Source organism: Colossoma macropomum, unplaced genomic scaffold, assembly GCF_904425465.1.
Source record: "Colossoma macropomum unplaced genomic scaffold, Colossoma_macropomum, whole genome shotgun sequence".
In the NCBI taxonomy this organism is placed as follows: domain Eukaryota; kingdom Metazoa; phylum Chordata; class Actinopteri; order Characiformes; family Serrasalmidae; genus Colossoma; species Colossoma macropomum.
This window is the reverse complement of record NW_023494801.1, coordinates 30,373,383-30,591,872: the sequence shown is the minus strand read 5'-3', so window position 1 is coordinate 30,591,872 and position 218,490 is coordinate 30,373,383. Positions and strand designations below refer to the sequence as shown.

The window sequence follows — 218,490 nt, the reverse complement described above, 5'->3', positions numbered from 1 at the left end:
TCACTTCCCGGCGATGGATGTGGAGTCCCAAATGACAATAGATAAAAGATAATTTGCACCATTGGGATTCAGATTCCAGAATTTAAATTCCTACACAGTGCACTATATAGGGAGCAGGGAGCCATTTGAGATTCAGCCCCAGCGTGAGAAGGGGGGTGCCTCTGGATTGGTGCTAAATATAACTCAGTGGTAATTTGGTGGCAAAAAATACTTATAAAACAAAAGTTTTTGTATTAAACGGTGCTTTGTTATCGTTTGTTCATTGTTATATGACAAAAAGTAACAAAAATCCATGAAATGACCACAATATACAGCAACTGAACATTCTTTCCTGCACTGAGTGGTCCATGGTTGGCAACAATCCTTGGCAACGATACCATACTCCAAAAGAACTTCATTTCTTGGTGGAATACTCCGCTTCGCGTTGTGCCTAAGAACACCATTCCCAGTGATAAAATTGCAGTAACGCAGTAAGCTTATTGCATTATTAAATGACTCGGTGGTGTATTTTTTGACCGATCATGCAAGCATTGGTGTAGTACAATGGGTAACACTGCTGCTAACCACACAACAGATTCAAGCTCGATTCTCTGCTAAAGAAAAAAGAGTTATTGAGCAAGATGCCTAGTATTACATTTGCCTAAACTCTCAGAAAAAAGTATGAAACTGTCCCTGGAGCAGTACCCCTTTTGTCACCAGGGTGGTACCCTCAAGAGTACATCTCAGTACCTTTAGTCAGGGAACATAATTGTACCATAATCCAGTGAACTGACTCCACACACCCCCTCTTGTGTCCAGGCTTTTATTTTATTTTTCTGTTTTAAAGCATGAGGTTATTAAAAGATACAAATATCTACTTTTCACCTGGGAAAAACTTATTTAAAGTACACAATTGGACTTTACTTTACATTTACATTGTTTCTACCTTGAGGAACAAATGTGCCTACGCAGTACCTTTAATTGTAACAGTGCACCTCTGTAACATAAAACTGTACATCACTTTGGATAAAAACACTTGCCGAAATGAAATGTTGACATGAAAGGAAAAAAAATGGTATGACTCAAAGAGTTGTTTTAATAGTTCCCAGTGCATGTGTACTCTTACTCAGATTTCTTTCGTATTTCTCAGTTTGCAAAAACAGACGATGGTACCGGAAATAAGCAAGCAGAGTTGCTGCGAGATGGCAGCAAAACACTTTTAAAGCAATGCTGAAACCAACCTGATGCTGGACGAAATAAAGGATTTAAATATTCTTCATCTTATAGATGATGTATGTTCATATTTTCAGGTAAAGTGGCGCAATGATAAAAGACGCGACATGAAGTTTTACGTTACATTTGACCTCTCAATCATGGGAGTTTTCATGGAACAGTTTAAAGATACCTGCTCCTCCAAAATCAGTGGTATTAATAGAGAATTTGACCCCCTTTGCTGTAGTAACAGCCTCTACTCTCCTGGGAAGGCTTTACACTAGTCGTTGAAACATCTAAGCTTTGAATGTATTCAGCCTCAAGTTCATTAGTGAGTGATGTTGGATAGTTCTGGAACACAAACGCAGCTCTAGCTCATCCCAGAGGAATTAGATGGTGCTCTCTTCTCTAAAGAACACAGTCCCACTGCTCCACAGCCCAATGTTGGGGGCTTATACCCCAACCTTTAGCATTGGGTATGATGACATTAAGCTCATGTGTAGCTGCTTAATTGATAATGTTTTACTATGGAGATTATTCAAGCTGTTTGAGAACAACTGAATGCCTGAATGTTAGCAATGGGTGCACATAAAATAGCTGATTTCACTATTTAGAAAAAGTGTCTGGATACTTTTCTATAAACTTAGTACACTTATTTCAGTCACTCTCCACTGGGAGCAGCCTATATTACAGCAGCAATCACGAAGTAGAACACACTTCATCTCCCCCGCAAAGAAACATCCTCAAACGCACACATACACAGTCTGTAATTACCTCTAATTAACGTTATTGCAGACAGTCTCTCTCTTGCTAGCATTGACTTTATAAGCAGTATACTCCCAAAAACAGCATGTCTGCGCTCAGTGTGTGGTGTGTTTGGAGTTGCGCTGCTGTAGAGTTGTGTGCGTGCGTGTGTGTGTGGACCAGGTTTATGCTACACTGTGGGCACCAAAACCTCTTCATACACTTACGTTGTGGGGACCTTTCTTCCTTGTGGGGAATACAAGCTGGTCCCCACCACTTAAATCATTCGATTTAAAGGCAAAGGTGAGTAGGTAAGTTTAAGGTTAGGGTTAGGGTAATGGTTGGGATTAGGCTAGTAGCAGTTCTGGTTAACATTGTTTAGAAGGTAGCCTATGTTGTTCCAAAATGTGTGTCTTTTAGCTTTAATGATGGCTGCAAGTCATCCATGCCATGGACACTAATGTACCACATATTCCCTGACTTCTGTACTTTACGCTCATAACAATCTGGATGGTCCTTTTCTTCCTTGGTCTAGAGAACACAACATCTATAACTTCCATAAACAATCTGAAAGGTTGACTTGTCAGACCACAATATATGTTTCCACTATGCATCAGTCCATTTCAGATGAGTATGAGCCCAGAGAAGTCAGCAGTGTTTCTGACTGTGGTTGAAATATGTCTTCTACTGTACACAGAACAGTCTTAACTTAAATTTGTGGATGCAGTGATAAATGGTGTTTATTGATAATAGTTTGTCAAAGTATTCCTGAGCTTATGAAGTGATATCTATCACAGAAGTATGTTGGTTTTTAATGCAGTGCCATCTGAGAGATCAAAGGCATTCAGTTTTGGTTTTAGATCTTGCACTTTACGCTCAGAGATTTCTCCAGATTTCTTAAGCAATGTAGAGGGTGAAAATCACTCATTGAACAATGTTGTTCTTAAACAGTTGCATTATTTACTGATGCATTTTTTGTCAAAGTCGCAACCTCAAACCTGATTTTTTTGGAATGCTGCATGCATTAATTTATAGCGAGCTAGGTAAGCAGTAGCCTGTGCTAGGAACAAGCACAGCTTATCAGTGTTTCTAATCTGCGGAAACAATAGAGCAGTATTATGCTGTGTGTCAGGGGGTCATATAATGGGGCAATGCCCCACCAATCATGCCCCACTGAGTAGATTAGCCACTTAAAATCCCAGGCTTATTACATATTAAACCTTATTATTTAGTAACTACAGGGACTTCAGTGCAAACTGGTTGAGCTATTCTTAGGTTATAGAAATGTGTAATAAACTTTGGACTTGTTGGCAAGCTCTGGCTATTTAAGGGGTTAGAAAACTGAAGCATCTTAAGAAAAACTAATTATATGTCATGTCACTAACTAGGCTAAACATTTCATTTCACAGACCCAAATTATCACAATATATTGAAACGAAAGCTAGCAAGCTATGCCAGACATACAACTTTCAGGATTATAATATTGTTTCTGCTTTGCAACAGGAACATGTGGAGCAGCAGCCTTGAGAAAATGCAGTGGGAACCCCTAAGAAGGAGGCTGTGAACCTCTTATTCTTCAGCCTTCAGGAAAATGTAATGTAATACCCTGCTTATCTGTTACCTGTGTATCTTTTTGCCTGCACCTGTAGTCATGTCCTGGAACAGAAATCGACTGTATTGTTTTATTTATTATGATGTTATTCAAACACTAAAATAACAATCATATCCAATAAAGTTTCACTAAACCTTTTTTTTCCTGCTGCATAGACTCTGCACTGTCCATCACCTCTGGCCTAACCCACAGAGATTTTTGGATGTCCCACTCATGATTTAGTTCTGGCGCCGGACCGTGTATGTGTGTGTGTATCTGTGTAATTCAGCTTCATCAGCAGTATGGCTCCGGCTGAGAGCAAAGAGGGATTTTAAAACGACTTTTTTTCCCAGATTAATCTCTGTAGCTGCTTTGGTCATGGTTGAGTTACAAGAGATAAAATGGTACATTAACTATGTCCTGGTGTGTGCATATGTGAGTGTGTGTGTATGGGGGCCAGAGGAGACTTACTGGCACTTCTTCTCTCCAGAGGGTCTGAAAAATAACCTCAACAGTTTCCTCAACAATCCAACTGTAACTACCTTCACACATAAACAGTAGGTCTGGCCTGATGGTGGGACTATGATGACAGTGCCTATTAGCGCTCTGAACTGGTTTGAGGAACCATAACAAACACCGGAAATGAACACTATGTTGCTAAGGACAAGAAATCAACCGAATATGCGGAACAGAAAAGTCAATTTGAAACCTCTGCCAGTGGTTAATAGTGATATTTTTCTGTATAGCTCACTAGCTTAGAAGTTTTTCAAATGCATAATGAATCCATTTGTTTCTCTGCCTAATTTGTTAGCCCATGTTTATCCCATTCATCAATGGTCAGGACCACCACTAAGCAGGTATCTGGGTGGTGGACCTACCACTTGGCATTCACACTCTCTGGCAAATTGTTTTGTCTTCTTTAACAGTTCAGTCCTATAGACTGTGTGTGACCAGTTGTCTCTAGATCATGAAGTTTTAAATGCCATTTAATTGCCATATAAATAATTGTGAGTAAGAATTTAATTGTCTTTTTTGTTCATTGTATGCAACCATTGAATAACAATCCAAAAGTGTTAATATTTAATAGCTTCCAATTGACACAGCTGAGCTCAAATAAACAAACATTACTCACTGCTGCCCTCTAAAATGTTTGTGAAAATTGAAAACTCTGGAAAATAATTGGAATCAGCTTTAATAATGGCAATCAGCTTGAATAATTGTGATCAGGATATTATGTAATAATAATGGGACAGGGCTGCATGTTCCATATGACTATAAACACAACTGCTGGATCTAACAGCTTTCCAAACCCAATATCTTATTATATTACACCTACATGCAACTTTTGTGAAAGGAATAGAATTAATAGATTGTTAATTTCATTCTCATTTAGTAATGGTATGTTGGGCATGAAATGCAAGGATGAAAATATAACAATATTGGTTTTGTTCAGAGCAAACAAACTGATTTTCATTCCATTTCAGAGTCCTAGATCCTATCACAAAAGCATGACATGGTGTGCGTGTGTGTGTGTGTGTGTGTGTGTGTGTAGGCTGTCTGTATTGAAAGCTTTGTAACTGCTCTCTAGGGACAAATAAGTTATCAAACAAACTAAACCTAATTAAGACTATTCCTGGGTAGTAATGTTATTCGTATGTTTGTGTGTTCTGTGTGGTGGACTGAATCTCCATGGAGACATAAATAAGGCACATACACATAGCATCTGATAAAGTGACCAATATTGTGTCCACACTTGCACGCACTCTTCTTGAACGGACTCTAGGCTTCTCTAACTGACTCTAACCTTATTTGCTCTTGTCTAGCTGACTCTAACCTTCTCTATCCTTCTCTAAATTACTTTAATCTTCTTATACTGACACTAACCTTCTCTACTTTTCTTTGACTGACTCTGACTTTCTCTAACCTGCTGTAATTGTCTCTGAATGACTCTGCCAGTCTCTATCCTTCTCTAACTGACTCTAACCTTCTTTATCCTTCTCTAACTGAGTCTGATCTTCTCTATCTTTTTCGAACTGACTGTAACCCTCTCTACGATTCTCGAACTGACTTTAACTTTCTCTATCCTTCTCTGACTAGGGGTGCGGGAAAAAATCGATTCCTAGATGCATCACGATGCAGACGTGGACGATTCTGAATCGATTCATCAATGTCAAAAATCGATTTTCTAAATATTTAATTTATAACGTAATGTTGACGGAACGCAAAGGGCGGAACCTGGAAGTGGTTAAGTGCAGCGCCCGGACAGTCTGTGGCGGCACATAACAAAAACACAACTGGATGAGCAAGAAATCCGACCGGCTCCCTCTGCATTAAAGCCAGGTTAGGTCAGGAGTCACAACACAAATGTTAAGAAGAGCCATTTTTAACATCAAACCACCTTGGGAGCCGCAACATTTAATGTCCAGTACGTGTCAGTATGTGATAATGTCCTAGTTTAGGCTAAAAAACATAAACAAAAACACAGACTTACTTTGCTCTGCGTTAACCTTTAGCTATAGCCGCTTTTCTTCCATCTCCACCAGAAAACTTTTCCTCAAAAGTTGATTAGTTTCTTGTAGAATGTCTCTCAGCGTTCCGCTGTTTTACGAGGCTGGAGTCGCTTCTCATTCGCCAGCTTCTTGCTGAACTTTCCCGTTCCACCTGACTGAGGCGTCGAATGTAAAAGCGGCACCATTTAAGGTGGAACGGGAAAATTAGAAAGAGAAGCGACTTCATCTTCGCAACTTTTTAGTGTTTGACAGTCTCTCGTTGCAGATTTAACGTACCAGGAAACCAACTGCACTGCTTATAAATGCGAATAAGTCCATTCATCTCCAAATGTTCGTCTGTCTTTCTCTTTTCCTTTTTCGCTACTCGCTCGGCGAAACATCGTTGCTAGGTGACCTGCAGTCTTTCGCGCCCCCCACCCCCCTATCACGAGACCAAAACCGAAGTTATGAAATCACCAAAGAATATATAATGTGCTGCATGGTCATCCATTACCACTTATTTTATTTCACTGTAACAGTGCATTTTATCACAGATGAGTGGCAGCAGTGTCTCTAAACAAGAGCAGTGAATGAGAGCCTTCATTTCACTTGCCACGTCACTTCCATTTGTTTCATTAGTAAAAGATATTGGAAGTAAATTCATTATGGATCATTATAAATACTTTGTTTTAAAACTACCAAGTCCTCACACAGTAAGAAAATAGAAATCATGTTTAGAAAAAAAGACGCATCGAGATGCATCGATAATCGTTTTATAATCGCATCGCGAATCGTAATCCAATCGAATCGTGAGGTGCCTAGAGATTCCCACCCGTATCTCTGACTGACTTTAATCTTCTCTTACTGACACTAACCTTCTCTATTTTTCTTTGACTGACTCTGACCTTCTCTAACCTACTCTAATTGTCTCTGAATGACTCTGCCAGTCTCTGTCCTTCTCTAACTGACTCTAACCTTCTTTATCCTTCTCTAACTGAGTCTGACCCTCTCTTTTTTTTTTCAAACTGACTGTAATCCTTTCTATGATTCTTGAACTGACTTTAACTTTCTCTATCCTTCTCTGACTGACTTTAATCTTCTCTTACTGATACTAACCTTCTCTATTTTTCTTTGACTGACTCTGATCTTCTCTAACCTACTCTAATTGTCTCTGAATGACTCCGCGGGTCTCTATCCTTCTCCAACTGACTCTGACCCTCTCTATATTTCTCGAACTGACTCTAACCTTCTCTATATTTCTCTAACTTAGTCTAATCCTCTCTATCTTTCTCTAACTGACTACCCTTCTCTCTCCTTCTCTAAGTGACTCTGACCCTCTCTATCTTTCATGAATTCATTCTAACCTTCTCTTTTCTTCTCAAACTGACTCTAACCTTACCTAATGTTCTCTAACTGATTCTAGCCCTCTCTGTTTTTCTCAAACTGATTCTAACCTTCCCTATCCTTTGTTAACTGAGGGTAATCTCCTTTAAACTTCTTTAACTGGCTTTAATCATCTCTAACTGACTCTAAATGAATCTGACTGACTGAGACTTTCTATACCTGATTCTAAGCTACTCAACCCTTCTCTAACTCACTCTTACTTTCACTTATGGAATCTAACATTCTCAAAAGGACAAAAACTGACTTTATCCTTCTCTAACATTCTGTAACAGACTCTAAATGACTCAAATCTTCTGAAACTGACTCCTACCTTCTCTACCTGACTTTAACTTCCTTAATTGACTCTAACCTCATCTAATCGACTCTAACTCTAATCTTCTCTAACCTTCTGTAACCTACTCTAATACTCCCAAAATAACTAATTCTTATCCTCTCTAACTGAACCTAACCTTCTCAAACTGAACCTAGTCTTCTCTATCCCTGTTTAACTGACTCTAACCTTCTCTAATTGACTCTAATCCAATCTAACTGAATCTAACCTTCTCTTTCCTTAGATTATGCTAACCTTCTCTAACTGACTCTATACTTCTCTAACTGACTCTGTCTCTAACTTCTCTAACCTCTAACCTTTTCTAACTTTTTCTTACTGACTCTAGCCTTCTCGATTTGACTCCAATCTTCTCTAGTCATCTCTAACTTCTAAGATTCTAATCTTCTGTAACTGACTTATGTACTCCTAACTGTCACTCCAACCTTTTCTATCTCTAACCTTCTTCAGTCATCTCTAACTGACTCTAAACTTCTCTTGTTTTCTCTAACTGACTAACCCTCTCTGACTGACTTTGACATTCTCTAACCTGTTTTAACCTAATCTAACCTTCTTCTCTAACATACTCTAAGCTTTTCCAGCTGACTGTAACCTACTTAATATTCTTCGGCCTTCTCTAATTGACTCTAACCTTCTGTTACCAACTCCAGGGCTTAATTTAAGAGGGAGAATGCAAGGGGATACCATCCCTTTGATTTAAAACAAAAAATAAATCACCCTTGTATCCCTGTTTTCATCCCCTTTGTATTAATGTTGTTACATGATAAGATTGCTTGTCATTAAGTGACTTAAGATGTCTATACATATTTTGATTCAATCCATATTTCAGATTTACATGCCAAGTTTTCTTTGATGTGTTTGGAGTATACCCACTTCAACCCCATTGTTTGAACCCACCATCCCTCTGGCAATATTTTTACAAATTCGACCACTGACTGTCTCACCCATTCCAGCTGACTCTAAGTTTATCAAACTGACTCTAGCTTCTCTAAATGACTCTTACTTTCTGTAGCTGACTCCAACCTTCAATGACTTTCCGTAATTGATCCTAATTGACAAAAGCCTTCCCTAAACCTCCCTAATTGACTCTCTCCAGCTGACTCCCTGCCTAAACAGTGCTGATGTGCCTCAGTCAGTGGGTAGAGGCCGTGTTTTGGGGGAATCATTGTGCTGGTGCATGCCTCCCCCCGACTTATTGAATTAGCTAAAGGAGCGGTCAGGAGGAGACGGAGGCTCTGAAGTCCTTGAAGTTTACAAATCATTCTGAAGGCTCTGTGGCTTGGGGGCAATGGGCTTTGATCTTTTAAATAAAAACATTTGGGAAACAAACAAACAAGCAGGAGGGAGAGAGTGAGAGAGAGAGAGGGAAAGGAAACACTGCATTTCTGATGGCAGCAGGATTCTATGATGATTGAGAAACCACTTCCTGACCATGATGGGAAAATTGCAAAAGCTTTCTGTTGTATGTGTGTATGTGTGTGTGTGTGTGTTTGTGTGTGTGTGTGTGTGTGTGTGTGTGAATGTCCCCTTCATAATCTAAAGAATACATTTTGCATGTTTTGCCTGGATGTGCATCTCGGCCAGATGGCATAACGATAGCGGATGGATGGATATCTGATACAAAGAAGTCATTACTATTGCCAGAACACAGGACTGAACTCTAGGCCTAGGATGTTTATCATTGCCAAGAACACAAACAACTGACTTGCATTATTGATAATATTATTGGAATTCAAATCAACTTACAAGAACATGAGAAGGGAGAACGCTTGAGCTGTACTTGCTATTGTATGATACTCTGGGCTGATCTAATGAGCGATAAGTTAGTATAACATGGCCTAAAAGTTATCAGAAATGTTATACCCAAAAATTATCTTGTACAGTACAAGTGGTTGAATAAAGTGTGATATTACTGCTTTTTCACTAACATGTAATAAAAGTCAAAACTGGCTAAAACAGTTATTTCATTTTTTTGTTCATTATTTCACTGATAAAGCCTCTAAATGCATTGTTATTAAAAAGTATTACTATAGCATTTCCAATGTAGTAGCTTCAGAGTCGCAAAAGCAATGACATCACAATGAACTATGGGACCTTTATGATGTCACATCACAACAGCGAAGAATTTATTATTTCTAAGTGGATAATGCTGGTGGCATTGCAGTGGGACAGTAGGACTGGGTACTAATTTAGAGATTTATTTCAATTCAGCTGCAACTAATGTTTGATAATCTTTGATAAATTGGATGATCGAAAAGTCTAAAAATGGTTTAAAAAATCACTTTTACAAAACCACATACCTCAGTGTGGAAACAGTCATTTATCAGGCTAAATGCTAGCTTGTGACCAGTAGCATACAGATGCCAGCTGTGCATCCTTGACTCTTTGGAGATAGTATGGTGATAATGGAGATAAGACTTCATTCCTAGCTATCTGATAAGAGATGACAGTCATCTCACAGTCCAAATACGTTTCCTACTACTTCTGATTGCTAGGTTTATTTATTTCCATAATAATAATTTAGATTGCACCTGCATACGTTATTTATTTGTTAACATTGACATAACAGCCTAAAACAAAATTTTGCCTTTATTGACAATGTTTTGGTTCAGTCTTAAAATGAGCTGCTTTCACAACGACTGGATGTGAATTATTCACCTGGATATATAGCCAACCTTTACGTTTATTAACAATCAGATTTGTTTTACTCATGTGTAACGGCAGGTCACCGCTTGATGTGTCCTTGGTATTTAGGTTGGATTAAGGTTGGAAATAACATTTTGAGGTTTTCAACTATTCTAGACACAAGAACACACAAGAAATTTAACTGGTGGAAAAGTTCTAAAATCGTATCGCTTTTTTATATATATAACTTAAGTACCAAGTCCAAGATGATCTGTTTAAAACTCTATCCCAATGGTACAAGCATGGCTGGATCTACCATATGGATAACCTGGGTGGCTGGCCAGAGGCACCAAAAGGTTGCTCAAAAGGTGCGCAGCTTTAAATGATTTTAATCCGTTAATATAACACTTTTTGAAGCATTATGCTTATTTAAAATCTGTTCACACACCATTTGGCGGACAATGGTGTCTGTGTTGGTAAAACATAGGCAGGATCATTTTGGCATCTTTTAGTAATCAGCTCACCATCTTATTGGCATACCTGACTGATCTTGAAGTCTTTTTTCATTTTAGATATTTTGTGAAGAATCAATATAACAGCAAACAGTCTTAGGCTATTATCAGTGGTTTCATGGGGATACAGCCCTATAGCTCTAATGCCCAGGAGCTCCACCAGATCCTAATCTGGCCCTGGGAACAGACTATCACCAAAACAGTTCAAAGATTCAAAGAGTTACTTGGTTATAATAAGGTCCAGGCAGGGATTTGAGTGCCAGTTTGAGACTTGTTTCTCTGATGATGGTTACATAATAAATGCTACAATATCAGAGACCAAGTGAAATGGAATTTCAGCGAAAGCATTAGTATGAATAAAGCATTGTTGAAACTTGCCTCATGTCAGATTATTCCTTGAAATGCAGCCAAAGTACACCATAGACTGGGCTAATAGCACACCACACTTTAATTTTCACAGCCATAACTTATTTCTATCATTCTGAAAGTTGAGCATTGTATTTGTTTCATTCACTTTCAATCCCATTTTTTTCTTTCCTTACTAGCAGAGGCATTGACTGTAAGAGTGAGGTTAGACCTTTGTCTTAAATTTGGGCCATAAACACCTCTATGTGAACGTTCATTTCTGCTAGCATTCTAATAAGATTTCTAGGAGTACATTAATGTCAGGCTATCAAATTGATGCACATCCATATTTTTAGTAGCTCTAGATTGAACACATTTGTAGCTTGTGAAAGACATTTCATGTTTTCATTTTAAACCTGTAATAGACATTGAGACATTGTCATTGTTGTGTCTTCATAATTGAAATATTATCATTATCATGTCTTCATAATTAATATATGGTCATGACATAAATGGACCAACAAAATCACCAAACCCTGTTCAGGCTACTACTCATATTCACAGTCAGTGACATATTTAGGACTTTCAGAAAACTTTAAGTGATTTTTTTCTCACCAAATTAGTCCCACCCATTGTAAATCAAAAAGTGACTGGTTGATTCCACTGTCATTAATGTAATGCATTCTGTACAGCCCCTGAAGGCCATAACCAATGGTAGAGCTTGCTTGGCTGTATTTATCAAAATACTATGGGAAAAAACATGATAAGACAATTTTCCATTTGCCTTAACCCTATTGTTTTCCAGCAAAACTTAACAATAAAATAAGAGAATTACTAGTATGACACTAAGATATGTATTTTCAGGTTCCAGAAATTATTAGGATTTCTCTGAAGGTCTAGAAGACCCTGAGGTTTCCCCTCTGTCCTCTCCTTAAATGGTGACTGAAGATGCTCTTTTGGACCATTTTCTATATGCATTATTACACTAATAACCACTGTTAGCCAAGCGTTGATGAAGCTCTTTCAGTCTACAGAATTACAATCTGTAGTGAAACTTATGCAATAGTTCTGATAATGATCATTTTTGGCACCAAGTCAGGCCTTCTTCTACCACCAGGTTGATAAATAGATATGTAAACTGCCCAAGACAGGGCATAAAACTAAACAAACAAAACATAAACATTGTAAAACAAACTCCCAGCAGGGCTAAATGAGAACATCCTGACTGAAAGCATAGTTAAGTTGGAAATTCCCATCTTAAAGCTTAAAAGCCTTATTAAAAAGAACTGCAGTCTCTGTTTTTACGATTTACGAGTGTTATTAGTCTGCAATGGGACCTGAATCACCTGCATTACAAGTTGTGTTGGTTACCTATACACTACCATTCAAAACCCTGGAATCGCTTGTAAAATGAATCATTGTTGTTATGTTATATACAGTTTTATACAATGCAGATTTAAATATATGATACTAAAAAGGTATTATTTTAGACATTTTATTTAATATTTCAAGCATTTTGGAAATAACAAGAAGTTGCTATATGATTAATACTAAGATTCTCCATGTCATCTTCTTCAAAATTTTATCACCACTTTTAAAATGCGAGGCATTCTGCATAGTAATATTCTTATTAAGACTTCGTTCTTGATTTGCAGCCTTTGCAGATGTTTAAGAATCATCTAGTGGACCATTTTCGAATGAAGTAAAATTCTACAGTATTATATTAACAAGTGCCATCAAGTTAGTTCCAACTCATGATGACCATACAAATAGCCTTTCTCCACAGTATCCTATTTTCCGTTTGGGTCTTCAGACTTCTAGATGGTTTGTTTATGATTCCTCTGATTGTCTCCCTCCATCTTCTTTTACTTTCAACAGTTCCAAACATAACTGTCGTTTCTAATGAACTGGTTCTTCTCATAAACTGTCCAAAATAAGAACAAGCCTTAGTCTAGTTATCTGGGCTTTGAGTGAGAGTTATGGCTTGATTTGGTCGAGTCCATTTGTTCCCCTGCTGTCTAAGGTAGTCTCATACGTCTTTGCCAACACCATGTTCAAAAACATCAATATGTGGGTTATCCTTGACTCCTGTATCTATTGTTGTCCTCTTTCTGTAGGCCCCCTATTGACCATGCTCTGGTGGAATAAAAATGGACTAATGGACGTAATTAATATGATTGGATAAAATATTTTTACTGTAACAATGTTGTCAGATTAACTAGGACACTTTTGGCTCTCTGTGTGTGAAATGCTGAGACTCTATGTTGAGCTGCTAGTGAGTAATGATGGGTGAAAGGGGATGAATTGTTGTGAAAACAATTTACACCTCTCCACAAAGATGCCTGCGCTGAGATAAAACGGACAGCACAGCTGCAGCTTTCTTGATATCAAAAGATGGTGTGCAACAGCCACAATACAAAATAGCATGTAAACACAATAACAGCAATTGGCATGTAAAACTCAATACTAAGGAGGGATGTCCACATACTTTTGGCCATATAATGTCTTTCCACTGTTTGATAACTTCCCTTATAAGATCCTTCAGGTCTTTCTCAGGTTTTCTGTTATGAGTGATCATTGCATCATCTGCATTTTGGAGGTTATTGATGTTTCTTCCACAATCTCGAACTCTCGATCATCTTCCTCCACAGCCTGAACAAATATGGTGATAAATTCCACAGTATTAGCATCATATTAGAATTATGTTATACATTTTTCTGACACTAAATTGGTTATACGTGAAACATTGATTTAAAAGTTTTGAGCAGTAATTTAAATATGTCAGTAACACAATGGACTATGCTGTTCCCCATAATTCTGCACTCAGAGACAGCCCAGATCTCTGCTGTCTGTCACCAACACACACAGCCAATCAACAATCACTTCCTACACTCACTACCCCCCCTCGCTCCTCTCTCCTCTCTCTCAGAGCTGAATTGGAAGTGGCGTGTGGCACTTTGATAAAGTGGATCTGGTTTCTGCAGGGCAGTTTCAATCCGCCCCCCGGCGCCAAACACACCGCCACTTCATATGATTTACATCTGCTCTGGGAAAAGTGTGTGTGTGCCTGTGTGTAGAAGGTGGGGGGTACATGTAAATGGGAACCAGCAGCAAAGTGTCCTGTATGTTAACTCAGAGCTTTCATCATAGTTGTGGACTCCAGGCAAAGTAATCTACTGTAAACAGTCCGATTAGCTCCATCAGCAATAACTAAACTGCTTCAGAAACACACTGTTCTTCCAGCGCAATACACACTCATCACTCTCACACACACAGTGGACATCAAACAAACACAATAACCCAAACATACAGTCAGCACACACAAACAACACATCAGCAGCTCTGACGGCAGACCAAACACTAGTTGTTCAGATCCTTCGCAGGTCAGCTTGGTTCTGTCGTCCTGTGTTGGGTTTGGGTGCTGTTTGGATTTAAAGAGTAGGATTTGTGGTTAGGGTTTGATTTTGGGGTTTAAGGATTTATTTTTTATTCTGTTTGGGTGTAGGGTTGGGTTCTATGTATAATCTGAGAGTAGAGTTTAGATTCTGTTGGGTTTTGAGTGTAGAGTTTGGGGTTAGGGTTCAGAACCCCAACCATGGAGGGCATGGTTTGGGTTCTGTTTGGGAATTTGGTGAAAGGTTTTGTTTTATGTTTGGTTTTGGGGTTGTGGTTCTGTTTTGGGTTAGTGTTTGGGATTTAGTTAGAGGGTTTGGGATCTGCTTGGTGTTTGGGTGTTGTATTTGTGGTTGGGATATTTTTTTAAATTTCAGGGTAGATTTTGAATTCAATTTGAGATTCGAGTGTTTGGATATTAACCCTCTCAGTTTTACAATGTTGTATGTGACATCAAAGGACGTCATACATGAACAAATAAATCTTGGGAACACTGCATGCTAGAGATTTGCCTTTATTTTTCCCAAAAGGGTAGCGTTGTGCCATTCCAGTGAGGGCTCTGGTGTGATTGTACTTCAGAAGCTGTGATTGTAATCCAGCCTTGAACTACACTGTCTTTCTGGAGACTTATAAAATCTATAATGACAAACCCAACACTGAATGTCTTCTGTGATTATTTATCTATTTCTCTGTGTTGAAAAGAGTTATTGTTGTTGTTAGCATGGAGGCTGTGTTTCTGACTCAACGACCAGTCAGAGTCTGTGTTCCTGGCTTGTTATTAGAATACCACAACCCTTCCATGTAAACTAAAAGTAAGGCTTTAACTTGCAATGTTAACAAGATATTTATTCTTTCACATATGATATCCTTTGATTTTGCATACGACATCGTTGACCTGAGAGGGTTAAGTATAGATATGGTCCTTTTGTTTTTAGTTTGTTGTTGGTTTGGCTTCTGTTTGAGATTTGGAAGTAGAATTTGGGTGTAGATTTTGTTTTGAGTGTAAATTTGGGATTGAGGTCTTGTTTGAGGTTTGAGGTAGGGCTCAGGTGCAATTTGGCATTTGAGTGTAGGTTTGGAGATCTGTTTGGGCTTTGAATATACCGTTTAGTTTGTGCTTGGGTTCTGGGTGAAAGAGTTTAGGATGCTGTTTGAGTTCAGGTTTTGGATTCTGCTTGGTAATTGAGTGTAGAATTTGGGTTCTGTTTGTTGTCTGAGTGTAAGGATTAGTTTGTGTTTGTAGTTAGTGTGCAGATTTCTGTTTGGGGTGCAATTGTAGAGTATGGGTTTTGTTTGGGGTCTCAGTGTAAAGTTAAGGTTCTGTTTGGGGTGCAAGGTTAGAGTTGGGGTTTTGTTTGGGGTGTAGGTGTAAAGTTGAAGTTCTCTTTGGGGTGCAAGGGTAGAGTTAGGGCTTTGTTTGGGGTGTAGGTATAAAGTTGGGGTTGTGTTTGTGGTGCAAGTGTAGAGTTGGGGTTTTGTTTAGGGTGTAGGTGTACAGTTAAGGATCTGTCTGGGGTGCCAGTGTAGAGGTGGGGTTTTGTCTGGGGTGTAAGTGTAAAGTTGGGGTTGTGTTTGGGGTGCAACTGTAGAGTATGGGTTTTGTTTGGGGTCTATATGTAAAGTTCAGATTCTCTTTGGGGCGCAAGTGTAGAGTAAGGGTTTTGTTTGGGGTGCAGGTTTAAAGTTGAGGTTGTGTTTGGGGTGCAAGTGTAGAGTTGGGGTTTTGTTTGGTGTGTAGGTGTAAAGTTGAGGTTGTGTTTGGGGTGCAAGTGTAGACTCGGGGTTTTGTTTGGGGTGTAGGTATAAAGTTAAGGATCTGTCTGGGGTGCCAGTGTGCAGTTGGGGTTTCGTTTGGGGTGTAGGTGTAAAGTTGGGGTTGTGTTTGGGGTGCAGGTGTAGAGTTTGGGATTTTGGTGAATTTAAGTTTGGGATTCTGTTTGAGACTTGGGTGGAGGGTTTGGTTGTGTTAGATGGGTTTGTGGTTGAGGCTTTGTTTGTGATATCTGCAATATCAAATGCAATTCTGGTGTATTACTGGGGTTCTGTTTGGAGTTTCAGTGTGAGGTTTGGGTGTAGGGCTTGGGCTCTGTTTGAGGTCTGGGTGTAGATTTGGGGTCGAGGGTCTGTTTGGGCTCTGAATATATAGTTTGGGTTTCTTTAAGTGATTCGCTTAAAGATTTGGGTTGAGGTTCTGTTTGAGGTCTGGGCGTTGGTTGGAGTTCATCCAGCACCATCTCGGTAAGTATTTTCCAAGAACAAATCAGGGCTGAGTTTCCTGAAATTCTCAAAGCATCTATCACTAAAACTACCCCAGACGTTCACCTTTATGTTGCTCTATGCCAGTCCTAATGCTACATAAACACTGTGTGTGTATGTGTGTGTGTGTGTGTGTGTGTGTGTGTGTGTGTGTGTGTGTCTGCTTCTCATTTAGAGAAGAGATCAACACAGACACTCAGACTCCTACACGCAAAAACTCTCTTGCTACTCTTGCTGCTCCGCCCGCAAATACACACACACATACATGCACAGTTTGTCATACAGATAAAGACAGTCTAGAAATAAATAGAATTTTAAGGTTAATTATTGGTCATAACTTTAGATTTTTATATCAAACAATATGAAATAATCTATCTTGGACTATTTGGAGCAGGCTTGTGTTTTTCATTCACTTGTTATTGCCTGTGTTTGTTTAAATTATCAATCTTTTATCATTACTGTTCAGTAAAATGTATATTTATCCATGTTAAAGTTGTGAAGTACCTCTAATTGACAGATGAGGTTGAGCAAATAGCTATTTACTACTTTTAAGAGACAGTCGGGGGTCTAAGAAACTGTTTTGTGGGAAATTTAGAATTTAGTGTATTTCCATCCTAGCCTTTATGTGCCTCACTTTCCAAATAAAACCAGAATTAGTTTTGATTCCCCTGGATACAAACAAAGCAAAAAACAAACCATTTAACTTGTTAACATTTAACATCTTTTGTGCTCTTTTTCATTCTTGCATGTTGAGTTGTATGGGTGCTTCTTCAGGGTATAAACCCCTTTATTATTCCCTTAAACTTATTGTTCAAGTATAATTTTAAGACTTATTATTAGTACAGTAAGTACGAACTTAGTATGTACTTAGTATGTATGTTATGCAGCAGTGAGAGTGAGGAGTTAAAGCGTCGGACCACATGCAGGCTCTTGCCATTTGACCTTAATTAAAGACGTCCACTTTAAAGGAGAAGTAAAAGTAGATTTTACCTTAATGTATGTTAATGTTATGAGATGTAATGTTGAGCTATTTTTAAAGGCCTATTCAACTTAAAATGTTAAGATAATGTAATGATGGCTTATTCAAATGGTGTAAAAAAGCTGTCTGTTGTATTTTATTTAAGGTATAGAATAATATATAGGTAATCATTTAAAATTCATACAGGACACATTGTTATTACATATACTTACTTATATAATACAAATGAGACACATTGTTCTTACATTTAGCTACTTACATATATTTAAAATACATATGAAATAAATTTACATACAGGTACTTACATATGTATAATACATATTGTTACATATAGATACTTGCACATATATAATACGTGAGACATATTGTTATCACTTTTAGGCATTCATATACATTTAAAATATATATAGGATACATTTTTATATATATTTAAAATATATATGGGACACATTATTATTATATTTAGATATTAACTTATATATCACTGCTGTTGGAAAAACCTTATATCTCCATTTTTGTCGTTTTTCAGTTTTTGACATAATTGAATCAAAAATGCCTTTTGCCCTTTACATTGTGTAAATTTCATGAAGAATGGACCAAAATAAATGGCCCAAAATGACTTGGAAAAATGTCTGGTTCCATTGACTTACATTAAAAGTAGAGTAGGTGTTTCCTTCTCCTGTAAAGTTATCATTTTGGAGATGATCATTTTGGTTTTCTTCCAACAATAGCAATATTGTTGTTGACATACCAAAAACTATCCAATTTTTGTTGTTTTTCAAATTTTTTTTTTACATAATTTGAAAACTCCTGTTACCCTTTGCGTTGTGTTAAAATTTCAATTATGAGGATTAAGAATGTATTTCTTGTAGAGGCAATATATATAATACATAAAGAAAATATTTTTATTACATATCTAAAATACATATGGGACATACATTTAGATAGATACATATACACAATACATATGGGACACATTGTTACATACACGTGCATTCCTATGGAACTTTTTATTGTGTGTGTGTGTGTGTGTGTGTGTGTGTGTGTGTGTGTGTGAGAAAGAGAGAGAGAGAGCGAGAGAGAGAGAGAGAGAGAGTATTACAGAGTTTAATTTACTGGTCTTGACCTCAGTTCTAATGGCTTGTCTGTTAAGTCCTGTGGCTCCTGGTGCAGTGTTATTATAACCTCTCCTACCTCACAACACACGCTAACCATAACACACTCTGCAGGAACCAGTGGCTTAGTGAGAGAAACATTCACACACACACACACACACACACACACACACACACACACACACACACACACACACACTTTATACTCTCTTTTATACATTCTGTTTGTCCCCTCACTGTCCTTCAATGTGTAATTATTTGTGTTTTATTGTGTCTTTTGTATCATTGTTATGTTTTTTCTCTTGAAAAATCATAAGAAAATACATCATCTCACAGTTCATCTCTCATTATCCACCCTGCGTTCCACTGTACGGTCAGAACAGTGGGACATCCTTCTCTAAATTAAAGTGTGTGTGTGTGTGTGTGTGTATATATGAGCATGTGTGGGTTGTGTGTAGGTTCTGAGATGCTCTTTGCGTGTGTTTTGCACATTGCATAAAAAACAACAACAATAACAACAGCAATAATATAATAATAATAATAATAATAATAATAATAATAATAATATATGGAATACATCAGACAAATGCACATCCTCTGTTCTTGCTTACAGCGAGAGCAGCAGTGTGTGTGTGTAGAACAGTAATAATAATAATAATAATAATAATAATAATAGTAAGCAATTTATTGTTGTTCTTCTTCCTCTTCTTCTTGTTCTTCTTCTTCTCAGTAGCTTTACAGAAACAATGAGATATGACAGAAACATGAACAACAGTTGGTCACTTTCACTGAGATTAATAAAATTATAAAGATTAAAACACTGTGAAAGCAGCAGCTCTAATCTCCCAATAAATCAGCAGTTTAGCTGTGTAATAGAAGATCAGTGTAAGAGTGTAACTCCTACTGAGCTTAACACTGAGATCACTTTTGTGATGTGCTGGAGGTTTATATGTGTATCAGTAAACACAGCTGCTCTGCTCCTCTTTCAGTGGAATGAACTGAATTAATGAATTAATTAAGCGAGAATGTGAAAGGAGTGCAAATATGTCAATGTGTCTATCATTAGAATGGAAAACTAATAATAATAATAATAATAATAATAGTAATAATAATAAAGTGTTTCTTCTTCTTCCTCCTCTTATTATTATTATTATTATTATTATTATTATTATTATTACTATTTAGTAGTAGTAGCAGTAGTTTAAAAAAACAATCAAGAATATTCCACAAAAAGTTTTTTGTCTATGTTTAAATCCTATAGTAATAGTGTAATGTTCTCTCCTGTGTAGGCTTCTTTAGCAGAAGAAAACCATACTAATCTTTTCAATTAGTCCCAATTAATAATTAACTTTTAAATTAATAACACACATTACTCTTTTACAATTCAAATGTCTTGAATTATGTTTTCCTGCTCCAGCACCCTCTGCGACCCAGGAGGATAAACAGCTTAGAAAATGTGTGTGTGTGTGTGTTTATTCAATGAATTTGGTAAATGTGTAGAAGGTTTGCATGACGTGATGTTGAATCCCAGAAGGCTTTGTGGCAGGGATGGTTGTTTATCAGCAGCTTCATGCACAGAGTTTCTGATCAGAGTAATGGAGCAGAATGGATTATTACAGATTAGAATGAGTGCAGCCATGCACGCACAGAGAAAGACAGCATCGCTGAGTGTGTGTGTGTGTGTGTGTGCGTGTGTGTGTGATTGAGGTGCGTGATGGTGTGATGATGATGATGATGATGATGATGGTGATGATAATGATGATGCTCACACTCAGCATTTCTAAACAAGCTCAGATTTATTCTGTAATGGTTTCCAAAAGCAACAGATTTTGCCTCTGCTTCCCTCTTTCTTTCTCTCCCTCTCTCTCTCTCTCTCTCTCTCTCTCTCTCTCTCTCTCTCTCTCTCTTGCTCTCTCTCTCTCTCTCTCTCTCTCTCTCTCTTGCTCTCTCTCTCTCTCTATCTCTTAGATTTCTTCCCACTCTATACAATGATATTTGCGATGTCAGATTGTTGATTTTCATCAGTATGTAGATTCTAAAGGCTACAGTGTCGACTTACTCTACCAATAAAATTTTTTGGACAAACCTGTTCGTAGAAGGGTTTTTCTTCCCTTTCGTTATTTTATAACTTTTATATTCTGTTTTAGATTTGTTTAGAAATTCAGTTCAGTTCAATAGAACTTATTGAGTTGAACTTTGTACTGAGTAGCAGGCAGACTGGCACATACATACACAACGTAAAATAAACCCAAAATATCACAAAAGTCCACTGCTGCTACCCTCCTGTGGTGGATGGCCTTATCCAAGCATCAGTTTTGTTTAGGAGAGCAATTACAACTGAGATAAAAGAAGATGTCCTGCGAATCTTTCTACAGGTCCCCTTTGCCTTGAACTTCACAAACACTGGGCATTCTCTCAGCAGCTTCATGCGGATCCACCTGGGATCTGTAACGCTTTACTGGAGGACAGTTTTTATAGGGCTACATGACACTTATAGAAACCCTTCATGACAGCTAACATAGATCCACATAATATATCTGATTATTCAAACAAAATCTTACATCTCCAAAACAGTGACTTCACATGAGAAAGATAAAACCTTGAAAAAAAGAAAAACAACAAAAAAGGAAATACAAATTTTTCTGTGACAGTGACAATATATATTTATAAACATCTATTTCAGTGGGTGTCATCTGTCATAAAGGTTGTATTTCCCAGCTTCAATGTCAAGTTGACATAACAACACCTGACAATGTTTTCTGACATTAGGTTGTGTCATAACCTGACATCAACTTGGCATATACTGTCTTTATAACAGATGACACCTTTTGGAATAAGCCTTTGAAAATGTTAAATGCGTGTAAAGAAACCATACATAAATTGTGTTTTAAGTGTTTACTGCTGTTAATATACAGAAATATAATGTAAATTTACAAAAACAAAGTATCACCTTTATTTCCATTTATTTTAATGGTTGTCACTATTGTTACTATTATGGTCAAATACTGTTGATCAGAATAACTAGTTGAGTGAAACTGTTGAATTACAGTAAAATGCAGTGCTTCTTAGAAACTAAAAGACTAAATTTGCAGATTTTTGCCATTATTGAGAAAACATACTTTTTTCATTAATTAACGGGTTTTGTCTGGCACCACTGCTGCTGGATTTTACTGTTTTTTACAGATTTTTTTTTCTCTGTAAGTTTATGATCCATAAACCTAATGAAATGAATTAAATGAAATGAACCAACAGGATTTTTGGACACTTCATACACACTTTATACTTAATATGTTGACATGAAACACATTAATTGTGTTGTCTTTAAGTAACAGCCTTATGTAAAAAAAGGACAAAAAGTAATGAAAACTGTTCATGTTAAGCCAAAAAGAATTCCGCTGTAATGTACATCAAATAAACTGCCCTGAAATGTTTTATTTTTGTTCAACAATTGATTTTTATGTTGATGTAATTAAGTCCTCATCCTAGTAAACTGACTGTACTCTGTTTGTTTGAATGAAGATGTGTGGCATCACTCAATTAAGTTGGTAAAATGATTTATCTTTCTGAGTATATGTCATGAAGAGCTTATGTAGGGGTCATGTAGCCTTATTAACACTACCCTACAGTAAAGCATTACCATATATTTTTTGAACTGAGATTTTTTGTTTTGGAAATAAATCGGTATACCAACTTCAGGCACCAACTTCACTATTTACTTTTGTCTTAGAAACCAATTAGGCATATCCAAATGTTTGACTGGTAGTATATGGTGAATTTATGCAGCGAAATGCTGAAAGCATTAATAATCACGTAGGACACTGATCTCAGGATTTTCATTCCAGCTTCATTAAATGTTCACTATCTGAACTTACACTTCATACTGAGTTAAAACTCAAATGTGAAATGTGTTGCCAGGATGAATTGCAACATCACCAGTTTCCTCTCATTGCTATATGTAGCGTATCACGGCTGGCTTTAAAGGTTCTGTGCTGGAGCTGAGGGAGGTCACTGCAGTCTGACCATTGCACTCGTCTCTGTGTGCATGTGTGTGTAAGTGGTAGTTTGCGCTTTATAGTGTGGTGGGTCTGGCAGTGTGTGGACGTGTTGATGTGGCTCAAACTACCACTTACACACAGACACACACCATCAGAAACTCTATTCACTAAGATTTCACTAAGTTTTCATAATTCATGAAGAAATGTAAAGAAATGCACCAGAGGTCTGGGGGGCAACAACGCTATGCATTCGCCATAGGATAGGACAAAAGCTGGTGTTTAGAAAAAAAAAGACAAAAAAACTGAGCTTATACACACACACACACAGACACACACACACACACACACACACACACACATATATATATATATATATATATATATATATATATATATATATATATATATATATATATATATATAAATGGCGTAAATTAAAAAAGTACAAGATATGCAGTAGTTACATGTTACTGCATTACATTGTGTGCATAAATAGCTTATTTAGGACACATTACAAAATCCACAAATTACAGAATTAATTTAATAAAGTGATGAAAATATTAATTTCAAGTACACATCTTTAAAGGTGTATGTGAAATACACTGCCAGTGTGTTTAGTCTCAGGAACCGCTGTGTTTTTGTTCAGAATGATTGTGCTTTTTCAAACGCTGTCTGGCTCCACCAAGTGTTTGTCTGTCTGTGGCTATATGTGTGTGTGTGTGTGTATGTGTGTGTGCATATGTGTGTGTGTGTGTGTGTGTGTGTGTGTGTGTGTGTGTGTATGTGTGTATGTGTGTCTGCCTGCCTGTCTGTGATGTGTCTGTAATTATTTCGTCTGCTCACATTTAGCCTGTCAGTTAATGAGGATTGTAATGAGCGTGTTTAAGTGAGTGAGTGAGTGTGTGTGTGTGCGTGTGTGTGTGTGTGTGTGTGTGCGTGTGTGTGTGTGTGTGTGTGTGTATGTGTGTGTGGTGCATTTAGACATTTAGCGTTTGGGAAATGTTAGACCACAGATAGTTACAGAGAGATTTAATGAGAGAGCAATCAGAGATACACACACACACACGCACACACACACACCATGATAATGAGCTAGATGAGGGCGGAGTAACTGGAGTTCATTTCTCAGGAAATGCTGTGCTGTGCTGCCTGTGTGTGTGTGTGTGTGTGTGTGTGTGTGTGTGTATGTGTGTGTGCCCCAGGCCTCTGCTGGTGCCGCTCAGTCTCACCTGTACAGGTTCACCCTGTACCACACTGCAGGGCACACACCAACACACACACATTACATATACAGTACTGTGCAAATGTCAGCGATCCCAATTCTTTATTTCATTTCCTGTCAAAACAACAATTAAATACAAGCTATAAAGAAAATGGGATTCCTAGAAACCATGCAAGACCTGGTAGACCACCATAACTGTCCCCATCAGATAAACAGTGCTCTCATCTTTGAGAGAGAGGAGGAAATCAAGCTCCACTCTTGCTTCAGATCTGAAAAAAATCCACAGATGTTTCTGTCCATCTTTCCACTCAACGTTATGGGTCTGAAAGGATGTGTAGCTGTCAAGAAGCCCTTACCAGGAAAAGGAAGCAGACAGAAAATATCCTCTGGAAAACATTTAATTGGGACAAAATCCTTTCTACAGCAAGGCAACCAAACACACTGCTGAAAAGATCAAGTCATATGTATCAAACAGTCTGCTGGTGTTTCTTGAAACAATTGATTGTCCACCCCAGAGTCCAGACCTCAACGCCATTGAATTACTTAGATTCATAAGAAGCAGAAAATGCAACTTCTAAGACTGAACTTGTCCCTGCAGATTTCTTTGACAAAGTGAAAGCAGGTCTTCTGAGAAGAATGGCAGCTGTAGAAAGTCTAGGTGTAGCTGTTTTGACAGTTGCATGATATAATTTATTATTAGTTTAAATAGGATTTTTGCCAAAGTTCTGTGAAGCTTCACAATAGTAGCTGCAAAAATACACTTTTGTGGACGGAGCATGGACAGATCTACTGAATCATCTGTTTGTGTTAGTGTTTCACTCTGTGGGCCTTAATACAGTTCATCCAATAGAGTCCCCAGTGCTGAAAGAGGGATATCAGTGAGTAGAAGTGAAAACAATCAGTGGAAGCTGTGTAGAACAAAGTGCCTCCTGGTGTCTGACTGTGGTACTGCAGCTTATGCTGCATTCCCACTCAATGCCACAACATGTAAAAAATAATGTACTCTATAGTTATATTATACAATAATGTACTCTATATATATGTATATATACTCTATATATGAAATGGAGATTCTACCAAGTTAGTTCAAATTGCGGTCATACAGTAAAAAAAAAGAAAGCAAAAACTATTAAAAAAAATTAAGTATTCAGGCCTTATATGCAATGATTGTTATGATCTATTTAAACTTAAGGCAGTAACTGAGATAAATATATACAATATATCATTTATAGAGTACTTTCTATTGGGAGGTGACTGTCCCAAACCCTAAGCCCTAAGTTTCAACATGTAAAAATAATACTTAGGGTTTTTTTTTTGTTTGTTTGTTTGTTTTATTTGTTTGTTTGTTTGTTTGTTTTTTGCAATTTTTTCAATATTGTTTAATGATTTCTTTTAAAATGAAGTTCAACGCTTAAATGGCCAGGGCCCACTGGCAGGCCCAAAGTTTTATTGCATACTTCTATAATCTAAGAATAACTCAGCAGGTTTGTTAAGGGGTTAAGATTTAAATTTAGCAAAATTAAATTTAGAGTTTTAAAAACATGCTTGTCCATAGGTGGAGCCTTTTAGCCACACCCCTACATTTTAGAGCAGGAAGTGAGATTGCATCCCAGTCCCTCATGGCCACATGGTACACAGTTAAGTCCCATTGTTTTGCAGTAAATGTGTCCCAAAGTCTGAAAATCAGTGTGTAATATTAAAAACTGTCACTACTGAAACAATCACTACTAGTTTCAGTAGTGTTGTGATTGTGTTGTGAGTGACAGAATGGAATGTTAAGTCATTGTTTTAATAAAATAAACATAATTAAGATATAGGGTTACTTAAACCAAAAAGATTTTAGTCAAAAGTCCAAGTCAGTTAAAAGTTTGAAACATGTTTTGAACTCAGACTTTGAACCAATGCAGTAGACTGATCCACATAAACACATCCACACATACATACACAGCTGTCTCTGTATGTGTGTGTGTGTGTTTGTGTGTGTGTGTGTGTGTGTGTGTGTGTGTGTGTGTGTTTGTGTGTGTGTGATTAATGCTGCGTGTCAAGCACTCATTTTCTCCATAATACCCATCATGCATCTGTGTACTTAAGGCACATTTGCCAGATTAAACTATTAACTAGACCCATGTTGGCAATTACAGCCATGAGCGCTTTCTGTGTGTGTGTGTGTGTGTGTGTGGCAAAGCAGTTATTCAGCTTGTTTCTGAAGGGAAAAGTGCAAAACAGAGAGCAAATTCTTCACCAAAGCGAACCCCTGAGGCAAAACAAGAGAAAGTTTACTGCTCTGCTAATGGGACAATGACTCGGCTCTGCTGAACTGAAATGTTTGTATTTATGTTTGTGGCTTATTTATGCTTTTGTTTGTTTGTCTGTTTACACAATCATTAGCAACAAGGCAGACTATCTTTCCAAAGCTACAGCCTAAATCTGGATTCTATTCTCAACAAAAACTTAACAAGAGTGCATAAACATGCATATATATGCATGTTTATGCACGTCTATATGTTGTATTTGTGTATATGTGCATAGGTACAGTACTATGCAAAAGTCAGAGACCACATTTTAATTATTTAATTTATAGTCAAAAACAAACTAACTAACTAACTAACAAATTTCCAGTCATTAAGCACAGTTAATTTTTCTCAGCTAAGTTATTGAAAACATAAATTATCAGTTAAATATAATACCTTATTCTTCAATATATAGTGTGTCCACTCTTTGCCTTTATTATTCCTTTCTTTTTGTGAGACTTGCCTTCAGCTTATCTAAGAAATCTGCAAGGATATTTTTCCACACCTCTGAAGTTCAGTCTTAGAAGTTGGTTGCATTTTCTTGTTCTGACCATTCAAGGAATCCCAAACACATTCAGTGATGTTGAGGTCTGGATTCTGGGGTGGTCAGTCCATTGTTCTGAGAACACTAACAGTCTCTTTGTTTGATTTGCAAATGTTTTTCTTTTTTGTTTAGTTTTCTTTTTATTATTAAAGGCGTCTTGACAGATACACATCCTTTCAGACTCATAGTGTTGAGTTGTCTCCTCACAGTGGAAGGATGGACAGAAACACCTGTGGATTTTTAAGTTCTAAAGCAAGAACTGAACTTGATTTTCTCCTCTCTTTCAAAGATAAAAGTTTGTGGTGTTCCATAAGGTCTTGTGCAGTCGTGTCCCATTTTCTCAATATTATAACAAATTTTTAAACTCCAAACTGGACATTAAATAAATGTAAGAGGGTCTCTGACTGTTGCGCAGTACTGTATGTGCAAATATATGTGTGTGCACATATGTGTACTTGTGTATGTGTGTATATCTGCGAATATAAATATGTACATGTTTATACTTGTGTATGTGTGTGTACTTTCTGTAAAGGCCCTCTCAGTCTCTGTCACTCTGCTGTTTACTCTCCTCATTCTAATGTGTGGTTATGTACTCTGCAATCAGTCACACACCTCCTCCCTCTTGCAGTGTATGTGTGTCTGTGTATCATGTGCATTTAATTGTGTGTGTTTGTACACATGCATATATGTGTGTGTGGTTACCACGTGTCTGTCTGTAATCAGAGGTTTGATTCACATTCATTATGAAGTTCTTCAGTCTGGAAATGTTGGACCACCAGCACAGCGTATGTGTGTGTGTGTTTGAGTGTGTGTGTGGGGCACTGGGCTGGTCTGACACTTCAGCAAACCCAAGCAGAGCCAAGTAAGATATGTTGTGTGTTTGATATTTTCTTCCACCAAACACAAATGTACTTTAAATAAATAAATAAATAAATAATAATAACAGAGGCCAGCCATCAGGTTCTCCTAGGTCCAGTGATTTCTGAGAATGAAAAATAAATGTCTATAATTTTTAGTCCATTTTTATTTAATAGTATCATCATGCTTGTTGTATTTAAACTCTGTAAGAATTATAATAATACTCTTATTGTACTCTTACTATCCTTTTTTTTTATCATTGTTGAGTTTTGATTTGAGTTGAGTTGGGTTGGAGAATAAAGTATTAACATCTGGGGAGGGGACAGAAAATAATAATTTTTTCCATTGTTTTCTAAGGTTAGACCTTCGGGAGCAGGACAGAAGGCCTTATACGTGAGATTAACTACCAATATCATTAGGAAGTGACAATGGAATCACCCAATCACATTATGATTTCCAGTTTCTACCACTGCTATTAACTGTGCTAGCAGAAATTAATATTGTCATAGAGGTTGTTTTGTTTCTTTTTTTTCTTTTTTTTTTACTGTTTTCACATTAATGATTCTAACTGAGGGCTTAGCTCTGATGATCACAGTTTGCAACTGAATAACAATGAGAATTAAAATAATAATCATTAAATAAAAACTGACTAATACTAATATGTGTAGTTATGTAGTTATATGTATAGCACCTATTCAAGCAGTACGTCAGTGCTGCCCTTTACATTATGGGAATATTTCATAATAAACAGACCAATAAAAATACAAAATTTTGTCACTCTTTCCTTGTCCTGGCTCTGCCCTCTCCAGTCTCCTCCCACATCTCCTTCCTAGTCCCATCTACTCATTAGTATTTTCCACCTGTGTGGTTTGTTTTCCCTCTTTTACCAGGTGTTTCTAGTCCTGTCTTTAGTATAAGTAGCCCTCATGTTTCTCTGCCTCCTTGTCTGATCGTGTGTCACTGTGAGTCTCTTCTCATGTTTTCCCTGTGTTTTTTTTCTTATTATAATCAGTGTTGATTTTGCTCAGTGTTTTGCCCATACATCCTGCCTCAAAGGGGAATTCCACTGATTTTACCAAATTTCTACATAATTCAATCGATGAGATGCAAACAAAGTCATTCAGTGTGCTTTGATATGAAAAACATCCACTGTAGTGAAAATCGATTCAAATTTCTTTATAGTGATGGTGACAGGAACAAAGGGTCATGGTGTACACAATGTAAATATAGCCATCCAAAACTAACACTGAACCTACATGTCTTCTGAATTTTGAATGGTAAAAATACAAAAAAAAACATTTTAGATGCTATTTTTGCCTTAAAATTCCCTGTATGTACCCCTACACCATGAATGTTTTTGAAAAAATACATTTTAGGCAAACGCTTATCTCAAAACTATTATGAAACAACGTCTCAGACATCAGTAAATGTATTTATAAGCACTTTGTCTAATAGCCTTATGCGAGATGTCTGGTTCCTATCACCACCACTATAACAATTCTGAGCCACAAGGTTCGCATCAAACCACTGTCATCTTCTATATCATCTATAAAGGTACCTTTTTTTGAAAAAAAGTTTTGTCACAACAGTGGCATGTTAAGATGTCCTTAATTGACACATATTGACCTAAATAGCACTTATAGAGAGCAGTTATATTGTTAAATCTACTTTTATATGACTCTGTTTCTCTAGTTGGTACTGCAGCCTAGGCATGTACTTGTGCTAGATTCTTTCATGCAGTGTGTCCCTGAAGGCCTGGAGCAGAGAATGTCGTAACAGAGACAGCAGTCAGCTTAGCGAAGTGTATCTGAGCCTGTTTAACACCAGCCCTGATCCACCCTCGACCTTTGACCCCACTCAGATGAGCTAACGTGGTTCTGTGAAGTGTCAGATGCTGCCTAGGTCAAGTGACCTCTTCATCTGGCCCAAGACTAATCTCATCACTGAGTGTGTGTGTGTTGATAAATACAAGCAATCTTTAGAAGAATAGAGAGCATGCAATTCTTTGAATTCTTCAAACTGTGGAAGAATTCAAAGATCACTTGATACAGAACAAAAGGAACAGTTCATCAAAAAATCTAATTAACACAATTTTCCGCTTAAACCAAATAAGTCTATTGGACAAAACGTGTTTGGTGTCTGAAGTTCGTGTCTTTGGTCCTGGAGCTAATGTAATGATGTAGTATTGTAGTCGAGAAAATTATGTGATGTAATCTTGGCTAATAAAGTAAAGTTGGCTAATTTAGCTAAGAAAAACAATGTTATCAGCAATACAAAAATTATGTAATGTAATAAACAATAATATTGTAATGCAATATTGATTAACGTAGCTAACAATAATAATGTAACATAACATAATGTAATGTTGCATAATTTAGCTAACAATAATAATGTAATGTAATGTAAGATTGGTTAATGTAGCTAACAATTAGAACGTACTTTAATGTTGGTTAATGTAGGTAACAACAATAATATAATGTAATGTAATGTAATGTTGGCTAATGTAGTTAACAATAATAATACACTTTAATGTTGGTTAAAGTTGCTAACAATAATAACATAATGTAATTAACAATAGTAATGTAATGTAATGTAACATAATGTTATATAACATTGGCTAATTTAGCTAACCATAATAACGTAATGTAATCAACAACAGTAATGCAATGTTAAGGTTTTTACTTTGCCCATTTCAAGAATAGAATCCTTTTGTTTTCAACCAAAACTTTTAAGAGTAGTTCCCCAAAACCTGCAGCCAAGCACAATGGTTATATTAAATTATGATTAAATGGTTACATAAATTATTTTTTCATCAGACTGTCCCTTTAAGAGATCAACTGGTACCATAAGTATAGAAACACTTTATTAGTTTTTGGACATTTTGTGTTAAACATGTCCTTGATCTTTACACCTTGATGAGAACAGACCCCTGTCAAGTTTTGTGTTGCTTTAATGATGCTGAGTGCATATGTGTGTGTGTGTATGTGTGTGAATGTGTGTGTGTGAGAGAGAGAGTTTGTGTGTGTGTGCTAGCTCGGTGGGTGGCTGTGTAAATGTTGAGACTCTGATGGCTGGTAGTGAGCTGTGAAGGTTTCTCTGTAATGATGCTGTTTTTCTAACCACTCTGCTGCTCTTAAGCCGACGAGACGGCGAAGCTTTTAACAACACTTCACACACACTTCCTAAACACTTGAAAAACACTCTCTCAGACTCAGACACCCGCCCATCACACACACAACGGAACAAAACAAAACTGGATCTCGTGCAATTACCCCTGACTGCGTATACCTACAGAGCTCAGGGTGTTTTACTCACACACACACTGACTCCCTGTCCTTCAGGCTTTGATCAGAGGATGAACACTCAAACTTAGATTTGAAGTATCAGGGAACACATTAAAATATTAACAACTGAGTGTTCTATTAAACCTGACAAGATATGTCTGATGAGACCTATCTAAGAACTGTCTGGGCGTGGCCTAATATTCTGATGAGCACTTGTGATTAACAGCCCTCAGTGCAACACTCTTTCAATTGGCCATTCAGAAGAGCTACTTTGAAGAGTTACTTTTATTTGAACTACTACAAAGTCCTGGTCTACAACACAAGCTTTAACTTCACTGTTGGATACTGAATGAGGAGAGCACAGCAGTGACCTGCACTATATGGCCAAAAGCATATGGACACCCCTCCTAATTGTTGAATTCAGGTGTTTCAGTCATACCCCTTGCTAACAGGTGTATAAAATCAAGAACATAGCCATGCAATCACCATCAACAGACACTGGAACACTGGCTATAGAATGGAATGCACTGAAGAGTTCATTGACTTTAAGTCCATTTGTCTACATTCTGCCCTGCTAGAGCTGCCCTGGTCAACTGTTATTTTTTTTTTTTATTGTGGAATGGGAAAATTTTGGAGCAACAAAAGCTCAGTCACAAAGCAGTAGACCATGAAACCTCACAAAGCATATCTCTGAGTGCTGAAGCAGGTAGCGTTTAAAAATTGCCTATCCTCTGCCACTGTAGATTTCCAAACTGTCTCTGGAAGCAACACCAACACAAAAACTGTGTGTCAAGAGCTTCATGAAATGGCTTTCCATGGCGGAGAAGCTGCACACAAGCCTAAGCTCACTATTTGCAGTGCCAAGCGTCGGTGGGAGAGGTGTAAACCACACTGCCACTGGACTCTGGAGCAGTGGAAATGTGTTCTCTGGAGTGATGAATCACGCTTCACTATCCGTCAGTCTGTTGGACAAATCTGGGTTTGTCAAATGCCAGGAGAATGCAATCTACTGGAATGCATAGTGGCAACAGTAAAGTTTGGCAGAGGAGGTATAATAGTCAGGGGCTGTTTTTCAGGGTTTGGGCTCAGCCTCTTAGTTACAGTGAAGGGTAATGTTAATGCTACAACATACAAAGACATTTTAGATAATTATATGTTCCCAACTTTGCGGAAGGCCTTTTCCTGTTCCAGCATGACTGTGTTGCACAAAGCGAGGTCCATAAAAACATGGGGTGTTGAGTTTGGTGTGGAGGAACTCCAGAGGCCTGCACTGAGCCCTGGCCTCAATCCTAGTAAATACCTTTAGAAAGCACTGTAATGTTGATTGTGAGTCTTCTCGTCCAACATCAGTGCCTGACCTCAAAAATGCTCTTTTGACTGAATGGGCACAAATTCCCACAGATAGACTCCATATTCTTGTGGAAAGCCTTCCCAGAAGAGTTGAAGCTGTTACAGCTGCGAGGATAAAGGGGCAACTCCTTTGAATGATCACAGTTTTGGAATGAGATGTTGAACGAGCTCATGTAGATGTTATGGCAATGTGTTCACATACTTTTGGTCATATTTCTCAATTATCTAATGTTACATCAAATCTGCTGAAAAATGCAAAGTTTTTCTACATTTTTTCCAGTTTGAATGCATTCTAGATATTAAGTCTGTTGTAGTCAGTGCTGCAATATTCAACACATAACATTGAACGTAAAATGTCAGCAGATTAGACTAATTTAAACTTGGTATTATAGAAACCAGAAACCTTGGTTTTACTAAAAATCAGAAATAAGTGGAAGAAATAAGCAGAATGTCTTTTGTGAGTGGACATGTGAAACATTGGGAGGCAAAATTGCATTATGTGTTGTTGCAGATTTTATGTGATATTTCATGTTAGTACTCATGTTAGTATTTTTAATATTAAATCAATTGTTTTGTTGACAGATTTTAATGACATAAAGTGTCAACACTGGACCACTGGCTCCCCCTCATTACAGGCCCAAGAACCACCAAGATTTGAAAACCTTGTTGAAGATTATACTCACTGTGTATATGACTCAGTAAAAACATTATCCAGCTTTTATATGGTGACGTCTTAAAGAACGTAAGACTCATATTCACTTTGCTGCTGGAAGAATGCTGGCATGGCTACTTTAATGAATGGATAGACAGAGGAACAAACAGACAGATGAGCTAGCTTGTTAGCTTATTCATGCTTACTAGGTTAGCTTGGTAGTTAGCTTTCGCTCAATACGACTTGACCAGAGAGAGACTGTTGAGAACACAGGTTTGTTAAAGATGTATGAGTGGGCCAAGACACATCAGCCTTGTGATTAGTGAGGATAGTGCTTATGCAAGCGCTGCCCAAGATTAGGACTGCCCAGTTTACAGCTAAATAAACTTTTTTTGCAAAGTACATCGTCCATTTAGTGAACACCGGACAGTTGTACACATGACATACTTTGTACATGTACATTATGTAGAAGATTAGTCTACTTAAAAAGAAAACATGAATTAGGTTCCCTAGAGCTTTCAGTAACCCTGTGTGTGTGAGTGTGTGGTTGTGTGTGTGAGAGAACTGAATGGGTGTATTGATGTTTATCAGTGAAATCTGATCTGCACTGACTCCACTTAAACTGCATGTTAACTGCAGCTCTTCAGTTAAAGTCAGAGAATATTTGTGTGTGAGAGAGAGCCATAGACAGAGAGAGAGAGAGAGAGAGAGAGAGAGAGAGAGAGAGAGAGAGAGAGAGAGAGAGAGAGAGAATAAACATAAACATTAGGACCATGTTAAAGTCTTGTTAAACAAGCCATTTGCAATTCAATAGAGAGAGAGAGAGAGAGAGAGAGAGAAAGAGAGAGAGAAAGACTAAAAGGGAGCAAGAGAGAAGAGAGAAACAAGATGGCGAGAGAGAAATAATGAGAGTGAGAGAGAGAAAAGAGATGGAGGGAGAAAAAGAGTGAGAGAGAAAAGAGATGGAAAGGAGAATGAGGGGCAGGGGAGATAGAGAGAGAAAAGAGATGGAGAGAGAACAAGAAAGGGAGAAAGAAGAGATGAAAGAGCGTGAAAGAGAGAATAAACTTAGACATTCGGACCATAGTCTTGTTAGACAGGCCTTTTACAATTTTGAAAAAAGGAGCAGGCAGATGAAGAGAGTAAGACAAAGTGAGACAGAGCAAGAAAGAGCAGAAGCGAAGACAGAAAATAAATGAAAAGAAAGAAATGAGATGGACACAAGAGAGTGAAAAAAGAGATGGAAAGAGAGAGAAAAAAGAGAGACAAAGTCAGCTGCTGCTTGTAGCACACACAAATTACATACAAGCACACACATGGATAATCTACATAGAGGAAATTTATGTTTTTTATTTAGTTTATTATGTTTTAACAATATTCTCATAGGGCCTCTTTACACTTTGCACTAATATACATTTTAAGTGATTAGATCTTTACTTGAATGTGTAAACACCCCCAGGATGCATTGTGATCTGATTACAATACAACTACGTCCAGAGGTGGTCAGAGACAGATCCTGACCACGTTCAACACAAGTGAAAATGGGATGTGTTTTTGATATCTGTATACAGCTTCTGTGTCTGTCAGACTAGCGGGTAAAGGGTCAAACTACATGAAAGATGGTGGATATGCAAGGCTGAAGTTACCCTAATGCAATGTGTAGACAGGCTTTTAGAGGCAGATGTGTAACACAAGTAAAGTAATTCAGTGGCTGTGATGTGATTACAAGAATGTAAACTGCAATGCGTTACGCTGTTAAACGGAAAAGTAACCACATCACTGTAAAGTGTTCCTTTGTACCGCATTACACCCAGCGCTGTTTCTCGCATACAGTCCCTTTAACAGAAACCTGTGTGTTGTTGTTCTGATTGTTGTGTAAGTGTGTTTGTGAAGGGGGTAAGTGTAAATACTGACGTTGCTGACTCACTCAGAACTCACGAAAGGAACAAAAGCTTCAAACAATCACACACACACACACACACACACATGCAGGCCTCTCAGATGTGACTGGCAGTTAATTACACACAGTTTAACTGAACCATTTACACACACACACACAAACTGCCCAGAGTTCATAATGGCCTGAATGAGGATGCGCCCCAGAGGCCTGCAGGGCAGAAGGGAGGGGTAATTGAGGCAGTTTGGGAGGGGGGCGGGGAAGGGCAGAGGGGGGGCGTTCCTAATTGCCTTTAGTGATCTGTGATCTGCCTGAAAATAAATGCCACTTTGAAGTGAAAATGACTCCTAATGAGACAGTGCGACTGAGAGAGAGACACTCTCCCAGCAGGAAACTTCTTTGGCATCCACACACGCACACACACACACACACACACACACACAATCTACATACTTGCACTGAACGATTACACCTTTTATTTTCTCATGGGCCTTCTTTTTATCTCCTGGCCACTCTGTGTTAGAGTACATGCATTTGAAATGGCTATTGTCATTACTTTGAGCACTTAGTCATAGTGTTTGACATACCCTACTGTGAAAAAATCAAGAACCAGCAACTTTTATTTAATTTCCAGTCAAAACAGCCATTATGTACTCTAAGATTTCTGAGGAGATTAAATTTGATACAAGATAACCCACTTGCATAAGGAAGAAGAAAGTAAAAGCTATAAAAGTGGAAAAACAACCTGATGTACAAACAAATCTTAAAACACAGAGAGAAAATGGAACTCCTTACAACCATGCAACAACTGCTAGACCACCAGAACTGTCACCATCAGATAAACAGCACTTAAAGCTTTCAGCTCCACACCTGCTTTAGATCTGAAAAAATCATACTATAAACTATATCAACTCTAAAATATAGTAAAAAACTGAATATTTACAAAATACTAAATATTAAAGACTAAGCATACTTTCAAAATGATTAGTATGTTCAAAACTGCAGTATTTATTAGAGAGTAAATTGATGATATGCCAGGGAATATCTAGTTAGGGAGATATCTCACTCACTGATCTCTTCTGGGTTAGTCAGACACTAGATGGTGCTTGAGGGAGCCCCAAATGGGAGTTAAAGGAGCTTTGTACAAAGTTGTACTTTATAAACTGTTAATCTTTATGCACTTGCTTTCTCAACACAAAGCAGTTCCAAATGTATTAACATATATGAGTTCCATTTATAGAACTTTAAATCAGTACCTTTATATAATAAGTATTAGTATTTATTTATGACATGGGTAACGGCAAATCTAGACACACATGGAGAATGGAATTGCTGTTGATGTCAAAATATATACGGTAAAGTAAAGCCACTTAGCTGCCATATTAAAACTCCCTCTCTGCACTATAACATGTATGCTTGTCTATGGATGAAATGTAAACATATTCCCAAAAAATCAAGATATAACCAAAATACTGACATGTACTGCATTTTCCTGTGACAATATCCAATGTATGGGCTGTGGCAAGACATTTAGTTTGAAAGTATCAGTGCTGAAGAATCCAAACCCCGACCCAACCAGGAGAGTAGCCGTATGTCTGGAGAATGGAAGTTTATTGTTGCGCACAGGTACCAGAGACCTAGCCAGCCCATGAAACAATAGACAGACAGTTTTATAGCTGGACTGATGCCAAGATTGGACCCAGCTTATATATGACAAAGTTAAACTGTGAAGGCTAGCTGAGGAAGCCTCCAAAATGCATAAAGTGTGGGGGTGCATGATAAAAAAACAAAAAAACAAAAAAAAAACAAAGTTGCTTAAACAATATACAAACAAATGAAGAAATGAAAGTACATGACTTATTTGGATATCAGAGTGAGGATACTTAGGGCCAAAGTGCAAAACAGGTATGTTCATTCAGTCTGTTACACTAAGGCTACAGAAGCCTAGCTTAATGTTAATGTACTATCACACACTGGCTAACTAACAACAACAAGCTACCTAAGTAGCATGCATCTTTTATGGTTTCTTGAGGGGGGCGGGGAGGAGGCGGGTCACTGTTGTTTTTGGCTTGCAGTCACAAAGACCTCAGTTTACTTCTGTTAATTATACATCACCTCAGCAGATAGCTAACAGGCTAGGAGGCTCCATCCATGAGTGCATATACATGCACTTAATAATCCGATAACTGCAGAAATCAGATTTTGTCAGTAATCAAATCATGCGTTTACATGCACTTAAGTAATCAGATGATGGGGAAACTCCAAGTCTACATGAGTCAGGCAGTAATCGGATTTCTGCTTTACAACCAGCCAATAAACTCAAAGAAGAAGACGTGACGTAAACATAACGTAAAACTAAAACTTCATGCCGTGGCTTTTTTTTGTTTAACATTGAGTGACTTTATCTGAAAACATGAATATACATCATTTAGAAGATGAAGAATATTTAAATCCTTTATTTCATGTTTGGTTTCAGCGCCTCTCCAAAACTGTTTTGCTGCCATCTTGTGGCAATGCTGGTGGTACCGGCATCTGTTCACATGCATGCGTAGGCTGAGAAATCGCAGTATGAGTATACATGGACAGGGAATTATTATCAAATTATTGAGCCAAAACCCAACTCTCTTTATCGGATTTCTTAATCGGATTTCTAGAGCGGAGTATGGTGTTTACATGACCATTTGAATAATCGGATAACTGCAGAAATCCGATTATGATTGGATTATTGAGTGCATGTAAACGCACTCAATGATACTGAGTATGGCTTAAAATATTTTATGAAGAATTCACTAAAAATCTACAAGTAAAAATGTTACTTGTACATCTTATCAGTTCAAATGTCCTTGTTTATGTAAAGCTGCTATAGGTTGTTTAAAATCCAGTGTGGAGAAGTGAAAGTACACCTCAGATATCTTGGTGCTAACATTATACAGAGATTCCCATAGAGACACTAGCAAAATTAACATTATTGCAACAGCAGAATTTGAATAGTAAAAAGATTTTTCAAAAGGACAGTGCATCATATTATGAATGACCAGATATCGGCTCTGCAGAAAACAAAAAATGTTGTTTCTGACACATATCGTAAAGAAAGAGACTGTCATGTCTTATATCAATGAAATCAATATGAGTTTATGGTGAACATAGACTAAGCAGTCAACAGACTAATCTGTTGGCATACTGTGTAAATATATGGTGCAAACCACTTTGCTCAGCCAACAAATCAGCACTTATTGATTTTTTGATTTTTCCCAGAATTTCTTTTTTGGAGAGCTCACTTGTGCACACTAGGGTTGCAACCTCATATCAGTATCAGCAATGATACCGCACTTAAATGCAGCATTAGGATCAGCAATGGAAATTCTGACAACTATGTCCGACACCACAAAGCAACTTCTGACACGCACACATGCTGATGAATGCATACACACCAGTAGATGGAACTAAACACACTGTGGTGTGTGTTGACAAGCAGTTAAATCGGTAATGCCAGCACCTATTGGAATACTTTCTAAGGTACTAAGTATATAATAAAAAGCAAAAATATGTTTGTCTAACGCATCTGTTTTGGTAATATATGTAAAAAATACAGCATGTAAAGTTTGATATGTTGTATTTTGTGACACAGAACATGGCTTTTACCAAAAATAAAATGCTTATATATATGGCATTGTTTCAATACCAAGACTCATAAGCTAGTTCAGTTTAATGAAGATAGAATCAGTATCGATATCTGCCAATAACAAGAATGAGGTCTGTGATTGATGACTGATTTTGGACAGAATACATAAAAACCAGAAGTGTGTAATTAGTGGACACTAGGGCTGCGACAGATTTATTGTAGCATGTAGGTGAAGAACCAGAGGGAGACATTGTGCATATGTGCAAATTCTCTTATATTAAACAGGCAGCCAGGGAGAACCGAAACCAGAGCCATTCAAGCAGCTGGGGTAGCGGGCAAGGTTACTTCCAGCCACACACTTTCTCTTTACAGTGGGCACTAACACTGACACCAACTACCCCACAGCCCAGCACAGCATAGCACCAATAATACGTGTACATCTTGAGCTTTGGGTACACAACACGACTTTTGAAGTCTAAAAAGATCATAAAAAGACTGGGCATCTCACATTGGTTTCCACTGGTTTCTGCAGACTTTTTGGGAAACTGAAATATTGGGGATCACACACTAAACGATTAAGGATCACACACTACTTTTAAGCTGTTGCTGAACCGAACGGAACTCACTGAACTTGCACAATCTAATGCAAACTCGCGCTTTCTTCCATTACTAGGAAATGCAAATAAACAAAGGTGGAGCTGCTGATGCTGTTTCTCCTGTTTGCACTGACACAGTAAAGAAGCAGCAGGTAAATATGTTTAAGAGAGATTTATGGATTTAAAAATGTGATCAGTGTGGTATTTTTTAGAGTTTTAAATGTACATAAATTGATTGTGCTTGTGCCTTAAACTCAGCTCATTAAAAAGCTTTGCTCCACGTGTGAGAGACTTTCTGCCATTTTCTTTGTTTACTTGCTGTATTTTCTTCTTGCATGCTCTCAGCTTTCATTGGCTATTGCAGGAATCCATTCTGATTGAGTCATTAACCAATTTACATGACTAGATTATACTCAGAGTCTGGTTGATTCCAACTGACCCAAAAATCTGCAGACCAGAGCCCACCAGCTCAGACTCTGGCTGAAATTGGGGTAAAAGTCATGTAGTGTATCCCAACTTTAGACTGAACAAGTGCAGCCAGTGGCAATACATCACAATATCCACAATATGGTAAAATTTGATAATTCGATAATTACTAAAACATTTATAAATGGAAAAGCAATCAGAATAACTGGGACTTTTGCCCACTTACCTGCTTCAGTTTTATTTTTTATGTAATGGGAAACAAAGTGTTTTTTAATGAAACTAAACAATAATAGTGTGCAGTAGCAGCACATATAAAGAGAAATGTGTTTATGCTGAATCCGATGATATAAAGCAATTGTAGATAGTGTATTGTATCATTACGTTACAGTAAAAAATAGTAAGATATGTCCAGGTAGTCACTCCTTGAAGGTTTAAAAGAATCTATTAGACTACAACTTAAACTTCAGTTACGTTTCACTGTTAGAGTTAGTAGAATGTTATTTGGTTGAATTAAAAGCATCTGCAAAGCATTTACACTGTTATTTCTCTCTCTCTCTCTCTCTCTCTCTCTCTCTCTCTTTTCTCCACATGACCCAGTAGCAGCTCTGCTCTTCCAAACTATATGGTTAAGTTTTTACGTTTCTTTCCTCTGACAGAGATAAGGACACAGTGTCTGCTGACTCGAGTAACAAGAGAGATGAAATATGTGTGTGTATGCATTTAAGATGAGTGGTCTACCTCAGGAAGCTAGCGCCAGGCCACAAGCCCACTTAGTGTGAGAGAAAGCGAGCGTGTGAGTGTGTCATCCGTGCTGGTTTTCCGGCTGTCTCGACTGCCTGATTAAAGCTTTGCTTCAGATTTCAGGCCTTTGACTCTCCAAATCTGACTCTCAGGTTTTCTTCCATCCAGTGTCCAATCCCAGACAAATATTATTTGGGTGGTGGATCATTCTCAGTACTGCAGTGACACTACCATTTGTGATGGTGTGTTAGTGTGTGTTGTGCTGGTATGAGTGGATCAGACACAGCAGTGCTGCAGAAGTTTTCTAACACTTGAGTGTCACTGCTGGGCTGAGAACAGTCCACCAAGCTACCCTGTGGGCAGCATCCTTGGACTACTGATGAAGGACTAGAGGATGACTAACACAAACTGTGCAGCAACAGATGAGCTACTGTCTCTGACTTTGCACCAACAAGGTGGACCAGCTAGGTGTGTCTAATAGAGTGGACAGTGAATGGACACAATGTTTAAAAACTCCAGCAGCACTACTGTGTCTGATCCACTCATATCAGTGTAACACACACTAACACAGCACCACCACATCAGTACTAAGAATGATTCACCACCCAAATAATATATACTCTGTGGTGGTCCTGTGGGAGTCCTCAACATTGAAGAACAGGGTAAAAGGGGGCTAACAAAGTATGCAGAGGAACATATCGACTACAGTCTGTAATTGTAGAACTAGAAAGTGCATCTATATCGTAAGGGGAGCTGATAAAATGGACAAAGAATGTAGATACAAGGTAGATATACTTAATGAAGTGGTTTGTCAGTGTATAAAAGTAAATGCCATTCATTCAAGCTTGGTATGTTTTATTTGCAACACGGCTTTTTATAAGATATTTAGGTTAGTTATCTCTATCGGTACTCAGTATTGGACTATATGAGGGTCAGGTAAAAAGTGGTATCGGCGCATCCCTACTTTTTCTCTGGTCAGAGAATTTTTCTGATATCACAGCAAAGTCACATGAGGGCTGTACAATAACACAATTGTGACATACTAACCACAGTACTAGTGCTTTTGTTGGCACGATGTTATAGCCCATTACTGACAATAGTACAGTCATCATCCTATATATTCCAACACCCTCTAGTGGTACAAACAACACTCCTTTATGAAGCATGTGTCCACTCTTGACAAGCACAATATTTATTCTAATAAAGGGGAAATTAGTCAAAATTGGACAGCTGAAATGTACATAACAAAGAAAACAACGCCAACAAACTTAAAAATAAAACCGTCAAGCAACCTAGGCCAAGCGCACTGCCACGGCAAGCATGAAAAATGCTTCTGAACCATTTATATCTTACCTTTGATGACTCCATGCACTAATGTAGACAGTTCTTACACAACTGCTGACAACAACACTGCACTAGAGCTGGCTTTTTTTTATTTGTGTTTGACTTTGAAAATTGGCATCATCTACTCTGTCAGGGTATCAAGCTTGCCTTTTACAAATCCCCCAGACACATCTTTGAACATCAAATTCAAAACACATTCACAGAAACACTAGCTTGCTGCCAAAAAACTGAAAGCTTGACTGAGATAATTGTGAAGAAAATGAACCATTCAGGAAAGACATTGAGAACATTAAGATCATACTGTATCATAATACAACAACAAAGTTGGAAAAGTCTTTTTTTGCTGCATCACTAGTAAAGTATCCTTTAGGAACAAGGTGAGCTAACTAGCTAACAGTATGCTAATGCCAAGTAGTTTTTTCACTTGGTTTCAGAAAGGTAAGGGTAAAAAACAGCCACACCTACCTCGTCAAAGCTGGGGTAGCATGCTAATTCTTGGCCACTAATCTCCCAGGTGATTTTTTTTTTCACCTAAGGGCAGTATTACAGAAACATCATCACTCAAAATCTTATGTTTAGTCACCATGACAACTTCAAATATGAATCTAGGACAGTAGCTTTTATGGAACAACAGTACTCAACAACAGTAGTTCATAATGTCATTTAACTCCAGATTATAAAACAGAAACATCCTAACTAGACTAAATTTCTCAAATACTGCCCTAACTTTAAGACCACCCCAGAGGCGTCTTAACATCTGTTTTAATCATCCATTTCTATTGTTTTTAGGCAACTGTTATACTGTTATAGTTAGTTCACTATTAGCATAATATTCATTCACATTACATTCATTTATAAGCTCCTGCAAAACAGTAATTTAAATTATGAGATGTTTTTCTTTATTAAATTTGCATTTTAAAATTTTCAGACACTGACCTCCACTATTCTTTACCTTTGTGTGTTAGTGTTGATGAAAAGTCAAGACAGAGTTGAACATGTGGCTGTTTATTAGGAGGAATAACATCGGCTCACAGGATGGCTAAAGCATTTGGGGGAAATGGAAACTGAAACTGTGGAGTGGTGATGCTCTGATAAACAGCAGGGGGTAACACGCATAACAATCTTACTCTCCACTTATTGAACTTTAGCTTTGTTTTGACCTTTTTTACATTGGTAACGTAGCTGTAACATTTTTAACATTATTTTGATTGCGTGTTTACATTTCAGCTGTGTGCGTATTGTCTTAACAGACATGACAGTTGACTGTCTTCTTCAATTGAGTAGGTTAAGATTTCCTAATTTAAGATAAGATGCTGCACCCATAAAAACCATGGGATTATCCTGGCCTGGTGGTGAGGCATTTTTTCATATTTTTTCATGAGTGCTCCACTACAGTGCTCTACTATCCAAACACAGTTTAATGTGAATAAACTGCAATAGACATAAAATGGCAAATTGTAATTGAAAAAGGCAAACACACATAAAAAGACCTTAACTCCTATAAAACTGTTTACATCAGTTTTTCCCAAGCCCTGCTCTGCATGTTTTAATGTTTTAACTGCTTCCAGCATAGCTGATCAAGTTAAAAAGCTCATTAACAACCCCTTACTGAGCTGAAGTGGTTATGTTAGAACAGGGAAAGCACTAAAATGTGGAGGGCAGTTGACTACTGATGGTGCAAATAACATTAAATGTTTGTAGGAGCTGCTCATGTGTGGAAAAAGCTGAAAGGAACATAATTCATCACAATCAATTCAGCACAACAGCACACTTTTGCCTCTAAATAAATTGTTTTTATTACTTCTTCCATAATTAGTTGTTTGTGTAAAATATATTGTGGAATTAGAGAACAGAGAACAGCCGAAGAGAAAGACCCCACAGTGTAAACAAACAGCCTCAACTAAAAATTGTATTGTAATAATGATCATTGAACACTAAAACACCAAACACAATATTTAGAGGAAATTAACACTGTTATGAATTTACCATATGTGTTATTATGATTATTATTCTTATTATTATTGTTATTATTGTTATTATTATTATTATATAGAAAACCCACGTCAGGAGCCTCGACTTCAAACATTACAGCACACTCTTTTGCTTCACAGCTTAAATAACATTGTTTTCTGTACTGTCATAGAAACATGTTCATTTCGAAGCTGTAAAGTGATCGTTGAGCTTGTGGGTCAAACGACAGAAAGTCCAGTTTTTCTAGAAGAGGTCAGGGCCGTATGGAAATCTAAAACTGGGTTAGATGTGTCTTTATTTTTGGATTAAAGACCAAAATGAATAGCAGTGAAGAGAAAGATTCTCTCAAATGGTTCTCTGGTGCCTGAGCAGCTTATTTCTGGTGGCATGTGCTGGAAAGAAAAAAAAAAGCTGGGGGCCTGTAGTGCACCACCAGGACCAGCATTGGAAGCACTACATGATTATGATTTGGACCACTGAAAAACACCCATGTTCCCGCTGATTATTTGCGACTGTGTGGTTGAAAAACACCCAGAGCCTCTGTTCCACAAAACTTTATTCTTGATTAACCCCTTAAATGCCCACCAGCATTTGAACTACACAGTTCTGTAACATAAGAACAGCTCAGCTGGTTTGCACTGTGGTCTGTGCAGTTACTGAATAATACGCATTTGTGAATTCGAACCATGCCTTTGACATGTGGCGGTTGTGAAGGAAGACTGAAGGAGGGGAGAGAACTCTGAGAACTTGGGCTGGAGTTCTGGGTGGTTTCTGCCTGTCGCTAGAAAGCCGAGTGAGATAGGACTGTCATAGGACTGAAGGACAGGGAGGAAATGGGGTGGTGGTGGGGATTGTGAGAGCTTCGTCACAGGAGATGGAAGGCGATGTGAATTTGTAGGGTGTTAGATTGGAGGAGGAGGGGTTTCAGGCATGCTCCTCCTCCCAAACTTCAGTTACTCCACAATTCTATTTAATATGTAATAAACCTGGGATTTTAAGGGGTTAAACAAGAACCCATCCACATAGATCCAAAATGCCTGCCTTAAAATTTGGTTTGGCCATCAGATCCATGTGCGCTGTGTGAAAGCTGTAAATACCGTAAATCCGGATTCTGGCTCTGGATTTTGTAATCACAGTTTGGTATGACACTAAATGACCTTTCAGTTACATCAACAGTTTAGTTCACTATCAGTAAATACAAAATACAGGACCTTAAACTGGATTCAAGGCCTGGCTTTGAAGACCATTACTGTAGACTAACAAAGTACAATGTCTGAAAGATGTAGCAAGAACAACTGAATGTAAATAAAGAATGAACAGTCTGTGATAAAATACTGCAAAAAAAGATAATCACACATTTTTTATTTCTGTGTGGGGCAGAGTGTAGGCAATCCTATCCACACAGAGAGCAAGGCCAGATATGCTTGCTTGCACTCTTGGCCACAGATGGCTGTGGGGATCCGCACTCTCTGATTATGCAGCCGTACTGTTGTAACACATACAGAATGCGGCTAGGCATTCTCATGGTGCAATAAGCATGGACATCCCTGATAAATATGTCATTTAGAAGGCAGCATTTTGCTCCAAAATGTGTATATACCTTGCAGCATTAATGGTGCCTTCGCAGACATCCACATTGTCCATGCCATTAGTACAAATACATCCCCATTCCATGGCAGATCCTCACTTTTGAACTTTACACGATTGTGACAATCTGTACAGGCTTTTTCTTCGTTGTCCCAGAAAATACAACATACTTAACTTTCATAAACAAACTGACAGTTTGGCTCATCTGATACCAAAACCCATTTCCACCATGCATCATTTCATTTCAGATGAGCTCTTGCCCAAAGAAATCGGCAGCGTTTCTGGACATTATTGACATGTGGTGTCCTCTGTGCATGTGGTGTCCTCTGTCTTAGCCTGCATTTGTGGTTGTGGTGAGGAACAATGTTTATTGAGAATGGTTCAAAGTATTCCCGAGCCCATGTGGTCACAGACATTCAGTTGTGGTGTATGACTCTGCCCTTTATGAACAGGCCACCAGATTCTCTAAATCTTTTGACATGTGCATTGTAGAGGGTCACTGGCTGAAGTTTGTACAAAAGCATTGTGAAGGTCACAAATCTGCTGAAATTTAAAAAGTGATCTAGACACTGTGCAGAATGTTGAATCTTCAGAATCTTCTTCATTTTAATTATTGTTACTTTTCCTTGCTTTTTTTCCCTTTTTTTCTTCTTGCTTTTGTTTATTTCTAGGTTGAAATGAAAAATCCCAGGTTTTCAAAGTGGTCCCAGACTTTTGGACCCTTCTGTATATGTGAGAGTGTGTCTGAGTGAGAAGGTGTGTGTATGTGTATTTGTAAATGTGTTTCATGTGCTGCCAAAGAGGTGAACTATAACACACACATTTATTCAGTCCTTGAAAGACTGCAGGTCTCACTTTCACACTCACACACTCTCACACTCACACACACTCTCTCACACACTCAAACACTTTAGCTTGTCTTACCGACCTGTCAATCAGCTCAGTACAGCGAGGCCTCCTACCACCAGCCTGCCACAACACATCATCATTTCACACTTCACCACCTCACTTTCATGTCTGTTCTGAAAGCAAATGCTCAACCACACACGCTGATGTTTCTGAAAATTAAAGTTAGCCAGTAGCGACCAATTATGATGTCATTTTTCTAATGCTAAGTTGCTATTTGCTTTCATTTATTGTTAGCAATATTAGCATTATTGACTGAGCTATTCCTGTAGATCCTACTTTTCTGGATTTGCTGAAAGCTTTGTCCTGCATTTTCAGAATCAGAATATTTTCAAAATCCAAATCAGAAAGTTTTAGAATTAGAATCAAAATCTTTTCAGAATCAGAAGCTTTTCAGAATTGAAATATGTTCAGAAACAGAATGTTTGCAAAATGATAACATTTGATTTGCGGAATATGATAAGAGTATTTTCAGATTTAGAATATTCATTGAAATTAATGAATTTGAGTTTGAAAAAATCCTTTCAGAATTGGTATCATAATCTTTTCAGAATCAGTTTTGTTTTTAGAATCAGAATCAAATTCTGAATCAGAATCCGAATCTTTTCAAAATCAAAATCTTTTCAGAATCAAAACTCGAATCTTTTCAGTATCGAAATCAGAATCTTTTTGGAATCAGAATCACAATCACTTTCATCATGGCATTTGGAAAGTGAAAGAGTTTGGGACCAAATACTAACTCTGAGCAACTTCATTTTGATCTTTGAAATCAGAATCTTTGCAGAAATGGGAATAGAATATTATCAGAATTAAAATCTTTTTAAAATCAAAATCAGAAATTTTCAGAATCAAATTCTTTTCAGAATCATTTTCATCATGGCAGAAGAAGTGAAAGGATTTGGGACCAAATACTAACTTTATTTTGATCAAAATCTTTTCAGAATCAAAATCATTTTTAAAATCAGAATTAGAATCTTTTCAGAATCAGGATCTCTTCAGAATCAGAATCATTTATAGAATCAGAATTTTTTTCAGAATAAGAATCTTTTCAGAATCGGATAAAGAATCTTTTTAGAATCAGATAAAGATATTTTCAGAATCAGAATCTTTTCACAAGCATTTTCAGCCTGACAGAGGAAGTGAAAGGGTTCAGGACCAAATACTAACTTCATTTTGCTTTACATTTCTCAGATTGGATGAGCAACCACAACAAATGACATTTTTTCCAGTATGATTTATGTTGCATGGAAAATATTACTCAAACATGCTCCAGCCTCATGCTCATCTTTTGATCTGGAACTCAGTTTTTTTAGAATATATAACAAAAAAAAAAAAAACATTTTACCTCACTGAACCACTAATTTTTACTCCTTAAAGAAGTTAGCATATCTGAGTGATTCCTTAACCGCCCTCACCCCAGACCCCCATATCCACCATATAAACGACCCCCATGACCAGATGGGAAGGCATGGAAAATGAGACAAACGCGTGCTGTGACAATTCACATTAACAATATTTTGTCAGTTCAGCCTTTAAAGCAATGTATTCATGTGACCACAAGCACTTTAACTGGTTTCATTCAAGTCAAAAACATTCTTTGATAAAAATGAAGCAAAAGCAAAATAGCAGTTCAGATGAACAATGTTTTCCATCAATCCAGATCTTACAAACACTTCAAATCAACCTCTACCCTGTTCCATTTGTTTAATACAGTGAACACAGGAGACCAATTCAATGCAGCAACTTTATTTAAATATGTCTCACATAGAGTCCCCCTTCACTGGCTGTTTGAAGCATTTACTTTAAAGTCATATTTCAAAGTTTGAGGCAGCAGAGGGGGGCGGCGTAGCTTATTGTGAATGTCAGCCTGATACTCAGCACTGATTGGATGATGAAAGCAGTAATTTGGGGTGGCAAAGGCTGACTTCAAAGCCCTGAATGAGATATTACACAGGAATGCAAGAGGAAACCAGGCCAAAAAAAAAATAAAATGCTGTTTTCTGTAAGGGTTAATTACTCTCCAGATCCTGTTTCATTGGAGGGAAATTTGCTGTGGCTTTTTTCCTGAAAGTCAAGTGACCACTGCAGCTCTCCAGCAGAGCTTGACTCAGACTTGACCAAGTTTTGATGATGCAGTGACAGGCCAGATTTCAGAGCAACAGTGGGGTTACACTATTGAGAAATAGGGGTGGATGTTATCATTGCTTTTCTTTTGGATACCAAAACTTTGATTGTACTAATCTCAGTGCTCAATAGTGATCATTTAAAAAGTCTTCTTATGCACATATAAAATCATTGCATTAGTCCTAATGCAGTCTAATCCGGGGGTTTCTAATCTTTTGTAACTCTGGTCCTGCACAGATGACCACAAAAGCTTCCACGGCCCACAAAATTTAACGGATAAGTTCATTTTTTTGACTCGTCTAATGAGATGGTTGAACTTGTTTGGTAGCTATGACTGCTGGATGTCAGGCTAAAGAGAGTAAGCCCTGCAAACAGAGTTCTGACTCAATTCAAGCAATGGTGTAAATTATTAGGTTTCAAGTCTTGACCTTTAAAAGACCTCTGAGCAAACAGCACTGAGAGGTAGTTAGTCATTTTCAGTTCTTATACACATGAAGCCAAACCCATGCTATTCACTGCTGTATTTTCTTTGTTTCGGTTTATGCTTGGTTTTCTGTTTTCTCAGTCTGAGTTATGGGGTTCTTCACTAGTAGCTGGCCTAGTCTCAGGAGACCCTTAAAACCATTTATCCAAGCTGGCTGAATTCCATATGATTGAAAAGTGAAACGTTTTACATGGACTTGCACTGAAAATATTAACATATCTAGCTAGTGTTTTGGCAGGACAGTCAATGAACTTAATATAAATATGGTGTTTCAATATTTGTCTGATTAAAAACTATGTTAAATGTCTATATTGTAATAATTTTTTGTGGTGAAAAAAAGCTGATGACCAACAGTACCGCCATGGCCGACTGGGGTGGCTGCAGCCCACAGGTTGAAAACCACTAATCTAAATTAAGCCTGTATGTGCCTATTCATTGACCTATTATTATAAAATTGTGCTTCGTAAGAAATAATGTATTATTTCTCTAAAATGTGTTGTCTGGCTATAGTATGTAGGCTACACAAAATTAAACACCCATAACAACAGAGAACAGTTGCTCATCCAAGGCAATGAATGCCTTTACTTTTATTTACACTTTGCACTTTTCAAACCAATGCCATTTCAAACGCTGAGGCTACAGATGGCTTTGATGAGGTAGCAGGCACTTTCCTATTTGCTTCTTTTGTTTTGCTGTGTTCTTCACATCAAATAAGTTTTTTCAAGTGGAATTTGGCTGCTTCTAATAACCTTCATAAATTAATGAAGTATTTCCACATGGCCTGTATTTTCCATGTTGATCTGCTGTCACTCATACTGTTTCATCGTGTCTGTGCTGACAAGAAGTTTTTAATCTTTACATCTCATTTTCATTACCATTAAAATTATTCGTAAAGTCTTAGATTTTGACACCTTGTAATAGGTGTCTATTTATTCTTTTTTTTTCTTCTCTTTTGGTTGATCTATTGGGTGAGCCTCTTACTGAAGGAGGATCTTGATTGACTGCTTAACCTGAAGCACTTTTGCAAGACTAAAAACTCGTGGTTTGTGGTGAAGTGTTTAGCCACAGAGGGTGGGAAGGAAGGTTGGTGACCACTAGTACAAATCTCCATCTCTAATATTACTAAATAAAGGTTGTATTAACATTAAACATTTTGTCATGGTCATTTATGTTTTCACATTAACACTACATATAGTCAGGTCCATAATATTTGAATTGGGTTATTATTTTAGCTGTGTACCACAGCATGTTGAATTTAATAATGAATATGAGCTCAAATAGCAGACTTTCAGCTTAAATTTAAGGGCATTTACATCCGAATGGTGTTGGAAGCCCCCCAACCGGAATTTGTAGGGGAGCAAAAGTCATTGGAGCAGATCAAGAACATCATCCAGGACACAGGGGTATCTGTGTCAAAGACAACAATCAAGAGAAGACAGAGTGTTTACTACATGTAAACCACTGGTGAGCCTCAAAAACAGGAAAGCTAGATTAGTGTTCGCCAAGTAAAAAGTGTGTACAGTTCTGGAACATCTTATGGACAGATGAAACAAAGATCATCTTATACCAGAATGAATCGAAGAGAAGAGTATGGAGAAGGAAAAGAACTGCTCATGATCCAAAGCATACCACCTCATCTGTCAAGCATGGTGGAGGCAGTGTTATGGTGCAGGTATGTATGGCTGCCAGTGGAACTGGTTTACTTGAATTTATTAAAGTGATGGCTGTCAGAAAGCAGCAGGATGAATTCTGAGGCGTGTAGGGCTATATTATCTGCAAAGATTCAATGCTTCAAAACTCACTGGACAATGCTTCAGAGTGCAGACAGATAATGAGTCAAAGTCTACTGTGAAAGCAACCTAAGACTTTTTAAGGCAAAGAAGTGGAATATTCTGCAGTGGTCAAGTCAATCACCTGAACTCAGTCCAATCAAGGACTGGCTGAGATTCATCAGGGAAGAAACCCAGAGTTTGTTGATATCTATGGGTTCTAGATTACCAGCAGTTATTGATGAGATTGTATTACTTAGTCAAGGTACTTTTAAACTAAAAAGTAGTTGGGGTTCAACTGATTTGGATGTAAATACCTCCAAATTAAAGCTTAAAAGCTTAAAAGCTCACACTCGTATAAGTCCAACCACAATAGTTTTAAAAAAGCTAATGTAACAATAATTGTAATATAAAAACAATGTGCGTCATTCTTCATCTATTCTTAAGAAGAAATTTCTTCTTAAAACCCACTTTTGCAGTTTTCGCAAAGATTCTGACATTTACCAATGTTTTCTTATTTGGGATTTGTTCTTAGGTAAGAACACTACACACTCAAAAACACAAAGGTGAGAACAACTTAGTGGTTTAATAACACATAATAAATCTGACATAGACTTTTTCCTGGGACTTTTCTCAAGAACAAATTTAAGAAAAACTTAGGACAATATAGGTGAATGAAGACAATTAATTGTAAGAAAAATACAATTTTTTATCTATTCTTGAATATCCCTACAGAGAAAGCTTATTCCAGATTTACCACTATTTTACCATTACCAACATTATACATGAAAATTTAGAAGACATGTGACCCCTAGTTTCACCACCACTGTAAAGGAATCTGTGTCATTATGTTTCTCTACAATGAACCATTTGACATCAAACCACTGTGGATGACTTGATGTTTACATCTGAACCACTGTATAATTTAAAAAAAAATCAATTGAATTCATATTTTAATCCTCAATTTAATCCTTACCTTAATCTCATTCCAAAACCTAAACTTATACTAAAACACCAGTCCAAACCTTAACCCTAATTCTGACTCTGTGGAGTTTCCCCATACAGTTTGTTAACAATTTGAGTGTGTGTAGATAATCTATAGGCAACCTTCAAAAATAAGAGTGACCAAAAAAACATACCCAAAACATGTACTGATTCTTTGATTTGAAGCTAAAAATAGACCACAAATGAAACTTTGTGTACGACTGAGTTAACTGTAAGACATTAAAAGCATAGCAGAGGATTCTGTTGTCCCGTTAGCGATGGCTTTGTTTGTTTTGCGTTTATTTGGACGTAAATGAAAGGCAAAGCTTGTTTAGGATCAGGTTTTCTTCTGCAGCTCAGCCGTGACAGTTACCATGCCAGCAAACCCAAAACAGACAGGACGGATAATCCGTGAATCATGTGGACCGGCGGCAGGAGGAGGAGGCTTCTAGCTTTAAACTCCTAAATGTCACCATGTCCTTTTAGTGCACTAAAAAAAAAGGACTCGGTGGAAAATCTGCTCTATGATCACAGACCCTGAAAATCCACTAAAGTCCAGTGGTAGACAGCGGACTCTCTGTGTGACGTAAAGACTCAGTGTGATTGTTCTGCTGCAATGTGGTTGGCGTGCATGCACTAACATGGCATTCTAATTATGGCAGTTATACCACAACTACATACAGCAGTATCAACTGACTGATGAACTGTAGATGTGGTCACACTGAGAGAGGGATAAATGCCCCTCTCTGAATTAGGCTGAGCTTTAGACCTTCACCCTTCACTTGCATTTATTGTCATAACACAACGATCTACAAGATATGGTAAATCTGTTATCAAACAATTATCATAAAGTCTTAATACAGAAGGGGTACTACATCAAGGGTCGAGGTGAGGAGTTAGGGGAAAGGCTTTTGGTTTTTTGGGACATTTTTAGGAGTTTTAGCGGTTAGATTTTAGATTTAAAGTACCTATGCTAAAGCATACTTAAAGGGGTATTCTGGCCTAAAGCTAGCATTTACAGTTTACAGACAACTAGGCTAAACACATTCTAACATTTCTTTTGGCATGTTAATTAGGGTGTCTACGCTATATGACCAAAAGTATGTGGACACACCTCCAAATTATTGAGTTCAGGCACAAATCAAGCACATAGTCATGCAATCATAGAAAAACACTGGTAGTAGAATGGGTCATACTAAAGACCTCAGTGACTTTAAACATGGCACTGTCACTGGATGTCATCTTTGCTAGTAAAGTTTGGTGGGGGAGGGATAATGGTCTGGGGCTGTTTTTTAGGGTTTGGCTTGGTTACAGTGAAGGATAATGTTAATGCTACAGCATGCAACGACATTTTAGACAATTAAATTATCCCCTTCATATTATCACATATGACCATGGTTTGGAAAGGGTGTCTAATAAAATATCTAATAAACTCGTATTGATGTGATGCTCCGGGGTCCACATACTTTTGGCCATATAGTGTACTTTGTTCATGTCAGAGGTAATTTTAAAACAATTGATTAGATACAGATTTATTTCAGCTTTAATGCATTATATCAGATTTCCAATTTGTCAAAAGTTTACATTCGCCTATTTGACTGTCACTTTAAAAAATTCCATTAACTGTGAGGGTTGAACAAACTTTCGTCCGAAAGGTTCAACACTGAACTCTAAAACAACAACAAGAGTTATAGGCATTAGGTACCAAAGTTTGTACATCCCTCATTAGAAATGTCCTAGATCACCATGGCCTGAAATACTGTCGCACAATGAAGAAGCCCCTACTCCAAGACCAGAATACAAAAGCCAGACTGAAGTTTACAGGCAATAATCAGGACAAAGACATAGCCCTTTGGAGGAGTGTTCTCTGGTCAGAACAAATAAAAATGTAACTCTTTGGCCAAAATTATCAGTGCTGTGTACGGAGGAACACCGTCCCATGTGAACCATGGCATCAGCCAGATTAAAACTTAATTACAAGTTGGTCTAACAAGAGGACATTAAGCCAAAGTGTTCATCCAAACTTGGAGCAAAATGGCTTAAAAACAATAAAGTTAAAACATTGAAATGGCCACCACAAAGCCCTGACCTGAATCACATAGAAAATTTGTGGACTAAACTGGAAAAGCCTGTCTGAGCAAGGAGGCCCACAGACCTGACCAGTTCTGTCAGGTGTAATGGTCAAAAATTCCAGCAAAGTATTATGAGAAGCCTTTGTTTACCAGTGCTAGCTGAGTCTTTTGTACCTCAACTGCAGCCATCATTTTGAGATGCTACTAATAATGCAGTAAAGATGCTTCTCAACCAATCAGATTGTTTACTAAATGTTGTATATGTATGCACACATACACCAGCTGATAAGGCTATTAACATGATCTAAAAAAAGACATATTCTACATTTTTCTGTATTTTATTTTTCCTGTTAAAATCCACTTTAAACACTCTTAAGTCATTTTTACATGATGATTTTCCAAATCCTCTTCATCCCTTAGATTTAAAGAGGCTTTTGTTATTGTGCCATTAACGTAATTAAAGTCATATACAGTTGAATGCAAAGGTTTGAACGTTAGTCCCAATCAAATGAAATGTTTTCTGAAAATACGTAAACACATCCTCTACAGGTAATTTACTTAAATATGCCATTTTCTCTGCAAATTTCAGTTCAATATAGTTCAATATATTGGAAAAAATAAAACACAAAACAAAGGTGCCATAACCTTTGCCCAGGCCACATCAGCAAATGAACAGTAATTGTGCATTATAATGTGCAGAAGAAAGTTCGCTGTAGATTATGTGTACTATTTTTACTTTTTTTTGTTGTTGTTGTTGATTTTCACAAATCACCAAAACATGACTTGTCCAGGGGCGCCCAAACTTACAACTGTACATATAATATATGACCTCTGTTCTGACTTGCTGCCCTGTATTGTGTCTTACTTAAACAACAGTTCGGACTGAAACACACCATATAACTTCAACCAGAATGGGTGGGGCCAAAGCTGGATAGGCAGATATGTGTAAATGCAGTCATTTTTGTATGATCAAAACACTGGATTCAAGACATGCTGTTGTTGCAGTGCAGCTATACCATCTTCTGAATGGTATGAGACTAACAATGTTTTCATACTACTTTAAATTTACTTTTTAAAGTGAGGAAAAATCCGTCATGTTTGGGCCCTTTAAAGGAACTGGTTGAGTGGGCTCAAACGGGCTGTTGGCACCATGGCTTGGCGGAGGCTTTTCTAAAAGTAAAACATTACTGTGGGTGATGGACGTCTTTCATGTGCATGGGTATGAATGTGGTGAACATTTCAGAAGCCATTCAATCACACTCCCATTTAAAACTGTTATACATGCAAACCACAGCCTGGCAGGAGTCAGAGAGAGAAATATGCTGTCTAGCCGAGTGCAGTAATTTGTACATAATATTTCTCCTTCAGCAACAGAATGTTTGACGCAGTGCTAACTGCCTCCTCCACACACATAACGGGGGGAAGATTTTGTGTGTGTGCGCAGTATAACATAAAGAAGCGTTATTTGGCGCATGTTGTCCTCATTTTCCCAGCGGATGACATGCCAAATCCTGTCGGGGGTTTGAAAAGAATGATGAGTCAGCTGTTTCCTGTCTCCCGGCATGCACCGGGCCAGAAGAGAAGGCTCTTTCATGGCTGGGCAGGGAAACAGCGCCATGGAAACAGTGAGCTACATCGCTGTGGAAACGGCGGGTGACAGTGATGGCTGGGAGTGAAGGCCGAAAGTGACAGAAGAGTCTTTTAATGTTACATTTTCAAAATAATTTCTTAACAAGTACAGAATTCTCACTTCGGCGGCAGGTCAACAGGTCGGTCACATACAAGTTCTTAGAGTACAACTGACAGCGAAGAGAGGGAGAAATGTTAGGGAGCTGTGAGGTCCACTTGAGGCTGGATTATAGGGCTTAGACAATAAGCAAATATCTGGACAAAACCGGGACAAAATTGTCATTAATTATCAATATTGTAGCGTGTTCAAGAAATAATGTTGACATGCTAATTCTAGGTTACTTGCTCTAGAGCATTTATTCATTTACTGGGTTATTCTATAAGGACTCTTTTTGTGAAGGACTAGCCCACTAGGCTGTGTTTATGTGTAGATCAAGAAGAACTGAGAATCAGTCTAGCGCTCATGCCTCAGAGAGTAAGATGTAGTGAGGCTAGAGCGAACTGTTAGAGAAAATTCTGCTTGTATATGGTGTGGCTGTGGCCAATAACAGCTGTTTAACAATGCACCACAACTTGTGTGGAAGTTGTGTATTCTTAAATAATGGTGGACGCTACAATATTTATACTATTTAAAAATATTAGTCACATAGTTTCCATTTCTGCCAGAGGGGGTGCAAACCCATAAGGCTTCTCAACTGTTTGACTGAATAGATCTGAGGACAATACACTAATGAATTGATTTTGTGAGTTGTCTTCATAAAATAGGCCATAGAAAGTATTGTCCTGCCCATATACAAACACAATTCCAAAAAACTGGAACCGTATGCAAAATGCTAATAAAGCAGCAAGCAGTGATTCTGTTGACCTGTATTAAATTGAAAATAGTACAAAAAATACAATATTTTATGTTTTAATTGTGAACTTATGAGTTATTCCAAAATTCCAAAAATGTTGGGACAGGAGCATGTTTAAGACTGTCTTACTAATAAACTGTTGGAAACTGAACACACCAATAGATCCAGTTTTGAAAGTATAATTTGTTTGCCTTTCTTCTATTATACAAACTCCAAAAAAAGTTCCACAAATGCAAGTTAAAACTGTATTATGCGCAGCAGACATCATATGTCAACAGTGTTCAGAAATGACCTTGAAGGGCTAAAAATCTAAAATGGACTGATGCACAGTGAAAATATATGTTGTGATCTCACAATTCCACCTCTCAGATTATTTATGGAAGTAGTGGACAGTGCATTCTTGGGGCCAAACAAGTGAAGGACCATCCAGGTTGTTACCAGCATGAAGTTTATGGTATGGAGAGGTCGTAGTGGGTAACTGGCTGTGAAAACATCATTAACGCTGATCACATTTTGAGGCAACGTATGCTGACTTCACAACTTTTTTCAGGGACATCCATGCTAATTTCAACATGTTAATTTCATTTCATGTAGACACAAGCATGGACGTCCCTGAAAACTAGAGAGTACAAATAAACAGTCAGGTCCATATACATTTGCACGGCAAAAAAAAAAATTATGCTAAGCTCAAAATTCAGAATTTCAGCTTTAATTTTAGTTTATCTACCTTGGTGATGCTCTGTCAGGCCTTCACTGTAGCTGTATCAGTTTATATATGTTCTATATATGTGTTGGAGTGTTTTGCCTTTAGTTTTGTCTTTAGAAATGCATGGTTGATTGGGTTGAGGTCAGGTAATTGAGTTGGCCATTGCAGAACATTCCACTTCTTTGCCTTGTCTTGAGTTGCTTAGGTTGTCTTAACTGCTACATCATTTAAGGTGGAATGGGAACACTTTTATTCTTGGTAGTGAAACACATCTCCTTTTAATCTCCAGTAGTCAAAATCCAGTTGCTATATTCTGCATAATATGCAAATCAGCTCATGATATGACTAGGCCATCACAGTTATAACACAATGCCGCAAATACTTAAGGTGGTCACAATTATTTTCCACAGTTATTAGCTTTCACAATAATATGTTTATGATGCAACAAACAGAATGTGAAATGGGTGAACTACTTGTTGGGTAGGCATTGCCAGGCTGTGGTTTGCATGTATAAAGATTTTTAATGTGTGTCAGTGAATGACTTCACCACATTCAGGCCCCTGAGCTTAGTGAAAGAGTCCATCACCCGCAGTAATGTTTTACTTTTAGAAAAGTCTCTGCCAGATCGTGGTGCAAACAGTCCATTTCAGCCCACTCAAACAATCTGTCATGTACAACATTCACACAATTTAAACTCTGAGTCTATTCATCTTTCTAGTGAACCACCCAGATTTAACCTACCCAGCTCCCTCCCCCTCAGTCTTTAAAGAGGAAGTCCAACAATTTTTCAGATTTTCTGTATAATTAAATGTTCTAGAGAAACATCCCACGTCAGAATTGTTCACAGTGATGGGAACTATACGTCTGAGGAGTATGATCAATGTCTTTATAGGAAAGTCTGTTCACTCGATGGACATATTGGCAACTCCCTCAGGCAGTTATTTCCCATCATAAAAGACCAGACTCTTATCTCTTTCAATGGGAAGAGAACTATAAAACCAAAACTAGAAGCCATATTAACGTTTCAAAAGCATATTTGAAGTCACTAAAACATTGTGACAAAATCAGCACAAATAGTTAGTTGCATTTGGCTCAAATAACGCACAACTTCTCAGCTTGTTCTGGCTACAGAGCTCAATGGGGAGGGCGCTTTTCCCACTTGTGGCTTAAACAGCAAGCTGATTGGCTCATTTTATTGGGAATTTATGGAAATATCAAACGAATCCACCAAGAGTGCAGAATTAAGTATTTGTCATGTCAGCAATTCACTTGCAACAACTTCACTTTTTCCATTATGTTAAACTCAGCCAATACATAGAAATTATTCTGTAATATGTGCAGAAAAACATCACATTTCAGTTCCCTGTAGAGAACGTGTTAACTTGTTTTCACTTCAAAACATCATCATCATCATAATCATCATCATCATCGTTAACCGCTTAGTCCAGATAGGGTCGTGGTAGCAGTTGGGAGAGCAGAGAATCCCAGATGACCCTGTCCCCCGCAACTTCCTCCAGCTCATTCCCGGGAAACCCAAGCCGCTCCCAGGCCAACTTGGAGATATAATCCCTCCAGCGGGTCCTAGGACGACCCCGGGGCCGTGCCTGGTACATCCAGGCGTCCAGGGGGCATCCGGATCAGATGCCCGAACCACCTCAGCTGGCTCCTCTCAATGCGGAGGAGTAGCGGCTCTACTCTGAGCTCCTCTCGGATGGCCGAGCTCCTCACCCTATCAAATAGAGTGTAGCCCGCCACCCTGCGAAGAAAGCTCATTTCCGCTGTTTGTATTCGCGATCTCATTCTTTCGGTCATTACCCACAGCTCATGACCATAGGTGAGGGTCGGGATGTAGACCGATCGGTAAACAGAGAGCTTCGCCTTATGGCTCAGCTCCCTCTTCACCACTACAGTCCGGTACAGCGACCGCATTACTGCTGCCGCCTGTCCCAGCCTGCGGTCAATCTCACGATCCCTCTTCCCATCACTCGTGAACGAGACCCCGAGATACTTAAACTCCTCCACCTGGGGCAAGTCCTTTCCCCTTACCTGGAGTGGGCATGCCATCCTTCCTTTTCCGGGCTAAGACCATGGACTCAGACTTGGAGGTGCTGATCCGCATACCAGCTCTCACTCCGGGCGTACAGAGATCGAATGGCCCGGAATAGTAACCCCGGCACCCCATACTCCCAGAGGACCTCCCACAAGATATCTCGGGGAACACGGTCATAAGCCTTCTCCAAATCCACAAAACACATGTAGACTGGGTTGGCAAACTCCCATGCCCCCTCAACAATCTGTGAGAGGGTGAAAAGCTGGTTCGTTGTTCCACGGCGAGGATGGAATCCGCATTGTTCCTCCTCAATCTGGGGTTCAACTATCGGTCGAAGTCTCCTTTCCAGCACCTTGGCATAGACTTTCCCAGGTAGGCTGAGCAGTGTGATACCCCGATAGTTGGCACACACCCTCCGGTCCCCTTTCTTGAAAATAGGGACCACCACCCTGGTCTGCCAGTCCAAGGGAACTGTTCCCGAGGTCCATGCACTATTGCAGAGGCGTGTCAGCCATGACAGCCCCACAATATCCAGAGCCTTAAGCATCTCCGGACGAATCTCATCCACCCCCGGTGCCTTGCCACTGAAGAGCTTGCCAACTACCTCAGTGACCTCCACCAGGGAAATGGAGCTTGACACGCCAGAGGCCTCTGGCCCTGACTCCCGTGAGGGAGGCATGTCTCCCGGATTAAGGAGTTCCTCAAAGTGCTCTTTCCACTGACCGACAATATCCTCATTTGAAGTCAGAGTTTCTCCACCCCTGCTGAATACAGCTTGGGCGCAGCCACCCTGACCGCTCCTGAGTCGCCGGACAGTTGTCCAGAACCTCCTCGAGGCCGACCGAAAGTCTTTTTCCATGGCTTCACCAAACTCCTCCCACGCCCTGGATTTTGCTTCTACCACTGTTGCAGCTGCCACCTTTTTTGCCTGTCGGTAGCTATCTGCTGAATCGGGAGTCCTTCAGGCCATCCAGTCCCTAAAGGCCTCTTTCTTCAGCTTGACGGCCTCCCTCACCACCGGTGTCCACCAGGGGGTTTTTGGGTAACCGCCATGACAGGCACCAACAAACTTTTGGCCACAGCTACGCCTGGCAGCTTCCACAATGGAGGTTTTGAACAGGGTCCATTCAGACTCTATTTCTCCTACCTCCTCCGGGACATGAGAAAAGCTCTCCCGGAGGTGGGAGTTAAAATCATTCCGACCAGGGGCCTCCAACAGTTGTTCCCAGCACACCCTCACTATTCACTTGGGCCTACCGGGTCTAACCCTCAGTCTTCCCTGCCATCTGATCCAACTCACCACCAGATGGTGATCAGTTGACAGCTCAGCACCTCTCTTCACCCGAGTGTCCAGAACATATGGTCCCAAGTCAGATGAAACGACAACAAAGTCAATCATTGACCTTTGACCCAAGGAGCTCTGGTACCATGTACACTTATGAACATCCTTGTGTTCGAACTTGGCATTCGTTATGGACAATCCATGCCTGGCACAGAAGTCCAATAACAATTCACCATTCGGGTTTAGATCGGGCAGGCCGTTCTTCCCAATCACGCCTCTCCAGGTCTCCCAGTCGTTGCCAACATGAGCATTGAAGTCTCCCAGTAAGACTATGTATCCCCACACCCGCCCGGCGCCTCTCACCTTGTGCAACCCCGGAGTAGGAGAGGGACCAACCCCTATCCAGGAGTTTGGTTCCAGACACTGTGGGTGGAGGTGAGCCCAACTATATTTAGTTGGTACCTCTCAACCTCCCGCACAAGCTCCGGCTCCTTCCCCCCCAGTGAGGTTACATTCCACGTACCAAGAGCCAGTTTCTGTCGCAGGGGCCTAGGCCACCAAGGGCCCCCCTGCAATCTCCCACTGCCTGTACGGCACTGCACCACTCCCCCATGCTGGACCTTGCGGGTGGTGGGCCCACATGGTCCCCCCACGTTGCTGAGCCCGGCCAGGTTACGTGGGCTGCCCGGCCACCAGGCACTCGCCGAGCGATGCTACCCCCAGGCCTGGCTCCAAGGGTAGGTCCCGGTGACCCTCTCCCGGGCAGGGTACACGATCTTCTGTGTCCATTTTTCATGGAGGGTTTTTGGATCGAGTTAGTCTGGGTCTTCACTCCAGACCTGTTTGCCCTGGGAGACCCTACCAGGAGCATGTTGCTCCCGACGACTTAGCTCTGAAGATCCCTAGACCACACAACAAAACGTAATTTTAAACATCAACAAAACGTAATTTTATTGGGTGTTCCAACTTTTACATACGACTCTATATTATTACTTACATAAGCATTATGTTTAATAAGAAAGAGAAAGGAAAAAGTCAAATAAAAAAAGACCAAGTGAAACTTTGGCACATTTTTACAACACATAAAAAGTATGAAAATGAAGCACTACTATTACCCATTAATTAAAAACATAACAACCATTTTTCTAAAAACAATTGTTTCTGTAGCTTTTGGCCAAAAAAATCTACCCAGGGGAGAGAATCCACTATAAAGAAAGAGATTGAGAGAGAGAGAATAGAAAACATAAAAATGGAAAATTCTCTTGTACTTTGATGGAAGCCCATCATTAGCCTGTGCAAGCAAACTGCTTTCCAAAACAGTATGTTATACTAAGCTATACAAAAAATGTAAATATAATTATAAATTAATAAATGTATATGGAACATGCTCAATGTCAATTTTAAACATAATGTCTAATATCTCAGCAATTGTCAGAATCATTTATCTGCACAAAAAGTGTGTTTGTGCTATAAAAACATCATATATCATTACAATAAATGTAAATAACAGAAATACAGTAAAAAGTAACAGGAATGTTTTGATTCCTAAAAAGTAGCTGATATCTTGTGAGCAAGTTAGAATAACAAAGTTTGGTTCTAGATTTCTCCTCAGTGACTCCAGCCATCGCATGGATTTATTCCATTCCATCAACAACACACTTGATTTAACTTAAAGGGAAACGCCACAGATTTTGCAAAATTATTTAATCATTCAGCTGTTTAGATGTAAACAAAACTATTCAGAGTGGTTTGGTTTGAAATACACCTTTCTAAAGAAATTTGCAGAGTCAAAATTGTTCACCATTGTAGTATTACGAACCAGACGTCCGTATGTCTACACTACAAATATCACCATTTTATCTACTATTAAAAAATGACCACTGAACTATGTGTCTTTTAAGATTTTATGTGTCACACTGATAATGGTAATTTTTTGAGTACTATTTTTTACTTACAACGCCCTGTATGTACCTCTCCGCCCTGCACGTTTGTGTTGTTTGGGTTGGCGGTGTTGTATCCGATTTAGTGTTGAACGGCTGTAGCTACAGGCTATAACTACAAAGGCACGTTAGCTTGTGCACATTGATCTCAGTTGAGAATGTGGTTTTGACAGGAAATACAGAAGTAATCCTGGAATAATATTTTTACTAAAAATACGTTTTAAGCCAAAACTTTATATCAAAACTATCACAAAACAATGCCTCAGACATCAAGAAACGCATTTGTAACCGTTTTGTGTAATAATTTATGGGATGTAGCTTTTAGGCCCATTAAATACTTGATAAATTTCACTAGAAAGATGCATTTCACACCGAACCACTCTGAATGATTTTGATCACATCTAAACCATTGAATGATAAAGGAATTTTACAAAATCAATGGAGTTCCTCTTTAATAAAGAAGTGATTAGCCACACTGGGTATTGGATGATAACTACAAGTAATACTGGGCTGTAATGAGAATGGAAGCAGTTAAATGAACACACTGACATACTTAAAATCACTACTTATTGTGTTAATGTTATTTCTATTTATTGTGTAAAACATAATGTAATTTATAATGTAAAAGTTGCCTTTGTCTTTGTCTGTTTATGTCTGCTTCTCTGTTTCTGGCTGCAGTATATAAAAATGTTGACTCAGCATCTCAAAACATTGCCTTACTTTGTCAAGATAATGACTCATTTTCCTAATATATTGACTTACAGTGTCAAAATAATGACTTACTATGTCAAACTAATGATTTATTGTGTTTTATTTATTTTGACTTGCTATGTCAAAATTATTAATGGTTTTCTAAAAATAATAATGACCTGTTTTTTTTTTTCTTAAAAAAAACTTTTTGGGAATTTATAGACGCATTATTTCAACGTAATATGTTGTAATTTGATATTCTCAAAATCTAGCGAAAATAATTTTGCTACACTAAGTCAATATTTGTTTAAAAAAAAACACTAAAAAAAGATACAGAAAGGAAGAAAAATAAATACAGATTTTTTTCTACCTGGTGGGAATGAGGACTCCCATACCCTTTTTGTGTCTCCCTGTGTAATAGCCTTATTAATCTACCAAGGTTGATATTAATGACTGAATGACTGCTTTTATTTTGGAATATAGGTTGTGTCTTCATCATTTGGGCTGTCCATTGTCATTTATTTATTGTATAGGTTGATTTTTGGTACTATTATCCTTACATTCCTTTCTTCAAAATGCAATTGTTATAATGTGATAACTGATAAAATGTAATAATAATGCACATTTCTTTTTTGTTATGTAATTACTTCTACCTGTGCCGTTTTTCATGTTGATTATGTCAGCAGAGGTTTTTGAATATTGTGTTTTTGAAAACGAATAAAATCTAAAGAAAATAAAAGTCCTCAAGCGCTGCGCTAGTCGCGGGAATGTGACGTGTCCGCTGGTGACGTGTGATTGTTGTCGTGTCGCAGCGATGGCGGTGGATATGACAGTGGTTTTCAGAGCGAGTGTTAAAACTGTAAAAACTCGAAATAAAGCGATGGGAGTGGGATACGACAGCAGCAGGGACGAGTTAATGAGGAGAGACAGACCCAAACACGGCTTCTCCAGCAGAGCGAAAGAGGTGGTGAGTGAGAAAACTGAGCTTAGCGACGAGCTAAAGGCTAAAACTGAGAGAAGAATCAACATAACACGGCATTACAGATACATTATACAACATTACAGGGCATTATACCACTATATTAAAACAATACAGCATCACAGATACATGACACAACATTACAGTGCATTATACCACTATATTAAAATAATACAGCATCACAGATACATGATACAACATTACACTGCATTATACCACTATATTACAATAATACAGCATCACAGATACATGATACAACATGACACTGCATTATACCACTATAATACAATAATACAGCCTCACAGATACATGATTCAACATTACACTGCATTATACCACTATAATACAATAATACAGCCTCACAGATACATGATACAACATTACACTGCATTGTACCACTATATTGACATAACAGCGTTACAGATACATTACACAACACTGCATTATATAACTATAGTAAAATAATACAGCTTTATAGATAAATTACACAACATTTACACAGCTTCACAGTGCAGATAAAGGTAATGTTAATAATTGTTTACCTTTACTGCATGCTGACCTAAAGTTGCTGAGCTTCTTAACCAGATGTGGGTCCTAATAGTTTTGGATGAACCAGAAAAATTTAGTTATTAGATTCCAGAAGTCCTGGAGTTATCCTTGGAGCTGCCTCCAGGTGATGAGTGTCAGTTCCAAGTGTTGAATATTTTTGGAGATTCTTGGATGTTGGAGTGTATGCAAAAGCCAAGACACAAAGAAAGAGATCCAGGCAGTAATTGTTGTAATGTACCGATATGGGAACTGTGGACTGATATCTGATTTTATGCAAATATATGCCAATGCCAATACATAAACATTTATAAAATGTAGAAATTGATGCTAGATGGATCTGGATATGCTAGTCCGGTCAAAGGTAGACTTCTGTCTAATACATTTTCGAGCGCATATCTGCCAATACACATATGTATCTGATATCATTGTGTATTTCTAGTATTATATTAATTGAGTTCATAATCGTATGGTTTATGATGATTATGAATGTCTAGTCTTCTCACCTCAGTTCTCAAGAACACAAATGCCAGTTTAAATATGGCCTTTTAGATCTTAGCAAGGCAATTTGGAGAACTAACGCTTGTTAAATTACCTTAGCTGAATAACAGAGGATAGCTAAACTGTAACGTTTCCTAATTCTTTTCTGTCAACTCCAACTACAGTAATGGCAATGTTATTTATTATAAGTCACTCTTATTTTTTTTACTTTGTTTTCCACTTTGTCCAAAGTAAAATACGGACAGTATATTGATGTATGTCTTCTGGAAGGAGGCATTTTTCAGATAAACTGCCTATGCTGCTGTGTGTAATCAAGTCCAAAGCTTCGGAGTGGACTCTCAATTCCTAAATGCCTAGAATCAGAGAGCTGACTGTTTTTGCAGATGTTCCCGTCGCTACAGAAAACCTAAGTGGGTTTAGTGCACAAGGGCCACAGTGTGGATTAAATATCACATAATGATAAGGCTATACAGTGCTGATCACAGTTTTCCGTTTAGCACAAAGCACAAAGATTGTTATTGGGTGATAGGCACTGGGGGTATTTCACAAAGCAGAATTTCTCGGTTTAGCCCATCTTAAGTCCAAAGGCAAGCCTGTCCAATAGAAAAAGAGCTGAGGGATATTCCTACAGGACAGTCCTCATCGTCAGGCTTGGGGCTAACTGAGAAATCTTGCTTTGTGAAATACCACCCCCCCCTCTTATAATCCACATGTGCACACTGGTTGGCAGTGTTATAGGGCCTGTAAATCTGTTGTCTCACATTCAGGCTGTCCTGAAAACGGTGTGTCCAAGTGAAAATGTACTGGAATATAAACATATTGGCTGTTTATTTTTTTTTATTTATTTATTTTTTTTGCTAATGCACTGCATGGTCACTCCTAAAGGGTGTGCATAACATTGCACATTAGCAGCATAACATTGTGGACATGAGTGTAATGCAGCTGCTGATGGAGATACAAACTCACACATCTACAGTGGATAATAAGATGCTATTTTCTATGCTCTTCTGTGCAGCTCTGTGCTGACACATTCTAACAGTGCCAGCAGCAACCTGTCCAGTGTTGCCAGACTGGGTTTAACCCCCTCGCATAAGAAAAATAGTTGCTCATCAGTGATGTTATTCATTAACTTATAATTTCAATTACATTTTGTTAAAAAGCATGAAAAAAAAGGCAAAACAAATAAATACAATATATTCAATTTATACAAAAACTATAATAATAATAATAATAATAATAATGATAATAATAATACAGTACTGTGTTAGTAAAACATGTGCTTAAAGAATTTAGAGAACAGGGTCCGTATTACAGAAACTTCTTAACTCTGAAATCTTATCTGTTTAGTGACCATAACAACTTCAGTTAGGACTGAAATTATTACAGAGCAACAGTTCTTAAGCTCTTAATCTTATCCTAACTCTAGATAAGAAAACCGAATCATTCTAACTAGACACAATTTCCTAAAGTCTGTCTTAGCTTTAAGACAACCCCAGAGGTGTTGTGTCTAATGTCTGTTTCAGTTGTTTTGCAGTGCAGGCAGTATTATTCACTTTAACTAGCAGAGTGACAATGCCTTGACTTGGATATTTTGAAAATCCCAGACACTGCAAACACAATTTCCACTGTCCCCTCTTATTACCTTTGAGTGGTAATGTTAATGAAAACTCATCATATAAAATGTTAGTGATGGTTGTGAATAATGAGGAGACAGAGCCAAATGTGTTGCTGTTTAAACGTTAGCGCAGTTGGCTAACTGAAACTGGAAAGTGGCGACTCTCTGATAACTAGCACGCTCTCACAATATTCTTAGCTTTATTGCGCTTTAGTTTTGTTTGACCATTTTTACATTAGCAACGATAGCTAACGTTAGCTGTCTGGCTAACTAACTTCATTATTTTGATTACATGTTTACGTTTCAGCTGTGCGCGTATGATCGGTTGCTAGGTGGCAGACATGAGAATTAATTGTCGACTTCGATTGAGTAAGTTAAGATTTCCTAACTTAAGGTAAGATGCTGTAAGACAAGATTCCTAAATTAAGATAAGATTTGCTTCTGTAATACAAATTTGTGAAAAATCTTGACCTGTCAGATCTTATCTTAAGACATAAATATAGGAGGTTTCTGTACTATGGCCCCAGGTTCTCAGATTTAGGGGACCTTCCTAAAATTACATGAAGAAAAAGTATTTCTATTATTGTTACTGTTATTTATATGACACTTCAAAGAACATCACTAAAGCATAAGCAAAAATATTTGCAGAGACATTACTAATGGTACTATTACTAACATAAAAAAACAATAATAATAATAATAATAATATTAATAATAATAGTAATAATAATAATGGTAAGTGATAAATTAGTCTTTTACTCTCACCAGGAGGTGTTACCATAGTTAACTATAATTAGAAAGAGACCTATGAGTGGGGTTGGAGTTGACACAGTTAGGGTTCAGAGGTATTCATAGGTATAACTTATTAGCCCAGATTCCCAGACCCAGATTAATCCTAAACCTTTACTAAAAAGAATATCCAGTGGTAATTCTCTGCTGACACAGTCCAAGGTTATTCCATGTCCAGGACAGAGAGTTTTTGTCCCTTGCAATCCATAGACTCCATAAACACCCTCAGAAATACTCTCCGTTCTTTCTGTCCGAAAGCCAATCCCACCACCAACCTTTGATTAAAGGTGGGGGATGAAAACGGGGCAATATTGGGTTAGGTGCTCAGTAACAGGCTCTAATGGCCACCAGATGCTAGAGAGAACGACTCTTCATCTCCATGTGAAGTTTTTTGGGACAACCCCAGGCAGTGAAGGCCAAGGGGAGTGTAGTGGGTTTTCCGGCCACCTCTTTTTTACCCATTTTGAAAATGTGCATTAAATAAACTGTAATGAAAAGCCAGAAATAAACAAACAATAATAAAAGTCAAAAAAAGAGTAATACTCCTGGGTGAGGTGAAAAAGCTTGTTTATTGTTAAAAGACAAGTGCAAGAAAACAGTGAGGAAACAAATTATTTTGGATAAGCAATGGCGTGTGAGAGCGTCCTGTCAGAACTGCGGTGGCGTTTCCAGGGGTCCAGTGGGACAACGACTTCAGCCTTCATTAACTTCAACCTGAAATCAAAATAGACATTTTTACTTTGTTAGTTCATGTGTTTGGTCATATTAAGTATAACCCACTGTTTCTTATAAATCCAAAGGCAAGATTTTTTTTTTCTGTGATCTGTAATCAAAGTGTAGTGACTTTTTCCCACCTCTAAACGCTGTCTGATGTGTGATTGCATCACAGTGTTTCAGGGAGGGACAAATCATACTAACCAATTATGTCTTATCATGTTTTACTTCCCCCTCCCACCAACCTGACCAAATTGACAAAATCAGTAATTTTGCTTTGGCTTTTCTGCTAAACAAATGGGTTCTGCTGACCAGAGTCGGACTCCATGACTCCATTTTTCGCCCGATTACCCTGTTTCACTCAGAAATATTTCACGTTAAGTAAGAAAAATGCATTCTCATTTCCAATTCATGTTGAGAATAAATGAGCCCTGTTTGATCCATCTTGTCATTTTTGCTATATAAACTGATAAGCAACATAAGATCTCCCTACACATGTATATTCAATAACCTTTTTATCGTCTTTCCTTACTTTTTTCAGCTGCCATTGGCATTATTTACAGTGGCTGTATCAGGTAGAGAGCTATCACTGCCCTAGTGCTTGTAAATATACTGGAAAAGAAAAAGGAAATGAGTGAGGGTGAAATACTGGCCATTAAAAAAGACAGAAATCGTCATCAAACAGCTGCCACCGTTAGCTTGCTAGTTAATCCAGTTCTGGTTACAGAAACACTAGCTTTAAAAACCTTTGTTTCTTGTCATCCCTCAGTTAACAGACAAAATGAACAAAATGAAAAACGTCAACTTTGCATAAAGTTAGTTACACACTTAAAAAAGATGGTTCTTCAATGGTTCTTTAGTAAAGAAAATGGTTCTATACAGAACCATGAATGCTCAAAGAACCCTTTTGCATGATTAAAGGGTTCTTTTGCATCATAGTTCTTCAGATCAAAGGAGAAGGATTATCTCCTTTTCAGGTGCCTAAATGACCATCTTCTCTTTCATTTTCTAGTCCATTGAGCGGACACTGCTTGTCGCTGTAGAAAAAGTATCATCTGACGTGATTACGTGTAAATGCCATTTTGACTGCCTGCTTCATGAAACTTGTTCATGAAAGATGCTCGCAACTGTTACAGCTGAGTTTCAGATGTGTTGATGCTTTATGGTATACAATTCAAGTGTGAGTTAGCCAGCCCGAAGACCTGGTTTAAGTGCCAGTGACACTCCTTTAGAACAGGTTTCTCCACTGTGGCTGCTAAATTAAAAGATTTCATGGTTCTCATTTTAAGACTGTAGTAGAGTAAAAGCAAAATTATCTGCCAGTACAGTGAGATCATCTGGAAAAGAGTAACATAGAAGTAGAGCTGGGCGATATGGCCAAAAATGTTATCACGATAAACAAAATTCATATCGTTCGATATCGATACATACCGCGATAAATGTCAAATCATTATTTCTTTCAAGTTTGAAGGCTGATTTTTGGTCCTGGGGTTTAATTGCTGTTTTAAACTACTCACCAAACAGTGGAACATTTCACAAATCTGTCATATGAGAGTGGGAGAAAGTGTCTGGTGAGCTGTTTTTACCAGCTGGAAAAGCATGGCTATTTTGTAATAGTCATAATTTAAGAAAGAAAAGATTATTTTTAGCTGGTGATGAGTGCTCGGCTACCCCGCTACAAATGGCATCACAGCATTCAGACACCAGCTAGCGACGACTGGATTTCTCTATACTATCGTAGTAGTTTAAGTGGTGAACCACAAAATATCAACACCAGACAAACAGGGTCCTCTTTTTAGGTACGTTTAAACTGAAAGCGGTGCTTTTGTGTCGTGTTTGATCTACAGTATCATCAATTCTCCGTGTTGTGGAGTGACGGAGCGCTGCTTCAAGTTAGCCAGCTGCTAAAAACAGCTAGTCTGGAAAGCTAGCGCTCTCCCGCTCTCCAATGCTTCACAGCTTCCTCAGTTTACTTTCGTTTTAATCAGGGCTGTAATTTACATGAACCCACTTCGTTCTTTCACTTTCGTTGCTTGGGAATGCAGTAATACTTAAATATGACTGTCTGAGCGCTGTAACAGCGCTGTAGTTTTGAGGATTGTGATTGTGATTTAATGCTGCTAAAGCTGGTTAGGATGTTAGGAAAGAGGTGAGTTCGCTGTAGGACAGTATAGTAACACCAATGACCTCGTCACTCACACTCGGTCACAGGAGAACAGATTGCCGGTCGCTCCACTCAAACAGGGAATGTATAACTCCGCGTTTCAGCTGCTTACTCGTGGCCCCCTCCCTCTCTAATCATGTAGAAAAACTCGAAAGTGCGCCCTCTCCTGGCGACAGCAGAGTAGTGTCACTTTCCTTGCAGTAGAAAACGCCACTAAGGCTTTCGCTGAACGTGGAGGTGTGAGAGTTATATCGAACATTTATCGAACATGTCGTATCGCTCTATCGAGGAAAATTTATATTGTGATAATTACCGTTATCGTTTTATCGCCCAGCCCTACATAGAAGTAAATAAACAACATAATCCCATTACATTTTGAGAGAAGTAATTAGTAACTTTTAATAGATTATTGTTTTTTGAGTAATTAGCCCAACACTGGAGACATCATAACCTTATGTATGGTCTGCTGAGCCAGTAAAGCACTGTTAGCTCTGGGAGTGAAGTGACAAACGTTTGGTTTCCTCCCTCATTTTGGGTTCTCTGCTTCATTATGATGACTGTATTTGATTTTTTTCCTCTCAGCACCCAGAAAATCACACCGAAGAACCTGCTCTCCATAATGTAGATTATTGCTTAACTGCCTTGTTAATACCAGCCTGTCTTTATAACTGTGGGGTCGGGCTGCATTAGGTAAAGGTAGGCAGCTGCCTCATGCCCCACGAGCCAAGAACACCATTAAAAATGACAAATTAGATATTCTGTACATGCTGATGCTAAATAACCTGTTTCAAAACATATATATGTTTTAGAACTAGCTGTTATTTGCAACTGCAGCAATTCTTTGGGGTGGAGCTACATTGCAAATACCAAAAATAATTGTTTCTCTCTCTCTCACTCTACTGGCCTCTCTCTCCTCTCTCTGTCTCACTCTCTCTCTTCTCTGCATCTTTACTTTTTTCCTGTCACTTTGTGTCTTTGTCTCTCTTTCTGTTTCCGCTTTCTGTTTCTGTCTCTTGTTATCTCTCTCTTTTCCCATCGTTCTCGTCCTTTTTTCTTCTCTCTCTCTCTGATCTGTTTTTCCCTGTGGGCTCCGTCTCAGTAGTAAGTGCTTGAGGGTGTTTTAAATTGTTAAACGGTGGAGCGCTTTGGTTCGGGGGTCTAGCAGCATGAAACCCAAATCAGCGGTTTGACATTGGCAGTGTTTTCTTTGAATGCCTCCAACCGGCAGCTAGCCCAGTGCGATACGCTAAAAATACTCCAGGAAAGAGCAAAAGGCTTGCAAGGGCCGTTTGTTACGCTGAATTTGAAAAGTAAACGATACCATTCTGTTTTCTTTGGCTGCACCAAGTGTAATTTCTTGTGCGAGGGTGAGACTGCAGTTTGCGTTTTTCCAGCCTGTCGCAACCAGAGGGACTCTGATTAAATCAGGGTTCACCACTGCCTTTGATTTCTACCTTTAACATGAAGAAAATGTGTGTTGGGAAGAATGAAATCTGCAAGGCGAGGGCAGTAAAGGACGACATGTGGACAGCAGTGCAGAGTTCACATTATGTGGACAACTAGAGTTTAAATTCAGTTTGACATAGTAAACACCTTGCTCGTTCTTCAAATTCAGATGTATGCAGTTTTCTCCATATCCCAGATGTCTTTGATTAGGCAACGCAGAAAAAACAGTACAACATAGTTTTAGAGCTAGGACAGTAAACAACCTCTAAAATCTATAGATCAGGACAATTTCTTCTGTTATTTAAAACTAGGCCTGGGCAATAGGGCCGATGATGGACAGGTAAACTGATGGCGATGCGTAAAAGGCGATAATAACACAGACTCGCGAATCTGCAGCAGAAGAAGCTCAGGAATGCACTGGTTTGCAAGAACGTGTATTATAATGACAGATGAAGAGGTTCTCAAAAGATGTTGGGCTACTCAGTGTCATATTATTTAATATGTGAGTTTTATTCAAGATTTACATCAAAACAGTTAATATTAAAAAAGCATATAGACTAGAACAGAATAGAAAGTAGGTCAAAGCTGCTGCAGACCATGTGTTTTTTGGGGGGCGTGGGCGATATTATCGATAATCATGATGTACTAGAAAATATTGTGCTTTATTAGTTAAAACCATAGGAGTTTTACAGTTACGTATTCAATATCTGGAACAGTGTTTATTAGCACCAGAGGGGCTGACAAACGAAGCTGTACAGCCTTATGACAGTGAGAGTGAGTTTTACAGAAAAAAAGCAAGTTGAAATTTTAGATAACATAAATATTGCTGTCTTTTATGCTGTCTTTACATGATAACTTAATCGCTGTTACTTCTCATTAAATCCATTTCTTAAGCTTGATGTCAAGGTTCAGTGCTTTACATTTGTAAAAATCATCTCTCAATGCTTAAAATTAAAACTATAATAAAGCACAAAAATTACTGCTTCTGATAGCTTTTACCCTGTTTGACAGTTTAGATAACCTTTGGTAACGCATAATGCATAGTTTTTTTTCATCGGAAGGATTCCATCGATTTCATGGCCATCATCAATAATTATCAACGAATCGTTTAGTGGTCCCAGCCCTACATAATATTGCCATATATTGGGTGAACAAGTCCATTGATAGATCAATAAGATGGAAAAATGTCTTCTAATTCGACAAAATCGTGCTGAGATGGCTTTTTTCATTTGTCTTGAGATTATCTCTGTGGTAGTTGGGTGGCATAGTGGATAACAGGATTTTTCACCCAGGGATGAATATCATTTACAGTAAGTAAGAGCGCTTGGGCAAGATTTGCATTGGCTGATGTGATTTCTGACATTGAATGACATACTGCTATCTATAAACATGGACAAAAGTAGTATGCATAGCTGAAAACTGTAGCAGCAGCTATGAACTTTGTAGAATTTTGAAGATGACAATATGTCATACAGTGTCAGAAACCACATCAGCAAATCTGTTTGAGTCTACTGAAGAGCTTGAGGCAAGTGTGTGAAGTTTTGGACATGCTGTTTGCGAACCTAGTAGCTAAAGATTTCCATTGCATTTTAACTACATGAGCTCCACAGTAAAAAAAATAAGGAAGCAAATTTAGGACAAGAAAAATGACTGGTTGGGCTTAGAGGACAATTTTGTACATTTGGCTTTCACAAAAATGGTGCTTTAATTATGCTTTGCTGAAAATTTTACACAAAACAGATGTAAAGCCACTGGGTCCGAAAAAGAAAACACTTCCACGAGTGGCTTTGCCAAACATAGTCACCTGAGGGTGCTTCCAGCAAAGAGAGAAAGAAAGGGCGAGAGAGAAATGAAGGAGTTCATGGAAAACGCCTTGAGTCAGCAGTCTGTCTGAATGAAGAAATGAAAGACAGAAACATAAACAGGAGGAGAGGCTCCGTCCGTCTCTGCTCCAGTAGCCGCAAATTTCAGAAATCGAAGCTGCAGCTTGGGGCTGCGCTTCTGCTTGGTGGCCGCTCTTGCTCAGACCAGGGAGAGGGAGGAAATGAAGGAATTCTTTTGGGTTTCTTTTTGCTGTGTTTGACAAACTGTTTCTAAAACCCATCAATACTCATATCACAGTTCACACTGTCTCTGTCTACATTACCAATCAGACGTTTAGACTAGGGCCTGACTTGTATAGTAATTTGCCAGTATTGCTTAACATCGGTATAGGTTGGGCTGGTAAATGTGAATACAAAGTATAGGGCCTTGTTTATTGTATTCAGTAGTAGCAAGTGAACTTTAGTAGCACACTGAAGGTTTTCTATAAGGGGCAATATTAGTACTCAAATAGTGTACATGACCGAAGAAAAGGAGGCCGACATGAACCCACATTCTAAATAAGTTAGAAAAAGACCTAATTAGAAGAATTTTGGGAAGCTCCGTTGTGCAACAAAATTGACAATCCTGTTTGATTATTCACAGTTGATAAGTAACAGTCATATCAGTATGTTTTGTTCTGGACTATATCAAATTATATTGGCTTATATTATTTGTAAATCACAATAACTATTGAATTAATAAACAGAGTTCACACATTTAAGTCTTTCTATTTTGCGGTCACTTGTCTTTTGGTGTAATAAAATAAAGAGGAATCATTAAGACAAATGTAATTTAATTTTAAGATATAATATTTTTAGTCTTGGACTTTGATTAATAACAGAGATTTAAAAAAAAAAAATGCAAAGATTTCTTACCCCAGTATGGGGGGCAAGATGAATCTTTTTAAGATAATTTTTTTGTACAGTGAAAACAAAACAGTCTGTCATTCCAATTTATTTACTCTAACTGCATAAGTGTATGCAGCATCATCCTATACATGCTAAACTCATGACAGATATGGTTTAACTTTACCATAAATACACATTGTTCTTAAGGGGGCATTTTCCCCCTTACTTCCCTTTTTACTGGTGTCTCAGTTTATCCACTCTCACTCCAGTCTGTTACACACACTCTCATGTTCTCTGATCTCACAGTTCTCACGCTCAAGCTTGCAAAACCCAAATGTAATATCAAAATGCACAAGAGCTGTTTTGTTTGTTTGTTCTAAAAAGATTTTGCGAAGTCAGCTGAGAGTAAAGGCCTCTGTGTTTCTCTCTTGAAGCACTGTCCACTGAGAGGCATTAAAGGACACAGACACATACACTCTTGTTTTTATACAATACCAGGACATAGGGGCATAAGTATGCAGCTGTATGCAAAAGTTTGAATATCCCCTGTAAAATTACATGTTTTGTTGATTTTAAGAGAAAATTTTTACTTAAATGTGACATTTTTTTCTGCAAATTTTAGTGCAGAGTTTGTATTCATTTGCTGAGTTTAACATTTTGGGGAAAAAAAAAAAAACATTAAACATTTGCCAGAACTTTTGCACAGGCTACATTTTATGATGTACCCCACCCCTAATATGTTAAATTCTGCAGATATAATGCAAAATTACTGTTTATTTGTTTACTGTGTATAATTTACATATTATTAAATATACAGTTTATTTGCTGAAGTGTTTTCTATGTAGAGCATGTATGGCTACCTAAATTTTATTCTCTCTCTCTCTCTCTCTCTCTCTCTCTCTCTCTCTCTAGTAACATTATAGTCGATAGCTGTGTTGGAATAGCTCTGATGTCTGAGCTGTGGGTGAACGTGCTTCCTGAATGCAAACGGGGTTGAAGTTTAGCAGTACATCACTCTGTCACACCATGAATGATTAAGCTTATTAAGCTCTCTTGAACAACAGTTGATCAGAAGGAGTGTATGCTCTTGTTTTTCAAGTATATGGAAAAGCAATTCCACAAAAATATACTTATAATAACTGCTGTTAGTATATTACCTACACTGTTAAAAATGATGGTCCTTCAAGGGTTCTTTAGCAAATAAAATGGTTCTATGTAGAACTATGAACATGCAAAAAACCCTTTGCATGATTAAAGGGTTCTTTGCATGGTGAAGTGGTTTTTCAGATTGATGGATAAAGTGCTATAGATGGTTCTGCGTAGAACCTTTTTGAAAAGGGTTCTATATAGCACCAAAAAGGGTTCTTCTATTGTTACAATGTCAAGCCTTTTAGTGCTATATAGAACCCTTTTCAAAAAGGTTCTCTATATAACTGTATAAAACACATTCTCCGTCAGTCTAAAGGAGCCGTTCATGATGCAAAGAGACCTTTTAATCATGCAAAGGGTTCTTTGAATGTTCATGGTTCCGTACAGAACTTTTTTCACCAAAGAACCCTTGAAGAACCATCTTTTTTAAGTGTGTATATGTGGAATACCAGTTTGTCCCAACATTATCTGTCAGTCAACTAACTGAAGCCCTTGGTAAAGCAGAGCACTGTGAAACAGCGTCTGGGATATTGGATCTCTGTTAGTATGTGTGGGCAGGTTTGTGTCAGGTTTGGGTTTCAAATTTAGCAGTACCTGTTGGGTCTATGTGGGCCTGGTCTCAAAGTTTTGGGTACAGGTCAATTTCAAGCCCATGCAGACTTCTAATGTGCATATCGCCCCCAACAAGTGGGGCTTTTCTGCTTACACCATTAACAAAAGCCAGTTGGCACTTTTCACTGAAAGGAAGATCTTTATGTAATCCAGCTTACTTGTTGAGCATTATGCGCTCTCTCTCTCCTCTACTCTCCTCTATTTATGTCTCTGCTTTGGCTAACTTTGTTCCTAACCACTGGAGTCTATATATTAGGGATGCACCATGATTTCGGCCACTGACGCAATTGGGCCATTTTTGGTTTTCGACTGGAAGAGAAAAAAGGCTAAAAATTTGGGTGTTAAAACCTGTTGGTTTTAGGATTGGAGTGAGACACAAGAAAAGATGAAATAGGACTACAACAAAGTGTCAATATCTAACGCTTAACAAATCATTTGAGTGATAATGACAGTGACCAGTATTGAGTCAAAACACTGTTTCCTTTGATGATCCAAAACTGTATGACCACTAACAGATGAAGCAAATAACGTTGATTATCTTGTAACAACAGTTCATGTTAGGTCTGGGATATATTAGACTGTAAGATAACAATGGCTTCTTGAAGTCTGTGTGTTGATACTGGAGAAATGGGCGGGTGTGAAGACCTGAGCGACTTTAACAGTGATCGAATCCTTATGGCCAGATGAGTGGATCAGAGCATCTCTGAAACAGCAAGGCTTGTGGGGTGCTCCTGTTCAGCTGTGGCAAGCACCTGTTGACAGCAGTCTGAGGAGTGGCATCGTCTGGTCCAAACCGATAGAAAGGTGACTGTGGCACAAGTCACAGGAACTTTAAATGATGGTTATGGAAGGAATGTGTAAGAACAAACAGTGCATTGCACCCAGCTGTGTATGGGGCTGCATATCTGCAGACCAGCCGGAATGTCTATGCTAACCCTTGTCCACCTTTGGAAGCGCCTACAACTGGATTTGGATCTTGGAGCAATGGAAGAAGGTCTCCTGGTCTGTTGAGTCCTGTTTTCTTTTACATCTTGTAAATGGTTGAGTATCATGGACTGTTTACTTGGGGAAGTGACAACACCAGGGAGTCTGATGCTCTGGGCGTTGTTCTACTGGGAAGTCCTGGGTCCAGGCATTCTTGTGGACATTAGTTTGACATGTGCCATCTGCCTAAACAACACTGTGGACCAGGTACACCCTTTCATGGAATTCCCTGATGGCGATGGCCTTTTTCAACAGGATAATGCACACTGCAACACTGCACACAGAGGAACATGATGAAGAGTGCAGGGTGATTCCCTGGCCTCCAAATTCCCCAGATCTCAATCCAACTGAGCATCTGTGGGATGTGCTGGAACAAGAAGTCTGATCTGCAATGGCTTCACTTCGCAACTTGCAGGGCTAAAAGGATCTGTCTTGGTGCCAGATACCACAGGTAACCTACAGAAGTCTTTGAAGGTCCATGCCTTGTCCGCCTTGGCAGTTTTGGCTGCACTTGGAGTACCAGCAGCATATTAGGCATATTAGGTCATAATGTTTTGGCTTATCACTGTATGCATACCTATATGTAATAACAATATTCCCTACCTTAACACATCTGATGCAGCTTATTGACTGATTATCAGCAATTCGTGAGTGATCTCAGGTGTGTTGGGTTTGGGAATAGTCGAGAAACACTGCATTAACCTTAACCTCAGTAATCAGTCAGAAACTGTTTGTTTCAGAGCTTTTGTAAGAAGCACTTTAGAGCATTTTGTTTGTTTTGACATTGTAGGCTAGCCCAGGACATTATGTCCAGAAAATGTACAAAAACAAACACACACATACACAGAGCATTCCCCAAGAATAAAGGGTGCTGAGCTCTTCATGTCTGTGGGAAGAGTGTCTTTGTGAATTAAAATTTTGCTTTAAAGAACAGAACAGCTTTTTCTGGCTTTTTACAGATAAACATATTTCACTCCATTCTGCAGATGCAACATCGCCACATCACAGACGTTTCAGCTTTTTACTCGAGTTTGTGAACAAGGACAATAAAAAGTGCAGCTTTAGAACACCACAGACACATTCTTAACAGAGAAGTCATCTGTGAAATAAAAGTCGCTCGTTTTTCCTTGAATAGAATAATCAGGAGTTTATTTTCCTTTCCGTGCTTTACCCATCATGGCCTTTATACAGACAATTTGTCCATCATAAGAGGACAAACACCCACTAGTTTGTTTTTATAAAGAGTGAGTACATCAGTTTTTTCAGTATTTTGCCTTTGCCTTTATTACAGCTTCCGTTCTTTTTGAGGAGTCTTGCTTTTAGTTTTCAAAGAAATCGGCAAGGATATTTTTCCACACCTCCAAAGTTCGATCTTAGAAGTTTGGTTGCATTTTATGCTTCTTATGATTCAAGCAAACCCAATACTCATTCAGTGATGTTGGGGTCTGGACTTTGGGGTGGTCAGTCCATTGTTCTGACAACACCAGCAGCTTCTTTGATTTGCAGATTTTCTTCTTTTTTGTCTACCAGGTCTAACATGGTTGTTAAGAGTCCCATTTTTTTCTGTATTTTTAAATAATTTTTTGAACTTTTCCTTTGATTTTCTCCTTCCTTATGCAAGTAGATTATTTTATATCTAATTTTCTGAAATATCTTCCTTAGCCATTTTAGATGCATATGAAGCGAAAAATTTGCAAGGCAGCTGAAGTGTTTATGGGTAATTGCTTGTATGAATGTTAGTGTCTCTTTGAAGGGGAACATGTCACTCCCACTTTTAGGAACAACGTTTTTTTGGGAGAACACAGCTGTATCTTGTTGGTTTTAAGATTTGAAGGATGAAAGAGTTAAAGTGACACAGTGGCACAAAAGTAAAGAGTGTTAAATATACGTATAAATTAAACATTAATAGATTTGATATCATGCTTAGTGTACATTTGTTAAATATACATTTCCTGCATATGCATTCTAAACCGTTCTACCAAATTGGTTCAATGTTGAACTCATTTTGGACTTTCAACTGACTTAGAATTTAGACTGAAATTATTTTCCTTGAATAATCCTCTACCTTAATGTTTATTTTATTGAAGCAAAACAATAATAACAACACTATGGAAATGATTTACCAAATAATTCAGTAGTGACTGTTTCCATAATGACAATTTTAGCTTATTTTGAGCATAACTCAAAAACTCTGGTCAGTACATGACTAGCAGACATAGCTTTCAACAGTTTTGCACACATAAAATCATAATTTTTTCATTAAAATACAAAAGAAATTACTTAATTGCAGAAAAAATGTGTTTCAGTAGTGACAATTCTTAAAGTTACATACTGATTTTTTTGATTACTTCAGTACAGTTGGTGCTAACTGCTCACCAAGTGGCCATGAGGGACAGGGATGCAGTCTCACTTCCTGCCCTAAAATGCAGGGCTATGGCTAAAATAAAGCTTTGTCTATGCATTAAAACGCTTTGTGTTTTGGTAGTGACATGAAGACATGGAACAGCATTTTTAAGTTTAAAAGAAGGTAAAAGGATCTTTTTAAAAACAACATTGAAAAAAAAAATGCAAACAAATGTGAGTTTTATTTATAGGATTTAGGGGTTAGGGTCAGACACCTACCAAATAAATTAAATAGACCATAACTTAATCCTTGTAGATTTCTAAGGTCTGAATGTTTTTTTTATTTTCACGGTTTGAACTAATTCGATAGAATGGTCCATATACATGTATGTAAATACTTATATGTAAGAAGTGTATGTGGAAACGCATTTGCTTTTTCAGTTTAAGCAAATGAAACAAGGAGCTTTTCTGTGGGACACGTGTGTTCATTAGCGATTGTGTATAGAGGCACAGCTGAATGAGTTTAACCTCCTCGATATGGCTCAGTGCAGAGCGTTATGCTTATAAACTCACACATACTTTCTGAGCTACTGAATCCACACATACACACACACACACACACACACACACTTAAGAGCTCCTGAATGTACACTCTACCTCACACACACTCCCATTCCCAGAAATCCATTGCGTTCTTAGGGACCCCACCCCAAGATATGTACCTCTGTTCACACACTGTAAACACACTGGCCTATAGTATACTGCTATACTATATATTTGTATACTATACTATAGCAGTATAATATAAGCCAATTAAAATACTATAAAAATAACAGACATAATAAATACATAATGCAATGTAAAATTGTACAATTGTAATGTTATTTCTCGTATTTGTGAGTAAATATGATATGCTTTCAGCATGTTGCCGAGAACTTGAGAGCTCTTAAGAACGTGACGAGAAGGCAGAGAGAGTGTGGCTGTCACTAGCTAGGCTAGCTACTCTAGCTGATGTTAGCTAGGTCCAGAAACAATGAAAATGCATTTATCTGATAGATAACATGTTGGCACATTGTCTACCAAGGTGAAAATACCTTGTGTAGAAAGCAGCGAGTCCTCTTCAGCATCCAGTGTGATCCTGGTTGACTTTGTTAGCTCATTAGCTCATCTGAAGAGGCAGCCTCCGATACAAGTGTGTTTCTTTCCGTTCTGTAAATTTTTTGTGCAACACCAGTGCTGCTACATAAAAAGGTAAACCTACAGTTACTAGCTAGCTAGCTAGCATTATATTAGTTTATCAGTGATTAGCTAGCAATATATCTGTTTTATCAGTGACTGTAGAGCGCAACATCAGTTTATCATGGCCAACTTTTTTGAAGTAAGAGTTTGATATAGTATGTAAGCATTACGAAAGTTTCAGAACGTCCTGTTCACTGTCAGTCTATATATGGAAACATTTCAAATTCTGATGTCATACGTCCGAATATTCAGCCTACAGCATTTTATTTCCGCCCATTCACACTGAAGTTATAAGGAGTGTTTCAGCCCAGTTTGCTTTTTAAATGAGTGTTTCAGCCCAGTTTGCTACAGGGTAGCCAATCTGAGGAGAGCTCATTTACATGTATCACACATAGAATAACAAAAGCAGCCTGTTTAATTGTAAAAGATAGGGAAAGGTTGGAAAAGGATCATGTGAAAATGAACTATGACTTTTGGGTACATAAACCCACGCAAACGCCATAGGTCGACCTCAGGGAAAAGAGTATAAAGCATAAGTGCGTCGTGTCTCATGTTTTTTGTTGACCACTCATCCACTGCGTTCAGTTTGCCTTCCCTTTTTGTTTCGGTCAAGTCCTTCCCCCCTCTTTTTTTCCATGTTTGATGTTTTTGGAGAATAACAGATGATTTAGATTTCGAGAACAAACTGCTAAATTGAATTTGCCACAGGCCTCCTTGTGCTAATGCAGCAGCCGTTTAGCCAGGCGGGAGAGAGAGAGCGTTTAGCAGCGAACTCAGGCCAGGTAAATCCAAACCAAATCACTACCTGATGTTCACAGAGGAGCTCTGCTGCGTGCATGCACATGCATTTTAATGGGCTTGTGTTTTTCTTCAAAAGTCTGAACAAAACTAAGGCGGAGGTACTCTTAAGAAAGGATTTGACTTTTTGTCTGGCACTGTCAACATTGTTAACCAGTTTGTTTTTGAGCTAGAACCTAAAAACTGAGAAGGTAAATTTGGTCTGAATTCCAAGGTCAACTGCTGCATTTAACATTTTACTCAGTCCAACGCACAATCCAGTACCTTATTGTCCATTTCAACAATTTGTTTTGTAGTACATGCTCCAACAATTGGACAAAATGTACTAAATAAATAAATAATACATTACTAAAATGACTAGAAAAATTCTAGAGTTGATTGTTTTCCTAAAGTGCCTTACTATAGTGAGGTTTGTTACTGGACAAATAAGCAGTATAATAGACTGTATATAAATTATACACTGCTAATCAAAAGTTTGGAATCACTTATCATGTTAATAACTGTTATTCAGTGAGAACTTATGCATTGTGAAATGAAATGTTATAAACTAGACAAACCATAAAATGTCTTGTTCATAAATTATTATTTAGTATTTTGGGAGCAAGAAGTAGTTACAACATAGTAATATACTACATAGAAAATAGTAAATGTTAAATAATAATTGTAATTATCTGTTTATAGTAATTCATCAAAAGCTGTTTGGTGAGCTAAATTTGGTAGGTAATAAGAAGTATATATTTTTAAATATATAATATTAATGTAAACTACTACTATTATTATTATTATTATATACAACGTACAATTCCCTTGCAAGAAAAAAACAGAATAGGTGGCATTTTTGTAAAAATCATGTAAGCATGGTATGGCATTGTTTGATGTCTGGCATTCAAAATAAAGGGGTCATTAAAATATAAATAAAGCATCATTTGGCTTTTTAATATAAAAGCATATATAAAATGAAACAAAATAAAACAAAACAACTGACAATCCAAAAAAGGGTGGAAAGGTTAATATATGTTTTATATAAGGGCTCAATCAAGTCTTAGCTTAAAATATCGATAGTTGCTTTGATGGCTAGGTTCAGATTGTATTTTAGATTAAATCTGTTTCTAAATAATCTTATATAACATTATATTTTGTGTGTGTGTGTGTGTGTATGTATACATACATATATTTATATATATATGTATATATATATATATATATATATATATATATATATATATATATTTATATGTATATATATATATGTATATATATATATATATATATATATATATATATGTATGGTACAGTATTTTGCTAAATTATTATAGTTTTAACAAAAAAGAATTGTTTTAACAAAATGTAGCATACATCATAATATAGCATTGATATGTATTGTTTCTGTAAAATACACTCCCAACAACATATACCATGAGAAACAAAATAAAACAAACACAAAAACAAAGAAAATTTATTCTAATTCAAAGTTTAGAACTTTTTGGAATGAAACATAATATATAATTCTACATTGTTTCAGGTTATGTAATAATATATTATTACATAGTATTTATTGTAATATTAATTTTTTTTTTTAACCTGAAGTTACATTTACTTTTTGTCTTCTGTTAATTCTTTTTTATTTTTAATGTGATTCTCTTTCCTCTGAGGACTATATAAAACTGAGTAAAAAAAGCTGAAGTGAATTCTAACATCTTTAGAAGTTAATGAAAAGTAAATAAAAGTCTCTGTTGGAGAAGCGTGTGCTTCTAACTGAACATTTTCCCCACCGCTGAAACTGAACCCACCCTGGGGGGAAAACACCCAAAATTACTCTAACCCTGTCACTAGCGATCTCTATCAGCTTTCTACGCTTACCTGCTTCAACTGCGAATAAAGGGGTGCTGGATGAGACTCCTCAGCGGCACCCCCAAAACCTCCTGCTCCGTTTTCATAATAATAAGGCTAATAATGATGATGAGGATGATGATGTGTGTATAACCTTCTCTCTGTACCTGTCAGACAAGACCTATGTGCTTTAGTGCTTTTGTTCCGGGAGGGAGTTGGAACATGTAAAGATACAATCTGTGCGTGCGTGTGTGTGTGCGTGTGCATGTGTGTGTGTGTGAGAACGAGAGGTAAAGTGGGGGTCTCTGATGATGAGATTAAACGCAGCCAGGCAGACTGTCTCCTATAGCCCCCCAACACACACACACTGAGGCCAGGCCTACCTCATTGTTTAGTATTACTTGCTCTTTAGGGTCTTAAATTACCAGAGCAATTGATCCTTCTGACCTCACGCAAAGCCTCCGCGGACGCCATGGGAATCGGAGCCCGTATGTACACACACATGGGAGAAAAACATGCATGAACATACACACACACACACATGCACACACACACACTCTCAGGAGAAAAGAAATGGTCCCAGACGCCCATCTGTCTCTTTCATGGCCCCATACAGCTACTTTATGTGTCTCCTGCCCTCTGTTGGCAGGTGGAGGAATTAAACTGAAAATGTGCAGCGGTCACCAACCCTCTTCCTGGAGACCTGCCTTCCTGCAGGTTTCACCTCCAGCCTAAATCTAACACACCTCTTTCAGCTAATCAAAGACTTCTGAAGGCAGTAATTAGATGGATCAGGTGGGGTTGATTAGGATTGGAGCTAAAGTGTACACTAAGGTAGATCTCCAGGAGCAGGGTAGGTAACCACTGCACTGGTGCATCATTGCTGGCCAAAAAAAAAAGAAAAGCACAGTACAAGTCAAAGCCCACCCTCCATTTATTTAATTTGCAGTTCAAATGGCCAGGTACAAGTATTGTTTTTTCAGTGGGGTTCAAAAGACCACCAGTGAAAATGCTTCAGTCTTGCATTCATTTCTTATTTTTTACAAAACGTTTCATTTCAATTATATTATCATTTTAACATTTGCGTACGATCCAAGTAACATCATCGGCTTCTTTTTTGATTTGCTCTTTCTTTCTTTCTTTCTTTCTTTCTTTCTTTCTTTCTTTCTTTCTTTCTTCAAAGATGGAAGATTTAACTGCTGTTTATCAAGTGGCAGATATGGTGGTTTTCCAGGTCTTGCACAGTTGGTTTGGAGTCACATTTTCTCCATAGATTTTAATCTTTTTTTTTTTTAAATGCCAATTATGGGAACTTCTCTTTTTAACTAATTTTCTTTCAATGTTCCTCTTCCTTATTTTTTCCCATCTTTTATTTTTCTAAATCATTTAAGCATGATGATATTTGTCTGGCTTGTGTGTATGTTTGTGTGTGTGTGTGTTGTGTTGTGGTGGTGTTGTTCGTGATGTTCGTGTCAGGTCTGCTGAGACTAATGACAGGTTGACAGGTGAGATGAGATCAACGAAGCCAACCACTCGAGAATGAAGTACTGTAACACCTGTTTCTTCTCTTTGTAGCTGCCGCCACCAACACACACACACACACACACACACACACACACATACACACACACACACACACACGCACAGAGATAATACTCAGTAAGTGCCTTTCATTTGGAAAAAACAAATGAGAACCTTTTGCTGCAGCTTGCTATTTGCAACTGAGTAGGAGTATCTGATTGGGTTACCTTAAATAATAACATGTTCATTTAAACTCATTGAATTGAAATTTAAATGAAAATGTCATGTTATCCAACAAATCAAGTAGCTGTCAGAAGCCTGAAGTTGATGTTTTTGAATACATTTATTTACATTACATAGTCATATAAATGTCATTACTGTGGCTGTCCGTGTCAACATGTTAACACATTGAACTGCCCAGCGAGCCAGTCTGCGAGAGTCACTGTCTCTTACTGAGTCACTGACTGCAGGACTGACTGACTGATACCCATTGTTGAAATGTGCATGTGCCACCTGAGACAAGCAGCAGGTGGTGGTGGTGGTGCTATACACCTCAATAATAATAATAATAATAGTTGTTAAAATTACACATCGAAATAATAGATAAATAATAGATTGATATGAAGGCAGCTGATAAAACTTGGGCTTCCACCAGACATTGCAGGCAGGTAGACTAAACTCTGAATTTGTCACCCAGAACATAAAGGAGTTTTTGTATTTATACTCTTTTGGTGCAGGTAACTACAAAACAATGTGGTTTATTGCAATTTTATTCATTTGACAGCCGTAATTGCACATTTAATTATATCTGCATTCGAATTGCATTCTGTGTCGACAGGTTTGCTTCTGTACTGTTTCATAGAACATCTCCTCTTTTGTTTAAAATCGCAATTGTGGCATCGATTGAAAGTTTAGAATCTGTACTTTCAACAGAATTTTTTTTGTTTCATTGAGCTACAGGTGCAAAATAATGAATACAAAATTACTGCATGTGTTTATCACTAGCAGTAATTTCTAATGGTTAAACTTAAATTTAAATGTGTACCACAGTTTGTAGCCTGATTTTTTGGTCTTGTTGGAATCAGTTAAGAGTAATATTAATATTTATTTTAGATATAATTTTAAGGCTGATCAGTGCAAAATACCATATGTAAGTTTTTAGAGCCCATATGTCCACACTTTAGTTGCTCATGTTCATAATGATATAACTTACATATTAGGTTCAAAGTAGTTACAGTCTGAAGGTGGTGATTCAGCTACATTCATTTTGGAATGTTAAACAAATTATGACTAATTATAATAATATTTAAAGAATTATGTGCTCTTGTTTGCCAGAATAAAGTTCTCAGACTGTTTTCAAACATAAGAGTTAAGGAGGTACTGATCATGAATTTTTTATGGATGATTCCGATTTTATATATTTTTTTTTACAGCCAAATTGGACAACTTTTTTTGGCTGATTTTTATCAACCTTTTTTTATCCAAAGCTCACAGTGTGTGCAGTAAACATGCACACATGAAACACACTAGCACACATCCAGAATTTTTTATTACAGAAAAAAGTCACAATATAAATAACATTATTTGCTCTTCTAAAAAAAAATCACTTTCAAAACAGTTGCCTATTTAAATTACATGAATAAGAAAAGTGCTACATTGAAAGTAAGAGGCATTTTGCTGTTTAGTACGAAGAGGTTTGCATAATTATGCTACGACATTGTTAGTACAGATGTAGCAACTGCAATCAAATACAGCAGAGTCCACTTACTTGCCTTACATTGCTTATGTCATAAAATTGCAATACAAATCTGCCAAACTTTCTGATTGCCAGTTTTGTGTTTTGAGCAAAAATCTGCTAATCCCAATCTTAGCAGATTGCAGCTGTGCGTCCCTACTAATTACTAAAAAATCTTTATTGACTGTAATAATAATAATAATAATAATAGTAATAATAGTATTAACAACAACAACACCAACAACAACAATAATAATAATAATAATAATAATAATAATAACAATAATAATAATAACAATAATAATAATAATAGTAACAAAATAATGATAAAATCTTTTGTTTACATTGTGTCTATTCCACTACTACTTTTGGGATGTTGTGATGCATTTAATAATTTCCTAAACAGTCGTATTCTAATCATAATTACAGTCCAATGGAATTGTTGAGGTCAGAGAGGTAGTTACATTCGTTAACATTATTGGCTGAATAATAATCCTATAGTTTTAGGAGGTTAAAGATTATACATGGCAGTATTGTATCGATCTGAACGGATGCAATTGTTGTTTTTGCTCCAGCAGTTTAGCCGTTCTGCCACAAGGTCCTCGCTGTCATCATTTCAGAGAAATCACAGACTGCCCCTACACACACCTACAGACGTTTCACGGCCTCGAGGGCACGGGAGTGTGTGATTTCCTTAACACCCTTCTTACAACTAAGTGTGTGAACAGCAATTAACACTGAACCCTTCTAATTGTATTATTGCAGCAGTTAGAGGCCAGCTGAGCGTGTCCTTCATTCCTGCACAGTGGGGGATGTATTTATTATTTTTCACAGCCCTCTGTCCCTGAAAGCTCTGGTGCCTCTCAGCAGTGTGTGTGTGTGTGTGTGTGTGTGTGTGTGTGTGTGTGTGTGTGTGTGTGTGTGTGTGTGTGTGTTTTGTACATTTTCAGGACAAAAATGGACAGCCAGAGGAAAATAAGGCTAATCTGCAGGACCCACAACACAATATGGTGCTTTATAAAGCACGTTTCCTTTTTAAAACTGAAAGTGCGAAACTATTTCTTTTTGGTTTCTGAAGTTATTATTATTTTTTTTTTAATTCTTTTTCAGTTGTTAAAGTCATTTGGAGTGGTATGATATGTGCATTGTAGAGAAGCTTAATGGCTTGGATTTCCGTACAGTGGTGGTGATAGGAATCAGCATTTTATTTACTATCCTACACAACCAGTTACTTAAACATGTCTACTGAGTTTTCCTGTACAATGTTAATAATGGTAAAACAGTGTTAAATCTGCAAAACAAAACAGAAAAAAAAACTTTCCTTCTGCTATTCAAGAACTAATTTATAAGATACTAATTTATCTAAATTACAGGCCTATTCAAAGCAAGTCCAAATTACCCGGACAACCACAAGAGGGTGCTTACATCCCCTTTTATGGCTGAAAACACGCATGTCAAGTTGGAAAATGAGCAAGCGTATATTAATACCGTCTTTTACACCATGTCCGAAACTGATGGGCTGCGATGATGTGATGATTTTTTTGTATCAGAGCCTTGCATTGTCTGTGTTGTGCAGATGCGTTAAAAATCAAGTTGTCCGATCAGAGCTTCGTTGTCATGGTTGCAGCCCAAATAAATGAGCATTGAATTGAATGAGCAGAACAGCTCATCTTTCTTGTAGCAGAGCACTGAAGCTTACATGGCAAGCCCGATGCTGACTATAAAAATGGGAAGGTTAAAGAAAATACTTGGTGGAGCGGAGCAAAAGGCTGGGGAATGGCTGAGTGCAGCAACTATATGTAGTCGTTTTTTGGTTTATCTAGGTGCTTCCTAGTCTATTCATGCCCATAAAGAACCACAAACTATTGGCTTCCCTCGCTAATAAAAGCTCCTTTTAATGAGAGGAGCAACAAGCAGAAGCAGAGCCTCAAATTCCCTCCAGTAACATATGAAAATAACTTCAAAATAGCTCGCTATTCAGCTTCAGCTCTTGTATGAGGTGATGGAACTCCCCATGTTGTTGTCTTTTCTGTAGAATGGAGTAAACACAGTATGTGCATCGTTTAGTTGTAGCACTTAAAAGAAAAATATTATGAATTCGTTATCACTGCTCCTCAAGAAATCCATTTCTTCTTCCTCAAATGGTTCATCCCATACTGTTCAAGGCTGCATTCAAGGCTTGCTGCTCCTCTTATTAAAAGCAGCATTCATTAGCTAGGAAAGCTAATAGTTTGTGGGTATTTGTCAGCATAAACAGACTAGGATGCACCTAGATAACTAAAAAAGGACTGTAGTACAGTTGCCAGAACATACTCACTATCATTCCCCAGCCTTTCCGCTCTGCTCCACCATGTATTTTCTTTAACTTCCGCATTTTTAAAGTCAGCATGTTGATTGTCGTCTAAGCTTCAGTGCTCTGCTACAAACAAGCTCAGCTGTTCTGCCAAAATCTTGATGCATGTTTGGACTGCAACCATGACAACTGAGCTCTGATTGGTGAGCTTAATTTTTAACACATCCATACAACGCATTAAATCTGATTTAAAAATGTAATCATAGTTTCAGATTTAATGTGAAAGATGGCGTTATTACGTGTGTTTATTTTTTATTCTAAACATAAAAATTGGACTTGTAAAAGTTTTAGGCGACAGCTTTATCACATAATTATAATACAGCATCTCAGGCATCAGACAGCATATTGCATTTCCTGCAGTAACATTCTGAGAGGCATTGGCTGGTGTTCACAAATCAGTCATAAAATAGGAGACTCCCCCATGTTTATTCCCCCATATTTGACATCTCATTGTTACGAAAACTGATTGTAATCTGGTTTCTGTCATCACTGCTGGAAAAGGTTCTCTAGAATGGAGCAATTCACATTAAACCGATCTGAATATCTCAGTCTGAATGTTTGCATTTTAATGATGTAATTATGCAGAAACTGTGAAAAATAGATGGGATTCTGCTTTATGGGTTAAGAGTTAGGCTTAGAACATATATGTGTAAGTAAATATGTTGCATCAAAAAAAGACATTCTGTGTCTATTTTTGTCATTTGTTACTTTTTTGCATAATTTGAAGACTACAGTTACCTTTGCATCGTGTTAAATTTCATGATTCAGTAGGTCCAGTAGAAATGCTCCAGTATTACTTGGAAGAAAATGTCATTACATCAACTTCGATTACAAGTTAAGGATATTTTTCCCTCTCCTGTACAGTTTAACCATTTTGAAGATACGATGACAGCGACGATATATAATACCTCTCAGACCCCATGTCCTGACATTTTATAAAAACAAACGTGTTTTGTGTGTGCGTGCCTCACCCTCCCTCCTGCTGCGCTGTGCTGTTTTTGGACCTGCTATTAGGCCACTAAGTTGGGGTCAACTTCTACAACTGCAGTCATTATGTAATTACGGTGGTTAAAGGCAGAGACAGTAGGCTGCGCTTACACACTGAAATAATCCACCAATCCCAAACCAGCCTGTCACTGCTCAAGCCGTCACTTGTCTAGCTGGATTTTTTTTTTCTGGTGACTTCTGAACAGAAAAGTGTGTGTGTGTGTGTGCGTGTGTGCGTGCTTATGTTGGTGCGAGCCGGTGTGTGTCTGCATGTTTCTGTCAAAAGTCAGAGACCACCATTCATTTATTTAATTTCCAACCAAAACAGCTTATAAGTTATTCATTTTTTAGCATTAAGAGTTAAAGCAGAAAACATATATTTAACAGAAGCCTCAACAACTAAATATAATACCATTTTTTTGCAGTATTCATTGTGTCCACCTTTAGCTATTATTAAAGCTTTCATTCTTTTTGGGAGACTTGCTCTCCGAAGTTGGTAGGGATATTCTTCCACACCTCAAAAGTTCAGTCTTAGAAGTTGGTTGCATTTTGTGCTTCTCACAAACCAAGTAATCACACTTGGTCTGGACTCTGGGGTGGTCAGCCCATTGTTCTGAGAACACCAGCAGCATCTTTGTTCTATTTGTTCTTCTTTTTTTTGTCTATTTCCTTTTCTCAGTAAGGGCTTCTTGACAGCTACACATCCTTTCAGACTCATAGTGTTGAGTTGTTGTCTTCTCACAGTGGAAGGATACTGTCCTCAGACACATTATCAGAAATTCTCCTGACTTTCGCTCAGCTGTGTGCGTCTGTGTGTGCGCTCGTGTGTGCACTCGTGTGTGTGCATTTGTGTGTGTGTGTGCGCTCGTGTGTGTGTGTGTGTGTGTGTGTGTGTGAGCACCCCCTTGTGGTTATATGGGTAATTTGGAGCTGAATTTCAGGATATTGACAAAATTACTCAGTAAATATTGGCTCAGACTTTTGCTTCCTAAGTGAGTTTGCAGTGAAGCTGCTGGATGCACTGACTGAAAGGACGTTTTTCACACAGCTGCATCTGCCAGCTCAGCTTTGATTACTGCCAATTACTACTCACCCACCATTCACAGTCATTCATTTTGTACTTGGTGTTTTTTTTGGCCGCATTGGCAACGAAAGCTTTCTGACAGCAGACACTTGCTGCATTTATTCACCTTGTGCACAGCAGGTAGAAACCTGGGTAATGAATGAAAGTCACTTACAGTCTTACAGAGACGGAAACAAGACTGATCCAGTCTGCATTAGGACTGCGGATGTGTGGTGTGCGGGTGCATGTTTCTTTCTTTTACGCTTTTTATTCAGTTCAGCTGTAATGATGATAATAATAATAGGGATCATAGAAGTAATACAATATTACTATTATATATGTAAGCATATAAATATAGAATTATTAATCTCAGTATTACTGAGCTCTGCTAAAGCCTGAGTAGACTGACAAATCAATGTGATGATCAGTTATTACTCTCATGGGTGATGTGTAGCACATGGAGCTCATAGAATTTTGTCAGTTGCATTCTGTTTGGCTAATTGCACATCCGTTTGTCTGCACTTCGGTGCGTCAGGTATTATCTGTCTGATTAAAAAAAAACTTTTGCTTCATTTAAATAACTTCATTTCAGTAAGTGAATTAAATAAGTGATTTTTTTTCAGTTAGTAGAACAATTACATAAAGAGAAACAGCCAACCAGTTACTGTGAGAAACAATCTGAGGACTGAGAATTGAGAAGTTTTTCAGTTATTTCAGTTTTATTTAAATCATTAACAAGATATGGCTGCTGGGGACGTGTACAGGTACTCAAGTACTCACTTCACCATTTGGAGTGCCATTATTAAAAAACTTAAATCACTATGCGAATATTAGTTGTTTCATTACAGTAATAGGGAGAAAATATAGAGACTAGCAAGTCACTGAAACACCTCTTTTATGTTTTGATGCATTTGTGCTTCTCTTTGTAAGTGTGTATGTTAACACAAGTTCCTAAATGTGTGCGCATTGTTAAGAATTTACTGGTAACTAGGCTAACTACTCTAGCTGATGTTGGCTATGTCTAAAAAGTGGAAATGTGTTTCTCTGACAAACTTCCACTGAGAAGAAAACAATGAGTCCTCAGCAGTCAGTGTTGTACTGGTTATGTAAGGCTCCGATCTGGGGCTGGGCTGTCTGCTAACCCACCCCTGGCCAGCAGAGGGAGGCATAGAACCACTCCTCCGTGAACGGGGCAGTCGGCAGCACCTGTTCCTTCCCTCCTTAAGGGAAGCTCACCCTAACTTCCACACTCAGTCTTGGGCTCTGTTTTCATAGTGCTATACAAGTCTAAGCTGGTAATTTGGTAAAGCCCCTCAAGTTTTCTCCTGGGTCTCTCATCGCTCTCTCCTTTCTTGTCTGTGCCACTCCTAACCCCTCAAACATCCCTCTCAGGGTATCTCTTGCACTTCTTTTCTGGGCATTTCTCAAGTTGCATTCTTAGGTTTAAAGAAAAAAGAGAAAAGGAACCACTCAGAGAATATGCTGAGCTCTTTGTCCTCAGTTCAGACATTCTCTGCCCTCCATGCCAGGATTTGCCTGCTAGCATTTTTTTGCTTTTTCCCTATCCCACCTTTCCTTTGTTGGAAACCTTGGTTTGTGTTTCTGTTTTGCTCTCTCGATTTCGAGCCCCTCAGTCTTGACTTGTCCTTTACTTCCTTTACCTCTTGCTGTCTGCCACCCCCTCTAGTGGTGTGACGAGTTGTGTCAGAGCTCCATTACTGGGGTCTGCAGTTTGTATCCCAATCTAGGTCTCTCTTAGCCTTTGCTTTTCATTAGTGTCTCAGCTTACCTCCCCTAGTTCACACCAACATACGATTGGGTTTGCTTTTTATTTTATTTTGTGTTGACTCTTGAGCACTTCAGTCCTTCTTGCTTATATCCTCAGTGGGTAGCTCACTCTGTTTACATTGCTCCCCTATAGTAAGGGTTCCAGGTTTGAATCCACCTCAGGTGAGCTACCACGTTACTGAAGTCCTTACCTGTAGTCACTCGGATTTCTGTCCATTAACTTTTGCGAATAATACTCTAATATCAAGATTAGTTAAAATACACATTGCTAATAGACATACACTCTTAAAAAAGATATTTCTTCAAGGGTTCTTTAGTGAAGAAAATTGTTCAATATAGAACCATTAACACTTGAAGAACCCTTTCCATGATTAAAGTATGTGAAAATGAATTTTCAGTAATTTTCAGTAAATATGTTTGGCAAGCCTTGCATGAGTTGAATTTGAATTATTAGAAGGCAGTGTGGGCAGGTCTATAAACCCCTCTGCTGCTTCACTCTAGAGTTCTAGAGTTTTTGTTTTACTATGCGTTTAATTTACATTACATAATTACTTGAATTGTGTATTGACAGGTTTGAGTCTCTCTCCCTTACTCAGTCCTGCTGTCTTTCTTCCTGCAGATTTCGAACATCACCAAGCTGAAGGACTTCTTACTGCAGCACAGGAAGGACTATGTAAACGCCAGCAGGTAGGCCTAACCCTGACCTTTGATCCTAAATGTGGGAAGGGTTACAGGCTGCACTTTAGCTGCTTAGAGCCTCTTGCTGTCCTTGGTACAAAGTGTGTGGACTGAGTTTGCACTCCTTTGGAAGAATGTAACAGGGAAAATGATAGCTTTATTGAAGCTTCTTGTTCTATTTACCAGACAACATTATTTGAAATTTTTGTATAGGTAGCTAATACGTATGCACACACATCCCACTGCCTTCCAGTTACTCAACACCAAAAAGATACTAAATGATAAATAATGCACTGTAATTAATTTCTCAATGTGTGACCTGGGTGAGATTTGATTACTACATTTTCTATACAAGGCATTCTGATGTTAATTGTTTTATTTTGGAATGTTTTCAAAGTCAGTAATCATCTACAGCTCTGTTCATCATTCTTTATACATCTTATATTTTCCTATTTTTTGCAGCTTCCTGCTTATTATTTGAAATCTGTGCAGTTGTAGAACTGTACCATCATCATAGAATCAGTATTTCATCCATTTATCTGCAATGTTTATTTTTTTTTATTTTAATGAAACATTGATTCCAACCTTCAAAATTTATGATTCCAAATTTTACTTATATTCCTTAATAGAATATTTTATCAGATTTACAGTTTACCCCAGCATGTAGTCAATTAGCCAAGATATGTTGACAGTTATATAAATGAAAATGGGCAAAAGTACATTGCATACTTCTAACAGTAGTAGCTTTTTTATTATTCCTATTATTATGAGGGATGATGGCACAATGATACAAGGGTGTTGCTATTGGAAGATAATTGCTTCAGAATAATTGTCAGCATTGGACAGATGTTTAAATTTGACTAATATTTGATAACGTACAAATGATACTCCGGAAGAGCAGGGTGACTGCGCTAAAATGTCTGCATTTTATTCATTTTACTCCCTTTGTAACCCTGTAGAAGCATATGTTATATTTCTCCATACTGCTAATACATATCACACCTATCTGAGCTTATTGGACCTCCCATTCCAAAATCATGGACAATAATTTGGAGTTATTATAATTGTTATTATTAGTAATGAATTTTATATTGTGCATTTTTGAGGTCCTCAACATATATTTACAGATTTTTTATATTTTTTATTTTTTTAATTTATAGATAACAGTGTGATACAGAGTCTCAATAGCAAGTCTATTTCAGAAGCAGACTTTAGACACCAAACATGTCTTGGCTGTCTTTGGGTGTAAATTTTATTGGTTTAAAACAGGGGTGCTTAGTCGTGGTCCTGAAGACCTACCACCCTGCAGAGATCAGCGCCAACCCTAATCGAACACATGTGATCCAGGTAATAAAGGCTTTCAGGGACACCTAAATTTTAGAGCTAGGTCTGTTGGATCTAAACTTTGCAAGGTGTTATATCTCCAGGACGGTACCACTGTGGGCACCACTGCTTTAAAACTGACGGTTTGATGATTTTAATCAACACTAGATGGCGAACTTGACCAGCATAAGCCCCAGGCCTTGCATACCTCTCCGTAAGCAATCTACAGTCATCCTGACCGTCCTTAAGATCACTTTACACATAATCTTGTGCCGCACTGGCCGCACACCAAGAGCTTTAGCCTTATAGCTGCTATCTAAAACATTTTCAAGGTTGTACTTGATGCTGGCTGCTCAGCAGAAACTACAGCAATCCATCAGAGGGACCTATCAGTTCATGGCTGAAAAATACCAGCACAGAAGCATAGAGCTGGTTGATGTGAATACTGATGGGGTTTTGGGTAGAGGACAGACAGGGGTTTTAGAACCAACTCTGGAGTAAAAAAAAAGATCCTTTTTACTTCTAGTTTGAAAGGTCAAACTGGAATAACTAACAGACCTTTTCTGAGTATTCCATATTGTCGCTGTCATAAAAATCTTCTCAATTTTTTTTTACACTCTTTGTAATGCCAGCTTACATTATGTGAACATTTCGGGATGAAATGAATAATAGAAATGGTCCAGAAAGACTTGGAATAACTATGTTGTTAAATTAACTTACAAGGTTCTTTTTTTAATTTATTTTATTTCCCTCTTGTTTAAGGCTTTAACAATATGTATCCATTTACTGGGAATTTTTATACTGAATCAACTAATACATTTTGGACTGTAGACAAAGATGGGAATGAGGTTAGAATTGTCATAATTCCAAAGGTTTGGTTGTTACACTAATACTCGTGGAATTGGTACCAACTCATTACCACAGCAATAGCAGAAATACTATAATTACACACTTAAAAATTATGGTTCCTAAAGGGTTCTTTAGTAAAGGAAATGGTTGCATATATATCAGTCTGAAGAACCCTTTCACGATGCAAAGAATCCCTTAATCATGCAAAGGGTTCTTTGAGTGTTCATGGTTCCATATAAAGAACCATCCTTTTTTAAAGTGTAGTATATTATTGAAATCCACAATGACTACCCATTTAAATACTAAACCAGTAAGTTCTAAAGGTTAGAGCACATGAATCAAACATTCTAAAACAATTAAAAAACTTAGTAATGTCTGGATATCCTGGGAATTAATATGTCCAGAAAAACAGCCGGTAAGCCCAGTGAACCTGAACCTGGGTGAATAAGCAATAACTTTCTACTAACAACAAGCACACAAGTTTGGGTTTGTTTGGTACGTGTGTGACTCAGCGGCTTCATTGTGTGCAATATATTAAAGACCAACATTCTCAAATAACAATGAAGGTGATATGAGTTTCTGCTTTTGAATAAGAGCTCTGATGATATAACCAACGTCTGAAATATCTGATGGCATTGTTTGCTGTTTGGATTTTGAGGTCCACTATATCACCTTGCTCATCTGTGTTAAATTCAAAGTATTTTTGTATACTCTTGACTCCCTTTTTTGTAATAAATGGCTCAATCAGTGGAACCAAAGTACTGATACTTTTGATATCCCTAAATGGGGCCCTCTTGAAATTCACCCTAAATTTAATATTGAAGCGCAAAATACTTTCACCCACAGCTAAAGCTACATTCACATTATCAGGTTTAAGTGGCACAGATCTGTTTATTTTCTGCCCTAAAAAAGGAAATTTCAAAATATGTTGTTCAAAATATCTGGGTATTTGTATGGCTGAGATGTAAACAGAGTGTTTGGGTGAGTTGATGTAAAATTTTAGAGTCTTACCAACTCTGATTTCTTTACAGTGGAGGTGAGAGGAACCAGAGATTACAATGTCTACAACACAAAATATAGCCCTTTTATTTACTATCCAGTGAACTTACATGTTGATGATGTTGATAATGTTGGTAAAACAGCAGTAAATCTGAAAAAAAAAAGTTTTCTTTGGACTATTTTGCCTTACAACACCCTCAATGTATCTCTTTACCAAGAATATATTAAGAAATATGTTTTTAATCTTGGCTCAAAACTATCATAAAATAATGTCTTAGGCATCAGGCAGAATATTGGTAAGCATTTCATGTACTTACTTTCTGTGAAGAAGCTTTTAGAGGCGATAAACGGTTCAGATGTCTGATTCCTATCACCACACAGGGAAAAATTCTGACTTGGTAAGTTTCTTTAGAACAGAGCGTTTCACATCTTCACATCACTTCACTCTAAAAGACTTCTCTACTAATCATGAAGTGAGAGTTGATCAGAGCTATTAAGTTTTACAGTGAAGGCTTGGGCTGATAGTTCATCCATTTATTGTTGCTTTTCGTTATGCCTGTGGATCATTCACATGATGCTATTTTGATAAGGATTTGCGCATACAGGTCGTTTCAGGGCAGAGGTCTGTTCATACTAAAGACAGATATGAGTCACTTGGACACAAAAAGGGATCCATCAGGGCAGAAAGATCTGTGCAGAAAGACTTGTAATGTGAATGTAGACCAAGAGTTTCCTCGATATAAGCTTTATTGCTTGCTTACTCATACCAGTCTGCCTACATGCAGTTGCATAATTGCATACCAACATGGAATAATTGCTAAAATGGCAAATAATACCCATTTTGGTTTGTTCTGTATATCTTATTTGTATGTTAATGAGCTATCTTGCTTCTGGGGGAGGCGGCCGACTACCTTTACCTAGTGCAGGGATGGACTGGCCATTGATAGGGCCAGGACAGTTCCTGGTGGGCAACTGTGTGCTTGCGCCACTGAAAGAGAGTGAAAAAGAGAGAAGTGCATGGTCGTTTCTAATGTAGCTGTATATAACATGACTAGAGACCACCTGGGACAAACAGCTTGTGGCTATCCAAATATCCTATCTATAGTTTTATGTAGAACGCTACCTGTAAATATTCTGTACGGTAGGACATTTTTACGACATAGCTAAATTCGTAAGAACACCAGGCGAATACGGAAGTGCACATGTCTGCACTCTCAGTATGTGGCCATTGGCCAATCACACAAATGCTGCTGCTCCCAAATGAAAGCACAATGGTAACAATTGTGAATGTTGGGCTTGCTAGAAAGAAATTTGGGAGTGGAGGGGGGTGCATGAGGAAAAACATAGTACTTAAATAAGATGCAAAGATATGAAGAAATGAAAGGAAGCAATTTGTTTAGAGCTCAGGCTAATAAACTAGCTAGCTAACCAGCAGTCACTCCAGTTCTCAGCCAAGCTACAGTGTATTTGACATGTTCACGCTCGTGTATTCTGAAGAGGTAAACTGTATTTATTGTTCGAAAATATACGTCCACTCACTGTAACAATGATTGCAAGCTTGGTCGCGGTTTAGAGATCATGATTTTTGGGGGTTGTGTAGGGGGAACGTCACTGTTTTTGTAGTGGGCTGGTCTAACAAAAAATCTAGGGCCGAATTTACTTCCCAGTCCAGTCCTGGCCTAGTGTGAAGTTTATTGCTGATTATATCAAGTGCCATGTTTATGAGCAACATAATTTACTGGATATTCAAGTTCATATTGTGAATGTTATAATGTGTGCGTCTGTCTGCAGTTTAATTTCTTCAGATCTAAATCGTATGACGGACAGTGAGCGAGACCAGATTGATCAGGATGCTCAAATCTTCATGAGGACGTGTTCAGATGCCATCAAACAACTAAGAACTGAGGGTAACATACACACACATACTGTTAGACATGTATTTTCATCTCTTTAATATGCAGGCACTGACGATGTTTACATGCGCACAGAAGTCTAACGGCAGGTATACACTATGCGATTGTTCTTCTATCACGTTTGAGTCACCAGTCATGTATGGCCAAAGACTATGATTTATAAGTTCACACTGTATGAAAACACTTTGTCCACTTGACCTGCTGCGATGTGGGAGCTTACACTGCACATGAAATGCTGCCGCTACAGACAACTCTGTTTATGGACAGTTTCCACTAAAGATGTTATACTTAAAACAACAGTCCTGACCTAAGCATTATTGAATGTGTTTGTGAATACCTGGATTATGAGAAACAGAAATTGCAACCAACTTCTAAGACTGCACTTTGGAGCTGTAGAAAAATATCCCTGCCGAATTTTGAAAGCAAGTCTCCTGAAAAGAATGGAAGCTGTAATAATGGCAAAAATATTTAGTTGTTGAAGCTTTTGTGTAATTTTCTGTTAGATATATGTTTGCAATTTTTTTTTCCTGACACTGAAAAGAATGTGCACTTAAGTTTTGACTGGAAATAAACTAAATGAAGGGTAGTCTTTGACTGTTGCTCAGTACTGTACATGCTGAGGCTGACATGCAGAGATTTTCAGCTTTTCATGTGTGTTCTTGGTGTGTATGTGTATATATATGTGTGTGTGTGTGTGTGTGTGTGTGTGTGTGTGTGTGTGTAGCTGAGAAGACAGGAATTTCTGCTCAGATGAAGGAGCATCGTGGAGCTGTGTTGGACCTAATAGAGTCATATCTTAAAAGTAGGTGAACACAAACACACTTTCATAAACACAAGCACACGTAAGTGTATACACCCATATATGCACACATTTTACTTTGTCACTGTTTGCACACGTATAACTTCTCTTTGGTCACAATGAGTTTATGTACTTGCAAAATTATTGTGCGTATGTGTTTCTGCAGGTGTGTGTAAGCTGTACTCTGAGCAGAGAGCCATCCGGGTGAAGAGAGTAGTGGATAAGAAGAGACTGTGAGTCACTCAATAAAGCAGACTGAGCTTTAACTGTATCTGACTACAGCATGCACAGCAATATCTACCGTGTGCATCTGTTTGTGTGCACAGGTCTCGATTAGAACCAGAGCAGAAAAGTAAAGTGGAAAAACCTCCAAGCGAAGATGCAGAGAAAACACAAGCACAGGAGGAAAACAACGGTATATGAGCCTCTGCACGCATAAATTCAGAACAACAGTATTGTACAAAAGTCAGAGGCCCTTCATTCATGTATTAACCATTTCTGCAAGATTAGCTTTCCCCTTTGCTATTACTTTTGGTAGTTTGCTGCTGGTTGGTTTATTTGTAGTTCTCCTGAGATTTAAAATCTGTATTTGAATGAGAGGGCTACAATTATGAATTCTATCATAGCAATATGCAGTGCGTGAGCAGCTGAGCTTTAGCCTGAAATACTACAAATGGTTTGATAGGTCAAACAAGGAAAATCTACCAGCCTTCAAAAATAGTGATTAATAATTGTTTTTGTTAATGCATTATTAATGCATTAACAGTTAATGTATTATTAATGCATTAACAGTTAATGTATTATTAATGCATTAACAGTTAATGCATTATTAATGCATTAACAGTTAATGCATTATTAATGCATTAACTTCAACAGCTTTTGTTTGTGTTTTTTTGTGCTTCCAGACAAGCCGGTTTCTGATGGTGGTGTTGAATTGTGGGAGGACAGTAGAGTTGAGGATGAGCTCTCACCAGAGGAGATACAGATGGTAAACACACACACACGTGGTAGCATGTGTGTACACACTCTTTCTTACCAATAATGTCTTGGGCATCAGGCAGCACATCCATGACGATTTCATAGAATAGCTTTCAGTGATTGAGCTTTTAAAAGCATTAAACTTCTGTGTTTCCTTTCATAGCCGCTGTTTCCTATTACAATCATATATGTGTGCTTGTGTTTGTTCAGTTTGAGCAGGAGAATAAGAGGCTGGTGAGTGAGATGAACAGTCTGGTGGATGAAGTCAGGTGAGCTTGACACATACGCCTACATACACATTGCTGTGAAAATGCCACTCTTCTCTGGGTTCGCAATTAAAAAGTTATTAGCCTAAATGAACCAGGTACGAGACTAAGGTAAACAGTGAGAGCCTGTTAAAGGATGTAAAACATTCTATTCAAAAATAATTTGCTGACATGAAACATGAACCTGTATTCTCAGTGGATCTTTGGCTATTGTGAGCTAAACAAACAAGAATTGTCACTGTTCAAAGAAAAACAAGTCCAAAATGGTAACTTTACAAGAGAAGGCAAAACTTCTGTATTTTTTAATATATGTTAATATAAAGAGATTACATTCCAAGCAGTTTTGTAGTACACAGTGTAAAAGGTAGCCACTGAACTCATATGATGTAGATAATTTGGGACTGCAACAAAGTACTCTTAACTCAGTTATTTGTGTTGTATATAACAACACCTGCTACTCAAACCGCAGCCTAAAACTGCCAGAAGTCCTGAACCAGACTGCAAGATTTGCCTGAAAACATTTGTAGCCAGAAGGTATGATAAAATTGGATACCGTCCAACCCTTGAATTTATGTATGTTTCTGTATGTTTTTGTTTTACAGGCAAATTGAAGGAAAGGTGGTGGAGATCTCTCGGCTGCAGGAGATTTTTGCTGAGAAGGTTCTGCAGCAGGTGTGTGTGTGTGTGTATGTATGTGAGTGAGTGGCTTATGTCCATCCAACTTATTGTGTAAAAATACTCACTGTGGGAACAGTCCTAAAGAGGGTCCACAGCTTATCGATATGTACCAATCATGGAATGTTGCAGTGTAAAGTTGTACATAGAGCGTATCGGTCCAAGAGTAAACTAGCCTATATATATTCTGGCAGTAGTGGACATGTTCATAAGTGAAAAGCATATATGTCACTAATTGAAAATCACACAGCTACACACTTTATAGTCAAAATAGCAAGATTTTGTTACTGTTGACCAGTAACAGCAAGGAACATTGTTAATTATATAAGGACAACAGCAGAGTTTTTCCTATCTGCATAAACAATATGTATTCTAAAAGTATTCTGAATAAATTATTTTTTTAGTTACTGCAATGGAATATATTACTGAATCCATTTATGACTGTATTCAGTTTTCAGCCAGCACTACTTCTGTGTAACACTGCACTTGAGCTAACAAAGTAAGAAAACAACCTTTAAGATGGTGCTGGGGTTTCCCCCAAGAGTATGTAACTGGAGCACCACTGTGTCGAAGTCTGTGTATATAACAAATCTGTTTATTATTGTCCTGCAGGAGATGGAGATTGACAATATTCATCAGCTGGTTGTTGGTGCCACTGAAAACGTTAAAGAAGGAAATGAGGACATACGAGAGGTGAGAAAGATGACATCATACAGAGTGAGGACAAACCCAGCATTGTCATCTGAACACTCTTCATCAGCAGCATAACTCGATACTTTTCCCTAATACTGTTATGGATTCTTTTCATAATTTCTGGAGCATTTCTTATTAAGAAAAATTAGATCTTAGAATATTGCACTCTAAATCCAAAGCTCATAACCAGGATACAAAAAAGGTAACCATACTCTGTTACAGTTACAGAAAGAAAACACTAATCATACTAAAGATAGTTGATTACTAGCAGGTAGGTCTGTCAGAATTTTAGGTGATGATTAATTTCCATATAAATAACTGCAGTTAACTATTTATTCCATACATTGTGTGGAAGCACTTTGTATGTAGCCTAAAGTGGACAAACTGGCAAAAAGCTGTAAAAAGCGAATACTTTTTTACATCTTAAAGCTATAATTGCTACCAAAGGCTCAATGTAATTAATTATACCAAGACATGTTTTTATATCTACACAATGGACAGAAGTACATCATGCAAAAACAGTAGTAGCAGCTAAATCAATGCCAACATTCTGTCTGTAGTTTTGTCCATTTTAAAAGTCCTTAAGCTGAACTATCGCTTTAAACCCAGCTCATTTTACAGTGTGTACTTCAAAAGTGTTAAAGTATTACGCCATTTTCAGTGTGGAAGTGGATTCAGTGCATAAGCTTTATGTTTTTGATTTTTTTTTTTCGGCTCTTAGGCAATCAAGAACAACGCGGGCTTCCGTGTGTGGATCCTGTTCTTCCTGGTCATGTGCTCCTTCTCTCTACTTTTCCTGGACTGGTATGACAGCTAAGACAGGAAGTGCATCGTCATACAACTAGAACAGATGTCATCAGATGGGCTCTTTCAGAGAGACTATAAATTGTACTTAATCAAACTGTACCCAAACTGTACTTCACGTTATCTTGTAATGGCATGATGGACAACTCAGTTTCCCTTTAAATATAGCATTTAATTTCAGAAACCTGATCAGAGCAGCTTCAGTGAAATAGTGAAGGTCACCTTTAGAATTAATATTCCAGTCTTGGATCTGAACGTGAACGATCTCCATAGCTTAACTGCTCTATTTGATGAATTTAGAATTGAAATTGATGATTGTAACACTGTATCAGTGCTTTGTTGTGAACTGAGTGAGCATTTAGCAGAATGTTGTGATTTTTTTCCCAGCAGTCTCAGTCAGTTACCAAATCTCTGTTTAGGTCAATCTCTGCTGAAGCAACTGACCATTATCTTCTCTAGTGTTTCAGGTCAGCAGGTTTTCTGTTCTTTTCTTTCTATTTACAGGGAAGGTTGTGCAATTGTCATCTATGTCAGTCGACCATCAACAGAGTTGGTTGAAAAACATTGGAGTATTCCTTAAACACGTCTTCCTCTCTCCACCTCTCTTTTTGTTTGTGATTGTCCTAACAGAGAGATCATGATGAGACCATGGTGGATGGTTTGGTTTATTCATTTATCACTCAATAAACATTCTAGATCCAGCAAAAGACCCTAAAATGTGTTGTTCCTTGAACATTTCTTCTAAAATTAGGAAGTTTGTTCCTCTTTGCTGCAGTGACAGCCTCTACTCTTCTGGGAAGCCTTTACACCAGATGTTGGAACATTGCTGTAAGGATTTGACTGAATTAAACCACAAGATGATTGTTGGATGATTGGTTCTGGATCACAAACACCATTGCAGCTCATCCCAGCCGTAATGGATCGAGCTCTGTCACTCCACAGAACACAGCTCCACTGCTCCACAGCCCAGTGCTTGGGGGGCTTCATACCCCTCTAGCCAATACTTGGCATTGGGTACCACCATATGAGCAGGTACTATGTTGGGCGGTGGATCATTCTCAGCACTGCAGTGATACTGATGTGGTGGTGGTGTTGGTGTGTGTTGCACTGGTACGAATGGTTCAGACACAGCAGTGCTGCTGGGGTATTTTAAACACTGAGTCTACGCACTGTCCACTCTACAACTCCGAAACTTCGAAAAAGTTGGGATGCTGTGCAAAATGCAACTAAAAATAGAATGCAATAATGTGCATCATGTAAATCATATATTTAATTGAAAATAGCACTAAGACAATATATAAAATATATAAAAAAAAATTGTTTTTTTGAAAAGTTTTTTTCTTCCCAAGTTAGTATGGGGCATCAAAAGACTGGTAAATGGTGGTAAATGCTAAAAAAAAAACACCTGGAGGAACATCTCGCAACTTATTACATTAATTGGCAACAGTAGCATGACAGTGTATAAAAAGAGCATCCTAGAGAGGCTGAGTCTTTCAGAAGTAAAGATGGGGAGGAGTTCACCACTCTGTGAAAGACTGTGTGGGCAAATAGTAAAACAATTCAAGAATAAAGTTTCTCAACATAAAATAGTAAAGAACTTTTGTTTCTCATCATCTATGGTACATAATATCATCAAAAGATACAGAGCATGCAGAGAAATCTCTGTCTGCAGGGGACAAGGCTGGCCCTCAGACAGCACTGCATTAAAAACAGACATGATCCTGTAGTGAAAACCACTGCATGGGCTCAGAAAAACTTGAAAACCACTGTCTGTGAAAACAGCTCGTCACTGCATCCATAAACCCAAGTTAAAACTCCGCCATACAAATGACCTCCTCTGTGAAGGCCTTGCTTATTTCAGCAAGACAATGTCAAATAAAATTCTGCATGTATTACAGCATGGCTCTGTAGTAAAAGTGTCCAGGTGCTAAACTGACCTGCCTGCAGTCCAGACATTTCAGACAAACATTTATGATAACATTATGAAACTAAAACTTATGACAAAGGAGACCCCAAACTGTTGAGCAGCTGAAATCCTATATCAAGTAAGAATGGGAAAACGTTTCACTTTCAAAATTATAGCAGTCGGTCTCCTCAGTTCCCAAACGCCTAGAGTGTTAAGTGAAGAGGTGATGCAGCACATGCCCCAACTTTTTTGAAACATGTTGCTGGCATCAAATTCAAAATGGACATTTAGTTTTCAAAAAATAAAATTTCTTAGGTTCAACATTTGATATGTTGTCTTTGTACTATTTTCATTTAAGTATGGGGTTTGAATGATTTGCACATCATTGCATTCTGTTTTTTATTAACATTTTGGACAGCGTCACACCCACACAGTGTATTAGCCACACCTACCTTGTTGGCCCACCTTGTAGATGTAAAGTCAGAGACGATAGCGCATTTGTTGCTGCATAATTTGTAGTCATCCTCTAGTCCATCAGTGGTCACAGGATGTTGCTGGCTGGATACTTTTGGTTGGTGCACTATTCTCAGTCTAACAGTGACATTGAGGTGTTTAAAAACCAGCAGCACTGTTGTGTCTGATCCACCTGTACCAGCACAACACACACTAACACACCACTACGTCTGTAATTGCAGAACTACAAAGAGCATCTATACGGTAAGTGGAGCTGATAAAATGGAGTGTAGTTTCAGACGTAACCTTGGATTCATTAGGAATTCAGTCATTTCCAAATCCTCTTCTGGTAAAAAAAAAAAGTCAAGATACCAGCATCAAACATTAACTTTTTTTTTATTCAGTTTCTTATCTGTGTACATTTCTTGGTCAGCATGATACATCATGTTCTACCTTTTTCTCCAAACTTGGAACAGCAGGTGGACATTACAAACAACAGAATAAAAGAATGGTGAGAATAACCTGCTAACTGTAGTTTGAACCAGTGTTTCTTTCTAGAGTTCTACTCCAAATTGTCTAACATCCAATTAGCTACTGTCTCTGCAGTTTATGCTGTTATTATTCACTTCCTGTTCACAGGCTCAATATAACTGCTGCAGTTTTGCAAACTGTACTCGGAAAAATGTATCATGATGTCACTAGTCACAATGAAATATCATTATATTGCCCACCCTCTCATGACTGAACGATTGAAAAAATCAGGTCAGACTAGTTTCAGAAATTATCAAATAAATCTGGTAAGTCTGTCTGAATTAGGGATGGGATGATATAAAGGTTGTTTGAGTAGTGTGCGCATGATAGATGCTCATGTCAATTAAAAAAACAGCCAATTTTTAAGCTCAGTAGTTTTTAAAGAAGAAATATAGGATAGGATTGGGTATCGATATCAGTCGATACTCAAGGTTTCAGTATCAGTATCAATATCGGGGGGGAAAAAGTGGTATCAAGTCATCTGTAATTGTGGTATAATGAAAATATTTAAAAAAGCACTAATACGCTTTAAAATTGTTTCACCACATATATTACACTGATACACTTCTTCATTGAACACCAAAAAAAATCTATTACAGTTTAAATGAATAGAAAATGATGAGCAGCACTAGTAATGTTTACAGTTCAGATTATATCTGTATCTTGCAGGGAGACTGAAACTGTAGGCTGTTTACTTCCACTCTGACTTTTTAATTAATTATAATTTTTAAATTTGAAATATGATTATTATTGGCTTATATACCACGGTACATTATTATGACCGGTGTAGCAAGAGTAACTGATTCTGTTAAAAGTTAATGCATCATTTCTACCGAGCTTTTCACATATAAAGCTGTCAATGTTGAAAGTTGGTGCTGCACAAAGTTGAAGCTGTAGAAAAGTTTATCGAATGTTACTGGTTACATCTATGTTTAGTCTAGATGCAAAATAAGCACACGGTAGGTACAAGGTTTACCTTTATAAGGTACCAGAGATTACCAGCGTTATATTATCAGAGGTACCAGAGTTATAAAGGAAAAGACCGGTTCAAACATGAATGGGGAAGCCAATAATGCTCAACATGGTGTCTGTTTGCGGAGAGTCCCGCCCTTCAAGAAAAAAAGCCAATCTACTTGCTGGTTACGCAGTGACCAGGGAAAGCCCCCTCTCATTATGGAGATCTACGTATGTATACTCAGTAGGCAGAACAACTTGAAAAAAACAGTTTTTGGTTTTTGTCAGTTTTTAGCATTATTTTGGTCTCTCCCACTTCAAAGAGAAGATAATCTGGTGTTGCATGGCTGGAAATAATTGCCCGGTGCTGTTGCAAAGATGGCCACTGAGTGAACAGATGTTCCTATAAGGATTTTGAAGGTACCTACTAAACTGGTGATTCAGTGTAGCGTCTTTTTACTGCGGCTAAGATAACCATATTACCTGACATTAGAGAAGGTATTCTCTGTTCTCAGTGTTACCTCGAAAAGAAACCAAAGTGTTAGCACATCATCCACTAAGGAGAAAATAAGTTACCTCATGTAGAATTAGCTCCTAGCATTAGCTCTTCTAATAATTTAACCTACAGTGGCTACAATATTTACCTTGGCTTTGGAAGGTCCAAGGCAATATATTTTTAAATAATAAAAATCATATTCCACTGGTTGCTGCTGAATTTTTTTTTTAGCTTGTTAGCAGTTGTGCTACCACCTAAAAAGGTAAGCGTATTCTTGGTCTGTTGGTACTTTACGTAGATAGCTTGCACAGTTACAGCAATTCTCAGACCCAAAGTGAACGATTCTCAGTCGTTGCCATTCAGAATGCTATAAAGCCAACATAAAGATTTTAAGCAAGTGGGTTTGCTTGGTTCCGTCTTGGCTAGCTAAAGTCTTTCTAAACCAGACATGTCAAACTGGGGACCTTCCAGGCCAAAGTGTTGAGGAGATTAGCATTTACCCCTCATTTAACGCTCCGAGTTCAATTCATGAAGACCTTGCTAATTAGCTGATGAGCTGAGTCAGGTGTGTTTAATGAGGCAGTGTGCTGAAGTCTGCAGTGCTTTGGCTTGCAATGACTGGATCCTCACACCTGTTCTATACGGTGATATCCTCTTCTCCAGCCTAGCTAAATACAACCCTTTTGGAGGTAGCACTCCACAGAGCAAATTGCAGCTGTCATCTTTTGATGCGAGATTAGTCAAACATACAGTAAGCACAAGCAAACATATGCAAAAGCAATTTTAAGTGTAATGCGTTTACTTTTAACAGCGTCAACTATTTGTTATACTGGTAACCGTCTCACCCCTGATCTGAACCTGCACACTGAGACCCCTGTCTGTTTGTGTGTGTGTGTGTGTGTGTGTGTGTGTGTGTGTGTGTGTCTGAGAGAGAGAGAGAGAGAGTAAGTAGAGAGTAGTAGTAGTGCGTAGCTTGGACCAGTATGAGATATGTGGGGTGGTGGGGGTGTTGCCATAGTGACAGTCTAAACCCAACCTGCTGATGTTACAGTAATTCAAGTTTGCCAGCAAGAAACATTCAGATAGAGAAGCTGCACTTACACCAGGCGGAGCTTTGATTATCTGAGAGATTATCTGTGTGTGTGTGTGTGTCAGTGAGTACATATACAATACCTGTTAAAGTTTGGACACAGGATTTCCCTTATTTTCCTATCCACATTTTAGAAAAATGGGTCATTGGGTCTTCAAACTTTGAAATTGTCACACCTGTTACCTATAGGTTAGCAGGGCTAATAGTAACAGCACTCACAAAAGGTTCTTTGGGTTATGCAATAGAAGAACAATTATAGTTCCCTAAATTATAGTTCCCTATAGTTTCTTAACTTCACACTCACACATCTCATTTACAAAAATGGTTCTTTAGGGAACCGAAAGTGGTCCTTCTGTGCCATCACGCAAAGAACCCTTTCTGGCACTTTTATTTTTAAGAGTGAGAGTTTAGGTTTGCAGCTTAAGCCAGTTATTGTTCTACTCATGTGAAAAGCCACAAAATACACAAAATTTAATCAACTATTACATCATTCTTGTTAAATCAAAGCAAAAGGCCTGATGTAAAAACATTTCTTGTGAATCATCCTAATTTTATGTCTGTGCTAATATTATAAAAAGTCAGACACAGTTAGAGTAACAGAGCTGACTTGGGGGTTATGTTATTTTACTAATTATTTTCTCTCTCAAATACTACTTCAGACTCATAGTGTTGAGCTGTCTCCTCTCAGTGAAGGGATGGACAGAAACACCTGTGGATTATTTTCAGATCTGAAGCAAGATTGGAGCTTGATTTTCTCCTTGATTTGGTTGCCAAAAACAACTTGTTGAGGAGTGTTTCAAAAATTACATTTGTAAACTGAACATTTTTGCTTCGGAAAAACATTAAATGTATTCAGTTATGATTTTAACATTTCTGTTTGTCTCAGAAACAAATATCAAGTATTGAAGCATAAGCCTAATATCTGACATCTAAATATATTTAAGGTTATGCAGAATATACATTTAATCAGATGTGACCAAACTATTGACTGGTACTGTATGTACGTGCTTAAGCATGAAAGTGTGTGTGTGTGTGTGTGTGTGTGTTTCAGGCCAGGTTCTGCTCTGTCTTGGTCTGTAGCTGTGAGAGTTTTTCCTCGGCGGTGATGCTGAGCCAGGGTGAAACAGCCCGTGTAATGGTCTGCTTGGCCACGTTGTAGTGGTTTATGATGGTGAACAGACGTCCACGGCTGGCTGGACCCTGAGGGGGGTAGTAACTATATACCCCCGCTGGGACACACCGACTCTGCTGCAGGGAGAGCGAAGGAGGGCGAGAGTTAGAGTGATGCTTTGGCAAGAAATCAAATACACAATGCACTCAAACAGCCAAGAAATCTGCTTGTTAAGTTTTGCACTGGAGCTACGAGGCTAATATAGCTAACTAGTGATGAAAGCTTGTAGCCTACAGCAGGGGGTATCAGCTGGCAGGCCCAGCAAAAACTAAACACTTTAAAAAATATCAGTAGCAAAGCTGATTAACGAATGTAAAAAATGGTCATATTTCAGCTTCTTCAACGTGGAAATGTTAAGCGCTAGCACCAGTGCAAAACAAATCACTTCCAATTAACCTACTGACAAAATCCAGTTCTGACCCAAACCCAAAGTTCAACATGAAACGTCCACCAGAGTGGTTGTCTATATTCTCTAACAGCGCAAGATCATGAAATGCTCATTAAGAACAGCCTTTATAATTTATTTTACCTCATGAAACAAGAAGAATTTGTCTTGTGTGGACAGTTTTTTAAAAGAGATTTTAAAGATTTTAACAAACATTTTTAACAATAGCCAATAGCCATGCAATGGACTAATCACTGTTGATTAATCATTTATTGCCATTCACTTGTGTTAGTCTGTTTATCTTCAAACTTGTCAAGTTCATGAAAACTCAGATGCAGCTGTTTACGTGTTTCAGGTTTCAGGATGGCTGCAGCTACTGTTCAGCTATGCTAAATTTTTATAGATAGCATAAAGATAGATAAATGTCATACAGTGTCAAAAACCACTTAAGCAAATATATTTTAGATTACTTAAAGCTACTCTATGTAAGTTTTAGGGATTTGGAGACCTCTCTGGTGGAAATGTGTAATTCATGCAACATGTGGAAGAACATTTTATAATGTGGGTTGTACTTCAGACCCCTACCCTGAGTGGATGAGGCTGATGATTGTGAGTGTATTAAAAGAGAATTCAAAGATAACTTTGGAATATGGTGAATGGAACATTAGCAAATTCTCTACTCTTATCATCATATCTTCATCAATAAAATCCTGATTTTGAGATTATTTTGTCCCAATCACCAAGAAACTTTGTAGTGTTTAATTATAGCTGCTTGTTGTGTTGTTGTAAATGTCCAGAGCACATGGCTAAGTCCTTGTTACAGTAATACCACCACAAAGTTTGAGAAAGTATGATGTAATTCAGTAAAAAATAAATAAATAAATACATAAATAAATAAAAATCAGCATCATACTGTGTGTTTTGGACTCCACGTTTTACATAAATGGCTCAGCACATTTGTGCCCTGCTTACTTTGCTAATGCTAAATTTAATACAAAGATTACACCAATGAGCCAAAACATCATGACCAATCATGAATAAAGCAAATAACAGGATTATCTCATAACAATGGAACATGTCAAAGTCTGGGATATATTAGATGGTGAGCAAAAAATTGGTTCTCCAGGTTGAGGTGTGGAGAAATGGGTAGGCGTAAAGACCTGAGTGACTTTGACAAGACACCAATGATTATGGCCAGGTGCCAGGGTCTATGTGGTTGGCAGGAGTCGAACTGTCTTGACAGCACTTAATAATAATACAAATGACAGTGTATTGTTTATTTGTTTGTTTGTTTTTTTCAGATAAATAAATGCTTACTAACCATTAGGAACTGGAATATTCTCAGATGTGTTCTTTGGTTTCTTTCTCTCTCTGTCTCTCTCTCCCTATTTATCTATGAGTCTCTATTCCTCTGATGTCTGTTATGTTAATCTATGCGTAGGCAGCTATACCGCAAGCCTACTCTCATAATCTGTAAAGTGTTTGCTTTTTGCCTTCTGCTGCCGCTGTGGGACAGGAGGAGATTGCAGAGATACAGGAAATGGAAAGCCATCATGTGGTAAAATCCAATTAAAGACTGTGTGTGGGGAATGTATGTGTGTGGAGGGTGTATCACGAGGAACAGTCATGTCGTCTATGAGCTCTTGGCTTTCAGAGCGGCTAAAAAGCAGCTGAAAAACCGTCATGTTCGCATGTTCCGTCATGTTTCCTGTTGGTTGTTCTGCTCCACTGTGTAGGTGTAACAGAAGGGACTCAGGGCGACACATACTGAGCCTTTTGTGCCTGTTTGAGCTTTGTGTATTTTATGCATCATGTATAAATTTATGCGTACATGGTATGTCTCCTGCATACGTAAGTTAAGATGGTTTTGTGAGGAATTTTCTCCATTTCTTAAAACCAGGCCTAATTTAGCAGTACTCTCTCAAAGATTGTGTTGAAGAGAGATAGGAGTGGACAATGGACCATATTTTATTGTTATCGTGATAAATAATGTCACAACATGCTTTTCAAAGCATATTGTGGATATTATAAGTACTTAAAAAAACACTGACTACATGTTTCTTTACAAAGTAAACATAATTATGCCTGTTTAATTGGATTTAGTTTGTAAAATATTGAATAAAAGTCATTGTAGTTGTAGATTTTTGATGTGGTACAGGTGCTATTTTAACTGTTCCAACTAATTTAATCTTAGTAAAACTTATCATATACATATCGTGATGCACATTGTATATCATGAAAATGTCTTGAAGGGCCATGATATAATATTCTTGCCAAATCGCCCAACCCTAATGTGAGGCTTTCTTTAAAATTTTACATGAATTGGAAATCGTAACACATTTTCCATGTCAAACACGTTATAAGGGACAGTTCTGAAGCTATCTGAGCATTTTCGCTTGCTGAAAGGTGAGGATTGTAGGCCTATCACATAATCAGTTAATCACAATTATTTGAGATGACTGTAGTTATTCAAGATGATCAAAACTATTTTCCACTGTTTGCTGGCACAAACAGCATAATGAACTGGGTTGAGGCAAATAATTGTAAATAAAGGAGAACAGAAAATGTTTTCTTGAGACATCACGGGGCTAACTTCTAACTTGGTACTCTAACATGTTTAAAGAGCAATGCTCAGTAATGTTCATCTGTTAGCTATGAAGCTAATTCTAACATTTTAGCATTACGCTAGCAGAAAGAGCTTTTTGTTTTGCACGCACCATTGAATCGACAGTACAATCAGTGTAACTAGTAAAGTAAACCTAGCTAGCAAGTAAGATGTCTAATCAACCAATTTGGCCACTTCAGATTTGTACTTTAAAACAAACAATGAACAAGAAAAGTAAAAAAAAAAAATGAAATTGTTAATTGCAATTCATCCTCAGCTAAAATTTCACGATCATGACAGGTGATGGGAGGGGAGATGTGAAACATAATATTATTGCTTAATATTTTTCTCCTCCTGCTGATGCATGGCGGTCAGAAATCAGAAGATGTTTTAGAGATGAGTCATTATATTTTGAAAGAAATTCAATTTTGGTTTCAGGTTAACTTTAAGGAAAGAAGCGGTCACAGTGGATAAATGAAGGCTTAAATCTCAAAAATGTGCTGAAAGAATATGTACCAACAGAATAACATTATTTCTGCTCCTTCAGATTTCACATAATCACTGCTAAATTATTAATTATTACTTTCTAAATTCTACTTTTCTTTTAGTTATTACAGTTTTACACCCATGTAGAATGTTTTGATGGGAAAAACTTAATTTATTAATTCTTTGTTCACTGCTCCAAAGTTACACTGTGACATTTAAAGGGAAAATATGATTTTTTAGAATTTCTGCATAATGAAATTGTTTAATGCTTCTACAAGTTGCACATTTATTACATACAACAAATGCGAATATGTTGTCTGATGTCAGAGATGTTTTAGGATAGTGACCATTTTTGTGTTGTAGACCTCAAGACCCCCTGGTTCACCACTACTGTAAAGAAATCTGAGTTAGTAAATTTCTCTACATGGACGCATTTCACATCAGAACACTGTGAATGACTCTGCTCACATCTAAACAACTGAATTATGCAGAAATTTTGACAAATCAGCAGAAAGACTGCATATGTACTGTGTTATTCCCAAGGCAGCTCTTTAATCAGTTTGTCCTTCAGTTTTGCAGTTTTTGCAAAGAAAAAAGGGAAAATCTAAGCAGCTTTCCATTTAATATGTTAAGCTCCTGCAACCCAACAAAGAAAAGCTGCTCACTTATTACAAACATTTTGAAAAGCTTGTGCTTTTGGCTGCATGGCTGAATAGTTCAGTTCTGCTAAATAGCTAAAAGTCTCCCTAAGTGTGCGCACATGCTTGCAAAGTTCTTACCACATAGGTGAATCCATCGGGGCAGGGCTGCTCGTATTGATACACCTTAAACACGACAAGGAACACCACACACACCAGGAATGCCAGAGCACACACCACCAGCAGAGCCATCTGTACACATACAGACACAGCAGTCTATTAGTCAATCAAATACACATGCTGGCTCGTATTAGGCTGCATTCAGACGGTGGAGTGTATTCTGCCCAGAACGGCATAATATCCTATGGAAGGACACGGACTACCACAGGCTCCGTTTGTTCCTCCATGGAACACAGATTTTTCTGTGTTCTGCGTTACAGACGCAGAATTTTTGCAGAATGTGCTCTCCCGTCTGATTACAGCCTTACTGATGTCAATTACAGTATTCCATTGCATTTGATAAGCAACTCACCATTAAACACTGAAAGAAATGAAAAATCTAATTACATAATTTCTCCCTTACTCCAAATGTAGTTGATCAGCCAAGACATGTTCAGCATCTGAAGTTTGCTTTTTTAATTTTAGACTAGAGCTGTAAAGTACTGGGAGCTTACACCTCACCATTTAGCACTGCGCAAACTGCACCTTAATCGTCACATACTTCTCAAACTAGGGATGTGCACAGGCAATTAAGTACTCGGTTGACCATTCAAGGTGCCAGTACTCGAATACTGAACTCATTTGCTGCTTCAAGTCGTGTCTGAAGCAGTGTATTATTATTATTATTATTATTATTACAGAAGAGTGCACATAAATGCCACCACAATGTCATAATAACTAGGGGCAAAATTAGATTTTTCGATGAGGCCTGACTTTCTGTGTTGGCAGCAGTTTGAAAAGATGTTGAAAGTTGAGTTGTTTTTTTGTCAGTAGCCACACATGAACAACGCAAGCCAAAATCTTACTCTAAACACATGAAAATATGAGCATATACTATGCAATGCTTCTTACGGCGTAAAAATCAATGAACTAGTCAAAAACCAAGAGCATCCTCTGCTCTATATTTTACTACAGTAACCAAAAAACAAAGAAGCAAAGGAAAACAAAAAAGCATTTTTATTATTATTTCTGACCAAAAACATTTGAACACGTATCATGACGCACTTACAACTTCCAAGGCGTAAGTAGGAAATTCTGAGGAGGACTTTTCAACTATTCAGCTATTTGTTACATTTCATCACAGGAAAGTATGGGGAAGCAAGCATGTGTTAGCCCTCACACTCCCAGCTTAGTAGCATTAAGTGAACATGGAGACCTAGCTAACAGACGGAATGACTATATTGTGTAGAAAACTGGGTAAAAATAAAAATAATACAAATATAGCTACAAGTAGCATTTGCAGACATCTTGATGCCTAAATTTTGTTAGTAATTTTGTCCATTTTAATAGGTAACAGTATGTCCTGTAGTTGCACGTTAAGGATGCAGTTACTTGCTAGCAAACGTGAGACACGAAACATATCTGTGCAGATTCACTACATTTTAGATAAAGAGGAAATGTTTACATTTGTTTTTTCCCCAAACTATTCCTTTAAAGGCCTTGTCAAGCCTAGTGTGCAGGGCGCTACTTTATTCACGACTGAACAGAGAACGGGCAGCTTTTCTTCTCCTATACTGAAGTCACTGAGCTGTGATCCGAGCTGATGAATCAGCAGAGGATATTTTTGAAAGAGACAAGAAGAGCGTTTTCAGTGACAATGAGGGTTGCTTTGTTCTGCTATGCCTGAGCTTGCTTTGCTTTAAAAGTGACTTTCAGAAGTGTTTACATGTGTGTGAAAGTATTCAAGTGTTGTTCCTTTGTCTCTTTATATCACATAAGTAACAGGTATCTGGTTTGTTTGCAGCAATAACAGTACAAGAGCTGCAGGCCTGCTGTCTTTTGTGCAGAAGTATGTGTGCGCATGTGTGCGTTTTTAGCATCCAGGCAAATCTCCAAGCTCAGTGTGAAGCATCTCAGCAGATAAAGAGCTCACAGTAAGGCTGGCAATGACACAAACACACCAACACACTCTTCATCCACACAGAGAAACACACACATATGCACACACACAGATTATGGGTGTAAATATCTGACCTCACATTGATTCAATTCGATTAGAATTCATTAGAAAACAGGTGGTTACATCACAAAATCTCATATTTCACCATGATTGGATTCAATCAAAAGGGCCACTTTGAGCAATGCCACACAAGAACCACTTTCTTTTCCCTACAGAACCATGTTTGAAAAAGAGATCTGTGAATAGGAGGAGCTTTTTAAACATAAAGTGAAGGTTCTACACTAATTTAAGGTTTCTATCAAGAATCTTTTACATTATGTGAAAGTCCTTCCCACTCACATCTCATTTACAAAAACAGTTCTCTAAAAAACCTTTCATTGAAAGGTACTCCATGGAACCAAAGGTTTTTCTATGGCAAAGAACACCTTTGTTTTTCATAGGGTTGCATCTGAAGTTTGTTTTTCAGGCAACAGACATAAAGGAATGGCCAGTCTTTTAGGGTCAGCCTCAACACAGATACCAGACTGACGAGTCCTGGCTGAGGAGCTGCCTGGTTCAGTCAGCTACATCACACAGAGTTATGGTCTCTGTGCAAGTTACAGACCAGCTGGTACTGAGGCATAAATGACTAATATTTTCCAAATTCCAGCAGTGACTGTCGGCTGGAAGCATAAGTATGAGGGATGCACATATGACACAAACAAATTGAGAAATTGCCAGGATGTAGCTGCCGCTCCATTTAAGGTGGAACACAAAATTACAACAAAAAGCTGTCAAATAAAAAGACAACTTGAGGTTTGTAGAAATTTAGCCACAACTCAACATTTAGCACTATTTTTGCCAGAAAGCAATTTTGACATTGTTTATCTCTTATATTATTCAGGTTTTTTTAGATGTAAAGCACCTGATGGACCTGGCTTGTAACTCACTCACTCACTCACGTTTAACAAGACCACAGGGGGAGCTACTGGCATTGTAGACACGCAAGAAGTGTGTGCTTTATAAAACTTTTTGGGAACTGCATGCTGGTGTACTGCATCAATTACACTTGTTACTTGTTGGTATTTTACACAATAAAAATATTTCAGATTTACTAAAAATGGTTCTTATTAAAAAAATGAAGGGACATCCCAGAAAAATAAGCCTCTGTTAATCTACAAAAATAGGTTTCCTTAAGCATCTAAAACGGTTTTATTTAAAAATATATACATACCATGATCTATACCAAAACCATCAGAAATTTAAATTAATGTGATGTAAATATTTGGCCATACTGCCCAATACTTCACACTCACACTGAGTGTTGTGATGTTCCTATTTGTGTTGCTCTTTCTGTGAGGTAGTTGAGTGTTTGAGCAGTTTTACCATGATGGCCTACCTTTAGATGGTCAACTTAAATGAAGTGCTTCAGTTAAAAATAGCTCATTTTAAGGCTTAGTAGGTTTTAAAGAATAAATATCAGACTGGTATTGGTCAGTATACAAGGTTTCAATATTGGTACTGAAAAAGACGGTACTGAACCATTTTTAGTGTACACTTAATTGAATAGTACCATAATTAATTATATCGGATTCTAGCAATCCAAAACTGATGCAGCTATATATCATGACTGTCCAAAGAAAAACACCTCCAAAGCTCCAATCTCCAAAATGGAAAATTCACAGGAGAGGGCAAAAATTTCTTAACTTTGAACGTAAGTAACATGGTTTTATTCCAAGCAATTTTAAAGCATTTTGGTCTATTAAGCATAATATTTTTACACAGTGTGAAAGGCGGATGAGCTCCATTTATGTAGAAACACTAAACATCACAAAAAAAGAGAAGATACTTGTTTTATTGGACAGCAGTGATATGCATATACCGCCTGTGTGCTTAACCAAACATGCTGCCAAGCTGCTAATTAAGAGGAAAAAATCTGGACTGTCAAATATCTCACAGTTGCTCCTTCTGTTTCCTCTCCTCTCTCACTTCCTCTCTCTCTCTCTTTTTCTTTTACTGCCTCTCAGAGATGGAACAGCGTTACCTAGTAACCAAAACCAGTTGGAGGGGGTCTCAAGGGAGGGACACCGGATGCTGAAAGAACACGCGCACACACACAGTCTTTCTCCTCTCACAGTCCTGTTTGTTTGTCTTTCTCGCTCAACAAAACAGCACTGATTGCAACTCAGCAGAGCTGCACAATATTACTAGTATTGTAATTATGTTGGAACATATTGCAATTGTGATATTAATGCCTTGATTTATCCAAACACTCCTCTGGAAATGTGAATGGCCACTGTTCACAGTACAGAGTAAACAAAAACACTGTGATTGGTTAGAGGGTTCATTTGCGTATTGAATACTAAAAGGCCAATACTGCGATAACGATTAACAGATGATATATTGTGCAGCATATTCTCCTCCTTTCTCCTACTTTCTTACTTTCATCCGTTCAGACACTCCGTCCACGACGCTGATTTTTGGACGGAATTTCTCCTTTTTCCTCTCCTCGCTGTAGTCCGCCTTCGTCTTCACCACCACCTGATGCACACAGTGACACCAACATTAATGTTTCACTCTCTGTGTGTATGTTTCACTCAAACAGGTAAAAGTCTCAGGAAACACAGTGTGAAATATTAAAAATGAGTCTATGAGTGTTACAATAAACTAGTTTTATTCAACCGAAATAAGTACTTTGAATGAACAATTGTTTCAATCAAAGTTATTATTTGTGTAGAATAAAAGTAGTTCAATTGCTTGTCACCACATGAAGTAATTGTTTTAGGTTGAACTGACAAAATTCACTGCAAGTTTCTCTGACAGAGACACCGTGAGGCGGCACACAGTTTTGTTAAAGCTGTGTGGATCGGGTAACCTCCAACAGCCTTATGATTGGTACAGATATTGCTTACATAAGCCTTACCCAACATTAGGACCACCTAGTTTATATCAAAAGAGGAACATTTTGGCAAAATTCAATGATTATTGAACATGGAAAAGATATTCACAGGACATCCTTCGTACATGTATATTATGTGTCCACAAGCGAAAGATTAGACTAAGGAAACACAGATTAAGGTTTCCTTGGGCTTTAAGGTTGCTTCAGGTAAAGTGAAAACTAATGTTATGAAAAACCTCTATAAAAAACAGCATTACAGCTGCATGTTTAGCAGTAGCAGGGTTAGCGATTTATTTATATTTTTTATATATTTTTTTTTCCTTTCAATATTTTTGGCTCTGTAGCTATTGCTGTCCTTTACAGCAAAATTATCTCACTACATTTTCCCTCCCTGGACAATGAAAAGTTTATAGGAGGTGGACATAAAAGATGTAGTCGCATATGAGTTATGGGAAAGGAACAAGAGAAGCAAGGAGCAACATTCCTCTTCTGTTTGTGCTAGACATGGACCAACACAGACACCTACGTCGCACATCTAAAAAGTTTTAGACATCTTTGCAACAATTTCAGATGTTCTTATGACCCCTATCAACCTTGCTCTGATTATGGCTGTTTTGGCTGTCCTACCCGAGGATGTCTCCCTTGCTAAGAGGCTCTTCTTTGGCTTATGTTAATCATTGTTTTTACAAATAAACACCCTCTTTTTCTCAACATAAAAATAGCATAAAATATTATTTCTAGTTACTGCCATCATATTGTAAAACTTTTCAACAGTTAAGGGATGTTCTAACAGTGGCTAGATTATATGTTACGTCCCTAAAAACGAACAGCTTTACACTCATCAACTAACCAGCAGTCAGATAAATATTTAAATTTTGCATTTCATCAAGCATGTAGTCAGTTTTGGCATCACTCCAAAAGTGTTTTGCTGCCATTTTGTGGGTGCAGTGTTAAATGCTGCTTGCTGTTTCCAGGACAGCACTCTGTTTTCACAAACTAAGAAAACCTAAAGAAATCAGAGTAAGGGTGTACATGCGCTGAAAAATCTGATTAGTAGGCTAAAATCCAGCTCTCGTAATCAGATTTTTAGAAATCCAAAATGGCCTTAATCCTATCTAAGAAATTGGAGTATGTTGTTTACATGACTGCTTGAATAATGAGACAAATGCCGAATTTTACATTTTTGGCGTGCATGTAAACGCACTCTTTGAGAAAAATGAACAGCTCTGTCGTGGCCTGTGGTAAACACAAAATGTTACATTTTGTCCTATGTACATTTTCCTTCGGAGTGTCACTGGATCCTTTGAGTTATGAGGTCATTTAGCAGTCAAAATATGAATAATGCTACATATATGCTATTAAAATTCAATGAAAGGAGTTGCATGAAAGTTAGTCTACTATTAAATGCCAACACTGTTAGATACCAACTCCAGCTACTTGAACTGTAGCCTACTATGGCCAAAACAACTGAAGTATCACACTTGACAAGGCTAACTTATTCTCATAGGGTATTTTGGTGAGGCTGCGAGCCACTTCAGTGAGAGATGCTATAAAGAGGAGAAATATGAATAGGAAAGCTTATAATGCTCAACATTGTGTCTGTTTGTGGAGAAGGTTTTTTTTAAAGAAAAAGAGCCAATCATCTCGCTGGTTACACCATGAGCGAGGATGCCCTCCCCTTGTTGCTGAGATCTGCACAAGCACAGAGGCCAGAACAACCAGTTATTGAGCCAAATGCTACAAACTATTTAAGAGGTTTTTGTCAGATTTTCCCAGTGACACCAAATATGTTCTTGAAACAGTAATTTGACCTTCAGTTTCAAGGTTTTGAGTCGCTCCCTATTCAAAGCAGTAGGAGTCTGGTATTGTACAGCTGGAAATAACTGCCTGGCGGCGTTGCAAATATGGCCACTGAGTAAACAGACTTTCCTAGGACTTTGCATTAGCTTGCATGTAGCAATGGATTTATTTTTTTGTAGTGCTGTAGGACTTGAATCCGGTCTCAAGACCATAAATTAATGGTCTTGGTCTTGTCTCTGCCTTGACATCACTTTGACTCTGTCTTGTCTTGGCCTCAGGGTAGGGTGGACTCGAAAATTGTTCTTGAGACAAGCCAAGTGAAATGCTTCTGTCTGAGGTAACTGGAAATGGAACTTTTTTGATCTTTACAGAATATCAAGAGTCTTAATCTGGTCTTATCTCGGTCTCACCGCTCCTGGTCTTGGTCTTGACTCAGACTCATCTCTGATGGTCTTGCCTACAACATTAGTGTTTTGGCTCCTGAATCACCTCACAGTACAGTGGATCTTGCCACATTCAGACGTCCATATGGCGATGTCCATACAACAAAATGTATCAAAAAAGACCAGCTTGGATTTGGAGTTCATAATATGGGTGCGACGCCGACCACAGAATGATAACACACCTTCAGAGGTCAATAAAGCTGTAGATAATGAATAGATTTTTTCCTTGATTTGTATTAAATTAAAGGGAGATCTTGTAAAAATGACTAGAAACATTTATTTAACATTTTTAAATAAACCATTCACCTCCATTCACACCTATTCATTGAGGACTTGCTCGAGCACACTCTGTAGAGTTTGCCCTCAAGCTATTGGTATAATGGCTTAAATAGGAAGGCTGCCCCTAAACTGACTATGGTACTTAAAAAGAAACAACAGATTAGGCAAACCCAAATTATGATTAGGTGTGAATGGGTGGTGTTATTTTTAAGTAGCACTATTGTCCAGCCCTAGTGTTGGACATGATGGTGCCAGAGAATGTGTAGAGAGGAGAACTACCATTCAGTAATGTCTTCTGGGTTTGTCAAACACTAGAGGGCGCTCTCTAGCGAGTTCAAAATGAATGGGGTAATACGGAGCATGTGAGCAAAATCATAGTGTGCAAATGCACTTTATATTGGCACCTCATATACATCCATGACCTCAGTGAGTGTGAACCACATCACTCAGCCAATGAGCTGACCAGGTCTCCAACCAATCAGCACTCAGTAGTTGCTTTTTTAATGAAATTCATCCTTCTGCTTTTTAAAATTAAACAAAGGTCCTGAACAAGTGGTTAGAAACTAACTCTTCATTTTTAGCCGCTTAGCTCCATTCACACCCATTCATTTAGGACTCACTTGTGAGCACCCTCTGGCATTTTGCACTCATGTTTTTGATATAATGAGAGAAATAGAAAGTGGCCAGGCTCCCCTTAAACTGGCCTCTGGCATGAACACTGTGCTGTGGAAATGGCTGTTGCTCAGTGGCGCCTCACCGTGTCCGGCGGAGGGAGCTGCAGCTGCGCAGCGTCCAGAGGAGTCATAAGTGGGATGGTGTCAAACCCCTCCTCCGCTCCAGTGCTCTTCTTTTCACTCACTGTAATCCCCAGCTTCACCATTTTGCCGCCCACCGTGATCCTCTATCTGTAGACACACACACACACACACACACACACACACAGTGTTTCTCTAACCTGCCAATAATTCCATGCAGTGAAAACACAGCTGTGCTGGTATGTGCCCTCTAGCGGTCACGCTCAGAAATGCACACTGGTCAGTTTACCAGTTATTGTTATTATTAGATAAGAACGACCTAATTTATAAAAAAGGGCTAAAAACTCTGCATATTAGCTTAAGAGTCCAACTCCCTAATGATGCATCATGATGCACAATAACAGTGATGCACAATGATCCAATATATGATGCATCGCCAAGCCCAATCATACAGTGATGCACAGTCATTCACTGTGATGCAAAATCATTCACTGTGATGCACGATGTTGCACAGTGACATACAGTCTTGCACTATGACGCACAACATGTATGTGTCCAGAAACGTGGTTCACAAATACATCCCTCCTCCAGTGCTATGCTGTTCACTGGAAGGAGCCCTTATAGTTCACCCCCATCGCGCTCCTACCTTTCCAAGAAAGCGCTTCCCAATCCCGCACGCTTCGTTCCCAGCCGACCCGCCCGGAGCTCGTGCTCTGCTGCGGAGGACTTCGCGCGTCCTTTGTGCGTTGGGAGCGCTGGTGGAAGGTGTGTGTGAGTGTGAGTGAGTGTGTGTGAGTGAGTGATGTAATGGCCTGGCGAATGAATTTGCCTCAACACAGCTAGGGGTGGAGCAGCGAGCTGCGCTTTAACAACGCAGATGCACACTGGCAGCCTCACAGGCATGAGGTTATTATGCGTTATTGTCACTTTAACAGTCTTTATTTCTGAAATCTATCTAATCATAGTCATTATTGAGGTACAGAAAGTATTTTGCTGACCGTTTAGTCTAGCCCTGAGGTAACTGAGACTCCAGGCAGCAAACACTTTTGCTCTCTAATTAATATCTAAACAACATCAAAATGTAACAAAAAGTCAACTTGGCACCAACGCTGCCTCAGTTATTTTTCAGTCCATAGAGGATCCTCTCACTACAGGTAAATTGTTAAACCACTCTGCTTTATCTCCAGCAGGGGTCACTTTTAATACTCTTAAACATTCTAAGAACATTCCAAATGTTCTCAGAACGTTCCCCCAAACCTTCCATTTTGGTTGTGGGAAATAAACATTCTTTTAGGTCCTTTATTCAGATTAATCGGCTAACAGCATCACAAGAAAATGCTTGCATGCATAAATCATCACACAATTGCCTCAAAAGACATAGACTGATTAAGTAATCTTAAACAGACTTGCTTATGAGGTTTATGACACTGCATGACATACTGTCATCTATAAAATTGGGCAGTATCACAGCTGAAAAACAGTAGCAGTAGCCATATTGAAGTCCATCTCGAAAATCAAATCACTTGTGTCATATCACATTTACACAGGTGTGAAGGTGAGTGAAGATCTTAGGTGCTCACGTAGCACAGTATTAAATACACAAGATATACACACATTAGCAAACATACTACAGCACTATACTTACATGATATACAGATATAAATATACAACATAGTAGGCCTATGTTATGATTCAGACACAATATTACTTGTTAGCTCCCCACATGGCTAATCGACTACAATGGGGTAAGAAGAAAAACATTCAAACTTTGTCCAATTTCTACTACTGAAATGTTTGCACACTCTATTTACAGTATTCTTTTACTCACTACCAGTTTGCAGTCCGTTTCATTTCTATCATGTATAACATGTGGCTTCCCATTTTGCACTTTATCTTGTCTTAAATTGTATTATGTACCTCATTGTGTATCATTGACTTAAACACACATGATACCACCAAAGTTCTTGTGTGGCAATAACGCATTGAGAGATATAATACTGTAGAATGGGTTTCTTTGTTTTGGATAGTAGCCACTTGCTCACTTCCATGTGCCTTCATCATAACGTAAGGTATTATCTCTCTCCATTACTCTTCCTCTCTCTGGACTGTACTATGACACAATGTCCTAGCTGGTATAAGTGCGTTCTTTGTAATTATCCCAGTCCCGCTGGTTGCCAGGCTGCATTGGCCCAGCAGAGTCAGGCAAACGCACAGAGGGACAGAGCAGTAGAGGACACATCATCATCAGTTTAAGGTAGTGTGGAGACGGCTGAAAACACGCTGTGCCTTTCTTTAATGTGGGAAGCTAATTGTAGGAGGCAAGGGAATTTTGCCTCTCACTGTCACAGTAGACTTAAGGTGAACTGAGGTTTACCTTAAAGGAATAGTTCAGCCAGTCTGATCCACACAATAAAATCTAATCTACACATTTTTCAATAAGACATTGCTGATATAATTTTGCACTTGAGCTACGACGCTAATGTAGCTAACAAGTAATGGGAGAGTAAAGCCTATTAATTAACACTGCACAAGCAAACTGACCTAATGTGAAAGAAATGGACTTCAAGTGGGCTACAACTAATATTTTTAACAAATGTTCTTTTGCAAGTCTATTTGAGATTACTTAACAATGTTTGAGACAAATCTGTGTTGAACTATGCTAGTGTAATGCAAAATGCTAAGCTTCTGGTACATGTTAGCTATATTAGCTAATGAGCAGTAGTTACATTAAATCAGATATATGCATTTTTTTTGCTACATTTCTAAATCATTAAGATGTTAAGAAAGTTTAAAATGATCCACTTTATAAACCTTGAGTCAGAATTGTTTACAGCAGTGGTGATAGGAACCAGACATCTGAAACGTTTAAGGTCTCTAAAAGCTAATTTAAAGAAATAGTTACAAATATGGTGCCTGACGCCCAAAACACTGTTTCACAATATTTTTGATATAAGGCTTTGTCCTAAAATGTCATTTTTAAAAATACATTCATAGCAGAGTGCTACATGTAGAGCATCGTAAGGCAAATTAATACCCAAAGAAAACTTCTGTTTAAAAGATGTACCAGTATTTGCCATTATCTTCATTACACAAGAATAGGTAATTGGCCGTATTTGCATAGACATCCTGGCCTGTGGTTCCTATCACTACCATTGTAGAGAAATCAGAGCAGTTATGCTTCTCTAGCATGCACCATCAAACCACTCTGAATGACTTAGCAATTGAATTATGCAGACATTTTTGAATTGTAATACTTTAGCTGAAGTATATTTGTGAGGAAAGTAATCATCTTTTTACCATAAAGACCATAAAGCAGCCAGTACTACATTGTGAACACATTTAATGAAAGAAATTCCATACGAAGCAATCCCTGAGAGGAAAATCAGTCACTAGAAAAACAAAATATTGAAATGGAATATAAGATTCATAAGATAAGTTTCATATCTTCATATTCATAACTGGTTTTCAGCCCTTAGGATCAATCAATCCTCAGGAATGACTTGGAGATTGTTATCCTGTACTGAAGGCTAGAATTACTTGAGCTTGCATTTGTGCGTTTGTACATCCATGAGAACTGGTAGGTAGATGAACTGATGCACTGTTGTCTCTGTACCAAGGCCTGTAGTCAGAAGCCCAAGCTTTTCTTTGTCCATATTATATATAATCCACATTCTCCATAATATATAGTTCTACAGAGCTATATTTATGTCATTGAGGACATGTCCACAACCAGAATGTAATGATGTAACTGGAGATGTACCATAATGTCAGACTCTTCCTTTTGCAAAGGAAAAATAATTATGTAGGCTAATGATAGCGTTTCGCTTGCTAACTTGTTTTGCTTGTGTTATAACTTGAATTATTAAATGTACTCTGGATGTGAAAAGCACACAGACAGCTGTGGAAAGCGGGGGCATATCCTTCTTTATGGCAAATTTCACTACAATCCAGCACTACACGTTTAACTAGAAGGGGAAAGCTTGTGAACGAACTTGCTTGACAAAGCTGTTGCTATAAAATCCTATGGTATTACTAGGCTGCTATGTAATTCAAGGTGGTTACTGAGGTGGTGCTAGGCTGTTGCTATGTTATCCAAAATGGTTCCTAAAGTAAGGGGAAGGGTGCTGATATGGTATCGAAGGTCGTTGCTGAGGTGTTGCTTGGCCATTGCTATGGCATGCCAGGTGGTTGCTGTGGGGTTGCTATGGGCCCTGTGGGACTACTGCGAAAGTGTCTTTGGCAAAGTAAACTCAATCTTTCATTGATCCATGTCGCCATCACTCTGGAGAGTTTTCATGGCCAGTCCCCAAAGAGCACCGCTAGAGCAGAAGCCCTCAGAGCTCCTGTATGGGGTGCTGTGTATCTGAGAGCTGGCCGTACTGTTGCTGCTGTTGCTACGGTTGGCCAGCGGGGGGCTGCACTGTGCCTCTGGAGCCAGCAGATGGGGTCGGAGCGTGGAGACAGAAAGGGCGTGAGTTCTGTTCTCCTCACCGGAAGAACCGAAGGAAGGGTCAGGGTGGAGGGTAGGTTTTACAGGAGGAGGAGCCTTCTGGGGTGTTGGGAGGGGCTTAGTGAGAGGGGGCGGAGCTAGGAGATGGTGTGGAACAGCAGAGCGCAGCTCCGAGAGCGAGGAGTGTGAGTGGAAAGGAGTGCTGGATGCAGGATCAGAGAGGGGCACGGCAGGTCGGCAGGTTCCTGAAGGGGGCAGTGTTGAGACAGTGTGGGGAAGGGGGCGTAGCTGAGTCTTATTCCGATTGGATGGCTGAGGAATATTTGTTTGTGTGGCTGTGACTTTGCTAGCATCTGCAGTGTGTGGCTGTGTTAGCCTGTTAGCATCTGTGGTGTGCGGCTCCATGAGTGGCTGTGTAAGTGTGTTAGCGTCTCCATTGTGTGGCTGTGTGAATGCATTAGTGCCTCCATGCGGCTGGATGTTAGAGTCACCTCCGTGCGGCTGGACAAGTGTGTGAGAGTCACCTCCATGCGGCTGAGTGAGCGTATTAGTATCTGCTTCTTGAGACTGTGTGAGCGTGTTAGCATCTGAATTGGCTGCAGGCTTGCAGTGGGTTCGGTGTCGGCGCAGCACTGCTGTGCGTGTGAATCCTTTTCCGCACGTGTCACACACATATGGACGCTCACCTGTGTGTGAACGCACATGGCGCTGGAGATCGCCCGACCCGGCAAAACACTTACCTATGAACACACACAAACACATCAGTTAGACAGAGAGAGAGTCTGTCCCTTTTAAAGGTGCAGAAGGTAAAATTAGATCGTTAGTGTTTACAAGGTGAAGTACAATAACACTTACTTAGTGACCCCATCTACCATCCCTGCTCATGTACAAGGGCATGAAAAAATATTTGCTGATTTCTTCTGTTTTTGCATATGCCACACTTGTTTCAGATCTTTAAACAAAATTGAATATACCACTGAGTTCTCTGTGCCCAAGCTCATCTCAAATGGTCCAAAAGAGTGGTCACTTGAGCAGTCTTTGTGACTGAAGCTAATGTTCCAACAATGAACTATTAAAGTCATTTAGATCTCTTGCCATCTTGATCCAAAATCAAGGTCAGCTGGCTTGCTCTGAATATTTAAACATGCCACATAGCAAACTAAATTCTTAATTGTATAATGCAGTACATTTTGATAACATTTTCCAATAGATTTGAACAGTGGAACAGTATTTGATTACGTCATTAAAAAGACCACATCGCCATTTTGGCCAGAAAGCTGTGGCTCTGATAGAGCTCATCTCATCACTGTTACTGTATTTACGACCCTGCAAGTGGATATAAACCAAGCAAAACAGACTGCAATGACCACTAAAAAGATATAAAGACATGCAGACGCTTTAGAATCCTTAATCAACAAATACCTCAAACCTTTGCTTGGAGATGTTTAACTGTTACTGAGCAGTTAATGTGCGACACAACAGTGCTATGTCAGCCAGTAAGATGCGTTCAGCAGCGTTTAACGCTGCGGCTCAAACCACACACTTCTGTGCTTCACCTACTACCCAAAGGAGTGCACTTCTACTGGTACATGCGCTACTTTTGCATACTATTTAGTGTGCTAGTATGGTGTTTGGAATGTGAAAATAATAATGCTGTGGGAAATCTCAGCCGTTTAAATTATAGCTTTTGTTTGTCATCACTACAACCACAGATCACATAAAATCAAGTCAGTACCCTCAAATACACTGGTTAACGTGCCTTAAATTTTTTTAAAAGGTTTAAAACATGTTTTACTGCCTTTGCTGGATGGTTATGGCTTTGTTAACTCATTAGAAACAGCCACAGCACTGCTGAATGAACTTGCCAACCAAAATGGTGGCGGCGTGATTGTGACATCAACGGAATACTATCAATTCCAATTGCTATAGCTGATGATGTCATAATGCCCTTAAAGCTGATTAGTTGAGGTTGTGTAAAGTGTCTTCTACTGCATACTGCTCTCTCTTTCAGCCTTTTAATGGCTTTTCAACCACCTCACTTCTCTTTTAATTACAGTGCCTGCAAGAGGAGCACTGTATTTTTATCCCTATTATGCTTTTCCTTTTCCTAACGCGATTAATACAGCTCAACTGGCTGAACTGCTTGACTTCATTCAACCACAGTTTCGTAGATAATTTCAGTGGGATGTGTGCTGTCTACTTTTCATTCAGTTATGATCATAACTTTTATACTTTTTAAAATATTTCAGTTAATTACTTTCCCAAAGACTTCAGTTTTCATGCTTTTCCCCAGTTCTTTCTTTTATTCATTCTTTCCTTTGTTCTTTCTTTCTTTCTTTAACTTTCTTCATTCATTCTTTCCTTATTTTTTCCTTTTTTCTTTTTCTTGCTTCTTTCCTTTTCCTCCTTTCTTTATACATTTGAATTCTGTGACTCATTACACAGAAACATTACATTATTATAATACTAATAGCCTTGCAAGCACTGTATTTCCTTGAGGAAATCTAGTTAACTCCAGTTAATTGACATTAAAACAATAAAATAATTAGGTCTAGTTCAAATTTGTGTAATCAGAGAGAGAGAGAGAAAGAGAGAAAGGCCCACCGCATGTCTGGCAGCAATACGGTTTTTCCCCAGTGTGTCTCATGGTATGTTTAAGAAGTTTTCTCTGCATGTTGAAGGATTTGCCGCACTGCTCGCAGATGAACTCTTTATCCGAACTGTGAGTCTTCTTATGCTCCTTCAGATTACTGAAATTACTGAAGCCTGAACACAACACACAAACAACCAGCATAAAGACACACAGGATGTTTGGTAAGACATTGGAAAATAAACTTTATATGGTGTGTAGGTGCTTAATTTACATTCAAACGAATATTTCACAAATCTACACAATTCTTTCCTAATCCTAAACCTGGCCCTACCCTAACCCTAACCGTAACATCAACCCAAAACACAAACCCCTTACCAAATCTGATCCAAACTCTTAACTCTAACAGTTGAGAATATCACATCCAGACATGGACGTATCTATACAGGGCTATAATGTACAATCCAAATAAAGTGAAACCAGATTTTAATGAGCAGTACTTTGCTAATCCCCATGTTACTCCAACAGTACTTCATTTACTGTATCACTCAATACAGACATTCCTATTACAAATGATTTTTTCAACAGAGTAGTATTGCTTGTAAGCAAGTTTATCCATATATATTTAGGGTGCTGACCTCGTCCACAGATGTCACACAGGTGAGGTCGAGCTCCTGAGTGTATGATGATGTGACGCTGAACATCACCTGATGCTGCAAAACTGGGAACAAACACAATTTATCTCACCATTTGCTTCAAGAAGACTGCAATAATCAGTTGTAATGTTGGCCTGAACAGCTTTTCCCAGGCTTCGCATAAAATATTTGTCGGCCCAGATGTAGTTGGTCAGCATGTGTGGTGTCTAAAATTTGCTTTTCTAGTTTAGCACTGGAGCTATGAGCTAACCCTGCTAACAAAACACTATAAGCCAATAGTCACCCAAATCTTTTTTTTCCTTAAATGCATTCCCGAAACCTCTCCCAACCACTCAAACTGCATCCAGGTATTTGTTAACACACAAACTGTTTTAGGATGCAGTATGACTTACTGTGAACTATAAAAATGTACAAAACCTCACAGTTTATCATTCATTCCACCTATAATTTTTTCATGTATTAACAATAACTCTTCTACCTAAAGGCCTTTGCTTATTAAAAGTATGATTTAGGCTACAGTATATATGTATTTCATGCTCTAACATACAAACACTCAAACACTGTTACCTTTTCCCACAGAGCTCACAGATGTAGGGCTTCTCTCCTGAATGTCGGCGGAGATGTGTCTGTAGGTTTCCTGCCTGCACAAACAAATACACACAATGAGATTATGCAGTTACCACTACTTGTGGAATAAAAATACCTCAAACTGATGGAAATCTTTCCACACCTGAGAGAAGCTTTTCCCACAGACATTACACTGAAATGGTTTCTCACCTGTTGACAAACACAAAACAACTATTAAAATTTGGACAAAAGTTTTGTGCAAGACCATTTGTGTGATAGAGATGTGTGGCAGACCCCTGTTTGTCTGAACAGCAATGTTGTGTGTGTATATATATATGTATGTATATATATATATATATATACACACACACACTGAAATAAACGAATGCTGCAACTATTCCATGTTCCATTTAAAGACATATTACAGTGTACTTTGGTTTAATATTACTGACACCACCCAAAACAAACAATATACAACACAGCTACTGCAGAAGCATCTCATACAGTGCAATAACACAGCATTTAAATATCTGCATTTAGGAAAATTATTACACTACACAATCACATCATTCGACTGTCTTAAATACATTGTTTTTTCACATTTTATTTTTTCCAATTGTCGTAATTTTAAATCTATAAAGTATGGTCAGCAGAGGGAGCAGTGCCTACAAGCACAGCTGCTGGCTTAAGAGCCGCTGAATGCTGTGATTTTACTGGCTCTCTACCGAGATATCTGCATGAATTCGGACATGCTTAATGTAAATGAGGTACTGAGAGGCTGGCGCTTGATTTCACGCACTGACAGTAACTTATCATTTGCACTCAAATCTCCGCTTGTTTCCACATGGTACGGAAGTTTCATGAATCTGACGCAGAGTTTGTACGTCATTAGAGGCAGCCAAATCAGCGCTCTATGCAACTTTGACGAATAAGAGCCAATGTGAGAATGTGTGGTTTACCAGTGTGTGAGCGTTTGTGCAGCTCCAGGTTGCTGGGGTGTTTGAAGGTTTTCCCACACACTTCACAACAGTACTTATTACTACTGGTGGTGACCCCTGACCCATCTTTCTGGCTTTTCGAACGGGAGTGTTCAGGCTGGGGTGTGGGGGGGCTGGGTGGCTGGGGAGCCAAACTGGGCTCAGGTGCTTCCGCTGACTCAGAAACCCCATCATCCAGGGGCATATCTGAGCTGACATGGGCTGGCTGACTTTGTGTCTCCACCTGCTGGACTGTCTCTGCATTGCAGCTGTCAGTCACCTTGTTCAGCTCTGCATCCTCATCTAGAACATGGTGAGAGCGAAGGTAGTTAAACTTCTTCAGGTACACAGCCTTTTTAGGTCGCAGGGCCCGTGGGGCTGGGGGGCTTTTTTCACCACCTGTAGGGGGTAAATGGGTGCCGGGGTCAGTAGGTGCCAAGGGCAGTGGGTTCAGGACCTCAGGACAAGAGGAGGAAGTGGGCACAGTAGAGTTGACACAAAATGTTGGGGTCTGTGACGTCATTGGCTCGGCTGGGTGAGATAGAGCTGTGCTTCCAGCATCTGAAGGCCCGGGTGGCAGCAACTGATTGGCTGCTGAAGAGGATATAGCTGGCAATGACTGGTTGGCTGGACTTGTATTCTGCATGGTTTGACTGGGCACATTTGTGGGCACATTCTGTAGGGTCTGATTGGCTGCATTTGCAGATGTATTCTGCAGATTCTGATTGGCCACATTTGTGGCAGTATTCTGCAGATTCTGACTGACTACATTTGTAAGAGTGTTCTGCAGATTGTGATTGGCTACATTTATGGGCGTATTCTGCAGGGTCTGATTGATGTTATACTGCTCCTCCACCACTAGAGGGCAGTGTGTCTGGCTCAGGCTCTGGGCAGCGCTCTGTTTGAAATACTGCTTACTGTAAAAGTTTCTCAGCTTATAACCATGCAGAGGCTGCCTCTCTGGTAGCGCTACCATGTTATTAGGTGTGCCTGAGGTGCCAGGGGGTGGGGCTGGCTGGGGCCGTTTGTATTGGATGGGATCAGCATCTGGATTTGGGAGAAGTGGGTGCTTGTGGGGGTCAGAGGTGGGACAGTGGTGGTCAGGCTCAGGGGGCAAAGGGCTCCCCAAAACACAGTCTTGCTCATGGGACAGCAATGTAGGGAGAGAGAGAGGTGGGTCACTCGATGCAGCACTTGGCTTGAGGTATGCATTGCACATGCTCAGGATGTTGGACACCTGCAAGCAGAGATAGAGAATAACAAATAATACAAATCTTTAGGACAGGCCTGGTGCCAGGAATGGAGGAGGGCAATGCACCCTGAACTGGAATAGGCTATTGTGCCCCCATAGCTTTGTATTCCCATTTTGTCGTGCAAAGTAACTGCATTAAAACCACAGACGATATTGCCTGATTTGAGCTTATCAAACAAAGATAAACACTATGAACCGTATGGAGTTCAGGACCCAGTCTGAGGAACAGAAACGCAAATCTTACTTACTGAACAAATAGGTTTATTTAAAATATCTGTTACTAGTTAACATTTATTTTGTTGTTCTGTGTAGCCCACTTGTTAATTATTTAGCTCCAAACTCCTAAATATTCTCTGCTTAAAATGAGATACAAGATATATGCAGTATATATATGATATAATATAAATTCTATAGATTTATTGGTAACACTTTATAATAAGGGTACATGAACTGGCAGTAATTAAGGCATTTACTAATTAATAACTAATCAGAAAGTAATGAGTCATTAATCAGGAACAAATGAATAAGTCATATTAACAACCACAAGACTAAATTACTAAGGCATGTACTAATGAATGAGGATGAAGGTAATAAAGGCTTTATTCAGTGCCTGAATTTATTAGGAATTCATGTGTTAATTAAGCATACAAAAAGAATGTTAGTACACATTGGCGAACTGCCAGAAGCTCTGTTAGTTTCATTCTATTCATGCAATTTATGATTACCTATGCCATACTGCAATGTCATACTGTTACAACAGAAACATAAACTGTTGTATGTTTAATAAACAGTAAACTAGTTTATTTACTGAAAATAGGCATTTGATTTAATTAAAACTGTGAATTATCTTAATATATGCCACAGTTATTCTGAGAAATACCACCTTCAGAAAATGAAAATGTGTTTCCCATTATACATCTATTATTCTTTTTAAAAATTTGCTATATCTAAATGTTTTATTAATGGAAACACAGCATTTTGCAGTGTAACACTTCAACTGTTCTGCAGCTGGAAATTACTGCTATTTTTCTTCGCCAGTAAATGGCAGTAATTGCATTAAATGCTATATGTCAAGCGGCCATAGAGACTTGAGTGAATATCTCCAGTACAATGTTTAAGAGCAGCGAATGAAAATAATTGAAATAATAAAAAGAAATTTCAATATTTCTCTTTTTGCCTTTTTGCAATATTTTGCATTTTTCTTACTTTTAAAGGTGAGTTATGCATATGCATACTTTATTATATACGTAATTTACATTGCAGATATTATATTTACATGTGGTATTGTTGTCTGAGTGTTGTGAGTGCTAGTATGTATGTTCATGCCTCACCTCTTTTTAGACTTATTTGTAAAACATGCAGCTGTTGTCTGTGGTGGAACAGAACGGATTTGCAGGAACTATTATTTCTAAATTCGTTATAAAGTAGCTTAAATATTTGGTTTGGTGCTTAGTTATTTGCAATAAACCTTTTTGGATTTAATAGTAAGGTTTTTGTGTTTCTCACGAGCGTCGTGTGATTGTAGTAGTAATATGTGGCGTCAGGCACGTCTATTCTGTCTGGTTAAAATCACGTGTTAATTTCATGCTGCTTGGTTCATTTGTTATTCCTCCTTTGACAGGGACTCTTATTGTGAAGGGCTATGTGTGCGGTGGCAGTGCTTCACAGGGCCTAGTAGTAAACAGACTGAGCCGAGACAGCGAGAGGGCACGCTAACTGCCGAGCGCTAACCTAGCGCCATATTCTCCCCTTTCTTTTGTACTCCGTTCTGAGCTTTTCAGTAAAGATCTTCAACTTGTGTGAGTTATTTGGAAACACCGCTGCAGTATGAACATCTTTGTGACTTTAATTAGCTAGCAGTTCTGTCCGTTTTACAGATGTTTGTAGAACTACAGAACCAGTATGTATTGGTTTCTCTTCATTTTCCGTGTTACAGTGACATAGTCACGTGCTCTAGCTCTGTGTATTGTGTAGAAGTCATAAGATGATAATAAAATATGCTTTTTCATTCCTGTGAATTTCGTCAATGTCATGTTTTCATATGAGCCATACTGTAGCTACTTATCCTTCATCACTTCTTGAGAGGGCAAAAGAATGACTGTCATTTTGGTAAGTAAAATTATTAACCCCTGCTATTTTATTAGCTCATGAACTCGTCATGAAGAATTAGTATATAATCAGTAATAAATTGTGATTCGCTCATCACTTTTAGGGGCACAAACATGAATTCATCATGAAGAATCAGTATTTAATGAGTATAAAGTGTGACTGGTTCATCACTTTACTTTAGGGGCACAAACATTATGAATTCATCATGAGTTATCAGTAATCACTGCTTTCTTTATAGTGAATTGAGAATTGACACTGCGTAGTTTTGTATTTTCTCACTCTGACACATCTCAACCAGCACAACCGGAGCTTGTAAATTAGTAGTTGAATTCAATCAGGTGTACTAGATCTGGGAAAGCACAAAAATGTGCATACAATTAAGGATTCTTATGACCCCAGGAGAAAGACACTCCAATAATTAACTCATTTCTGAGTTCAGTGGTAACTGTAGGCTAAACTATTCCCTCATGAGGCACTGTGTCTCAATACAGGAGTTAAAACATGTCATATTATTAACATGAAAGATGAATTAAAACTATGGCAACTGTCACAAATGAGGACTAGTTGCAAAACAATGTCAGTGTAAGCTTTTAATTTTACTAAACAGTCACTAGGTGGGTAGAAACAGACGAGGTAACATAAGAAATCAAAAACAATAAACTCGAGACCTGACAGATAGAAACAGGCAAATACAAGGGCTGCTTACACAACATGATGAAGAAGGACAAGATGATGAGAGGATGGAGCTATAAAAAAAAAAAAAACAGTTGACTTTGATAGGCATAATATTCCAGAGCACTGTGTCTCGGGCATCTTGTGACAACATTAATTAACACATGAATTCCTAATAAATTCAGGCACTGAATAAAGCCTTTATTACCTTCATCTTCATTCATTAGTACATGCGTTAGTAATTTAGTCTTGTGGTTGTTAATATATGACTTATTAATTTGTTCCTGATTAATGACTCATTACTTTCTGATTAGTTATTCATTAGTAAATGCCTTAATTACTGCCAGTTCATGTACCCTTATTATAAAGTGTTACCGATTTATTTAATAATCAAACCTGTAAGGAGACAGCGTCCTCTGCATTTTACTGTATACTCGCATGACTTTGTATCACGTGTCATGAAACTATTTAGCCAGGAAGCATGTCTGTACATTTTTAAATGGGGAATTTGCTCTGTTAAGACATTGCATTTGGACTTATTTGGTCATAATAACCTCAGGAAAATCTCATTGCTATTTGTTTGAGAAATTTACTAGTTCATGAAGAGTAAAATTTGATTGTCTGTGTGAGTGTGAACATGTCCTCATCAATACAAACAACTCTAAAAGAATTCCAGCCCTTCTAATTAATTACAGTGATCAGCTACTTCATTAAGTACACCCTTTTGTTTCTACACCCACTGTCCATTATACAGAACAGAATTAGCTTATTTTTCATTTTACCAGTTTAGGAATGATAAGTTGGGCTTTGGAATGCAAGGAAATGAAAGGAAACATTAAAACATTAGTTCTGCTCATTAGTTTCTGAGCTCTGACTGACGTATATGAGTAAAATTGTCATGAAGTATCATGAATCAGTCATAGGTGTCCAAATACTACTGGATAAAACAGATCAGGGCCAGTGAGGTTAAGCAAACAAAATGTTGCACTGCTGGAAATCCAGCTTTGTTTGGGAGCATCTCTGGCAGTGATTACAGCAGTGGGTGTTTTCGTGATATACCTGTAAACACTGTGCAATATGCAGCAGCGTGTGTGCGTTGTCCTGGTTCAGTTCCAGGTGGGACGTGTACATGTAGTCCAGAATCTGTCCAATCCCACCCACGTCCTGGATGGCCAGGTGATACACGTCATTCTTTAGCGCGGGAGAGTTCTGGAACAGAGACCTAAAGAGGCACAATAAAAACACACCAATCAAACAATCAAACTGAATCTGATGAAGCTTTAAAAAAAACTGCACAGAAGCCTCAACAACTAAATATATCTAATTTTATAAAGGACCTAGTCCTTTATAAGCAAGGATAATTACCCATTAGCAGTGCCTAAATTGCCTAAATCAATGCACACTTGCCTCAAACCGGTACATCACTGTATGACACTGTTATCTTTAAAAAGGACAAAAGTACAGCCAAAATTAGGCTTCAAGACTGCTGTTGGTACTCTTTTAGCTTTACAACATACTTGGGTTAGTCTACATAGATAACAGTCTGTCACACAGTGCCAGAAAGCACATAAGCAAGTCTATTTGAGATTACTTAACAACTCTGTAGTTTGAGGCAAGTGTAATGATTTAGTCAGGCAGTTAACAATGTTAATTGGTTGAAATAAGCTCCCATTACTTGTTAGCTACATTAGCCTTATAATGCAAAACTAAAGAAGCGAATGTCAAACACCAAACAAGTCTTGGCTAACTGACTACATTTGGGTAAAAGGAAAACTGTACAAAGTCGTTTCACTCACCTGAAATAGGAGCTGAAAGCGGCGAGGACGTTTTTGTGAGCTTTGAAACAGACACCTTTCACTACCAGCATGCAGTCACACAGCAGGCCCTGAATCCGCTGCTCCTGCAGCTCCTGCAGCAGATACGCACTGTGGCTGTACAGCCCATCCATGGCTGGCCCACAAACACAACAGAGTCCACACTATCAATCCCCATTAAGCAGCACCAGATCATAAAAAAGGATTATAGTTAATACTTTAAGATTTTGAATGTGTATGTATTTGTTTTCAATCCAAGTTACATTTTGTTAAAGCAGTGTTCAGAATACAGATATGTGTGTATATATATATATATATATATATATATATATATATATATATATATATATATATATATATGTCACATCAATTCTTCTTTATTAACTAGTTTAAAAAATCTGACAAAGAAGTAAAAAAAAATCAGCTTCTTTACAAACACTAAAGTTTCTGCTAAAGCCTGAGAAGACTGATAAATCAATGTAAAGAGTCAGTTATAATTCTCAATATTACTGAGCTCTGCTAAAGCCTGAGTAGAATCAATGTGATGATCAGTTATTAATCTGAGTGTTACTAGGTTCTTTTGAAGAATAATCAAACTGAACAGCCTTCTCCTCCTTCTTAGCATTCATGCTGTACTGGACTCATACATGCACTTCGTCGCAAGTTTCATACATGTCATTAATTGTAAATCACACAACTTTATAGTCAAATTTGCAAGATTTTGTTATTGGGATAAGGCCATCTGTTTGCTGAGGTTATGAGACTACAGTGGGATTATGGGAGCAGCAGTGGACTGAAGCAGACAGTGAGAGCCTAATGATGTTGATAATTTTTAAACTTCATTTAAATAAGCAAATGAAGAAAACTGTCAACCAATAACAGTGAGCAACAGTGTGAATTACATAAACAGTGAGGATTAAATAATAATGACAACTGCAGTTTTCACAGTTTTCCAATGTGCCTTATCAAAATGCATTATGGGTATATTTTGTTTTGTACTGTGTGCTTATTGGAACTCTTAGAGCAGCTGTAGTAAACTTAAAACGGGTTAAAGAGAAGTAGATTTTCACAGTGGTCATTCAAAGTGGTTTGATGTGAAATATTTCTGTTCTAGAGTAACTTACAGAGTAAAAATTGTTCACAGTGGTGGTGTTAGGAACCAGACGTCTGAAGTGTTCAATGCCCCTGAAAGCTCCCTCATTTTTTAATACATCCATAGCAGAGAGGTACATGCAAAGTGTTCTTGGGCAAATCAGTCCCTTCCTTTTTGATTTACCATTATCAACATCACATATAACAATTTAGAAGACACATGTAGGTTCACAGGTGGTTTTAGATAGTTACTAAATGGTTATTTTTGGGTTGTAGACATTGCAATGCCTGGTTCCTATCACCACCACTTTATAGAATTCCAAGTCTGTAAGTCTGAATGACTTGTTCACATCCTAACCATTTAATTATGCATGGGACTGACTTTGAGAAACAGTGGTTTTCTTGAGGAAGGCAGGTGGTATTCAGCCTGTTGTGTGAATACCCCTCTATAGCAGGCTGAGAAGTAAAAGCTGTAGAGGTTCACAATTTTGCACTAACCACAGACCAGGTGGTTCCTCATGTTGAAATATAATACACAGTCCATTTCATGCAATTAAAAAGAATCTTCATATCACATGAAGCAAGAAATGTAACGTGGTCTGATGTAGTTTAATGCATGAAGCTTACTAACTTAAACGTCAAGTGTTCAGCCTGTTTTAGGGGCTGCTGTCTCAGAATCAGAGGTACAAGCTGGACACAGCTCTGCACCAAGTACAGCTGAGCCGCGAGAGACCAGCCAGGACAAAGTTGGGTTTAAGCTTAGCCAAACTCGCTAATGCTAACGCAGAGTTCAAAACATTTACAGCTTCTTTATCACCACCACACAAAGACAACAGCAACATACAATCGTTTGCTTGTTATACAACAATAAAAACCGAGCATATCATTAAATACTTCACAGCTGTTTGCAGCAGGTAAATACTTACCTTTACTTCGGCTGCACAGCCACTATGGAGAAACCATTACGTCACATCCTCCCACTGATAGCACTAAATATGAATGTGACTAAATATAATCTTCTTTACTTCTAAATGCGCATGACATATAAAACATTATATTATATACATATTATATATGTGTAAATACGTTTTAAATGGTTTTAAAAAAAACTTTAAAAACAATCGATTATGGGTTGCAGCTCCAATGTTACGGAACCATAAGTGTTTAGTGAATCTACACGGAGGGTAAAAGGCGGTGCACGTGTTGCCGGCGTGGTTTTGAAGTTTTTCTGCGTTCGCTCGAGATTAACAGGAATTTTAAAAATACTGAATAGTTTGAATAATTCCTGCTGTTCTTATTAAGTGTAGGAAAAGTTGCACACTTATAGGAAAAACGTTTGAGCTGCATAATCAGCGTAATTAGACTGTAGTTAGTACCACATTATAACTGGGTCCACCTTAACCGGGTAACTCAACCTACTTTTATACATGAGGAGGTAGAAGTGTTTGTGTGTTTGGATCCACCATGGTATTTTTCACATGTAACTCGTGTGGTGAGTCGCTGAAGAAGGCGCAGATCGACAAACACAAGGGCATGTGCAGAGGATGTACATGTTTGTCTTGCATCGACTGTGGAAAAGATTTCTGGTAAGTATTTAAATGTAGGTATTTCTGCGTGGAATTCAGGAGCTCACGCTGAAACATGTGGCCTTATAGACATTTTGTATCGATCCCCACGAAAATCTGATATATGGCAATATATGGATTTCAAATATATGAATGAGCACATATGAGCACATATGGATTTCCCTTATATTCAGTCTACATTTATCACATATGGACATATATGTGACTTATATGCCAACTTATTTGAAATGGGCCTTTTTCAATTATGGACATGTATGTCAGCCATATACCAACATGTTTAGTTAAGAATGACAAACATATAACGCATATTTCTAACAACATGTGACAGAAAACATTATTTATATATAAATGACATATATTACTTACATGCTAACTTTTCATGCATCTTCTTTGCTTCTTCCACATACTTCCTGATGAAGTGAAAAATAGTAAAACAGCTACTTAATTAAACTCTAAAAACATGCAATAAAATCATTAAAACATTAAACTAATGGAAGTTTTATCCCCTGACACATTTAAATAATTTAACATTTAAAAACAAACAGTTAACAAAGTAAACAAAAATAACTATTCTGGAATGTATTCAGCCATATCAGACATATATGTATGATCCATATATCATGCGTATGTCTAATAATTGATACTTACATGTATGTACACAGCAGATAATATCTTAAAATATATGCCTGACCGTTTATGATATATGTGCATATATGGCCATATTTTTGATGTCTGTATGGGTCAGTGCAGTTATTAACTAGTTATTTTTTTTCTCTTGCCAAAAGGGGTGAGGACTATAAAAGCCATGTGAAATGCATCACTGAGGACCAGAAGTATGGCGGTAAGGGCTACGAGGCCAAAGTCCAGAAGGGTGATATGAAACAGCAGCAGTGGATTCAGGTGAGTACCTATTTTCTACTTATTCTAGCATATGTATGTCGGTTGGCCTGATCATTTGCCCCTTAAAATACCAGGTTTGTTCCATACTAAGGCTTCTTATTCAGTAACTAAATGGACTTCAGTGCAAAGTGGTTGAAGTTATAGAAGTGTGTAATAAAACTTTGGGCCCGCCGGTGGGCACTGGCCATTTAAGGTGTAAAGGGATATTCTGGAATAAAACTAGTATTGTTTCTCATTTTGTGTAAAATTCTAAAGTGCAGCATAGCATCCTTCAGCACTGTAGTTGTTGTTGCAATATTGTATAAAGACAGAAAATCAGTAGAACAACAGAGTCACAATTTAATCTCCAACGCAGTGTGTTTATTTACGAATCATGGCTGGGGAGAAACTCCTGAAACAAACCCAGTGATCTCCACCTGAAACAGGAATTACAGAAAGTTAAATAAGGGTGAACCCCAAAAAAAGGGTGCTGTTCCATTTAATTGTTCAACAGAGCACAAAGAAGTTACAGTCCGTTGGTTACACCTAACTGTGATATGAATAAACAAGAGTGTGTTAACACACATACAAAATAAATGAGAAGGAAGGAAATACTTCAAAATACTGGGTCTCTGATGTCTGTTATCTTAAAGCTGTGCTAACATGCAGCCTCAAGGCCATAAACATCCTACCATCGTGTTATCAACTGGATGGTCTTCAGTTGAAGGAACAGAGAGAAATTTTCTACACAAATGAAAGGAGGAGATGGTCAACTCCTTCACTTTGTAGCACACCAATGCAAAACCCTTAAGTTAACCACCAGGACCACACAGTTTGCGCATACACAGAGAGGGCAATGAGAGTTCACTATAAAATGTATTGTGATTAACTGAGGAATCAACTATTCATATGTAAAATTAGTTTTTGTAACCTTAGTGGTTTAATAGTATTCATGATTTTGTTTCGTTTCTTGCATTTCCCTCCATCAGTGTTCTTTCACTACAATACCCAACATGCCCCTGCCAAAATCCCCTTTGTGCACAGATATAATGTTAGCTATCTGCATAAGCCAGCAAACAGGAAATAATAGAGAGACTATTGTGGCACCACTGTAGGGGGTGAATAGGCATATTAATGACACAAGTAACAATGGTTACTACTGGCTTTTTTATGTGTACAATTATAGGTAAAAGCCCATGAAGCCCATCTCTCATGTACAATTTATCAGTCCACCAAGAGTGACTGTCTGGTCAGAAAGTGTCACTGATGAAGGCAAAAGGATGGCTCGCACAAATTGTGTATCAATAGATGGGCTACAGTCCCCAACTGTACTCTAGCAAGGTGAAGCTGCAATGGAGGGTTTAAAATGACCCTATAAATGTATATATGTTGTATATTATATATAATATTATAGTTTAGTACATATTGTCTTTAACTTGCTTATACGCATCTCTGAGTATGTATTGTATTCTGAGCTGGAATCTAATTTCATCTTTATTCCCATAGAGAATACAGGAGGCCATGAATAAACCAGCAATTAGTCCCAAACTGAAAGACGTGCTAAATCAAGTCAGTTCATATGACAATGTTCCGAGGAAGAAAGCCAAGTTCCAGGTATTTGTACCAAACAGTGCTGTGTTTCATATTCCATTCCTTGCTGTCCATGTAAATTATTTGTCAATTAAAGATTATTTAGATTATTAAGCAATATTAATAATTTTGCTGTATGTTTTTGCTCTTTCTTTGCCTCAGCACCTCGATCATTAAAAGTTTCTTCTTTGTGATAAGTAATTCCTTCAGTTATGGTACAATGAAATATCACTCTTAATGCTTCCTGTAATGCATTTACAGTATTCTGATAATGTCACACAGTTGCGCTGCCACCTTTTTTGTAGGCAACTTCAAGTTGATTTGGCAGGGCAGTGTCAGTTTGTTGAGATATCAAAGCCATAACTAATTCAGCAAAAGCAATAGAACATGTCTTATGAGGAATGCTCACTTTAAAAACCAATACATTTGAATGTACTGCCTTGATTTTATTTGATTTGATGCTGTAGTGACAACAAATGAGAGCTGAAATCTAAATGGCTGAAATTTCCCAGCTGCGTCCCATATACTAAACCATATATTAGCACACTAAATAGTAAAAAACAGTGCAGTACCTTAAGAAGTGCTCTCATTAATGTAGTCTAGCAGCTCCAGTGGCTGATTAGAGCTCTGCTGTGCTACCCATTAGCTGCTCATTAAACACTTCCAAGCGTAAGTTTTCAGGAATTTTAACCTTTGAGGTAAACTGTGTGTCTATAGATCTTTCTGTGACGTAGAGTCTGCTTCTTATTTGTCAGCTTATTTTTCAAATTTTGTCCTGAATGTCACAGCTGTATCAGTTAAGGTGGAATGGAAATCTGAAATCTGAATGGATCTGAATAAGAAACTGGCAAATAAGTTGCCAACTCCAGCTTAATCGTGTTAACAATTTAAGAGCTTTTGCAGTTTTGGTAGCCAATTTTATTAGGTTTTGTAATATCTCATGCGTTGGAATGTCCCAAGCTTGAAAGGTGTGCAGGTTATTCACATCCAGTCCACCAATCAAGCTTATCCTCTTCTTCTTCTGTCCTGGAGATTGTATTTAACGTGTCCACACATCTTTTCATCTTTTTCATGGTCATTTTGATCTATTTTGTTCACGAGACAATGTGTGCTGTGAATTGAATACAGTTTGATTTCATGCTATAAAATAATGGTGGGCAAAGGGTGGTAGACTTAGTGCTGACAGAGTCCTGACACTGCTTAACATGAGGATCAGGTACCTGTGGTAATACCTCAGATATGCTAACTCATTTGTGAACATTCACCCAAATGTTTCAGTGACCAGAGTGTGGAGAAATCACTAAGCTAACGTTAACCAGATTCTTATTCAAATTTTTCATTCCACCTTAAATAGAGAAGTCCTAACAAATAATTGCTGCTCTGCTCAAGGAGCAATGGAAAATTGTAACAAGTAGCTAGCGTAAAGGAAGCCAACTTCGGCCTGGAGATGTAGCATTACAGTTTACATTTCTTGTTTACTTTTATATAGATATTGCACTTTTGTTTATACGTTTACCTGTAAACTTTTCCAGCATCACATCAGTTTTCTCTGTGTTTTGCAGAACTGGATGAAGAACAGTTTGAGGATCCATGACACACGTCTACATGACCAGGTTTGGGAGATTTTCTCAACCGCTGACAACAATGTGAGTAGTTTCTCAGTCTCACGCGCACAGAAACCAGTGACATCTGAGTGTGTCTCTGTCCTGCACTCGCACATGCATTCATTCATTAGCTGATCAGCCAAGACGTGTCTGGTGTAGGAGTGTGCATTCTGACTGATTTTGATATTCACACTTACCTTAGAAATGTATCGTCACTGTCAATTATATATAATTTGAGCTCAGCTGCTGTCCTTTTACATTGTGTGAAAATACCACGATGAACCAATAGAAATGCTCCAAAAATGCTTCAAATAAAATCTCTCTACATTAACTTACATTGAAAGTTACATTTTTTTACCCTCTCCTGTGAAGTTACTATTTTTGAGATGCTTGGTTTTCTTAGGACAGCAACAATATTTGTTTCTGGACCATCAGTCAAACCTATTTAGCTATAAAAGCCACACTATCTCTGCCTTAACAATGCATTCCTGGCAAGGCACCCACATTAAGGCACTTGTGTTTTGCAGTAGCAAAGCGTAGCATAATATATTTATCATTCATTGAATTTTTGGTCTGTAGATTTTCTGTCTTCCCATGATGAAATGCTGTAGATACAGTATTTCACTATTTGAATACTGGCACCTCAAATGGTTAATTGAGTACTTGAGTAACCGTGCACATCCCTAGTCTGTTGTCCAAAGTTTGCTTCTTTAGTTTCACTCTACAGGCTAATGTAGCTAACAAGTAATGGAAGCTTATACAGTGCAATGAAAACGTATTTGCCCATTTGATTTCTTCTGTTTTCGCATATGTCTTCACCAACTTGCCCTGTGTGAAAAAGTAATAGTTCCCTTACTCAACCAATTAACCTAATTTAGTTAGTAATTGGAATCAATGAAATTAGACACACCCAGGCTTGATTACTGTCAGCCATGTTCAGGAGGGGGTCTGAGATGCATTTGAGCCACGTGTTATAGCAGTGTAAACGAATCTGTCTGTCCAAGATACATTTCACAACTAAATCTCCTCCCAGTACAACTGAAACCCCTCCCCATGTAGTAAGTCACTGGGCACGTGATCTTTGTCTACAAGGAATATAATCATGGACGACGCACATGACTGCATAGCGGATTAAACAAAATGCTTAAAAACAATATGGACAAACACTGTGCAAAACAGGAAGAGGCTGAACTAAAGAATTGGTAATTGGTTGTGGCGTAACCAGCGGATTTGCATATCTGTCCCACCCAGCAATTGGATTTCAGTCCAACTAACCTGAGACGCATTTGACTACCAAGTGTAAATGCATGTGGCTAAAATCTTATCAGGATACAATCAGATACTAGTCACATGAAATCACCAGGAGTAAACAGGGTCTATGCCACGGTCAAAAGAAATTCTGGAAGAGATAAGAAAATTATTTATATCAGTCTACAAAGGGTTAAAAGAGGCTAAGGTTCTGGGACTCAGAAGTGGCTGGCTTACCAAAATGTCTTTAAGACTTAGGGTTTAGTTGGGTTATCTACCAAGACAATGATCCAAGTCACAAGTGCAAATCCATCTCTCAACATCTTAAAAGAAACAAAATTAAGGTTTTGGAGTGACCTAGTCAAAAATTCTTGACTTGAAACCTGTTGAGATGCTGTGGCAGGATCTTGCACAGACCTCCAGTGAGGCTGAATTAAAGCAATTCTGCTAATAAGAGTGGGCCGAAATTCCTCCACAGCGATGTGAAAGAAAGATCTCCAGTTATAGGAAGTGTTTGGTTGCCGTTATTGCAGCTAAAGGCGGCACAGCCAGTTAAGTTTAGTGTCCAGTTACTTTTTTCACACGAGTGATAATGAGTGGTGGAAAACTTGTTTCCTTCAGTGAATGAAATTATCATGTAAATACTGTATTTTGTGTTTCCTCATATTCTCCTTGACTTATATTGTGTATGAAAATCTAAAGCAATTGAGTAACAAGTATGCACTAAACTGTCCAACCAGCTTTAACCAGAGTCAGCCGCCCAGAGAAACCAGTTACCAAATCACTGAGTGAAATGTTGGTTATATTCAGCTGGATTTGTTTATTCATGTGCAGCAGCCCAACGGAAACCAGCAACCTGAATCCAAACCGGATCCTCCACAACCTCCCCAACTTCAAGAGCAGCAAGAGGAGGAGAAACCCAGAGAGAAGAAAAAGAACAAGCGAGAGAGAAAAGAGGAGCGACAGAAAAAGAGCAAAAAGAAGCATGCAGAGAACGGCAATGCGGAGCAAGAGCAGAATGGAGAGATCGCATCAGATGAGCGACAGAAAAAAAAGAAGAAAAGAAAGAGAGCAGCAGAGGAGTGTGAGGAGGAGGGACAGAATGAAGGGAACGAATCAACAGATAAACCAAAGAAAAGGAAAGGAGAGGAGCCAGAAGGTAATGAGCCTTTTTGAATGTACATGTATGTTGTAAATGGGTCGATTAATGGTATTTCACGATATATAAAACCTGGTGATAAATAGACTGTTTCTGTAATCATTTCAACAACCATGTCGGGCTGCAAATATGGAATATTTTTGAGTATTCTGTCCACTTCATACTGCCATCTAGACATGGTCATACTGTCACTCTTAAAGGCATAAGATTTGTTTCAAACATTCAGTTTGTTTTTCTTCATCAGAGGACCAAAGCCTGGAGGATGTGGAAGATCAGCAGGAGGAGCAGAATCAATCCAGCACTAAAGGTACTCACCACTTAGAGCACAGTCAGAGTTTGGACCTTCGCCTATAAGGGGAGTAGGACATTTTAGTAGAATAGTGACATCACCACTGTGAAATAATGCAATGACTGAAAGTGGTAAACACATCAGACTTATCATACATTACCTAAAAATGACCATTAAGTTACTCATTTTTCAGGAGATTAGATACAAAACAATCCTCCTTCATAATGAAGGATGGGTAGCTGTCAACAAAGCCTGTTGAATGTGTTTAGTACTTTTAATGTAAGTCAATGAAACCAGACAATTTTCCAAGTCATTTTGGGCTGTTTCTTTTGGCCCATTCATCATTAAATTTACACACATTGTAAGGGGCAACAGGTATTTTAAATTAATATCAAAAACTGAAAAATGACAAATGGAGATACAAGGTTTTCTTCCGACAGCAGCGATATATCTTACATGCAATGTCAAGCTTGTAACAATAGAAGAACCCTTTTTGGTGCTACATAGAACACTTGTGTGTGTGTTTGTGTGTGCATATATATGTATGTATGTATGTATGTATATGTATGTATGTATGTGTGTGTGTGTATGTGTATATATATATATATATATATTAGGGGTGCGGGAAAAAATCGATTCTTAGATGCATCGCGATGCAGACGTGAACGATTCTGAATCGATTCATAAATGTCAAAAATCAATTTTCTAAATATTTAATTTATAACGTAATGTTGACGCAACGCAAAGGGTGGAACTTGGAATTGGGTAAGTGCAGCGCCCGGTCAGTCTGTGGCGGCACATAACAAAAACACAACTGGATGAGTGAGAAATCCGACCGGCTCCCTCTGCATTAAAGCCAGGTTAGATCAGGAGTCACAACACAAATGTTAAGAAGAGCCATTTTGTCCTTTCAACAAAAATCAAACCACCTTGGGAGCCGCAACATTTAATGTCCAGTATGTGTCAGTATGTGATGATGTCCTAGTTTAGGCTAAAAAATATAAACGAAAACACAGACTTACTCTGCTCTGCTTTAAGCTTTAGGTACAGCCGCTTTTCGGGAAAATTAGAGAAGCGACTTCATCTTGGCAACTTTTTAGTGTTTGACAGTCTCTCGTTGCAGATTTAACGTACCAGGAAACCAACTGCGCTGCTTATAAATGCGAATAAGTCCATTCGTCTCCAAATGTTTGTCTGTCTTTTTCTTTTCCTTTTTCGTTCGCTACTAGCTCAGCGAAACCTCGTTGCTAGGTGACCTACAGTCTTTCGCGCCCCCCTCTCTATCCCGAGACCAAAACCGAAGTTATGAAATCAATAAAAATATATAACATGCTGCGTGGACAGCCATTAACACTGGATCTTATTTCTCCTTAACAGCGCATTTTATCACAGATGAGTGGCAGCAGCGTCTCCAAACAAGAGCAGTGAATGAGAGCCTTCTAGTTCTCTTGCCACGTCACTTCCATTTGTTTTATTAATAAAAGATATTGGACGTAAATGCATTATGGATCATTACAAATACTTTGTTTTAAAACTACAAAGTCCTCAGACAGTAAGAAAATGGAAATCATGTATAGAAAAAAAAAGATGCATCGATAATCGTTTTATAATCGCATCGCAGCCCTCTGAATCGTAATCGGATCGAATTGTGAGGTGTCTAGAGATTCCCACCCCTAATATATATATATATATATACACACACACACACATACATCCCTCTATATATATAGAGGTGTGAAAAAACGTGTGTGTGTTTTTTCACACCTCTATATATACAGGGAGAGAGAGAGAGACACACACAACACCTTTTCCATCAGTCTGAAGAACCATTTTATGATGCAAATAACCTTAAAGTATGCAGATGGTTCTTTGAGTGTTCATGGTTCTAAAGAACCCATGAAGAATCATCTTTTGTAAGAGTGTAGTTACCAGTAACTGGTAACAAAACTGTCTTTTGAGTGACACTGATAACACAACTGTCACCTTTGCTCCACTATCAAATGAGGAGAGGGCGATTGCCTCTCCACAACACCGGTCAGCAGCACAGAAGCTCTGTGTCATTTACACTGATGGGTGTCAGTATAGAGTTCCAAGAACGTCATTATATTAATTGCTTCATGAGGCAAACAAGTACATCTCTTATTGCTCCTTTAATGGCTATTTTGACTGGATATTAAATAAATGAAAGGTGGGCTCTGACTTTTCCACAGTACTATAGAAAGTCATCCACCATAGTGAGACAGAAAATCCAGTATTAGATCGAACTAATCTTAAAGTAAGATGATGAGTTGATGCCTATTTACAGTAAATTTGGAAATAGGGATCAACTTCACTGTTTCTGTGTAATATACAAATATTAAACATCTTAGTAAGTATAAACCTTTAGATAATGTCTTTCAGGTTATGACTGTGTCCAAACTTTTGACTGTAAACTCTGTAGAGAAGCTCAGTACTGTGTATGTATGCAAGCTTGTCTGTCCTGCACCGTGTGGACGGATAATTAATAGAAAGTAGTGCTATGTATTGAACAGTAGGGGGCAATGTTGTAGCTCTATTTTTCCGCTTAGAATAGCAGCACAAATGAACCTGAGTAAAGCGACAGTCTAAAGGAGTATAGTGAAGAGTCTGTTTGTGCAATTGATGCAACCTCTTTATCTCTGTCCTGAAGGAAAGTTTAACTGGAAAGGGACGATAAAGGCGGTTCTACGGCAGGCACCAGACGAAGGACTCTCTGTCAAAAAGCTCCGCAAGAAGGTGAGACCCTGAGCCTGTCAAACACAGTCAGCTCCCTGCAGCTTATCAATCATTCAGCACCACAGGGTGGGGGCCAATGACTTTGTAGAGGCATGTAAGTTCTTGCGCCCAAACCACCAGCATTGTGTAACTAGATCAAGTTTTCCCAAGATCCTTGTTTGCACCACTGAGAGTCCTATGAGAGTCCTACAGCAGGCCATTCATTCTTTTACGTAGGCTTTGACGTTTGGTCGTTAAAGAGCCCATGTTGTATATTTTTCTTGTGTTTATTTTATTTTTTTTTAACCTGAGGTCTGCTTATGACATTTGTGTGTTTTTATGTGCCAGAAAAAGTCATAATTAATATTTCTATGACAATTATCCAGTCTGTCTTTATAAACTGTTTTTATTTCTTGTGGCTTTAAGACTGGTATATGCGAATGAGCTCTCTTCTGTTTGGCTGCCCTGTGTTGCACCTAAAACACTTATTATAAGGCATGAGTGGGCAGGGCTAAACTGCTATAGACTAACAGGTGACATCTTATTAATTGTGACGTCACAAAAGCAATGAAGTTCAAAACGGGCCATTTTTAAGCTTAGTTTTCATGTATGGGATATATGGACTAGGTAGTGAACAGTATGTTTTAAACTTTAACAATGTTTACATGCTACAGCAACTTTAATTTTAAAGGTCCCATTTGAAGACCCACAGAAAGTAAAAACTCAACTTTTTCCACTTAGAACTTAAGTTTTTCAGAAATTTTTAACCCAGCTGTGTTTGGATGCCTACCTGCAATATGCAACATGTATCAGTAAACTTTAAATATCAGCAGATCAGGCTAACGAAAGGCTGTTTTATACCAGAAATTGGGCCAAATGGTGGAAAGCTAAATTTACAACACCTGTTCCTTGCAAATGGACAACTAAAAAGTAGATGGGGAGTGTATTTTGTTTCTAGTAGCATGAGGGAACAAAAATGCCTTTGTGTGCTGCTGTTGCAGGGCTTTTGTTAATATTGTTTATTGTTTGAAAACATCTTACATTTTTAAGTGCCAACATTGGTCCACCACGGACCGCTGGCCCCACCACCGAGGGTTGTTCAGTGGTTGAGCAACCCTGGTATGAAACGCTAGCATGATATCAGAATAATTTTATGCATGTATCTGCAGTAGAATTGGTTTTATACCACTGAAAACATTGAAAAGCTCTGAATGGAACTACATGTACTGAAATCAGATCCATTTAAACATTAAGAGATCTCAGCAGTTTAATAGTTGTTATAATAATTGTAATGCCATTAAACTACAGGCAGGGCCATAAGTAATTGGTAGAAAGTTCCTTAAAATTCCAGAGAACAGTACCCTGATGCAAAGCCTATAATCATGTTTTATAGTGGTTGGCTCAATTGAGTCTATTCTCTTGTTTTGTTTGCAGGTTTTAGCAGCGTATTATTCATTCAGTGGGGATGCAAACTACAAATCAGAGGAGGAGCTTTTCACTTTGTTCAACAAGAAGATCAACAACCCAAAGTTTAAGATTCTGAAAGACAAAGTCAGACTGCTGAAATGATCAGGATTCTCCTTCTCTCGGACCTCGAGCCATACAATCCTCCTTTTGCTTCTGGAAGCAGTTTTATGTACAATACAAACTCTGCTTTTCTTACAATAAATGTTCTCTATGAACAGATCTGTTGCTTTGCTGAAGTGAATGTGGCCCCACAGTTAGGGGACGTATTAAGCTGCAGTCATGCAGACTTTTTGATGGAAATTTTTAATAAGAGGACTTTTTGATGGAAAACTTTCATGAGAAATTCATAATTTTTGCAACTGTCATTATGAATGATTTGGTGTTATAAACTTTCATTTGGGAAGATAGTATGTGTATTTTTTTTTGCATTCACCTTTCATGAACTTTGACACAAGAATTTGTGTGGTTAGATGGTAGCTAGTTTGACTATGTTGACTTCTGACAGGGCAGTGCTTCGTATAGCAGCACTGATGATCTACAATGGTGGAAATGTAAATTTTAGCAGTGACTAGGCATGACTCTTTATGTAATTCTTCCTTAAACTGAAAATGAATGAAAAACATATTCAAATATTTAAGTCTGACTTACAGAAGAATATCGAACATGTACACAATGTCACCAGGCATTTTCTGGGCTCCCAGTTCAGGACAGCTCTGGCATTACCAGACTAATAATGGGGAAGAGATTAGATTGTTAATACCACTTATGAGCCCCTGAAATTGCTTAAATGTCCAAAAAGTTTAATACAGTGTTGAAAAAATTGTTGTTTTGATTTCTCTAATTGCTTGTGTGCAAGTTTTAGCCTCTCTGTGCTAACGTTTTAGCCAGAGAGTGTGCCACGAGGTGTAGGAACTGAGATTGTGGGGTAGTTCGTTGCTTATTGTTCTCTGAGTAACTGCTGTTCCTGCTGCTTTCCGGTTGTCCTGCAACTTTTTTTCAGTGACTGCTAGCTTCTCTTATACCTTTCTTATCATTAGTCTGTGAAATCTTGCATGGCATACCTGTCCAAGGATGATTAGTTGTGGTTCCATGAACTTTCCACATGCCCAAGCTATGAAAAAACACATAATATTGTCTATTACCAAAATCAAATCACCATAATAAATAACCTATAAAAGAAACCTTGAAAGATATTATAACCATTGTCTTCAAATTAGGTTAGCAAACTCTGTTCTCCCAAGTCTGATCATTTCCATCTCAGCACTGAAGTTATTTAGTTCACTCATATTTATATGAAATGTGTGATCAAGTAAGGTCTGAACAAAGCTTGTAAGTGAAATTGGACACAATACAGCACATCTGCTGCAAACCAAGGAGCATATCACATGCCACAGTTTCACACCACCCAGTTACTTAGGACATATCAATTGACTATTGGATTCAGTGTCACTAGCTACACCCAGGCATGGTTACCAACAGAACTGTTGAATCTAAACGTCACTTAAATAGAACCTGGCACAATCTGGCAATGTGAAGCAGGCGAGAAGGTCTCAAAAAGCAGCACATGATGCCACGTTCTAAAGAGATTCATATACAGATGTGAAGCAAAGTCATTGAAATGTGCAACTCTGGAAAGGGTTACAAATCTATTGTTAAAGCTCTGGAACTCCAGCGAACCACAGTGAGAACCGTTATCCACAAATGGAGAAAACTTGGAACAGTGTTGAACCTTTACAGGAGTGACTGGCCTACCAAAATAGAGTACTAATGACTCATCCAGGAGGTCATGAACCCAGACGAAAAGAACTGCAGGCCTCACCTTCTTCATTTAAGGTCAATGTACATGATTACACAATAAGAAAGACACTGGGCAAAAATGGATGACCCCCAGGATTTTTGGGATAATATTCTGTGGACTGATGAGTCAAAGGTGGAACTTTTTGGAAGACATGGGTCCCGTTATGTCTGATGTAAAGGAAACACTGCATTCCACCAAAAGAACATTATACCAACAATCAAACATGGCGGAGGTAGTGTGATGGTGTGGGGCTGCTTTGCTTCTGCAGGACCTGGATGACTTGTCATAATTGATGGAACCATGAATTCTGCTCTCTATCAGAAAATCCTGAAGGACAATGTCCGCCTGTCAGTTCATGACTTAAAGCTCAAATGCAGTTGGGTTATGCAGCAGGACAATGATCTGAAGCACACAAGCAAGTCCACCTCTGAGTAGCTCAAAAGAAACAAAATTAAGGTTTCAGAGTGGCTGAGTCAAAGTTCTGACTTGAATCCCACTAAAATGCTGTGGCAAAACCTTAAATGGGCAACCCTCCATTGTAGCCAAATTAAAACAATTCTGCAAAAAACTGGGCCAGAATTCCTCCACAGCGATGTCAAAGACTCATCGTTAGTTATTGCAAACATTTGATTGAAGTTGCTACTGCCAAGGGTGGCACAACCAGTTATTAGGTTTAGGGGGCAATTACTTTTTCATATGGATGATGCAGGTTTTGAATAAATCTTTATCTTCAATAAATAGAATGATGACCATTTAAAAGCTGACTTTTGTGTTATCCTCATATTAAAATTACTTGGATGATCTGAAACATATAAATATAACAAATCAGCAAAAATAGAAGGAATCGGGTGAGGGGCTAATACTTTTTCACAATGTTGAGCATGTTGTAGAACACTGCTTGTTGTGTCAGCCAACTCCAGGTTCTTACCGTAGGCTGGCGCAGAATTTGAAACTGGTTAATGTATTATGAATGTCTATGAAAGACATTGACTAGCATTTTAGTGTGTGTTTTGTTTGCTTTTCTCTGCATTTTTGTGTGGAAGAAAAGCCATGTGAGCCTCAGCAACGTACAAACCATATTGCAGAAAAGTTGGGACAGTGGAGGTGATGATTCATGGAATACAGAGAAATCTGCGCGTAAAGGAAAAGGCTGAATACCACAGCTGAATGCCTGTGACCTTCGACACCTCAGATGGCACTACAATAAAAACCAGCATGCTTCTGTGATGGATATTACCACATGCACTCAGGAAAATCTGTTGTCAATGAACACCATCCATCACTGCATCCATGAGCACAAGCTAAGACTACACAATGCACGGCAGATGTCACGTCAACAGTGTTCAGAAATGCTGGTGACTTTTATTTTTCAGGGATGTCCATGCTTATTTCAACATGACGGCGCCAAGCCACATTCTGCTCGTGTTTCAACAGCATGGCTGCGTAATTAGAGAGTGAGAGTGCTAGACTGACCTGCCTGCTGTCCAGACCTGTCTCCCAAGATGTATGTCCTATTAAGTTAAAAATATAACAACCCTGTATGGTTGTATAACTGAGAACCTGTACCCACAAATGAACGACAAAAAATGACACTTTCAAAACAGGATAAGTTTGTATTGTCAGTCTCCAAATGATTATTAAATGCTGTTAAAAGCAACAATGATGTAACCCAGTAGTTAACATGCTCCTGTCGCAACTTTGTTTCAACGTGTTACAGGCATGAAATTTGGAATGAGTGCATATTTACAAAAACCAATAATGTTCATAAATTAAAACAAAAAAATTAGTGTTTTTGTACCATTTTCAGTTACTACTGATCAAACGAATGTTGCTAATCACTGCTTTTTGTTTTAATGTTAGAAGTTCACATATTGTCTCAACATGGAGTTGGAACTGGGGTTGTATTTTCATAAATACAAAGTAGTAACCAGCCAACTGGGAATTCTTCCAATTGCCCACTCCGACAATGGATTGTTTTCCAATTTATTAACTCTAGGTGATGATCTACTGCATGCAGATCCGCCTTGTGTTCTATTGCTTGATTATTTCCCAGTCGTAAGTACTTTTACTACTACAGTTGGAATAAGGGGAAAATCAGATTTACACAACTATTCCTAAACCAAAGTCTCTTTTCGTTTAGCTGCAGTGCATTCTTCCCAGCACATGTCTAGCCCTGATATCTAGACCTGGAATAGCAGCTATTGGGTTATAACTGCTATAAGAGGTTAGCATCTCAAATATAGTATGGTTTGCAGGGACTGGGCCTCTCTGGGCCAATAGTGATGCGGCCGTTGCCTTTTTAAAACGGGTTTCTTATCTTTCAGGATTTAGTCAGATGAAGGGGAGGAAGACGGGGTAAAGGTGAATTTGAATCCTAATGCACATTCCTGCCCTGCCATGCAGGGCACGGGTGGGTCGGCCCGCTGCACAGAGGAGCTGAACCCCACTGTCGGTTTCCACCTGGAGAATGGATCGCCTGTTACTTACCTGGACACGCACACACATTCTGAAACACTTGCCTGCCTGTTGCGGAGGCAGACACACACACACGGACACACTCAAAGACGCTCGTCCGCTCTCTGAAGCCCTCCTAATCCTCACACAGTAAGGCTGATCCCATACTTACCTGAAATCATATAGTGCACGCTCAGGTATTAGTGCGCTGTCATTCCTGATTGCTGGAATTAAAACGCTGTTCTCTGGCTTGTTAGGGTGGCTTAACATTTTCATAGTTAGAAGCGAATAAGAAAGATTTCAGCTTGTATACTGTCCGCCATAAGCCTCGTCTACAGGCCAAAAGACCTTTTATTGTTACTTATATTGTATTTAATAGCATATTATTTATTCGTTTTATTTATTATATCTTTTTGAATAGTAGCAGGGGTCTGCCAGGAGTATCAGGTCTTTTCAGACATAGCCCTACTTGGTGAACGTGCAGGGGCGGTTTATTAAACCCAGATTGACCCTAAGCCTAGAGTAAATTTAATTTTTAAGGGTGAAATTTCAGTGTTGTTGCAGTTGCTCATACTGGGGAAAAAAGTAAAATAAAACTTCTCAATTGTGGCTGTAGCTTCTGCGCAGAACTTACTAGGATAACTGTTTAAGGCGACTATTTTAAGTTGCCAGGTGCATAGTTTTCCCACCAGACTAGTTTGAAAATGCAGTTGGTGGTGAAGGTTGTAAAGTCTGGTTGTAAAGTCTGTATGTAAATACTAAGCTAAATTAAGCAATACATTTTTGGGCCATTTTCATATGTAGTTGATAAATACACTTAACACATATTTATTTTCCACATGGGGTGGACTACAGTCTGTGACATTCGCAAAAGTGATAAAGTGCTTAATGTTGCATCTGCAAGGATGCAGGGCTGCAGGAGTACAAAAAAAACGCTAATAAGAGGGGAATTCCATGGTTGATAGTGACACCAAAATCAGCACATTTGAACATGAATTGAGCATTTCTTTATGTATTGCATTGGAAGAACTGATTTGTTTACTGGTCTGCTTTATGTATGTATGTATGTATGTATGTATATATGTATGTGTGTATTTGTTTGTTTGTTTGACTACTCCCATTTTGTTTATGTCATCATGTCCGTTTTGCGATTCATTTATGGCAACTTCTGCAAGCAAAGTCTGCGAAAGTCTGCACCCCAACAGCCTGGATGAATGGCACAATTAGGAGTATTCAGGTGATGCCTTTTTTAAACCCATATAGAAAAGAAAGATATGCAAAGATTATTTTTTTAAATACATTTGAATATAGCCAAAAAAATATTTTTTGTACTGTATTTTGTATCTTAATGTACCTTAGTGTTTGAAATACATTTTGGAATGAAACAGTGTATTTGAAATGTATCTCAAATAAAAAAAAAAAAACACAAGCCCATTTCCATATTTCTATACTATCTGTATTTCTTTTTCTTAAAGGAATTCAAGGCCCTCGCTTAAAAGAAGAATTGCTTCATAGGGGGCAAGTTTCAGGTTTCATGTAGTTGTACCAAAAATTTTTTTCCCAAATCAATAAATAGTCAATTTGTAAGCACATTGCACTTGTTTACCCTCTGCAGTGCATGTACATTAGCAAACAGGTTAAAAGTACCTGGCAACCCAGCCTTGAGGCTCTCAAGGACACCATAGGGATATGTCACAAGATTGCAGACTACTGCAATGAAGTGGGCGGTCAGTGTGTATATACATATATGTACAGCCTGTAGCTTAAGGTTGAGCTGGGTAGGACCACATTCTTAATGTACCACTAATTTTCAATTTTCATAAGAGATTAAGCTGTGTGAGTAGGAGTGCCGATGTAGGATAAGATTCCTCCTACATTTACACTGAGCTTAGTCACAAACGTTGATCCAGGATCAGCACTGAGAGGCTATGAAAGGGATTTTCAATGGTGAGTCACTACTGCCATTACAGTTTAATCCAAGACCAGGCTTAATCCATGGAACCAGCCCTTAGAGCTAAGTTCCAACCATGCTCTAGCTAACACACCCAGCTCCAATATCCAGATGTTGATTAGCAGGATCAAGTTAGTTAGATTAGCACTGATAGGAACCCCTGCAGGGATATTGAGGAGCAGGCATGGACACGATTAGCGAGGCCAGCAATCACTTTGAATTTCAGAGGCTGAGACTGGAGTGAAGCTGCACCAATCAATGACACCAAAAGCTCTGCATACAACTGACCTGTATAGGAGAGGGGCTAGAAAGAAGCCATTACTGAAGAAAAAACATCAAAGCATGTGTGGAGTTTGCCACAAAGCATCAGTGACTCACCTAAAATTTGGGATAAGATTGTGTGGTTAGTTGAAACAAAAATTGAGATCTTTGGCCAAAATTCAAAACACTATATGTGGCGCAAACTTAACACTGCCCGTTCCTCAGCATACACCATCCCAACAGTGAAGTGTGGGGGTGGCAGCATCATATGGTGGGGATGCTTTTTCTCAGCGGAACGGAACGATGTTGCAAAATACAAGGATACACTACAAGACAATCTGTTTCAGTCTGCTTAAAAACTAAAGCTTGGGAGAAACTTCACCTTTCAGCAGCACAGTGATTCCATGCAAAGTAAAGCAAGCCCAGATCTCAGTCAGAAACGATCTGTAAATTTGTAATCCAGATGAATCTGATGCTTTTAAGGGCATCAAATACTTTTGCAAGGCAACATGGAGTGTTTATGAGCCTTCTCTGCTAACTTTTAACTCAACTTCTTTGCTGTGACTGTATTAATGTTGCCTGTTGCTTTTATATAGCACTATCAACTGGTTAGGTGTACTATAACTAACTAGAGTTACCTTGTCTTGACAAATCCCATTAAGTTTAGAGTTCCATTATTTGTTTTGATTTCAAACATAAGCTTAGTATTTATTCATTTTCATCTAACTTTAATGTAAATGAATATGTTTGCTCAGATTCCACGGGCATTTTGAGCAAAAGTTGCACGTGCCAAAATGTCCGCATTGACCACTAGTCGATAAATTAGATTAATCGGCAACTACAGCAGTCCTCTGTAGCGGCAGCTTGGGGTTAAATGCCCTGCTCAAGGGTACAATTGCAGTAGCCATCAGATGAGATTGACTTCTGACCTCTGAAGCCTTGTTCTCTGGCCTCTGGTCTTCTATCACCCATAACACTGTAAACCATGTCCTAAAAAATGCAATTAAAATAGGAGACATAAAAAAAGTATGACTTAGCTCACCTCTAAACTTTCTCCGAGTGACTCAGCTGATGAAGCTTGTAAAGGTCTTTTGCCTACTCAGGTAAGAACGTGATACTTAAAATAGGGATGCAGAGGACATCAGACTTTTGGGGGGGGAACAATTCAAGTGTTGTTTTGCGCTGCTTAGTCATGCTGGAGATAAGCAGAGGCCCAGGGTAAGCTGATCATAGTGCATCCTGATAGATGGCTAAGTTTCAGCTGCGGCTGCTGAATTCTGTTGGAATTGGGCTTTCGATTAAGGCGGCAGGGTCGACCCCATTTTCTCTGTTACTGCTGTGTGGTCAGTGTGACTAGCAGAAGGTAAAGGAATCGTTCCCTTCTGCCCCCAAAACACTTTTTGCCTACTCAGGTAAAAAAACAACCCAGGAGTCAGCAGAAAACATAGTCTTTCTCTCTCTCTGTCTCTCTCTCTCTCTGTAGTGCAGTCCAGCGTTAAAGGGGTGTGGGGGGGGTGCATGTAAAAGTATACGTCTCTGATAAAGCTGCTCCACCGGCGGCTCTCACAGGCCCGTATTGTTCGCCCCAGCATTGTTCTAATGCTTCTGAGAGACCAAGGGGCCAGATCAAGTCTCCTGTGGGAAGAGGAAAGAGAAAAATATGGTGTTACTGACGGTTTTGGTGAGTATCAGATTTATTCAGGTTCTCAGCAATGATCACAAGGAACGTCTGACCTTTTCAATGGTCAGCACACGTGACAAAACATTTTTTTTAGTATAAAGAAAAATGGGGATAGTGTAAATGGTAAACATAAGTTACTTAAAACATTATTTGATGTTTATACCAAAAGTGTTTGGTAAAAGTGTACCAAAAAAGGTTCTATCACTTATAACAGTATTAAACCCTAGAATCTAACTGAACTAATGTAATTTGTCCTCCTACCTACAATGAGGATAACTTACATTTGACCAGTTGTTCATTTAAAAGAACTTACATTATGCAAATTTTAACATTCTTCACTGCTTTAGCTCTCAGACCGTTCTTCTGTGTGACCCCAGTCCCTCTGCTGTAGCCTCTTTCTGCAGGCCCTCTACTGGCCATTCTGCTGACAGAATGAAAATTGACTTCAATATTTTAATTTAATATAATCAACTCAAATATTTCTCTCTGTAAATCTGTTTTTTCACAATTCACATCACTCCATAAATATGACCATGCAGAACAACTGCAGCTTTTTTGATATAAAAAAATTGTGTACAACTGCCACAGTAAAAATAGCATTTAAACACAATAAAAACATAAATGCTGACTTGCTTACTCACATACAAAAACAAAAATCCATTTAGCTTCTGGTACATTTTTGTACAGAAGTGTTTCATCTTCATGCTCTGTTAATGATTTCCCTTTGAGTCTTGGTTCCTCCCAGTGTTTCGTCATTATGTTCTTAGAGGGGCTCCCTTTGAGTCTTGGTTCCTCCCAGTGTTTCGTCATTATGTTCTTAGAGGGGCTGCTTTTGATTCTTGGTTCCTCCCAGTGTTTCGTCATTATGTTCTTAGAGAGGCTCCTTTTGAGTCTTGGTTCCTCCCAGTGTTTCGTCATTATGTTCTTAGAGGGGCTCCTTTTGAGTCTTGGTTCCTCCCAGTGTTTCGTCATTATGTTCTTAGAGGAGCTCCTTTTGAGTCTTGGTTCCTCCCAGTGTTTCGTCATTATGTTCTTAGAGGGGCTCCTTTTGAGTCTTGGTTCCTCCCAGTGTTTCGTCATTATGTTCTTAGAGGGGCTCCTTTTGAGTCTTGGTTCCTCCCAGTGTTTCGTCATTATGTTCTTAGAGGAGCTCGTTTTGAGTCTTGGCTCCTCCTAGTGCTTTGTCCTTATGTTCTTAGAGGGGCTCCTTTTGCTTCCTGGGTCCTCTCAGGGTTTCTTCCCAATGTTCTTAGGAAGATTTCCCTTTTGGTTCTTGGTTCCCCTGATGGTTTCTTATTTATGTTCTTGCTTTTTCTCAATCTCTTTGGGAGGTTTTCCTTTTGAGCATTGGTTTGTTTCAGGGTTTCTTTCTTGTATCCTTAGGTAGTTTCCCCTTTTGAGTCTTGGTTTCTATCTGTGTTTTCCCTCCTGCTCTTTAGGAGGTTTTCCTTTTGAGTCTTGGTTCCTCTTAGTGTTTCTTCTTTATGCTCTTTGGAATCTTTACTTCTTAGTCTTGCTTCCTTTAAAGTCTTCCTCCTTGTGCTCTTTGGGGATTTTCCTTTTGAATTTTGGCTCCTCTTTCTTCCTAATGTTCATAAGGAGATTTTCCTTGAGTCTTGGTTACTCTTATTGTCCTTCGAGTCTGGGTTTCACTCAGTGTTTTTCCTCATGCTCTTAGGACATTTCTCCTTTTTTTCTTCTCCTCCTTGATTCCTCATAGTATTTCTTCTCTATCTTGGGCTGTTTGGCTTTTGAGTCTTGGTTCCCCTCACTGTTTCTTCTCTATGTTATTTGGAAGCTTTACTTCTTAGTCTTGATTCTTCTCAGTGTTTCTTCCTCATGCCTTCATGGAATTTTTCAATTGTCACACTTAACTTACTCCTGATTGAATTCCTCATATCCAGTATATATGAAACCCTTTATGAGCTGCTGCAGCAGACTTAGGGCCTTCATTTTGACAGGGAATGAAAAAGGAACAGATTTCAGAAGGTCAGCAGAGCACAGGCAGGGTAACGCCTGGAGTGGTTTGTTAAAATACCAAAGGGCCTGTCATTTCATGGTCACTACACTGCCCTTATTTTCCTCTCCTATCCCAGCATCTCTTAAGGTCTCAGAAGACTTCACTCAGCCTCAGCCACTTCTTGGTGAGCGAGACTGCGGGGTTGTCAGGAAGGTTAACCCATCCATAAAGTCTTCAGCAATGCAGAACATGCAGTATTGTAATATTTAATATGATTGAAGAATACGATACAGTTGCATCAGTACTTGACCCATTTCAGGTCACACTGTTAGGGAACGATTTGAGTTTTGTTTTCTGCTGCTTCTTCATGCTGGAGATAAGCAGAAGCCCAGGGTAAGCTGATCATAGTGCCTCCTGATAGATGGATAGATTTCAGCTGTGTGTGCTAAATTCTGCTAGATTTGGACTTCCATTTAAGATATCAGACCTCATTTCAGTGTTTTGTTTCGTGCATTATAGTGATGAGGGACAAACAAAAGCAGTAAGTGAAACTTAATCACAAGAAATGCAATCAATCCAAATAACTCCTTTTCAAAAATTGAACGGTTTAAAGGTACTCTAGACAAAAGTCATTTGTAGGTGCCTGTTCATCCAGTATTTATTCTGAAATCAATGGTAGTAATAGGGAGTTTGTGCCCCTTTGCTGCAGTAAAAGCCAACACTAGATGTGGGAACATTGATGCACTCTCAGAAAAAAAGTAACATATCTGTCACTGGGGCAGTACCCCTCCTGTCACTGGGGTGGTACCCCCATAGGTACATCTCAGTACCTTTGGTAAGGGAACCTAATTGTACCATAATCCATTTAAAGTTGTATTGACTCCACACACCCCGTCTCGCTTCCAGGCTTTTTATTTTATTGTTCTGTTTTAAAACATTAGGTTATAAAAAAATACACATATGTACTTTTCCACTTGAGGAAAACATATTAAAAGTACCCAATTGGACCTTAGAACCACTGTTGTACCTTTACATTTTTTTTACCTTGATGAATGAAAAATGTACCTGCACAGTACCTTTATTTCTAACAGTGTGTAAAGATTTGATTAAATTCAGCCACAAAAACATTAATGAGGTCAGGTACTGACATATCAGGTACTGATGCCGCTCCAGCTCATAACAAAGATGCTCCTTCACTCCAAAGAATGTAGTTCCACTGCTCCACAGCCCAATGTTGGGGGGCTTTACACAGCACAACATTTAGATAACACCTTGTTAAGGCACATGAGAAAAACAAGTGGGCTTATTATGAACACATGGGCTTAAATGGTACAAGAGGCCATTTGCTAAAAATGATATTAAAATTGTTTGATGTTAATTATGTTAATTGAGTAATCTTTCATTTCTTAATATCGCTAAAAAATGAAAAAGTCATATACTTTTCATATCCATATATACTAGATGGCAAAAAGTACATGGATACCCCTTCTTATTACAGAGTTCAGGTATTCCAGCCACACTCCTTGCTATCAGGTTTATAAAATTAAGCAGATAGCCATGCAATCTCCATAGACTAGCAGTACACTGGGACTAAAGAGAGGTCAGTGACTTTAACTGTGGCACTGTCGTATAATGCCACCTTTGCCACATGCCAGTGTGTGAAATGTCTGCCCTGCTAGATTGCCAATTGTAAGTGCCATTATTGTGAAATGGATGCATCTAGAAACAATAACTGCTCATCCACGAAGCAGTAGACCACACAAAGTCACAGAGAGGTGCATAACCCAAAAAAATCACCTATCCTCTGTTGCATCACTCACCACAGAGTTTCAAACTGCCTCTGGAAACAACATCAGCAAACAAAGTGTGTGTCAGGAGCTTCATGATATGAGTTTTCATGGCCAAGCAGCTGCACACAAGCTTAAGCTCACTGTACGCAATGCCAAGCATCAGTTGGACTCATGTAAAACACGCTGCCACTGGACTCTGGAGCAGTGGAAATGTTCTTTGGAGTGATTAGTCATGCTTCGCAATCTGGCACTCTTGCATATAATTTGCATAGGTGGCTACAGCGACAAACTGGGTTTATTGATAATGGTTTCTGAAAGTATTTTTCTGAGCCCTTGTGGTGATATCCATCACAGAAGCATACCGGTTTTAATTCAGTGCTGTCTGAAGAATTGAAGGTGATGGGCATTCAGTTGTAGTTTTTGGCCTTACACACAGAAATTTCCCAAATATATTGGTGATATTATGCACAGAAAAGGTTGAAATACCTAAAATCCTTGCAGTTGCTCATTTAAGAATGTTGTTCTTAAACTGTTGGCTTATTTGATTTTCTGATGCATTTTTGGGAAAGTGGTGAGCCTCAACCCATCCTTGGTCATAAAAGACCAGGCCTTTCCAGAATGCTCCTTTTATACCCAATAATGAGTTGCTCAGTACTTCAAGAATAAACCCATATTAACAAAAAAAAAAAAAAACTAAAGTTGAAAAGCTAAAAAGTATCTACTTTTTTGTCTAAATACTTTCTGTTTTCATATGCATTTCACACACTGCCCCGACTTTTTTGGAATTGGCTTTGTACAAGAAATATAAAATACATGAATGAATATTTCATATAAACTAAAAGGAAACCAAGAAGAATGTTCAGTACAATCATCAGTGAAAAATGTTTAGAAACACTGACATAAATAACTAATCATCACATTGATTTATCAGTCTACTCAGGCTTTAGCAGAGCTCAGCAACACTGAGATTAATACCTGACTCGTCACATTGATTAATCAGTCTACTCAGGCTTTAGCAGAACTCAGTAACACTGAGATTAATAACTAATCATCACATTGATTTATCAGTTTACTCAGACTTTAGTTCAACTTTAGTGTTTGTTGTTTGTAAAGAAGCTGTTTGTTGAGTTTCTCTTTAGAGATAATCTAACGAGCATGTTTGCCTCACAATTTTAAAATAGTTCATAAATGAGTTTTGATGGTGATTCTTTGAAAGACTGCATGTTTTTCTTTTATTTAGATAGTATTGTAAAAAGGATCCTCTTAAAATGTAAAAAGTTACTGTATTCTGAGTACTGCCCTTTCAAAACATGGTTTGGACTAAATACAAATACTTCATTCCTGTTTTCTGAATACATAGAGTAAACGATTTTTTGAAGTCATTAAATGTATATTCGAGATTGCCACACATCAATGTTGATGGTATTCGGATGTGTTAGCTGTACAGCTCGGTGTGTGGATTAGTCAACAACAAACAAGCAGCTGCTTCTTTATACAACACTTTTTCAGTTGTCTGAGGAAACAGAGCCTTTGTTGGGATTTTTTCACATGGATCTAACACCTGTCACTCCATCAAATGTTTTCTAAAGGTTTCAGAAAAAGGTGACATATTAATAGTTTAGAAGGTGAATAAAAGTTTTTAAAAAACTGTATCTTGTTTACCAGCTCCTAACTGTTCTGCTCTGTTGCTGATGTCCTGATAGAAAAAAGCTTGCCTTATGCTATCACCAATAAAAGCACCTTTAGAAACATTAGAGATTTGGTTTGTTCTTTGATTCTTCAGCTCAGCGGCTCTTTGTTATTTCTGTAGGTGGCTTCTACCTAAGAGTTTGATAGTACATCTGAAATACTTAAATAAAGGCTTGCAAACTGCATCTCCTAAATAAAGTTATAACGTCTTCTTCTTATTATTCATTTTTTCCACATTACCTTCTCATTGTTTCATTTTTTTGTAATTAAGCTCTAAGTTACAGTTAACAGCACAAGACGTTAATGACAAACAGAGCAGCAGAAATCAAGCACAGAAACAATTAGGCTACCATAAATACAATAGTTTAATCTGTTGGTATTATTGATCATATGTGTCATGCAAGGAATGAAAACAAAAAGAAATAGGGAAAAAAGAAACATTATTATTGTTATTATAAGAATGTCAGTGGTGAAGTCTTAATATTAGAGCTGGGCCTTCAGTTCGGGCTATAAGTATCAAAACTCTGTCAGAAACAAGGGGAAAACACTTCTATGATAATGCTAATTTCTGATACCATCCCTTTAGGATTCTAGTACTATGTTAGTGCTAAGCTACTGGTGATTCTCATTAACAATTTTGGCAATTCTACATTAAACACAGACATGTGAAGCTTTCCATGTTTTATTTACATTTATGCATTTGGCATACATTTTAGAGCAGGGTTGCACAGAAACAGAGCACACTATACCAATAAGAGTCCTTGGGCAAGACTCCTAATTTTACGTTAATTTCACCCACCTGTGTAACATGACTGTAACAAGTTGCTCTAGAGCAGGGGTGCACAACCCCAGTCCTGGAGGACTGGAGTCCAGCTCTGAGGTTTCCCAGCAACACAAGCCCAGGGTAATTGACAGACAGGTGCATTCAGGTGGGTGTGAGTAGGTTAATTACCAAACTGGGCTGGACAGAGCTTTGGTGTTGAGCTGCCACCCCTGTTTTCCTTTTCTAACATCTGACTGAATTGTATTGGTACTTGCAGTCAGTGATGTTTCTAGGACTTCCAAAGGATTTAGAGCAGTGATCACCAACCCTGGTCCTGGACATCTACCTTCCATTAGAGCCTAGTTCTAAGTACAGTCTGCCTCACCTGCTCCAGATAATTAACATCTTCAGAACTCCTTCATCAGCTGGATAAGTGGTGAGCAAGGGCAAGTTAGATGCAGGGTGGAACTAAACTCTGCAGGAAAGTAGATCTTCAGGAGCAGTCCCATTCACTGTACATCAAAATGTAATTGCCTGGTTCTTCTGTCAGTTCCTAATTATGATAGTGCTTAATAAGACACGATAGGCCTTCATTTTGTCTGAGGTCCTAACCAATGGGAGATCTATATTGGTTGTACCTAGATATCACAGAGAACAAAAATTCTGATTGGATCATTTTCTGTTGGGCATTTAACCCTTTTGTTTCCAACTAAAACTGAAACCCTCAGGGTCTCTGGAGATTGGTAATTATTTGATTGAATTATGGAGGTTTTAAAATTTAAAATTAAAAATTAAACTGTTCTGGAGTCTGGCTGAAGTGCTGTTATAAAGTTTGCCTAATTTTCCCAAGCCCTGGTGTCGAGCTGCCATTGCTGTTTTTCATTTCTAACATCTGACCGAATTCTATTTGTACCAAAGATACCTTTTGTAGTCATTATATTCACCTATCTATCTGACACTTTCACAGCATGGGAATGATAAACTCTTACTTTCTCACTGTGTGTGCTCGGAAGCATTTATGGAAGTAATTAAAGCAAAGACCTTAACTTTGCTAAAAGTCTGTTGGCCTATTCAGAAACGTTATTGTTTTTGTTTATGTGGTTATTTCTTCAATGTGTCTGTCTCTCTCCTTTTTGTGTGACAATTTAATCATCTTCCAATGACATCTGCATCCCATGAACTAGCTCCTAACTCAGGGGTTCCCAAGCGTAGCCCCGGGGACCCCATGCTCTGCTTATCTGACCCAGCAAATGAGGAGCTTGATGATTAGTTAATGAGTTGAATTAGCTGGGCTTAGAGAAAGCACAGAAATGTACATTGTGTGGAGGCCCCTGCACTGGGATTGGAAACTCATGACCTAACCATTCTGCTGCATTGCTGATGTTCTGATGAAAAGTTTGCTTTGGTAGCTGTCTCGCTAATTCTAACTGAACTTAAAAACAGCATATGACTTTTACATTTCATGAGAAATAGACCAATAAAATGGTCCAAACTTACTTGTAAAAGTATTTTTATATGTCACTTTTTCCCTTCTGCCATGACGTTCCCGCAGTGCCAGTTCGAGATTTGGTTTGCGAAACGTTTTTGTTTTTCTCTGTTGTTGTTTCAGCTCAGTGTCCCGGTCTCGTTTCTGTGGGCGTCTCGCACCTGAGAGTTTTGATCCTCTTAAGAGTCTGCGGTGTGTTTGGCATTGCTCTACCTTTCCGAGTTCATCTATTGTGCACCTTTGCCATCTCACCTGCTTCCCACTCAAGGGGAAACACTAGCTGTGGGCATCGCTCTCTCTCTCTCTCTCTTGGCAGGTGAGTGCAGGTTTATTTCCTAGCTGAACTCTAGACCTGCTTGGCAGACTGTAGCCTCAGACACTGATACTGCGTTCCACAGCAGTGCTGCTGGCAGAGCCCAGCAGAGCTGGACAAATCTACCTCTCACCTGGCTCCTGTTGGAACAGCTGACCTTTTGAACCTGCTCACCCACAGCCAGCCATGCAGGTGTGCCACTCTAACAGGTGTGCTCTCCTCCAACAGGTGCATTGGCAGCCGTCCATTCCTCTTCCTTGACATAGACAGAGAAAGGAAGTGTTTAAAGTCTGAATACAATGGTTTGACCAAAAAATCATATTTAGACAATTTTCCAATTAGCAAGTTTGCCCTGCTGAAAATTCCAGCTGAGATCAGTTGGGCTTGTAGCTCAAAAACATACCCTAAGCTGGTCACCTTTATATGATCAACTTAGCCAGTACAACTACTACAACTTAACCCCTGTTAGCCCAGCTCATTTAGCTAGCGTAGGTTCTCCAAATTTGAAGGTCAAATATAGCAAATATTTTACTCTTTATTTTTGCCAGATATCCTTCTCCATGTCTTAGTGTTTGGAATCGAGATGATTGTGTGGAATCAACTCCTGGAATAATCCCCAATGATTCCTGTCATTTACAACTGGAATCAAAGTCGACTCCAGAATTCCTGGAATGAAACAACCCTGTTCAGAAGGTTGTATGACTCTACGTTGTCAATATGGACAATTTTGTCCATATTCTGTTGTTTGTCGTAATAAAAAGGTCAGTGGTGCCATATGGTAACACCATGCAGTGAAAGCTTAACAGATATATAATTACAAAAGATCATACGTGCTCAAACTGATCTTCAAACGCAAATAAGTATATAATGCACAATAAGAAGAATGTGGAAAAGGAATTTCAGATCAGTTTATAACAGTAATTAAGTATTTAGAGGTAATGCAACAATTCTTTATATAACATGTATTAATTTAGTTAAACGTAACAATAAGGATCATTAGTTTATGTAAAAAACAGACAAAAGGGAATCAGAAAATCTTTCTTTAATATATACTTTTAAACAATAATTTTTTCAATTTTAGCTTTTTATATACGTTAAATGTAAGAGTTGATTAGTAATAAGTATTTTTTTTTATTTAAAGAATATACGAAATATACAACCAACGTCAGACTAATACATTATCAGACACCATATAAAAATATGTGAACAGTACTCTCAGCAATATCATCATACCATCCAAGCACATCATGACGTCAGAGAGTAAGGATGCAACCCAACAACCTGCATATAAAAAACCTATATGTCTAAAGGAAATGCATACATACACATATACATACTCTCTCTCTCTCTCTCTCTCTCTCTCTCTCTCTCTCTCTCTCTCTCACACACACACACACACACACAAGAGGAAAGCCAGTTAATCAAGTGTCTCTCCGTAAAGCTGGTTATAGAAATTAAAAAATCTATTACTTTTCTTAGTTTCTACAAGATGTAAGGACCGGAGTAGTGATTTAAATTCCGCTAAAAAGAGGGACAGGGTTGGCAGTAATAATAGTATTCGGTTTGTGCACGTATTGGCCATGAGCTCAGCACGCTGACGCTCATCGTTACGTCATCGGAGCGTAAGGCCGTTCTCGGAAGTCAGCTCTGAACCTGCAGCGATGGAAGCTCCACTCGCAGAAAGCGAGATTCTTACTCTGAGAAACCGCTTTAAAAGAGATGCTGAACTGCTTTTACAAGCCGTCTCGGAGGAGGACGAGAAGAGTAAGTGATTTAGAAAGATTTCGCTGGTTAGTTTACGCCCCTAGAGTGAATGCAGAGGTGCAAACGTGTAGAAAATAGAAGGTCTCTCTGGTTTAACTCCAACCAAATATCCGGGAAGTCTGCGAAAAAGTGCAGCGCAGCTTCATCTGAGTCTAAATTCCCATTCTCCTGTCCGTGTTTACATCGAAAAGGCCAGTTTTTAATAAAAAGTCAAGAAGACTTACAGCACAAACCAGAGCAGACCTGCTCTGAAGCTATTTATAAAGTTAATCTTCACAGCAAAATCCCTTGTGTTACATTAACACCTGCAGTGTTGCATTAACACCTGTTTTAGACAGTTAAGCTCAGTTGGACCCAAATGAAACTGTATTTCGCTTGCAACAACATGAGGACTATACTGTGTGCAGGCTGGTTCAGCTGGCTGGCAGCAGCTGTGCTGGGCTGTGGTGCCATGCCCGGATGGGGACGGGTGCGCTGGTCAGTGGGCGACAGTAAAGGTCATTTGGCCTAGTGCCACTGCTGGCTAGAAGCTTGATCTTGTCAGCCTACAGTGTCTGATCTGTTCTAATGGATGCTGGCAGTGGAAAGGAGATTCACTCTTTCATGTTCATTGCCCCAAAGTGCACTTGCGAATTGCTGATGGTATATTCTGAATGCTCTTCCTGTATACTAACCCTTGAAGCCTAAACTTATTATTCAGTAACTAATACACCTTTTTCAGTAATTACTGTGAAACTAATGTGTAGGTTGTGTAGATAGTGAAGTGCTACATGTGGAGTTGAAGGGGTTAAGGTGATAGGTTCTTTTAAAGCAGAGTTGTCCAGTTCAGTTCCTGGAAGGGCTTAGGTCCAGTGCCAGTGCCAAACTAAAGGACCACACAATGGACACCATACATGTCTTTTTGGGTCAATGGGAAATTATATTACTTTTTGCTGGATATTCATTTTGAGTCAAAAGGCTCATTAGCTACTATAAAGGCGATACAAGTGTTTGTCTATTTTATGAAAATCCTCACACGATGATGCCTTTGGACATACACCGATCAAGCAGTACATTATGAGCACCTCCTTGTTTCTACGCTCATTGTCCATTTTATCAGCTCCGCTTACTATGTAGGTGCACTTTGTAGTTCCACAGTTACAGACTGTAGTCCATCTGTTTCTCTGCATACTTTTTTAGCCCCCTTTTACCCTGTTCTTCAGTGGTCAGGACCCCCCATGGACCCTCACAGAGCAGGTACTATCTGGGTGGTGGATCATTCTCAGCACTGCAGTAACTCTGACGTGATGGTGGTGTGTTAGTGTGTGTTGTGCTCCAGCAGTGCTGCTGGAGTTTTTAAACACTGTGTCCACTCACTGTCCACTCTATTAGACACTCCTACCTTGTCAGTCCAGCTTGTAAATGTAAAGTCAGAGACGATAGCTGATCTGCTGCTGCACAGTTTGTGTTGGTCATCCTCTAGTCCTTCATCAGTGGTCACAGAACGCTGCCCACAGGATGCTGTTGGCTGGATATTTTTGGTTGGTGGACTATTCTCAGCCCAGCAGTGACACAGAAGTGTTTAAAAACTCCAGCAGCACTGCTGTGTCTGATCTGCTAAGACCAGTGCAACACACACTAACACACTACCACCACGTCAGTGTTACTGCAGTGCTGAGAATGATCCACCTCCCAAATAGTACCTGCTCTGTGAGGGTCCATGGGGGTCCTGACCACTGAAGAACAGGGTAAAAGGGGGCTAACAAAGTATGCAGAGATATGCAGTGGAGCTGATAAAATGGACAATGAGTGTAGAAACAAGGAGGTGGTCATAATGTTATGCCTGATGGGTATATATTCATGACTGTTTGCAGTCCAGCTGAATTAGCATGTTTCCTTAAAGCATCACAGGGCTCCACCGAAGCTCCTCTGGAAGCTTGACCTTTGCTCAGCACTTTTGTCTTAAAGTTTTGTCTTCCACATTCAGGCCATTTCACGCCATGATACGACTGTATGACAGTGTAATGTTATCTGACGTTTCTCTGTTTCAATGGCAGGTAAGGAAGCAGAGTCTAAACCTCTGCCCCGCATTAACCGACACTCAGTCTTCTGGATCCTGGCCTCCGTGGGTTTGACCTACTACGTAGATTTCTTCAACGTCGTTCTAGAAAACAGCGATATTAAAAGGTAATTAATGCAGATCTGTTAATTAAAGAACTTTTTGAGACTTGATACTAAGTGGCTACTTTCAATTATATGGTAACTACTGTCAAGCTGATATGTAAATTATGTACAGTCAGAGTGAGGAGTTGTTGTTAATAATATGTTAACATGTAAAATTAATAGCACCACAATTTTTTTTATGCCATTAACACGTTTTCCTAGTTTGACCCTTGCTGCCCGTGTGCTACATGTTGCTTTGCTAGAATCTGTGATTGTAGTTCTGTTGCTAAAATTAAATGGCTTTTAAGCTATACTTTTATACATGATATGTGGATCATTCTACTGAATTAGTTCAAACTGCAGTCCCACAGTTTAAAAAAAACAAAACGAAAAAAAAAAAAATAAAAACAATTACAAATTCGGACCTTAGATATTTACAAGTATTACAGTGTGATCTGTTTAAGCAAAGGGCATTAATTGAAGAGAAAGGTAAAATTGAATGTTTTCAATCATTTGCTTTAATAAAATAAACATAATTAAAGTATGGGGTCATTCAAAGCAAAAGTCAGTTAAAGTCATTCAAAGATGGCTTCAGTTAAAAGCCAGAAATGTTTTCTACTCAGACTTGGTCCATATATGTTTTGCTATATGGACAAACATATTGGGACACCTACACATTACACTTACAGAAGCTTTCTACAAGATTTTGAAGTGTGTCTGTGGGAATTTTTGCCCATTCATCCAGAAGAGCATTTGTGAGGTCAGTCAGTGATGTTGGACGAGAGGCCCTGGCTCACAATCTCCATTCTAGTTCATCCCAAAGGTGTTCAGTATGGTTAAGGTCAGGACTCTATGCAGGCCAGTCAAGTTCTTAAACATCAAACTCCACCAGCTGAGCCTTTATGGGCCTTGTTTTGTGTACTGGGGCACAGTCATGCTGGAACAGAAAAGGGTCTTCCCCAAACTGTTCCCACAAACTTTGAAGCATTCAGTTGTGCAAAATGTCTTGATCTGCTGAAGCATTAAGATTCCCTTCACTGGAACTAAGGGGCCTAGCCCAGTCCCTGAAAAAGAACCCCATCGCATTATCCCCCCTCCACCAAACTTTACACTTGGCACAATGCAGTCATGCAGGTAACGTTCTCCTGGCATTCACAAAACCCAGACTCATCCATCAGACTGCCAGATAGAGACGCACGATTCATCACTCCTCAGCACACGTTTCCACTGCTCCAGACTCTGGTGGTGGCATGCTTTACACCACTCCATCTGACACATAGCATTGTGTTTTTTTTATCTTAGGCGTGTGTGTAGCTTCTTGGCCATGGACACCCATTCCATGAAGCCCCTAATGCGCAGTTCTTTCGCTGATGTTGCTACCAGAGTCAGTTTGGAACTCTGTAGTGAGTGATTCAACAGATGATAGGTGCTGTGTGCTTCCGTACTCTGCGGCCCCACTCCGTGAGTTTGTGTGGTCTGCCACTTGGTGCCTGAGCTGTTGTTACTCCTAGATGCTTCCATTTCACAATAATAGCACTTACAGTTGACCGGGGCAGATCTAGCAGGACAGAAATTTCACAAACCGGCTTGTGGCAGAGGTGGCGTCCTATAACAGTGCCATGTTTAAAGTTACTGAGCTCATCAGTGCGACCCATTCTACTGCCAGTGTTTGTCTATCGAGACTGCAAGGCTATGTGCTTAAGTTTATCTACCTGTTAGCAATGGGTGTAGCAGAAACCCCTGAAATCAATAATTAGGAGGGGTGTCCCAATACTTTTGTCCATATAGTGCATATACAGTTATTGCTTGAAACATGCAGCCAATCTTGTCCTCGATTGAAATGAGAAACCAATGAAAATCACAGTGAAGTTAATGTTATTGGAAAAATGTAATACATTCTGATGGAGCTTACTTGGTTCATTCAAATTATTGATTAACAGTGATTAACTACAACAAAAAAAATAGGATTGTACTATTTTTATACTCGAGTAAAGTAGTGCTGGGCGATATGACCTGAAATCAATATCACGATTAATTGAATATTTTACCTCGATGAAGATTAATTAATGATTATTTTTTTGTTTGTTTTTTTCCCCCCTCATAGTTCATTGACAAGGTTTGTACTGTAAATATGCTCTGCATATCTTAATGTAAATCATCTCAACAGCCACATCGGAATTCACGCAGCTTTTATGTCAATCCAACTCGACATCCGTTGACCACCTAATAAACATTTCTGTACAAAAATTAGAAGAGACTTATCCAAAACGCCTCCGTGTTTGAAGAGATTTCGAAAGAAATGGCCGAACACGGCTGGAGGAGAGCGAGGCTGCTGTGTCGAAGAACAATTAGAAGTCTGAAAGCAAAGTTTAAAGAATCAGAGGACGTGAACCAAAGAAGTGACCAAACCCTTTTTACAGTGAGCTCGAACACATTCTGGGTGATAAGCCCAGCTGTCAGTCAGTGAAGCTTCATGATGACTCCTGTGACCCTGGCGAAGATGAAACTGAAACCTCCAGGAGCGACTGGTGTTTGTTCATAGCCATGATTGTTTACCTCTAGATGAGCCATGTGAAGCAACGTGACACATTGTTCTTTTGTGCATGCGGGTCGGTTTAGGAGCTGATCTGTTCGAACTGATGTCGCATACAGATCACATTTAAAAGATATTGTGAACAGCCACACGAAAAAATCGGATTTGGTGAGAAAATCAGATATGGGCCACTTTTACCTGCTGTGTGAACATAGCCTTAGCTTCCATGTCGCAGACTGGACGTGGTGGAGTCATGTGACTACACACGTGGTAGTAAGTTTTTAAGGGGACAGTTCATGAACACACAGAGTGGGGAAAGGATGAACAGAATAAAAAAAATCTAAATAACCGGCAAGGGCAAGATTACGTCAGTTAGAGGTTCTGAAGGTCGGTTTCAATTACTTTTCGATTAATTGCCCAACCCTAGTACGAAGTATCACGCTTCAGGAAAGCTGCCTCTACTGTTTTAAACTGTGTGTGAGTTTGAGTTACATTTACATTTATGGCATTTGGCAGACGCTCTTATCCAGAGCGACTTACAGTGTGATCATTTTTACACAGGTAGGTGAAGGCAGTGTTAGGAGTCTTGCCCAAGGACTCTATAGCTATAGTGTAGGGTGTTTGCCCAGGTGGGGATTGAACCCCAGTCTACAGTGTAGAAGGCAGAGGTGTTACCCACTACACCACACCAACCACAGTTATGTTGAGATAACGTAAGATGCCACGTGATTTGATGTAAATTTATGATGATTTAGGCACGCAGTTTGCAAGTGTACGCATACATTACTTGTTAGCGACATTAGCCTTGTAGGTCTGGTACAAAACTAAAGAAGCAAAGCAAACATGTCCTGACTTATTGACTATCTTTGGAGTGAGGGAAAGCTTGGATGAAATGGATTTTTGGGTGAACGAGATTCAACATGATCTTCAGGCAGTGAAACTAGTATTAGCATATGAGCTGTAGTTGGTTGGTTAAGGTGAAGTGTAGCTGTTTACCTGGTGTAGTCAGGTTAATCTGCTGGATTAGCAAACCTGTATCAAACAGTGTTCCTTTATAGTGAGAACACAGTGTGTCTGCCAATGCACTGTAATATAATTCTCTTCCTGTTTACACTAGAATAAGAGCACATGCTAAAAAACACCAGAAACACTTCCACTGGCCTGAGGTAAATGTAGCTCAGTGCTGCTTGCATTTCACATTCACTGATGTACTGTTGTGGTGGAACTAGACTGATTACACGTACTGAGACTAGTGCCAGTCCCAGTCCTTAGTTAATGTTTCAGATAGCACAAACTAAGGGATATATGAATACACAGATAACAGTGGTCTACTGCTGTGGTCAACAGATCCAGTTCATGTAGAACTGCTGGTTTGATTCCGTTTTGTTTTCCATCTGGCATTGTCAATGCAGGTTGTGATGATACTATGTCTGCAAGATCAGTCTCTTCACTACTACATAGAGAGGAATGTTATAGCAGGGCTTCAGTGCTTAAAGCCCTCATTACAAAGACAAATGCACAGATGAGAGTTCAGTGGTGCAAAAACCATAGGCACTGATATAGACATCCTTCTCGACAAATGGGAGAGTGCTTGTGTGGAGTACACAAAGAGAGCAGTACAGGCCTGAATAGTTGACCCCTACAGGAAGGGGGTGTGGTGGTGGTTTGTTATGATGGGGACATTTTACTGGCATGGTTTGGGGTCCACTTGTTCTCTTAGAGAGAAGGGTCACTACAGGTCAATACAGAGTAATTCTGACTGATCATCTTTGTCCTGTGATGTAACTTTTGTGTCCTGACTGATGCGTTATATTGTGCGCTCCACTACCATCAGTTTAGGCAATAGCTCAATGAAAAATCAAAAACACTACATGTCAATAGTCACCCGAATCTTTTCCGCCAATACATCCCCAAAACTTCTCTTAATCCACTCAAACCGCATCCAGGTTATGCAGTTCATTAAGGGTGTGCAGACTTGTTGATGTGGTTTAGGATCAGTGTTGGGGTAGTTACGCAAAACAGAACAGTTCATTGCAAGTTACTGTTTACTTCTGTCAAACTTCATTATGTTTTATAATATATTATTTTATAATATATTAATTTTATATTACTTTATGGAAAAGTAATTTCTTTACGCCTTAGCCTACTTCTGAGTTGCTCTATAAAACTCGCTTGTACCAACTGTACAAGGGAAGACCCAAAAGTCCTTTTCAGTAATTAATTTAGAAATATATAGTCAATTACAGGAAACATAATTAAAAAAAAAAACACCTGTATATGTGTCTTTCTTTTTCAGCATGCGTACGGTTTACAGTGCTTGATGTTGGTAGCACGCATGTACACATATTATGTACAAGGACAGGCATTCATAATATACACAATATGGCCAAAAGTATGTGGACACCTGACCAACACACCTGTTTGAGCTTATTGGACATCCCATTCCAAAATCATGGGCATTAATATGGAGATCCTTTGTGCACAGGCGCACAGTGATGCTGGAACAGGAAAGGGCCTTCCCCAAATTGTTGCCACAATGTTAGAGCAATATAGTTGTCCAAGCATAAATCCTGAAAAACAGCCCCAGCCCATTGTCCTTCACCAAACTTTACTGTTGGCATTAAACATTCTGGCAGGCAGTGTTCTCCTGGAATCTGCCAAACCCGGATTTTTCCATCAGACTGTTAGATAGTTAAGCGTGATTTATCACTCCAGAGAACAAATTCGAGTCTATATCCTCTAAATGGGTGTTTTTAATCATCGGTTCAATAGAACCAAGCCCGTACTGCTGTGGGAGGCACCGTGCACTCGCTTTAGCTTAGCCTAGCAGGCTACAGCTTAAAGCACTACAGAACAAGGTTGATTTTGGCTTTCTGTCACTCCACCATCAATCAGTTGGCTTTGCTCTCGCTGTTGTAAGTTTTTATCATCTATACTTGTGATAGCAGAGCACCAGTTAGTCGAACCTGCACTAGGGTGTTTGGATCTCTTTAAGAGAGGAGCTGGTCTAACATCGCTTGACTTTGCTTCCTCAGAGTTGAATCCTTATCACCTAAAATTGTGTCAAGCTTTTGTTAGTCAGAATCAAACCTGTTCTGTGGTGAGCAGCATGCTATCTAAGCTAACGCTTACCAGTTACTCTCTCCTGGTTATCAGCGCTGTTTACTATTTAGAAATTGATGTTAGATTGAAGCTTTGACGTTTATTGAATGGTGGGTTTAAAGTCCTGCACTGCTTTCATTTATTTTTCGTCCTGGTGAGTGAACTGAACTTATTTGACTGTTTTTAAGTTTGAAATAATGCAGCAGAATGTGGTGCTATTAAGGATACAGTATTACTTTAATTGCAAAAATGGGCAAAACCTTACTGTGTAACTGAATGCAGCAGTCAGCTATTTTAGACAAGAGATGAACAGCTGATTGATTACATCTAGGATGTGAAAAATTGTGTAAATTAGATTTTTTTTGCAAAACTTTTCCTTTAAAGACATGTAGGTGGTGTCCACAAGGCTTTTAGCAGTGCATGCTTTAGAATCCTAGCAGGGTACAGACGTCTGGTATGGAAAGCCAGCCCTATTTCACAAGGTTTCAGTGTGCTATTGTTCTCACCTCAGGGAACATTCAGTCTCTCATGCTCATGTTCAAGTGGAAAAATACAAGGATTAGTGAGTTTCTTTTGCATTTGTCTTCTTATCTTCCACAGCAATCGGTTGATCACATGTTGTAGGCACATAGCCAGTGTAGATACAATGCTTTGGTTACGTGCAGTAAGGAAGAGCTCACTTTCCACAGTTCTACAGTTATTACCGCACACAAGACACAGTTATGGATTTACCTTCAAAAATAACAGACTAAGTCAAAATCTTCTCTCTGAGTGCTGTTTATGCAGTTGCTCACCATTACTTTAGTTTATTAGTAATCTGACTTTAAGTGTATTTTATTAAAGTGGAACTCTAATATTTTTTGTTAAAACTCAAAGATGTGGCATTACTGAGATTGGAGGAAAAAAGAACACACTAAAATATGGTGTTTGTGTGCGCTGCTGCAAGTCTGTGAAAAGCCTAAAATAATAATTTAAAACTCAAAGGTACGGGGGCGAATTTTTCAGGCCATGTCATACGTCTGTACGTATTAACGTCAGAGACAGGCTTAAAAAGAAGGTCTGACTTGATGTTTGTATATTGAATGCAAAATTATACTGATGATGACAGTAGTACATAATTCAGTCATGTCCTGCACCGTGTTTTGAGTTGTCTTCGTATACTCTTTCAACGTACTCACAAAAGTCAGATTCATCCTTTATACTATTGCTTTAAATTATCTTCTGTATTAGACCAGCTTTCTAAATGCAGAGTGTCGTAAAAAGATTTGAATATTTAAATTTACAGGGACTCACTTAGAACTTAAACAGTGTAGATTGAAATATATACCAGAAAGTATTTTTAGATGTCTTATTGAGCATTTCAGTTACAAGGCATTTGAAAACAAATTTATTATTATTATTATTATTATTATTATTATTACTATTATAATTATAATAATTATTATTATTATTTAGAATTTTGCTCTCTTTTTCTGTAGAGAAGGTTGTGTTGGTATACAAAGTATGTTAACACCTTCTTTACAGGGAACATTTAATAAATAGTCTGCGGTTTCTGTTTATTTGCTGAGTTTAATATATTGGGGGGGAAAAAACTAGAAAATGTGCCATAACTTTTGCAGAGATGTTATTGTTTTCCCCAATAAGTTAGATTCAGTAAATAAACAGTGGTTGTGCATTCAAATGTGCAAAAGCGTGTTCTCTGTAGAGGAAATGTTAACTTATCACTTAGAAATTCAACAGAACATGTAATTCGACCAGAGAATTTCAAGGAAAGATCTATATATGGGGAAAATGCCCTTTAGAAACCGTGTCTATTCGCTGTAAAGCTAAGCCGTACTGTCACTGAGTTTAGCATGTATAGGATAATTGTGATGTTACACAAACTTAGGAAACACACAGTTAGGAGAAATAAACTGGAACACCAGTCAACTTTTCCAGCACGTTTGATATACGGGTGTAATGATACAAACTTCACAATATGATACATATTGTGTTTTGCATCATGATACAGTACATTTTTGTATTTATTGCAGAATTGGAAGAAATGCTAACATATCTTCAACACTTATTTTTCTATTTATTTATGTTTTGATAATTACCGCTGTTATCTCCAGAAGACAGCAGTGCTTGTTGAAGGATAACTGGCACAAGTAATTTATTCAGAAGACATAAACTAAAATGAATGTAAACAAAAGTACAGTATCCATATAAAAGTAAACACAAAAATTGTAAACTATAAGGTTACAGCTCTGCATTAAATAAACTGAGCATTACAAATTCATTTACAATCATATATCATCTGTTTCCATGTAAAGTGTGGTCTGTTCTGGTTGAAATAAGTGTGAGAGGAGATTTTCTAATATGGTGTAATCACTCCCAGCAAACTGTGGAATCCACAACTGAATAAAGGTGGACTCAACAACCACAAAAGAGGTGGAAATCGGTAGCTGTTATCATCCCTACAAAGTTTTTTGTTTTGCCCTTTCAGAATCTGCACTTGGCAGCTGCTTGAATCCTGTGGGGGAAAAGTAACTGCTTAGTAAAATGTTCTGTTCCACCTTAAATGGAGCTAAACACTGTTCCACCTTAAATGGAGCAAAAACATGTAATGTACCATATGTGATATCACACATTTAATAGCCTGAATTCTAACTGTATTCGATTTACGGCGGATATTGTCTCGTGAGCCCCGTATTGATTTTGTGGTACGCATGTATTAGACAGCAGTATTGACATAGGTTTGAGGTTTGTCTATATATTGTTCAGTTTTATTTTTACTATTTTGCACAGTAAAAATATTTAGGATTTGCTTTTGGTTGTTGAAAACCATTCTTATTAAGAAGTGAAGAAATATCACAATAATAAGCCACTGTAAAGCCTACAAAAATAGATTTACTTAAGCATCTAAAATGAATTTAAATAAATAAATCAAGAGCAAGAACAAATTATAAAGCTGTTCTGTGTCAGAGGGACCATGCCCTGCTGTAGCACTGCCCCAAGCAGCTGCCTGACCCATGGATAGTCTATTCCAATAGTAAAAACTAGGAGCGACTGGGGGTGGCTTGTTTTTCTGATGTGATTAAAGATGTTTTGTATGTGTATGTGTGTGTGTGTGTGTGTGTGTGTGTGTGTGTGTGTGTGTGTGTGTGTGTGTGTGTGTGCGCGCATGACTCGTGTGTGCGGACATACCAAAATGTAACTTTTTTTTTTCTTTTAAACACAATTTGAATTCTTGAATTTGTAAGAATATTTCATGCTGAATGGACCAATAGAAATGGTCCAGAAGGTTTTGAAAGATGTTGATATACATTTAAAATTATCAGTGTTTTCCTATCCACTATGAACATTCTGTTTTGGAGACGACAGTGGCAATATGTGTGCTGAATGTACTGCTTTAGCTGGCTAAGCTCCAGCATGGTCTCACTTTACTGAGCATCCTTATTACTCTCATCTCACTGTGATCAATGTAGCCTATCTTGGATTCAGTGATCTGATTTCACTGAGGAACTTTTCTCTTCAACAAAGAGCTAGTTAGTTAAACCAGGGGATTTGATGCAAATGCGTGTAGACACTGCAGGCCTTGATGGATTTAATTTAGTAGTGCAAGGTTAGACAGAGCTAGACTAAATATGTCCTATTGTGTGGTCTGTTCCACTGTTCTGGTCAAAAACCAAGATACCCTTCATATTAATCCCTGATGTTAACCTTTCTTAGTTATTATTGTTTAGAGTTATTATTGTTCTGTTATACTCTGTAAATCAGAGGCATAGTCTCTCTCTCTCTCTCTCTCTCTCTCTCTATATATATATATATATATATATATATATATATATATATATATATGTATATGTGTGTGTGTGTGTGTGTGTGTGTGTCTGTGTGTGTGTGTGTGTGTGTGTGTACTCAGTGTGTACTTATATATAAATTAACAAGCCTTGATTGCAGTCCACATCAAACTAGCTGAAAGTTTTGAAGTCGAGACCGTTCAAAGTGAGACTGAGTTAAGACCGAGACCTGGACACACTGAGTAAAGACCAAGACCAAGATCAGATTAAGATTGAAAAAATTTTTGAATCTATATATGATAGATACTATAATAGTGATTTAAAAAATAATATATCATTAAATTAGCTTGTCTTAGTTCAGCTCTGCATATAATGCATAATATATTAACAGCACTTATTAGTAAGTCACTCTGGATAACATTGCTTAATGCCGGGAATGTAAATGTATTAGGTTAGCGCAAGTAGGGGTTTGCATTCGGATAGATTTTGGTATTCAGTGTCTGAGTATCCATCCAGATATCCCCTTAACCACAGGAATAGGAAAAAAGTACCCCCCAAAAAAGAGCTTTGGCCTAAAATAGTAGGCTGTGTGCTTACCTTATTAGGCAACAGCACTTGTCTCAAGACCAAGACCAGACTCGAATACTACAACACTGCTGGCTGATGAACTTAAAGCAAGTGTCTACAAATGAGGTCCTGGATAAACTACTCCCGTGGGTTTGTCCAATCTTAACTTAGCTTAACTGGAACTAGGCATAGCCACCTTTGCCAAGCTTTCAGAACAGCAGAAAAAAAAGAAGGCTAGCAGACTTTTTATTGGGGGCAGAAAAAACGATAACGGCTCATTACAATGTTCTTGTCTCCTATGATGTCAAAGTTTGGTAGAAAGATGTAGGCGTTGCTTCCCACTCTAATACAACAGTGTGAAAATACCTGAACAAGACATCAGAGCAAGATGTGTGTATGTGCACTGGCCTGGTCCCTCACAAAATCATTTGAGGTAATTTCATAAAGGTTACCTATTAATATTTAACCCTTCAAGATCGACTCGAACAGTGTCTATTTTTTCTGTTTAATGTGCTCTTCTCTATGAATAATGCAATTTTTCTGTGCTGTTATGTTTATTTGATGTGTAAAGAACATGAACAAAGTTGACATGACATTAGCAGAGCTGAAGATTTGTCAACTTTTATTCGGTTTGTCTCACAAACTACATTATTGAACACGCAAACACATAATTAGGAATATTGGTCAAACAGCAGACACAGTTTTCTTAACTCTGATAAACTCAGTCAAGCTCGGTGCTTACTAATTTGGACTATGCTCTGAATGAGCTTTTACGTTCACTCTGAAAAAAATCAGGGTACATCCGGCAGAATGTGCACACACCATAACTCTTCTGGCACCAGATATAAAGGAGCATAAAGGGCCATGGGCAAATTCTAAGAATGGATTGCTGGCGAGATGCTCAGTTTGATAGAGTTGAGACTCCAGGCTTATTACATCCTAAGGCCTGTCATGCAGTGTTATTCAGTAATTACATGGACTACAGTGCAAACAAGCTGGCTTATTCTTAAATTATAGAAGCATTTACTGGAAGTTTGGACATGTTGGCAGGTCCTCGCCATTTAGGAGATTAACTAAATTTGTAGGTCATAATTAAATTTGACTAAATAACAAAATAGTGACTATAAAAATAAATATTACAGACATACCTTTTAAAATTATATTGATGGGAAATTATGATATGAATGTAACATCAGTAAATGATAGTAAGCTAGGTATTTTTTTTTAGTTTAATTGCTGTGTGCTAGCTAGGTGTCTTGCTTACAGCTCACACTATACTCACTACTTCAGAGTAGACTACCATACTGATACAAATATATTTACATGATTTACAGAACGATGGCAAGGTTGTATTTCTTCTTCATTTCCTGATCCGCTTAAAACACAAATGTCAATTAAAGATTTAAAATCTGAGGAATTACATGTGAGAAAGACTACAAACATCTGATGATCAGTTACTCCATTAGTATGGACGATTCTCCGCCCTCAGAGATAAAACTGCTCCTATTTTATTATAAACATTTATTAGAGTAAACATTGCTGTCCCGTGCGAGATGATAGTGGACACCTCACAGTGGGACTATAACCAAAGACTCAGAGGAGACAAATGTTCTTTGCTTTGTTCAGCTGGCACTGTCTGGAGACACACCTCCACCTGTTTTCATCACGCGCATGTTCGGGTGCTCTCTCGTGGCACAGGGGTGGTCACAGTATTAGTGGTACAAAGCATGAGATCCGGTCTCAGGTAAAAGGTATGGTCCTCTGGGGCTCGTCTGGGCAGCTCCTACATGTAGGCCAGTTATTCACAGATTCAGTCACGTGAAACTCACACTGGGTCAGAACTGTTTAATGTACAGAATACACTTTGTGTTGAATTGGCTTCATGTGTTCTGTAAATTCCTACACGCAGGGTGGTGGCTTGTGGAAAATTACCCCAGCAGGTCATTTTTAGAATGTGCCAGTACACTGATATCAGACAGTGTTCATTTCATGAAAGGAGGAGAGAACTTGATGTGTCCTTTTTCCCCCCACTGTATGTTGGAGTCCTCATTCATTGTTCAGGGAGAGAAAGAACTGAAAGGCAGTGAAACTGATGTATTAGGACGAAATGGAGGCAGGAAGTGATGTATTGGGATTGAGGCTGAAGACTGAAAGACTGAAGGTCTGAGGCTGAAGCAATGAAGCTGAAGGCCTGAGATTACGGGTCTCAGATGGAGGAATTGAGACAGTGGGACTTATTTTTAGGTAGGATTGAGGCTGACAGTGAGACTGAGATGGACCTACAGGGTATGAGGTGGAAGAACTGAGACTGAATGCAGAGGGACTATGGAGTTGATCCCCCTTTGCTTTTGTAACAGCCCCACTCTTCTATGAAGACTTTGCTCTCAATTTTGGAACATGGCTGTGTTGGTTCACGTCCACAGGAACATAAGTGAGGTCTTGCATTGTTGTGAGGCATAAGGCCTGGCTCAGAATTGCAGTTCATTCTAAAGGTGTTGGATAGAGTTGAAGTCAGGGCTCTGTGCATGCCAGTCAAGTTTGTCCACACCAATTTTTTATCCACTTTGTTTTGTACATTAAGCAGTAAAGGGCCTCCCTCAAACTGTTGCTAGAAATGTAGAAGCAAACAGGTCTTTCGATTGTAATTATATGCTGTAGACTTAAAATCAAAGGACCCACTCCAAACCATGAAAAACAGCCCCAGACCATTATTCCTCATACACAGAACTTTACAGTTGGGACTGTTAATTTGAGCAGGTAGTGTTTTTCTTCATTTGCCAAATCCAGATTTGTGCAGGTTGATCTTAGAAGAAAGGGTTCTTCTATCGTTACAAGCTTGACATTGTAACAATACAAGAACTCTGTTTGGTGTTTTGGTTTTAAAAAAGGTTTCAGGTAGAACCATATACAGCACATTCCCCATGAATCAGAAGAATCCCTTCACAATGCAAAGAACCCTTTAATTATGCATTGGTTCTTTGTTTCTATATGGAGCCATTTATATAGTGTGTCTTATAGGGCCACTATCTTTAAAGAGTGCTTGAAGAACGTTCTGTTTTAGGAGTGTACTGTGACTGTATCAGGGAGGGTTTCTTGGCTAGCTTTGTGTTTTTGCTCAGTGGTGGAGGTGTTAGGAGGGAAAGGTAAAACATAATATTACTGGTTATTTGTTGATTTTAAATAAAAAGCACTGCTTCTGTAGAGATCTTTCTCTTAAGTACACGTAAAAGTATTCATGAAGGAAATTACTCAAGTAAGAGTAAATAAGTTGTGTTGTGGCACCAAGTGTGTCCCAATGTGTTGACAGCAATTCCATGGGTGCAAGTTTGCTATTTGAGTGGCAGGTACTAGCATTGAGTCCAGAATTGTTTCATTATACTTTATTTAGTCAATAGTTGGATTCCTTGAGTTGGGTGATTTTTTTTGCATGTATCTAAGACAGTTAAGGCAATTAGAGGATAGAGACATAACTGGACGCATGACTTCTGATGGCGTAAGTATGTTAAATAATGTAGGCCAACAGGAATGATAGTGCTTGAGACAATTAAAAAGCTGGAGTTTACAATACTGCAAATGAAGTATTATTAATTAGTAAGTTTCAAATACAAACTTCAATTCCAAAAATACTTGGACAGCATGTGAAATCCTAATAAAAAAGCAATGATTATGAAATTCTTTTCGACCTATATTAAAATGAAAACAAAAACACAACAGTAGAAGTTTCATACATTATAATGTTAACTATTGTGTCACATCACCTTTCCTTTAATCTACTTTAATTAACTATATGAGGTCTTTGTTGTCATATTTTGTGCTACATAGTGCGCCACACGTTTCCAATGGGAGACAGGCTTGCTGTTACAACCCCATGCTGTTGTAGCACATACAGAATGTGGTTTGCCTTTGTCATGTTGAAATAAGCATGGATGTCCCTGAAAAAAGACATCATAGGCCATGTACTTCTCCGAATGTGTATATGTTTTAACATTTATTGTACTTTCAGATTCATGGGCACTAATACCCACATGCTATGACAGACCTGGGTTTAAACTTGATGCTGGCCTGGAGAACACAAAGCAATATTTCCATAATCTGTAAGGTTAACTAGTCAGACCACGATACACATTTCCTCTGTATATTTTTCTATTTCAAATAAGCCCAAGCCCAAAGAAGTCAGCAGCATCTTTGACATTGTTTATAAATGGCTTCTGTTGTGTCGAACAGTTTTAACTTGTGTTTGTGGATGCAGCAATGAACAGTGTTTATTGACGATTGTTTATTAACATATTTTTTGAGCCAACAGGGTGATATGCATCACAGGATCATGCCAGTTTTTTTCATTTAACATTGTTCCTAGTTTTCAGTTGTCCCAACTTTTTTGGAATTGAGGTTTGTAGTAATTAAACACAGAGAGCTGCACTGACTTGCTTATTGCTGGGTTGCTGCCATGCACAGTGAAGGTCCTGCTGCTACCAGGTAAAAAGCAAGGGGAGAGAATGTCTACAACAGAATAACTTTCAATTTGAAAACATTTCTGTGTTGGTTGTATCATCTTTGTACAGAGAAAACTAAATTAAAACTGGACATTACATCAAAACTTTTCAACAGAGGTTTTTAAAACCTGAGACTAATTACAGTGTTATGCTAATATACATTAAGTACGTCCTTCTGTGTAATGTCTAAGGTTATCCAGGCTGCCCATTACGTTCAGGTACTTCCAAAGGAACATTAAGCAGTAGCTTAAAGCCCTGGCTTAGTTTGGTCTCCTGTGTCGTTTTGCGTCACAGATATTTCACTGTTCTCTCTGCATATAGTAATGTAATCGCTTTGTGCGTGTGTTGACATTGGTGTGTGCATGTGTGTTTTCTCCTGCAGTTGATATAAGGTGTGTTTGTTGTGTGTGTGTCTCTGCATGTGTTTTTCTTTTGCAGCTGGTGGTTTAACGTGGGCCTGGTGCTCCTAGCTGTGAGTCTGAGCCTGGCAGCGTTCTGTATCGTGTATCTGGAGTGGTTCAGAGGGATCAAACACTATGATCAGGAATATCCTGCTGTTCCACCAATCACCACTGCAGCCTTCATCGCTGCCTCCTGCAGGTCATTGTCTGTATTACACGTCACACTCCTGAACAGCCACTAACAAAATTCCATCAACTGGCAAATACAGTTATATAAAAATGGAGTCAAAGCACTCATTTAGGCAGTTGATAGTTATGCTTAAATGTTGTCTTCACTTTGATCATTCTGTAGTGGCAGCACACCTTAACCCTGCATTCACATCGGCAGCGACGCGATGCGACAAAGTGTCCGGAGGTCGTTGGTTGTCAATGAGAGCTGGCGATTTCCAGCGATAGGAGGCGGTGCGAACGTTGGTGACGCGAAGTTAGCGGAGTCAGCGACGCGACAAAGTTGAGCGAAGTTTAACTTTATGCTAATAAGGAGCAAAGTGATGTGCCAATAACCTATAGAAATTGAGCATTGAGCAGCGTAATACGCGCTTTATCTCCTCCCCTGTGAAACAGTACGTTCCATTTTTGGTTCCTAGATAGTTGTTCCTACTAGAGATTGAATAATGGCAGTGGTGCATTCGTCGCAAATAGACAGTAATCACAAAGACCAAATAGCGTTTTCCTCACAAACTGACGCAGACACAGGGATTAAATAAAAATAAGCACACAAGCGATTTCTCACCAGGATTTTTAATTCTAGCGGGAATGCATCTGATTTGTGCTTGGTGTCAGTGAAACCATGGCAACCAACGGTCCGCTCGAGTTCAGAAACGCCCACAGGCGATGAGCAATCAGCGATCTGGACGACAAGATGCGAAAATTCGCTACCGGTGTGAACACAGGGTTGTACTGATCTGGGGGTGCATTTTGCAAAAGATTTGTAACATAATTCATTCATTTGACATTAAGAATCTGTGTATTAGCCATTCCTAACTAAAGTAGAATAGAAAACTGTTCATTGTTTTCATCTGTTGTACATCAGACTTATTTTTTAATTACATAATGTAGGGAACGCTATACGTTTGGTCTTTAGGGGGGAAAAATACAATTCAGCAGTAACAGAAAGAATTCATTGATGAAAACAGCTTTAAAAAAAGTCATCATTCCAAAGAATTAATCAGGTTTAAAAATGTTTGATTAAGGGTATTCGTTGATGTTCATTTAATTCATCAGCAACCACTCTTCTGTTCCTCCACCCCAACACTTGAACAGTTTTCTGTCAATTATACAAATATGACTGTTCTCACACATTTGAATGTCTCATGCTGCTCCTGGTTCATGTGACTGTGGAGGGCGTTTGCCTGGTGATAGAAGTCATTCAGACTTTGGGTGTGCCGATGACAGTGCAGGATCTTTTCAAGCTTTTCAGGCAAAAGCTCTGATGATGTAAGGTGCTCTATTGTATTTTTGAATGTTTCCATTTTACTTATCCCCTCTATTCTTATCTTATAATACAGTTGAAAGGATGCATGATGATCTGCCAAAGTGTTTCATCTCTTCTCGTTTGGAGCTCCAGAATCATGTAGCACTCCTTGTTCAGTCTCTGGTTGATCCTAAATCCTGTAAAACGTGACATGTCATCAAACATAGTTAGCTAATACTCACATAAGGTTGATACAGATGAATGCTGCTACAAGCTTGTCTGTCTCAGTGATATCACTCTTGCGGTGACATGCAATTTCTCACTGTTTTGTTTAGCCTATAAATACACAAAATATTTATTTCTAGATTTTTTTTCTATTTTTTGTTATGGAGGTACGATGGGTCCAGCCTGTACTGCAGGGGTTGCTTGGGCATGTTGTAGGCCTGCGGTGCCGAGTAAAGGCTAAATGTGACCAGACCATAGCCCGAAGTGTGCGGGTGCAGGTGTGGGTGCTGGGTGGGCATGTCATATGGGTGAAGCAGGCTCATGCAAATAGGATCAGCATTAGATATTGTGGGTGGAAGCAGTCAGCACTCACCCACTTCAATCAAATATATGCCTCCCAGTGCCTGCAAAAGCTGTTGTCATTCCTGCACACGCCTCGAGGTCTGCATATTAATGAAGTGCATATTTAACCCTTTTATCTGTAGCCTTGTTAAGTTATTAATCTGAAAACCTTTTATTTAGTAACTAGTAACTTCTATGGACTATTCAGTAAATACAGAGAAGCTAGAGCCCTATTTGAGCTGCCTTAGATTTCCCTGGGGGGGTTTAATTTAAATGATTTTCCAACATTTAATCCAGTATGAATCTGCAATGTCCGTAGATTTTAAGTCTGCTACGTAATAATTCCGGAGCAAATTACCTTCAATAATTCGCCAGCCTCAGAGCTCCCTCAGTAATAGTGGTCCTGTTTGAACAGACACAGTAATGCAAAACTACACACTTTTTACAAAATTATGGTTCTTCAGGGGTTCTTTAGTAAGGAAAATGGTTCTTTATAGTACCATGAACACTCAAAGAACCCTTCACATGATCACAATCACTTTGCATCGTGAAAGGGTTCTTCAGATTAATGGAGAATGTGTTGCAACTTTCTGAAAAGTGATCTGTATAGCTCTAAAAAGGGTTCTTCTATTGTTACAATGTCAAGCTTGTAATAATAAAAGCACCCTTATATAGAACCGTTTTCTTTAACGAAAAACCCTTGAAGATCCAACATTTTTAAGCATGTAAGTAATACAAAACGGCTCACGTAAACATCCGCAAGCTGGTGTTTTGACCATTATTTGGTGCCATTTGGGGAAATTACACAGATCCTTTATCCTGTATGAAACGACCTGTCAAAACGCATACATTACATCCAGCTTGAAAAGGACTTAATATGTAAGTTATGAGGGTGAAGAATTGAAGAGTCCATGTATGGTTGTTTATTCATGAAGGTGAGCTAATTCACAAATGCACCATATACAGCAGGGATCTCAAACTAATGACAGTTTCATATGGCTTGTCACAGATTCACAGTTTATTCTTAAATCTTAAAATTATTAGATTTGCTTCACTCACCAGACACTGTGGCTGGTTATCTAACATAAGCTTAGATTGATACTTAGGCTGTTAAAAGAAAAACTAGAGTTCTGCATGCAAGAGAAACCATCCAAACAAAAACCTGATGTAGCATGAAAGCTGCACATTTAGCAGGCATGACTGAAATGTAAGTATAATTAGCTTAACTATTATTGTAATTTAAAGTGATAGTTAAGTTTTTCTTAGTGTATTCATTTGTGACAAACTGGTAGGTACAGCATATAACAATTAAGAAATGAATGGAATTATCAAGCGAATCCCCTGAGAATGCAGAATTAGTCATTCATTTTGGCCACACTTCACTTACAACAACTTTACTGTTATCATAGTAAGAATCACATATAATACTGCTGTTAAATGTAAGTTTACTTGATTTAGTTGAACACTAAATATATACAATGAGGGGAAACAAGTATTCAGACACTTTTTTGTTATTTAATATAGTTACAGTGCATATATTCACTTCAAATTTACTCACATATTATCTTTCAACTTTGTTCCTGAAATTGTTGGGCAAACAGTTTAACACAAAATATACACTTATGTAAAGGTTAACAAAAAAAAAAAACACATTCTACTATTAATATAAAATATAACAATAAAATGTTCTCATGCAGATTGCACCTGGTGTCCCTATAAAAGACAGGTGCACCATGCAAGATTTCTCTCAGAAATGAAAGAGAAAAGCCAGCAGTCATTTGAAAAGAGTTGCAGAACAACCTGAAGGCAGCAGTTACACAATATTTACAGTTCCATAACAATAAACAGTGAACTGAACTGTGATCATTTCTGTTCCTGCACCTCACACAATACTAAAAACAAGCACAGACATAAAATTTTCCGAGAATTTAGACAATTCTGAACAGTGTACTCTGAACAGACGAAACAAAAACAGAGCGCTTTGGCAACAATTCAGCTTGTTGTGCTTAGAGAAAGAAGGGTTGCACATGTGATCCCAATAACACCATATCTACAGTGAAGTATGAAGGTGGGAGCATCATGATATTAGGCTGCTTCTCTGCAAATGGTAATGGGGCTTTACACGTCATCAAAGAAAACATGAATGGAGCAATGTACCAGGACATATTAGAGGAGAATTTAATCTCATCAGCAAGACAACAACCACAAACATACAAAATAACTGAAGACTGCTTTCTAAAAGGGAAGGAAGTAAAGGCGCTTGCATGGCCTAGTCAGTCTCTTAACTTGACAACAGAGAAAGCCTTGTAACCTTGGGGATTTGAAAATGGTTTGCTAAGAAGAAAGAGCCAAAATTGAACCAAAATGCTGCAAAAACTAAGATGTACTTAAATTAGTTTATATAGTCGCTGTCACGTTATTCCATTTTTAGTTTTCTCTTTCTGAGATCAGCAGATGCCATTTACATTGTGTGAAAATTGATGAATGGACCAGTAGAAATGTTCCAAAGTTACATAGAATAACTTTACATTAACTTACATGTAAAGGTAAGAAAGTGTTTGCTGTCTTTTTTACCATTTTGAAGATACTTACTTCTCTTTGGACAACGACGATATGTTATATGTAGTTAAAATTCATACTTGGAAAATAGAAATAGGACACCTTTTCCCATATTTTCGTTTAAACATTTGTATGAAACATTAAATTACAAACTGCGGTGTGGTAAGGTAGGATGACGTAAGTCAGTGCGAATACTTTCCAAAGGTACTATATAAATACACACATTATGTCTCACACAAGAACAAACGATTTGTGTGCTCAGTGTGTTTCTGTTTGAATTTGATTTTCGGTGACCGTGGGCGAAAGTTTGAACTGTAATTCGTATTCACTGGGAATCTTTTGAATCCTTTTTCTTCATTCAGAAAATCTTGCACAAATGTTACAGCTTTCTACACCCCACAAGTGTTCTCATGGATGGATTAGTTATGTCAGTAGAGTTCTGTTGTGCTTTGTTGTAGGAATAAAATATTCATTTGCTTACTGAAAACAAGTACACAGTGTAGCATTACGCTTAAATTTGGCATATACACTGACCGGCCTCTTCATTCACTACACCTTCTAGTTTCTGCACTCCCTGTCCATTTTATTAGGTTAACTTACCATATAATTGCACTTTTTTGTAGTTACAGACTGTAGTCAGTCTGTTTCTCTGCATAATTTGTTGGCTCCCTTTTAACCTGATCCTCAGTGGTCAGGACCCTCACAGGACCACCACAGAGCAGTTAATCGTGAAGGTCTCAGTTTATTGCCAATTTGAGAAATCTTGAATGTGTCTCTGTCTTTGAGCTAGTCTGTTCGTGAACTGTCCACTCACTGTCCACTCTGTCAGACACACTATCTTGTTGGTCCACCTTGTAGGTTTAAAGTCAGAGAGAGTAGCTCGTCTGATGCTGCACAGTTTGTGTTTGTCATTCTCTAGTCCTTCATCAGTGGTCACAGGATGCTGCCCACACAGCTCTGTTGGCTGGATATTTTTGGTTGGTGGACTATTTTCAGTCCAGCAGTGACACAGAAGTGTTTAAAAACTCCAGCAGCACTGCTGTGTCTGATCCACTCGTACCAGCGCAACACACACTAACACCACCACCATGTTCATGTCGCTGCACCTGGTCTCTGTGGCAGTATAGTGTAGGGTGGTTGTGGTAAGTTTGTGAAATGACTCAAAGATGCATTCAAGATTTCTTAGGCATAAAAGGCATTACACTGATAACTTTACATTCTTCTGGTCTCTCTAGCAATAAGAAACAGAGCCTGTTGGAGCAACAATCTTTTTCCATAAAGTATTTTAGAATCTTTGAAAGGCTCTGGATGGTACATTGTTGTTCAATTAAGCCTGTTTTTATTATTTGGCTTAAAAAAACTATAATTCAGTGAGTTGTGAAAATAATATAAGCATACCTGATATAATCTGTAGTGAAGCGATCTCAGCACATAGCAATAAAACTGCAATATGTTTTTATTCATATACCATACAGCCCTTGTGTATTTAGGGTTTAATTATAGTCTTAGTTTTTATACGTTTGATGTTCTGAAGTGTGTGTGTGTGTGCGTGTATGTGTGTGTGTGTGCGTGTATGTGTGTGTGTTTGTTTTACAGTTTTAACATTGCACTGTGGCCTGTGTGGTCCTTCCTGACTCCAGTGATTCTCTTCACTCAGTTCATGGGAGTGGTGATGCTCATCTCTCTGCTGGGATGAGACTCTTGCATACTACAAGGCAAGAACATATACTATACACATACACATACATGTACAATAGCGTTCAAAAGTTTGTAATCAGTGTTTTTCTGTAATATAAAACAAACATCATTCTTATACATGGATTGACCACTTCATTAAGTACGCCTCTTGTATCTACACTCATTGTCCATTTTATCAGCTCCACTTACCATAAAGGTGCGCTTTGTAGTCCTAAAATATCCGTTTCTCTAAATGATTTGTTGGCCCCTTTTTGTCCATTCCTTTAATGGTCAGGTCCCACAGGACCACCACAGAGCAGGTATTATTTGGGTGGTGGATCATTCTCTGATGTTGTGGTGGCATGTTAGTGTGTATAGCACTGGTACAAGTGGATCAGACACAGTGATGCTGGAGTTTTTAAACACATCACAGTTAACACGAGTTTCCACTTCCAGATGTATTCAGTCAGCTTTGGTTTATAAGTAGTGCTAAAAGTCTAATGTTGCTAACAAATACCAGACCTCAATAGTCACCCAGCTAGCCTAGATCACTTTAGACAGCACCAAGGCTGGTATTTACAATGCAGGATTGATCATGGATCAGATTCCTTCATATTTATAGCAGTCATTGGCCCAGATGCTGTTTCACTCCTGAGGAGGACACTGTTGTCTACAGTGGATGCTTGCTGTTTTTAATAGTTCCTAGTTATTCCCATCATACAGTGGTTTAAACCACTCCGACAAGTCTGCTCGACCTTAATAAAGATCTGGATGCAGTTTAAAGAAGTCACAAATCATCAGCCTCATAGCTCCAGTTATAAACTAAAGAACCATTATTTGCACTCCAAACATCTTTTGGCCGCTCAACTACATCTGTGGTAAGTGGGAAAATTGTGAAAATTAGATTTTTCTCTGACCCATCTCTTTAAATGGTGCATGAAAAATATATAAACAAAACAATTCAAGCTCCACCTTAAAACAAGCACACACAAATGTTTTAATTCTAGCAAGGCTTAGTTCTTTTATTTTTAGCAGGCAGTTAAATGGTCTTGAAATCTGGAGGTGCACCGACACTTCCCAAATTCTTAATTGAACATCTAATTTTTAAATTAGTAGTTTAATGTACATATAACATATATATTACCTATAACAAATTAATAATCAAAGAAATGAAAAGTGATTTCAAACTTTGAACATTGGTGTACATGCATTCTCATTAAATGCACTTGGTGGGGGGGGTTAGGCGGAACGTTTGGCTTTTTCCATGCAATGTGTCTTCTGTATGTGAACTGTGTGGGCGTGTTTACCCAGGATGCAGATAGTGAGCTGCTGACACAACTATCATCAGTGTATCAGGTGACACAAAATGACCTTTTGCTGTGCTGAATGGAAGCGATGAATACAGTTTTCTGTTTCTTTTACAGAGTGACCGTGACACACTGGAGTCTGGAACACAATCCAGTCTGTCTGTATTTAAATAATGTGGAATTCCCTCTTTTATATCACTAGTTTCATAGCAGCGGTGTCCATGTTTTTACTCTGTTTTTCAGTGTAACTTATTTTATATGTATGTGTCCCAGCCAGTGACTAAAGAACATGATGTTACCAATTAAATGCCTGTGGTCAGTGCTGTTTTCAAATAAAATAATTTACATTTCATCTTCATCTATCTGCTCCCTTTTTGGTTCCAGTGTGGACAGTAGACCAAATTAGATTGTTTGTAAACAAAGGTTGGCTGTATTTCTGACTGGATAACACATCCAGTCATGTTGGAAACAGCTCAATTCATGGATATGAGCCCAGTTGCAAAATAGTTGGGACATTATATGAAATTCCAGTAAAAACAGAAAGCAGTGATTAGTAAATTCTGTTTGACTTGTATTCAATTGAAAACACAATGTTTGAAGTTTCATCTATTGAACTTTTTTAATAAATATATGCACTTTCCAAATATGATGCATGAAACACATTCCAAAAAAGTAGGAACAGTAGCTTGTTTACTTCCTCTTTCCTTTTAACAACATTTAGTAATTGTTTGGAAACTGAAGACCCCAGTTTACCCCAGTTTTGAAAGCAGAATTTTGTGCTATTCTTCAGTTATATAAATCTTTAGCTGTGCAGCTATACAGGGCCTTCATTGTCATGTTTTGCACCACATGTCAACAAGAGACAGGAAGGTCAATCTAGCACCCCCATCCCTGATTATGCAGCCATGCTGTTGTAACACACAGCATGTATATGTTGTCATGTTAAAAAAATAAGCAAAAATGTCCCTATCTAAAAGGCAGCATACCTTTCAGTGTTTCACAGATGTGCAAATCACCCACAAATACCCTCATATCATGACAGATACTGGTTTTTGTACTTTACGCTGGTAACAATCTGGTCCTTTTCTTCTTTGAGAACACAATGTTCATTAATTCCATAAACAATTTACTTGCCAGACCGCAGTACACATTTCCACTGTGCATCAGTCCATTTCAGATGAGCTAGAGCCCAGAGAAGTCGGCAGTGTTTCTGGATGTTAACATATGACATCTGCTCTGCATATGTCCTTTTATATCCAAGCATTATTATATCACCTCTTTTCAAATGTTTTCTGGAAATTTTACAACATTCTTAGTCTTGCGTTGATCCTGTGCTAATTTTTTTGAGGCGTTGCAGGCATCAGTTTCAGAATGAGCATACATTTACAAGATAAAAGTAAATATTTTGTCTTTTTACTGTTTTTTCACATACACTTTTGGAATTGGATTTGCACAATTTACTGTAAATACATACAGGACAGACAAAACATTGGCAGTTGACATTGTTTGAGGCTGTAATGTCAAATGTACCCATGCGATAGTTTTGCTTGATTCTAAACATGATGTTGTGTAATTGTGGACATTTGTGTGAGTGAGTATGCAGAACAGTGCAGTGCATCATTTCAGGCAACAGGTTAAACTAACCAGCAAGCAAGGTAGCTAATGTTAAATTAGACACTGTATTGTGACATCAAATGACCAAAAAGACTGTTGTTGTAACGAAATGTGTGGCTGGCCCATGTATATGATTACATTACAAGAATTAGCCACACAAAGTCACGCAAGTACTGACCTGGGCAGATCAGTTTAAAAAGGTTTTCTGCTTTTTCAATATCTTGATTAAATAAGTCTCAGGATTAGTACAAAACCCTGTTCTACAAGTGCTACCTGCATTATCCATCCAGAAGTCAAGTTCTTTGCTGTAGTGATGTAATATATTACCATTAAGGTGATAAAATGTGTCACAGTACACTTTCATGGGTAAGTCATGGGTCATTAGTACTTAGAACACTGAACAACTGCATGCATCATAAAAAGACCAATTATAAAGGGCCTGTAAACAACAATAACAAGTTTATTAGTAATTGCATGAATGGCATTCTAAAGCAGTAGAACACGAAAGGGAGTGTGTTACCGCGAAATAACATCGCGGCTGTGATGATCTATGGCGACCAAATCACAGCTGCGATGTTATTTCGCGGTAACACACTCCCTTTCGTGTTCACGATAACACACAACCTCGAGTGTTCTATTGCTTTTATACAACAGTCAAATAAATAAAGTAATAAATAAATAAATTGGTCCGTGAACGTGTCATTTAGTATGTTTTAATGTTAGCAATTCCTTCCGCCAAATTATAGTTCCTTAACAAGCAGCTTGTTGCTGCCTCAGAGTAACGAGCTCCCCTCACTGGCTGCACAGTCTGCTGTAAGCCTCACCTTTTATAGTATTGACTGAGCTAAAAAGCTACCGCAATATCAAGTTTAGCTCAGTTTTGTCATTTTTTGCTAGATCAATATTAATGTTGTTTTGTTCCAGCCAGTCTGTAAAGCATCTTACAGCTCATTTTGTTTGGCGAATGGTATTTGGTTCATTTCTGGCTGATTCCAGGTTGTTTAGGTGTTCTTCTGTCACAGCTGCCGACTGAAAAGCTGCTCAGTGGTGATGACAGTTTGGGAATTTAATGTAGTGTCATCTTCAGAGTCTGGCCAAATCCTGTCCGTCAAATGTGATCTTAAAAGTGTCCATTTTCTGTTTGTGTGCAAAATAAGAAGTAAAAATGTTCAAATGGCTTGAGCGTCTCTTACAGCTGCTTAGCAACGGCATCTCAGAGGAATGATAGTGTTTGTGAAAAAAAACATGCTGTTATGGCGAAATAACAGCGCGGTTAGAGTGCTTCTCAACCAGTCAGCTTGCCTGGCTGGAACTAACTGTTGTATAATAACAGATAGATGATTGGATGTCAGTCCATTGTGCCAGTATCTCATTTTATTAAATTACGTTCACCAATTTTTTCTGTCCATATTTTACCATTTTTTTCCATTTTTATTTCTTCTCTGATGACATTTGCAGTCTAGTACTGCACTATTTATATTTGCACCAACAATTACTGTACAAGTTTACTCTGCATATTTTTACATATGCACCTCCCACAGGACAGACTACCTCATAGGACAGGCCACCTCATTGTACGCTCTCCACTCACTCTGTATATATATATACTCTTTTCCAGCCTCCCTTTATCCCATAGAATTAAATAAGCTGTTATTGTGTTGATTGGCTTACATATATAGTGCCACATACAGAAAGCAGTGGGGCTGAAACACTCCTTATAACTTCAGCCTGAACTGCTGTAGGCTGTGGGTGGATATATGTCAGTGTGTGGGTTTTGGTGACACTACAAAGTCAATCAGTCAAATCTAAATGAGCTCTTTTTGTCACTTGATTTCCACATGTCAGTGCTGCCCAACATGGAAACTTTATAAGAGCAGGCAAAACATTCTTAACTTTTATTGTAAGTTAATGTAAATATGTAAAAGTTTCGTTCCACACAATGTAAGTTTCTTTCGTTCTTTTTTCTTAATTTTAGTAGTTTGGTTTGAAATGAGGTAAAGTTATGGATGGTGTGAGGCCAGTGACGGTCCTTGACATCCCCCATATGTCATTTCAACACAACAGCTGTTGTGTTCAAATAATGTAGAAAAAGAAAAGTTGACAAAAAAAGGAGATACGTGTTTGTCTTTGGACAGCGACAATATGTGATATATGAATATGTAATAAATATCTAATAATACAATGTAATAAAAGGTACACTTTGAAACTCCTATTTGAAACAAGTTCAGTTCTCAATAATCTTTTTAAGAGAAGACAGAGGACAGCTAGAGCTTGCTGGTGTTGCTTCTAATTTGCTTAGTTTGGGACAGTTCTAGAGCATGTCTTCTTCAGACTAGTGTCAGATATAGAACACTTTAAAAAACATAATTGTACATGACCAACTAGAAAACTTGATTTGAGCAGTATATAGGCATTGAGCACTTGCAGTGTGATGGGCTCTTAGATGGTTGTTAGCCATGTTGTGGAGACGAGCATGAAGAAACCATCAACATTAAGAAACTTCAGACTTGAGCAAGGCTTGAGGCCTGTGATTGCTGCAACACTCCCACCTCAACTGCTCTGCTTCAACCCAACTTCATGATCCTACACAATCATTTCCTTCCCCTTTTGCCTACAGAGGTTACCCTGGCGACAAGTGCAAGTACCTGCTCACACCTGTTTGTTAGGTGTTGCACTACTTTTGAAGTCCAGGTGAGATGGTCAGTTGCCGTGGTGTGGATCCTCATGCAGACCTGACCACATTACCACAGAATATGCTCTCTTAATTCCCTCTTTGTGGTCCATTGTGTAGTCATTTGACCCTCTTAAAGGCTCGGGGCCATCCTGCTTTTGGGAAAGGAAGGAGGGGTCAGCAAGTTCATGACAACCGGAAACATTTTAACCGATCTTTGATCTTTTTAATCTTCTGCTCTACAAACCTGATGTGTTTACTATAATAGGCTCTTTTGTTAGTCGTGCCCCTGTCTGGCGAAGTTTGCTTAACCATATGAGGCTCATTATTGTGCTACCACAATGAAAAAGAATCTTTCAAAAACCCTTGTTATTTATTTTTCAGTTTGTATTTGAAAAAAAAGTAAGTCTTACTTTTATATTTATAATATATGTAGTTTAGTATGCAAACCTTTCCCTGACAGGTAGAGGAAAAAAAAATTGTTCTGTTGTTCCCTATTTAGTATCTCAAATTAAGGACTTATTTTCTCAAATATTTGACTCAGTATCTTGAAAGAATAGTACACTAATACATTGAAATGTTTCTTGAAATATATATTGTATGTAAGTATATTGAACATTGAACTAATTACTTATTTTCTATATTTTGACTCAGCATCTTGAATTAACTACTTATTTTCTCTTAAGTAGAACTTTCACTTATTTTCTAGAAATAAGTGACATAATATCAACATGTTTTCCTATGATTCAATAATTAATTATTTCAATAATTCAAGAATTTAATGAAGGTATTTAATAAATGATTATTTAATCAGAAAAAAACATTGTTGAGATATTATGTCAACATTTCTAGAAAATAAGTCAAAATCTTGATTTGGTCTCAAAATAATGCCTTATTTTCTCAAAATTGTGACTAAATACTTTGAAATAATATTTTTCTCAAAATTGTGACTTAATACTTTGAAATAATAGTTTTCTCAAAATTGTTATATATATTATTATTTTTTTTAAATTTGGACTTTTTATCTCAATATAATGATTATTTTCTCAAAAATTTGTACTACTACTCTAGTAACTCAAAATTAGGGCTTACTTTCTTGAACTTTTATAAGTCATTATTTTGACAAACCAAGTCAAACACATCCAGTCATTATGTCAGCATTTCTAGAAAATATGTCGTTATTTTGACATGCTAAGTCAATATTTTGACAAACTGCTGCCTGAATATTTGTTTAAGTTGGCAAATTTTATTTCAATGTTTTTATATTTTTCATTTTTTTTTTTTTTATTTGCTCAGCCACATTGTAAATCAGGGTGATCCTCAGTGTCCTTCCTTGTTGAAATAAAGGTTGACTGAGAATCATAAAATGAGACAAGAAGCCATAGACAATATCTTTCTCCTCTACCTGGATGGAACGGGCTTCCAAGTTTTGTAGAACCTCTTATGCAAAGCAACCATGGACCAACTACTTAAAACGTGCAAACACTGGGAGCCAAATTCAAATGAAAGTTCCAGGAGAATCTGCATGACCTGAACCTACTACATATGTAATCAGTACGTTGACTTAAAGATGTTTATTATGGAGTTCACTTGGATTTGGTCTACTGCTCTATACACATTATGCTTGATATGAGTTTTGTTTATTGATTTATTTATGCTATGATACTAAATGCAAGTTAAACCCCTTGAGGTCCATCACGGAGCTGACCTTTTGTACACCTCTTCAGTTTTACCTATACAGGTAACATTTGGTTTTAGTGCTTGCTCGGAGCCTAAAGGACCTTGCTCAGCATTACATAACCCTGACACACTAATTTAAATGGCTGCAGTTGGAGCTGCTGCGTGTCACACAAAGGCACCTGCTATAAAGGGCCATTGTGGGGCAGGAGCATTGACCAGCGAAACCTGAGTCCAGGCTGCCCGCCTCTTTCCCATCAAGCCTCCTAAAAGCCTCGCTTCATTGCCCTGGCCCCGGGCGCACAGCTCAGCCAAGCCTTTACGTTACCGGCAGGCGTCGTGCGCCTTTACGCACTGGAGACGCGCCCGCTCCTCTACCCGTTCTGGTTGGCGGGTCCGCGCACGCTGAATCACACCCCACCCCTTCCAGCTACGACCTCCCCCCGCGCGTCGTGGGGCTGCGTGTTTTCAGCAGCAGGGTCGTTGCTTGAGAAGCTCAAGCTGAGCGCCTGGAGTTCTGGGCGCACCGACAGCGCACAGGTGGCCCGAGTGGAAGTGCGGAGAGCAGAAACCCAATCCACGCGCGCTTAATCTTGGCCACACACATACGCGCACACACACACGCGGGGCTATATAGCAGCCGTGCGTTCGTTCTCCTCGGCCGTCTCAGCTCAGAGCAAAGTTACGCGAGCGCTCTTCGCGGGAGCGCGCACCGGAGCCCTTTCAGCGCACAGAAGGGTGAACTCGAGCGTGCATGCTAGCTTGTTTGAGCGCGCATATTGATGTTGCGTTGTTTCTGACTGGCTGTTCGGGTTAATTCATTTGCGCCTTTGCGCCTTTGAGAGCTTCTGGCGACCATGGTGGAACACAGCAGCCTGGACACGATGTTCCTCAGCAAATACTGTCCCAGCTCATCATCCTCTTCGTCCTCCTCCTCCTCCTCTTCCACCTCCTCCTCGGACAGGGAGAAGAGGCTGCTCCGCGCGCTACGGGGCAGCCTGGGCAAGAAGTACCCGCAGAAGAGCGGCGAGGTGCTGAGCGCGCAGTACGGCATCAACCTGCTGCTCGTGGGTATCGCCCTCATGCTCGCGCTGGCCTACCGAGGCCCATCCGCGAGCGAGGAGACCGTGCTGTCCTTCCTCACTGCCCTCATGCTGGTCCAGCTCATCTGGATGGTCTGCTACATGGTGCGGAGAGAACGGAGGCGCAGCGTGCCACCTGAGAGAGACGCGCACGCGGCTACGAGCTGGATACGAGGTAGAACACCTGATCTTTCGCGCTCTTGAAATGTTCAGCAGGGTCATTTAGGCCACAGATGTAAGAAAAGAATTAGAGGGGTAGAAAATACAGTAGTAAAGTCAAAGTTATGTTGCTAACATCTTCTATGCGGAACTGTGGCACCTTTCTGCTAATTTTAGTGCACATCTTCTACTTTGAGTTTAACATTTTGGGAAAAAAATAAGCATAAAATATTGTGTGCCATAACTTTTGCACAGGCCAGATTTCACATGTTGTATTTTTTGCTGTGTTAAAATCTTCAAATAAACTCTAACTGCACGAACATTTTCACCTGTAAAACAACTCATTTGACCAGGGGCGCGCAAACGTTTGCATACGACTGTGTATCCATGTGGAATATGTCAACACTTTATTATATACAAGTCTGAATAAACTGACTGTAATCTCTTTGACTGAATAGAAATTTGCGTCATAATTAAATTTAATTCATACAACGATTCATTTACTTAATATTTATGCATTTTGCCACCATTTAATTTTTTTTTTTAATTTAAATGCACTGTCAATCTCATATTAATAGAACAAGCAAGAATTTAACGACAAAATGCTTTAGCGACACTAAGCACGCGCAAAATGTCACAACTGCATTCTGCATTTTTAGCGATTTTTGCGTCAATCGATTTAGGAAATGGAGTCAAATGTGCACAGGTAAAAACTGTTTAGTGGTTTATTATATTTTATTTTATTTTTTACTAACTTAAATACAACCAGATTAGTATATTCTAAGGTTAAAACAACAATTCTTTCTTTTTTTACAGTGTGCTGAGAAAATTTTCTAAATTTACATTTTCCATATCATTGGGTATTTTTAAAATTTTTATTATTGTTCCACAAATTTACCTTATTAATGCATAGTGAAAGTCCTTTAAGGTATTTCCATGAGTTATTATATCCTTCTACAATACTAGAAATATTGATTTTTCACTGTATTTTTTTTTAGAAACAAAGTCATTAAAAACAACCTTCTCGTTATGATTAGAGGGATATTTAGTGCTTCTCAACCAAATACCTTCAGTCCAATAAAAAAGCCCTTTACAAAAAACTATGGAAAACACATCTCACCACCGGAATGGCATCTGTCTCTACACAATAATGACAAACAAAACAAAACATTCATTTTGTCTAGGAAAAAGGTTGGGAACATTATGATCAGACTCATAGAGGGCTTGGGATTTAAAAACTGTGCAGGACCCCCTATTCCTACAACTGCAGTTCAGAAGTGCTAAAGTGGGCACTAAGGTGAGCGTTAAGGTGGGTAGGGCTCTGTTCTGTTTTGCTAAATTGGGCAGTAAGATGACCAGAGCTCTGCTCTGTGGCACTAAAGCGGACAATAAGGTGGCCACAGCCCTGCACTGTGTCACTAAACTGGGCACTACGGTGGCTAGAGCTCTGCTCTGTGGGGCCAAGTTGGGTAGTAAGATGGCTAGAGCCCTGCTCTGTGGCACTAAAATGGATGCTAAACTCTGCTCTATGGCCCTGAGTTGACCATTGTGTGACTGTGGGAGCTGATGATGAGGCTTGATATCTTCCATGTGCAGGTGGCCTCACCATGCTGGCACTGCTCTCCCTCATCATGGACGCTTTCCGCATTGGCAGCTTTGTTGGGTATCAGGCCTGTGTGTCCATCATGCTGGGGGTCTACCCGGTGGTGCATGCGCTTCACACCGTGTCACAGGTGAGCTTGCAGCCATTTGAAAAGACAGCAAAGATTTGTAGGTAACACTTTACTTGAATAATTTTACCCATAAAGGTACACTGAATCTGAACCTTAATAGGTTAAACCCTAAAAGTTGCACTGAACCTGTGAACACACTAAACTGAACTGTCTTCATGCAGTTATTGTGAGTAAACCACCCACATTTTTAAGAGTGCTATAATCAAATTGCTCATCAGCATCAAATTTTCTCTCCTGAAGTTGCTTGAGGAGTTCAGATGGTCTATGAACAATGACTGATCTGTTCCACACACATCACAGAGCGTGAACAACGCTGCACTGTCACTGAGTGTACAGATTACCTGGATCAACTGAATCATCCAGACTACATTCACCCACCCTTTCTTACTCTTTTGGCATTGAGCTGTGTTTTGAGTTGCATATGCTCCATCTAGATTTTTTCCTTCATTGCAGGTACACTTTCTCTGGTTCCACATCAAAGATGTCATCAAGAGATATGAGACATGTGAGAGGTAACAGTCTTCAAACACTTGAAATTGCAATCAAATATAGACTCAAGTAGCCAGCAAAATCCAGCTTGAGTAAAAATGTAGGCAGAACTAATGTACTATATAGAAGCTCTTAGTCTTCCAGCATCTATCAGCACAGAACTGAAGTTTGTTCTGTTCTACTCTTCTCTTTTCGGGACCTTTTGGTATAAAATAAAACTGTGAGAAGCAGCAAAGACTACAAGATGTTGAACCAACAGACCAGAATGAAATGAAACCCAAAGATGGAATCTGAAAAATACGACTGAAAATTGTACTTAAGTACTGGAAAACAACGGAAACGGAAGTAGTTACTCTTCACCTCTAGATCATACAAACCCATGTGTGGCAGTTAGGTTCACCTTACCCGGTTTTCTCATGGGTCTCAGACTCAGTCTCAAGGCCATGTAGTGGTGTTTAGTAGGTGTGGGATGATATATACTGCATCTTCAGGTTCAAGCTGATGCACGTTGTGTTATTCTGTGATTTGTGTGGTGGTGCTTGGTAGGTTTGGTGTGATCCATGCCGTGTTCACCAACCTTCTTCTCTGGAGTAACGGAGTGATGACTGAGGCAGAACATGCTCTCAATGATCACAAGAGACGACTGTCAGCCCTCGGATATTTCAACTTCACTGTGGGTAAGCCATGCCTTTGAACGTATGTGTATATGAGAGAGCAAGGTATTGTGTGTGTTACCTTGTTAGTTTTTAAGTAAAGAAAGTGGACAATAGTCCCCTTGAGGCTTGCTCCACTGGTCCCTGCAAAGGGGGGTGGTGCAGGTAATCCAACGTTTTTATCCAGGTTAAGGTTTCAGACAGCACACACACATGCACACACACTTGCTCCCTTGCCCCTTCCCCCCATGGCCAGCCCTCCTCTGCCCATCATGCTCAGCCTGGACACTGCCCCATTCTCTCCTCTTTCACCCCAATTCTCTGATGGCAGTTGCTTTTACAGTAACTGATACTCCACAGATCCCTGCACTCATTTCCGCCCAAACACCAGCATGACTGGCCCTTCTGCTGCTCTGCCCACTACTGTTGACATGATCAAAAAAAAAACAAAAAACTGATTACTGATACAAATATCACTGAAACCAAACACATAATGACTTTTTCATGTTTTTAAACTAATGGGTTGGAGGGTTGGACCAGCGAGAGGAATGGCAATGGCTGGACCAGTGAGAGGAGTGGAAGGGGCTGGATGAGCAAAGACAGTAAGACAAAAATGAGCTGAAGCAGGGACCGAAATCAGAACCAGAGAAAGGACAGAAACTGGGAATGGAGTGGAATCAGAGACAGAGTGTGGAGCAGAATCAAGTACTGAACCAAATCAGTGACCGGAACTGAGGATTAAACAAAGAGGGACTAAGAATTGCTAATTAAATCAGAGACTAAATTAGCGGTCAAATTGAGAACTGAATCAGCAACCAGGAGTGGAGATTTGTCAGGGGTCTCGTGTGAGTCTGGAGCTGAATCAGGAGTCACTTTAACAACTTAATCAAAAGCTAAACCAGTTAAAGGTTTACCTTCTAGGTAATGGATACTGATAAAGCTGTGGGACAGAAAAGCCTCTTCAGGTACCACAGTCATAGCTGGGAAACTGGGCTGTTTGGAGGTGAGACTTGAGCAACTAGACTTAAACCAACCAAATCTGGAAACCACTCACTCAGCACTTTCTCCAAAATACTTGCCTGCAGGATAGGTTTCTGTGCATCTTGGCAGGCTCATGGTCACTGGGCAGGACTGGACACTAGCTGGAATGGGGGACTTGTATGTGGCTGAAGGCTTAAGTAGAGTGGCTTCTTTGGCTGCAAGTTGACAGGGAAACTGGACTAGCTTTGGTCAGAGAGTTGTTGCAGGCTGTGAGCCTTTATTGACTGTGGCTACTGCCCTGACTGGACATAGTCCCGGAGAAAACCTATTCATAGGAGGATAGGACAACTTTGCTCAAGGGAGTGGAGGGTGGAGCCAGAATGAGAATACTATGATTGAAGCTCCCCTAAGAACCACGAACAGGGCCAAAGACAGAGTCAGAATTTGGTTCCAGGCCAGAGACACAAACAAGGGTTGGACCAGTAAGAGGAATGGCAATGGCTGGACCAGTGAGAGGAGTGGAAGGGGCAGGATGAGCAAAGACAGTGAGATGAAAATAAGCTGAAGCAGGGACTGAAATCAGAACCAGAGAAAGGACAGAAACTGGGAACAGAGCAGAATCAGTGTCAACAGAGACAGACAGAGAGACAGAGAGACAGTGTCAACAAATCTTGGCTTCCTACAGATACTAATAATAAATAGTGCACTGTAATGCAGGACTCATTATCCATATTCAGAACAGATCTTGTAGAACAGGCAGGCAAAATGGTCGCTGGAAAAATGGTTTGAAGTCTTTTCAAATCTTTTATGTGAATAGCAATTGCTGATTTGAAGCTTTTGTTTTAACTATTTTTCTTTCAGTTATTGTGATACTAAAATTATTGCCCACTTACATTCTACTACTGTCCCTGTGCCTTCTCCTTCCCTCCCTTTTTTAGAGCCCGAGGAGCCCACTTGTAACTGTACAACAAGTGCATGCTCCATGTTCAGCAGCAGCCTGTATTACCTCTGCCCTTTCAACATTGAATACCACATCTTCGTCTCAGCTCTCCTCTTTGTCATGTGGAAAAACATCGGCCGCACCTTGGACCACCAGACCAACCAGAAGCGTGTGCCGGCAGGTGGCTCATGTCTGCTGCTAGGGCCTGTACTGGGCCTTCTTGCTCTGGCCAGCTCCATCACTGTGTTGATCATTTACATCATCCATGTGGAGGAGTCAGTGGAAGCCCGTGAAGCAGCCATCTCCATGTTCTACTCCTTTGGCATTGTGATCCTGGCATGCATGAGTGTGGCTGGTGCCTTGGGGCTTCTGATCTACCGTGTTGAAGACTGGCCAATGGACACGACACCCAACCCGGCCCGGACACTTGACGCCAAGCTGTTGCTTGGTTCATCTGTGGGCTCGTGGCTCTTGTGCTGGTGCAGCGTGGTAGCAGTGGGCGGTGCTCAGAGTTACCCCTCTTACCGGTGGAGCAATCTAGCCTATGCATTGTTGTTGGTCTTGGAGAAGTGTGTACAGAACCTGTTCGTCATCGAGTCCCTGTACCGCAGACGCCGTGAGCCAGGAGAATGCCCTACCCACAGCACTACTGCCCATGAGATCTTCTCAGTCACGGCATCCATGGCACCTCCATATGATGGCATCGTAAACCATGCATTCGAAAGTCCAGATAAACACCGGGATGTGCTAGAGAGCAGCAAGACTGACAAGCACACGTATGACAAGAAGACCAAAGATGTGTCACTTGCTGTTGGACATGGAGCCCAGGACACACCCAGCAGGAAGAGGCAGGTCCTGAAAAATATCGCCATCTTCCTATTCATGTGCAACATTTCGGTGAGATTTTTTTATTATCATCACTGTTTTTAGTCTAGTTTATTATCGCAGGGGTTCCAGATCTCCCTAAATTACCCCCTGAAAACCTCAAAATCAGCATTCTGCTGGGTCCTTAAGCATAAATTTTAAAAATATTTATGCCATTATGGTGCCCATTAGCCTAGTGCAGGGGTGCACAACTCCAGTCCTGGAGGGACAGTGTCCAGCACAGTTGGGTGATTTACCTACTCAAACACACCTGATCGCACTTATCTGTTAATTGCCAGCTTTACTGGGTGTGTTTGAGTAGGTAAACCTCTAAGCTGTGCTGGACACCAGTCCTCCAGCACTGGAGTTGTGCACCCCTGGCCTAGTGTATAAAAATGGACCCTGTGTTTTTTTACCTTCGAAAAGGTTGTGGCACTAGTCTGTTGCACATTGGTGCTGTACTGAATTATTTGACCTTTGTTAAACCACCCCTCTTAATATTGATTGTCCAGTTGCTCAGAAACGGTAACAAGGCCTGAACACCTTTGACAAGTTTTCAAAACTTTGTGCATGGGGAATTTTTACATAGGATATGTGACATCCCAAGAGTTTGGAGGGAGAGAGTGAAATTTTAACCGTTGTCTAAATCGAAGGCACAATAGGAGAGGTATAGGATTTGAAATAAACCACAATTAGATCAAATTAAATTGGATTAAATTAGCAATTAAACCGATCAAAATCACATAGAACACTTATATCTACTCCATGGTATGTGGCTATGCATTAGCTAACTAGCTTCAGTTGAGCTCCAACTTTGTTGTTGCTAACCTCACAATGAACACAAACTCCTGGTCAGCTTTAGATGAAAATGAAGACCTGGAAGTACTGAACAAGATAATGGGACATAAATACATATTATCCATATTAATATCCATAAAGTGATTATTAGTGTACCTGTGTATGACCTTTTTGCCTTCTCATTTCTAAAAGTTTGGATGTACTGCTCCAAAGCATATTTAAGAGTTTCACAAGGAACATTGGCTAGACTTTGAAAACTCCACGGTTCACATGCCAGGCTCAAAAACTTCTCAGATGTGGCAACAGTAATCAATATTTTACAGTAAACAGAAAGGTTTTGCTGCAGTTGAAAGCTAGCATCAGTACAGCTATGGTGACTAAGTGAGCTAGCTAACACTGGAGCTAACCCATCAGCTAGCTGACACTGGAGCACTAACAGGGCCCCTTGATTACTGCAAGGTATTTCACACACTGGGTGCAATTAATTTTCATTGTGTATTCTATAAAGTGGCTACACCAGCAGCTGTAGTACATTTCCTGCTAGTTATCACAGACACAGTGGCAGCAGCAGTGTTGCTAAAGCTAGCTAACTCAGCTCCATTATTGGTTATCTCTAAAATGGAGATGACAGCTTCACCTGCAGCTGATGTTTTAGCTTTGAAAAAATTCCAAATGCTGAATATAAAGACATGACCAAAATGAACAGTGTTTTAAATTAGCTAAGGAGTCAACAACAATATAACCTAAGGAGTCACACTATGTTATTTTATTATTTTTTCCATAATCCATAATATAATAAGCCAGTTTCAGCCCTGACCAGTAGACATTGCACATCCTTGCTCCCCCACAAATTTGGCCTGTGATTCTTTGTATATTTGCTATTTTTCACAGTTGTTTGGAGATAACCTATCCTTATTTCACATGCTGTGTGTGGTTATGTGTTGCAGCTGTGGATCTTGCCTGCGTTTGGCTGTCGGCCGCAGTTCGATAATGGCCTGGAGGAGGCATCGTTTGGGTTCTCCATCTGGAGCACGGTGCTAAACTTTGCCCTTCCCATGAGCCTCTTCTATCGCATGCACTCTGTGGCCTCTCTCTTCGAGGTTTTCCGCAAGATCTAAGTGTATGCAAGGGTTTTCCAGCACCTGACTCGATATTTGCTCTGGTCCAGGCTGACTCTCTGTGTGTTTGTGTATGTGTAGCCAGAGATGGTTTGGAAGAAGCAGACTGAAAGGTCTCCTCCATGAGTTCTCAAAAACTGGACTTTCCTTCTCCCTAGTCTGACTGGACAGAAGGAAGACTGCCTTCTCTTCACTGTGACTGTACAGAAGAAAGAGCTGTTTGCTTTCTCTTCACTGTGACTGTACAGACTATGTCTCTCACACGGTGCTGTGCTGTGGCGCTAAAGAACTTATGATTTACATACATTCAGCACCTTTAGAGCTCCATATGCTCTCTTATCAAGAGTTCCCAACTCCAATGCTGTTTGTTTTCAAAATCTGCTTTCAGTTTCTCTGGGCTGGAGTTGAGTTGCTTTTCGTTGGTGCTAATGCTAACAATACACACTCAAACTTCAGGTTATCATGCAGTCGTATGTGAAAGTTTGGGCACCCCTGTTCAAACAATTTTGTCTGTAGAGGATGTGTTAATGTATGTTCACATAGAAAATCAAACTTTTTCATATGACTGTAGTTTCGGGCATTGTACTGGTTTCTCTTAGGGCTGCACAATATAGGCAAAATACTAGCATATTGCCATTGTGATATGCCTTGCAATATATCCAAAATGCATTGGTGAATTGCAATTGATCAAAAATGCACTGGGGAATAAATAATGTTACATGATTAAAGATGGCCTGATTTACAGTATTGTGCAAAAGTCAGAGGCCACATTTCATTTATTAAACTTCCAGTCAAAATGTCTATTTTTATAAGTGCAAGGTATACATTTTTCAGTGTCAGTAAAAAGCAGAAAACATATATTTACAGCTTCTATTCTTTTCAGGAGACTTTTTCTTCAAAGAAATGTTTTTTTTTTTTTCAAAGAAATCTGCAGATATTTTTCTTCACCTCCAAAGTTCAGTCTTAGACGTTGGTTGCATTTTTTGCTTCTTACATTTCCGAGTCCATAAAACCTGACTCTACATACCAGATGTCCAGGAATAGTTCAGATGTTTTTATTTCCTTTTATCAGCCAGGCCTTCTTTACAACCACACATCCATTTAGGATGTATAGAAACACCTATGGATTGTTTCAGACCTGAAACAAGACTGTAACTTGATTTTCTTCTGTGTCTCAAAATTGAGAGCTAGTAGTATTCATCTGAGAGGTCTTGCATGACATCATGGTATTATTGCATGATTCCTTTGACTTTCACCTTCCTCATGCAGGTTGATTATCTTATCTTTAATCTCCTCAGAAATATTTCTTGAAAAATGAATAACTTGTACTCAATAGCCATTTTAACTGGAAATAAGACAAACAAAGGGTGGTCTCTGATGTTTGCACGGTACTGTATTTTCACCAAAATAATTTGCCTTTGTTGAATTAGGTTTCCAGCCATTTTAAGTATTCATGAAAACACCCATAGAAGCACTCATCTGGAATTCTGATTGGTCAAGATATTCATGGCTTATGGTAAAAGACATGAATGAGATGTATTCTTCAAAAACAAACATTGCAATAATGATTATCAAATGATATATTATGCAGCTCTAGTTTCTATAAATTGCACATCAACAAAAACCACCAATCGAATAAATGATAACTAATCTAACTGTGAAATAAAGTGAGATCGTACTGCATCACCCTGAGATTCTACCCTCTGGGATAAATTAGTGATTTCAACAAGTAGTGTTTTAGAGGTATGGTGTCAATGATAATATCAGTTATCTGACTGATACTACCTGTGAGCGATTGTGTCATAATGTATCACCTTGAACTCTGTGACACATCAGGACTCTCTCTTATGATACTCCTAATGGGAACTAATCGATGTACACATTTGATATTAGTTAGTACGGAAATATCACAAATTTGATATTAGTTAGTAAGGAAATTTATAAAGATGTGTTTCATTACTTCTAATTCATGGTGGCCTGAGTTCGAACCTTGCCAATGCTGGTGACTTGATTTACTACATTTTGACAATAGATCCAGAATGAGCAATACGTTTTAACTTCTTATCTCATTTAACAGTCCACTCTGGTTTCTTGTATGTTTCTAATAGTTTGCCTTAACTGCTGACTTATTTGTACACGCAAGCACAAGCTTTGGAAAACACAGAAACCACTTGGTTGTTCATTGCTGTCATTAATTGTACCTAGAAAAAAATTTATCAGTTCATTTTTGTTATTTATTTACACCCTTTAAAATCTCTAATACTGAACTAGCACAAGTAGCGTCCACTGGAGAGGAGCTCTCATTAACACTGCTCAATTTTCTGGACATTACATGCTTTTGCATTGAACAGCAGATGGTGCTGTGGTTTGGCCTTAAAGTTCAAAACAGAGACATTCATATTTAATATAAAACTTTCACACAAGCTTCTGTTGGGACTTGATTGAGAGTTTACTGTAATAGAAAGAAAAAAATCCTGTTGTTTTTGATTCTGTATTTGTATGTGAATTGTATGTAGTCCGATGGATCATGTTCTCTTGTGTGTCTCGGTGCCAGCAATGCTGAAGACTTGAATTCCTCTGTTGATAAGAGTCCAGAGCCATACATACCATAATGCACACAGCACTAAACTGATTTTGCATCTTTATGTATGTCGCAAATGGTGTTATTAAGTTTCTTGGAGTGTTTGTGCAAACTCTGCAGAACATATTTTGGCAGTACAAAAACCCAAAGTGATTTAAATCTGATTTTGTGTTTGGTCATTCATAGTGATTCAGATTTTGCTTAACAGTGAATAAAAGTTCCATAGGTCTCATAAGACTGCATCACAATGCCTAGTACTCTGCTCTAAAACCCACATTTGGCCAGAATTCAAACTGAGCCAAGATTTAGTTTGGGCCCTGGATAAAGTTTGAGCCAGGATTCTGATTGGTTTGGAATTTGGCATTCCAGATGGCCCAAAATTCACTTTTGATCTGGATTCAGTTAGGGCTGAGATTCACTTTGGAAAACGATTCAGTTTGGGCCAGAATTCACCTAAGGCCGGGGTTCATTTTGGGCCAGAATTCACCTAAGGCTGTGGTTCATTTTGGGCCAGAATTCTGTTTAGGCTGGGAATCAGTTTGGGTTGAAATTTGACATTTAAGTTGGAACAGAGATTGAGCTGAGATTCAGTTTGGGCCAGAATTTAGTTAAAGTTTTTGGGTTGGAATCTGACATTCAGGTTGTGCCAAAATTAGTTTTTTGTCAGGATTCAATTTGGGCTGAGATTCAGTCTAGACCACAATTTAATGTGGCCAGTTTTCAATTGGGACTAGGGCCCATTTTGGGCCACTATTTTATTTGGACCAGGAATCAGTTTGGATTCAAATTTTTGACCCGAATTCTATTTGAGTCAAGATTTAGCTTGGTCCAGGATTTAGTTTGGGCTAGACTTTCGAACTCACGTTTGAGCCAAAATTCATCTTCAGTCAGGTTTCAATTTGGGATGAGATTCAGTTTGGACCATGATTCAGTTTGGGCCAGAATTTAGTTGTGGCTGGTGTTCATTTTGGGCTAGGGCCGAGAGTCAGTCTGGGTTGGAATCTGACATTCAGGTTGGGCCAAAATTCAGTTTTGGTCAGGAATCAGTTTGGGCAGAGATGCGGTTTGAGTAAAAATTCATTTTTGGACTGGGATTCAGTTTGGGCCAAGATTCAGTTTGGGCAGAGCTGCATTTGTTTAACATGTGCCCTTGTGGGCAGACCTGGTTTCAAACACTCCAGAAGTACACTTCAAACACTCTTTCAAAATATGTGGCACTATAATTGAGGCTGTTGCTACAAAACCTTGTATCTTTAACATAACCATTTCTATTGGTCAATTGGTCATAAATTGTTAATGCAATGTAAAGGGAAATTGGTACATTTCAGTTATGTCAAAGTTAAGTTACGAGGTTTTTCTCTCACCGTGACAAGTTGCTCTTTTATAGTATGTTTACAAGAAGATGGACAGTTCTCTGTCATGTTTGTGTACAGTAAGCATGTTTTATGAAGTTCTTATTCAAGTACCTTTCTATCTAGTTATTGCCATGTTATCTCAGTACGTGAGTAAATTTCCACTCAAAGTGACAACAGAAATTTGATGCATGTCTGAGTACTTTTTTTGTTTGGCCCTTTAGACAACAACCTCTTTCACAGTTTATCCGGCCAGCTCTATGAAACAAACAATGCTGTGACATGCAGGGTCATTTGTGTGTGCGTGTGTGTTTGAGAATCAGGGTGTGAGACCTGATATGTTCTAAAGGTTGCTAGTGTGCACACATACACATTCATTTATTAGAGTTTAATACAAACCTGCTCACAGAACCCCTTTCACCTTTATTCACACCTCGAATTACAGTCTCCTTTGTCAGGTATGTGTTAATTTCTCTGTGTGGGAGTGTTTCAGGGCAGGTATTCTGCTGATTCATCTGTATGGTGGACCTGGTTTATAGCTTCTTTTAGGATTTAGTTTCTATCAGGATTCAGTTTGGGCCAAGATTAAGTCTGAGTTCTGATTCAGTTTGATTTGTGATCAAGGTTGGAACTTGATTGACTTGGCCGGGAATCAGTTTGGATTTGTATTCAGTTTAAATGAGGATGCAGTGTGGGTTGGGATTCACTTTGGGTCATGACTCACTTTGAGCTAGGATTAAGTTAGGATTCAGTTTGATTTGTGGTTAAGGTTGGGATTGGACTGACTTGGCCAGGATTCAGTTTGGATTTGGATTCAGTTTGAGTGAGGATTTAGTTTAGGTCATGATTCAGTTTGGGCTAAGTTTTAGTTAGGATTCGGTTTGATTTGTGATCAAGGTTGGAATTGAATTGACTTGGCCAGGATTGACTTTGGATTTGGATTCAGTTTAAGTGAGGATTACGTTTGGGTTGGGATTCACTTTGGGTCATGATTCATGATTCAGTTTGGGCCAGGATTAAGTTTGAATTAGGATTCAATTTGATTTGTGATCAAGGTTGGAATTGGACTGACGTGGCCAGGATTCACTTTGGATTTGGATTCAGTTTAAATGATGATTCAGTTTGAGTTGGGATTCACTTTGGGTCATGATTCAGTTTGGGCCAAGATTAAGTTTTAGTTATGATTCAGTTTGATTTGTGATCAGTGTTGGAATTGGATTTTTGAATTTGGATTCAGTTTGGGTCATGATTCGGTTAGGGCTAAGATTAAGTTTGACTTAGGATTCAGTTTATTCCAGGATACAGTTTGGATCAGGATTCAGTTTTGGCTGGGGATTCAGTTTTATGCCAGGACTCGGTTTGAATTAGAAATCACTTTGGGCCTGGATTCAGTTTGGTTCAGTATTTGGTTTGGGTCAGTATTCACTTTGGCCCAGTATTCATTTGGATTCAGTACAGTTTTTACTGTAGCAGCAAAAAACAAAACAGAATAATCAGAAGCAATGAACCCACTTAACATATCTGTGCTATTGCTGTCCGGTTCGTCCTGCACAGTAACGTAGCTGCACTTGTATTCATCACCTGGCTTTATTTACGATAAAGCTTTGACATCTGTTCTGTCCCCAGTTGAATCTTAATGATGAGGTGTATATTTTATTTTCATTTAAAACTTTGTGGTTCTCCCCTCTGTACACTTACTCCTATATGCACAAGCAGAGCAAAACAACAAATTGGTGGTGCTAACCTGACCAATGACACGAAAAACCTTTTGTTTTTCTGCTGAAGTGAACAAAAGGCCACATTTAGTTGGCTATGATCAATTGGTTGTGTTCTTCAGAAGACTTTAAATACCCCAGCCAGGAGTTGCTGCAGCTGCTATGCTGGTTTTTGGTACTATAGACAGTGACATTAAAGACATTAAAATTTGTGTTTATTGGGCTTTGTTAAGGAATGCCAAGCTGGTTCGCGGGGTTCAGCAATTCCAGATTGGGCTTCAAAGATTTACTTATGTAAAACAACACTGTTTATACGGTGTGTCTGTGTGACACATGACTTTATGACTTCTAGTGTCCCTTCTATCAGGCCCTCAAGACTAGTTTAAAATGACTTTCTTTCTTTCTTTCTTTCTTTCTTTCTTGCTTTCTTTCTTGCTTGCTTGCTTGCTTGCTTGCTTGCTTTCTTGCTTACATGCTGGCCCTTTCTGGCCTAACATACATGCCTTGGCCACTAGAGGGGGACAGATGCTTAATTTTTACCTGCAGCTTTTACCACCTCTTAGAAAAATCAATGTAGTTCTCGCGGTAGACTGTGAAAATGATCCCCACTTCATACTGAAAAAACAAATTCAAGGTCTGATAATGATATTTACTGAGAATTATAATATAGTTTAAGTCTATATATTTCTGATGCTTCTGTCCTGCTTAAGAGCTAGTGATGTTTAATGCCAGCAAAGTGAAGCAGGTAGACTACGAACCACATTTATTTACATTCTTACGGCTCTGTGCCCTACACACAAGGGTTCTTTAAAGGCAATGGTTTTATATAGGTCCATTTTATGCTTAACTGGTTCTTTGTGTGCTTAAATCGTTCTTCAGATTGATGGAAAATATGTTGTATATGGTTCTATATAGAACCTTTTTAAAAACTGGCTCTATACGGCACCAAAAGGGTTCTTTTATTGCTACCAGATTGACATCATAACAATAAAAGAATACTTTTTGGTGCTATATACATGAAAAATGAAGGTTTATCAAGCATTCTTTAGCAAAGACAATGGTTCTATATAGAACCATGAATTCTCAAAAAACTATTTGCATGATTAAGTGGTTTTTGCATGGTGAAACTGTTCTTTAGAAACATGGAGAATGTGTTGTATGTAGTTCTATGGAACCTTTTTGAAAATGGTTCTATATAGTGCCTAAAAGGTTACAATGTCAATCTCTTAATAGAAAAATGCTTTTTGGTCCTATATAGAACCGTTTTTCAAAAACATATTCATATACAACACATTCTCCATCAGTCTAAAGAACCATTTCACCATGCAAAGAACCGCTAACCATATAGAATTCATGGAACCATTGCCTTTACTAAATAACACTTGAACAACTCTTTTTTAAGAGTGAGAGAAAACAGCCATTCCTCTTTTTCATCTGACGCTGTGTATTTTTTTATGGTGAATCGTGAATCGTCCCACAGGCTTTTCCTGCAGGTATAGCCTGAAGTCTCCTTTCTGAACACTGCTGCTCTCTCCGGTGTGAAATGTACCACTGTGATCATCGACTCCTTATTCAACTATACGCACCTGCTTACAGCGCAATGTATGACATCACACTGCAGTTGCCTCTAGGAGTGATGATGCAATTCGTGATGTCATTACCGCCCCTATATACAAGTACACTTCAAAGCCAGACACGTCGTGAAACACGAAGTTTAAAATCACCAGAAGGCAAAAGCATGACCTCAATACCACCAATTAGAGAGGCTGGAATTGGTGACGCTGGCACTGCACGAATAAAAATCCTAATAAATTAATCCTGAACCCTGAATCCTACAAGTGGATTCATTACACATCCGCATCCACTCAAATCTCTTTTTATTCTCTCTCTCTGTCCATTCTCCCTCAATTCTTTTCTCCTACCCACTCTCTCTCCTCTCCATTCTCTGTCTCTTTCTCCTCTTCATTATCCCAATGCTCTCTCTCTCTCTTTCTCTCTCTCTGTTTTTTTCTGCTTTTTATTTTTGGCCTCTCTCTCCTTCTCCCCTCTCTCTCTCTCTCTCTCTCTCTCTCTCTCTCTCTCTCTCTCTCTCTTTCTCTCTCTCTCCCCTTCTCTGTCCCTCTCTTCATTATCTCTGTCTCTTTCTGGCATTCTGTCTCCATCCTCTCTTCCTTCCTTTCTCTTCCACCTCCATTCTTTCTCTCTCTCACTCTCTCTTTCCTATTTTTTCAACATTTGGCCTCTCTCCCCTCTCCATTCTCATTCTCATTCTCTCTCTCTCTCTCTCTCTCTCTCTCTCTCTCTCTCTCTCTCTCTCTCTCTCTTTCCCCCTCCCCTCTCCTAAGGCTCTAAATAGCTCCGTCCTCACCGTCTATCCTGTTTCTGTCTCTCAGTCTCTGTTGCTCTCCGGCGCTGCGCGGAGCTCTTTTGGTGTTCGAGGTCTTTTGGTTTCCGCGATGGCGCTTCCTTCCCCGGATTAACGCGCGCGCGCAGTAGAGTTTTCATTTGTTCGTTTGTCTCTTTGCTTTTTACTTTTTCATTTATTTTTTTCTTCTACTTCTTTTTTTTTTTTTCAAATGGTGACCGAAGCCCGTGAGCGCCCGCGCGCGCTCGTGCTCTCCGCACGGGGCGAGTCCCCGAGCGCGCAACAAGACGCGGCGGTACCGCGCGGACGCGCGCGCACGCTCCGCTGACCCTGCGGGCGCGCGCATGGAGACGCCGGCGCGCTGCCTGTCCTCCTCCTCGTCCAGAGCCGTCCCTCCACCTCCCGCTGCTCCCCCGCCGATGTGGAACGGCACGGAGGCGGACGCGCGTCCGGCGTTGCGCGCGCTCACGGGCTGCGTGCTGAGCGCGCTCATCCTGTGGACGCTGCTGGGCAACGTGCTGGTGTGCGCGGCCGTGCTGCGCTTCCGCCACCTGCGCACCAAGGTAACCAACACGTTCATCGTGTCGCTCGCGCTTTCGGACCTGCTGGTGGCCGTGCTCGTAATGCCGTGGAAGGCGGCGGCCGAGGTGGCCGGCTACTGGCCATTCGGTGCCTTCTGCAACATCTGGGTGACCTTTGACATCATGTGCTCCACGGCGTCCATCCTGAACCTGTGCGTCATTAGCGTGGACCGCTACTGGGCCATCGCCAGCCCTTTCCGCTACGAGCGCAAGATGACCCAGCGCGTGGCCTTTGTCATGATCGGAGTCACGTGGACGCTCTCCGTGCTCATCTCCTTCATCCCCATCCAGCTGAACTGGCACAAGGCGCGTGCCGAGAGCGCGCGCTCCACTTCAAACACCGCGGACATGGACGCGCCCGAGGAGCACGCGGCCACGGCTCGCGCGGGCGCTCCGGCGCGCGAGGACTGCGACTCGAGCCTGAGCCGCGAGTACGCCATCTCCTCGTCGCTCGTGAGCTTCTACATCCCCGTGGCCATCATGCTTGTGACGTACACGCGCATCTACCGCATCGCGCAGACCCAGATCCGGCGCATCGCCTCGCTGGAACGCGCGGCCGAGCACGCGCAGAGTTGCCGGGCGGCGTGCCGCGAGCACCAGCAGCTCCAGCAGCAGCACCACCACCAGAACCACACGAGCACGCTCAGGACGTCCATCAGCCGCGAGACCAAAGTGCTGAAGACGCTCTCGGTCATCATGGGCGTGTTCGTGTGCTGCTGGCTGCCCTTCTTCGTGCTTAATTGCGTGGTGCCCTTCTGCGCCAGGACGAGCCCCGGGGGTGGAGGTGGGGGCTCGGGAGCGCGCCGCTCGGGAGACGCGAGCGCGGGCGCGTGCGTAAGTGACACCACGTTCGACGTGTTCGTGTGGTTCGGCTGGACCAACTCGAGCCTGAACCCCGTCATCTACGCCTTCAACGCCGAGTTCCGCAAGGCCTTCGCGAGCCTTCTGGGCTGCAGGCGCCTGTGCACGAGCACGCCCGTGGAGACGGTCAACATCAGCAACGAGCTCGTGTCCTACAACCAGGACACGCTGCTGCACAAGGAGATCGCCAGCGCCTACGTCAACATCATCCCCAACGTGGTGGAGTGCGCCGAGCGCGAGGACACTTTCGACCGCATCTCGCAGCTCTCGCGCAACAACGACGACCTGGACGACCTGGCCACGGACTCAGCGTGCGAGCTGGACCGCAGCGCCGCCGACATCAGCCTGGATGCGCTCGCGCCATTCACGCCGAACGGCGTGCGTTAGCCATCAGCGACGTCTGTGACATCATGTGCTCCGTCATCCTCAACCTGCCCGCCAGGTGTTGGCTCTGTGGAGGGAGGGGCTGATAAGGGGATGATGAGGGGGGGGATCTTAAATGTGTCACTGTGGTTATTGTTGGGATGGGGTTAACGTTGGTCATGAGTAACGAGACCTGCTGTGCCGTTCTGCACCGGATTTGCACGAGCCGGCCGGCACGCGGCCTGAATGCATTAGAGATTTGAGGCCGTTTAGCTAATCCCGTAAAAATGGGACAGAAGGAGTAGAGATGCCGCCAACGAACAAGAGTGAAAATGGAACATATATATATCACACACACATACACACACGTGTGCATACATACATATATATGTTTGTGTATGTATGTATATATGTAGAAATGCATACCTACAACACTGAAAAAAGTGATGCATTAAATTTCATTTAATTTATATACAATTTCCACATGAATAAAATCGGTTATCTACATTAATCTACACATTTGAAGTAAATTCAGTGCATCACTTTTGTTCAGCCTATGCACATACACTCACAGAGCCAAACACAGAAGTGCCCACTGTCCCACCCTCTATCTATCTATCTATCTATCTATCTATCTATCTATCTATCTATCTATCTATCTGTCTGTCTGTCTGTCTAACTAACTATCCCTTCCCTTCTCTCTCCTTCCTAGTACATATGTAGATGACTCTCTGACTCACTTCCTTCCCTCCTGTGTGCTGACCTCATTATCTGGTGACCCTCTTGGTGTCCACAGCTGGGTTCCAGCACCCTGACACAAGCTCCAGTGCACTTCTTTGGTCTCTCGCCCACCCTCTCTCTCCCTCCTCTATCTCCTCCTCTGTTTTACAGAGACGCTTTACTGTGACTCGAACTGACACTGTACATTAGTTTCTGAATGGAAGTTGTACTGTACTGTAAACCCTTT

The 218,490-nt window shown here is 38.8% G+C and overlaps 7 protein-coding genes across 7 annotated transcripts; 5 read left to right on the top strand and 2 right to left on the bottom strand.

Moving 5' to 3' along the window:
* The first annotated feature begins 63,615 nt into the window (after positions 1-63,615).
* Positions 63,616-103,395, top strand: stx18 (syntaxin 18). Its single transcript, XM_036589896.1, has 11 exons — positions 63,616-63,809; positions 93,329-93,396; positions 98,350-98,465; positions 99,196-99,273; positions 99,437-99,503; positions 99,597-99,685; positions 100,176-100,258; positions 100,459-100,517; positions 101,117-101,186; positions 101,802-101,882; positions 102,604-103,395. The coding sequence occupies exons 1-11, from the start codon at positions 63,657-63,659 to the stop codon at positions 102,697-102,699; spliced, it is 960 nt and encodes a 319-aa protein (XP_036445789.1). The 5' UTR covers positions 63,616-63,656; the 3' UTR covers positions 102,700-103,395.
* Positions 103,396-105,424: 2,029 nt separating this feature from the next.
* Positions 105,425-122,459, bottom strand: LOC118821403 (neuronal vesicle trafficking-associated protein 1-like). The gene is made up of 5 exons (XM_036589995.1): positions 122,322-122,459; positions 121,678-121,825; positions 117,942-118,040; positions 113,543-113,653; positions 105,425-109,364 (listed from the first exon to the last, which is right to left on the bottom strand). Exons 2-5 carry the CDS (start codon positions 121,798-121,800, stop codon positions 109,164-109,166), a joined length of 534 nt encoding a protein of 177 aa, XP_036445888.1. The 5' UTR covers positions 121,801-121,825; positions 122,322-122,459; the 3' UTR covers positions 105,425-109,163.
* Positions 122,460-125,933: 3,474 nt separating this feature from the next.
* zbtb49 (zinc finger and BTB domain containing 49) lies at positions 125,934-138,821 on the bottom strand. The gene is made up of 9 exons (XM_036589452.1): positions 138,781-138,821; positions 136,745-136,898; positions 136,008-136,170; positions 130,898-132,152; positions 130,102-130,148; positions 129,939-130,012; positions 129,354-129,436; positions 128,730-128,891; positions 125,934-126,865 (listed from the first exon to the last, which is right to left on the bottom strand). The coding sequence occupies exons 2-9, from the start codon at positions 136,894-136,896 to the stop codon at positions 125,934-125,936; spliced, it is 2,868 nt and encodes a 955-aa protein (XP_036445345.1). The 5' UTR covers positions 136,897-136,898; positions 138,781-138,821.
* A 218-nt stretch (positions 138,822-139,039) lies between these two features.
* On the top strand, positions 139,040-150,802 carry lyar (Ly1 antibody reactive homolog (mouse)). The gene is made up of 8 exons (XM_036589726.1): positions 139,040-139,440; positions 140,226-140,340; positions 141,826-141,933; positions 143,472-143,555; positions 145,596-145,920; positions 146,165-146,227; positions 148,878-148,963; positions 150,377-150,802. The coding sequence occupies exons 1-8, from the start codon at positions 139,319-139,321 to the stop codon at positions 150,509-150,511; spliced, it is 1,038 nt and encodes a 345-aa protein (XP_036445619.1). The 5' UTR covers positions 139,040-139,318; the 3' UTR covers positions 150,512-150,802.
* Positions 150,803-168,178: 17,376 nt separating this feature from the next.
* On the top strand, positions 168,179-193,278 carry tmem128 (transmembrane protein 128). Its single transcript, XM_036589818.1, has 5 exons — positions 168,179-168,319; positions 170,356-170,485; positions 185,380-185,541; positions 191,539-191,657; positions 193,044-193,278. The coding sequence occupies exons 1-4, from the start codon at positions 168,217-168,219 to the stop codon at positions 191,636-191,638; spliced, it is 495 nt and encodes a 164-aa protein (XP_036445711.1). The 5' UTR covers positions 168,179-168,216; the 3' UTR covers positions 191,639-191,657; positions 193,044-193,278.
* A 6,163-nt stretch (positions 193,279-199,441) lies between these two features.
* Positions 199,442-208,531, top strand: otop1 (otopetrin 1). The gene is made up of 6 exons (XM_036589823.1): positions 199,442-200,145; positions 201,726-201,862; positions 202,316-202,374; positions 202,898-203,028; positions 204,924-205,822; positions 207,535-208,531. The coding sequence occupies exons 1-6, from the start codon at positions 199,746-199,748 to the stop codon at positions 207,703-207,705; spliced, it is 1,797 nt and encodes a 598-aa protein (XP_036445716.1). The 5' UTR covers positions 199,442-199,745; the 3' UTR covers positions 207,706-208,531.
* A 7,531-nt stretch (positions 208,532-216,062) lies between these two features.
* drd5a (dopamine receptor D5a) lies at positions 216,063-217,547 on the top strand. Its single transcript, XM_036589451.1, has one exon. It carries the CDS (start codon positions 216,063-216,065, stop codon positions 217,545-217,547), a length of 1,485 nt encoding a protein of 494 aa, XP_036445344.1.
* Positions 217,548-218,490: the final 943 nt, after the last annotated feature.

What these genes read in the sequence shown, in the direction of transcription:
- stx18 (XM_036589896.1), top strand. Translation starts at nt 63,657, where the DNA reads ATGGCGGTGGATATGACAGTGGTTTTCAGAGCGAGTGTTAAAACTGTA. An exon ending in GACTATGTAAACGCCAGCAG is followed by an intron (nt 93,397 to 98,349) that starts GTAGGCCTAACC and finishes GTCTGTCTGCAG; the next exon opens with TTTAATTTCTTCAGATCTAA. An exon ending in AGTCTGGTGGATGAAGTCAG is followed by an intron (nt 100,518 to 101,116) that starts GTGAGCTTGACA and finishes TTTGTTTTACAG; the next exon opens with GCAAATTGAAGGAAAGGTGG.
- LOC118821403 (XM_036589995.1), bottom strand. Translation starts at nt 121,800, where the DNA reads ATGGTGAAGCTGGGGATTACAGTGAGTGAAAAGAAGAGCACTGGAGCG. An exon ending in AGCTCCCTCCGCCGGACACG is followed by an intron (nt 118,041 to 121,677) that starts GTGAGGCGCCAC and finishes TGTGTGCATCAG; the next exon opens with GTGGTGGTGAAGACGAAGGC. An exon ending in CCGATGGATTCACCTATGTG is followed by an intron (nt 109,365 to 113,542) that starts GTAAGAACTTTG and finishes CTCTCCCTGCAG; the next exon opens with CAGAGTCGGTGTGTCCCAGC.
- zbtb49 (XM_036589452.1), bottom strand. Translation starts at nt 136,896, where the DNA reads ATGGATGGGCTGTACAGCCACAGTGCGTATCTGCTGCAGGAGCTGCAG. An exon ending in GTGTGACATCTGTGGACGAG is followed by an intron (nt 128,892 to 129,353) that starts GTCAGCACCCTA and finishes TGTTGTGTTCAG; the next exon opens with GCTTCAGTAATTTCAGTAAT. An exon ending in GTATTGCTGCCAGACATGCG is followed by an intron (nt 126,866 to 128,729) that starts GTGGGCCTTTCT and finishes GTGTGTTCATAG; the next exon opens with GTAAGTGTTTTGCCGGGTCG.
- lyar (XM_036589726.1), top strand. Translation starts at nt 139,319, where the DNA reads ATGGTATTTTTCACATGTAACTCGTGTGGTGAGTCGCTGAAGAAGGCG. An exon ending in GACTGTGGAAAAGATTTCTG is followed by an intron (nt 139,441 to 140,225) that starts GTAAGTATTTAA and finishes TCTTGCCAAAAG; the next exon opens with GGGTGAGGACTATAAAAGCC. An exon ending in AACAGCAGCAGTGGATTCAG is followed by an intron (nt 140,341 to 141,825) that starts GTGAGTACCTAT and finishes TTATTCCCATAG; the next exon opens with AGAATACAGGAGGCCATGAA.
- tmem128 (XM_036589818.1), top strand. Translation starts at nt 168,217, where the DNA reads ATGGAAGCTCCACTCGCAGAAAGCGAGATTCTTACTCTGAGAAACCGC. An exon ending in CTCGGAGGAGGACGAGAAGA is followed by an intron (nt 168,320 to 170,355) that starts GTAAGTGATTTA and finishes TTTCAATGGCAG; the next exon opens with GTAAGGAAGCAGAGTCTAAA. An exon ending in GAAAACAGCGATATTAAAAG is followed by an intron (nt 170,486 to 185,379) that starts GTAATTAATGCA and finishes TTTCTTTTGCAG; the next exon opens with CTGGTGGTTTAACGTGGGCC.
- otop1 (XM_036589823.1), top strand. Translation starts at nt 199,746, where the DNA reads ATGGTGGAACACAGCAGCCTGGACACGATGTTCCTCAGCAAATACTGT. An exon ending in ATATTTCAACTTCACTGTGG is followed by an intron (nt 203,029 to 204,923) that starts GTAAGCCATGCC and finishes TCCCTTTTTTAG; the next exon opens with AGCCCGAGGAGCCCACTTGT. An exon ending in TATTCATGTGCAACATTTCG is followed by an intron (nt 205,823 to 207,534) that starts GTGAGATTTTTT and finishes TATGTGTTGCAG; the next exon opens with CTGTGGATCTTGCCTGCGTT.
- drd5a (XM_036589451.1), top strand. Translation starts at nt 216,063, where the DNA reads ATGGAGACGCCGGCGCGCTGCCTGTCCTCCTCCTCGTCCAGAGCCGTC.